The following is a 255,706-nucleotide window of genomic DNA, read 5'->3' as shown; positions in this document are numbered from 1 at the left end:
CTTGGCCAGCAAAAAATATTCCTTAAAACTATCCTTTGCTCTGATCTCATGTTCATCAAGTTCTTCTTCTTCTCAGTATTCATGAAACACAAGCATATTAGTTTCTTTTTTAAAAGGCTTTATTGAGATACAATTTATATACGATAAAAATACCCATGCATGTTGCTTTCTTGAAGTAAATATTATTCAACTTTAGTTCTGTGTGAGTTTAGGTAGAGGGGTGAACATTGTTGAGTTTGATTAATTCGGAATTACTAGTATGGCTGAAGATCTTGCACAGTGATAAATTCATTTAGGTGGCATTCATAAAGTGTGCTCTTCAGATCCTGAGCTCCTCAGATTTTTAATAGGTGTTATACCACCAAAGGATTCATAGTCAAAGGAGTTTGGGAAACATTATTTGAAACAAAGGTAAATTGTTTTCTTTCTTCTTGACTGCTCAGAACCCTTAATGTGCTAATGTGCAATAAGTTCAAGAAGAGTATATACTACTAATATTAGGGTCTTTTTTTCTGAGTAGTGGGATTGTGGATCTTTTAATCTTCGTTGGACTTTCTGATATGTTCTCAAAATTATCTGTGATGTACATATAATACTTAGACATGCAATAAAAATTCAAATAAAGTCATATATACAGTTAGTACTTTAACTTGTAGAAAGGACATATGATAGTTAAGACAACTCTGTAGTCATTGAACTAGAACGGAACCAGTCTTTACCCAGAAAGGAAGTAGGAGGAAAATTGCCTATTCGTTAAATATATGCATTTGCATTGTAACAATGTGAAGTTCGGCAGAAAAAAAATCTGAAAATTTCTTGAAAAAAGCAAGGTTCTCAACTTCCATTCTAAATTACTCATATATGATATTTGGGGAACATAATTGAGCAGGATTTCTTTAAACTAAAACGTGTTATCTGAGGGAAATTCTTGACTAATGTCTCTTCCTTCCTCTCAGAGCTTTTCAACAAATCGGACAAGAATATTCTCTCTGCTAGGATAGACCTGGAGGCTACTATCTGCATGAACCGGCTCTTCCTCAGTCAGTCACATTGCTCAGTGAGTTTCATTCCTGTTAAAATAACACCTTGTAAGTCATGTGGAAAGAAGCTGCAGACTGAACAAACATGCTGAATAGTCTTACTAATGAACATCAACATGGGAAAGTTAGCAAGTCTTTGTTTTTCCCATCCTTATCTTTATCAGTAAATAAACATGAGTTCTTTGTACTCTTTTTCACTAATGGGAGTCCCTGATTTGGACCATATTCTTGGTTTGTGTTAATGTGTAGAATTCAGGCAGGGTGAGAGGATTAGAGCGTGGAGTAATGCTGTTCACACTAGAGATGAAAGAAGATAGAAGATAATAGAAGCTCCAGGGGTTCTTGCTGTCCCCAAGCCCAATTTCTCTGTTGTTCTTTCCTTTAGCTATATGATTCCAGCATAAACAACCTTAATAAATTAGAATGTTTAGGCTTGAAGTAAGAAGAAATCAAGATGGACTACGAGAGAGTACCTTTTTATTTTTTTTTTATTTTATTTATTTATTTTTGCAGTACGCGGGCCTCTCACTGCTGTGGCCTCTCCCTTTGTGGAGCACAGGCTTCGGACGCACAGGCTCAGCGGCCATGGCTCACGGGCCCAGCCGCTCCACGGCATGTGGGATCTTCCTGGACCGGGACACGAACCCATGTCCCCTGCATCGGCAGGTGGACTCTCAACCACTGCGCCACCAGGGAAGCCCGAGAGTACCTTTTTAAATAAAAGCAGGTTGTGTCTTTAAATTGCAGATTCATAGTTTGAGAACTGAGATTAAACATCTTTAAAAAGACCAGTTTTAATACAAAGGTAGAAAAGTTAGGAAAGACAGATAAACAAAATGAAGAAAATAAATTACTTCTGATCACACTAGTCTCTAGATGTGCATCTATATGTCTTGTCACACATATCTATTTTTCATTATATACTTATGTATTTTTAATAAAATTAATATACTGTTCTTAAACTTACTTTTGCTATTTATAGTTTTGCAAACATTTGTTCGTGTCATTATATATTCATGTACAACAACATGTTAAATTGCTGCATATTATTTTATTATAGGAATACTTTCTGAATACAAATGCCATGTTATTGAATGAAGTTTAAGGGGTGGGTTTAAGTGTAAGCTTTGACTAAGGTAACTGAGTTTGAATCACAGCTCCACTACTAACTTGTCATATGACCTTGGGAACTTACTTAGTCTCTGAATTTCAGTTTCATCTATAAAATGAAGTAGTAGTGCTTAACTCATAGGATTGAGTCAAAGAGTATGCAGGGTCCAAGGCTTTTGACACAAAAGGCTCTCAGAAAGGTGGCGTGCTTAGCAGTGTGCAAGAGTGCTTGTTTTCCTGCACTCTCACCACCACCTGCATTTTCCAGGTTGACATTGCACTACCTCGTTTTAGTTTGTTTAAGTAAACCAAACTGCCTCCATTACTACAACTAGAAACCTTGTGTTTTAATCAAGAAAGCACAATGCAGAATATGTTTTCATACTAAAAAAAGAAAACAAAATATGATTTAAAAAACTATTAAAAATATTCATTATAACTTTGTAATAACAAAAGCTTAATGCTTACTGCTTATATTTAGAAGATAATAGATTATACTTTGCTGCCTCAATATCTTCTCTCATAACATATTGTAATGAATTGCTGCTCTGAAACCTGACTGTATAACCTTAAGGGGCATAGGAATAACCTGTGTATGAGTAACCTAGTCAGTAAACAAGGCTGTTCTGCCTGGTCACTTTATCCTCCTCGAGGTCAGAATGATTACACATAAGGAGAAGCTGTGTCATGGGAGGGAAAATAACACCCATTGGAGAGTCTAATATAGAAGAGAGTTTGGAAGAAGCATGAGTCAGAAGGATTTGAGTGGTCTCCTACCTAAAAGAGGCTTAGACACACTAGATGAACATTTCACAAGAAAAATATAAAAACTAAAATGAGATTTTCAAAATTAACTTGTTTTATTTCAAAATCTTTTTGTAAAATGGTATTCTTACCATGATAACAACATAGTAATACCATGGAAGAAAGCAAACTTAATTGATTAGAATTGTATTTGGCATAGGGTCAAGAAAGAACTGCTACTAGCCAAACTGAAATATTTCTGTGTTGTCACTTTCAACAGATAAACTCACCCTATTAGAGGAAGTCTCGACTGACATGACAGTGAAAATATTTGGAAGGCAGCTATGCTCATCACTATACCACCAACGCTGAAGGTGAAAATATTTGATACAGTCCATAAGCTCAACCTGAATTTTTTTTTTTATCAAAGGAAACCATAGTTCATTTTTAAAAGCCTCTCTCAATCTTTAAACAGCTTCTTGTTAAAATGAACTTTCCCTCTGTTTACTGGAGTGAGGGAGGGCTACCTTAGAGGCCAACCATTACCACTCCATCCCCGCCCCAGCCAAGGACAAAGCAGGGACCTTGTGTCTCAGGATTAGGGGAAATGGTTAAGAAGGAGAGGAAGAGAAAATTGCTTTTCCAGCCTCTCTAACTTCCCATGTAGCCTACAGAGAAAAGCAAGCATCCCTTGGGAGGAAATAACAAAAGTGCCAAACAGTAGATGGATGGATGAAGCCTAAATCCCTGCAGAGTACCAGAGCTCTTGCCTTTATAAGCCACATAAGCTCTGTCCCTTGCTCATGGTGGTTATCAGAAAGCCAAATGGACATTTACTACCAATTGGCCCTACCTCCCTGGTGGCCTCTAGCCTTGAAGATGTTCCTTGGCTCAGTTCCTTTTTCTGCCAGAAATATCAAAGTCAAAGAAGGGGGTCTGGTGAAGCTGTAAAAGTCCAGTTGCCTTGTTTCCTTTTTCTGTGGCACACTTGAGGTAGCCAGTTAGACCATAAGAGGTATCCATAAGAGACCCTAAGAAACAGCTAATTGAAAGAAGTGTCAGGTAATAGATAAGCAAGCTTCTTACAAAACCACTCACCACTGTATTATCTCTAAGGTGCCCCCACGTCAGCCCAAAAAAATGATAAAAGGCCTCCATAAAATAAACATTCAAAGTTTCTGTGATCCAGTGTCTTTTTATTGAGCACAGATTAGATTTCCAGGACAGGTTTTCCTTATCACATACTCTGATTTGTCAGACTTTTGATTCCTAAGAAATTTCATGACCTCACTGTGCACTGCCATCCCCCTCCCTAAACAATAACCTCAACAAGCCATATCTCTTAATTATCTTCTCAGTAAGTATTAAGGTATGACCTGATGAAAAGAATTTTTTGAAGAGTATATTGGATTGATTGTCTGAAATTCCATACCAAGCCAATGTTTTGACATTATGTGGTCACAGCCTCAGAAATGTAAACAGGACATTTCCAAATAAAGACTGGAGAGGAGATTTAGCACTAACACATGGCACCTCAGTGACGCTGGGATTTTTTTTTTTTTTTTTTTTTTTTTTTGCGATACGTGGGCCTCTCACTGTTGTGGCCTCTCCCGTTGCGGAGCATAGGCTCCGGACGCGCAGGCTCAGCGGCCATGGCTCAGGGGCTCAGCCGCTCCGCGGCATGTGGGATCTTCCCGGACCGGGGCACGAACCCACGTCCCCTGCTTTGGCAGGCAGACTCTCAACCAATGTGCCACCAGGGAAGCCCAATCGCTGGAATTTTGACTGCCACACGGGTCAGACCCTTTGTCCTGTCATCTGACATTGTCCCTGTTTCATCCATGGTGCTAAAAGCATCCACCATATAAGTATAATTAGTCATTTCTTTAACTTTCCTCATTGAACCAGCTGTCTGCAAAGATTTTCCTCACTAGAAGAAATAATCCCCCTTCATATAACCCAAGCTAGTCATACACTTCCTGTGGATCTTTCCTTCACCACCTTTCTCTTCTGCTTGTACATAATGATTGAGGAATACAGCATAATGGGAAAGGCATGGGACTTTGAGTTTGAAGAAGCACCCATGCAGCTCACTAGCTGAAGGACTTTGGGCAACTCATTCAGTCTCCCTGAGCCTATTTCCAGGGTATTATGAGACTCTCATCTAATATGTGTGAAATTACGTTAGTGTATAAAATACTATATAAATAAAGTAGTAGTTACTATATTCCTTTCACTTGTACCACTACCTGCATGCAGACATCTGCATCAGTACCCATTCTTCCCTCTCAGAAGCATAATTGTCCCTTCTCAGAAGCATGTCTTAGAAGCATAGTTTCTAAGTCTTTCTAGAAGTCCCCTCTCTATTCAAGACTAGTTCCTACACTGGTGCTCATCATATCCAGTCCAGATTCCTTATGAATCTTCCTTTATTTTCTGTCTTTCATCCCCTTCCTCCTATGGCTTTAGCCTGTCCTCCATTGATTTCATCCTCTCAATGCAGAAACACATTCATCTTCCCCCCATTATTTTCTCATTTGAAGTTCTTAAAAGACTAGTTTACTTCATACCCCAAGCTTTTTTCCAAACACTACTCCCTCTACTCCACTGAAATTGCTTTTGTTAACGTAACCAATGCTATCTCTTTTTTTAAACATCTTTATTGGAGTATAATTGCTTTACAATGTTGTGTTAGTTTTTGCTGTATAACAAAATGAATCAGCTATATGTATACATACATCCCCGTATCTCTTCCCTCTTGTGTCTCCCTCCCACCCTCCCTATCCCACCCCTCTAGGTGGACACAAAGCACCGAGCTGATCTCCCTGTGCTATGCAGCTGCTTCCCACTAGCTATCTATTTTACATTTGGTAGTGTATGTATGTCCGTGCCACTCTCTCACTTTGTCCCAGCTTACCCTTCCCCCTCCCTGTGTCCTCAAGTCCATTCTCTACATCTGCGTATTTATTCCTATCCTGCCCCTAGGTTCTTCAGAACCTTTTTTTTTTTTTTTTTTAGATTCCATATATATGTGTTAGTATACGGTATTTGTTTTTCTCTTTCTGACTTACTTCACTCCGTATGACAGACTCTGGGAACATCCACCTCACTACAAATAACTCAATTTCGTTTGTCTTTATGGCTGAGTAATATTCCATTGTATATATGTGCCACATCTTCTTTATACATTCGTCTGTCGATGGACACTTAGGTTGCTTCCATGTCCTGGCTATTGTAAGTAGTGCTGCAATGAACACTGTGGTACATGACTTTTTGAATTATGGTTTTCTCAGGTTATATGCCCAGTAGTGGGATTGCTATCTTAATTACTAAAGTTAGTGGACTCTTAGGTTTTATTCCAGTAAAACTTCTGTGTAGGGTTTAAAATTAGTAACCACTACCTTCTTGAAACTTTGTCTTCCTTTGCATTTTGTGACATCATTTTCGCTTAATTCTTCTACCTTTTTGTCTACTCTTCATTCTTTTCCCCAGGCATCTCTTCTGCTTCTACAAGAGGCTTAGAGAATTTTAGCTTGCCAAATTGAATTCTTTCTTCTTGGCTATTGGAATTATCTCAAAGAGTCCTATGTGTCAGGCTGATTTCATACTTTGATAATGATTTTGTGATTACGATAACTATATAATGAAAATTGGATCATGACTACTTATTTCCCATAGACTTCTAAAGTGTCACTAGATGTAGATAAATTTTAGTACAACTAATGAGTTCAGTTGTGACCTCATCTGAAGGTAAAAAAAAGCCACAGTAGCAGCAATGAAAACAACAGAAACCCCATTATTAAACATTCCCTGAATGCTATTGTTATTGTAAAGTATTGCAGTCATTTGAGCATCTTGTCCTCATCTGGTACTATTGGGCCACAAGTATTTTCTTCTCTCTTTAAGGTAGGCTCCAGGTGGTAGGAAGAACTTCTCACTCATTTCTACTAAACTATGAGGTCTTTCACCAGGCTGTAAGCTCCCTGCAGACAGGGATTATGTCTTAGTCATCTGCATCCTCTCTGCCAAGTGGACCACTTGACACATAAGCTCACAGTGAATGCTTATTGAATTGAATTAGTTTGGGTGGGTTACACTAAGCCAAATTGAGAAGGCATGAGAGTCGCTTTGGAAAGCAGTTTGAAAGTGTCTTAAAATGCTAAACATAAGAGTTACCATGTGACCAAACAGTTCCACTCCTAGGTATATGTACCCGGGAGAGTTGAAAACATACATTCACACAAAAACTTGTATACAAATGTTCTTAGCAGCATTATTCATAATAGTCTAAAAGTGGATACAACCCAAATATCCATCAACTGATGAATGGATAAATAAAATGTGGTGTATAAATATACACAATGGAACACTATTCAGCCATAAAAAGAAGTGTAGGGGCTTCCCTGGTGGCGCGGTGGTTAAGAATCTGCCTGCCAATGCAGGGGACACGGGTTCGATCACTGGTCCAGGAAGATCCCACGTGCCACGGAGCAACTAAGCCTGTGCGCCACAACTACTGAGCCTGAGCTCTGGAGCCCCTGAGCCACAACTACTAAGCCCGTGCGCCACAACTACTGAGCCTGAGCTCTGGAGCCCCTGAACCACAACTACTGAGCCCACGTGCCACAACTACTGAAGCCCATGCACCTAGAGCCCGTGCTCCGCAACAAGAGAAGCCACCACAATGAGAAGCCCGCACACTGCAACGAAGAGTGGCTACTCACTGCAACTAGAGAAAGCCCACACACAGCAATGAAGACCCAATGCAGCCATAAATAAAATAAATTAAAATAAATAAACAAATAAAATGGCCAGGCACTTAGTAAGCTTTAAAAAAAAAAAGTGTAGTACTTATATATGCAACAATATGGATAAACCTTGAAAACATGCTGAGTGAAAGAAACCATTCAAAAAGGCTACATATTTTATGATTCTATTTATGTGAAATATTCAGAATAGCCAAATCCATAGAGACAGAAAGTAGATTATTGGTTGCCTATGGATGGGATAGGAGAGAGTTGAGGGGGTGATAACTAAAGGTACAGTGTTTATTTGCGGCTGATGAAAATGTTGTAAAATTGAAGGGATGTTTGCACAACTCTGAATATTTTTTAGAATCATATAATTGTACACTTTAAATGAATTTTATGATATGTTAATTATATCTCACTTTAAAAAAAAGAACACTAATAAAAGGGAACCATATATAAATCTACACTAGAAGTCTTTGGTTAATGTGGAAGTGATTCAATAAAATTACTCATTATTATTTTGTTTTAAATGAGGAGGCATAGTAGTTGTGGGACAACTCTTGTTGCTCAAGAGCCCTTTGAACATTCTCTAGGATTTCTGTTGAGAAGCAGAAATGTCAAAAATTATGTTCTTCCTCCCTAGCACCACTATTGTAATCCAAGTTCAGCTTTTTGAAGCTTATTCAAAGACAGGCCAGGTTTCTGTTCCTCTTGGGATATTTTGATGATGGATGGATGGATGGATAGATAGATAGATAGATAGATAGATAGATAGATAGATGGTTACACCACTTGGAAAAAACAAACAAGTACAAAACTTGCCCTTCTGTAAATGTAATTCAAAAAGAGTTCTTTTTTGTGGATCTTTGGAATTCGTAAGAATTTTGATAGCTTTTCTGTTATACTTTTGACATCTCAGCAATTGATTCTGTCTTCTCTTTTACTGTGGTTGAGGGAACATCTGTTGAGACTCATCATTTAGGTTCCCATTTGCTAGACTTTTTTCTAGGTTCAATGATTTATTTATTTCTAGGCAGAATTTTTTTAAATAAAATGACCATTGCTTCTCTAAGAATGTATACTAAAAAAAAGTAAAAGTGAAGGGATAACTGAGTCTGGTACAGACTTAGAGCACCTGTACAGCTGGTACAATTGTCAGTCATTTTAAGCTCTGTGGAGATGCACTTGGAAAATGGGGGACATATCTACCTACTCTTCCAGAGAGAGCTAGTGATTACATAGATAGTGCTTTAAAAATGTTTTGAATTAAAGATATTTTAATGCATAAATATACTGTAACTCATTCAAACATGTCTATTTAGGAATGAAGCTCTTTGATCTTGACCCTGTAAGAGGAAATACTGCCCTGATAATTTAGAACAGTGCTGTCCGATAGAAATATAACATGAGCTACAAATGTGAGCCAAATATGTAAATTTTTAATTTTCTAATACCTACATTAAAAAAGTAAAAAGAAACAGGTGAAATTTGTTTTAATATATTTCATTAACTTAATATATCCAAAATATTATTTCAACATCTAATAAATTTAAAACTATTGAGATACTTTATATATTGTTTTTCATTCTAAGTCTTTAAGATTCAATGTGTATTTTACACTTACAGCCAATCTCAATTCAGACTGGCCACCTTTCAAGTACTCAATAGCAGCATGTGGATAGTGGCTACAAACTGGACAGCATAGATTTAGAATTTAGAACTTTTTATTCTGATTATAGCAAGGGGATGAACCATAGGAGGAAGCCAAATGGCAGTTTTGTTAAATAGAGGAAGACTGTCCCATAAGGAAAAAAAAACTTTCCTATATCAGATTATAATCTAAAGTCGGACTTTTTGCATTTCCTTTGATTACTCTTAAATTACTCTTACAGACATATTTCATTGAAAAGTAACCTTAATTGGTCAAATGAAGAAAAAAATATATGTAGTAGTTAGAAATATTTAATTATTTTCTTCTGAATGGAACCTCTGAAAGAATCTGACAGGCCAGATCTTCTGTAACTTCAGTAATTGAAAAGAGCAGAGGGTTTGTGAACTGTACTTACATTTAATAACGCCAGTATTCAGAAACACTTTGTAACCTATATTCTATGGTATAAATATTTTATATGATGCCAATATCAATAATATTTTCTTCATTTATCCATGTACCTAAATAGTAAACTTTAATTGCCAGAGTTGAAAAGCTTTGAATTACAGAGCTATTCTAAGAAAGCCTCTAAACTGAGACCTTCTTTGGAAAAAAAAAATCAGTACAGGGGAAACTTCTTCTAGTTTCTCCTCCAATGCCCCAACTTCCCCCATCAAAAAATAGTAAATCTAAAAGTCTGTTTGACTAAGTATACCTTTTATTTAAAATAATATTTACATTGGGAACAAAAAGAAAGTTTAGATGAAGTTATAGACAGTTCTCAATAGGGATTTATTTTAACATCATGGTTTTTTGACACTTAGCAAATTATCAAATATTGTTATTTAATAGTGTGTGAAATAGACTGGGTTACACAAAAAAACTTACATTGCAGTCTGCTACCTCTTGAGCTCTGCATGAAGCTCTCCCTGCCCCCTTCCCAGCTACACTCTGGCTCCCCAGGCCTTCCTCTCAACCTCACAGATTTCTGGCACTAGTATCAGCAGAGGAAAGACTGAGGATGAAGGCAAGTGGATTAAAACAATGGGGAAGGGAAGAAGACAGAGTAGGCGAAGTACCTTGTGACCTTAAAATAACGAGCCACATTTTCCTGTGTGTCTGGTGAACTGTCTTTAAAGACAATTCCAAAAAAAAAAAAAAAAGCTATAAAAATGTTTAAAGGCAACATCCTTCAGCTAGGAGCCTGCCCTACCAAGTTGGCTGCTTTGAAGCTCAACACACATCTGAATTTAACTGAAAAGCAGATTTCAGTACGTTTGGAAGGTGAGGAATGGGGGTGGATTAGTCTTACTGTTTGAAAATCATTGTTTATAACTCACTCATATTACAATCTATTGAAATAATTGATAAAAGAAGTAGTGTTCCCCCTGCTCTCATCTATTATAAAAAATAATCAGGTCTTCTTGGTTGAGATGGAAATAAATTTCCAATTTTATTTATTCAGGGTAAAACTCTGCTGTGTGCCTCTAAACTTTTCAAAATATTTCAGTTTTTTACACGGAAGCAACAACATAGTGAATGAGCAAAGAGTGAAAACTTCAATGCAAGTAAGATTTCTAAGTAGCTGTGGTACACAGAATTAAGATTTTGATATCCTAATCCCCAGAACCTGTGAATATGTTACCTTACATGGCAAAAGAGACATTGCAAGTGTGATTAAAGATTGAGATGGGAAGATTATTCTGGATTATCTGGGTGGACCCAGTGAAATCACAAACCTCCCTTTAAAAGGGAGGCAAGAAGGTCAAAGCCAGAGAAATAAAACATGAGGGTTAGAAGCAAATGTTGGAATGATGTACTTTGAAGGTAGAGGAAGGATCTATGAGCCAAGAAATGCAGGCAGCCTCTGGAAGCTGGGAAAAGAAAGGAAACAGAATCTCCCCAGGGCCTCTAGAAGGATTTAAACCTAAGACTTCTGAGACTTCTGACTTCCAGAACTGTAAGATAATAAATTTGTGTTGCTGTAGGCCATTAAGCTTGTGGTAATTCACTACAGCCCAGATTTATACAACATATGCCACAACCCTCTGCAATTACTTTTTCACCAATTATAGTTTCCATCCTCTTACTTATTTGTCATAATTTCATTGCCAATAGCAGGAACTTCTAATGGTGTGAAGTCCATCATATGAGGAAAGCAAAACGTATCTGTATATATATAAAGCCAACCATACCAGCAAAGTAAGGCTGCCTGTTTCCATTTATCAAATTCATTCAACTAATGCTTATTGAATAGAGAATTTCTGCCCAGATGGAACTTACCTCCTAATGGAGGAATAAACAAACAATTCAAGTTCATGTGATGACAACTTTTCCTGGTAAATGTCAATACTGGCTAATACTGGAAAATTAAAGTGTCTCTTTGTAAACCCAACTGCCAAGTTCATGAACCCTTTACTAACATAAAATATGTTTTTCTGGAAGCATTCAAGTAAAACCTCCAGGGGTTCTTCAAGACATCTCATCTATTTCATATCAACTTTCTCAAACTTTATGGGATAATCAATTTCTAAAGTGATTAAAGGCATAAGTGAATATCACAGCTTCTGTCCCTAGGATCCATCTCTAGCCTAAATGTGGTGTTCTGACCAACATCCCAGAATAACCCAGGACTGTTTAGTCTCACATTGGCTCCAGAATGTCTGTATGAGAGGACCTTAAGGATTGTAATTTCATTGAAAGTGTGGCTAGGAGACTTGTCTTAAAGCTGTATTTGACTAGCAAGCACACTGTTTATTTGGGGAATAGTGATATAGATTGGGGGTGGAATTCAAAAGCTACTCTTAAGCTACCCTAAGCTACTCTTTGGTACTGCCACTACAACACAGGTAACTAGAGAGCTGAAGAAGATCTAGTTACTGCCATGGGCAACTGGGAGAAGTTCTGGTCCAAATGAAGGGAAGGTTGAGCTCAAGGGAATCAAAAAGCACAGTTAGCTAGACATATGGCACGTACCAACCAAGTTCTGTTAATGTGCTGCCTTTGCATTACTTGGGAGTAGAGCACCTCCCAACAAAATGTGGAAGTAAACTTTTCTTACCTTTATGCCTGAAATAATTAACCAGTACCTATCTCAAGTGACTATAAGTGATATTTAATGGAACTGCACAGGTAGTTTCATACTATCTATGTTTTTGCCCAACAAAATTAAACTCCAAGTAGGAAGTAAGTCTACATGCAAAAACAGATTTAAAATTAAGAGACATCCTTCAGGGACTTCCATGGTGGTCCAGTGGTTAAGACTCCTCGCTCCCAATGCAGGGGGCCCGGGTTCGAGCCCTGGTCAGGAAACTAGATCCCACATGCCGCACCTAAGGCCCAGCGCAGCCAAATAAATAATTTTTTTTTTTAAAGAGACAGCCTTCATTCCTTTCTTTCCCTTAACCTTTATATTCAATTTAACAGCAGCTTCTAAAACTTTATCTCCAAAATATCACCTGTTTAGTCTATTTATTTTCATTTCTTTTATTATAATCCCAGTTCAAGCCACCATCATGTTTTAGTTAGACCTTAACTTTGTTCAGTTAAGGTCTAAGCAAAAGTTAAGGTCCCTTGCCTCTCTACAATCCATTCTTTAAGAGCAGCCATGATAATACTTTTGATTTTATTGAAAAAAATTTAAAACTCAGTAAATACAAAGAATTTTACAACAAATGCTAGTGTACTCACCACATGGAATTAGTAAGTTATTAATATTTTGTCTTTACATATGAATGACATTACACATATGATAAAAATAGGTATTACGGGCCTCCCTGGTGGCGCAAGTGGTTGAGAGTCCGCCTGCCGATGCAGGGGATACGGGTTCGTGCCCCGGTCTGGGAGGATCCCATATGCCGCGGAGCGGCTGGGCCCGTGAGCCATGGCCGCTGAGCCTGCGCGTCCGGAGCCTGCGCGTCCGGAGCCTGTGCTCCGCAACGGGGGAGGCCACAACAGTGAGAGGCCCGCATACCGCAAAAAAAAAAAAAAAAAAAAAAAAAAAATAGGTATTACATGTATGGTGATGTCATCTTTGTTTCTTTCTTCAGCCCCATAGCCCAGAACTAATCACCACCTTAAATTTGGTGTTTATCCCTCAAGGCTGTTTTTATACCTTTACTCGATATATGTGTTTATAAACAAAATATAGAATTGTTTTGTATGCTTAAAACATCTATATAAAAGCTATCATTCTGCACCTTTTTTTCGACTGAACATTACTTTGTTGAAAGCTATCCATGTTTATTCTTACAAATCTTGTTTATTCATTTTAATTGCTGTGTATTGTATTCCACTGTATGAATAAAATACAACCTACTCTTCGGTTTTGCTACTGATGGATGTTTAGGTTGCTTTATATTTTTCTCTATTACAGTGCTCCAGTGAACATCCTGGTATGTGACTTTTTGTGCTCATGCATACAACTTTCATTACTTGGGTGTAGAATTGCTAGATCATAGGGTATGCATGCACATTTTCAGTTAGCTCTTTCCAAAGTAGTTGTGCTGATTTACAGTCCCACCAATCAACTCCTGAACTTGGTATTTTCAAACTTTAAATTTTTTCAAATTGTTGTTTTAATGAGATTTCCATGATGACTAGTGAGGTGAAGTATCTTTTCATGTGACTCTTGGACATTAATTTTTCTTCTTCTGTGAATTATCTGTTCATATCTATTGCTTATTACTGTTTTGGATCCTAATTATTTACACCATATATAGTTTAGTTATATCTATATCTATATATTGATATATATCTCCCAAATATCTTCTCTCAGTCTATGCCTTATCTTTTCACTTTATATAAGATGTTATTTGTATTTCAAAATTTTTAATTAAAGTAATTTTTAAAAATTATTTCATTTATTTTTTATTTTTGGCCGTGTTGGGTCTTCATTGCTGCACGTGGGCTTTCTCTAGTTGTGGCCAGCGGGGGCTCCTCTTCTTTATGGTGTGCAGGCTTCTCACTGCAGTGGCTTCTCTTGTTGCGGAGCACAGGCTCTAGGCGCATGGGCTTCAGTAGTTGTGGCACACAGGCTCAGTAGTTGTGGCTTGCAGGCTCAGTAGTTGTGGTGCACGGACTCAGTAGTTGTGGCGCACGGGCTTAGTTGCTCCATGGCATGGGGGATCTTCCCAGACCAGGGCTCGAACCTGTGTCCCCTGCATTGGCAGGCAGACTCTTAACCACTGCGCCACCAGGGAAGCCCCTAAAGTAATATATTTAAAACACAAATTAGTTCACAGTCTTCCCCTGCTTAAAACCTCCAGTGACCTCCCACTGCTAAACATTTTGCCTTGATCCACAAATCTGTTCTTCATGATCTTGGGGAAGCCTTTTCTGATCACCCAGTTGAACACAGCCCCCCTCCTCCCACCCAGCAACACTCTATTTACATCATCCTGTTTAATTCTCTTCCCGGCACGTATGTTTTTATCTCTTCATGGTATGTTCTTCAGTGTTTGATTAATTCCGCCCACGTCCCACTACCCTACTCCAACCCAACTAGAATTTGAGCTTCATAACAGACAGGACTTTGTCTTTTTTACTGTGGTACCCACCAGTGCCTTGAACAATGCTAGTGCACACTTAGGTTTTTATTAACAAAATGAAACAATGACCTTACCATAATTCTGTACAGTTTGTAGTATATATGGGTATATAATAGAATGTGGACCCATTCTCAATAATGCTTAGAATAATGCTTTTATATGGTAGGTTCTCAACAGATATTTTTTGATAAATGGATGATTGTTTTTGTCATTATCATAAAATTCTGAATTAAGAAACTTATGCTCAGTGTTACATAGTAAAAAAAAAAAAAGTGTTGCATAGTGAACAAAACTAGATAAGCAGCATTCATCATAGCATTTTTCTTGATGGGGTTTCCTTCTTTCCAGATATTACTGCATATCATAGAAACCCTACAACCAGACTTACATCAGCTAAGAAGTTTGGGATATCACTACAGCACCCTTTCCAGGAGAAGAAAGGGTTACAATACAGAGGAAATCTGGTTCAGAACAATGGGGAACACATATAGAATAGTGGTTAAGAGCATGGGTTCTGGAGGTAGTCAAATTCGGGTTTTAATCCTGGGTCTGCCACTTGTTAGGGTAACCCAGGGCCACCTTCCTTCTCTAATTCTCAGTTTTAGCAACTGCAAAATAAGGAAAACAATGTCTTCTTTATAGCATATAGATGAAATGAACTGATACAGTAAAGCATCTGCACAGTGCTCAATAAATAGTAACAGTTAATATTATTAAATGGAAGTTATTATATATTCCCAGATGTTATATAATGGAAATACAGAGATTTTAACTTTTAATGGCATTTTAAGACTACAGTCTAGTTATAATGTACTAAGGAATACTTTTTCACTGTAAGAACAAATTGCCTTAGATGATTTACTTCCTGTTTTCTAGTTTTCATTGATGAATTATTATAGATTTGTGCAAATTTCAAGCAATATTGACTAAGCTTTTTATTTTTAAAAGTCCATTACTTTACGGATACATTTATATAACTATACATAACATTTTAGATAATGCATAAATGTGATCATATACATGTTTTCATAATGAAGTTTTTAAAAAAATCTCTCTCCCCCCTCTTGAGCCTCTTTACACCCCATTCCCGTAGTAGCCCGTGTTAATAGCCTAATATGTATCCATCCATTTTTTTCTCTTGATTTATACAATTCTGTGCAAACCTATTCATTAATATACTTATATACCTATGCAAATACAGGGTTTTTTGATTATTAATTTAAAAAATGAGACCATATTCTGAAGCATGTTGCTTTTCTCACCCAGCAATGCCCAGAAGAACAATTCACTTGGGTATAATGTGAATTCATATTTTAATGACAACACAATATTCTATGATTTAGATATAACGTTATGTATTCAGCAATCCCCCAACTGCTGAGCATTCATTTTCTTTCCATTTCTGGCACTACAAATTATGCTACAATAAACATATTTATACGTCTTTATCTACTGATATGTTTATTTCTTTGGGACAGATTCCCAGGAGAAGGATTGCTAGGTTGGAGGACATGCTTATTTTTAATTTTAATAGATATTGACAAATCTTTTCTACCAACAGTAAGAAATGTAAAAACATTTTGTGTCATTTTTACAGAAAATGGCACTTGTACATAGTAGTGTTGTAGCAATAAATGTGACATCTTTTTTTAAAAAAAGAACAATAAACTTCTGGTAAGGAAGTTTCAAACAAAAGAAGCATTCCATTGGGCTATGTCCTCCTTTTTTAATTACTGTAATTGGGAAGTCGAGTTGGGTAGGGGATGGGGGCAGGGAGCAGGAGACTTGAAGAAGAAAGGGTGCTGAAATAGAAATCCTTCCAAGTTTACTTTCATCAATAGGTGACTTTCCCCTCCATAAGTGTGCTGTCCTAAAACAGGATGTCTGAGCATCCTGGTAATACAGGGTCGTATGGCTGTTACACACTTTTTCTTGCAGGTTCAGTGGCTTTGTATTCATTTGGCTAAATGTTTCGTGGTGTACAGAATGCTGAAATATAACACTTAAACATTTTTCACTAATTTCCTCTGGTAAGAAGATAGTCTACCATGTGAAAGTTTAGATGATGCTATCAAGTCCTTCAGGAAGTTCAAAGTTAATTACTCAGTTCACTAAATTTATAGTGCATCTTTGTAGGGAGTAGAATAAAGTACCATCATTTACTTATTGGAACGAAAAACATCTTGATAAATTTATCAAACTGTTCCTGTTAATGGGAAGAACACTAATAGACGCTAGTTAGCATTTTGAAAATTTCTCCTTTAGTAATTTCCATGAGGAAATGTGAGTTCTGTGCATAGTAAATATATAATAAATAAGAAATATTTATATACTTAATTTGCACATTTACTTTAAAAATATGATAGAAAGATGAAAATTGGCTAAAAAGGAAACTGGTCAAAATGGTAAAAACTTAAAACTGTAAAACCTCTTTCCTACATATCAGCAGGAAAAGAGCCTGATTAATCATGGTCAAGTGAGCTAATGACAAAAGATAGCATGAAGATGAAATTTGAAACAAAGTAGATATAAAATTTAAATTATTTCAAGAATACATCAAACACTCCTACAAATATGTTTCATTAAACATGAAAATATAGTTTTCAACATAATTTTGTCGAAGTATTCTTAGCTTGCTTTCTCAACACATTGAGACACTTAGGTAATGAGAATACTACCTTAATTTCTTATCACTTTCGTTTTCTTGCTTCTTGCATTATTGTTGTACTTAAGATGAGAGCATTCTGGAAAATATATATATTTTACTGAGAAATTTGTCAACTTTTAAAAGGACTAAACAGAGTCGATTTTACAGTTTTTAAAAAATATAACATTAACTCATATTAAGTGGGTGATATGTTCATGAAAAAGGTGAGAGATTCTTACTCTGTTCCTGCAAAAAGGGGCAGGATATATAATATTCTTTTGCAGTACTGTTGGGATTGTCTTTCTTCGTCAGCTCTAGGTTTGGATAAGCTCTAGGCCTGGTCTTCATCAGGTTTCCACTGAACTGAAGAGAAAGGAGTGAAGGTACAACCAGGCATATCTCACAGAGTGGGAGTGGCTAAGAAGTAACATATCTCTTCTTTTAAGTCTAAATCTTCAAAGAGGATAATGATTAGAGGGTAGTTTAAACTATCAAGCCAAGGAAATGCACACACCTAATACCTAACTGTCAAAGGGACGATTCACAACTTGGTTGCATAACTGGAGGAGAAAAAGAATATTTGGGATTAGAATAAACAAACATATGTACAAACAGTTGTACAAGATCTGACAAAACTCCAAGTGGTTCTTCCCATAATTTGGAGGATTTTTTAAGAAGGGTGCCTAGACATCCAAAGCTTATCTAATAACAATTCAAATTCATCACAAATCGAGCAAATTATCTTCCTAACCTGCTCCTCTGCTTTTGACGCCTTTTCTGTATGACAGAGCCTATTAACTGTGTTCTATTTATAGTTTGTATTCTGTTATTCTATCTGTATTTTTAGAGAAATCAGAACAGGAAAACCTCACTGAATTAACTCTAATAAATTTTATGTAATATAACCTCTCCAGACTTCAGTTCCTCATTTGTAAATGAGGAATCAAGCCATGTAGGTCAAAAGAATATAGAACTCAGAAACCAGAAACGTCTGTTCATACCCCAACTCTGCCACTTACCATGTGTGTTGTCTTGGAAAATTTTAGCAACTTATCTGCATCAGTCTCCTTGTTTTTACATTTTTTGACTTAATGATTTATCTGATAATGTTTCCACGTTTGCTGACATATTGAAGAAAGTTAAATATTAGCTTTAAGAAAGCCATAAAATTAGTAGACATAGATTGCATAGCTTGTATGTATTGTAGTTTTTTTAAAAAAAATTAGAGTTGAAAGGCTCCTAGGAAAGTGCTTCAATCCACTTAACTCTCTCCACAACCATGTTCCTGACTTCCTCTATCTGCCTCCACCTGAAATGTCCTCCTCCCCATGTCTGTTATCTATTTTCTAGCCACACTTCAAAGCCCAACTCAAGTCTCATCTTCTCACTGAAACCATATCTGAATATTTCAGTGAAAATTAAACAATAATTGAAATTTCTGTAATAACAATACTTAAATTCATTATGTATTTCCACCCTTAGCAAGGTATAATAAACTATTTGTTTTCCATGCGTGACTTGTGCTTAAATTATTCATTCTCTTATTTACTTCCTGTAAACTCATTGAAAGTCTACTACATACTCTGAGATCTAGGACTTTATGTAATGTTTCTTTGTAAAATGGGAATGGAAATTCCTATTTCTTAAGGTTGTGGAAAATTGAATAAGATAACATATATGTAAGTGCCTGGCCTGTGTTATGGTTTAAATGTCTTTTTTCTTTCTTTTTTGTCAACAGCTATTTTCTGAAAAAAATTTTTAAATGGACTTCTTAACTTGTTCTCAAAAATTAAGGATACCCTATGAAGAAAGCAGGTTTCTTTCTTTGTCAGAGGAAACATATTGTAACTACCCTGTCATTTTTATTAGAGTATTTCGGTATCTACTTGGAGATGTCCCTTGAAAAAGTGTTCTAACTTTATACATTAATAGAATTCCATGATCAGATGTCTGGAATACTGGGACAAAAATAGTAAGGAGACTCCTTTTTCCCCACTTCCTTATGTGAAGTTGTTTCATACAATTGTAATAAAGTTCGATTCTTTTGTTACATTCTGTATACATTCTGAGATCCCCTGTCCTAAACAATTTTTTAAAATTTGCATGCAGTAAGGTTCACCCTTGGTTCAGTAAAGTTCTATGGGTTTGACAAATGCACAGTGTCATATATCTGCCATTACTATATCATATGGAATAGATTCACTGCCCTAAAAATCCCCTGTGCTACACATATTCATCACTCTCTCCAAACCCCTGGAAACCACTGATCTTTTAACTATCTCTATAGTTTTGCCCTTTCCAGAATGTGATATGATTGGAATCATATAGTATATAGCCTTCTAAGACTGGCTTTTTTAATTTAGTAATTATGCATTTAAGATTCATCCATATCTTTATGTGGCTTGAGAGCTCCTCCTTTTTATCACTTAATAGTATTCCACTGTATGGATGTATTTGAATGTTTAAAAAATAGCATCCTTCTCTTGCTTCATGCATGCAGTATCTTTTCATATATTTCTTTTTTATTGAAATATAGTTGATGTACAATATAATATTACAGGTGTACAATATAGTGATTCACAATTTTTAAAGGTTATACTCCATTTATAGTTATTATAAAATATTGGTTATATTCTCCATACTGTACAATATATCCATATACCTTATTTTATACATAGTAGTTTGTATCTCTTAATGCCCTACTCCTATATTGCCCCCCTGCCCCTCCTCCCCACTGGTAACCACTAGTTTGTTCTATATATCTGTGAATCTGCTTCTTTTTTGTTATATTCACTAGTTTGTTATATTTTTTAGATTCTACATATAAGTGATATTGTACAGTATTTGCCTTTGTCTGCCTGACTTATTTCACTTAGCATAATACGTGCCAAGTCCACCCATGTTGTTGCAAGTGGCAAAATTTCTCTCTTTTTTATGGCTGAGTAGTATTCATATATATATATATATATATATATATATATATATATATAAAACACATCTTTATCCATATATATTTCTGATATTCATATAATCCTTTAAAAATTTTTGCCATTTCCTTCTTCCTTAGTAGTCTCTGTTCCTGCCAAGATGCTTTTTTTCTGGCCTTTCTGTAGGCCTGTACTTTTACATTAAGGGCTTTCTGCAAATATCTGTTTGTCCTGGCTGGCTGTTTAAGAGTGGAACATCAAAAAACTGACTGGAAGCTCTGAGCATGAGTTCAGTGTGTTGCACCTCTCTGCAGCAAAACTAGCGGAATGGTTTTGTTGGAGGTGCCCTACTGATATATCCGTTGGAGAAATATCAACATCTTCAGACTTATTCACTAGGGTTGGTCAGATTTCTCAGAGATCTGCTGAACTCCTGTGTGGAGAATAAACTTTTGCCAGCCTTCTGTGAGACAATGGGTGAAGAAAGCCCAAGGTCTAAATTCAGTTCAAACTTTAGCTTAATCCTACCTTCTGTCTACAACTGTATGGTCCAGAGAACCTCTCTTTTATACCTCCTCCAGAGAAAAAGACCTCTTTGACACCCCTGCCTCAGTCTTCTATGTGGTGGAAAAGGTATGTTTACTCCACTGTGTGGAGAGCGAGAAGAAATGCATCAAGGATCTAACTGTTGTGTGGGTTTTTGGGGGGTTTTTTGGAACAGCTTTATTGAGATATCTATGTACTGTACAATTCACATATTTAAAGTGTATGATTCAATGGTCTTTATTATATTTGCAGAGTTGTGCAACCATTACCACATCAATTTCATTTCATTTATTTATTTGAAGTATAGTGATTTACAGTGTTGTGTTAGTTTCTGGTATACAGCAAAGTGATTGAGTTACATATATATTTTTTTTCATATTCTTTTCCATTCTGGTTTACTACAGGACGTTGAATATAGTTCCCTATACTATACAGTAGGAGCTTGTTGTTTATCTATTTTATATATAATAGTTTTTATCTGCTAATTCCAAACTCCTACTTTATCCCTCCCCCACCCCCTTTTCCCTTTGGTAACCATAAGTTTGTTTTCTATGTCTGTGAGTCTTTCATAAATAAATTTATTTGTGTCATATTTTAGATTCCACATATAAGTGATATCATATGGTATTCGTCTTTATCTTTCTGACTTACTTCACTTAGTATGATAATCTCTAGGTTCATCCATGTTGCTGCAAATGGCATTATTTCATTTTCATGGCTGAGTAATATTCCATTGCACCACATCAATTTTAGAATGTTTTCATCACCACATAAACAAGCCTGAGTCCTTAGCAGTTACCCGCCCCACCATTCCTCTCATCCTCCACTGCCCCCACTACCCCAGACCTAGACAACCACTAATCTACTTTATTTTTCTATGTATCTGCCTAGTCTGGACATTTCATATAAAAGGATTTATACAATATGTGGTATTTTGTGACTCAATGCTTTTATTCAGCATAATGTTTTCAAGGTCTATGCATGTTGTAGCATGTATCAGTACTTCATTTTTTTGGCCAAAAAATTCCATTGTATGGATATATCATATTTTATTCATTTTGTCAGTTCATGGTTTGGGGTTGTTTCTACTTTTTGGCTATTATAGATAATGCTGCTATGAATAATCATGTACAGGTTTTTATATGGACATGTTTTTATTTCTCTTGGGTATATACTTAGGAGTAGAATTGCTGGGTCACATGGTAACTCTGTAGTTAACCCTTTAAAGAACTGTCTGCCTGTTTTCCAAAGTGGCTGCACCATTTACATAATCACCAGCAATGTACAAGTGTTCCAATTCTCCACATCCTAGACAATACTTGTTATTATCTGACTTTTCCATTATAGCCACTCTAGTGTGTGTGAAGTGGGATCTCATTTTGTCTAACGGGCTTTTAAATATACATTCAACTAGTCCTTAATTCCACCTTATCCCCACTTCCAGAGGTATAGGTAGTCACTAACTTACCATCTTTTAGACGTTCTGCAGTGTATATTACTTTCCCCTCCACCAATCGCTAAGCAGTAGCATTTCTGTGCTTGTTATATCAGGTACTCTGGCTCAACAGTTTTCCAGCTTCTGAAATTTTGTGGTTTCTGCCTTCTCTCCCATTTTCTTTGGCTGGTTGGCTTTATATCCTTGAAGAATTCATTTACTCTATTTTAATGATTTTGAGAGGGAGGAGTAGTTCTGCATATGATTAGTTCACCATCTCTAAACTGGAAATTCATTTTCAATTCTATTTGCCTATTGAAGTTTTCTGTTTGATGTTTTGAGGAGAAGGAGGTTTAACAAACATTTCTTGTTTCTAAAATAGGCAATCAAGGCATAAGCCACACTTGAGTAAGACATTACGTTTGGGAATAATGAAAATAGAAGTATACTTGAATTATTTATGATGGTTCTTTTCTCTTATGATCATTTAAAAATTATATGCACAATTACTTATATTAATTGTTTCATCTTTTAAATCAATCACTGAGATACATTATTTCAAGCTTCATATAAATGATGGCTATTAACTTCCTTCTTAAAGCTTTAAGAATATTAATAGTAATATTTATTTTGTACATACTCTATCCCAGGCACTGTGCTAAGCATTGTATATATATTATCTCATACAGTCTTTATAACAACCTCATAAGGGGAGTACTTTCAAACTGCTGTTACAGATAAGGAAGCAGAGGCTTAAATATCTAGTGTAACATACTAGGAAATGGTGGGCTTAGTCCTTTATGCTTGTTTTTCTGATCTTGAGCCTTGTCCTCAACAATATGCTGTGCTGTACTGGGGAGAACCTTGCGTATTCAACTTATAGACAGTTTAGGTTGGTTAAATCTACCATAGCATGGATTGTGCATGGGTCTGTAGGTATTATTAATATGTATCTACATTTTAAATTAAACATATATACATGATTAAATAAGTTTTTGGTTAAACAGGATTTTTTCCTGCTTTGGATTTTCTGTCCTTTAAGCCAGGTTAAAGTATAGACAATTATCATCAATTAATATTATTAACTTAATGTGATGCTGGAATGCCAGTTTCAGAAGTCATTTCAAATATGGGCTTTCCGGTGTCAAGAAATTTATAGCACAGACAGACTCTTACGTCCCTGACTTAAAGCGTATTTTGCCAAATGCAGGGAAAAAAGACCCCCTTACTTAAAAAAAAAATTAGTTTCTATTTTGAGTTGTTTTGTTAAATTCCTCATTACAATTTTTGTTTGTTTGTTTCTGTATCTGACAAGAAGGACTATGATTGCTATCTCAGTGGGTGGGTGGACTGAAGAGATGATACACAATCTAAGGTTAATTTTGTTCTCTTTCTCCATTTCTTTCCCATTTCACTGAAGTGATTAAGAGAAAGAGCTTTCAAGACAAAGGGAAAACTTATTATAAAGGCCCCAAGGGGGGAATGGCTTATGGGGCTATGAGTTTAGAATGTTCCAGGAACAGTGAGGAGGCCATTGTACCCAAGTGCAGAGGGCAAGGGGAGGGCGGCTCCTATAAAACTGGAGAGGTTGGCAGGATGGCTCCTGCAGGGTATGGCAGGCCACGCCAAGAGTCCACAATACAGAGCCGATGAGTAGTCATGAGTCACAAAGGGCAGGGGCCTTCCATGGGGCAATGCCAGGCATAAGAGAGTGCCTCATGACCCCACTACTTCATCCCCAAGGAAGCAAAGGGAGAGATTTGGGCCTGAGTTTCTAGCAGTTTTGCAGGCAGTTGTAGAAGTCAAAGAATTACCATTTAGTTATTTTACAGTGAGATGCCTGTATTCCTGACTGGCCTGGTGTGGGTAACTTCAGTTTCAACTGTGGACACATATATGTGGACATTATAAATCTTATATGCAAAAAACAGACTTTTCAGAGACCTTTTCCTGGACATTTAACCCATCAGTGCTAATGGCACTGAATTGAACAAACTTCTGCTTATGTAGGAACTAGTTAAACTACCTTTATTTGGTTTTCAAATAATGGTATCAAAATAAATTTCTCCAAACTGGAATGTCTCCTAAATAGAGTTTAAAGGCTCTGTATTTCAACTCTATAAACCTTTGTAAAAATAGCTGCTGGAGATACATAAGACATGATTCCTGTTCTCAGGGAGCCCAAAGTCTAGTATAAGAGAAAGATGGGCAGACAGTTTTCTACAATGAAGCATGGTAGATTTATTTCCCAGTAGAGGCCAGTTCAGCTTTTTCTACAGTTGTCACATGTGGTTGTTGATGTTTTTAAACCTGTAAAATGTTTGGGTTATATCTGATGAAGATGATGATACCTATCATCATTTTCAGGCATTATGCTAGATGCTTTACACAAACTAAATGTTATTTCCAAAGAGAGCCCCCTCCCCTACCTTCCCCCATTTAGAAGATGAGGAAACTAAACTTCAGAGACCTGAGTTACCCAAGGTGAAACAGCTAGTGTGTGGGGTCTGTGTTGAGTCCTAGGTTGGCGATTCTAAAGCCCCATACTTCCCGCTTTTCTACCAACTCCTTAAAAATTGGTTTCAATTATGTGTATCTGGATTGAGTCAGAGACAATTTGGTAACTACTTTACCACCAACCCTCTAAGGACATTTGCACTGGTTTTGTTTTGAATGGTCAAACTGTTCTCTGAAACATGGGCCCTTCTGTATTCATTTACCAAAACTTCATTAAGTATCTGTGAGTGAAGCACTGTGCTAAATACTGGAGATACAAAGATGACTACGACATGGTCCTTGCCTCTGAAGAACTCTTAGCCTAGAAGGGAAACAAGGAATTGTAAGGCAGATGGACAATACTTTGCTACAGTCATTGCAAAACCTCTCTTCCTGCCTCTCAGAGCCCTGCCTTTCACACTCCTCTACTCATCTCCTTTCTGCATCTACTCCTTATGGTCCAGGCTGCTCTGCATGCCATCTGGGTGAGCTCATTAATCCCCATGGCAATGCTCAGATTTCTCTCATGAGTTTCATACCAAAGTATCCACTGCAAACTAAGCATCTGTCTGGACTTGGCTATCCCATACCCAATCCAAGCCCATGTATCTATAATAGAATTCTATATTGAACTTTTTGTCCAAGCCCATGTATCTATAATAGAGTTCTATATTGAATTTCCCCACAAAAGAGCTTCATGTCCCATGGCCCTTTCACAGTGAGTACTACCAGGTTCATATTGTCATACAAAACAGCAACCTTGGACTTACCCTAGTCTCCTCCCTCTCAGTCAACCCCAAACAGTCATTAAAATTAATATTTCTATCACTTTAACACTTGTCATTCTTTCTACTTCTGATGCAATTATAGCCTTAATTCAGACTTATGATCTTTAAATACCACACTGCAATAGTCATCTATCATGAGTTTTCCTGGCTTTAATCTCTGCAAATGTAACATGTCTATTGCTCTCAGAGTGACCATCCTAAAATGAAAATTTAGTCATAGCACTCCTTGATTTAAAACCTTCTATTTCCCTTTGTTATAGACCTTAGTAGGGTATATCAAACCTGGACCCAGTTTGTTTAATGCACCTTTTCTCAGGCTAAGCCCTTTCTCAGCCCTATTTCAGCCTTGCTCAACATTACATTTCCCCTAACATGGTATAGTATTTTATACATTCATGTTTTGGCTCAGACTACTGGTCCATTTGTCAGAAATGCCTGTCGTGCCCTCCTCCATGCCATTGTCATGGTTCACCTAGTAAACACCTTAGCTTTCAGTACCTAGCTCAAGATTTCCTTCTTCTGTATGGCCCTTTAGGGCAGAGCTATGAATGATTAAGTAACTGTGAAGAACAGAGAATAAGTCTACTGTGATAAATTTCAAAAATTACCACAGTATCAAAGTAGACTTCAGAACAATATTATCAGAGATAGAGATAGATATTAAATAAAGATAAGTGAGTCAATTTACAAAGACACATACAATCCTAAATATGAATGAACCTAACAACCTTTAAAATACGTGAAGAAAAATTGATGGAATTTAAAGCATAAGTACAAATCCATAATTATAGTTGGAACCTTTAACATTCTGCTTTCAGAAACTGACATAACAGGTAGAAAAGAAATCAGTAGGGATATAGAGGACCTAAACAACTCTATGAACCAACTGGACCTAACTGTAATTTTTGGAATAATCCAACCACCAAGAGTAGAATACATATTCTTTTCAAGTGCACATGGAACACTCACCAAATACACCATATTCTGGGCCATAAAACAAACCTAAACAAATTTAAAAGATGTGAGCCCCTGCCTAAGGGGCTTATAGTCTATCTGGAAAGATGCCATATGTGCCAAGGAAATATCAGGAGAAGAAAAAAAAAGAAAAAAAAAGCCATGAGAATTGGCGCCTCATGGCCTAAAGGATCCCAAAGCAAAGACTACTACAACTTTTACTGCCAGTACCACCCTTTGGTATTTAACCACACAGTGATTTTGTTATTTAACTTTTCCTGTTTTGATGCATTGTCACTATGGCTGGGATTGTATAATTGTGAGCTTCAACAGCAGAGACCACATCTTCTCTATGTGTCTCTTCCTACAACAATTAGTACAGTGCTTGCCACTTTGATGCTGAAAAAAAAAAAGGTTTAGAGTAAATGGGGTTCAGAGAGGGTCAGGTATTTTCCATGGCCATCAACTCCGCTCCAGACCAGAGTGGGTGTTGCCACTTTAACTGTGGTGTTCTGGCTGAAGACCAGGACTTAATTGTTGATGACCCTTCCTTTTCTTCTAGTCACTGTTAGGTGCAGTAGTTTCATGAAAAAAGTTCACGAAAGTCCTTAAGAAGACAGATGTGATGACTCTGGAGCTTCAGTGCCCACAGCCCTGCAAAAGGCAGAACGCCAGTGCTGCACTGCCAGAAGTCAACACCCCACCCTGTTTGCTCACCTCCTGGAGGCTGTGGTTCACCTGCATTCTGTTTCATATTTGCCAATGAGTGTTTTAAGGTACATCCTACTTCCCTGGGTCCACTGTCTCAAGGATTTCCCCCTAATCATCTTCATTTGTGCATATATATTCATTTTCTATAATGTTGAAATTATAGAAATTATAAAGAAAATAAAAATCAGTTTTTCAATAACCCAGAAATAGTAACTTTTAACATTTTGTTGTATATTTTATACATATATAAGTATATTATATATATATATATATATATATATATAGAGAGAGAGAGAGAGAGAGAGAGAGAGAGAATGTATGCATGTGTATAAATTTCATGCTGTCCAAACTGTTGTTTTTCCCAATCAGTAATACAGCATAAACATCCTTACATCTTTCCATGTCAGTATGCTTCCATCACAACATTTTGACATTTGTATGGGATTTTACTGTGTACCAAGATTTATATTAATAACCCATTTTTGTTGGCTATTTAGATTGTTTCCAGGTTTTGATTATTATCAACAATACTTCTGTAATGCCCTCATACATAAATGTTGGGCACATCTTTTATTTGGGCTTGGGTTATATCATAAAAGTGGATTTTCTGGGCCAAAGGATATGCATCTAAGACTTGCTACATATTTGTGATAGTGACCTCTAGACATGTGATACCAGCTTATAGGAACATTGTATAAGTTATTTTCCACACCTCTTCACATTTTTAATTTATCCATTGCTATTTTGATTAATTCATCTCAAAGACTTTCAATGTTTTCTGTAGATTTTTTTTTCACATATTAAGTACAAAAGGCAGAGACTAGAAAATGAAATATCAGCCAAGTGCCCTGTTTCTTTGCATATTTTGTTTGCTTGTGTATTGGTTTGTTTTTCTTTTTTGTGCTGCTATAAGTGTGTCTGGAAAAATCAAATTAAAGTAAGCTGAGTAAGCTTGACTAACAAGGAAACCCCTTTCACTTCCCTGGAGCTTGACAGTGGGGTGCCCACAGATCCTGATATTATTACCACTATTTCGGAAGCACAATGATAAATGTCTGCATTTATCAGTGTCATCACACTTTTCCATTATCTGTCAAAGTTTCATTGCAAATACTTTTCTAAGGTCTGGGCATACCCTGTTGGTGTTTGTGATGTTTGCTACATTTCTCTTTATCTACTTTTTTGCACATTGTGGTCTAAAGATGAACTATGAAAAAAATAGCCAACTTTGCAAAAATTGGAGGCCAAGAGACCAGGATTCTGATACTCCCTCTACTACCCACAGCTGAGCAAGTTACTTAGCCTGTGTGGGACCTTGTTTCCTCATTGTAAATAGCTCTATATAAAAATCCAGGGGTAGTGTGGTGGTTGTAGATGGGGAAGAAACCCATAGAAAGCCTTTATTCAATATGTACTTGTGCCAGATACTATGTATATATTATCTCATGAATTAGGCATTATTGTCTTCCATTTTAAAGATGGGGAATCTGAGGTTCAGAGATGTGAATTAAATTGCCCCGGACATACAGAGAGTAAATTACAGCTATAACATGTAATCTAGGTTTGCCTGACTCCAAAGCCTTCTCAAGGTATGAGTATATAAGTAACGATGGGAGTCTGTTCATTCATTTCTTAATTCATTAAGTATCTATTCAAGACATACTATGACTTTCCAGGCACTGTGGTCAGATCTGGGAATTCAGTGGTGAATAAATTAGATATGTTTCCTGCCTCATGAAGATATCAGTCAGCTGGGGGAAAAGAGACATTAAAAAGATGAAGACACAAATATATGATTACCAATTGTGATTAGTACTGTGAAAAAAAAGTACAGGGTGTTGGGATGAAATAACAAGGAAGACCTGATTTGGATTGAATAGGTCAGGGAAGACCTTTCTGAAACTGAGACCCAGAAGATAACTAGGTGTTAATCAGGCAAGAATGGGAAGAGCCTTTCAATATCTCTGGGTGGATGGAGCTGCTGAAGATAGAGAGCTGATCCAGCTGGTCCCCAACAAGGCTCTTCAGGGGATGAAGATGCCCTGATGATGGCCACAGCCAGCTTTGTAGAGAAGGGTTGTGGCCATGTCCAAGTGTGTGGTATTTCCTTAATACATTATGTATTGGGGAAAGTCCTGTCCAGACATGGAAATGGCCTCTCCCTTCCCTTGGAAATCCTGGCATACCATCCAGTTGTGCAACTTCCCAACCTGTTGCCAATCAGCTCTGCTGACCTATTGGCCTTGCACTTGGTAGTGAAGCTCATATTGTTGTTCCTCAATAGGTTCTCCATGTTCTAAGATCCATAGGGCAGAAAGCTGGAGAAGAGCATGTCTGGACACTTTTGTCCACAAGTTTTCTTCACTTTACACCTGGAATTTACATGCCAAAGATTCAGACCTCCCACATGAAAGTTGCTTAGCCTTTTGACTAGCTGTATAATCATAGGCTCAGGAAATCCAGCAGTACTTATTATATGGTGTCAATATTCTGGGTAACAGTGAAAAGGATTACATGGAATAATATTTCTGGATCCTGGAAGATGAAGTTAAGCTACGTAGATCTTTGGGATAGTAAAGAAATAAATTAAACTGAGCAATATTTCTGGATTACAGAGAGAAGAGTGAAATTGAGTCAATCAACCTGGATAATGGAGGGAGGAAGAACCTGACTCACAGTTCTGGGTAGGAGGAGATCATTCTGGATGATGCGGAAGGATGAAGCTGGACTGCTTTTGTGGATAACGGAGGCAGGCAGCGCAGGAAAGGACTCAAGGTAGCAACACATTCAGCCCACAAGAACCAGGAGGCAGCGAGAGCAATGATGGCTTCCTTGTTTGCCCATCAAGCACAAACAGGGGAAGCTGTGCCTGGGAAGGCAGGTGCCCTGGGGTTGGTTTGTTTCCAAGGTCTTCCTTCCACTGCTGCCCCACATACCCTGGGGCCGGTGGACCTCACAAAGTCCCAGATACAATGTGCTTAAGTAGAGCACTTTGGTGACCCCCTCAGGCTTTCACAGTGACGGAAATACAAAGCTAGCGTCTTCTTTGAACTGCCCAGACGAAAGGTCCTAGGAATCAACCTGGAGATGCTGAGAGTCGGACAGTTTAGTCCTTTAGGCTATGAGGTGTTACTATCAGAAGGGAAATTAGTCATATCCAGTCTAAATCCTTCACTTTGCAGTTGAGGAAACCATGGCCTAGAGATGGGAAGTGAATGGTCCAAAGCCTTACAGGCAGATCATGGCAGAACTAAAACTAGAACCCAGAATCCCTGACTCCTAGTCTGGTTCTTTACGATGCCAAACTTGAAGCCATCTCATAGGAATAGAGAATGACATTCTGGAGGAAGCTTTTAGGACTGAAATCAGAGACAGAATGGAAAGACGAAAGGAAGTGAATATGTTAACACAATTAATGAAAGCCTCCTATGAATTAGACACAGTGCCAGGTGTTTTTACGGATTTTTAAACCTCATTTAATCCTCTCAAAAATCCCCTTGATGGAGAGATTATTGTCATTTTATAGCTGTTGAAACTGAGACTCACAGTTTCAGTAACTTGTCTCAGACCACACATGGCTGAGCCAGTATTTGAACCCAGGTCTGCATGAAAACACAGCCTGAGCTTTTCTACCTCAGTTGCCTGGAAACATCAATTGGTTCTTGAGATCATCACTGATTGATAAAACCTGGGACAGAAATCAGGCAACACTAGCAGCATCTGCCTTTTCCTGTGGTGAGTAGGAAAAAGGATCACACAACTCTTTCCTCCGGCATGAAGGTGAGGTGATGACTGAGGTATCGGCTCTCTATGCTAAGGTCAGAATTCGTATTTTGGTGAAATTGTCATCTGGATAAATTTAGGGTCTCTGATCTCATTGTAGGTATGGTTACCCCAGTGGTTATTTTCCTTTCGGCCTGTGTACTCTCTCTGCTCTTATGAATAATATTTTTATCCCAATCTAATCACTTATAGTATTTGGTTTTTACACAGGTTATTATTTTTTTAATTTTGGATACAATTTTCTTCTGAAAGTAAGTTGGCCAGTAACCACGAAATCCCTCTTAGTATTACTAAAACCCTTCTCTGCCAATTCTTTAAGAAATTAGATCATCTTCAGATGAATTGTTAATAAAAAATTAACGCGATGGCCAGTAGCATGGATATCTTTGGGCTCTTGGCCAAAAGATAAGCCATCTGTGTGTAAGAAAACAGGCTAACAATTTTGGACTCTGGTCTCTGTGGCCACTGTGAGCATTGACCTCACTGTTAATTACCCAAATTAATTGTTTTTAGGGGTTGTGTTCTCTCATCACGAAAACTTCTCTTCCCAATTCAAACCATGTGGGTTAAAACAAGAAAACAAAAGCCAAAACTGCTCCCCACACCCAAAAGCCCCTTCTGTCAGGGCTCCCAAGTAGACCCGGGAGAGCTGTTAGAGGGCTGAGAAGGGCCAGTCATCAGCGCATACCATACATAGGTGGAGGGCTTGTTATTCTCAGTTTCCCGCCTAGGAGAGGATACCCCTATTGTTTCTGAAAGTGCTGACCAGGACCCACACTTCCAACTAAAATTCCTCTATCCCTCCAACAGCAGCAAAAGCAGCAGCAGAAGCAACTGCAATAGATAAGTGTTTTGATGAATTGCAAGATGGATAGGGCTTACAGTGCCCCCAGCCTTGCTGATACCAAATGCCTTTAAGATACAGCTTTTCCCATCCTAATCTACAAAGGAAACAGGAAAAAGGAACTTAAAACTCCCTGTGCTCAGACAGAAATGAGACTGTTACAGCCCGCTTCTGTGCGGTTCCTTCTTGCCTCTGACTTGTAAACAAGACCTAGTAGGACATGCGAATGGAAAGTCACAAACCTCAGGGTGTTTGAAAGGATCCTTGGGACCTCATGCACATCTGTGGAAACTGGATGGAGAGATTTGGGGAAGCATGGATTCTTTAGCCGGCTTAGTTCTCTATGGAGTCAGCTTGCTCCTTTCTGGTAAGGTTTGGCTTTATTATCTTTAAAAAAATATTTTTAACAGAGTTAATGATTCTGGGCTCTCTCACCAATGCTTAGTGCTGGTTAACAAGGGGCAGCTGAGGCACAGGGACTGTTTCTCCATGAGTCTCCATTTAATATATGTAAGGATTGACATGGAAAGTCCTTGTGGTATGAACTGATTTTTCTAGAGTTTCTCTTCTGGATTATTGCCCGCTGTGTTAGCATAGACTCTGTGAGGACTGATTAGGTCACTTTATTTGAAGAGACACGCTTACCATAGTGCATTATTTTACTGTTCCTCATTCTAGATTGTTTCCTTACTCTATAGAAAAAGAAGAAACCTGGCTTTACCTGCTTCAAAGAAAATCTTCAGTCATTAAAAAAAAAATCAAATTCATGCTGAGAATGATTCAGACCCACTTAAGGCATTGTACAGATTGTCATTTTTAAATGAGAACAAAAATGCTTTTCTATAAAGATTTCATATTTGTATCCTATTTTAATCAAAGCAGTCAAACGCTAGGCTTTTTGGTTTTTATCTTATAGTTGGGGTCAGGGAGATTAAGGCTATATAATTTTTGTTTTATTTAAAAAATATTTGGCACATAGTAATTTGTAAAGTCTTTATTGGCCCAATGAAATGAAAGTTTAGGCAGTTTCCCAGATCACTGGGCACAGGAGAGTAAGAAAACCTATTGTGGGTTTAAGGAATGGTTGGCTTGAATGTTTTTAGATTTAGGTCGTCTGTTGTTCAGACTCTCTAGATGGCGGCATGGCTTATAGTTCACTCACCCTATGGGATACCTATGAAAGTGGTATCAAATCACGAAATACAAATAACAACTATAATGGCCATCAATCTCTTCCCTTCAGTTTGAAAACATTTGAATTATTGTAATGAAAATAGAATCGATATAGGAAATGAATTTGGGAAAATTTACTGAACTTAATGGTGTGGGCTATATTATATTAGTAGAATTTGATCCAAGTATACATAAGTATCTGCTAATTATTTTATATTTTTCATATGTTTGCAATATTATATTATTAAATAGTCAAAAAATTAATCCAATAAGATAACAGAATTCCATGTTTGTTTATAGCTCTTCAGTTTGTTTTCAGTGATCAATTGAAGATTTAATAATATTTTAAGACTAAGAATGTGTAAACTGCTGAAAATGAAAGATTATCTGAGATAGTTTCAATATTTATGTAGAAATGTTTTATATTCATGTAGAAATAATGTTGATTTCTCCAACAATATGCATCTTTAAGCCAAATAGTTATCATAATTCCATTTCGGTTTGCTTTTTTTCTGTGTGACATTTATCAGTAACATGAAATCTGGAACTGCTTCTACGTCAGGGATTATAGTCATGCAAAGCCCAGGGGTCCACAGCTGCTCTGAGATACTTTTTAGGTTAAATAATATACACACACAGAGACACGCACACTCTGTTCTAATTCATCTTTTTTCCCCATAGTGACCATGTTATGGCACTTTGCAATATAGGCTTAGAAAAGATGTCATAAAATCAAACAAAAAAGTTATGTGGCAAAATAGTTACTCTGTGTATAAACCAAAAGCACAGCACTAACTTAAGCAGGGTGAAGCCCTAAGAGAGGGGTTTCGTGCTCTTGTTGAAAGGAAGGGTAACACTGGCAAGGTTGGTTTCTGGATTAGGTCTGTTGTGCTAAATCCTAACTTAGATTTTCCATCTAAGCCTCCGTGAATATGAATACTGAAGGCCTGATAATTGCAACAACAAGAATCCGGCATGATTATGTCTACAGGCATAGGATCCCATTCTTCAAACCAAACTCCACTGGTAGACTACAGTAATGGAGCAAGGGGCTCATGACTTATGGATTTCTCTCTCTAGTCTAGTGGGTTGTTCGTCATTCCTTTTTTCTGAACAAATAGAACTGAAAAAAATATCACATTTGCCTCAGTGAAGGTGACTCTGGGTGGTAGATGCTAACCCATAAAAGGGTTGGAGGAGGTATGTAGTTTTTAGAAGGCTTCCCTCAAATCCACCTAGATTCTGGTAGATTCCCCTCCCAATAGCAGATCATGGCCAATACCAGCTAAGAAACAAGTTCTAAGAAACATACTAGATTTTCCCTACTCTCCCATTCTCACCAAACCAGGTTGCTCTCCCAAAGAGAAAAACAAAATAAAACTAATCACTCTTTCTGCTTTATCATAATATGTCCTTTGTGATCACACACTGATCCAATGGGAAGCATCTCGTAGCATGCCTTCATGCCTCTTTCCTGTCTCATTTGACATTTTAAGTAACAACCTGGGTTCAGAGATAGTGAATATCTTGTCTGGAGTGGCAGAGGAAATTCAGTTATAAGGTCAGGGAAGTGGTCCCAGATGGAACCTCCTGATTAGGGTTGGTCTTAGAAGGCTATTATCAAGTCTGAGTAATCAAGGGTGGAGGCGTAGAAGCTGGGAACAGAGACACACCTGGGAATTATTCTCAGAAGGAGGAGTTTTGCTCTCTTCACAGATGCTCCCTCCTAAACATTGTTTTTGCTGGGAGCTCTCAGCATTTCCCTTTCAGCCTTACCCTGGGAGAGCTTCCTTCAAGAGTCTAGTCCTTCTAAGACATCTCTCCAGGAGGGAAGAACTCTTCTAAGTTCATCTCAGAAGACTACACTATATCCTCTGGGGGATTCAGATGGGTGGGGTCCAGTTTTTTCTGACATTATCAATTCATCTCCTGGAGCTCTATTCCTAAAAAGATATGTGTGTGATTGTGTCACCAGCTTATTCCCTGTAGATGGCTTATTGGTAAGAGCACAGAATCAGGATTCAAATAGATTTGTCTAGGCTGGAAGGGTGAACCAAACCCAAAAGATAAATAGATAAATGTCAAAATAGATAAATGTCAAGTTATGCATTTGGATTCAATAAATAGATGACGTATGTTCAATGTGAGAGAGACCTGGTTTGCTGAGAGTTCTAGTGAATGACATCCAAGTTTTGGTGATACACAAAATTTGATGAATTGCAAGGAGCCAATTTATAGGCGCCAACACGTGCTTTACTTGCTAAAAAGGTAACACATAAGCTGTAACCGTTTGCATAGTAGAAATGTAAGGTCAGAATTAGAGGTGGTAATCACTTCAATCTGCTGCTCAAAGCACATCCATTAAACACTGAAGACACTGAAAAATTTGACAGCAAACATAGTAGGCAAATGGGAAGGTAAGTGCTTTAGAAACTTTGTCATATGGGAACATTTAGTCAGGAGAGAAGAGATGAAGGAGCAGCATTTTCATGGGTTTCCACATAGCAGACACCATAGATTGACACTGTATTTTGTCAGGTCTAGGATCCAGGGGTGGAGGGAGTTGCACAAAAGACAGAGTTTGGCTTTGTTGATGGAAACCTAAAAACTGGATCACTATCCCCCTGGGGAGTGAGTTCCCACACTGGAGAGGGTTCGGGCATGGGTTGGGTGAACGATAGTCTTTAGGAATGTGAAAAGAAAATCCTTTTCATTTCACTACCTGTGGCTCCTCACCGACCACTTAGCAGGTGGATAAAGGTCAGAAGAGCCACCAAGATCTTTGCCCACTGAAATCAAACTGAGTTTGTTTTCTGAATGTGGACCCAGATATGGTCACTTTATGCTGAATTGTAACTCAGTTAACATGCCTTAGGAGAAGAAAAACCACATGCACTTGTGCTATTATGACTCACTTTTGAACACTGCTTTATGAGGCTGAGGTGGATCTCATCAAGAAGGCAGGAGAAGGAATTAAGAGTATGGATTGTGAAGTCACACACCTGGGATTAAGCTCAAATTGGATGACCATGGGCCAGTTATTTGATTGTTCTAAAGCACAGTTTTCTCATCTTTTACATTTGAGAATACTTTTTTCCCAGAGTTGTTATAAGCATCAAGTGTGATAATGCATGTAAAGTACTCAGCCAGTAAGAACTCTCTTAGTAAGTGAAGCTAGTGTAATCAAAAGAGGAGTGTTGCTCTGAGGACCATTGGGCTCATTCAAGACCAGTCTAATCTTTTCCAGGTGTAGGGGAGTCACTTACGACTCATAGAAGCATTCTCCTAAAAGACTTCAGCATAAGCCAGTTTCTCAAATTTTGTGCTGATCTCTCCCCACTTGACAAGCCAGAACACTTGGCCTACTCTCCAGTGCTTTCCCTCCCCTATCCCTGCTCATGGCTCTTCTACTTCAACCAGGCCCATCTCCCCCATCTATGCATACTTTCCCCTTGGCTCTTGTTCATGCTGTTCTATCCATTTGGAAATGACATCCACCATGTTCAGTCTGCAAACAAAATTCAACTTAGTTTGCCTAGGCCAACTCTTCCTCGTGTTCTTCCCCTAATTCTGAGTTCCCTTCCCACACAGGCTGTGCCTTTGAGCTTTAGACACATAGATTTAGCCCAGTTAACCTCTAACATTGTTGACAACAGGTACTATTTACTTCTTATTCTCCGTAGTGCATGGAGTTTAATATGCCATAGTAAGAAACTTTTGGTATACCATGGCAGACCTGAAAAAAAGAGGGAAATTGTTTGTTGTTGTACAAAGGGCTTTTAAACATTGAAAAGATAACAATAATAATCAATTTCATATATATTGCAAGTAGTATTCACTCATATCTTAAAAGGTTGGCTTATGTTAAATATTTGGTGTAAATAAGGTCAAAAGAAAATCCCTTTTTTCCCTTAGGTGTGAAACATAAAAGATATACTCACGAAAGTGGGTTTAACAAGATTTTACATAATATTAGGTATTGTATGATTGTTGAATATTACTTTAAAGATACACATACTTTTATTCAATAGACATTTATTGAGTTATTGCCCACCTTTCATTCATTCATTCACTCACTTAACTATCATTTCAATCAATGAAGACATACTGAGGACTTACTTTGCACCAAGTACTGTACTGGATACTAGGAATGAAAAGAAGGATGAATTATTTTTCCCCTTGCTAAACTCACATCTTAGTAGGAAGGATGACTATAGGCATATAAGTTGTAAGATGCTATGATAAATAATGTAGTAGGGGTATATCAAAATCTAGCTTTTCAAGAGCTATAAAAATGTTTATTGGCTTCAATAATAAAAGCAACTTTAAAATCCAAATTAAACATAAATGGCTAAAAACATATAATGTCAACTTCATTAATTGCTAAATTTAGTATGAATAAAATTTATATTGAAAATAATCTGTAGGATAGATTTTCCTCACTTGCAAGAACTCCTAAATAATAATGAATATTGCCAAAAATTATGGCTAGTGTAGTTATGAGTTACTCGTAGCCAAATGATTTTAAAACTAAGTAGATAAAAAGGAAAAGAGAAGAAAGAACTTCCCATCAGAGGGAACAGGTGGTGTGAAATAGCTGGGCAAGCTCAGGGAAGTTGAGTAAGTCTGGAATGTAGGGAGGAGGTGGTGAATTAAGGTTGGGTTCAGATCAGGAAGGGCCTCATAGGACATTTTAAGTCATTTGTACCTCTTTCTGTACACATGGAAATTTAGTATGGTGTTTGTTCTATCATATCTGATTTATGTCTTGGAAAATTCACTCTGATAATAGTGTGAACTATGTATTGACATAGCAGAGACTTAGGCCTGGACCCATTTGGCTTCCCAACACTCCAGGCAGGGAGGCTTAGATGAAGAAGGTGTTTGAAAGTGTTAGGAGGTGAAACTGTAGGGACTGGTAATTGGTTATATATTGGAGGTTGTGGGAAGTGGGGTGAATAAGCATTGCTCCCAGCTTCTGGTTTGGGTAACGGTGCTGCCATTCTCTGTGTTGGGAAACATGGCAGAAGGAACTGCTTGATGACAGGCTGGCATGAAGCAAATAATTATTTTGTACATGTTGATTTTGAATTTCCATGTTAAAGGTGGATATTTAGCAAAATTTGGCTCTCTGGGTCTGAAGCTCAGAACAAGAGGGTCGGGCAAGGGATTGAAACGTAGAAATCTTTGTTTATGGTAAGCGAAGACATGGGTTATATACCAAGATTTATGTGAAAGGAAGAGAAAGAGCAGATAGCCAAGGGTTCTATGAAGAAGCAGTCAGGGATTGCCAGGGGAGGCAAACCCAATCAGATTCCTTCCCAGAGATTTCAGAGAATTGGTGTTGTGGTAGCTAAGGAAGGAGAAAGTTTAAAGAAGGGGACAGTAAGATGGGGACAGCAGAGTGACAGCCTCTGGGCTTGGCATGGGGGCACCAGACTGCAGGTGGGTTATTTTACAGAGAGCCAGCTGCACTGACAGCATTACCGTGCCAGAGCTGGAAGGATGTCAGAAGATCAGCTAGCATCACTCCCAGCCTTCAAGAAAGGGAATGTCTAAAGTTGCCTCCCTTATTTCTGGAATTTTAAACTGATAACCCAATTCCCACCGGTCTAGCCAGACTATTCCTCAACTCGTATCACACGTGCAGAATGTTTTTTAGATTGAGCCTTGTCTGCTTTCCTCTACATCCTTCCCCCACTGCCTCCTTTTGTCCCTTCGGGACTCTGACCATCCTTCTCCCTGTGTTTCTTCCCGAAGGCTGCAGGGGCAGGTGTGGAGACATGGATCTGCCAGATGGGCAGAGTCCTGACTCTTTTCAACACATCTGTTGATTAGAGGGAGTGCGTTCCCACTGCCTAGTGGTGCCATGTCTAACATGGTACGCACACACGTATGTAACAAAGAGGGAGAAAACCTAAAGATGAGCAAAAGGAGCCCATTAGGCAGCCAGCTGAGGGGCATGCGGGCGGCTGCTGTTTGCTCTGCCTGCCCAGGGCTTGACCAGTGAGGTGTGTGTGGTGGTCACACCCATCTCAGCAGATCTGTCAGCTTTCCCGCTTTTGTTAGAGGGTGATATCATGCTTCCTGGGGGGAGCGCTGGAAGACAATGCTCGGCCACTTTCCTCCAGATACAATAGGCGGAGTCAGGAAGGCAGTATTGACATTGCTGGGGCTGGGAAGGCACTCGCTGCTCCGTGGCCGTCAGATGGTGAACCAACTTAACCTTGGCACACAGGGCCTGGGTTGTGCAAGGCGTCTGGCTCCAGAGCCAAAGGGGACTCCACCCTGGGGACAGGAGTGCTTTAGACATCTGGGAATCTGGGATGGGCTTCGAATTCTGATCCCTGTGTCAAAAACAACCGCAAGACAATAATAGTACCAGGAATAACAAAAATGGCTACCATCTTCTGAATGTCACTATGTGCCAACTGTTTAATATGATTTTTCAAAATTCTTCTTCTTTATTTTATTTTTATTTTTGTTATTATTTTTGGCCACACTGCGCAGCGTGCGGGATCTTAGTTCCCCAACCAGGGATCGAACCTGTGCCCCCTGCAGTGGAAGCATGGAGCCTTGACCACTGGACTGCCAGGGAAGTCCTAATATGATTTTTAATATCTCACAACAATCTCACACAATAGGTATTATTATTTGTTCTGTTTTGTTTTAAAAACAGATGGTGAAACTGAGGCTCACAAAGGTTGTGACTTGACTAAGGTTAAAATGTTGTGGACATTCATTATTTGGGACTGCCTAACATTCCTATTTTTCAAAAGCCACCATGCTTTCCCTCCATTGATGGGACTGCCAATCACTGATCAGAGTGTACTGTCCATCTGAAGAGAGCAGTTGGTTCAGATGGAGGGTGCATGACTCAATAGGGCCACATAGACTCTTCTCTGGGAATTTATGAGCAAGATGCTCTCTTTCTTCAGTGAGGACACTGTTTACCTGGAGCCGCCAGCTTCCCTTGGCACTGGAAGCTAGTCTTTGATAGGAGAGAATGATGACAGAGACAGAGAGAACAGAACCCAGACAGGCACTCTGAAATTATCTGAGCCCTGGATCCAATGTTTTTAGATTGGAGACCCATCCCTGCCCCTTCCAGTTATGGGGGCCAGTTGCCTTTATTTGCTTGTGCTATTTTGAGTTGTTTTCTGTCTCTTGAAAATGAATAGTCCTCAGTGACCACAGGATCTCCGTAGGAATGATGGCGGCAAGAATTAAACTGAGGGCTTCCCTGGTGGCACAGTGGTTAAGAATCCCCCTGCCAATGGAGGAGACACGGGTTCGAGCCCTGGTCTGGGAAGATCCCACATGCTGTGGAGCAACTAAGCCCGTGTAACACAACTACTGAGCCTGCGCTCTAGAGCCTGAAAGCCACAACTACTGAAGCCTGTGCGCCTAGAGCCCATGCTCCACAACAAGAGAAGCCACTGCAATGAGAAGGCTGTGCACCACAACGAAGAGTAGCCCTAGCTCGCTGCAACTAGAGAAAGCCCACGCACAGCAACGAAGACCCAACGCAGCCAAAAAAAAGTTAATTAATTTATTAATTAAAAAAAAAAAAAGAGCTGGGGGCCTCCCTGGTGGCGCAGTGGTTGAGAGTCCGCCTGCCGATGCAGGGGATACGGGTTCGGGCCCCGGTCTGGGAGGATCCCATATGCCGCGGAGCGGCTGGGCCCGTGAGCCATGGCCGCTGGGCCTGCGCATCCGGAGCCTGTGCTCCGCAACGGGAGAGGCCACAACAGTGAGAGGCCCGCATACCGCAAAAAGAAAAAAAAAAAAAAAAAAAAAGAGTTAAACTGAGAATGACCTGAACCCAAATCCTGGGCTCTTTCAAACACTTCACTGTGCTCCAACTAGTGTTTCATGGTCACCTCAGGCTGGTTTCCAGAAAACGAGACTGATAACAATACTTATTTTTGTAGTTTTAGGGGAAGATTTTTTTTTTAAGAAGATGTTGGGGGTAGGAGTTTATTCATTAACTTATTTATTTTTGCTGTGTTGGGTCTTCGTTTCTGTGTGAGGGCTTTCTCTAGTTGTGGCGAGTGGGGTCCACTCTTCATCGCGGTGCATGGGCCTCTCACTATCGTGGCCTCTCTTGTTGCGGAGCACAGGCTCCAGACGCGCAGGCTTAGTAGTTGTGGCTCACGGGCCTAGCTGCTCCACAGTATGTGGGATCCTCCCAGACCAGGGCTCGAACCCGTGTCCCCTGCATTGGCAGGCAGACCCTCAACCACTGTGCCACCAGGGAAGCCCTAGGGGAAGATTTTAAAAGATACTACTTAAAATTACTTAGTATGGTGTGGGTACATGATGAGCACTCAATAAAAATCAGATGTTCTTAAATTGTTTACTTCTAAACAAAGCTGGAGGATCTTATGTCACTTTATGCCAATCTTTTCAAAGCACATCTCCATCCATGAGGGCAGGCAACTTCTATTCTATGCCAGATGGAGCTCCCTGGCTTCCCTTGGGATAACTCAGCATTGGTACCCTAAGCCTGGCTTTGTCTCAGGGACAAAGAGAGAAAAACTTAGAGCTGTGCGTTCTTGGGTTTATGCTAAAAATCTGGAGTGCAGGTGAGGGAATTCCTTCCCATGGCCCTACCAGCTGGCAGGATGGTGCTCCCGACTTTTCTCCTGCCAGCCCCCAATTTCCTGTTTTCTCAGGTCTTGACTAAACAGAGGCTCTAGGATGCTTTGCCCTAGATTGTTCCCACCTCATTTATTCCAAACCTATTAACTCCTAGTCCTTGAAAATTTTCTGTGGCATTGTCAATTCCCAGTGCAGTGTGGTTCACTTCAGACCAAGCCCATTATTGAATTTTTGGACCCATCCTGGAGTGCATGTGTGTATGTGCATGTGTGCGTGATCATAGCTCTGCCCCTATTTCACCACCAGCTTGCCTTTAATTCTTTCTCCTCTTAGTCTCAATTCCTCTTTGTGTCCAGCACCTCTTGAATCTGGAAAGCACTTTCTAATCTACCAGAGTTGATTTAAATACCCACCTATTTTGCTATTCATTGCTACCACTCCAGAAGCAAAGAGCAGGGTGGCAGTGGTAGTTGGTTGTGGTCAGCAACTTTTCAGGAGCCAGTCTTGCCTACCTCACCAGGCTCTTGTGATTCTTAGTCCCTCAGGCTACACTGGAGGTGTGTTCCAGTCATTCCAGGATCTTTTCAGTTTCTAAAACTACACCGTCAAGCATCCAGGCCTTTGTGTACCCTGTCCCTCTGTCCAGAATATCCTCTTCACTTTCTTTTCTTCACCTGACTTATTCATGCTTTGAGATTTATATCAAGCGTCATTTCTTCTAAGAAGTCTTCCCTAACCTTCTTGCATGGATTAGGTCCCTGCCTTAGCCTGAATTCCACCAAAACAAACAAACAAAAAACCCATGGTCTGAGGCAAAGGCATATGTGCAGGTAGATTATTGGGAGGTGATCCCAGGGAGCAAGAGTAAGGGACTAGTGGAATGGAAGTGAACAAGCATGTGTAATCACGTTGGCCACTGCCTCAAATGCCTGGTGCTCCAGACCTTTTGAGGAGCCTTATGAAATGAGACTCAAGGACATTCATCCATTGCTCTCCTCCCCTTTATTCAAGGGTCATATAGATGCAAGAAGCTGATAAGCTACTGCTGGGGTCCTATGCTGTTGTGCCAGAGAAAGTCCCAAGGGAGGAAGTGAGATATCCTCCCATGGGTTCTGTGTGAGCTACTTTGATATTACACCTGCTCAAAGCTTGTGGAGGTCTGCTCAGCTGTGGCTGCAGAAGTAGCTGAAGCAAGACCTGGAATGGGGAAGATTTGCATCGGTGCCCAAGAGGTATTGGATACAGGCACCCTTGTGCTTGTCTCTGCCATAGTACTTAGAATATTAAATTACAATTTACAGTTTACTTGATGGTTTGCCCACTAAGCTATGGTCTGTGTTTTACATATCAGTAAGAGAAATGCTTTAATAAATAGTTTTGCATTGGATTAAATGTTTTGACCTAGTGCTTTCCTAAGTGTGCTACATATACTATTGCTGGCCTGAAAGATGATTTAATGTGGTGCTTGGAAGAACATTTTTAATTATAAAAATTATTTGTATATATAGATGTATGTGTGTAGGTATTATATCAATCATGTAATTTAATGAGTATTTTGGCATTATTTGAGGCTAAGGAAAAAAATAGATGAGTTAATTTAAAGAGAATGGTTAATAGAATAATTGTACAAGTCTCCTGTAGACTCAGCAAGAATCATGAAAATGATGTATTCATCAGTGCAGTTTAAGGGACACCGCTCTAACTGAATGAGAGAGCCAATTCTTTTTAGAACTCTGTTTTGTGTGTGTGTGTTCAAATAAAAAATAGAAAAGTAACTTGGGCACATAATTAATACTATTCTAGTGACATGAACTAAGTGGAAGAGAGTCTCTTGGTGATCAACCTGTCTCAAAAGACTGTCTTGGACTCTAGTATTGCTCCTCTCAGGAAACCTGGAAAGTGGACATTTATTAATAAATTACAGACAAGACCTAGTTTACATGTTGGGCATACTGAGTGTTCCTCAAAAAAGGCCCAGTAGTCAGCCAGCAAAATAGTAGGCAATGCCCAAAGTAGAGGAATGGATAGGTCAGTTATATGCATTCATTCAAGCTAACATTTACTGAGCTCTTTCTGTGTTCTGGGAATCTGCTGGGCATTAGAGTTACAAGCATGGTTAAGAGAGGGCTCTGACTTCAGGTGGCTTTTAGTCTGGTGGGTGAGAAGCTCTGCTCTGTTAGAGGCAGAGAGTGCATGTTGGAAGCATCGAGGCTGGAGGGAGTCATTCTGGAAGAGAACAGGGGTCTCACTAAGAGGGTGACATTTGAGAAGGATGAGCAGAATTACACTTTGTGGAAAAGCAGGAGTGGAAGTGAGGAGGAAAGTTATTCTGGGCAGAGGAAAAAGCATGGAAAATGAGGGAAAAAAAGTTTAAGAAATGTTTGTGCAGTGGTTCTATGTGGCTACCCTCTAGGGTACAGGGAAAAAAGCTAGGGAGGTGGGCTGGGAAGAAGGTAACTTGGTTTGAGGTTGGCTGAGTGGGCAGGGCCAGAGTCAGTTATGGGAGTTGTCAGGATATAGGATGAAGCTGTGTGAGGGAATGGCATTGCCTAAGAAGAGGAGAGAGGGTGGTTCTGGGAACACCTCTGTCAAGGGGTGATGAGGGTGGAGGAAGAGGAAACTGAAGGCATTCAAAGAGATAAGCCAAAGGAGGAGGGAGTTTCAACTACGTAAAAATTTACAGAGGCAGGAGCCAGCGTAAGGAGAGAGACTAGAGAATTTGGCAATTATTGTTGCAAGGCATTTTCAGTGGGTGGCAGGGCTTGGGTTGAAGAGTAAGGACGAGGTGAGGAAGTGGAGTAAGTAAGCATAGATTCCTTTCTGAGAGATGTCCCATGTCACGGCAGCTTCCTGTTTCCATGTGCTTTTCTGTAAGCCTGATTCTAGGGTGATTTGGTAGGAGAAGGGGTGAGGTCTTCTCTGCCATTGTTGGTTCAAGGTGCTAGGAAAATATGCTGAGGTTTGAGGGAAGTAGAGAAAAACCTCTTCCATCACCGACATTCTCTCCTTCCCATGGATGTTGTCCCCAAGTTGCCTGAATTAGATAATTATTTTAATTTCACAAATACATGGCAATGGAGGTACATGGAGGTGCCACACACTGTTACCTGGAATGAGGTATATTAGAATGGTCAAAGACTCAAAAGATGATCTAGTCCAGTGTTACTGAATTGTCTTCGCATAATACTAATTCCAGGAGAATCACTGAATCCCCCCCCTTTTTTTGAGTATCATGTGGAGCTAATGTTTGATACCTTAAGAAATGCTGGTTTGATTCAACCTGCTCATTTTATAGATGCCGACACTGAGGCCCAGGGAGTTCAGCACTTTGCTCAAGCTCACTCAGCTCATTAGAGGCTGTCTCTTCACTTTAACAGAGAGTGTGGAAGGCAATATAAATTAGAGCTTAATGCATGTACTGTCTGGTCAGACTGCCTGGGCTTGCATTCCAGTTTTATCATTGAATTGGTTAGCTATTGCTGTGTAACAAACTACTCCCAGAACCCAGTGGCTCAACCAGCATTTATTATCCCTCATAAGTCTTTGTGTGATTCACGGCTCGCCTCATCTGTGTTGAGTACAGCTCTGAGGTTCTGCTTCAGATTGCAGCAGCTGGTGCAGCTCTGCTTCTTGCTGCACGTGTGTGGGTTGTCTGGGTGACTCTGCTCACATATATCTCATCCTTCTAGGATCAGCCCAGGGGATGTTGTTCTAATGGTGATGTTAGAAACACATCACCATTAGAAACAAAACAGCAAGTGAGTCTTCTTAAGGCCTAGGCTGTGAACCAACACACTGTCATTCCCAAAGTCAAGGTTCGGGAACTACACTCTGCCCATGATGAGGCCAAAACAAGGGTTCGATACAAGGAGGGCTGAAGAGTTGGGGCCAACAATTCGATCTACTATAGACGCTACTAGCTTTGTGTTGTGGTGCAAGTTACTTGACTTAACCTGTAAAATAAGCATCATAATAGCACTTACCTCTTGGGATTTTTTCGGCGGGGGTGGGGTGGTGGTGGGGATTAAATGAATTAGTTCATGTAAACCATTTAGAACAATACTTAAACTTAAACATTAGGTAAATATTAAGATTGTTACTAATTTTATCCATCCACCCATCACCATCCATGGGTGATGGAGGATATTTGGGGTGTTTGCCACTGGAGCAGCTATGGAAGGGTTAGGGTTGACTTGATAAACTGGCTCAGCATCAGCCATTCTCCACTAGCAGAAGGGCTCAAAGGAGTGACCTTCTGAAGGTCCTCCAAATCACTCATCTCTAAATTCCTTTCTTTTGCTTACAAGTGCTTAAACGGCAGCATGGGCTGGTTTTGTGCTGCTTGGTTCTCCCAACCCCCTTCACCCTGTGTATCTCACACCCAGAGTCAGCAGACCTTTTCACACAGACCATCTGCCAAGAGGTGTGGAACTGGAGCCAGAAACACACAACAGCTGCAGAAGCTCAGCCATATTCAGAGGCCTGTAGTAATCTCAACAGTCCTAGACACAGCCCTGACCACTGCCTGACTCTAGAGTACATAAACCATCAGCAGAGTGTAATTCCATTGTGAGTAATACATGAATTCTGCCAGCTGCTTCTGGAATCAAACAAAAAACAGTGTTTTTGCCAGCTGGAGGAAAAAAATCACCGTTAATTGCATCACTGTCTTCTCAGGAAGGCTGGGAGAGCCAGTGACTCAGGCTAACTTCTGCTAGAGGCCCTCTTCCTCTCCTAGAGGTCACTATCTGATGGAACTCATGGTTTACAACCCTCACCAAGCCCCTCTTTCATCTTGACCAGGTGGTGTTATGAGCACCGACTCTGGGGGCAGATGAATCTGGGCTGGAGCCCCATTCAACAATGTGATAGCTATGTGACCTCAGGCAAGTCATTTTCACCTTCCTGTGGAAGGGGGATAATAATGTTACCGCACTAAAAAGTTGTGAAGATTACATAATACATGTAGGTCAAATGCTTAGCCAAGTGCAGGTTCATAAAAAACACTCAATGAATATTAGCTATCGTTATTTCTTCTGTATCCCTATGCCACTAGCTATTGCTCCTAGGAGCATCCTGTCTCCAAGATGCTGTATAAACGTTACTATGTTCCATTCCATCCCATTTCAACCTATCTCATTTCTTCCTAACCCATTCTAGTCTTTAATATTTTTTGAGCTCCTACTCTTTGCCCAGCCCTAGGTCAGCAAATATAAAGTCCGTGCTGCTACGGAGGTTCCTGTTGGGATGTGAGTTGCAGATAGACATATAGTAGATTCTTGTTATTCGTAGTAGTTGTATTCTGTAAACCACCCAAACTGGGTTAGATTTCTACTAGTTGCAACATTTTTGTCACCTGATCAATACATAACCCAGTTTTGTGTTTGTTTCTTTTGCCAAAAAAAGCATAAAAATGTGAAAAAGTGGCACCAAATATACCATCCAAAGGACACTGGTTTACAGTATGAGAGCCCAGTAGAGCGATGCGTTGTTTCACCTCAGTCTGGAACAGATGCATCTGAGGACTCAAGGTTTTCCCTGCTCTGCACATGTGTTCAAGTGACTGGGAAGGCACCGAGAGTATGGATTTTGAGGTTGTAAATAAATTATAGGCAAATTCACAGTATGGAATCAACAAATGATGAGGATCCACGGTTGATACAAATGCCTAAACGGCTCAAACTGCAATAACATTTCCATGGAAGTACAGGGGAAGCACAGGAGAGAAAGCAAGCACAGATTCAGTCTGGGGCAATCAGGGTCCTCTGACTGGAATCAGACTTTCAAATGCAGGAGGGCGATTCTGACAGCAGGCAGTAGAGGTGGAGGCGTGATGGGATGGAACCATGTGGCTGGGTGCAGCCAGCTCAGCCAGACGGGCTCATGGGTGCAGGATTTCTGCCCCTCCAGCACTGTACTGTGTAGCCCAGATTTGACTGGATGGCCTCAAGCCTTTTCTCACCCACATCCTTTTAGAAGCAAGACTCAGTACTCTGAGACACCAAACAAGGTCCTGAAACGATCCAACTTTGTCGATCAGCAAGTAACAAAGAGCTTTTGGTGGGTCAAAGAAGATGATTTGTGTTGTCTAGTGTGCAGAATAATAAATTCACGAGTAGATGACTCTGGTCCTCCAGCTAAATTCCCCTCCAGCTCCCAGCCTCCTTGTTTCTCTTCCCTGCCTTCCTCTGCCTCTACTCTTCCAGGCAATTCCACTTTCACTGCCATTTGCATACACCACTGCAAAACAACAGCCAGCTAGCCAACCGGACCCTTCTCCTCTGGAATTTTAGCAGAGGCCCTGTATTGTTACTCAAGCCTGGCTTTTGGGAGTTTTTACTACCCTCCATTCCCTACTCCAAGGGGATTATCCAAGTATTCATCCAGTAAAGTATTTCCTCCATATTTTGGCACAAGCAATAAAGAAGTACGAGGTCCCAGATGAGTTACCACTCCCTAACACTGCCTCTGCCAGTCATTCCTGACAGAATAAGGATTTTCTTGTTGTGGACGTATGATTCATGGTTTCTGCAGTTTTTAAAGAGCCTAGTCCAGGTTGTAGCCACAGTAGATATTCAATAAATTAATAGATTTCTGCTAATCTGATGCTTTGGGGGAAAAGATACATTTTTGTCATGTTTTCTTCCACAAAACTGATATGTAATGTTAATTACTGTAGTTTTCTTATATATTTCACAGCAAGGTTTTGTAGTGTTCATCACATTAAGTTCTAAACATTTCTTCCTAATAATTCTCATCAAAAGATATTGTTTTCTAGAACCTACAAAAGAGTGGATATATGTATATGTATAACTGATTCACTTTGCTGTACAGCAGAAACTAACACAACATTTAAAATCAACTATACTCCAATAAATTTTTTTTAAAAAAATGGAATTAGCATATACTGGTCTACCCTGAGTTTGAGGGCCAAATGGAACTATTTGTGAAGATGCCTGTAAATGATACATACAATAAATATAAGATAACATTTTAAAAAAAAGATTGTTTTCAAAACTTAACAAAATAATTATGAATTTTATCATGAAGAATGAACAGGAGGAATAGTTGAGAAAGTTCTGGGGAAAAAAAGAGAATAATGTCTTGGGAATAGCTCCACTAGATCTTAAGGCAGAGTATAATAGTGTAATAACAGTGGGGTACAGTCCAAGGGTATAAGCACACACATCAACAGACTGGATAGGCCAGAACCAAATCTGAGTTTATATAAATTTTTAAAAATAAATTTATTTATTTTTATTTGTTTATTTTTGGCTGCGTTGGGTCTTCGTTGCTGCACGCAGGCTTTCTCTAGTTGCGGTGAGCAGGGGCTACTTTTGGTTTTGGTGCCCAGGCTTCTCACTGTGGTGACTTCTCTTGTTGTGGAGCACGGGCTCTAGGCACGCGGGCTTCAGTAGTTGTGGCTCTCAGGCGCTAGAGCACAGGCTCAGTAGTTGTGGCTCGCGGGCTTAGTTGCTCTGCGGCATGTGGGATCTTCCTGGACCAGGGCTCGAACCCGTATCCCCTGCATTGGCAGGTGGATTCTTAACCACTGCGCCACCAGGGAAGCCTATATAAAATTTTAATATCCTATAAAGGACACAAATCAGTGGGGAAAGGAATAATAGCTCTCGGAAAATTAGTTTTCTGTTTGGAAAAAAAGAATTGTTTAAAAAAACCATCTGTTACCATATACCAAATTCCAAATGGATTAAAGAGTAAATGTAAAAAAAATCAAGCGGGCTTCCCTGGTGGCGCAGTGGTTGAGAGTCCGCCTGCCGATGCAGGGGACACGGGTTCGTGCCCCGATCCCGGAAGATCCCACATGCCGCGGAGTGGCTGGGCCCGCGAGCCATGGCCGCGGAGCCTGTGTGTCCGGAGCCTGTGCTCCGCAACGGGAGAGGCCACAGCAGTGAGAGGCCCGCGTACAGCAAAAAAAAAAAAAAAAAAAAAAAAAAAAATCAAGCCATCAAAAGAAGATGGAAGTGAATATTTATTGACTTTTCATATGGGAAAGGCCTTTTTAAGTTTAAAAACAATGGAAGAAACCACAAAAATAGAAATCAATACATATAGCTTCATAAATATGTAAACTGTTAATCCAACAATAAGCAAATTAAAAGGCAAAGAACAAAAGAAAAATACTTGCAACAAATATGGTATATAAGAGATTAAAATATTTCCAAAAAAGAAGCTTATTGGAATTGATAGAAAAATATCAAAACATCAATAGAATAAAAAGAGGAACAAATAATTCACAAAAGGAGGAAATGCAAATGGCTAATAAGCATGTGAAAAAGTTCACCCTGTAAATTAAAATAAAATCAAAGTAAGATACTATTTGTGTATATCAACTTAGCAAAGTTTAAAAAACAAAAGAGAATACTTAATAATGCATGGCTGGGGTTAGTTAAATGTTCACTCTCATACACTGTAGCTTTTTAGATAGAAATGTGGCACTGTAAAGCAAAATGTTGTAATAAGATCTAAAATATTATCATAGGATTAAGTAAAAATTCAAGATAAGAAATTGTATTTGGTTTTTACCATACAAAAAAATTATATATGTTGGTTTCTGCAATTTCTCTTTATATATGTTCTGGGAAAAAAAGAAAGGATATATATCAAAATGTTAACAAGAGTAACAATGTTCCTTTCTAACCATTTCTCCTTTCTCACTATGTTTAGATAGGCCTGATCTGGTGTTTTAAGAAGGATTTCATAATAAGGAGATATATTTTAAAGTAATTTATATTCTGAATGGTCTAAAGGACCATTAAATATATTATTTTTGTGGTTTTAGAGATATTCTGTTGATTTTTATTATTAAGTTGTTATCACCTAACAGGATAAAAATAAATATTAAAGGACCCATATTTATCAGGACTGCAATCTATTTTGAGTCATAAAATGTTTATGACTGTAAAGATGTTAATTAATGCTGAGTTATTACAGAAAAGTGATTCCAGAAACAATCTCTTCCTTGGACATTTTTATTGGGACATGTAGATGGCTTATTGAAATAAGGCCAGGAAAGACAATGAGAAATGTTTCTTTCACAGTATTCAGTTGATTTTTAAAGTTTGGGAATAAAAACTACTATACAGATTAAAACTCTGGGTAGTTATTCCAAATTATGACACTTGCTTTAGCTTCCTTAAAGATGCATATTTTTCTGATCACAAAAATAATTCATGTTCATGTAGAAAAATTTGGGTACACAGAAAAACATTTAAAAAATACAGCCACTATAGTTAACTCGACACACTTCTTAATGATATATATATCATATCTCTCTCTCTCTCTGTATATATATATGTATGTATGTATGTGTGTTTGTATATATACACAGAGAGAGACAGGGAGACAGATTTGATTGTTTGGTTTAACATCTGTTAATTATCGTCTTTAAACATAAATCCAGTTGTGCAAGGTCCCTTTGTCATGGGAAGTGAAAGAAAAATAAAGGTCTCAACCATGGGATCATTGACCATAAGCCAGAAGGGACCCCATGGAAAGTGAAGTCACAGAGCTAATCCAAGTCTTCTGATGCTGCCACATTACAATCAAGTAATGTCTGAAACAAATACTTTCCTCTTATCCCTGGACCTCTTCTCATTACTTGACTTAACCCTGAGAGATGGAGTGAGGATTCAGGGAAGTGTGAGGGATGAGGGTTTAAGTATCAGAAATGGGATTTGAGTGTCATACACACACTCTTTGTTAGTAAAGAAAAGCTATTATTTGTTAATAGAGAAAAGAGTCATGGCTTGTTTTTAGGGTCATGAAATAGTTGGGAATGTCCAAGAATGCCTGGTATCAAAGGGCATCTTTCAACGTAGTGTGACTTCTGGCTCTGTCTTTAGCTCTCCCGTCACCATCTTCCTTATCAACCTTGGGAGCCACAGTCAACTGAGATTGAGTAAGCTGACGGATGCAGCCCACCACTGCTCTCCACAATCTTCCACCATGGCTTCCTTTGTAATTTTAGTGGCCATGTGACATGTCCAAACCCGAGAGCCAGTGTTCTCAGCTTATTGCTGCTCTTTGGTATTTATATCAAAACTAATTACCTGAGTATGTCTGATTTTCTACAAATCTCCCACTAGACTGTAGGCCAGTGGCTTTCACACTTGTATTATAGAGCTCTGGGTGTTCCAAGGAGGTGCCATGAGGCTGCCATAGCTGGTGAGGGCACAGACTATGCCTGTCCGTCTCTGGGTCCTATGCCTTTACTTTGCCCCAACTTCACCCAGAGTAACTCTACTCTATTTAGTTCACATATTATCTTCTCTATGATGTGACATTCATTAAAAGTATGTCTTTGCTTAAACAAAAGCACTTTAGGGAACTGCTGGCATAAGTTGTAGGATTTGCTCTGGCAAAACAGCCCAGAGCTGGGAGTGATAGACCGGTATCCTGTATGAGGAATTATTGGCTAAATCAGTAGTGGCTCAAAGTACAGTTTTTGAAACTGAAGTATGAGCTGTGGCAAGCTAGTTTGTTTCTTCTATTTGTTGTAGACTGGAAACAGGATAATCATGCCTGTGTAAAGGCTGGTAAGGTGTTGACTGGAGGTTTGAGACTCTTCTAGGAGTGAAAGGGATGCATCTTAAGTCATGAACTTTATAACATTGATTTTTTGTCAGTGTTATGTTGAAGTTTGTTTGCTAGAGAGCAGAGTTTTGGGTGGATGAACTGTTATTGCATGGATATTAATATTATGTATACTTGAATTAGAGAGTTAGCATCGTCTCATTTACTCTGTGAGATTTACTGCCTATAAACCTGAAGTTTGGGAATTCCTTGGAGGTCCAGTGGTTAGGGCGCTTCCACTGCAGAGGGTCCGGGTTCAATCTCTGGTCAGAGTACTAAGATCCCGCAAGCCTTGTGGCAGGGCCAAAAGAAAAGAAAAGAAAAACCTGAAGACGCTTGGGGGAGACTATTGAATGTGTGGTTGTTTCTTTTTAAGTTGACCATTGGAGTGTTCCTCCCTTTCAAATGATAAAATTTTGAAATTAGCCACACTAGCCTCAGCAATCAGGTTTTAATTTCAAGTACACACAATAGAGCAAACATTCTGGCTTCCTTTGAATACATTGTACATTCTACCGTCTAATAACTAAAGTCAGTTTAATCCAATTTTTGACTCCTCTAGGAGCCAAAATTAGGAGAATCAAAAATTCTATTTGAAACCTAGGACTTTAGCAGATTAGTCACATTTTAAAATTCTGAATCCAGGGATTTGGGACTTCAGTTTGTAGAACACATGGTAAATCTTGTTTCCCACTGATGACTTTAGACTATAAATGTGTGTCGTTTTTAGATGGAGTCAGATTTCATCATTAAAAAAAAACACAGATTAAAATTTTATGGCCTCTACTAGAAGTCAAGTCCATTTGAAGAGCTAACAAGTTAAGAGGATGGAAGCTTTAGCAGTGCAGCCCAGAATGCCAGGACTTGGATGGAATGTAGTTCCCAGCGTCCAGAGACCAATCAGGCTAACTGAGCTCATTTCTTGCCCATGTTTGTGTTGCTTCTCTGGTGTGTTACTACATGGAAAAAAGGATGTGAAATAAATTTTAAAAAGAATCCTTGTCCTACTCCACCATTATTGTGCTGGGTAGTATTCATTAGCTCACTCTTGGGACCTCATTTCCTTTGGATATAAGATGAAAATAATACCCAAAATGTTAGCTTTTCCCTGTGATTAGCTCTGCAGGCAGGATCACATCTCAGGAGGATACAGTTGTGACTACTTTGCAGAGGAGCAAACCCCATTTTCTCTTCATTAGTCCCACAACTTTAGAGAATCATAAATCATCATCATTATCATCACTGTTTATTGACTATTCCACTATTTGCCACACACATCATTCATAAAATTTAGAAAAGATTTTTTCATAGTGTGTAGAGCTATACATTTATTAATCCTCAGTGAAGTGCTTAGAGGTAAGTATCATCACCTCCATTTTACAGATGACCAACCTGAGGCACAGAAGGCTACGGAATTTGTATATGGTCCTGTATTATACAAGTAATATGTGGCAGATCTGGGGTTCACACCCAAGGTGATTGATTCTCTAGCCTCTGACCACATGCTGCATCTCTCTGCTGCTCAGCCATGCTAAGCTTCCCGGCACTCCAGGACTGCAATGTGATCTGTTCTGAGATAAATATAACCCTGTGCAGGGCACATGGACACACAGAAGGCAGTTTTAACACCCCAGTATGATGAAAGACACTACTGTAAATCCAAGACTTAGTGTGTAGAGCACAAGTCACTTGCTTTCCTTTCAAAGAATTCAATTTTTTAAATGTTTATCTTTTAACTTCGTGTATACAATATACCACCATCCAGAGATAGCCACCCTTAACATTTTCTAGATAAGATTGAATTTTATATCTCTCCCTGGGGAATTCAAATGCCCTCCTCCAGGTTTCCCCTGGAATTCCCAGTGCACTTACATTCCCATGGTTACCTCCTACACTGAGCTCTGGCTTCAGTTTTGATTTAAGTAAACGCATGCACTCCCTTGCTCACTTCTACACGTGTGGTCTCTGTTGAACTTGGTATCAGCCTCGACATGTAGCTCAGCCTTTTACTTCAATTAAAAATAAAAATGGCAACAATTTTTTCTGCATGCAGACACACAGGTGCAGACAGACACAATCACAAACACAGAGACATGCAGACAGATAAGGTGTTGTGAGTATAACGCACTTAACTCCTGAGTTGAGAAAAAGATGAGGTTTGCACTGTGGCAATCCAAACAACTCCACCACGAATATCACACTAGCCTATTTATTAAAGTCCTTCAGCTGCCCATCATACTGCTTGGCCTTTATCTTTTCTGCTTCTCTTTCCCTTTGTGTCACTCATTGGGTTTATGTTAAATTTGTAAATTAATTTAGGAAGAATTATCAACTTTCCAAGATTGTGCTTTTCCACTGAAGGATACAGAACATCTCTCCATGTCTTTAAATCTTTTTTGTCCTTGGTAAAATTTCATAGATATTTTCATATAAGTCCTATACATTTCACGTTGGGCTGTTAAGTAATAAGTGATATCCTAAGGCAATTGTGATACACTAAACCATTCTTGCCTTCTGAGGATAAACCCATAGTATCTATAGAAGATTCATTTAATAAACTGCTGAACTGATCTGCTAATATTTTATTTGGGATTTTTTGCCTTTTCACAAGTGAGATAAGGAGTAGTTTTCTTTTCTCAGCTATTTATTTTATGTTAGGTAATAGGATTTTACTAGCTTAAAAGAATTGGTAGCTTTCTATTAAAAAATTTTTTTTGTATTACATAAACTCATCAGCAAAACCAGCTGGCCCTGTGAATTTTTGATGAGATAATTCAGGCTTCATAATTTTGGGTTTAAGGATTTATATTTCCTAATCATTATATATATATTTTTTCAAATTTATTAGCTGAGAATTATACATGAGATTTTCTTATGATTTAAAGCATCTTTTCCACAGAGCTATTTTACTTCTTGTTTTACTCTCAGTTTTAGTTTCTAAATAGATTTTAGAGGCTTGCTGTTGTAGATTTTACCCACACCAAGGACCAGCTCTCAGAATTCTCATTTTTCTATTTTTAAGTTTATTAATATTCTTATTTAGCTCTATTTTTTCTTTCTCCCTGACTTTCTTAAGTCTTGTTAGTTCTTTCACAAACGTTTCCTGAGTACATTTCTTGGTTTTTTAAATACTCATTAACAAGAAAAGTATTTAAAGCTATAAATTTGTCTCCAAAAGTAGTTTTGGACTCATTGTAGCAGTTTTGAAAGTAGGGTTCTTAACAAATCATGTGCTTTTTAGTTATTTTTTTTTTGAGAATTGATGATTATTTAGAATACTGCTTTATGATTTTTAGTGGGTTGATTTTCTTTTTTGTTGTTGTTCAATGATATGTTGTTAAACTTGATTTATTGTGTGTGGTGTGGGATTGTTTTGTTGTGATTTGGGATTATTGCAAAGACAGTTTCCCTTTGTTGGACTTCACTGAGGGGTGTGTGTGTATGTGTGTGTGTGTGTGTGTGTGTGTGTGTGTGTGTGTGTGTCTAGGATAGCATGAGTTACAGCAGGGCTGATATTCCACTGTGTTGTACTGGTTCATCTGTACCAGCTGTTAGAAGAGTGAAGTAATTCTGTGCCATCTGGTAAATAACTGCTGCTTGGGTCTCCTAAGTTCCCCTTGACCTGCTACTTTGGCCGCCTAGGTCACTCCCTCAGGACCTCTGGACCGCTTCACAATTCAGCAACTAAAGTGTTAATATCTGGCCCATCAGGGTCTTTCAGAACCTTTTCCACTACCCAGATCAGTGTTCATGGGCCCAGGTTGCTAAATATTTTGAATATCACCTCTGAGCCATGCCAAGCTTAAGTTAAGCAGGTTCGACTATACCTGTTTGATCTAAAAGATCTACAAATATAAAATAGTGCATGTGATTTCAGTTGCCCTTTCACTTCATAGACAGCTTGGGCCCTGTTCTGTGGCTTCTCATGCTCCAGTTGTGACCCCGTGTTTGGAGGTAAATACTTTTTGTGCTGCCTGGTTCCTGAATACCAGCCAGCTGCTTTATCTGGTTCTTATCCAAAGCAACAGTGATCTGTCCCAGTGCTGGAGGAAAACCTAGCTGTTATATTTGTGCATAGAAGATATACTTCCACATTATCCTTCATGACCGATTTAAAGGATTGTCAAGAGTAGTGTCATGTATACACAATTTTTACCTTTGCCACTGATCTTTAGAACTCTCACTCCTATTAAATGTGTTGCTCCATTGGATATACTCAATTTTGATAAGTACTGCAGGAGTGATTGGGGAAAAAAAAGACGAATTCCGTATTTTAATGTATAGAGTTATATATATCTGAAAGATAAATATATAACTACACATATGTCTAATTATTACTAAATTGTAGTTTGATTTTTAGTCAACTTCATTAGTCAAAACAATTTTTTAAATTAGTTAATTTATTTATTTTTGGCTGCGTTGGGTCTTCGTTTCTGTGTGAGGGCTTTCTCTAGTTGTGGCAAGTGGGGGCCACTCCTCATCGCGGCATGCAGGCCTCTCACTATCGCAGCCTCTCTTGTTGCGGAGCACAGGCTCCAGACGTGCAGGCTCAGTAGTTGCGGCTCACAGGCCTAGTTGCTCCATGACATGTGGGATCTTCCCAGACCAGGGCTCGAACCCGTGTCCCCTGAATTAGCAGGCAGATTCTCAACCACTGCACCACCAGGGAAGCCCCATTAGTCAAAATTTGAGAGAGGTATAAAGCACAGAACTATTGTGCTTTCCTCACATTCTTTTTGCTTTTACCAGTTTTTTTCTGTATTTGATTCTATATGATTTATAGCACAGTGGTGCATAACCACTATGCTTTCATTATGGACTTTACTTTTTATCAGTGTAGGTAATAGGTTTTATCCCATTCCATGCCTTCTATCCACTTGGCTGAAACTAATACTGTTACCTTTGTTTTCTTCTCTTTCATCATTTTTTTCTTTTCATTTCTTGATAAGTTCTTTGTCCATATCTTTGTTTTCAAGGTTTTGTTTTAAGCATCATCTTGGAAGGTTTCATTTTTTCTGAGAGTATTTGTCATTCTATAGGTGATTTTAAATATCTTTAAATCACAGATAATATGTTTAATCTTAACATCTGACATTTGGTTTTGTACTTTGATTTTTTTTATACTTTCCTGCTGTTTCCTTTTAGTCTTTTATTTTTTCCTGTCATTTGCTTACTTGGTCTACATTTTGTTTACATTTATCTTCTCTAGTCATTTTTGACGTATGCATCCTGTTTTTTATTTTATTAGTGGTTTACCCTTATGTTTTTAAAAACACTCTTTAACCTATACTTCTCTGTTTATAACAGTAAATAGTGAAACCATACTTTGAACATCAGTGTATCAGTGAGGAACTCAGCACATGTTAACTTTCTCTCCTCCTTCCTTTTCCCTTCAAATTCTTTGCCACCTTAATCTTGAATTTAAGATTCAAGTTACTTTTTACAGCATATATTTTTGATTTTAAGAGGAATTTCTGACATTAAAAATATTTTAACAATGAAAATTCATTTTCTCTATCTAATCCTATTGGTCTTTGTGGTTACTAGGTGCTGACAATAGGTAGATTGACAATCTTGGTTAGCACTGTAGGTATTTGCAATTCTCTCTCTCTTTTTTTTCCCCCCATGTCTTCAGGGGAAAGTTGAGAAAGGCTACATCAAAGGTGCTAGTCAGATGTCATTTTAAAGCTGAGATCCAGACTTCATTATTAAGATATACATTTCCATTTCATGATGTAGTTAATTAAATATCACCTCACATTTGGTGTATCTTAAATTCCTTCGTTTTCTTTCATTTTGTTCACTACAAAAAACAGGTGTAGTGGGTTTGAATTTTCAGTTACAACAGTCTGCCAATTTGAACTTCATTTTTTGAACTGTGCAAAATAATAGAACATAAATTCCTATTACCATTGAGATTTGAATTGAATCTTGGAAGAGATTAGAATTGAACCTTGGAAGAGATTAGAATTGAACAGATAAATATATGTAGGGAAGGTCATCCTCGGCAGAAGGAACAATGTCATCAATGGCTAGGAAAGGAAAGCCTGTAGAGCGTTTGGGGCTAAAGAGACAATGGCACCAAAATTTTGCAGGAGTTCAAGTGAGAGAGAATGAGGGCGTGAAAAGGAGTTGAATGTGAGAGATAGTACTGAGCTAGAATGGGCAGAATATGGTGATTATCCAACCACTGTAAACAGTGAGGGAGAGAGAGTTGTTGACAATAACTCAGAGTTTTCAAGCATCTGTGGTTAGAAAGATGGAGACGTCAGAGATCAGGAGAGAGAGAAGGTGAAGAGAGGGGAAGATGCCGAGTTCATTCTAGACATATCGCAGTTGAGACGCCTACCTAGGTGAGCAGGAGGCCTGTTTATAACCTGTTTTATAGCTGGGAAGAGGTTGGAACTAGAGACCGAGACTTGGAACAGGTGATAACTGAAGTCTTGGGAGTTGGTGAGATCATTGTGAAAACGGAAATGGAGTCTTCCATAGTGCTGGTCAAGCTATAATCTCTGGGCTAAGGCCATGGCCACTTGCTGAGTCTTGGCAAGGAAGATGAATGGGAAATTAGATCCAAAGGAAAACTTCTATTTGAGATTCATAGGCTTACACTTTTCTACTGGGATGATCAAGGTACTAAGGCAAATGTATACCCAGTCAAACAGTACATACATATGAAGAACCTACTGTGTCAGGCTCTCTATCAAGGAAAAGGAAGACATGAGTTCTAACACTGTTCCGGATGTTTTACATTTAAGATCTCATTTAGTCATCACTGTTGCTTATTTTGTCTAAGTCGGTTTCCTCATCTGTGATATGAGATATAAATGAATAATTCATATGGTCATTGTGAAAATGAGGTACAACAATGTATTTAAAGTATCCACAAGGTGGTAGGTCCTTAATAATTTATTGCTCTTATATTATGACTAATAATTTTAGGAATTATTTATGTGTAACTGACACACTGCTGTTGAAAAGCAGAACTAGCAAATACTTAATAGCAGTGATTTGCGAACTGTGCTTCTTAAAGAAATAGCCTGTCTAGGGAGGTGCCTGAGGAGCTGTGTCAAGGGTCGGGGGAGCAGGTACCAAGCTGGACTCCTGTCTCCCTGCCGAGACACAGGAAGCATGGTTTTATCTGGTTAATTCTCAGACCTCAACACAAAATTTCATTTACATAAAGGGAACGACTGAAACATGAACGATTCTTGAAACGCGTATAGACCTGAAGGTACAAGGGGAAGGAGTGGTTCTCAAACCCTGATAGAGCAGTAGCATGAGAAGACTCCCCACCAAGTTGTGGCTTCTGTAGATGGCTCAGTGGGGTGGTGGAGACCTGGGAGAATAAACACCCTGATCACACTCACCTACCACCCTCCTGTCTCCATCTGGATCCCCCTTGTAGCCGAACCCAGCGGGTCACAGGTAACCTCCCTGGCCCCAGAGCTGGGTGGAGGAGGTTGGAGAGCAGCTGGCAAAGGGCACTCCTTGTCAAAATGAAGAGAAGAAATGGAGCATGTCTTGGGCTTAGAAAGCGAGACTCTTACCCGAGGACATTTACATTTTATACTAACTTTGACTTGAAAATGGACCCAGCCTATGCCAAGAGTATCTGACACAAACATGTAATGAAATTCCCTCTTGGCTTTCATGTTTTTGGACTGTTTTCCCTCAAGTGACTGCACAGACAGGCTCTGTCTCCTTGCTGCCAGACAAGTCTCAGTGGATCTTAGATTGTCTACTTGGGAAGATAAAGGAGGAGCTGTTTTCCTAAGCCATTAGTGATAAACTCCCAGGCAGCTGCTGTATGTAGGATCGTGGCCTGTCACACTGCCATGCCTACTAGATATCTGTGCAGTCTGTAAGACAACAGCCTCTGCCCTGTGGCATCTGGGAGGCTCCCCAGGGTGTGTGAGAGCATGAACCAAGCCTTGGAGGCTAAGCAAGTGTTCGCCAGTTGACGGGGAAATAAAAGAAGCATTGGAGGAGGGCTCATGCAATGCAGATAAGGAGTATGGCTTGTTCAGATTCCAAGGACGATTCCTTGAGAAGAGCTCCCAACATGTTTGGAATGATGTCATTGCCACTACGGCCCAAAGAGATGACACTAACTATGATACTCAGGGTTTCTCAAGAAGCCTCTCTTAACAAAGACACATAGATTAGCACCTCTTGAGACATTCAGGCCTGCAGTTCGATAGGGGAAAAACTGACATAAATTTTATAGTTGGAATTCTACCTGGCAAATGCATCTGTAGTTTGGAAGTATGCAAGATTTTTTTTTTTTTGATGGAGGGGAGGGAATATGGTTTCACAAGCTGCTTCCCAAGTAGAAGACTTCCAATCACAGAAATAATTCAGGTAATGCCCAGAGGACAATAGATTCCAGAATTGTAATAAAGGAATTCCTAAACTAAATGAAATGAGACTAGAGGGTCCCTGAGCCCTCTTTCACTACTGAGTTAAGATCATGACCCCATTGGTTAGTCAGTGGTGGGGGTGATGCTTCAGAATGCAGAGCTACTGTCCTGCTCTAAGAGTAAAGTGAAGCAAAGTATAAGAACTATAGACTGTGCAGAGGGTCACTTTTAAAAAAAATTTTTATTGGAGTATAGTTCTCACTCTTATTTAGTTTTTTAATCAATGTATTTATTTATTTATTTAATTTATTTTTGGCTGCATCGGGTCTTTGTTGCTGTGCGTGGTCTTTTCCCTAGTTGCGGCAAGCAGGGGCTACTCTTTGTTGTGGTGCACGGGCTTCTCATTGCGGTGGCTTCTCTTGTTGCGGAGCACAGGCTCTAGGCACACGGGCTTCAGTAGTTGTGGCTCATGGGCTCTAGAGCGCAGGCTCAGTAGTTGTGGTGCACGGGCTTAGTTGCTCCGCGGCATCTTTCCGGACCAGGGCTCAGACCCATGTCCCCTGCATTGGCAGGTGGGTTCTTAACCACTGTGCCACCAGGGAAGTCCCTAGTTCTCACTTTGAAAGACGAGGAAGAAAATGTAAGGAAGGTTCTCTTGTCCAGGGACACAGTGGGAGGCCTTTGGGCTATGTCAGTGGTCTTCCCGAGGGTTAGCTGGCAGAGGCCCATGGAGTGATGGCTTGTGTCCATCTCTGAGTAGCCCCCTCATCTCTCTCTCCAAGGCTCCCTCCACACCACCAAGCTGGTTGTGAAACTGCTTTTCCAGAATCACTTGCATGTGCAGAGATTTGGTTTCCTGTTAAGGTCAGTCCTGTAAGAAAGGGGGCAGCAATCAAAGGATTTTAGAAGGAAACACAGGGAATCTTCCTTAGCTCATGATCAGCCTGTTTCCTGCTCATGTGGGTTTGAAGTGTGTGGGAGGGTGGTCACACAGCAGGACACAAAGCCATTAGAAGTTCTTCCTTCTTTGGGTGCCTTAGCTCCAAGATGACTTAAAAATTAAAAAATTAAAACCCTTCCTCTGGGGCTGACACAGACCATCTTTTCATACAGATTCACTTGATCAAACTGGCTTCATGTCATGCTAATACAAATAGCCCTTTACACAAATGTCAGTGATTTAGGGCTTCCCTGGTAGTGCAGTGGTTAAGAATCCGCCTGCCAATGCAGAGGACATGAGTTTGATCCCTGGCCCGGGAAGATCCCACATGCCATGGAGCAACTAAGCCCGTGTGCCATAACTAACGAGCCTGTGCTCTAGAGCCTGCGAGACACAACTACTGAACCCACGTGCCACAACTACTGAAGCTCACATATCTAGAGCCCGTGCTCTGCAACAAGAGAAGCCACCACAGTGAGAAGCCTGCGCACCGCAACAAAGAGTAGCCCCCACTCGCCACAACTAGAGAAAGCCTGCGTGCAGCAATGAAGACCCAACACAGTTAAAAATAAATAAATAAAATAAATAAATTTTTTTAAAAATCAATGATTTAGAGGTTATTTTCCCATTTTACAGATGAGGAAAATGAGACAGAACATCAAGACCGAAGCTCTTAACTACTCCACTATCCTGTTGATGGTGCCAGGCTAATAACAATTGACAGAATTGTCACTTGGGTTTAAGATGTACTACTTTAACTATATATAAAATAGATAATTAATAAGAACCTACTGTATAGCCAGGAACTCTACTCAATACTCTGTAATGACCATATGGGAAAAGAATCCAAAAAAGAGTGGATATATGTATATGTATAACTGATTCACTTTGCTGTACACCTGAAACTAACACCAGATTGTAAATCAACTATACTCTAATAAAAATTAATTTAAAAAAAGAGCCAGTAAACAAAGATCTTTTCAAGAAAATTTATATCAAAATTTAGTCAAAGGGGGCTTCCCTGGTGGCGCAGCGGTTGAGAGTCCACCTGCCGATGCAGGGGACGCGGGTTCATGCCCCGTGTCCGGGAGGATCCCACATGCCACGGAGTGGCTGGGCCCGTGAGCCATTGCCTCTGGGCCTGTGCATCCGGAGCCTGTGCTCCACAACGGGAGAGGCCACAGCGGTGAGAGGCCCGCGTACCGCAAAAAAAAAAAAAAAAAAAAAAAAAAAAAAAAAAAATTTAGTCAGAGGAGCATTCTTGGACTTATAATTAAAATTCCAAAAAGAAAAAAAAAAGATGCTCTACTTTCAATTACTGTTGAATTCTTCAAATTCAACTTAAATATATTAAAAATATGCACAGTCTGTCAAACACAGTTCTTTGTGCTAGGAGCTAGAGATGAACAAAATAGAGGTCTTTTCTTCAGGGAGCTCACTGTCTAAGGAAGGAGACAGATGTGTAAATAATTAAGCAAAAAACTGCCATTAGATTGATTAGTTGCATGTGTTTTTATAATAAATAAAAGTCTTCATTTTAATATTACAAAAGATAGACAATACTAAATATGTAAAACAATAAGTGAACATCTGCCTTCCTCCTCACCCCACCCCTGATCCCTAAGCCTGGCAATTTCATTAGCCAGAAGTACCACTACTGGTGTGTGACTTCTAGGCTTTTCTCAATATTTTGACAAAAATGAGATCAAACATACTGTTCTGCATCTTTTCTTCACTTAATATATCAAAGGTATAATTCCATGAAACATAATATTCAATTAAATGTATGAACCATCATTTATTTAGCCGTGCTCCCATTCATGAACTTTGTGTTGTTTCCAGTTGAGGCTGTAGGCTGCAGTGAATATTCTTGCCATATCTTTGCATATTTTTTTAAAATGCTTGGCTATTTATGTATGTATGTATGTATGTATTTATTTATGGCTGTGTTGGGTCTTCGTTTCTGTGCGAGGGCTTTCTCTAGTTGTGGCAAGCAGGGGCCACTCTTCATCGCGGTGCGCGGGCCTCTCACTATCGCGGCCTCTCGTTGCGGAGCACAGGCTCCAGACGCGCAGGCTCAGTAGTTGTGGCTCACGGGCCTAGTTGCTCCACGGCATGTGGGATCTTCCCAGACCAGGGCTTGAACCCATGTCCCCTGCATTAGCAGGCAGATTCTCAACCACTGCACCACCAGGGAAGCCCCTCTTTGCATATTTTTATTGGTAATTATGGAGGATACCTTTTTACTATAATTTTAAAAATTAATATACAGTTAAGTTATGTTGTGTGTACAGCTTTATGAGTTTTTTTTTTTTTTTTTTTTTGCGGTATGCGGGCCTCTCACTGTTGTGGCCTCCCCCGTTGCGGAGCACAGGCTCCGGACGCGCAGGCTCCGGACGCGCAGGCTCAGCGGCCATGGCTCACGGGCCCAGCCGCTCCGCGGCATATGGGATCCTCCCAGACCGGGGCACGAACCCGTATCCCCTGCATCGGCAGGCGGACTCTCAACCACTTGCGCCACCAGGGAGGCCCTAGCTTTATGAGTTTTAATGCAACTGCCACCACATTAGAATAGAGAACAATTCCATCACCCCCTAAAATCTTTTTTGTGCTGCCCTTTTTAGTCACATCTCTCCTACTCCTAATCCCTGGCAACCACTCATCTGCTCTTCATCCTTATAGGCTTACCTTTTCCAGAATGTTATATAAAGGCATTCATACAGTATGTAGCTTTTTTATATTGGTTCTTTTACTCAGCATAATGCCATATTGTTGCAAGTATTAATAGTCTACCCCTTTTTATTTCTGAGTAGTATTCCATTGTCTGGATGTACAACGGCTCTTTATGCATTTATCTGTTGAAGAACATTTGGGTTTCTCCAGTTAGGGGTGATTATGAATAAATGGAGCTGCTATAAGCATTCACTGTATGAACATAAAGTTTCATTTCTGTAGGGTAAATACATAGAAGTGGGATTGCCGGGTGATGTGATAAATGTATATTTAACTTTATAAAAAAAGATTAAACCATTTTCCACAGTGACTGGACCATCCATTTTACATACCACCAGCAGTGATTGAGTTACAGTTGCTACACATTCTAGCTAGCACTTGGTGTTGTCAGGGTTTTTCTGAGCCTTTCTAATAGGTGTGCAGTGGTGTCTCACGTGGTTTTAATTAGCATTTTCCTAGTGGATAATGATACTGACCATCTTTCTGTGTACTTATTTGCCATCCACATATCTTCTTTGGTAAAGTGTCTCTAATCTTTTGCCCATTAAAAAAATTAAATTGTTTGTTTTCTTACTGTTAAGTTTTGAGAGTTTTAAGATATATTCTGGATGTAAGTTGTTTGTCAGCTATGTTTTCTCCCAGTCTGTAGTTTGTATTTTGATTTTAACAGTGCCTTTCATAGATCAAAGTTTGAAATTTTGATAAAATCCAATTTATCAATGTTTTTCTTTACAGATCACAGTTCTGGTGTCATAGCTAACAACTGCCTAACTCCAACATCATGAAGATTTTTCTCCCATATCCCAAAAGTTTTGTATTTTTACATTTTACATTTTACATGATCCATTTTCATTTAATTTTTGTACAAGGTGGGAGGTTTTAGTTCAGGGCTCTATTTTTTTTTTTTTTGGCATATGGATGTCCAGTTGTTCTGACACTATTGTTGAAGAGACTAATCTTTCTTCACTGAATTGTTAGAAGATACATTTTTGATATGAACCAGTGTAATATGTGTATAGTTTAATCATTAAAAGAGTGGGTTTTAAAATCAGTTTGCCTAAATTTGAATCTCAGTTCTACCACTAATTACTTGTATGACAATGACCAAGTATTTAACCTCTTTTTGTCTTAGTCTCCTTTTCTGTAAAATGAAGATAATCATAGTGCCTATTCCATAAGGTTCCACGAGGATTAAGTTATTACATGTTACACACATGGAAAAGTGCCTGACATATAATAAATGCTGAAATAGGGTTAGATTTTATGTAACTTTACAACTGTAGATTTGCAAGCATGTCCCAGAAATGCATTTCCAAGGAATATTGGAAATATTGTGATCATTTTTTCCAATTTATTACAGTTGCCTATTTGTTTATCTTCCTCTGTGAATTACTACTGATTTATTAATTTATAGAATTTACTTATGTATTATACATATTAACTCTTTAAGTTTTATCTATAACAATATTTTTCCCATTTGGCCTTTTTATCAATTACACCAATGGTGTAGACCTTCCTGTTTATCTGCTAGCACTAGATATTATGACCCTCTCTATCATTAGTTAATTTGATAGACAAATAATGAGATGTCCTTTTAGTTTGTGTTTCGAGATTTGTAGTCAAGTTAATTATCATTTCATATGGTAATTATTGTATCAGTTAATTTTTGTTGAGTAACAAGTCATCTGAAAGCGTAATGGTGAAACAGCAAACATTTATTATATCTTAGATTCTGTGGGTCAGCTGGAAAGTTCTTTGATCTAGGGTGGATTGGCCAATCTCTGTAGTCAGCTGATGGCTTGGCTGGGGCTGGATGGTCTAGGATTGTTAATGCACATATCTGGCAGTTGGTCTATTGGGCCTCAGCTGGAATGGCTCATGTCTGTATCATGTGGTCTCTCATCCTCCAGTAGATTAGTCTGGGCTTTTCCTCATGGTGGTCTCAGGGTCCTATAGAGCAGTAGGAGGGGCAGGCCCAGGGGAAAAGCACTTTTAAAGCTTCTGTTTTTGTCACATTTGCTAATGTTTCATTGATCAAGGATAGTCTCATGGCCAAGCCTAGATTCAAGGGGTAAAGAAGTAGATTTCACTTCTCAATGGAAAGAAATGCAAATTATTGTGACCATTATATTTCAATCTACTGCAGTTGGCTGTTTATTTTATAAAAGATTTTGGAATTTTCTATAGTGCAATCTGTCAGTGTTTTCCTTTATGGATTTGTGTATATTCATGCCTTTGGATGACCAGACTGTAAGCTTCTTGAAGGCAGAAACCATATTTTATTCTTTTCTTCATCCACGGAAGGCAGCATAGGGCCCAGCTCATAGTACTTATTAAGTAAGTGCTTATTGAATAAATTCACTCATCGAAGACCAGGCTTGCTTGCTTGCTTATTTATTTATTTATTCCTTCATCAGCGATTATTGAATAGCTGTTATATGCCAGGCACTGTGCTAATTGTTAGAGATACAATAGTGGACAAAGGGCAAAATAGAATTCTCTTGTGGTGTTTAGAGTGAAACATTGTGACTGGTAATGGAACTTAGTGAGACATGGGTTCAAATTCTATTTGTCTGTTGCTGGACATATTACAGAATATCTGTGAGTTTCTTTTTTTAACCTATAGAATGGAATATAAATCCCTTCCTTCAAGTGCACAAAGAATTCAAGCACACAAAGTTTGTAAAACACCTTGCATAGTACCTGTTACGTAGTCTATAATAAACAATGTTGTCTTTCTTCCCGACACGGTATAATCTGAAGCCTGCTGAGAACACTAGCCCTCTTTCTTTGTCAGTCTCTTAGAAATGATCATAGTCCTGAACTTCTCCCATTACAGACTCACTTCTTTGGTTTGCTCTTCTGATAGTTCTCAGAGTTGTCACTTTAAGCTATTCTTAAATTCTTATTCTTATTCTCTTTTTTGTGCAAGCAAATCAACCCAAATTGCCTTCCTTATTGGGATCTGGAGAACAGGGAACTTAGGAGTTAAAGAGCTTGTTGAATTCTGTCTTGGACGATAGAGATATTTGGTTGTGGGAGTGAGTATGTACGTCTGTGCACATCTTTTGGCAGCAGAAGGGAGAAGGGAACTTGGCAGGTGATTGAAGCAGAAGAACCCAGAAAGAGAAGGTGGCCTGGCTCCAAAGATGGATTCCTCTCACACCAGATAAATTTGCTGGCAGTGGACAAATACGATTCAATTAGAGAGCATCCCTCTCTCGGGGCAAAATGATAGGAAAGATTATAAGGCAACATTGTAAGGCTTGCGGGGATTTATGAGGTGGGCAAACCTCATTTCTGGGAATTCCCACTCTCTCTGTCCTGTACCCTTCCCAGCTTTTTGGCTGCCTCTCCTCAATGTCTTTTCTCTCTTGGCCCAGTTTCTGCCAAGCTCCAGGATTCTTCAGGTACCATCCTGTCAAAATGATGAACATTCCAAATTCCCTCACATTAAAGGTTTGTCCATTTACCCTGCTACCCTGGGGTGACAGAAAAGGCCCTGGGGAGAAATTCACACTTGAGGGCTGGCTTTGCCATTAGCCTTTGTGTGACCCGTGGCCAGTCTCTTTTCCATGGGCCTCAGTTTGCCCTTTATAAAGTGTGAGGCTTGCACCAGGCAATCTCTGAAGTCTTTTCCAGTTTAAACAATCCTTGATTTGATGGTGCCATGCCTCCTCCAGCCCCACCTTACAGAAATGGAGTTTTGCATGTAAGTGTGCATATGTGCTGGGCATTTAGTGAAGTCTCACTCTGTGGATGTTGGGTCTACTCCTGTGTAACATAAAAACTTGCTTGCTAACTGACTGGTGGCCATTCTGATGTTCTAACTAGAACGTGCGGCATTTATCCTGGATGGAAACTTTCTGGCGTTCACGGAGTGGGGGGGTGGGATGCTGTCTCCTCCAGCAGTTGGACGAGGGTCCTGTTTGTCAGGGGGGCGGGGATGGGAAATGGGCATGCCCTTGGGGCGAACAGGCTTGGCGCAACTCCTGAGTGAGAGCAGTTTGTTGTGAGAGAGACCCAGCCTAGTCATATCAAGGGTGTCCTTGTCTAACTCCCAACTGTGCATGTAAAAAGTTAGAAACTTCCTTTGGTTATTTCCAGGCTTGTGCATGTTGGTATCTTTTCGTTAATTGCCCACTATCTTCTCGGAAGGAAATTTGAGGATGAAGTTATTGCTCAGAGACTTATTACATACATAAAAGTATCCTAGAAACAAACAAACAAACAAACAAAAGATTAAAATATTGGAAACATGCCTGGGAACGGGATTTCTTCTGGGAACACAAGAAGGGAGAGGAGACGTGAAAAATACTTTAACATAGAGTTGACACATAGAAATGGTGCCAGTAGTTCTTAGAATCCAATAAAAAGAAATTAGTGTCAACTTTAGGATGTTGACATTAACCAAGAGAGGACATTCTAGTGGTGAGTCCTATTAAACACTTACTCATTCTTCAAAATCCTGCTCAGTAGTTACCCTTTGGGGGAAAACTTTCCTGACTCTCTTCTCATATCCCTTTCGCTTTGTCCTGGTAATTCCAACTCTCCTCCAGGCCAAATGTCGCTTCCTCAGGGAGCCTTACCTGATTCATAAACCATTTCTCCTCTCCAGCCAAGTTTGATTAAGTTCACTGTTATGCTATCCCATAGCACCTTATAATTCTCTCTCATGGTACCTATCATGGTTCCAGTGTTATATTTATTTATGTGATTGGTTTGCCATATCTGTCTTCTACATTTGCCTGTAAATTACGTACGGGTTGAGATCAGATCTGTTTTATTCATTGTTGTGTCTCCAGGGTCAAATATAGTACCTTAGCACATGGGAGGTGCTCAGTAAATTTGTTAACGGATGAGTAGACATATAAATAATTTAATGAGTTGTTTTTTTTTAACTGAAGAGAATTCTCCTTTTCTGGACACCATAAAAAATAACTAAACGAAAATCCAAACAGTTCCACCAAATAATCTTGGATAGTTTTGGGGATGTCTTTGCTTCTTTGCTCATTGTCAGGGCCTTGATTTCAGAAATGCTTTTGGCCAAGACCTTATCAGTTCATTGCCAATCCCCTGATTTCAAAAATACTTTTGGCCAAGTTAGTGCTCATTGCCATTTTACATATTTAGACTCTAAGATATCTGCTGCTGTTGGGAAGGCGAGACAACCAAGGACACCTTGGAAAAATTTGAAACATAGTCAGTACTAAACTTCCAAGAAATCATACAGACAGTCGTTCCGAAGATGTGATGCCTTATTCCAAACACATATTAGTGAAACTCCACCCAACACCACAATTCTGCGGTAATAAGAAGCACAAGGGAATAGCCACACTCTGCAGTAATTTAACCTGCTTTTTCCGCTTAGCTGGCAAGTGCTTCAAAGGTTGGGGAGCTGTGTTAATCAGAACTTGCCTCTGCAGCTGTGCTGAACTTGAATGTGGATGGAGGGGCACAGCAGGCTAATTGGAGTCAGCACCTTGTGAGGCAGGGACATGTATTTTCATTGATACTTATTCATTTAACCTTTCATTTTCTTCATCTGTAAAAGTAAAATTGTTAAAAGTGATGACCTTTGAGGTTTTATATGTTTTATTTAAGCAAATTCCTTTCTCCCAAATGAAAATTTATGTGGAGCCAAAATATAAAACAAACAGATGAAAGTTGAGCTGCTCAGTGAGAGTGTGTGTGATTGGCTGTCATCCAAGCTTCTCATTAGGGGCTTTTCCAGGTAGGACCTTAGCAGAATCAGAAGTCCTTATAGGGTTTTTTGTGTGTGTTTTTTCTAAGAAGGGGTTACGTGACTCAGTCCCAGGTCTGTCGTGACTGCCTGGCTCCGTTTTATTTTTGGTCCCTGTCAGCCACACCTGGTCCATTTTCTATATTCTTTCTTAGGGGATTTCTCTTATTTTTACGTTTCCTCAGGGGGTGTTATTTTAGTTTTACAGAAGCAATACTGAGTATAAGAAAATCTATATGCAGGGACTTCCCTGATGCTCCAGTGGTAAAGAATTCACCTTCCAGTGCAGGGGACGTGGGTTCGATCCCTGGTTAGGGAACTAAGATCCCACATGCTGCGGGGCAACTAAGTCCACACACCACAACTACTGAGCTGGCGTGCCTCAATGAGAGAGAGAAAACCCACACACCACAACTAAAGAGAAGCCTGCGCGCCACAACTAGAGAGGAGCCTGTGCGCCTCAATGAAGATCCTGCGTGCCGCAACTAGGACCCAATGAAGCCAAAAAAAAAAAAAAAAAAGCTACTAAAGTTAAAAAAGAAAGAAAATCTATACTCAAAAAGAAGATTTAAGCAGCATTTTGTGTTCACCACAATGAGATTTAGTGAGAAAATGTTAATGCAAAATGTTAGATGCTGTTCAGTACAGCACACAGAAAACATAATGAGCAGAACAATGTTGTAGGATATTGTTATGCTTCAACTGTGATGAACAGTCATTTGTTAACCCAATGGATGCTGTGCTACATTGGCCAGTATCTCCTTACAAACAAGAGACACTTTTATGCAAATATTGAAAAGTGTTTGTGAGATCTTTGCTGAGGAAAAATAATATCAATCCCCAAAGCACGTTAAGATGTATGAAATTCCATATGCGTCTTACTTACAGCAGACTCTTAGTCTTGATGTTAGAAGTGTGAATTGAACTAATTAATGAATTTGATTCAAGCTCTTCAGGCTGTGGTTGTGGTGAAACAACTCAAAACTGGTCTGCAGTAGGACTTGGAGAGGATAGTTTTGTAGTGGAAGAAAAGGTGTTGGTTTGGGGACGGATAGCTGTGCAAGCCCAGGTGGGCTCTGTCTCTTGGCATTTATTCTCAGGAAAATGTCCCCAATAGCAGATTCCTGGGTAGCATCAGTCACGCAGTAGCAGTTACACCTTTCACTGTGCCAGTAGCAGAACCCTTTTGAGAAGCCACAGGCTAAAATTGTACCTGTGGCAGGAGGGCCTCTGCTTCTTTCTTCTTTTTGAAAGGTGAAGTTTGGCCACTCTCCTCCTCCCTTTTCTTATATTTTATTTTAACCAATTTTTTTTTCAGCATTGTGGAGTGATGTCACATTTTCTATTACTAGTCCAAAGTTGAGAGAAAAAGAAAATGCGTTATATGGATGTGATCCAAAAAGATTTGGAGTGAGTGTAGGGATAAATGATGAGAGACATATATATTTCTCTGGTTCTAGATTCCCTTACAAATGCACCTTTTTAAGGGAAGAGCAGTTAACATTTACTTTTTTACATTTAATTTTTATGTGTAGATAATATTCCAATGGTTCAAAAGCATTGTATACATTACGTATACAGTGAAAAGTGTTCCTCCCATCATTGTCCTCCCAATGACCTCATTCTCCCCTAATGGGTCACCCTTGTTCTTAGCTTCCTGTATCACCTTCTAGAAATTCCCTGGAGCATATGCAAACAAGAACAAATACTGATTCTTGTTTTAGGAAAGCTAAACAGATGATTTTTAAAATTCATTCCAGGAACGTGGTAAGTATTTCTTCCTGTATCTAAAACTCATGTACAAAATTCTTCTGATATTTTATTGTAAGTGGCAGTACAAAGGTCAGAGAACTCATGGGTGGAAGAGTGCTTCCTGAAACTGACATGCTGAATAAGGGTAGCAAAGTGTAGTCAGATCCAGACTCTCAGAGTATACAGTTTCCCTTTCTATCCCTGAAAGTAAAGGGAGAGAGCTGGGAGGAACAAAAGGAAAAAGAAACGAGACCCATACCTAGAAATAATTTACAGATGCAGTGTGGTTGTCTTTTCAAATCAACTGCTTTTTCTATTATTTCCTAAAGTCATGAAATAAACCACAGCCAGTGCTAATGCAGTTTGGTGAGTTCAGAGCAGAGCCCTTGGTTTTGGCAAATCACTCAGCTGGCCCTAGAAATGGGGGTGGATCCCACCGGAGCTGAAAGAATTACAGTGTTTCCTTCCTCTTGATGACTCTCTCTGGGAACATGCCTGGAAGGAGTGAGTGTGGGAGATGAGGTGGTGCTTACTCAGAGGCAGGGCTGGATGTGTGTGTGTGTGTGTGTGTGTGTGTGTGTGTATGGGTAACTGTGCTGTGGTGTTATTTTTGGAGGCTGTAATTCCACAGCTAGGTTTCCTAGCTCATTCTCTCTTGTGATGCTTTTCTTATCCTAACCTCTGTTCCCTCTCTTGAAATCCTAAAGTTAAACCAATGAGGCTAGAAGCAAGATAGATGCTTGAGGGTCAGGCTTGGGAACCCATTCTACTCAAGATTTCTTCCCTCAGCATACTGAGTTAATATTACAAGAAAAATATTGCAACACCAACTCCTACTTACATTAAGACTTGACTTTGAAATTCTTCCTAGTGAATCAGATAAAAATGTAGCTCCTAATAGGATCATCCTCAAAACATCACTGTATACATCAAACATTGGCAAATGCTATCAAAAAAAAAATTGTATGAGGACTTCATGGCAGGCACAGTGCTTGGCATAAGTAGGTCTGGTAAATGAATACCAGTCAGCTCCAAATCCTCAGCAACCACTGATCACCTTTCTATAGCATTTTGTAAAAGTGTAACATTTGCTTTCCCCCCTCATGAACTCAGTAATTATCAAAACAGTCTTTTAAATATGGGCAAAGGGGTCAGTTTAGACTCAGAAGAGCACTTTCATTTTTTTAAAAAAAAATTATTGAAGTATAGTTGATTTACAATGTTGTGTTAATTTCTGCTGTACAGCGAAGTGATTCGGTTATACATATGTATATTCTTTTTCATATTCTTTTCCATTATGGTTTATCACAGGATATTGAATATAGTTCCCTGTGCTATACAGTAGGACCTTGTTGTTTATCCATCCTGTATATAGTAGTTTGCATCTGCTAACCTCAAACTCCCAATCCTTCCCTTTCCCACCGCCCCTCCCCCTTGGCAACCACAAGTCTGTTTCTGTTTCATAGACTGGTTCATTTGGGTCATATTTCAGATTCCACATATAAGTGATATCATATGGTATTTGTCTCTTTCTCAGTTACTTCACTTAATATGATAATCTCTAGGTCTATCCATGTTGCTGCAAATGGCATGATTTCATTTTTTATGGCTGAGCAATATTCCATGGGGTGTGTGTATGTATATATATATCACATCTTCTTTATCCATTCATCTGTCAGTGGACATTTAGGTTGTTTCCATGTCTTGGCTATTGTAAATAGGAGAGAACTTTCATTTTTAACCTCATTTTTCAACAAGTGGGAACCAAGTGAATTGGTGAAATTGAATTAGATCTGGTATAAAATGTGTCCATCTGTCCGTCCACCCATCCATCTAGCCAACAAATATTTATTAAGTCCTCTATATGCTGAGAATAGGTAGAATATTCATATGTAAATCATTGCAAATAAAACAGCTTCAATTCTCATCCTAATGGAATGTATCATCTAGGAGGAGAGAGATCAAATAAAATAATCACAGATTGTGGTAATCTTTATGAAGGAAACAAATAGGAGGCTGAATTGAGGGTGGTGGGATGAGAGTGTGTAGATATTGTAGATAAGACAGGTAAAGAAGATCTCCACAAGATAGGCATTTAAGCTAAGACTCCAAAGGATGAGAGAAATTAGCCATGAAAAGTATGGAAAAGAGCAGAAAAGAGCATTCCAGGCACAGGGATCAACATGTCCAAAGGTTTTGAGGTAGGAAAGGGCATGGTATAGCTAAGGAACTGAAAGACCAGTGAGAATTTGAATTCCAGCTCTGACTTCAATAGCTGTGGAAGATAGAATAAGCCACTCAATCTTTTGAGCCCTAATTTCTTTCTATTTAAAAATGAGATAATGGTGCATACTCCCAGGAGAGAATTTGATGAATATTAAATGAGATAACATGGAACCTACTTGAATCACTTTACCTCTACATAAAGGTCCCTGAGACTCCAGTAGCCCTCATCACCCGCTGTGCTTGACATTTCTAGTCTCCTGATCATTTTACGTAGACTTGAGAATCAACCATCACTGGAGCCAGAAAACAACCTACATCCCTGGTATTTCCACATTCACCAAGAGGAGAGAATAGCCACAGATTCCATTTGCTTATCTTTGAAACTTTGGAAATGAGAAGAGAAGGGGAAAGAGGGAGAGGGAGAGAGAGAGAGAGAAAGTGAAATGAGAGGGTTTTCTTTTTGTAAATGTGCTTTATCACTTAGGAAATAAATCTTAAAAGTCAGGTAGCATTTTCTTTTTACATTTGGGAAGATTTGAGGTTTGGGGCTAGGTGTTCAGAAAACAGAATAAAGAGAAATGAAATAACGGTCATTGAGTACCCTGTATATTGCAGACACAGTGCTTGGCAGGTTATGTAGTTTACCTCATTTAATCTTTACAAGAATTCTGCAAGACAGGTCTTATTAGGCTCATTTCAAAGATGAGGGTCAGAGGGAAATGTAGACTTCACTCAGTCCCTCTCTTACCTTGTGGAATTTAATATGGAATCAGGCAATACTTTGATAATGATGAGAGTCTATAAAGTTAGCATATGGTGTATGTCATTGACATATTTATTTAGAATAGTTTATTATTGGGATAGAACCACATTATCATTAATTGATCAATAATTAATGATAAATAATGATAATTATTTATTCAGTTCATGATAATGATAATAATGCCATTATCATGAATTTGTCTCAATTCAGCAAACACTGAATACTTAACTATGTCTCAGGCACTGTAGTGTGTAAAGACAGCTAGTGCACATCTTGTTTTGGGAATGGAGAATAACTGATAGTCCATTACAGCTAAGGTGTGCAATGGGGCAGGAGTGGTTAGCAGGGTCTAGGTGATGCAGAGTCTTGATGCCATGCTAAAGAGTTTTGGATTTTGTCCAATGAGAGATAGGCACATGATCAGAGTAGCATTTTAGAAAGACTGCTCACACAGTTATTTTTAGACAAGGTTTTGTAAACACCAGCTTATCCTGTGGGGCCATGTTAATAACCTTCCTCATACATTATGTTCCCTCTTTTCCTTTTAGCAACAGTGGACGGTGCCATGGACCTGATCTTGATCAATTCCCTACCTCTTGTGTCTGACGCTGAGACATCCCTCACCTGCATCGCCTCTGGATGGCACCCCCATGAGCCCATCATCATAGGAAGGGACTTTGAAGCCTTAATGAACCAGCACCAGGATCCACTGGAAGTTACTCAAGATGCAACCAGAGAATGGGCTAAAAAAGTTGTTTGGAAGAGAGAAAAGGCCAGTAAAATCAATGGTGCTTATTTCTGTGAAGGGCGAGTCCGAGGAGAGGCAATAAGGATACGGACCATGAAGATGCGCCAACAAGGTAACATGCCCTTTGGTTGTGGGCAGGTGAGGTCCACTGAGCCGCAGACACCCGCCCCTTGTCTTGGCAGCTGCTCACTCAGGCTGGGTATGAGCTGCCTGAGAGCATTAGAGATAAGAGATCATCTAGTCCAACTCCCTCACATACAATCCGTTCACTAGACCTTGTGCCTAGTTCATGAGATGAAATGAAATATATCACATGTTCTACTAAGGGCTCCATGGTCCTGATGGAGATATGAACATGTTACGTGTGTATAATATGATTCACAGCAATGAAGACAAGTGTCCACCACCAAACTATGGGCTATTTGGAGTTTTCCCATTGATTTTTCATTTGATTCCTTGTTTGTTTTCTTGGCCTCTGAGTATTCTTAACGGAAGTTAATGTTTTCAGAGGAAAAATAAGGTAGAAATAAAAAATTAAGGGAAACATCTCTCAATTTAATTAGTTACTTGGTATAGTGGTTATCTATTGACATAGTAATGCTGTGTAACACACAACCAAAACCACGGTGATAAGATGTACACGGTGATATACAGTGATAAGCCTTCATAGCTTGTGAGCCTAAGTCAGCTGGGTTGATAGGTGGCTGATCTTGACTGGGCAGCTTTCTCATGTGTATGGATATTGGCTTATTAGCTTGGCCTTGGTTGGGCTACCTTGGCTCTGTTCCACGTGACTGTTATCTGTTAGCAGGCTAATGTAGATATGTTCTCATGGAGACAGCAGGGGTGCAAGAGAACAAGCAGAAACACACGCGGCTTCTTGAAACCTAGCCTTAGTACTGTATACTCTCACTTCTGCCTCACTTTTATCGCCCAAAGCAAGTTGAACAGCTGAGCCTAAAGTCAGAATGGGAGGGTATTACACAATTACATGGCCAAGAGTATGGATACAGGGAGGGATGAAGAATTGGGGCCCTTTTTTTCAGGCTACATGATTTAATTTTAGAAGTTGAGTACCCAGGCCCAGCTCACAGAACACCAGAACTTTTGAAGGAGGACCTTGAGAGCCTTCTGTAAAGGAAGAGTATTACTCCTTTCTATGCCTCACAAAGCAGTGATGTGATGGAACCTTTCTCCCAAAATAGAAGTGGGTCCTAAGCTGTATCTTTAGGCCAGTCCACCAAACTCATGGCAGTTGGAGGAAATGTCATTGTAAACATTATTTAATGACTCTGTTCTGCCTTAAGGCTCCCAAGCGTGGACAGGCAGGTAGACTTCTGGTGCTCTTGATGCTGTCTACTGGGAAGAAGGTACAGATTCCAGCAGAAATGACCTCTCCTTGTTCTGATGGAAATGATCTGGCCCCTCACCCTCAGTCCCTTTCTCTGGGTTGGTTATAACTAAAATGAAGGGGTCATCACCAAATTAACATCATCATAACCACACGAGACTGTGGCCTGAGGATGTGTCATTTCATGAGACAATGACATTGTGAGCTCTTTAGGATTTGATTTTTAATTGTAAAACTGATCCAGATAAATAATGCACCTCTGCACATTTCTGATTGTCAGCTTTTTTTTTATTAGTCTCTGCTTTACAACAAAGTGAATCAGTCATACATATACATCTGTTCCCACATCCCCTCCCTCCTGCGTCTCCCTCCCTCCCACCCTCCCCATCCAACCCCTCCAGGCGGCCACAAAGCACCGAGCCAATCCCCCCGCACCATGCGGCCACCCCCCACCATCCATCCACCCCACGCCCGGCAGTGTATACACATCCATGCCTCTTCCCCGCCCCGTCACAGCCCACCCCCCCATACCCCCAAGCCCACCCGCAGTAGGTCTGTGTCTCTATTCCTGTTTTACCCCTAAGTTCTTCATGACATTTTTTTTCTTAAATTCCATATATACGTGTTAGCATACGGTATTTGTCTTTCTCTTTCTGACTTACTTCACTCTGTATGACAGATTCTAGGTCTATCCACCTCATTACAAATAACTCAGTTTCGTTTCTTTTTATGGCTGAGTAATATTCCATTGTATATATGTGCCACATCTTCTTTATCCATTCATCCGATGATGGACACTTAGGTTGTTTCCATCTCCGGGCTATTGTGAATAGAGCTGCAATGAACATTTTGGTACATGTCTCTTTTTGAATTATGGTGTTCTCAGGGTATATGCCTAGTAGTGGGATTGCTGGGTCATATGGTAGTTCTATTTTTAGTTTTTTAAGGAACCTCCATACTGTCCTCCATAGCGGATGTACCAATCCACATTCCCACCAGCAGTGCAAGAGTGTTCCCTTTTCTCCACACCCTCTTCAGCATTTATTGTTTCTAGATTTCTTGATGATGGCCATTCTGACTGGTGTGAGATGATATCTCATTGTAGTTTTGATTTGCATTTCTCTAATGATTAATGATGTTGAGCATTCTTTCATGTGTTTGTTGTCAGTCTGTATATCTTCTATGGAGAAATGCCTATTTAAGTCTTCTGCCCATTTTTGGATTGGGTTGTTTGTTTTTTTACTATTGAGCTGCATGGGCTGTTTATAAATTTTGGAGATTAATCCTTTGTCCGTTGCTTCATTTGCAAATATTTTCTCCCATTCTGAGGGTTGTCTTTTGGTCTTGTTTATGATTTCCTTTGCTGTGCAAAAGCTTTGAAGTTTCATTAGGTCCCATTTGTTTATCTTTGTTTTTATTTCCATTTCTCTAGGAGGTGGGTCCAAAAGGATCTTGCTGTGATTTATGTCATAGAGTGTTCTGCCTATGTTTTCCTCTAAGAGTTTGATAGTTTCTGGCCTTACGTTTAGGTCTTTAATCCATTTTGAGCTTATTTTTGTGTATGGTGTTAGGGAATGATCTAATCTCATACTTTTACATGTCCCTGTTCAGTTTTCCCAGCACCACTTATTGAAGAGGCTGTCTTTTCTCCACTGTATATTCCTGCCTCCTTTATCAAAGATAAGTTGACCATATGTGCGTGGGTTTATCTCTGGGCTTTCTATCCTGTTCCATTGATCTATCTTTCTGTTTTTGTGCCAGTACCACACTGTCTTGATTACTGTAGCTTTGTAGTATAGTCTGAAGTCAGGGAGCCTGATTCCTCCAGCTCCGTTTTTCGTTCTCAAGATTGCTTTAGCTATTCGGGGTCTTTTGTTTTTCCAAACAAATTTTGAATTTTTTTGTTCTAGTTCTGTGAAAAATGCCAGTGGTAGTTTGATAGGGGTTGCATTGAATCTGTAGATTGCTTTGGGTAGTAGAGTCATTTTCACAATATTGATTCTTCTGATCCAGGAGCATGGTATATCTCTCCATCTATTTGTATCATCTTTAATTTCTTTCATCAGTGTCTTATAATTTTTTGCATACAGGTCTTTTGTCTCCTTAGGTAGGTTTATTCCTAGATATTTTATTCTTTTTGTTGCAATGGTAAATGGGAGTGTTTTCTTGATTTCAGTTTCAGATTTTTCATCATTAGCGTACAGAAATGCCAGAGATTTCTGTTCATTAATTTTGTAACCTGCTACTTTACCAAATTCATTGATTAGCTCTAGTAGTTTTCTGGTAGCATCTTTAGGATTCTCTATGTATAGTATCATGTCATCTGCAAACAGTGACAGCTTTCCTTCTTCTTTTCCAATTTGGATTCCTTTTATTTCCTTTTCTTCTCTGATTGCTGTGGCTAAAACTTCCAAAACTAAATTGAATAAGAGTGGTGAGAGTGGGCAGCCTTGTCTTGTTCCTGATCTTAGTGGAAATGGTTTCAGTTTTTCACCATTGAGGACGATGTTGGCTGTGGGTTTGTCATATATGGCCTTTATTATGTTGAGGAAAGTTCCCTCTATGCCTACTTTCTGCAGGGTTTTTATCATAAATCGGTGTTGAATTTTGTCGAAAGATTTCTCTGCATCTATTGAGATGATCATATGGTTTTTCTTCTTCAGTTTGTTAATATGGTGTATCACATTGATTGATTTGCATATATTGAAGAATCCTTGCATTCCTGGAATAAACCCCACTTGATCATGGTGTATGATCCTTTTAATGTGCTGTTGGATTCTGTTTGCTAGTATTTTGTTGAGGATTTTTGCATCTATGTTCATCAGTGATATTGGCCTGTAGTTTTCTTTCTTTGTGACATCCTTGCCTGGTTTTGGTATCAAGGTGATGGTGGCCTCGTAGAATGAGTTTGGGAGTGTTCCTCCCTCTGCTATATCTTGGAAGAGTTTGAGAGGGATAGGTGTTAGCTCTTCTCTAAATGTTTGATAGAATTCGCCTGTGAAGCCATCTGGTCCTGGGCTTTTGTTTGTTGGAAGATTTTTAATCACAGTTTCAATTTCAGTGCTTGTGATTGGTCTGTTCATATTTTCTATTTCTTCCTGATTCAGTCTTGGCAGGTTGTGCATTTCTAAGAATTTGTCCATTTCTTCCAGGTTGTCCATTTTATTGGCATAGAGTTGCTTGTAGTAATCTCTCATCTTTTGTATTTCTGCAATGTCAGTTGTTACTTCTCCTTTTACATTTCTAATTCTATTGATTTGAGTCTTTTCCCTTTTTTTCTTGATGAGTCTGGCTAATGGTTTATCAATTTTGTTTATCTTCTCAAAGAACCAGCTTTTAGTTTTATTGATCTTTGCTATCGTTTCCTTCATTTCTTTTTCATTTATTTCTGATCTGATCTTTATGATTTCTTTCCTTCTGCTAACTTTGGGGTTTTTTTGTTCTTCTTTCTCTAATTGCTTTAGGTGCAGGGTCAGGTTGTTTACTCGAGATGTTTCCTGTTTCTTAAGGTGGGATTGTATTGCTATAAACTTCCCCCTTAGAACTGCTTTTGCTGCGTCCCATAGGTTTTGGGTCGTCGTGTCTCCATTGTCATTTGTTTCTAGGTATTTTTTAATTTCCTCTTTGATTTCTTCAATGATCACTTCGTTATTGAGTTGTATATTGTTTAGCCTCCATGTGTTTGTATTTTTTACAGATCTTTTCCTGTAATTGATGTCTAGTCTCATAGCATTGTAGTTGGAAAAGATATTTGATACAATTTCAATTTTCTTAAATTTACCAAGGCTTGATTTGTGACCCAAGATATGATCTATCCTGGAGAATGTTCCATGAGCACTTGAGAAAAATGTGTATTCTGTTGTTTTTGGATGGAATGTCCTATAAATATCAATTAAGTCCATCTTGTTTAATGTATCATTTAAAGCTTGTGTTTCCTTATTTATTTTCATTTTGGATGATCTGTCCATTGGTGAAAGTGGGGTGTTAAAGTCCCCTACTATGAGTGTGTTACTGTCGATTTCCCCTTTTATGGCTGTTAGTATTTGCCTTATGTATTGAGGTGCTCCTATGTTGGGTGCATAAATATTTACAATTGTTATATCTTCTTCTTGGATCGATCCCTTGATCATTATGTAGTGTCCTTCTTTGTCTCTTCTAATAGTCTTTATTTTAAAGTCTATTTTGTCTGATATAAGAATTGCTACTCCAGCTTTCTTTTGATTTCCATTTGCATGGAATATCTTTTTCCATCCCCTTACTTTCAATCTGTATGTGTCTCTAGGTCTGAAGTGGGTCTCTTGTAGACAGCATATATATGGGTCTTATTTTTGTATCTATTCAGCCAATCTGTGTCTTTTGGTGGGAGCATTTAGTCCATTTACATTTAAGGTAATTATTGATATGTATGTTCCTATTCCCATTTCCTTAATTGTTTTGGGTTCATTATTGTAGGTATTTTCCTTCTGTTGTGTTTCTTGCCTAGAGGAGTTCCTTTAGCATTTGTTGTAAAGCTGGTTTGGTGGTGCTGAACTCTCTCAGCTTTTGCTTGTCTGTAAACGTTTTAATTTCTCCATCAAATCTGAATGAGATCCTTGCTGGGTAGAGTAGTCTTGGTTGCAGGTTTTTCTCCTTCATCACTTTAATTATGTCCTGCCACTCCCTTCTGGCTTGTAGAGTTTCTGCTGAGAGATCAGCTGTTAACCTGATGGGGATTCCCTTGTGTGTTTTTTGTTGTTTTTCCCTTGCTGCTTTTAATATGATTTCTTTGTGTTTAATTTTTGACAGTTTGATTAATATGTGTCTTGGCCTATTTGTCCTTGGATTTATTCTGTATGGGACCCTCTGTGCCTCCTGGACTTGATTAACTATTTCCTTTCCCATATTAGGGAAGTTTTCAACTATAATCTCTTCAAATATTTTCTCAGTCCCTTTCTTTTTCTCTTCTTCTTCTGGAACCCCTATAATTCGAGTGTTGGTGCGTTTAATGTTGTCCCAGAGGTCTCTGAGACTGTCCTCTGTTCTTTTCATTCTTTTTTCTTTATTTTGCTCTGCATCAGTTATTTCCACTATTTTATCTTCCACCTCACTTATCCATTCTTCTGCCTCAGTTATTCTGCTATTGATCCCATCTAGAGTATTTTTCATTTCATTTATTGTGTTTTTAATCAATGCTTGATTCATCTTTAGTTCTTCTAGGTCCTTGTTAACTGTTTCTTGCATTTTGTCTATTCTATTTCCAAGATTTTGGATCATGGAAATAGAATCTTGGATCATCTTTACTATCATTATTCTGAATTCTTTTTCAGGTAGACTGCCTATTACCTCTTCATTTGTTAGGTCTGGTAGGTTTTTATCTTGCTCCTTCACCTGCTGTGTGTTTTTCTGTCTTCTCATTTTGCTTATGTTACTGTGTTTGGGGTCTCCTTTTTGCAGGCTGCAGATTTGTAGTTCCCGTTGTTTTTGGTGTCTGTCCCCAGTGGCTAAGGTTGTTTCAGTAGGTTGTGTAGGCTTCCTGGTGGGGAGGGCCTAGTGCCTGTGTTCTGGTGGTTGAGGCTCGATCTTGTCTTTCTGGTGGACAGGTCCACGTCTGGTGGTGTGTTTTGGGGTGCCTGTGGCCTTATTATGTTTTTAGGCAGCCTCTCTGCTAATGGGTGGGGTTGTGTTCCTGTCTTGCTAGTTGCTTGGCATAGGGTGACCAGCACTGTAGCTTGCTGGTCGTTGACTGAAGCTGGGTGCTGGTGTTGAGATGGAGATCTCTGGGGGATTTTCCCGCTTGATATTATGTGGAGCTGGGAGGTCTCTTGTGGACCCGTGTCCTGAAGTTGGCTCTCCCACTTCAGAGGCACAGCACTGACTCCTGGCTGCAGCACCAAGAGCCTTTCATCTACCCAGCTCAGAATAAAAGGGAGAAAAAGTAGAAAGAAAGAATTAGTAGAAGAAAGAGAGAGAGAGAGAAAGGAAAGAAAGGAAGGAAGGAAGAAAGAAAGAAAGGAGGGAGGGAGGAAGGATGGAAAGAAAGAAAGAAAGGAGGGAGGGAGGGAGGAAGGAAAGAAAAAGAAAGAGTGAAAGGAAGAAAGAAGGGAGGGAGGGAGGGAGGAAAGAAAGGAAGAAAGAAGGAAAGAAAGAAAGGGTCAGAGGGAGGGAGGAAGGGAAGGTAGGAGAAAAGAAAGAAGATAAAGTGAAATAGAATAAAGTATAAAATATAGTAGCGTTATTAAAAATAAAAAAAGTAATTATTGAAAAAAAAACGGACGATAGAACCCTGGGACCTATGGTGGAAGCAAAGCTATACAGAGAAAATCTCACACAGAAGCATACACATACACATTCACAAAAAGAGAACAGGGGGAAAGAAATCGAAAATCTTGCTCTCAAATCCACCTCCTCAATTTGGGATAATTCGTTGTAAAAAGAGGAAAAGGGGAAAAAGTCTGAAATCTTGCTCTCAAAGTCCACCTCCTCAATTTGGGATAATTCGTTGTAAAAAGAGGAAAAGGGGAAAAAGTCTGAAATCTTGCTCTCAAAGTCCACCTCCTTAATTTGGTATAATTCGTTGTAAAAAAAAAAAGGAAAAGTGGAAAAAATCTTAAATGTTGTCCTCAAAGTCCACCTCCTCAATTTGGGATGATTCGCTGTCCATTCATGCACTCCACAGACGCAGGGCACATCAAGCGGACCGTGGAGCTTTAATCCGCTGCCTCCGAGGCTGTACAGAGAGATTTCCCTGTCTCTTCTCTGCTCTCACAGCTCCCGGGTCTCAGCCTTGAACCTGGCCCCGGCTCTGCGCGTAGGTCGCCGGAGGGCGTCCGCTCTTCGCTCAGACAGGACGGGTTTAAAGGAGCCGCTGATTCGGGGGCTCTGGCTCACTCAGGCCGAGGGGAGGGAGGGGCGCGCAGTGTGGGGCGGGCCTGCGGCGGCAGAGGCCGGCGTGACGTTGCACCAGCCCGAGGAGCTCCGTGCGCTTTCCCCGGGAAACCGTCCCTGCGTCCCGGGACCCCGGCAGTGGCGGGCTGCACAGGCTCCCTTTTGGGGGGTCTGAGGTCTTCTGTCAGCGTTCAGTAGGTGTTCTGTAGGAGTTGCTCCACGTGTAGATGAATTTCTGATGTATCTGTGGGGAGGAAGGTGATCTCCGCGTCTTACGCTTCCGCCATCTTCCTCCGGATCCTGATTGTCAGCTTTTTATATAGGAATCTGTAGGTTTTTTAGATTACTGGTTCTCAAGGTTAAAAATGCTTATAAAATCACCCTAAGGGTCTTGTTAAAATGTAGACTCTGAGTCAATAGATCCTTGGGGAGAGTCCTGAGATTCTGCATTTCTAACAAGGTTCCAGGGGATAAGATGTTGCTGGGCTGAGGACCACACTTTGAGTAGCAAGGGGTTAGAGTCAGCCCCTAGCTGGGGTCTACCTGAAAATATTTCTTTGAATTTGCTAATGGTGTAATTTAGAAATTTGAAGGCAGCAAGCTCGTTTTAAGATCAAAGTGATAAAATCATTATTCCTCACAAATGAGGGAAAAGGCCCTCTTAGCAAAACTATAACATTCACCTTTAAATGGCATCAGGCGAGTGGGAAAAGTGCACAACAGAAATTCCCAGGAATGCAGCTCTCTGAGGAGGGAAGAGAGGTTGAACAAAGGGATGTGAGGTGTGCCAAAGCTATCGTGGCTGAAAAGTCGGCTCTGTTATTTTTCACATGTGTCATTTGGGATCTGACTTGTGTAAAGAGTTATGTCCTTCTGCTGATATGCCCACATTCTGAATGAAGATGATCTGAGATTTGTGCCCCAATGGTCCCACAGGATTGACATGAGAAGTGTCCTTTCTGGGCTGTCCTGAAAATGTATAAATAAGAATCCGTAGAGCAAATTAAAACAGAATATTGGGAGTCAAAAACCAACCGTAATGATCCCTCCAAAGTGAGAGCCCAGGTCAGCACAGGTAAAGCATAGTTTAAGTTCAGTTAAATGAGGCTAAGGCAGGCATGGATAGTGAGGAACAGTGAAGAGAAGATGGCTTTTAGACTCAACTTCACCTGAGTTTAATTCTTACTCTACCACTTAGCAGCTGTATGGCCTTCAGCAAGTTATTCAATTTCTTTTGGTCTCCTTTTTCATCATCTGTGAAATGGGTATAATAATATCTTCAAAAGCATCCTAGGTTTTAAATAAGAGTAAGATGGTATATACAAGAAGCCAGCTCCCATGAGTGTAAGATTTGATTTACACAGTAGATATGTTCCTGAAAGCTCACTGTAAAGTGAGGCATTGCAGAACAATTTACATAATAATAACAATAGCAGTTTGTAAATAGTGGGAATAGGATTTAATGCCAAGTGGTCTGGCTTCAGAGTCTGTATTTATTGCACTACCCTCTCTATACCCTCTCATTTACTTTAACCACCCACCCCAATTCTGAGCACTTGTTTTATAAAGTACAACAACTCTAGTTGAAGCCCCGCAAAGCAACCTAGAGCACAGAGATATGGCAGTGGAGGTTAGTCAGACATGGGTTTGAGCCTAGCTCTGCAACCGCTGGTATAACCCAGCGCAAGTTACTTACCTGAAATCATAGTTTGCTCATTTGCAAAAATAAATGGGGATAGAGATTTTACCATGTACATTTGAGAATCAAATGAAATCACCAACATTATCTGGCTCACAGTGAATGTTCAGTAACTGTCATTATTTAGTGCCTTGGAATGAGCAGTAATTTAGCGGGACTATTAATTTTGCTACTCAACTGTGGAAAATGTTAATATCATCTTTTAACATAATTATGGAGGTTTAGACAAAATAGAAAAATAGGAAGTACCTTCTCTCCTGTACTTGAATAACAGCATCATCTCAAGCTGTTGAACTGATTTTCTTTTGTTGACCATCCAATGGCTGAAATATGGTGTAAGGAAAGTGATATTCTTTATGGTGAGTCAAGAAAACCTCCAACACTGTGTCTTCATGACGCTCTTAATTCCCTGGTAAAACATCACGGGAACTCAGGAGTGCCTGCCTAGGGACACAGCAGGATAGGATAAACATCACTATATCCCTGCTTGCTGCTGACTCGTGCATCTGGGGAGGAAGTGGAAAATCCATTTGAGATGTGCCAAAACACAGCTTAAATTGGCTCACATACTCCAAATGGCCAAAGGGATTTTTATCAATGGCATCATCCAAAAAAGTCAGAAGCAGTTTTTTCAAACCTCCCTGCACATTGCATTTGGGGGTAGGGAGGTATAAATGAAGTTTGGAACGTTTTCACATCCAAAGATCTATTACAGAGTGTTCCATCAGAAGAAACCTAGGTTATTTTTCTTCCTCTTTTTGTTTGAGAAATGACTTTGCTTTAAGAACATCCAATTTCCCAAACATGATTTGTGAAGTTGACTGAGAGGAGCCATTTGTATCTAAATAACTCAAATGAGCATGTTAAATGTATGAAGAAAATAGGAAAATTTGAAATCAGATTCATTCATCTATTCTTTCATTCCACAAGTATTCTTAAACCTCTATTTGTGCCACACATGGGCAACACAATGAAGTTAACATTTCCTGGATACTTATTATGTGCCTGACATCTCCCTAAGCAATTTTCTATACCTTGCTATGTAATTTAATCATTACCAAATGCATATCTGATGAGGACTATTATGATTTCATATTAATAGGTAAGTCTTATAACTATTGTAACTTAGAAGCATTCATATACCTGGTTTCCCGTGTTGGACCTGGGAAGGTAAACTTGGGTCTGATCCCTGTGCTGCCTTTCAAAACCGCCATGAGCCTACCCTCGTGGAATGCTCAGCCTAGTATGAGTGGGGCTGTAATGGGGAAGGGCAGGGTATATGTAGGGCAGTATGACAGCACTTAACCTGGACTCCAGGATTGTGTAAGGCCCCTGGAGAAAGTGACATCTAAGTGGAGACCAGTGAATGAGCAGGACTTGGTGAGACACAGGGGAAAGGAAGGAGCAGAAGAGAAGGGAGAAAGTTCATGACTTGGACATGAGTGATCACGTGATCTGTTCGAGGGACTGAGTACAGTTCAGAATGGCTGGAAGTGAGAGGTAAGAATGCCGGGCCCAGAGTAGGATGGGTCTGGATGGCCGATGTCTGGAACAAGTGTGGAGCTCTTGAGTTTGTGTCTCAACTTTCACACTTACTATTAGGAGGCACTGGGAAGGGACTTGGTCACCCTTAACTCCATCTCCACACTGACAGACTGTGGATATCTGGTCTTCACAGGGCTGTTATGAAATTATACAAAATAACAATGGACATAAAATGACATTATTACTCTCAGTTTTTATTTATCATTAAATTAAAGGAGATAACTGAAATTTAGCTCAATTATTTTTCATCCATGAGAAGTGTCTTTGTTTATAACTTTTACTACCTTCTAGTTTCTTCTCCACCATTTAAGGAATAAGTGAATTGTGTTCATAGTTAAGGTCTGTGAGTTAATTAATCAATCCAAATGATCTCAAGCAAGTCATCTTCTAACCTAGGCCTCAGCTATCTCATTTATAAAAGAAGGTGTTATATCACCTATGAAAGGCCTCTGGAGCTGACCTACCTGCTTCAAATCCTGGCTCTCCTGTGAACTTGCTGTGTAATCTTGAACAGGTTACTTGACCTCTCTGGACCTTGATTTCCTCATTTGTAAAAGTAGGATAATTGTAGTGCCTATCTCCTAGAGATATTATGAAAATTAAATATGTGTGAAGTGCTTAGAACAATGCCTGGTCAATAGGGGCTTATTGTTTTCATGATCCAGTTGAGTCACATGACTATCAGTCTATGCGTACTGTGTACAAGTCAGACTCGTGTGTCATCAGGAAGCCCAAGGTGCAAGGCTGGCTTGTGGATGCGCTTTGTTAGTCCTCAGCAGAGAACGATACACCTAGAGTCATGAATGTGGGAGGTGGCCAGCTGGGCGGCAGGGGAACTCTGGTGTGACCCTGTTCCGACACCCAAAACAGGGAGCTTAAGAGGCGCAAAGTCTGAAATAATAAAAAACCACAGAATGGGGAAAAAGTAAAGCCACACTGGAGTTGAGCCGAGTGGAGAATCTCAGTTCCTTTTCAGAATACAATGCTGAGCGAGAAGTCCCACGGTCAGCTAAACAATCTTCACACAAAGGAGCAGAAAATATAAACAAACCACAGAGAAAGGAACAACAGCCTGAAATGGTCAGATAGTTCTCACAGGAGCCTAAGGGCATGTCGCAGAGAGCAAGAGCTGTTCGGTTAGATTGCTAAATGAAGCGCCTCCTCAGGTGAGAGGGAGCCCCGGAAAGTGGCCCCTGAGGTCCCCTGCCTGCCTTCCCTGCCACTCATGGCCACACTGCACGTGTCACCACAGCGGCGTGGCCTTTGTTTATATTTGGGAAGGATCCTAACCTCTTCTAAGCACCCAGGGGTTTGGCATACATGATTTACTATTCCTAACAACCGTTTAAGGTAAATACTTTTACTCCTAAATTACAGATGAGGAAGCTGAGGTGTTCAGAGGTGAAATAACTGGGTCAAAAATGTTCGGTAGGGCTTCCCTGGTGGCGCAGTGGTTAAGAGTCCGCCTGCCGATGCAAGGGACAGGGGTTCGTGCCCCGGTCCGGGAAGATCACACGTGCCGCGGAGCGGCTGGGCCCGTGAGCCATGGCTGCTGAGCCTGCGCGTCCAGAGCCCGTGCTCCGCAACAGGAGAGGCCACAAGAGTGAGAGGCCCGCGTACCGCCAAAAAAAAAAAAAAAAAAAAAAAAAAAGGTTCAGTAAGTGGCAGAGGGTGGCCTTAAGCCCAGGACTGTCTAATTCCAGGGCTCACGGTGCTCTTTGATCTCCACCACTCTCCTGGGTCCGCCCCATGTCACTATCTGCACCACGGTATCTGTGTGGGAGTCTTCCAGGGCACTGTGCCCAGGTCAGCAGGCGCTGAGGAAAACAAGCAGATGTACCTAAAGCTCAGGTCCTTCCGAGCATGGTTCAGAGGCATCTTCTGCCTTCACAGGGTAGCTCTCTAAGCTCTCATGAAAACCAGCTGACTCTTGCCAAGTAATAGGCCTCATCTTCTGATTCAAGGTTCATTTGTTCCTGGAAAAGATATATAACCTCATTTTCTCATTTGTTTTTTCTCTCTCTTTTAAAAGCTTCCTTCCTACCAGCTACTTTAACTATGACTGTGGACAGAGGAGATAATGTGAACATATCTTTCAAAAAGGTATTGATTAAAGAAGAAGATGCAGTGATTTACAAAAACGGTGAGTATGTGTTTTGTGTCATTCCAACACTGTTGTATGAGACATCAGATAGCATAAAACATACTGGGTCATTATCTTATTGCAGTCTTGGGGGCAGATATTTGAAGTAAAGCTACTATGATGCAAGCTAATCAGATTCTATGATAGAAGCTGTCTTAGGTAACGTGTTTGGTTACTTAAGTAAATTAAAGTGGAGATTTTTATACATATATGAATGCACCTACCTACATTGTACATTTACAAATACACAATATGAACTATGAACGTACAAGAAAATCCCATCATGATGTAATACGTGGGGTCTCAAATTCTGCCATGTAAAATGGGATGCTGTTTGATTGCAAGGCTAAGGAAATGACCAGAGTGAGCCTGGAAAGCCAATTGGCAGTGGTTCTGGGGGTCCAAGTGCACAACCCAAATCTGTCTGGGTCTGACTACGGTTTGGCACCACCTGGTGGCTGTTGCCTGATGCCGCTGAAATATTGATGGAGACTCTTCTGAGTTCTGTGGATGAATGACTTACAGGTTGGAGTAGTGATTCTAGTTATCTCTTAATTGATTAGTTGGCAAGTTTACCTGACATTTTCCCCAGTTTTGTCGGTTTGCCTTTGCCTGCAGAAGATGAAAATTTAGGCTACCCTCACCTTCATCTGTTTGGTGGTAGATCCTATAGACTAACCTATCTGCTCCAACACCATACTTTTCTCAACTTTTGGGAGCGCATTCGATAGTTCAGCCTTTTCAATCTTCTCCCCCCATCTAATATGCTAGAGCACATTTTCTGTATCAGGCCAGGGAAAGCTGATCAAGTGGAGGGGGCAGACAAGGAAACAGCAGTGTTTGAGTGTGACCCATTGTTCTGCACTTTTCTCCCTTACAGGTTCCTTCATCCATTCAGTGCCCCGGCATGAAGTACCTGATATTTTAGAAGTGCATCTGCCTCATGCTCAGCCCCAGGATGCTGGAGTGTACTCGGCCAGGTACATAGGAGGAAACCTCTTCACCTCGGCCTTCACCAGGCTAATAGTCCGGAGTAAGTGATGGTGTGGTTGTTAGGATTTTTAGTTGGAAGTAGCAGAGACTGACTCTGGCTACTTAAGCAAAAACCAGGGATTAGTTGAAAGTATACTGAAGACTTTAAAAAATTGATGGAAAAGCTGATAAGCAAATTCCAGAAAAGATCTTCCAGGGAAGATCTAGGGCTCAGCACCGGGGAGGGAGGGTGGACTTTAGGATGCTACCATGACCCTAACTTAGCTTCAGTGATGTTTCTTTTACTTCTAAATGCTGAACTCTCAGGATGAACAATCAGATTGGCCAGACACGTGTCAGGTATCTACTCGCCTAGACCAGTGAGCTATAGACAAGGGTGGAGCCACATACTACATACAGAATGGTAATCACTGTGAGCTGGACAGTCTCCCCTAAAGGTGTCTGCTACAGGGAGATGAGTTGGGCCTTCTGGGTTGGCCTAATATCTAGTTAAACATTAAGTCTCCTGTAAATCCCAACTTTCCAGTTCATTTAACTCTCATATGTGATTTCTGTTTTCAGGTTTGAAAAATGCAAGAGTTAGAACTGGTGTAAACTTCTCCCCCATTATAACTATCAAAGTGGGTAGTAACTGTCACCAGTGGTTTTTACAAAAAATTGATCTATAGAAAACAAAAAATTTGCCCTGAATTTTCTCCGATTATGTTAGGTATTCATGATATTAAATGTTCAGGCCTTCAGGTCTAAGTACTAGGGATGCCCTGTCATTCCTCTAATGATTAGCATCGCTAACTTGTGAAGAGTACTTATTTTGCTTTGCATTATATTTATGCATTCATTCATGCATGCAACAAATCCGTGTTGATTATAAATCTCTGCCAGGCATTGTGTTGGTGTTGAGAATACAAGGATAATAAGATGAATCACTGTCCCTTGGGTAATTCCCAAGCAGAGCAGGTACATACATAAATAGATAAACAGAAACTGCGATATGACAATAGACATATGAAAAGTGTGGTTCATCTAGTTTGGGCAGGTGAAATCCCCTTTCATTCCTCTCTACTCTCAGACTGGCAAGGACACAATTTGCATTCATTTCATTAAGATGGTCTCTCCAGTGTGATATAGCGCCATGTACCAGGGGCACTCAGAGTCTGGGCTAACTTGGCAGATTTTCCAACAATATCAAAAACATCAAATGTCGATATATGGTAAAAGGTTTAAAGCTTTTTTTTTAAATGACAAAACAAACATGACTTATCATAGATTAGAATTTTAAATTTCCCTGAAGTTTTAAGATAAAGCAAAAGACTTCAAACACATTTTGATCTCCAAGTTGTCTCCTTTTCAGATGGCCAGAAGCACATTTATTCTCTTTGGCTCTTATTTGAATAAAACTGTTTGAGAAGCACTGCTAATATCTAAAATCATTCTAAGAAAGTTTGAGTTGGGCCACAACCATCCTATTTAAAAGTACTTCCTTCCATTTGACCTCTGATGTTTACTAAAAAATGAGGTACAGTTGAAGGCATTTGTCCATTTCTCATAACTGTAAGGTATCTCTCCAGGTACATTTGAACCCTAGGAATAGTCAGTGCTTAAAGATGTGTATTAAAAATCATACTGGTTATATGTGTAGGATTTCTTTTCGGCGTAAATTCTCTCCATGGCAAAAGATTTCTCAAAAACATTAAGTTTATAAGATTTCTCTCTGTATGCCACGGATCTATGGTTTCCTAAAATACAAAACCACGAGGCTTTTGAAGAAAATAACAGAAGCCTAACTGCATACTTGTTGCTTATCAAGGAACTCTTTTCCTGCCTTCTACATCCCTAAGAGATCACCTTAAGTATTTCCTTGAGCTTAATCCCTTCCTCTTTCCCAGGATTAGGAGTGAAGCTGGGACAGGTCTTCAGATCGGTGCAGGGTTAGAGACATACTTTAATGTAACAGGAGAACCCCTTTCATCTCCAGTGTCTGCTATCATTAGTTTTCATCATGTGAAGATAATCTGTGGCCTGGTCTCAAGAAATCACTAATTGTGCAGAAGTATTTTTCCCTTTATATATTAAGGCATGTAAATATTAGCTTTGAGACATTTTGTAGCTTTATCAATTAAGTGGTTGCCTGTAAGCCTGGGTCTGTGTTGACAGTCTTCCTGATTATTTTAGAGAAAATACTGATAACTAGGAGTTCTTGCCAAAAATATTATAAGCTGTAGGCACAGGTCCAAGTTTACCACCGTGAGACTAATATTCAGGGACAAAGACATTAGTACCTTTCAGAAGAAAAATTAAACTAAATTCCTGACCACAAAGGGTCACCCTACCCCGATCCTCCTGGGCTTTCCTTATCAGAAGGTATCCTAAATAACAATCTGAAATCACCAAGTGCTGGAGAGAAAGAGCCAGGAAATATGAATCTAGAAGCATTTTGCCATTCTTGTACTTTCAATTTTGTATCTTGCTTCATTTCTTATATGTTTTCTACCTGAAAAATATTTGGGGGCTACTAGCTCCTGCTTCCCCTTTTAGCTGTCTTCTGTCTCCACATTCTTTATTTTTTTAATCTTTATTTTATATTGAACTATTTACAATTTTGTGTTAGTTTCAGGTGTACAGCAAAGTGATTCCGTTACATATATACATGGATCTATTCTTTTTCAAATTCTTTTCCCATTTGGGTTATTCTCCACATTGTTTACACTGGAGATTCCCAAACTCTGGCATGCCTCAGAATTATCTGAAACACTTGTGAAGCATAGGTTGCTAGGCTACCTCCAGAGTTTCTCATATAGTAGGTCATTGATGGGAGTCTGGGATTTGCATTTCTAACAGATTCCCAGGTAATAGTGATGCTACTTGTCAGGGGTCACACTTTGAAAACCACTGCTCTTGTCTCTAACATAACTGCAGCTCTCCAAACATGCCGTGTTTTCCTCCCGACCTAGCCTTTGCCCAGAACACGCTCTCCAACCTTATCTTCTTTGTCACTTAGTGGGTCCTGCAGATTCAACACACATACCACCTCCTCTGAGAAGCCCTCATTTATGCCCTATTCCAACCCTAAGGCAGAATTAGGTACTTCTGTCTTTGTCGCTATCATTATTTTCTATCACATGTCTGTCTCCCACATTGGACTCTTAGCTTTTAGAGAGCAGAGATTGTGTTTTATTTATCTTCGTTCACCAGTGCCCACTCACATGACTAACATGTATCAGGTGCTCAATAAAGCTTTGGGGAATGAAGTTGCTCCACTCACCATAGTCTTGTTTTCCTTAAAAAAAAGGATGTGAAGCTCAGAAGTGGGGACGTGAATGTAACCGTGTCTGCACTGCTTGTATGAACAATGGGATCTGCCACGAAGATACTGGAGAATGCATTTGCCCTCCTGGGTTCATGGGGAGAACATGTGAGAAGGGTAAGTCAAAAGTGCTTGATGAGGGGCTTCCCTGGTGGCACAGTGGTTGAGAGTCCGCCTGCTGATGCAGGGGACACGGGTTCATGCCCTGGTCCGGGAAGATCCCACATGCTGCGGAGCGGCTGGGCCCGTGAGCCATGGCCGCTGAGCCTGCGCGTCCGGAGCCTGTGATCTGCAACGGGAGAGGCCACGACAGTGAGAGGCCCCCGTACCACACACACACAAATGCTTGATGAGTAACCTGTGGATTTAAAAAGCCATTGTTGCTGGACCTAGAATTTTTAGATCTGGACGCATTTGAGAATGGAAGCTAAATGGCCTCTGTGAGCCCATATGGTACCTTTGAGTAAATTCCAAAAAGGTGCCCTTTCTTAAAGGCTCTTTATTGTCAACCACTGAAAAGTTGTAATAAGTGTACAAATCTACGACATCTATGATGTGAACGCCACTCCCCAGGTTTGTGCAGTACGCAAACTGCACTACTGGGGGTTGTGCCTGCAGTGTCCTCTCTGTGAGGCAGTTTCATTATCTATAAAATGGGCCATAAGGGTGTGTTTACACTGACAATTCCACAGCTTACATTGGATTATTTTCCATGTTCACTGGTCTAGGAGAGACCCTTAAAAAGAAGAATCCTGCATTTCAAAGGGCTGCCTATTTGCCTCTGAATCATCTTTTTCTCACCCACAGCTTGTGAACTGCACACGTTTGGCAGAACTTGTAAAGAAAGGTGTAGTGGACCAGAGGGATGCAAGTCCTATGTGTTCTGTCTCCCAGACCCCTATGGGTGTTCCTGTGCCACAGGCTGGAAGGGTCTGCAGTGCAATGAAGGTAGGCACCAGTCACACCCCTAAAGAGAAAAGGTTCTAGCAGGTATATCAAGGAGATCCAGCTTGCTGGAAATCATTGTTTAGGACATACCTGGACTGCTCACTCAATTGTCTATTGCTGAATTACAAGGTTTTGAATCAAAGATATCTTCATCCAAAGTTAATTATGCTTTCATGTTAAGACTCTGGACCTCATAGAAAGTGCTCCTTATATACATCACCTGGGGATCTTATTAAAACAGATTCTGATTTCATAGGTCTGGACTGGGGCATGAGGGTCTGCATTTCTAACAAGCTCCGAGGTGATGCTCTTGGTTTTCAGACCACACTTTGAGTTGGAAACCCATAGAAGATTTGTTATCTTCAGTGCATCATAAATATCATTGCTTTTAGGTCAGATCCAGGTAGGATTTGGGATTTGAAAATCGAGGAAGTTAAGGTCTTATCTTCCGTGGACCTTACACAAGCAATACTAACTTCACCTACTCGAAGATTCCTTCTACCCTTTTTAATATATATTTTCCCATTTGGTGAAGCTCAGAGGTATGTGTTTCCCATCTACTTTCCAATAAGCTTTTCACATCAACTATCACACAGTAACTTAACATGAACCTGTGGCCAAATATGCTAGACCTTCCCTAATGAATGCTAATCTGGTGAATTAGGCAGAGCTCAATGGTGTTTCAGTATTTGCCTCACAAAATCAGCTTTTTCCACATCTGGCATTCTTGGGAGCCGTGATGGGGTCTCCAGCCGCTTGATAACAGTGCACTAGGACAGAGCAGTTCAGTAGAAATATAAACAAACCACGTATGTAATTTAAATTATTCTAGTATCCACATTAAAAAAGTAAGAGAAACAGGTGAAATAATTGTAATATTTCAGTTGAAATAATTGTACTATTTCAGTTAACCCAATATATCAAAAATATTACCATAGCAACATGTAATCAATAGAAAAAATATTAATGAGATGTTTTACATTCCTCTTTTCATACTGAGTCTTTGAAATCTCAATTTGGATTAGCCATATTTTAAGAGCTCAATAGCCATCCATGGCTAGCAGCTACCATACTGGACAGCATAGCTCTAGGGGCTTAGAGTAAGAGGACAAAGAGGAGAGTTACACAAAAGTAAGCTTCAACTACCTGCAAAACCTCACTCAGTTCCTTCTAAATGCTGTATCTGCCCCCTGTGGAACACTGAGGGAGCCTTAGCTGTAGAGGAATCCCACATGGTCTCAGAAATGTACACCTTAAAGTAAAAGGTGCCTCCGAGTAGGGGTAGATCCAGTTCCTCCTTAAAGACTATTAAAAAATCATACACAAATTTTTAAAAACATGTGCATATATGAAAACTTTGCTAGGCCCCAGAAGGCATACATGCATGTGAGGAGTCTAGAACATAAGTTTCATTAACTTCATGGTGAATATGTCTCTAGACCCAGATTTATAGGAGTACCTTTATTAACATCCCAGCCCACATCTGGCTCAAGAAATCACTAAGATTTTATGAATTGAGATATTTTAGTGTTCTCCCAGACTCCTTCTTTGGACCTACAATTACATGTATGTTAGACCTTTTGATATTGTCCCTTAGGTCCCTGAGGTTCCAATCATTTTTTTCTTTTTCCCTATCTGTATTCTTCAGACTGAATACCTATTGATCTAGCTTTAAGTTCATTGACTCTTCTGTCATCTCCATTCTGTTGCTACATCCATACAGTGAAATCTTTATTTCAAATATTATGTTTTTCAATTCTAGAATGCCTTTTTGGTTATGTTTTATAGTTTATATTTCTCTGCTGAAATTTCTAATTGTTTCATTTGTTGTGAGCATATTTTCCTTTACTTCACTGAGCATAGTTATTGTAGTTGCTATTTCCAACATCTGGTTCATCCAGGTTGGTCTCTGTTGATTTTCTTTTCCCTTGGGAATGGGTCAGAATTTTCCATTTCTTCTTATGTTGATTGTATTTTGGGCATTGTGAATATTACATTGAGGAGACTTGGAATATGATATATTTCTCTGAAGAATGTTGATTTTGTTTCATTATGTCCTATCAGGCAATCAGCTTGGCATGACTCAAACTGCAAACTCTGACTCTCAGGCATCAACTCAAACCCAGTTCATTCCTTTTAGCCTTAGCTGGGTTGCTTCAAGTCTGCACTTAACATGTGTGGTTCTGGGGTCAGCCAAAGATTTGGGACTTCCTCCCTCTGGCTCTTCCTTTCTAGATTTTCCCTCTCACTTTCCAGAGGCTGTAGTTGCTTTGACTCTGTCCTCTAAGATTCTTCTGTCTGTAAGACTACAGGTTTTCTTTGGGGTCCTAGCTTCCCCACATAATGTCAACTGTACCAACCATTAGACTAAAAGCTGAAAAATGGGGAGCACACCATTCCCATCTTCCAAATTTCAGTTCCCCTCAGAACCTGCATGGTCCCCTCTGTCCCTCCTCCCATCACTCTTCAGTGCTTTCAGGTAGTTGTTTTTAAAATAGAGTTGTTATTTTTGAGAAGGGTGACCTGATAGGAGCTTATTCAACTGTCCTGGAAGCAGAATTCCTCAACCCTTTAACTTCTTGGTAATTCAGATAAATAATACTACTTGGTAGCTTGGAGAAAAGAAGTAAAACTAGCCACCTATACCCTGAGTTTTCCTCCTTCCCTATCTTAACGCTGGTTTTTGATGTCTTTGTTTACAGCATGCCAGCCTGGTTATTATGGACCAGACTGTAAGCTTAGGTGCAGTTGCACCAATGGGGAGATGTGTGATCGGTTCCAAGGATGCCTCTGCTCTCCAGGACACCAAGGGCTCCAGTGTGAGAAAGAAGGTAAAGCAAGGTAACACTGTAGTCAGGGCCAGGTTCAGCATGTCTGAACCAAGCTTTTCTGGCATAATTCTTGCCCCACTAGCCCAAGATTCTTAAACTCCTTCTGTTTCCATCCTGAAGTAGGGAAGAATATATACCATGTTCTAAAGGACAGCTTTCTGAATCTTTTCTATGGACTCTCACACTGGCCTTTCCACTAAGGAATAAACCATATGTTCTTTGTAGCACATTAAGTGATAACTGGCCAGCTGAGAACTCTGCCTTTTGCTTTTGCTCTCTTCTCTAGGACCAGCCTTTTCTCTGGATATCCACAACAGTGGAAGAATTATGTGGAAGGGATTTGGATAAAAGATATTTTTAAAAAGAAAGATATAATGAAAGGAAAAAAATGAAAAATATTATCCTCAAAATGAAGTTTTAAATAATTCTAGTTCAGAATTACCGTAGAGCAGAAGTCAGCAAACACTGACCCACAGACAAAATCTGGTGTACTATTTTTTTTAATAAATTTATTTTATCTATTTATTTATTTTTGGCTGTGCTGGGTCTTTGTTGCTGTGCATGTGAGGCAAGCGGGGGCTACTCTTTGTTGCGGTGCGTGGGCTTCTCATTGCAGTGGCTTCTCTGGTTGCAGAGCATGGGCTCTAGGCATGTGGGCTTCAGTAGTTGTGGCTCCTGGCTCTAGAGCTCAGGTTAAGTAGTTGTGGCGCATGTGCTTAGTTGCTCTGCAGCACGTGGGATCTTCCCGGACCAGGGCTCGAACCGATGTCCCCTGAATTGGTAGGCGGATTCTTAACCACTGTGCCACCAGGGAAGTCCCTTGTGTACTTTTTTTTTAAACAGTTTTATTGAGGTATAATTTTTATACCATGAAGTGTTCATCCCTTTAAAACGTAAAATTGAATGCTTTTACAGAGTTGTGCAACCAACACCATAATCTAGAATGTTTTCATTTTACCAAAAGAAAGTGTGTACCTATTAGCAGTAACTCCCATTCTTTCCTCCTCCCAGCACCTGGCAGCCATTAAGTTACTCTCTGCCTGTACAGATTTACTTATTCTTGATATTCCCTATTCTATAAATAGCATCACACAATACATAGTCTTTTGTGGCTGGCTTTTCTCACTTACCATACTTTTTTTGAGGTTTATCTGTATTGTAGCACATGTCAGTATGTATCTCATTCCTTTTTATTGCCCAACCATCTATCTGTTCTCATAAAAAAAAATTATTGGAATACAGCCATGCCCATTTGTTTACAATATATCGTGTAAGGTTGCTCTTACACAACAGGGTTGAGGAGTTACCACGGAGAACATATGGCTTGCAAAGCTGAAAATATTTATTATCTTGTCCTTTCAAGAAAGTTTGCTAATGCTTACCCTAGAATATACTTTTTAAAATCTGAAGAAGCATACTTCCAAAATTTAAAAATAATAAACATATATTACTTTTTCAGTCAAATATAAATAACATATGTCCAGTGAAATCTACACTCAGAGTAATAAGACATTTATGGTCTTCTGCCTGTGAGTTTTAAAAATCAGAACAAATATGTGGGGAAATACCAACTGTTTTCTCAAAGGATTTAGCTTGTCAGCTTTATACTTTCTCCTCTTCCCCAGCGTTTGGACTTTGTTACAGGGCGGGAATCTGGGAGGGTCTAGGAAGGGAAGGAAAGGCTATGGGCCAGAACATGGATTGAAAGTGGGCAATAAACAAGCTTAATGATTTGGATTTTCTGCACCACTTCCTCCTTTCTGTTCCAAGGCTGATGTTACAAAAAGTGTGAGAATCTCAAACTTAGAACCAGGTTCCGGGCTTCTGAGGAGCAGCTCCTTTTCCCTCACACCCTTTTCCACCCTCTAGCTGTTCCTCCACCCCCATCCAGCTGCAGAAACTGCAAGGGGACAATGAAGGAAAGATATGGTGTGAAAATGTCAAAGCACGTTGAAGAATTCCGATGGCAATAATTATGTAGGCTGAACAGTCTGGCAAATTTTCTAATCACAATCTCTCCAAGTCTGCAGATACATCAAGGAATTATCTTTGTGGCTATTAGATCTTTTTCCCTCCTGTTCCATACACTTCACCTGTTTCATTCGAGGCCTGAGAAATAGGATATCAATATAAAATATCAATATTGATGTGTTTACCTTGACCCACCGCTGATATGGAACAGCATGTAGATGACTGCTGTTCTTTTTTGCTGGAAAGGACTAAGCCACTTTTCCAATGTTTCCCTTATTTGCTTTAAGTGCATCTCTGTCTCCTACATTCTTTACTAAGTGTTGGACTGTTTTCAGTCACGTCTTACATTTAGTTACACATGTTCCAAAATTCTCTAAGACCTTACAGTTCAGAATAAAATTGTTATATTTCAGGATTATTCATTCTCTACTCTGCAGATAATAAGCAAGGGCTCCTGATACCTTTGTTGATACCAGAGACATTTTTTCCTTTCCATATTGGCAGCAGTATTTTTTATTTGGCTATTGATGGGAAATTGATTTGGGGGAGTTTTATTCCACTTTACTTCTTCAATGTAAATGTGAATATAATTAATCATCGGCCACTTGCAGACTTCCCAATTAATGAGACATCTCTCAGATATCAAAACTTGACATATTGTTGATCGGCAGTATTGGGGGCTTGCAGAGTGAAAGAAGAACTAGTTTTTGTTTTTGTAAAAAAAATTCCCTTAAAAAGCAAGAGGGGGAGTGGACAGTAAGATCTGCAGAGATGTGGTGCTGATGATTTTTTCAGTATTGAGACTGTATCTCCTAGGTCCACTGAGAAAGTACATCATTATGGCCAAAGAGTGTGAATTCTGGAGTCATAAAGATCTGAGCTTGAACCTGAACTCAGAGCCTCAGTCTCCTCATCTTTAAAATGGGAATAGCACCCACCCCACAAGTTTATCATGTGATGATAAAACAATATAATATTTGCCAAGTTCTTGCCCAGTGCATGACTTACTAAACGGTAGCTACTTTTATTATTTCTATTTCTGCTGTGTTAAAGATTAGATTTCACAGTGCTCTTTCCTTCATTCAGGCATGCCAAGGATGACCCCAAAGATAGAGGATTTGCCAGATCACATAGAAGTAAACAGTGGTAAATTTAACCCCATCTGCAAAGCATCTGGCTGGCCGCTACCTGCTAATGAAGAAATGACCCTGGTGAAGCCAGATGGGACAGTGCTCCATGTAAGAGTTATTCTTTTTCTTTTCTTCTGTAGAACAAATTATAGCCTTTTTATAAATTGAAGTATAGTTGATTTACAATGTTGTGTTAGTTTCAGGTGTACAGCAAAGTAATTCAGTTATACATATATATTTCTTTCAGATTCTTTTCCATTATAAGTTATTACAAGATATTGAATGTAGTTCCCTGTTATACAGTAAATCCTTGTTGTTTATCTATTTTATATATAGTAGTTTGTATCTGCTAGTCCCAAGCTCCTTATTTATCCCTCCCCTTCCCCCTTTTCCCTTTGGTAACCATAAGTTTGTTTTCTAAACCATAAGTTTGTTTTCTATGTCTATGAGTCTGTTTCTGCTTCATACATAAGTTCATTTGTGTCATGTTTTAGATTCCACATATAAGGGATATCATATGATATTTGTATTTCTCTGTCTGATTTACTTCACTTAGTATGATAATCTCTAGGTCCATCCATGTTTCTGTGAATGGCATTATTTCATTTTTTATGGCTGAGTAATATTCCATTGTATAAATATACCACATCTTCTTTATCCATTCATCTGTCAGTGGACATTTAGGTTGCTTCCATGTCTTGGCTACTGAAAATAGTGCTGCAATGAACATTGGGGTGCATGTATCTTTTCGAATTGTAGTTTTCTCCAGATATATGCCCAGGAGTAAGATTGCAGGATCATACAGGAGCTCTATTTTTGGTTTTCTAAGGAACCTCCATACTGTTCTACATAGTGGCTGTATTCTTAATCTGACCTCCTTATACTACTAGATATTTTCAGTGTAGCACTCACCCTGCTAAAGGCTGGATTCCATTCATGGCTTGCATCCTCCTAAGCTAGGGTGTTGTTAGCTTTGACAAAAAGCAGAGGAGAGTTCAGCATAATCCATTTGACGCTAGATAGACCTGATCCCACACCTCCAATCCAGAAACTATGATCCACAGAATCCCTTAGGTCTGAATACATACCTTGGGTCTCTGCCTCTGCACTTTGTCCTCACTGTTGGTGTCCACCACTGGTTAGGGTGCTATCACAGCATTCTTCTTTGCTGGAAAGGAATAAGCTACTTTTCCGATATGTTTCCCTTCCCTGTCCCAACAATCCCAAATGCAGCAGAGACAGGAACTACCTCAAATTTCTCTGTGTCACAAGTGATCTTCAGGAAATTGATGTATTTTCTTATCTAAGATTTTGAAATAGTTATCTTATTTTTCTCTCAAAGCTGACTGAAAATCAACTTGACCAGAAGGCAGATCCAAATGACCTCTTGAGGGCAGGATATGTAGAATGTTCACACATCAGATGTCCCTGATTCCACTCAAATAATCCATTAGGTAGTAGAAGCCAACTGACAGCTTCCAAAATCTTGTTGGCGTATCCATGAGTCAGTGGAAGTCACAGCTACCATCTAGTGAGGGCTGACCATACTATACACATCTTACTTTACATTACCTGTCCTCTTTTTGCAGAAGTGGAAACTGGCTGCGTGAAGTTAAGTAACTAAGGAATTGGTCAGAAGTGGCAGAGCTGGGATGTGAACTCAGGTCTATGTGTCTGCTGAGCCCTGACTTTTTCCACAATACCATACTCGGCAGCCCCTCAAACACTTTAAGAAGCCATTTTGTCTTCTCACCCAACCATCTCTGTATTGGACCAGAAAGGAACAAATGTTACCAGAAGCAGTTTAGAAGGACTTAGACTCTTTGCTTGGAAGTGTTTGCCCCACACTCCCAAACACACAAATACAACAGCAGGATCTGCGAGGGCATCAATCCAACGTAAACTTTCAGGGCTACTACAATAGCTTTGGAAATAAGCCAATGCTTATACAAGCATTGCAATGATCTTCTTAATCTCCCCTAGAAAACTCCTTATTTAACAATGCGATGGGGTCAGTGTTAAGAACCTTTGTGTTTATACATATCTAGAAGCTTTTTTTTTTTTGACCTTTCCAGCCGAAAGACTTTAACCACACGGGTCATCTCTCAGTGGCCACCTTCACGATCCACCGGATCCTGCCCCCTGACTCAGGAGTCTGGGTTTGCAGTGTGAACACGGTGGCTGGGATGGTGGAAAAGCCTTTCAACCTTTCTGTTAAAGGTAAGGTCCATTTTCCAGGGAAAGAGGTTGTAAACTTGATGGTGCTGTGTTTATGTATCACTGGGTGCTGCTTCTAAACAGAAATGCTCTCTGACCACTAAAATGCCTTTTGGATGTTCTCCAGGATACTAAGCCTTAAAAAAAAATTATGTGCATTAAAATGGAAAGGAGGGATTAAGTTTATGACCTTTGGAGTTACATAGACCTGGGTTTGATTTTCATTGCTAACAGCTAGTAAACTTGGGTGTGGCCCTGAGCAAATGAACTTGACCTCTCTGAGCCTTTCTTTATTTGTAAACACAGCTTAGTTTATCTACCACTCAGGGTTATTGAGAAGATTTGTTAAATAGTGGAATTGTGTCTGGCATAAAGTGTCTGGTAGTGATTTTATTTTGTAAAAAGTTTAACCTTATCATTGTCGTGACTTCCTATTCACTGTAGAGAATAATTTGGAGAATCTTCATTTTGAGGACTACTCACTTAATATGAAGCCCAGGCTATGCTATACAATTAACATGAATGATTTTCTCCCATATTCAGAGTTCTGAATATTCTTCCTACTATGAATTAGTATTTCAAAATTCAGAGTTATTCTAAGTGGATGCGTGTACCTTTGAGGCTTGCAGGGAAGAAATAAAGTGGAAGTAAATCCAAGTTAGCTTGGTTGGTGTACAAAGATACAACAAAGAATTTTAAATTTGGAAGTTACTTTTTAATCCATTTAGACAAAAACAGCTAACAACTCTGTGGTATATACTCTAGAAAGGCACTGAGCTAAGTGCTTATTCATCTTATTTAAATTTTATGAGTACAATGTACAGTAGTATTGTTATCCCCACTTTATCTTTCAATAAACAGGTTCAGAAGGTTTAGGTGACTTGTCTAAGGTAACACATCTGGCAAACAGCCAATCTTAGTTTTGAACCTGGTCTTGACTCTAAACCCTGCATCATCTTTTGTAGATCATTTTGCTTTCTGAGACTCTTGTGTTACAGATAAGGAAGCAAGATAACAGAAGCTGATTAGTATGTAAACTATTTCACTACCTGATTAGGAATCTTTGGGTGATCCCAGAGGTAATTTCTGTAAATGAACTGAATGTAATCACCCAGAGCATAATTTTTTTAAAAAAAGGTCAAGAATAGTAGGAGCATAAATACAGCCTCATAGAGTTGGATTCTCTGCCCTGAGAACCCATATAAAACACCTCAGAATCTTTAATATTTTTTTGGATTACTGGAAAATCCCAGATCTATTTTATTCAGTAGAACATTAACACGATCAAAATAATTTCTTACATCATACATGTTCTTGGAAGAAAGGAAATGATATACAGACAAGACAAATTATGTTATTTTTAAGCTTCTTGAAATGTTTGCTGCCCATAGAAAGTAAATAATAATAAGTAAAAAACCATGGTGCTAAGATTCAGAAGAGTTACTGATTCTAATTTTATTTATTTATTTATTCTTTATTTATTTATTTATTTTGCCGTACGCGGGCCTGTCACTGTTGTGGCCTCTCCCGTTGCGGAGCACAGGCTCCGGATGCACAGGCTTAGCGGCCATGGCTCACGTGCCCAGCCACTCTGCGGCATGTGGGATCCTCCCGGACCGGGGCACGAACCTGTGTCCCCTGCATCAGCAGGTGGACTCTCAACCACTGCGCCACCAGGGAAGCCCCTAATTTTTATTTTTTAAATAAAAGACACAGCACACAACATCAGTGCACAGAAACCTCTCTAGTTCTAAGTCACTGATGCCTCTTCACTGTCATATTGACAGATATAAAATGGAAATAGCCATTAGGTAAATTAAGCAGTGTCTTTAATCATAGTATTTAAAAAAAAAATAGATACAGAGATACAGTTGCCCTTCAGTATCTGTAGGGGATTGGTTCTAGGACCTCCCTGTATACCAAACTCCATTGATGCTCAAGTCCCTTATATAAAATGGCATAGTATTTGCGTTCAACCTACGCACATCCTCCTATATATGTTGAATCATCTCTAGATTACTTAAACAATAGTCCCCCCTTATCTGTGGTTTCACTTTCCACGATTTAAGTTACCCACGGTCAACTGCAGCCCAAAAAATTAAATGGAAAATTCCAGAAATAAACAATTCATAAGTTTTAAATTGTGTACTGTTCTGAGCAGCATAATGAAATCTCACACTGTTCCACTCCATCCTGCCAGGGATGTGAATCCTCCCTTTGTCTCGTGCATGCCACCCATTAGTCACTTAGAAGATGTCTAAGTTACCATATCATCTGTCATGGTATCACAGTGCTTACGTTCAAGTAACCTTTATTTAACCTAATGTGATGCTGGCAATTTGAATATTCCCTTACTGTGCCTAATTTATAAGTTAAATTTTACCATATGTATGTATGTATAGGAAAAAGCATAGTGTATATAGGGTTTGGTACTGTCTGCAGTTTCAGGCATCCACTGGGGTCTTTGAATATATCAACTGAAGATAAGGGGGACTATTGTAACACCTAATACAATGTAAATACTATGTAAATAGTAACTATAATGTAAATACTTTGTAAATAGTTGCTGGCACATGGCAAATTTCAAGTTTTGCTTTTTAGAACTTTCTGGAGTTTTTTTAAATTTTCCCCCTGAATGTTGATCTGCTCTTGGTTGAATCTGCAGATGCAGAACCTGAATACAGAAGGCTGACTGTACTAGACTTTACTACCAGAGTACATACTGGAGCAACCACTTTGGAAAACTGGCAATATATATTAAAGCTAAGCATACACCTACACTGTGACCTGATAATTCTACACCTAGGTTTATGCTCAAAAGAAATGAGTGCATATGTTAAAAGCAAATAATCTTCAGTAATGTTCTGAGGAGTTTTATTCCTAATAGCCCAAATATCCATCAACGTTAGAAAGGATAAGTAAATTGTGTTATATTCATAGGTAATAGTTTGCTAGGGCTGCTGTAGCAAAGTACCCTAGACTGAGTGGCTCAAACAACAGAAATTAGGGGCTTCCCTGGTGGCGCAGTGGTTGAGAGTCCGCCTGCCGATGCAGGGGACGCGGGTTCGTGCCCCGGTCCGGGAAGATCCCACATGCCGCGGAGCGGCTGGGCCTGTGAGCCATGGCCGCTGAGCCTGCGCGTCTGGAGCCTGTGCTCCACAACGGGAGAGGCCACAACAGTGAGAGGCCCGCATACCGCAAAAAAACAAAAAAACAGAAATTAATTTTCTCGATGTTCTGGAGGCTAGATGATCAAAGTAATCTGACCTTGATCTGAGATCAAGGTGTTGGCAGAGTGAGTTTCTTCTGAGGCCTTGCTCCTTGGCTTGTAGACAGCTGTCTTCTCCCTGTATCTTCTCATGGTCTTCCTTCTGTGTGTGTGTCCTAATTTAATCTTCTTATAAGGACAACAGTCATATTGGATTAGGAATGACTGTAGACCTCATTGTAACTTAATTTCTTCTTTAAAGACCCTATCTCCAAATATAGGTACTGTTTATAGAGTGCAAGGGAGAAAGGAACAAGTCAAAAGAGAAAAATGATATTGGATGAGGTAGGAAGTATCTAACGTGTCCCTTAATGACCCCTGCCTTGTGGAATTCATGACCTTGTGTAATCGCTTCCCCTTGCATGTGAGCTGGACCCAGCAACCCTCCTCTCATACAGGAAGAGTGATGTGCAGGGCTGGCTTCATGGGATTATGACCTGTCCACACAGGGCCCTGCACTTGGTTTAATGTTCTATTGTCTTCAACTTGAAATTTTATCTTTGACTTTCGTAAGTGAAGTCCAGTGACACAATGGAGTGTGCGCATGAGCAGAAGAGATAGAATCACTATCTGTCTTCTTTCTTGGCCACCCCATTCCCATAAGTGTTCTTGATGACCCAGGGCACAGGATTCTGGTGGACCTCTGATTCATGGGAGCTCAGTTAAGACTCAAAGCAAGTACAAAGTTAGTTGGGCTACTTCTACAATTGAATAAATGGGGGTACTGACAGCCTGACAAGATGTCCTTTCCTTTCAAACCAGAACTTGCTTAATATTGTGGACATACTATAAATCTGTTTATATACTGTGGCCCTTAGGAAGGCCACAAACCACTGTAATATCCAAGAATTTTTCTTTCCCCAAGAACCAATTTTCACCTTGTTGGGAGTGCTTTTTCAGTCCCATTGGGAATACATGGTCTTTGAGATGGGGAGATTATTCTGGATTATCTGGGTGAACCCACTCTAATCACAGGAGTCTTTAAAGACTGTCAGAAAGAGATCTCACAATGGAAGAAGGGTCAGAGACACATGACTTTGTTGTCTTTGAAGATGGAGGAAGGGACCATGAGTCAAGGAATACAGATGTTTTTTAGAAGCTGAAAAGAAGGAAACAAATTCTCCCTTAGAACCTCCAGAAAGGAACACAGCCCTTGTTAACACCTTAATCTTAGCCCGGTGAGACCCATGTCTGACTTCTGACCTCCGGAGCTGTAAGAGAATAAATTGATGTTGTTCTAAGCAGAGAGAGACAGACAGACAGAAAGACAGGCTTAGTCTGGTGGTCTAGTAGGAAGACTGGTATTCAATAATCACACCAAATCACTAAGAATAATAAATTCTGAAAATTGCAGTGAAGGAAAAGGTTCTGTGGAAGGGTATGACACGTGAGCCTAACCAAGGTTCTGGGATAGCCCCTGTGAGGAAGTCACATGAGAGCTGAGAGATGAATGATGAGTAAGAGTTAACTGCAGAATCATGGGAAGTGTATACCATTCCTTGCAGGAGAACAGCCTCAACAAAGAACCGGAGACAGAAAGGAGCCTGGTGCATTGTTAGTTGAATGAACTGAAAGGTCACTGGGACTGGAGGGTATTAGGTGAGGGAACGAGGAAGCTGAAGAAGAGGCAGGGGCTCTATCGTCCCTGGCAGGTCTTGGTATGAATTTTAGATTTTATTTGAAACATAGTGGAAACCCATTGAAAGGTCTTGAGCAGAGGGGTGCTCGTATTTTAAGAAAGCACTTTGTGGATAGTGAGTTGGAGGGGCAAGAGCAAACCAGGAGATCACAGAGACGGCAACTACATGGAACCTGAGCAGAGAACGCTAAGAGGGCTTTGTTGGGAGTGTAAAGGTACTCATCCTCTACCCCCATCTCAGAACAGCAGTAAAACCCCAAAGTGTAAGGACTGATCTGATTCTTGACACTTTATTTAGTTCTTCCAAAGCCCTTGAATGCCCCAAACGTGATTGACACCGGACATAACTTTGCTGTCATCAACATCAGCTCTGAGCCTTACTTTGGGGATGGACCAATCAAATCCAAGAAGCTTCTCTACAAACCTGTTAATCATTATGAGGCTTGGCGGCATATTCAAGGTAAGGTTTGGAAAGGAAAGGCTCCAGCTGGAGATGGGGCACCACGAAAAAATAATTTTTCCCCAAATATAGAAATCCTCTCTCCCAGTCTCAACCCTCTACCCCAAGGTAGGGGCTGTAGCAGTGGATTCCATTTCAGAGTATTCAAGAAGGAGTTGGGGGTCAGGAGGTGGTCCTCTGAGTTCTGGGGCTATCTTTTCGGAAGTCATGATGTAAAATGGGACACAGAACACGCCTGTGTCAGGAGTTACTATCTGCATCAATATTTTCTATCCAGGCTTCTCTGGATCTCTAATCCCTTTTTGACTCTATCTTGCTTGGTCATGGTGAAAGATACAAGTTTATGTCATGAATATGGTAAGAGGAAAATCCAGGGCCTGCTGGAAAGGCAGAGACTTAATTTGCTTACATCTGAAGGGTGATTGTTCCTGCTGTATCAAGTTTATTGTTTTTAGTATTTGAGTCTTGCCCTGCCTGCAGGCTCCTAACTCACAGAGGTTTTGAGAGGACTTTGGACCAGAGTGTTTGGGCTGTGGCAGGAAGAGGAGAGGATGTGGGCAAAGAGAGGTACATGCCCCTCCCCCAACTTTTGGGAAAAACACCCCAAAATGTAATAAAATGTCAAAAGTTCATGCAGTTAAATTTATTTATTTGTAAATTAAATTTATTTTGAAACACAAATGACAGTTCTGTTTGTTGCATGATGATGTAAAAATCACATTTTTTTAAAAAAGAAAGCTGAGCATCATCTATTGAGCCAGCTGCTTTAATTGCACCATCTTATAGCGAGACCTGCCACTGTCATGCTTGTAGGGAATGTGCAGCCCTCCACCAGTACTTTAGTCTCACTATGCCTGTGACTTCCTAAAAAGCGCCCTCTACCCATGAGATGTCGATAATCAAAGTTACAAAAAAGGAGAAGAAAAAGAGGGTTTTTGGCTTAATAATACTAGCTGATTTGGGTATATTGAATAATGTCTTGGTATCATTACTGAGCTCTTAACATTCTTTTAAAGATTCAGCCAAAATTCAGAATCCCAGCAACATAAGGCTGATTTAATGGATTGCTGTTTCTGTTGTGGATGGCTAGGTCTTTTTAAAAAGCAGCTTTTAAAAAAAACATGGTGTTAATAATCCATCATCTCTTTGTGGACATCTATGAAGTGGTCTTCTAAAAAACCTTAAACACAGTCCAATACGTTTTCTTACCGACTAGGAATTTATCATATGGTAAGGCAAAAATCTACCTTTGCAATATCCACAGAGAAACAGGGTGGCAAAATAGAATAGCTAAGGAGAAAAGGAGCATATGTCATTTGCTTATGGGATCTATTTTCAAGTACTTCAGAACGCTTCATTTGTTATGACATGAATGTCACAAGTTCACTGTCTAGTCATTGTAAGCATACCGTCAAGGGTCTCTTCTCTTGATAGCTTGATTGCCATCACTGTAAGTACTTGAAAACAGAAGTTATTTAATATTATTCTAATTGAGTTTTTCCCCTAAATCTGATTGGTATTCCATATGGTTGAAGATTTGCGTGGTTTTACTCTACAAATGAAAAGACAAACACACTAGAGCAGAAATGTGTAAGTGGCACAGAGATACTTACATGAAAAAGCCTTATTTTCCTTATATTAGGGACACTGAGGCCCTGAAGATGGGATTGCCTCTCTGTTCTACTCAGACATTGTATTTTTAAAAACCAAACATTAGTTCACCTCACAATAACAACATTCCAGTTTAAAGAATGTAAAAGATTGCCAACTGAAGTTTCCTGAACTTTCCCTCTTCTCAGTGACAAATGAGATTGTTACCCTCAACTATTTGGAACCTCGGACAGAATACGAGCTCTGCGTGCAGCTGGTCCGGCGTGGAGAGGGCGGGGAAGGGCATCCTGGACCCGTGAGGCGGTTCACAACAGCTTCCATCGGTCAGTTGAAGCAAACAGGCATTTATTCAGGAGCTGGGTGGGTGTGGGAGGAAGGGGAAAGAGGAAGGAAGACCAGGAAGGGTGGTGGTGGGTGAGTGGGATGGTGGTGGAAAGGGGTTTGCTTTTGAATGGGTGGGAAAGTGACAGGAAGGCTAGCAACTTGGAGCCAAACCGGTCCTTTATTTGGGCTGCACTCCTGGTCTGTCTCCCTGGGGGAGGGGGTCTGCAGCAATCCACCGGGACAGAGAAGGAAGCAGATGACCCTTCAGGAAGGCAGGGACATCCCTTAGGAGTTGGGATTTACTTAGCAGCAACTGTGCTCCGTCTTGGCTCCCGAGTTTTACCACCAGCTTCCTGTTTCCATCTTAAGGGCCCAAGACAGGCTCTTGCCGCATACGTACTCCAGAAATCCCAGTTTATTTACTTTAAAAAGTAATTTCTAGTTTTTCAAAGTCATTCACGCACATAGTGAAAACATCAAATAGAATGAAAGGCTTTTACCTGTAGAACAGCAGTTCTGGGCTTCCCTGATGGCACAGTGGTTAAGAATCCACCTGCCAATGCAGGGGACACAGCTTTGAGTCCTGGCTCTGGAAGATCCCACATGCTGCGGAGCAGCTAAGCCCGTGTGCCACAACTACTGAGCCTGCACTCTAGAGCCTGCAAGCCACAACTACTGAAGCCTGAGTGCCACAACTCCTGAGCCCACGTGCCACAACTACTGAAGCCCATGAGCCTAGAGCCCGCATTCCACAACAAGAGAAGCCACTGCAATGAGCAGCCCACGCACCGCAATGAAGAGCGGCCCCCCCTCGCCGCAACTGGAGAAAGTAGAGTCCCAGAGTGGTTAATAACTTGCCCATGGTAATGCATTGGGTACATTGCCATACTAGATCTTCAGACTTGATATCTTTTTGTTTCTCCTGGGAGAAACAAAATATCCAGGTATTTTTTACCTGGGAGTCCAAAGGCACGATGTCCTTATCCCAGTTGATGAGTTTTCCTAGTTTTAGTCCATTTACTAAAAGCAGAAGGATATGGAATGATTTACTGAGAAGCTAGGAAGAGCATCAGGCTCTTCTGCAGGGGTTGTGCATCCCTAACAGAGACTCTCCCCTCCACACTCCCCACCTAGGGTGCATCTGACCAGCAGCATCCTTAAAGAACCAAATGAAACTCAGTAGCTACTCTGATGCTTGTAGAAGCATTGCACAAGTAAGGAATGGCTTCCTGGGAACCCACCAGGTAGTAAATACCAAAAATAACACTGGAGACTACGTATGACTTAGAGGATAAAGGAATCTCCATGACTATGATCCAAGGGGCCCCTAATATGTCATCAGGTTGCTGCTAAAAGGCAAATAGTAGTTAATTCTCTCTTAGAGCAGTGCTGATGAATCAAAAGGAGAAGGCCATAATCTGACTCAGATGGAAAGTATTTATGGAACAGAACATAAAACACTTCACAGACCCGTCCTGTGCTGTCTTCAGCTCTCAGAATATGTTCCAGCCAGGATGTATTTAGAGATGTCTTGGAATATATTTCAAAGTAGTTCTCAGGGGTGGGCGGGAAGGGAATTCTTGAAGGTTCATCTTTTCCCAGCATTTGAATTTTGCTGATGTTTGTTTTTAAATTCATTTGGCAGCTGCACTATTTATAAATGTGTTGGTTGAGTGATAAAGGCTGGGAAGGCCAGGAGGGGAGGGGAGAGAAGATACTCTGAACACACGGCAGAGAGAGGGCAGGTTGGGAGGGGTGAAGGGTAAGTCATGCTCCCAAAGGGAAGGAAATGACTATTTATGGGGTTGCTTCTCTGTACCAGGCACAGGCTTAGAAGGTTTACATGTTTGCTGCACACCATCAGTCCTCCCTCTGTCTGCTGTAAGCCTATCTACCCACTCCAGGTGGCTTATTTTGGAACTTCAACTTTAGAGAAGAGCAAAAGGAGGTGACATCACCTCTCTCAATTTGCAAAGGTTATGGAGAAAAGACCAATAAGACCTGTAGCATAATGCCCAGCAGGTGGCAGGACCTGATTGCTGGTTCTCCCTCATCTAAGGGTGGTCAGAACTGGCCAGTGAGAGTCCCTCTCCCATTGGGTGGAAACAGACCCTTCCTCTCACCTCTAACCAAGTTTCTCAACCTTTTTATTTTTAATTTATTTTTAACTTTTTTTTCATTTTATTGGAATATAGTTGATATACAATGTTGTGTTAGTTTCAGGTGTACAGGAAAGTGATTGTTATACGTATATTCATTCTTTTTCAGATTCTTTACCTTATTGTAATTTTTTAAATTATCACCCTCTAAAGAGCTTCTTAGATAGTTTTGTCCTTAAGACAAAATCTCTGTTTTGTCTTAATGTCTCTTCTGCCATGAATTGTAATACCACAGATCTGTTTATATATTGTGGCCCTTCATAAACAATTGTCATTATCTAAAATTTTCTCATACCCCAAGAACCAATTTTTGCTCCCTTAGGGGCAATAATGTCCCCACCAAGAATGCATGAGTAGAGGATCCCTATTCTATGTTTTGAATATACTTTATATCTGAAGTTTAAAATATCAATATACTATTATTAGCTGAAAATTTACAGATTCCTCCACTGTCCATTGGCCCAATATATTTTATGAAGGAAGGAAGGAAGAGAGAGAGAAAATGTTGACAGAGCCCCTAACACCTTCCAAGCATTTTCACCTTCACTATCTCATTTCTCTTCCTGAGTCTGGAAGATGAGTATTTTCATTTCATGCTACATGTGAACTCGGAGAGGTTATGAATTTCCCCAAGGTCACAAAAGTAAAGGGGCATGATCCTGCCTCCTTGATTTCAAAACCCATATTGTTTCCATTCAGTTACCTCTCTGGTAGCCCAGGTTCTTGGGGGTGATTATGGCCACACGGCGTGTGGTCAGAGCCAAACCTTGATGTGATCAGAGCAGTGTGAAGCCTGGCCCAGCCATCACAGTGCTGTCATGTCTGAAACTGTCCTTGCTAAGGGGAAGTAACTGTGAAATTGCTTTACAATATATTACTCAAAATGGGAACAGAAACACTGAACCTACAACCCCAGAACCTTGGCAAATCCAGTGTTTCCATTTTTATCAGTTTCCTTCCTTTTTCACCAATTGTAGACATGGCTTTTACCAAGTGGTAAGCAGAGTTTTTTCTCGTGTGTTATAAGTTTTGGAGAGGCTTTTGTACTTTTTCCAATAAACTTTTTTTTTTTTTTTTTTTTTTTTTTTTTTTTGCGGTATGCGGGCCTCTCACTGTTGTGGCCTCTCCCGTTGCGGAGCACAGGCTCCGGATGCGCAGGCCCAGCGGCCATGGCTCACGGGCCCAGCCGCTCCGCGGCATATGGGATCCTCCCAGACCGGGGCCCGAACCCGTATCCCCTGCATCGGCAGGCGGACTCTCAACCACTGCGCCACCAGGGAGGCCCCCAATAAACTTTTAATCCCTTGGATGGCTATATCATAATTTATTAAAGCATTTTCCTATTTTGAGCATTTTGGTTTCTTATGATTGTTTGTTATTATAAACAATGTTGTAATGGACATCTTCATGCACCTAGCTTTTCGCTTCCTTTGAGTTGTTTCTTCAGGATAAATCCTTGGTAGTCAGACTCTTCTCCCAAAGTATATGATCATTTCTAGAGTTCTTGAAAAATATTCCCAAGTTGTCCTTCAAAGGGGTTGTATTCCTGTCTTACAATTACTCAAGCTACATCCTAGAATATTTTAAAGCTTTGCTATTCTGGTAGGAAAAAGAAAAAGTATTACCTGGCTGGTAGCGTGTGTTTCTTTGATAGCTTGTGAAAGTCTATATTATTCTAGGAGCCAAGGTTATCCTATAAAGCTGTCCTTCGGGGCTGTTGTTACCTTCACCCTATATAAAAACAATGATTATTCTGGTTTCTCCTAGGTCTTCCTCCTCCAAGAGGTCTCAGTCTCCTGCCAAAAAGTCAGACCACTCTAAATTTGACCTGGCAACCCATATTTCCAAGCTCAGAAGATGACTTTTATGTTGAAGTTGAGAGGAGGTCTGTGCTAATGAATAGTGATCAGCAGAATATTAAAGTGCCAGGCAACTTGACTTCAGTGCTCCTTAACAATTTACAGCCCAGGGAGCAGTACATAGTCCGAGCCAGAGTCAACACCAAGGCCCAGGGGGAATGGAGCGAAGATCTCATCGCTTGGACCCTTAGCGACAGTAAGTACCTCATGATGCCCCAGCCTTGCCTGAATGACACTTGGCTGCTGCTGTTTAGACTTAGCTCCCGTCACTTCAAGTCTGCTTCTTAGAAACCATAAAAGGTAGTTAGTTGTGAATGGAGGCTCATTAGTGCCCCCCACCAACACATCAAATCATTTTAGCAACCTGCAATATATACCAACTCTTCATGTGTTTGGATTTGTGATAATTCAGGCAGGACTGTGCTAAAATTTACCTTTCCTTTCTATAGAGTTACTTATTAAGTAAATTAATAACATGAATAAGGTTTTCTAGGGCTTGTTGAATCTGTTATATGACAGTTTTTAGGATTGTTGCACATAGATGATGATTCATCTAATTCATCTAATCTTAAAAGCCAAAGAACTCTGCTTGAAAAATCTTCAAAACAGACAATTCTTGGCATTACAGTCTATATTTGAGAGTAATAAAACAACTTTTCTTTCAAAATATTCTTCAGTTCAGGCTTCTCTCAATCTCATATTGGTCATTAAAAATTAGTTGGAACTTCTAGGGTTTCTTTGTAGAATTGAAAGCTTTTTCATCATGAACCAGAGAGTTCTATTTTGATTCATTGCATTAGAACTGTCTGTGCATTTTGGAGTCCTTGGAAAGATTAGGTGTTTCTGGGTCACACCAACCGTCACTTATGCTAGCATCCTGTGGTCTCTTGTCAACTCCCAAAGTCTGAGGTTCTTTTCTGCAGCTGAGTTGCCACCTCGCCAGTAACAGGTGTGTAAACTGGCTCTTGTTTTTCCAGGCACTCTCTTGTATCAATAACATGTGGAAGTCTCAACGGTTTTGTCTGTGTTTAGGGATGTCTTCTTCATCTTTAAAAAATTCTGACATTTAGAAGTTATAGGACAATGCAGAGAATAATACAACAAAAACCTACATTTCTACCACACAGAATTAACAACTCAACATTTTGTCATATTTGCTTTCAGCCTTTTTGTGGAAGTAATTCCACAATACAGATATATCAAAATCCTCTTTGACCATCATCCCCAATCTAATTCTCTCCCCTCTCCCCAGAGACAACCAAAATTATGAGTTTATTATGTATCTTTCCATTCAATGTTGTATAATTTTAATACATTAAGTACATCCATAAGTGTGCATATGCATATATAGTCTCCATCTTGCTTTTTGAATATGTCTGCTAAGTGCCTAACATATTTTCTAACAAGTGCTTAATACGGATAGGCCCTATGGACCAGTGGCTAACTGCAGACTAACAGGAATCTTATTTCTTCTACTTGAATCTATTTCTTAAAAGCTGTGTGACCTCAGCCAAGTCACTTAATCTCTCTGAGCCTCAATACTTACAGTAAGATTGTTATGAGGAGTCAATGAGTTACTATATGGAAGGGCCTCTCTAAATGTCAGCTCTCAACATTTTTCTGTTTTCCTTAGTATCAAAAACAGTGTAATAGCAGTTTGTGGAGTAATAGAATTTCCGAGGTCTTAATTTAGTTTAAGGATGGCAAATATGTGATGTGTGTGTGTTGCCATTTTCCTGTCTGCAGCCACTTGTCAAGTCTGCGTCGAGTCCACTACCAACTGATTGGAGTTACCCTCTGAGATAACACTTACTAGCCATTCATGGTTTATGAGCTGATATTAACTCTCTCTCAAAAGCATAATAATCATAGAGATGGTAATATATCTTAAGTAAAATATTGTTTGTTTGTTTTATATTTCTAGTTCTCCCTCCTCAACCAGAAAACATCAAGATTTCCAACATCACAGACTCCTCAGCTGTGATCTCTTGGACAATCCTGGATGGCTATTCTATTTCTTCTATTATCATCCGTTACAAGGTTCAGGGCAAGAATGAAGACCAGCACATTGATGTGAAGATCAAGAATGCCACCATCACCCAGTATCAGCTCAAGGGCCTAGAGCCCCAAACAACTTACCAGGTGGACATCTTTGCAGAGAACAACATAGGGTCAAGCAATCCAACCTTTTCTCATGAACTGATGACTCTTTCTGAATCTCAAGGTTGGTAGAGTGGACAGGTATTTACATAGAATTATTTCTGGAGAGTATCAGAAAAGCCCCACTGTCTTACGATATTTACCCCATATTCGCATCATGTGACATAATGGGCTGGTAGGCGTCACCATCTCTAAAGAGGTCCTTGGAATGAAAATGCCCCTTGGAAGGATAGCCCGTTGATCTGTTATCTATCATGAAAACTTAGGTGAACTTAGCCCATCAGCACTCCCCACCCAGCAATTGAAACTCTGAGGGATATGAATGTGATTCCATGCAGAAGGAAGACAGAGGACCCAGCTTAGTGGAGACAGCCCTGCGTGGTGCTTCAGTGGGCACTCCAGGAACCACACTCCACTCTTTCTCAGAACGAACCCTCTTTTAGCTTGGATGACACTATGCTAGTCCGAGTTTTCTTTTACTTTTCAGATCCAGGTTATGATGTCTCCACGTCCACCGCTAACCCCCACTCCAGAGAGAATAAGCCCTTTGAGATAGAGATCGCTCAGAGTGCCAAGCACACGAGGCGCAGTGTTTGAGATTTTTTGAAATTGAAATATAGTTGATGTAATGTACCATATTATGTTAGTTTCAAGAGCACTACATAGTGATTTGACATTTGCAAATATTATGAAATGATCACCACAATAAGGCTAGTAATCATTTGTCTCCATACAAAGTGATTACAATATTATTGACTACATTCCATATGCTGTATATTACATCCCCGTGGCTTATTTATTTCATAACTGGAGGGTTGTACCTCTTAATCCTCTCCAGTGTTTGTGATTGGTAAAACCTGTTGAATGTAATTAGTGAACAAGGACCCCGGGGGGTGGGAAGAACTGCAGCTCCTGGAGAGCCTTCCCTCTGAGTTCTGTCTGAAATTGCACTTCCTCGCGCTCTGCACTATACAGCTTGTGCAAGGCAATGTACCTAGAGGGACATTAGAAGGAAATGGTGATTTCTGCTAATTTATAATTCAGACCAGAGTATTTTTACAGAAAATGTTACAGCACTAAAAACTTCTTGGTTCTCTTGAGGCCTCCCTAGGGCTTAAGAAATAAAATCAAGCAAGCCCTGTTCTCAGTGATGATTCTTTGGAACATGTTTGAAATATGCAAGGAATGATGGGTCTGCCAATTATAGAGAATTGTATGCAGTAGTTTTCACATGACACTCTTAATAAATGCATAATTTCTATAGTTACTTGTGTTTTGGTAAAACATGTACAGGCCCTAAATCCAAGTTATAAATAAAACACAAAGAGAAAAATTTAAAGACAAGATGTAACAAAACTAAAAAGCCCTTATCATCCCATTTCAGACATCTCTTTATGCACATATAAAATGGAGATAGAAGGAAAGGTAGCTAATCACAAAAGAATAATTGTTAAAAGATAGGATCATGCTCTACATGCTATTTCTCATAAAAATACATTGAATTTATCTTTATTTGAATTTAAATAAGGGAAAGAAGTGGAGAAGTTATACCATAGTCTTTAATAGTTTATTTTGACCTGAGCCCAAAACTTAATGGTTTTTCTCTCTCTCTTCTTTCCTTCCTTCTTTCCTTGTCCCATTGGTATCCTCAGGTTTTCTCCATCAGCTCTTTTTTTTAACATGTTTATTGTAGTATAATTGCTTTACAATGTTGTGTTAGTTTCTGCTGTATAACAAAGTGAATCAGCTATATGTATATATGTATCCCCATATCTCCTCCCTCTGCGTCTCCCTCCCACCCTCTCTATCCCACCCCTCTAGGTGGTCACAAAGCACCAAGCTGATCTCCCTGTGCTATGCAGTTGCTTCCCACTAGCTATCTATTTGGTAGTGTATATATGTCAAGGCTACTCTCTCACTTTGCCCCAGCTTACCCTTCCCCCTCCCCATGTCCTCAAGTCCATTCTCTACGTCTACGTCTTTATTCCTGTCCTGCTCCTAGGTTCATCAAAACGATTTTTTTTAGATTCCATATATATGTGTTAGCATATGGTATTTGTTTTTCTCTTTCTGACTTACTTCACTCTGTATGACAGACTGTAGTTTGTTTTTATGGCTGAGTAATATTCCATTGTACGTATGTGCCACATCTTCTTTATCCACTCATCTGTTGATGGACACTTAGGTTGCTTCCATGTCCTGGCTATTGTAAATAGTGCTTCAGTGAACATTGTGGTACATGTCTCATTTTGAATTATGGTTTTCTCAGGGTATATGCCCAGTAGTGGTATTGCCGGGTCATATGGTAGTTCTATTTTTCGTTTTTAAGGAACCTCCATACTGTTCTCCAGGAGGGTTCCCTTTCCTCCACACCCTCTCCAGCATTTATTGTTTCTAGATTTTTTGATGATGGCTGTTCTGATCAGTGTGAGGTGATACCTCATTGCAGTTTTGATTTGCATTTCTCTAATTATTAGTGATGTTGAGCATCCTTTCATGTGTTTATTGGCAATCTGTACATCTTCTTTGAAGAAATGTCTACTTAGGTCTTCTGCCCATTTTTGGACTGCGTTGTTTGTTTTTTTGATATTGAGCTACATGAGCTGCTTCTATATTTTGGAGATGAAACCTTTGTTAGTTGCTTCATCTGCAAATATTTTCTTCCATTCTGAGGGTTGTCTTTTCATCTTGTTTATGGTTTCCTTTGCTGTACAAAAGCTTTGAAGTTTCATTAGGTCCCATTTGTTTATTTTTGTTTTTATTTCCATTTCTCTAGGAGGTGGGTCAAAAAGGATCTTGCTATGATTTATGTCATAGAGTGTTCTGCCTATGTTTTCCTCTAAGAGTTTTATAGTGTCTGGCCTTACATTTAGGACTTTAATCCATTTTGAGTTTATTTTTGTATATGGTGTTAGGAAGTGTTCTAATTTCATTCTTTTACATGTACCTGTCCAGTTTTCCCAGTGCCACTTATTGAAGAGGGTATCTTTTCTCCATTTTATACTCTTGCTCCCTTTATTAAAGATAAGGTGACCATATGTGTGTGGGTTTATCTCTGGGCTTTCTATCCTGTTCTATTGATCTATATTTCTGTTTTTGTGCCAGTACCATACTGTCTTGATTACTGTAGCTTTTACCTGTACTGAAGTCAGGGAGCCTGATTGCTCCAGCTCCTTTTTTCCTTTCTCAGGATGGCTTTGGCTATTCAGGATCTTTTGTGTTTACATACAAATTGTGAAATTTTTTGTTCTAGTTCGGTGAAAAATGCCATTGGTAGTTTGATAGGGATTGCACTGAATTTGTAGGTTGCTTTGGGTAGTATAGTCATTTTCACAATGTTGATTCTTCCAATGAAAGAACATCATATATCTCTCCATCTGTTTGTATCATCTTTAATTTCTTTCATCAGTGTCTTATTGTTTTCTGCATACAGGTCTTTTGTCTTCTTAGGTAGGTTTATTCCTAGTTATTTTATTCTTTTTGTTGCAATGGTAAATGGAAGTGCTTCCTTAATTTCCCTTTCAGATTTTTCATCATTAGTGTATAGGAATGCAAGAGATTTCTGTGCATTAATTTTGTATCCTGCAACTTTACCAGATTCATTGATTAGCTCTAGTAGTTTTCTGGGAGCATCTTTAGGATTCTCTATGTATAATATCATGTCATCTGCAAACAGTGACAGCTTTACTTCTTTTCTGATTTGGATTCCTTTTATTTCTTTTTCTTATCTGATTGCTGTGGCTAAAAGTTCCAAAACAATGTTGAATAATAGTGGTGAGAGTGGGCAACCTTGTCTTTTTCCTGATCTTAGTGGAAATGGTTTCAATTTTCCACCATTAAGGACGGTATTGGCTGTGGGTTTTTCATATATGGCCTTTATTATGTTGAGGTAGGTTCCCTCTATGCCTCTTTATGGAGAGTTTTTATCATAAATAGGTGTTGAATTTTGTCAAAAGATTTTTCTGCATCTATTGAGATGATCATATGGTTTTTCTCCTTCAGTTTGTTAATATGGTGTATCACATTGATTGATTTGCATATATTGAAGAATCCTTGCATTCCTGGGATAAACCCCACTTGATCATGGTGTATGATCCTTTTAATGTGCTGTTGGATTCTGTTTGCTAGTATTTTGTTGAAGAGATTTGCATCTATGTTCATCAGTGATATTGGCTTGTAGTTTTCTTTTTTTGTGACATCCTTGCCTGGTTTTGGTATCAAGGTGATGGTGGCCTCATAGAATGAGTTTCAGAGTGCTCCTCCCTCTGCTATATTTTGGAAGAGTTTGAGAAGGATAGGTGTTAGCTCTTCTCTAAATGTTTGATAGAATTCTCCTGTGAAGCCATCTGGTCCTGGGCGTTTGTTTGTTGGAAGATCTTTAATCACAGTTTCAATTTCAGTGCTTGTGATTTGTCTGTTTATACTTTCCTTTTCTTCCTGGTTCAGGCTCAGAAGATTGTGCTATTCTAAGAATTTGTCCATTTCTTCCAGGTTGTCCATTTTATTCACATAGTTGCTTGTAGTAATCTCTCATGATCCTTTGTATTTCTGCAGTGTCAGTTGTTACCTCTTTTTCATTTCTAATTCTATTGATTTGAGTCTTCTCCCTTTCTTCTTGATGAGTCTGGCTAATGGTTTATTAATTTTGTTTATCTTCTCAAAGAACCAGCTTTTAGTTTTATTGATCTTTGCTATCATTTCCTTCATTTCTTTTTCATTTATTTCTGATCTGATCTTTATGATTTCTTTTCCTCTGCTAATTTTGAGGGGTTTTTTTTTGTTCTTCTTTCTCTCATTGCTTTAGTTGTAAGATTAGGTTGTTTATTTGAGATTTTTTTAGTTTCTTCAGGTAGTATTGTATTGCTGTGAACTTCCCTCTTAGAACTGCTTTTGCTGCATCCCATAGGTTTTGGGTCATTGTGTTTTCATTGTCATTTGTTTCTAGGTATTTTTTGATTTCCTCTTTGATTTCTTCAATGATGTCTTGGTTATTTAGTAGTGTATTGTTTAGCCTCCATATGTTTGTATTTCTTACAGTTTTTTCCCTGTAATTGATATCTAGTCTCATAGTGTTGTGTTCAGAAAAGATACTTGATATGATTTCAGTTTTCTTAAATTTACCAAGGCTCAATTTGTGACCCAAGATATGATCTATCCTGGAGAATGTTCCATGAGCCCTTGAAAAGAAAGTGTATTCTGTTTTTATTTGATGGAATCTCTTATAAATATCAATTAAGTCCATCTTGTCTAATGTGTCATTTAAAGCTTGTGTTTCCTTATTTATTTTCATTCTGGATGACCTGTCCATTGGTGAAAGTGGGGTGTTAAAGTCCCCTACTATTAAATTGTGACTGTCCATTTCCCCTTTTATGGCTGTTAGCATTTGCCTTGTGTATTGAGGTGCTCCTATGTTGGATGCATAAATATTTACAATTGTTATATCTTCGTCTTGGATTGATCCCTTGATCATTATGTAGTGTCCTTCGTTGTCTCTTGGAATAGTCTTTATTTTAAAGTCTATTTTGTCTGATATGAGAATTGCTACTCCAGGTTTCTTTTGATTTCCATTTGCATGGACTATCTTTTTCCATCCCCTCACTTTCAGTCTGTATGTGTCCCTAGGTCTGAAGTGGGTCTCTTGTAGACAGCATACATACAGGTCTTGTTTTTGTATCCATTCAGCCAGTCTGTGTCTTTTGGTTGGAGCATTTAATCCATTTACTTTTAAGGAAATTATCAGTATGTATGTTCCTATTACCATTTTCTTAGTTGTTTTGAGTTTGTTTTCGTAGGTCTTTCCTTCTCTTGTATTTCCTGCCTAGAGAAGTTCCTTTAGCATTTGTTGTAGAGCTGGTTTGGTGGTGCTGAATTCTCTTAGCTTTTGCTTGTCTGTAAAGGTTTTAATTTCTCCGTTGAATCTGAATGAGATCATTGCTAGGTAGAGTAATCTTGGTTGTAGGTTTTTCACTTTCATCACTTAAATATGTCTTGCCACTCCCTGCTGGCCTGCAGAGTTTCTGCTGAAAGATCAGCTGTTAACTTTATGGGGATTCCCTCGTATGTTATTTGTTGCTTTTCCCTTGCTGCTTTTCATAATTTTTCTTTGTATTTAATTTTTGATAGTTTGATTAATATGTGTCTTGGCATGTTTCTCCTTGGCTTTATCCTGTATGGGACTCTCTGCACTTCCTGGACTTATTTCCTTTCCCATGTTAGGGAAGTTTTCAACTGTAATCTTTTCAAATATTTTCTCAGACCCTTTCTTTTTCTCTTCTTCTTCTGGGACCCATATATTTCAAATGTTGGTGCATTTAATGTTGTCCCAGAGGTCTCTGAGACTGTCCTCAATTCTTTTCATTCTTTTTTCTTTATTCTGCTCTGTGGTAGTTATTTCCACTATTTTATCTTCCAGGACACTTACCCATTCTTCTGCCTCAGTTATTCTGCTATTGATTCCTTCTAGAGTATTTTTAATTTCATTTATTGCATTGTTCAGCATTGTTTGTTTGCCCTTTAGTTCTTCTAGGTCCTGGTTAAACGTTTCTTGTATTTTCTCCATTCTATTTCCAAGATTTTGGATCATCTTTACTGTTATTCCTCTGACTTCTTTTTCAGGTAGACTGCCTATTTCCTCTTCATTTGTTTGGTATGGTGGGTTTTTACCTTGTTCCTACATCTGCTGCATATTTCTCTGTCTTCTCATTTTGCTTAACTTACTGTTTTTGGGGTCTCCTTTTCACAGGCTGCACATTCGTAGTTCCTGGTTTTTTTTGGTGTCTGCCCACAGTGGGTGAGGTTGGGTCAGTGGCTTGTGTAGGTTTCCTGGTGTAGGGGACTGGTGCCTGTGTTCTGGTGGATGAGGCTGGATCTTGTCTTTCTGTTGGGCAGGGCCATGTTCAGTGGTGTGTTTTCTGGTGTCTGTGAACTTAGTATGATTTTAGGCAGCCTCTTTCCTAATGGGTTGTGTTGTGTTCCTGTCTTGCTAGTTGTTTGGCATGGGGCGTCAAGCACTGGAGCTTGTTGGCTGTTGGGTGGAGCTGGGTCTTAGCATTGAGATGGAGATCTCTGGGAGAGCTCTTGCCAATTGATATTACATGGGGCCAGGCAGTCTCTGGTGGTCCAATATCCTGAACTCGGCTCTCCCACCTCAGAGGCTTAGGCCTCACACCAGGCCAGAGCACCAAGACCCTGTCAGCCACGTGGTCAGGTATGGGGGGGATTTTCTTGCCTTTTGGGAAGTGTGAGGTCTTCTGCCAGCGTTCAGTAGGTGTTCTGTAGGAGTTGTTCCACATGTAGATGTATTTTTGATGTATTTGTGGGGAGGAAGGTGATCTCTATATCTTACTCCTCCACCATCTTGAAGGTCCCCCTGCAATAGGAGCCTCCACTGAAGATGCCAACCTCCACAAGAGCTAGAGGTGCAGAGGCTTTTTTTTTCAGAGGTTTTGCAGATTGTTTTTTTGTTTTGTTTTGTTTTGTTTTCCTTTGTGCTTCGTCTAGTTTCAGTTGTTCACAGGGTGCTTCATGCAGAGGCCTTGCATCTGGCACTTCAGATCAGAGTGCGTAGTAAGAAAATCTCCATTAGCTCTTTAAAACAAGAAAAAAGCCAAAGCCAAATATCTTACAGACGCTATGCTCTTTAGAGTTGCAGAGCTTTAAAGCTTTTCTAGGTGGTTAAATTGTGCAGGGAGGTTTAGTCACTTACCCAAAGTCATAGATCTAGTTAGTCATTCTCACTATTACTCGATAATATTCGTCTGCTTGGGCCTGTACTTGGAAGTGAAAGTTGAACAAAGGACAACAATTAGTGATTAGCATGTTGCCATTTAAAAAGGTCTTTTGCACATTTCTTTGAACTTATAACAGCCCTGTGAGTCAGACTCATCTCCACTGAGTTCCAGAAAATAAATGAGTAGCCCAAGGTCACCTAGCAGGGCTCAGGCTGGGCTCAGGCTGCCATTACTTTCCCATTACACTGTGACTTCTCCTGCAGATGGTCTTGGCCTCTCTCTCTACCTAGACTAACCTGCTCCTTCTCCTGTGTTCTCCGGCACAGCCCCAGCAGACCTCGGAAGCGGGAAGATGCTGCTGATTGCCATCCTTGGTTCAGCGGGAATGACCTGCCTGACGGTGCTGTTGGCCTTTCTGATCATGTTGCAGTTGAAGAGGGCAAACGTCCAAAGAAGAATGGCCCAAGCCTTCCAAAACGTGGTATGTCTCATCTTCCTAATAGTAATAAGTGCAATTCCACATATATGCAGAACCTTCATTTTAAAGATGTGGGTCAAAAATTTTACCTGTAAAGCAAATATTTCCCTTAGGCAAGTTTCATCTTTTCTTTGTCTTCCATTATGAAATGGGAGATAAATAGCATGACTATATAATTTCTTGTCCAAATCAGAACAATTCTAAGAGTGAAAAGGCTGCTCTTAATAAGTATGCAGGAAACCAAGCCTAAAGCAGGACTACTGCCCCATCAGAAAGAGAATACAGTCATACTAGTAATAAGTCACCAGCAAGGGTAATCTTGTAATATAAAGAACTGAACATTTTTGGTAATGAATGGCATAAGAGTAACCAGACCTCAGAGTGATAGGTAATGAAGATTTGCACTAGACCAGTTTTCCCCACGTTTCCCTGTTTCCAGTTTCCATTTTGTACTTCTAATATCTCTTTCAATTCTATTATTCCTCCTATATGTATGGATTACCTATACGTGTGTATCTCCATTCCTGTGCACCCTTCGGTCTGCAGCCATAGTTCATGGTGCTTGGCACGGCCTCTTTCTTTCATCTAGGAATTTTGACCAGTAAAAAGTTTAGAAAATCATACTTTACCTATAGGCACCCCATTTGAGTCCTTTGCTATACTACAGCCTGAACATTTCTCTAGTTTGTGGTTTCAAGCTCTGTAAAATTAATCTGTACCCAACTTTATTGATTCTGTATATGAAACATTGAGTACAATTACATATTCCAAATGAAGTATACCTTCCTGTACATGAGTCCCTGAGATTCCCTCCAGTACAGAACAAGGGAAGCTCTGTAATCCGACTCCTTGCCAGAGCTGGCTCAACTCAGGCTGTCCCTGTAGAGGAAGGACCAACAAGGTGGTAGAGAGTGCTAGAGCGCATCATGGTACTACTGATGCTTTGTTCTGATACCATCAGCAGCCACTGAAACTCAGGAGAAAAGGAGACACCCTGTTGGGTTTTACTCTAAGCATCAGTCATCTTGGGGCCAGTGTCTGCGCCAGAGTGGGCTTGAGAGATTCTGAGCTTTAGGACAAGTTGAGTAAGAGCCAAGAATAGACCAAGATGACGCTAGGAAACAAAGCTCTCACAGAGGTGTGTCCTGTGACTGACTCAGATCGATCTCTGAGTTCTTCTCCAGATCAGAACTCAACACCTGCTCATTCCACAGCAGAGTAGAAACTCAAGTGTGACTAACTCAGGGATATGCTATTTCGTGGCATACATGCTGTTATCCTCCCCTCCCTCACCTCTGCAGACATAACTAATTGATTGTGGCGTGCTTTGCCACTGAGGCCTGTGATCATGCCCATGCAGCTCTATAGGCAGCCACCTCATCTGAGTGGGCCTGTTCAATGAACCCTATTTCCGTTTTCATTCTAGAATTGGATACAGTATTTCTTTTTTCACCCAGTGTGGGTACAAATCAGGAGGTATTATATACCTTAAAATTATGAAAAATCCTGACACAAAACCATTATTTTTCTAGCGGGAAGAACCAGCTGTGCAGTTCAACTCAGGAACTCTGGCCCTGAACAGGAAGGCCAAAAACAACCCAGATCCTACAATTTATCCAGTGCTTGACTGGAATGACATCAAATTTCAAGATGTGATTGGGGAGGGTAATTTTGGCCAGGTTCTGAAAGCTCGCATCAAGAAGGATGGGTTACGGATGGACGCTGCCATCAAGAGAATGAAAGGTCAGTGCTTGGACTGCTCGAGTCAGCATTTTATTAGGGTGGGGGGACAGCTTGACTTCCTGTTGAATCTTTCCTCTAAGGTCTTACGCTCTTTAAACAAAAAATTGGCGTGGTGTCAGATAGAGCTGTTATGTGCAACTGAAGGTGATGTTTCCTTTGAGGGTCAGGATGTAAACATGAAGGCATAAGCTATTTAGATACCACTGTCTTGATTCCTTGGGATGTGAGAATACAGATTCTCTGTCATACCCTGCTGACTTTGGGGGAGCATTATTTTTCTTAATCCAGTGGTCCTCAAAATTGAGCATGCATCCGAATCACCTGGAAGGCTTGTTAAAAAACCAGATTCTTCAGCTCCACCCCACAGTTTCTGATACAGTAAGTCTGGCGCAGGGCCAGAGAACTTGGATTTCTAATTAGTTCCCATGTGGTACTGATTCTGAGGCTTGGGAGACCACACTTGGCAAACCACTATCTTCATGGATTATCTGCATCAACATTCCTAGAAATATTGTTAGAAATGCATCTACTTGGGTTTCTCCTTCTCATGGTTCTACTGTATTCTAATTTCTGGGATGGTGCATGAAAAATCTGTTTTTAAGCTTGCTCAGTGGCTCTTCTGTACACTCAAGTTTGAAAACCCTTGATGTATGGTCACAGGAACTAGATCTTTTCCAGTTGTGTTCAAGACTGCTTGGGGGAAGAAAAAAAAAAAAAGACTGCTTGGGGCCTATCCATTTAATCAGATCTTCTGAGAAAGCAGAATGACTTGTTCCCTGGCAATACTAGCTGTCTTCTCTTCCGGGTGAAATGGCAGTTTAGAAATGACTTGATTGCGAAGCTGCACTGTTGCTTTTACAGCACATAGGCTTGAAAAGTGACGTATTAGAGCCAGCAATGTAATTACTAGTTGCATTGGGCAGCTCCATTGTAAGGACTCTCTGAGGTTGCTGATGGGTTTTCCTTCTTTTTGACTGCAATATTAAGCCTAAGATGACAATTAACCCTAAATCTTTTTAAATCATCGCTGTTTTCCACATTGCTAGAAAACACTATGTCAGAAAATGAACAAAACAAAATAAACACAGTACTATTTATGCTTAGAGACAGTAATGTTTCAAACCACACACACACACACACACACACACACACACACACACACACACACACACACACACACACACACACACACACACACACCTTGCGTAGCATCCAGAAATCCCTTTTTCATTTTGCTACTTTAGTTACAGGGAGCTTTAGGAAGCAGTAAAAATAGTGAGAGGAGAGAGGGTGTAGAACTTTGTAGCATCAGTTTTTATTGGCATCTGACCTGAGCTGATTGTCTATCTCATGCCCATGTGAAGAGGTAGAATAGCTTAACAGGGCACCAGGGCAGACAATTTTTGCAGGAAAAATCATGCATGCAAAGAGGGCAGCTACTGACAACCTTATTATAAAGAGCTTTGCTTTTTAAATGCTTCCAAGGTATTGACCCTCAGGTCCCTGTGGTATAAACAGGGTCCGCGACTTGGAATTGCCTACTTATCAGCCTTATGGGTACCCTTAGCCCATATGAAACATTCCCATAATTTCCAAGCATGTTCAGGCATTCACATGGCTACCAGCTCCCTTCTCACCCTTTCCCCCAATGTTATTTCTTCAAAAAGCCATAATAGCATACTGTCACTGACTCAAGGCTGATCAGCCAGTTGTGCATCAGCCAAAGAGCTTTCTCTTCAGCCTGACTGGTGGTTCTCCCTCTGATCAAAGTGCTAGCGGACAGATGGAATGAAAGGAACAGAAATAAATGCAACTGTTTCCTGACTACCAAGCAACTTCTATGAAAATGACATTGAGATTTGAATTTTTTCAGTAGGACTGGTTTATGAAAAAAGTAAAGTTATTATAATAAAGCAAGGTGTGTACACTACTGGTGATGTTTCACTACAACTTTGTTTTTATCCCTGAGCATATTTGTCTCTGGACGGTAGAGTTAGCTGGGAGAGCCAGAGTCTAAGAATGGATGCAGCTCCATCTCGACCAAATCATTTCCCTGGATATTTGAGAGCTTCAACAGGAAAACTTCAGAGCAGTGGTTCTCAAGCAGGGGTGATTTTTCCCCCAGGGGGGACATTTGGTGATTTCTGGATACATTTTCAGTTGGGCTACTGGTATCTAGTGGGTCAGGTCAGAGGTGCAGCCAAACATCCTACTTTGTACAGGACAGCCCCCAACAATAAAGAAGCATCTGCATTATAGTCATCTCTGATTTCTATACAGTTTTCCAGACCTAATGGTGGCTGAGTGTACCTGAAGGTTCTGGGAAGCAGAGGGGGGACAGTTGTTTCTGAAGAGGTGTAACAGAAAGGGATCACTACTCTTTACTTTCTTCCCAGAATATGCTTCCAAAGATGACCACAGGGACTTCGCTGGGGAACTGGAGGTGCTTTGTAAACTTGGACACCACCCAAACATCATCAATCTCTTGGGAGCGTGTGAACATCGTGGTAAGATGTTCTTTTCCTGTCTTTCCTGCCAGATTTTTTTTTAAAAAAAACAGGCACATTCCATATTGAAATTAGGAAAGAAAGTCATCTAAGATTGTTATCTATTTTTTTTTAAGTTGCAGTTTCAGTCTGAATGTCTGGTCCCATTAATAGATCATGCTGAGATTTAGTACCTTTTTGAAGGTAGATCCCAAGGCTGAATCTTTTGGCCTCTGATGTGGTTCAGCTAGTACTGCCCCAAAATATCCATGGCTCCTACATGCCTCCACCTTTGCTAATCCAGAGGTTTTCTCAGCTACTACTAAGTGGATTGAGGCAGCCCTCAGCACCAGGAAGAGTGAAGTAGATTGGTTCTTGTTAGTTGCCTACCTTTTCATTTTCCCTCCAAACCCAAGGAACTGATATTCTGAATGTTAAATCTGTGAATGCTATTAATCTACTGTCATGTGAAAGCACTGGTGATGCTTAGGTTAAAATAATAATAATCAGCTTATATCTAATAGTATCAATACTTTGTTTTTATCCAAAACAATGTCCTGTACAATAACACTGAAGTTTTACAACTATCCTATGTCACACATACTCTTAAGTCCAACTTACATTATTAATTCAAGTATTTATTGAGTATTTCCTATTGTAATGCATGTAATTAGCTGTGAATGAGTAGGTAACAAGAAATCTTTCATGGCTTTACCTCTGCTTGCTACCTGGGTTTGTAGGTCTAAATCTATGCTTAATCTTAATTTCTCGTGGAAAAATTTGCTCCAACAAAAAAGCTCCACACAGTAATTATTTACAGACTTGACAACCTCTCGTTGACTTTGCAGCACAAATACCAACAATGGAAAAGAGACTACTTCCTTTTCCTCAATTTATTAAACTAAAAATACTGGTACTTCAAACAATGTATCATTCTGTGATCCAATAAGGGTGTAATTCTGAAAGCCAGATCATGTCTCTTAGGTTAGATAATGAAATAATGACATTTATTTTTGAGCTGTTTCCTGAGAACAGTAATCAGCATGGGACAGCAGTAAATGAAAGTTAAAACAAAAAAAAAGAAAGAAACCGACAACAACAGAAGAACGTATATCTTTTAATATTTTGCTCTATCGTCACGTTATTGGTTGGCTCTTAAAATTTATAATTCAGTAAAGAAGTGAGAAAGCACATTCATACCAGAATTGAAGTATATCTTTCCTTATAGTACAACAGGATTCAGTGCTAGATTTTTTTAATTTTTGAGAATTTCACTTCCTTAGAATATCTTTGAAGTTTAAATTCCTTCAACATTAAAAAAAGACCAAATAATTCACCTTTAAAAGACAGTAAAACCACTTTACTTTTCATTGGCTCCAAAGATCAATGTTTTTATCAAAGCAGCTTACATTTTATTAAAAAGGGAAAAGGAGAAAGCAATTTGGAATAAAAATAAGACACTGAACCATAGTTTCCTCTAGGAACTATTTTGTTTTATTTTTTTCCTAAAAGGTTGAGTTTTCTGGTTTCTGTAAGCAAAAATGCAATCCCTGACACTAGGCTCTGCTGACTAGTGACCTACTCAGCAATATAGTGACTTATTCCAGATTTTAGGGAGGAGCAGAAGGCAGGAGAGAGAGAAAGTTACCTGGTGTGGGTCCTCTTCTGCCATGGATATTTTATCATTGTTTTTTGATTAAAAAAATATAACCTCGGGCTTCCCTGGTGGCGCAGTGGTTGGGAGTCCGTCTGCCGATGCAGGGGACACGGGTTCGTGCCCCGGTCTGGGAAGATCCCACATGCCGCGGAGCGGCTGGGCCCGTGAGCCATGGCCGCTGAGCCTGCGCGTCCGGAGCCTGTGCTCCACAGCGGGAGGGGCCGCAACAGTGAGAAGCCCGCGTACCACAAAAAAAAAAAAAAAAAAAGCTAGATTCATACTGGAATAACATGCCTGGCTCATATTAGGTTCTTGATCTTCAATATTGATTGAATAAAAAAATGACAGGTGATGTGGACTAGCTGTCTTAGATCGTCTGGAAGCAAATGCTTTGATTTCATTCTACTAGTGTCACCGAGTAGGTGACAGGAAGCCCTCTATGTTTGGTAGAGGTGGGGAGGGGAACCCTGAGAGCAAGCACTTTAAGTATTGCAGGAATGATGTCACTTGTCTTCCTCCTGGCCCCAGCATTACCGAGGTCGGTACCACTAGATGTGTAACTTTACGATAAAACAGAGGTGTATGAGCGGTTCCTGAGAATCATAGCACATCTCAGAAATATCACGGCAGCTTAGGGTTACCGATAAAGTGGTGCTGTCTCCCTTCCTGCACAGGCTACCTGTACCTGGCCATCGAGTATGCCCCCCACGGCAACCTCCTTGACTTCCTGCGCAAGAGCCGCGTGCTGGAGACGGACCCTGCGTTCGCCATCGCTAACAGCACCGCCTCCACGCTGTCCTCCCAGCAGCTCCTCCACTTTGCAGCAGATGTGGCCCGGGGAATGGACTACTTGAGCCAAAAACAGGTTCGTCCTGAGGATCTTGCTTTGGACATCTTTCCTCTGAAATTCTCTCTGGAATCAGAGTTTAGATAAGTTTGTACATTTGTTTTTGGTCACTGTCTCTTCCTTAATTCCTTCTTACAATCTTCTAACTTTCATATCTTTGCTAATATGTCATCTCTTTATATAGAAGTTAATGCCCAACACTGACGGTATGTTTATCTAGTGACTCTTATCATGTATATTTGGTGAGGTGCCTTCACCGATCTAAGCTTGGTGTGGCTCTAAATAATGCATAGTAGCAGAGGCCATTCACGGCAACTGGAAGATTTCATGACCTGGTTTTTCTTCCAGGTTGCTCCTCCAGAGACATGTGGGTCATTTGGCAGAATCCACTCACAGAGCATTTAGGAGAGGAACTTTAAGGGAACTGGATTCTGGTGACTTTTGAAAACCCCTTTTCACACTGACCTCTCTGTTTCCCAAAGCTCTTGCCCCTACGCAAGAAACAAAATGGAGTGAAAAAGCAAATGCGATGCTGAAAATACATGATGTTTTTTTAATTTCAGTTTATTCACAGGGACCTGGCTGCCAGGAACATTTTAGTTGGTGAAAACTATGTAGCCAAAATAGCCGATTTTGGATTGTCCCGAGGTCAAGAAGTGTATGTGAAAAAGACGATGGTAAGTTCAGAACAGACACTGATGAGATCCTTTCCGGGGCACCCCTCCCTCTCCTGATGTTGTTTCTCTTAGAATACCATCTTTCTGTGATGACTGAGGCCTCTGACCATTTTCCCCATTGGATAATGCCCTGACCCAGCAAACATCCTTTCTCATTTTTGATTCCTAAAATGACTGGAGGGTCGACATTTACCAATGAAGAAGGCCCTGTCACATGTGGCCAAGTAATTGAACGTGCAAGCCTAGTGCTGCAGGGACTCAGGTCTACATCCAGCCCAGACCCTGAGGTCTGGTCTCACTCAGAAACCTCTGGAGAGCTCCCACAGTCCCCTTTTGCACAGCAAACTTAGGAGGGGGAAAAAGACACTTAATATACCTTCTAAAACATCAAGGAAATCAATTAATGAGGTTCCTAAATCACACGGATGCTCTAGAGAGAAACTCATAACTTCTAAATGCTCATACAAGATTTCCCTCTTTGCCAAAAGTTCTCTGCTCACTCTTCAAGCCCCAATCAAATCCACTTTCACCTAATGATACCTAGTCTCCTAAACATTCATATTTTATCTTCAAATACAAGCTCCTGGGAGAACCTCACCACAGTGTTAGAAGAGGGAAGCTGGACTCATTCTGCTACTTTTGTCCACCCTAGAATCATAAAGCCCTGGACATGCCACATTCCTGGACATTAGTGCTGTGCCGACAACATGCCACCACCCTCTGCTTTCCCTGAGCGGGTGAGCAATGTAGGGCGTTGGGGGTGACACACCCTGTAGTCTTTGCACGTGTTGGGTAGGTCCACTCCACTGGCCTGGCTCTCCCAGCATTACCTGGGCTCAGCTTTCTTGGGATGACTCCAGTTCTTATAACATATAGAGGGTCCTTTTACTTTTGTGGGTACCAAATTGCCTCCTAGCAAGGCTCAGGCTTCTGTGTTTATCCTCAAGCTCAGGTTTCCTTTCTCTTCAATATACTTATTTTAGTTACTGACAAGATAACACAGAAATAATACTCAAGAATGTTTTCAAGAGGAAATGGTCCACAGTTCACAACCTGGACACGATTAATTTATTTTATTCTTTACTTATGGCCTTCCACAGGCATACACTCTTTTCCATAGTTACAATCACAGTGAACCTAACCACTTTGGAACTTCCCACTCTCTTTGTGGATGAGGTTTTGAAGTTAGTCTCCTTTGGTTCTTAGAGACCAGCATGCCCCTGGTCCTGTATACTTATTAACATCAGCACTTTTTGGAAGCCAGAGATGCCTCCCTGAGGGCTGGTTTCCAGGCAATATTTTTTTTTCCCCTAAACTCTTCAGATTTGCCCCACTCAAAGCAGACTTTTCTCTGGGAAGGAGCTGGGATGGTCTTAAAGAAGCAGGACCTACCACCACTCACCCATCTACTCTGGCTCTCCCCACTCCTCCTGGGAGCATCCTCCTTAGAATCCTCTTATCTCCATCACAGAATCCCTCTCCTTCCTTCACTCTGGCGTGGGCGGGGCGGGGGTTTGCCCCAGATGAGGGGCAAGAGAGGTTAACACAGGTTAGCCCCATAATCCACGCATTTTATTTGGTTGCTTTCCTTAGGCCCCCAAAGCTAAGGTTGGTTTGCTCGACATTTCATCAAGGGTAGGGATTTCTGTATCTTGGGGAGCTTAGGAGGAGTGCTTAGAGGGGCGGAGCACAGGTAGGGCTCAAGTCTATCTCCCAGTGGAAGGGCAAAGTGTGCAGTGGCAGCATGGAGTCTGGGGAGGAAAAGGACAGGGTGAGGGTAGGGGAAGAAAAGAGAAGGGACTGGAGAGGAGCAAGCTCCCGTCAAGAAGGGTGCAGTATAGCAAGACACCACCAGAGGGCAGAGGAGCCACTTTCTCTGGCCTATTATTTAAGTCAGAGATATTCAATTCCTATTGTACCTAGAGTCGTCCGGGGAAATTAAAAAAAATACAGATGCTGAGGGCCTTCCTGGTGGCGCAAGTGGTTGAGAGTCCGCCTGCCGATGCAGGGGATACGGGTTCGTGCCCCGGTCTGGGAGGATCCCATATGCCGCGGAGCGGCTGGGCCCGTGAGCCATGGCCGCTGAGCCTGCGCGTCCGGAGCCTGCGCGTCCGGAGCCTGTGCTCCGCAACGGGGGAGGCCACAACAGTGAGAGGCCCGCGTCCGGAGCCTGTGCTCCGCAACGGGGGAGGCCACAACAGTGAGAGGCCCGCATACCGCAAAAAAAAAAAAAAAAAAAAAACAGATGCTGAGTCCTATGGCTTAGATATTCTGATTCAGTTATTCTGGGGAGGGCATCCTGCATCAGTTTTTTTTTTTTTTAAATTCCCCCAGGCGATGCTAATACTGGAAGTGTAGCAAACTAACGTACTTAAGTGATTTGGGGTTTTACTATCATTGATTAATATATCGATCCCGTCAGCATGGATTTATTTATTACTATAATGTTTCATGCTTGTGCTAGGTTTGGGGATAATATAATTCAGACACAGTGTTCTCCTTCAAAGAGCTCAGAGACCCATAATGAACAATCGTCACAGTGGATGAGGCTGAGGATGAGGAAAGTGCCAGTGCCATGGGAACTCAGAGGAAGCACACTGAAGCTTTACAGTAAATGTCAAATAGATATTGGAGATGTCAGAATGAAGTGGATGACCTGGAGGATGTGGTATATATAAAAATCGAGAGGCAAAGGAAAGCATGGAACCTTTGGCCATTAAGTAATTCAGTATGGCTGGAGTGTGATGCAGAAAAAAGGGAGAGTTAAAATGCAAGGCTGGGACTTTCCAAGGGAGTGTGGAAAGTTCCAGAATGGTTAGGTTCACTGTGATTGTAACTATGGAAAAGAGTGTATGCTTGTGGAAGGCCATAAGTAAAAAATAAAATGCAAGGTTGGAGTTAAAACGCAAGTGGGGATAAGGTCCTGAAGAGCTTTGGATGCCAGCTAAGGATTTGGGGACTCATCTAAGCATTGGGGATCTTGGGACATTAAAGAACTTTAAGGAAAGGAACCACATGGTTGTACTTGCCATTTAGAGTGATTGTGGTGTGGAGAACAGGTCATCAGGGTGAAACTAGAGGCTGGGAGATCCGTGGAGAGGTGGTGGTTTCATCAGGCAGGAGATGATGGTGGCCTGCACCAAGGTGATAGCAGTAGGGACAGACACATGTGGGCAGATCCAAAAGCAGTCAAATAAAACAGAAAGGATGAAGTGTGCATGGAAATCAGTCATTAGGAGGTACGAGGTCAGAGGTCAGCTGGTTGGGAGTAAATGAGAGCAAAGACCCAACAGGAAATGGAGACAACTCTTTCCGTTCCATAGCTGTGAAGGGGAAGAGAGAAAAACAGGTGACAGATGGGGTGGGGTGGACATAGAGAGAAGGGAGGCATGGATGTTGAGGAGAACACTGAAGATGTAGATGTGAGAAAGGATCCTTTTTTAAAAGAAGACTATTTTTTTTTTTAGAGCAGTTTTAGGTTCACAACAAAATGGAGAGGAAGACACAGCGATTTACCATATACTCCCTACCCCACACATGCATACCCTCCCCCATCATCAACATCCTCTGTCACAGAGGTACCTTTGTTACAGCCAATGGACCTGCATTGACATGCCATAATCACCCAAAGTTTATAGTTTACATCAAAGCTCACTCCCGGTGTTGTACATTCTATGGGTTTGGAGAAATTTATATGACCTATGTCCTTCATTATGGTATCTTACACATTTTCACCGCCCTAAAAATCCTGTTTTCTGCCTATTCAGACCCTAAGCCCGACCCCACCCCTAGCAACCATGGATCTTTTTTGAGAAAGGATACTTTTATATTTAAACCTTAAAGTACAGGACAACCATTTGGGATTTATGGTCAGAAAGAGCTTCAAAATAGTGCCAGTAAATACAGAACTGGGAGAGAATTTCACATTCAGGAATAATCCTTGGGATCCAGGTCAGGGCTGGTCTCATGGAAGGGGAGTCTGGGAGAATGCCTGCTCTGGTTTTGAGGGGGGCTGAGAAAGATCCCCTAAATACTCCTGATTTTGCCCCACCCACTGGCTAATGTAAGCTGAAATGCCACTGTTAGAGCTTGGACAGATCTCTGGGAGGGAGGGATCCATCTCTCAGTAGGGTTCATGTATTCCTGGGGTGGGTCGAGAGGAAAGGAACCCAAATTCATAGCAAATTTGAGGAAACTAGGAATAAAACTCAGAAGTCAAACTTCACATTTTCCAGTCCACATCTCATTTTCCCCAGCCTGGACTCAATAAGCCAAGAAATGGGGCAAACCTGGAGGGAGTCGGAGCCAGGCACCCAAAGGGTGGGCAAGTGTCTCTCATCCTATCTCCAAACCCAATGCACGTGGCACTGGCTGGAAGTCATCACCTCCTCTGTGAATCACAGGCATACTCTTCCCTTTGGCCTGAAATGCTCTTTCCTCCCCCATACACCTGATGGTGCCTACACATCTTACAGAACCGAACTCATGTGTCCCCTCCTCTGGAAACTCCTGCACAATCCCCTCCAGGCACACGCGGTCTCCTCCCATCACTTTAGCCTTTCCTGCATTACAGCTTACTTCCTAGGCCTGTCTCTCCTTTCACACCTCTGAGTGCCTCTGACAGCCACAAAGGGAATAACTGAGTGACTAGCGAAAGGACACACACATCCACACACACACGTCTGCACACATCGTTATTTTTCTTTATGTGAAACTGTGGTAGGGGCCCCTTGAGGTAAGTGGGACTCACACAATTTGCAAGTCTTTGAATTTAAAAGCACACTTGTGGGTGGGACATGTGCAAAACAGTTCCTGAGTCTGCCACGCCTTCTGTCTGGGGACCTCCCCGTGGACTTGGGTGAGTCCCAGCTTCAGGCCAGCGGCAAGCCTTGGGAAGGGGCCCTGTCCAGCCTAAGCGGCATCTCACCTCGTTCTCTCCAGGGACGGCTCCCCGTGCGCTGGATGGCGATCGAGTCACTAAATTACAGCGTGTATACAACCAACAGTGACGTGTAAGTAAAGCCTCTCACTGCTGAGGGATTTTTTTTTTTTTTTTTGGTCCCAGAAAAATATCCATTTGACAGAGGTTTTAAAGAGAAGCAGAAATATTGTATCCGTCTGGGGAATAAAGCTAGTCACTAATCCCAGGAAATCAGACTAAATGAAGCCACAGAGGGGACAGTTTTCCCTGGTGGCAGGCTTTGGGTTTCTTTCTGCATGTCGAGGAGTGACCTCAAGTGGTGAATTCCTCATCTCCAGAGGAGCAAGGGGCATCCCAGCCTTCCCATGGCTCCACTCCCCAGACTGACCTCAGCACGAGGACCTAGATCAGAGGAGGTGGCCCACAGTAGTTGCTGGGGATCAGAGGTGGCAGGGATGGAAAGCAGACAGACACAGTGGGAACCATCTCTGCTTGCAGCCTGCATGACAAGTCTCAGGCTGGCGGGGGAAGGAAGGGTTGGGATTGAGGCCTGAGCCCTCTTGCTCAGGTTCCCTCTTTTCAGGAGGAAGAACTGAGGCCCCGAGTGTTCCTGTGTCTTCAATGTGTGCCTTTATATGTTATCTCACATCATCTCTGCATAACTTTAAGAAATTGGTGTCCTCACTTTTGGAAGAATACACTAAGAGGCCTCAGGAGTTCTAGTCACTTGTCTCAGGTCACACAAGTATCAGGTTGCAGAGATGGGATCTGACACAGGTCTGTCTGGCTTAGAATCTCCTGCTTTCCAGCTTTCCACCTTGCATTCGCTACCTAAAGCGAGTGGGAGCTCTGGCAGAGCTAACACTCTTTCCCTGTTATAATCCTTCCATTGGCCGAAGAGGAGATAAACGCATGCTGTGTGCAAGGCCCTAGCCTAGGAAACAGACATGTAACTTTTCCTTTTCTGACCTAGGCTTAGTCGCCCTGGCTTTCTGGGCAGAAAGTTGACTGGGCAACATGCGTGCTTATTGGTTTCTCTTTTGTTCCTCTGCAGATGGTCCTATGGCGTGTTACTATGGGAGATTGTTAGCTTAGGTGAGTATCCATGTCTACCTACCAGGTGAGGCTCTAGGCAAAGCGAGTGGGCCCCTCCCGGACTCCTTTACTGTATAATCTCATGGGTAACGTGTACTCAGTGCCAACAGACACCACTTGGGAAAAGAACCTTACGGGTTTCCATGTTTGAGTGTGTTTATTCCCATAGTTCTCTTTATGAAAGCCCTGTGTTTAATGTCATACTTAATACTAATAACCTGGTGGTCAAGAACTTCATTCTGAGTTGTCTCTGCTTGTGCACAGATGCCACAGAGCTGTCATAAGTTTACTTCTACAACTTGAAGACAGTATATTATGAAAAGTCACATTTTCTAAGGCCATTTAATACCACGTGAAAATGTGCATGCCAAAAACCAGAAAAAATTCCCATAATCCAGGTTTTATAAATATTACACATGAAAAAAACTGGGAGGACCACACAGAAGGATTTTTTTAAATGTAGTTTTTTTCTGCATTATTTTTTGTATTTTCCACAGTAAACATGTATTGCTTTTCTAATTAACATTGATAGATAAAATAGGAATTGCATAACATAAATACAGACTTCCAATTAGGAAAAAGATCCATGTTATTGGTACAATAGACGTGCTGTGTGTAGACAGACTTGGGGAAGAGGAATAGCACCAGAAGGAAGGAGACTGTGGTGGATCTCTGCACTAAGGAGTGGCCACATGGAAGCACGGTCTGTAGCCGAAGTCCAGCTGTGATGTGCGGTAGGCTTGCTCCGGAGGAAGATCACCATGGGTGCTCAGCATCGCTTGACACACCCCATCTTTCTCCCAGCCCCTTGGCTGTATAGCCTCAGGGCAGGAGATGCTGACTTCTGCATCCGAGGGGGCTTAGGGTGCACCGTTTCCTGTCTTCCAGGTGGCACCCCTTACTGTGGGATGACGTGTGCAGAACTCTACGAGAAGCTGCCCCAGGGCTACAGATTGGAGAAGCCGCTAAACTGTGATGATGAGGTGTAAGTCAGGCCTCACCCGGGGCCATTTTATCCTGACTTTCTCCCTGTACCTTTCTTGGACTGACTCTAGTGAAGGAGCTATCTGATACATACACGTATGTTTACCTATATGTGCACACACGCACGCACACATGCACACCCCATATAGTCAGAAACAAGGGGGTTCTTGAAACTAAGACTGTGATGCAATGGGCAGGGAATAACAGCTTTCTAGGCATAGAAATCCAGGAGGAATTTAAGGTGATGATTCTTGGTTGAATCTTAAGGTTGAAAGGAGAAAGGGCAACAAAGGCAGAAAAGATCTGAAATAAATTCATGAAATTATCCATGAATAAATGTATGAAACCTTGAGACTAACTTTGGGGACAGAGATTTCAGAGCTGTTATATTAAGAAAGACAGATTTTTCTTCATAAAATCTTACTTCTATGAGGATTATTTTCCAGGAATAAGTATTCTTCTCAGGGGAATAATGATTATCTTTAGTGATGTTGCCATTCCCAGAACTAACCAATGTAGTTGCTGCCTAACTGGCATGATTTGAAGAGTGCAAGGCTCTAGGCTGAGCAAGTAATTTATCATCCAAACCAAGCCACTTCTAAGAGTGAAATAGGGTGCTGTTATTGTTATGGTACAAGAGATATAAAACTAGACCATCCTGGGAAAACCTGGATGTACCTGAACCATCATTGGACAAAGTCCCTAAAATTTCATCTTTTGAGATTCATTCCATAAGGAGTGATATTTTCAGCCCTTATGAAACTTCTGTTAAAGTACAAACTGTTCTATTGATAGAATCTCTAACACCCCAGGCTGATGGTTGAGAGCCCTCTGTGCACTACAGTTCCCCTGAGTCACCTGGTCAGCATGTGAAATCTTGAGCCCCATTCCCAGACATGATTCTGTACATCTAGGGTGCGTCCCAGGAATCTGCATTTTAACAAGTAGTTCTGGCCACATTTGAGAAAGTACTGACTTAGACCAGCACTTCCTAAACTATGTGGAAAGTGTGAGACGTAAATAAATGACACAGAGTTCTGTGATCAGTTATGTCTGGGAAGCTTCTAGGTTAAACCTGGTTAAAAAGGTAGCTTGTTTTTAATGGAATGACTTCTCAAGATTTTCCTGGGTCGATCCCTAAGAGGAAGATGCGATGGGTGGCATTTTGCAAATTTATTTGAGCATGGGGCCATTTAAAAAAAATAAAACCCTGACATTTTGAGAGGTGTGGTATTCCAAGGGACATGCTGCCCTAGACATGTAACTCAGTTCTTTCCAGATAATCAGAATAGCTGAGACCAAGATCCCATGGGAATGGTACCTAAAGCAGGCACTAGATCTACTGGGAGAAGAAAGGGGACTTGGATGGGGAGATGGGAGGCCTAACAGAATCTTCCTAGGTGCCGTACTTTTGTCTTTTGCTGGCTAAGCATGATGACCATGCATTGGGTGGCTACATTCTCTTTTTTGCCATACCCTACACCTGGCTGTGTGCAGGCCTGAAGCACAGTTGTAGACTTAACCCTTTCACTGTTTTCAAAAGGTATGATCTCATGAGACAATGCTGGCGGGAGAAGCCTTATGAAAGGCCCTCATTTGCCCAGATCCTGGTGTCCTTAAACAGGATGTTAGAAGAACGAAAGGTGAGTATGGAGATCAAAGCAGGGGTTCTTTAAGTGGAATTCCTCATGTGTCTATTGTGGTTAATAAAAAGTTGATACAAGTCAACAGGTTCTCCTGAGCATGACCCTAGGTGCTAGAGGGACATAAGGATGTGGACCCAACTTTGAGGAAGTTACAATTTTGGAGGACATAAGATTCCTATATAAGATACAGTCACACACAGTAGCACAACATATACAACTGGCTTATTCGAGCTAGAAGCAATCTTAAATCTCATCAGTCATACAGCCTGACCCTTTAATTTTATAGAGGAAGAAACAGACTTAGAAGGGTGAAAAGTGACTTGCCCAAGGACAAACAGCAGGTAGACAACATAGCGTGGTCTACAGGTTACTATGGGGAGGGTCAGGAATTCTATCAAAATTTCTAGAAAGTAGTTGACTATACAGATCTGAGGTTCGAAAGACAAATCTAGGTTAGGGAAGTAGATGTTGAACGTCATCAAAACCCAGTTGGTAATTAAACCAAAGATGTGGGTGAGGTCACACAGCAGGAGGTGAGAAGCAGACAGAGGAAGGGGCCTTAGAGGATGTGGGGCGTGTCAGGAGGGACCAGTGAGAGACCATGAGAAAGAGAAGCCGGAGACTGAAACAGGTGAGAGGAAGCAATCCTACTTGCAGAAGTCAAGGGATGCTTTTCAGGAAGAAAGTTGTTAAACACAACAGAGGGAATAAGGATAGAAAACTACCCCCCAAGTATCCGCATCTGAGTTGAAACAAGCTAAGGAAACTGGGGTATTACTGTAACTGCCCCTGGCAGAGGCAGGACTGAGCCAGTTTGTGTCTCTGAACCACTCTTGTTCTTCTAGACCTACGTGAATACCACGCTTTATGAGAAGTTTACCTACGCAGGAATCGACTGTTCTGCTGAAGAAGCAGCCTAGGACAGACCATCTTCAGCTGTATATTCTGTTTCTGCTTCACCGGCATGAGAGACCCTTGAGAACTTGATGCCAAGCAAGCAAGTCTCTGTCAAGAGAGGTGACATAGAATATGGACGTGTATATAGATTGCTGTCTGTCTGGGACATTCACCGTAAGACCCCTGTGTGTGAATCTATAGTACCCTCTATTAGGACTGTATATACTGTTTTGAGTAAGAATGTGCTGGAATCAGAATGCCTGTGGTTTCATATGCAATAATATATTTTTCTAAAAACATGGACTTTACAGGAAGGTGTGAGAGTACAATTACTGTAGTGCATAACTCATTATTGTCCCAGATATTTTTGATATTTACCTATATATTGGATGTTATGTCTTGCTGTGTAGAAGAAAATATTGTAAACCTGACCCTGATAGCACAGGTGAGAAAAGTAGGGGAAATGTATGAATTCTTACAGGACATGGATTTAAGTCTGTACCTAAGCAATATAAAAGAGCTTCTTCTATCTCTAAAATTTCCCCCTCACCTGTGGAAGCCACCCCAATTTCATTTCATAATTTGACAACTTTGGCAGGTGTTTCCAGAGCCCACAAGTCAGTCCAGAATGCTAACAAACACTGAAAAACAGATTTAAATCTCGCTCCTTAGAAGCCTAAGAACTTTGAGAGAAGTATAAGTTTGATCAATTAATAGGATTTAGTTTTAGTTTCTTTGATAACATTGATGTGTTTATTAAGAAATTAAAATAGTAAGCTTGGAGTTAGTTATATTTGGGAGACATGTGACATCATATCAGATTAACATCCCTACCTGTATTACACATTGTAAAAAGTTTTAGTTTTGATCATTTGTGAGTTTACCGTTTATACTGTAGGCACATGCTACACTGAGATCATACAGTAAGTGAATAAATGTCTTGCCTACCCACATTTTGTCCAGGAATGTGTCTCATAGGTATTGCCAAATGTCTGTATTATACTTTTGAGAAAAACACCTTAAATTATCATCCTCTACCTTGTTGGTAATATGCAGAGAGCAGTTGGTGGGTATATGCCACCAGACGTATCTCAAGCTCACAAGATTAGAAATGTCTTCCAGAAGTATCCTACTGTCTAATCTGTTTTCTTGCACCTCTGGTAGTATTCCAATGTGAACTGAGGGCTTAGAACTAGAATCCCTTTTAATTGTGCTGCAATGTTAACAGTTCGGCATACCACATAATGTTCCATATTCCTGCCATCTGCTCAACTTTATGCATCAGAAACAATGACCAGGAAATTGTATTTGTCCCAAACGCTCTTCATCCACAACAGCATATGCAGTGGAGACAAAAGCAAGACTGCTGTCGCAGCATTTATTTCATCAACTAAGTAGGGGCTCAAATGAAGAGCCATTGAAAGTAGGTCCAAATATATATATATATATATATATATATATATATATATATACACACACACACACACACATATATATATACACATATATATATACACATATATATACACACACATATATATAAACTATATATATATACACTATTTATATATACATATATATGTATAGATATATGTGTATATATGTATATATATGTGAATAGTTCCATTTTGCTTTTTACCCAAATGTTGTGGAGATACTCCTGACAGCTCTTGGTTTGCATGTACATGGAACTGAACAAGAACAAGGATGATCTGAAAAATGTAGATAATGTCTTCAAATTTTGCATGTGGCTTTGGAATACATAATAACAGCTGCTTTTTCTATAGCAGCCTGACCTTCTTGATTACATATATTTAAAATACTTTAAATTTACATCATTACAAATTTACTTCATGTCAAGTATAAGAGATGACTAAGGAAGTACTTATGGTATCAAGAAAAAGGAACTGGACTTCCCTGGTGGCACAGTGGATAAGAACCCGCCTGCCAATGCAGGGGACACGGGTTCGAGCCCTGGTCTGGGAAGATCCCACATGCTGTGGAGCAACTAAGCCTGTGCGTGACAACTACTGGAGCCTGCGCGCCTAGAGCCCGTGCTCTGCAGCAAGAGAAGCCACCGCAATGAGAAGCCCGCACACCGCAAACAACGAAGAGTAGCCCCCGCCTGCTGCAACTAAAGAAAACCCGCGCACAGCAACAAAGACCCAATGCAGCCAAAAATAAATAATTAAAAAGAAAAAAGAAAAACGAATTCAGTGATACTTAAGATTTACTTGTAAATTCAAAGTACCAAAGCAGCAAACCTGAGGTGTTCTTACTGAGGGTACATCATCACCATCAACTTGAATTTACTCCTGGCACAAAGACCATACGATTGACAGCTCTGGGTCTCATCCCTACCACTGGCAGAGAAACCTTTGTAGTTTTGTAGCATGTTAACAGCATTAATATTAAAGATTCATACTTACTCAAAGGTCGATAGTCAAATTGAATAAAGTCATGTCATTTCCATGGGCCAGTTTCCACATTATCAAAAAGCAATTAAGAAGGAAAGAACCAACGCCTTAAAGGAATTAGACAATTCCAGTACTGGGTATATAGATTAGATTTCAGTGTGTTTAGAAGAGCCATAGGACACTGCCTTAAAAAAAAAATCAGTGAGTTGTTGATATCAAGTAAGAATACACCAGTTAGATTAATAACACATTACACAATAGCCAAATGACCAGAACTTTTACGTTAATAGTACACTGAAAAGTTTACATTTACTTCCATATAGTTTGTGAGGAAAATCTCCACTTCTATTTCTATATAGATGATCTAAAGAAAACTTACAATTTTGTTAGGTAAAGATGTTTCTATCTCCAAGCAGTATAATGGTTCTAAGTATTTAGAGAGAAAAGGGAATTTAAGTAACCTGAGAAACGACCTTTGTGAAAGTCCTGGACCCATTACTTCAACTTCAAACCATCTTCCACTGTTATTTGTACACTGCCTACAAAGATGAGTCAAATTCCAGAAAACCTAATTCCTTCCCCCCCTCGTCCCCAGTCACAACTTTAGAAATCACTGTGGAAATTTAACCTTTAAAATGTAATAAATAGACCTCAACAGTGCTTGTCCTTCTCCTCTTCTCTTTGAAAGCATGGAGAAACCTCATGTTATTATAGACCAAACTCTACTGCCAGCAGTGGAGGCCAAGTAGTCACGGAAGCAATGCAGAGGTTTAAGATATTCTTGGGCAAAGTGGTTACTTCTTTCCTTTCAGGTCGTCTTTTACCTTCCAGAGTACCAGTTCCATGCAGGTGGTTGCATTTTCACTTGAATTGTGACCTTCAAATAGTATAGAATATAAAATAGCACATTAGACATAGACAACTCTGTGATGTTACCCACGGATGGTCTCAAAACGAAGTCTTGAGTTTGAAACAAAATTACCACTGGCCACTTATCAATATTTCATTATTTCATACCTAGGACAACCCCTACTGGTTGCTTTAGAAATGTTTTACATAAATCCAGATGAACAAGCATCTCCCTTTCTCTATGTAACCTGTCCTCAGTCATGTGGTCACTACATTGCTATGACTGGATAGCACATCAGTACCTTCTCCATGAACCTCGTTTCCAGGGAGATACAACAACAAAGTGACAGGTACCACTGAACGACAGAGATCTGACAAGAAGCCAGAAATGGGCTTCCCTGGTGGCGCAGTGGTTGAGAATCCGCCTGCCGATGCAGGGGACACGGGTTCGTGCCCCGGTCCGGGAGGATCCGACATGCCGCGGAGCGGCTGGGCCTGTGAGCCATGGCCGCTGAGCCTGCACGTCCGGAGCCTGTGCTCCGCAACGGGAGAAGTCACAGCAGTGAGAGGCCCGTGTACTGCAAAAAAAAAAAAATAATAATAATAATAAAAAAATTAAAAAATTAAAAAAAAAAGAAGCCAGAAATAAGGGACGCTAGAAAAAGTACACCTCTCCAGACAAAGAGTGACCTTAGATACAAAATGACATGGTTTTAAAAAGTAGATGAAATCTACCCAAAATATCAAGCCTACAGTTCTGGTGAAAATAATAAATGACATCCGAGATTAAATGAGAAAAATCATATGGACCACAATTCTAAAATGGTATATTATTGTTTATTTGTATTATTCTGAGAGAACTGTGGTATTATATAACTTTTCAAAGATTTTGTTTTACATAGGGTATTTTTTGTTAGGTGAACTATTTTTGTGTCCATGGTTCCAGATTGTTTTCAGTAGAACACATTACAAATTTGATAAGAGCATTTTCTGGGAATTTGAGATATGAATATTTTTAACAAAGCAGATAATGTAAATTAAAGATTTTCTGCAAGATGGTATTGGGTAGTGTCTAATAAACAGAATGAAAGAGTAAAGACCATAAAGTAAAATCTGTATTTTGTACAATAAATGGCATGATCAGCGGAGCATCTGTAGAAACATACAGCATTATAACATAATTTTAACATACTCAAAATTAACTTTCTTCTCCCTCTTGTGCAAAAGTGGGGCCTATATGGGTATACATGAAATGTACAGAGTAACTAACCTCCATTCCAAGCCAGACACATATCTCATGCATATCACAATGCCACTAACAGGATAGTTGGTGGCTGTACTTGTTGTATTAGATTAACTTGTTTAATGTTGGGTATTTTTCATCAGAAAAACCAAAAAGAAAAAAAGTTCTGAGAGCAAAACCTCCGTACCAATCCACTACAGAGCAAGTGCACGCATGAATGTATTGAATTTGATCTATACTTCTTCTTACGCAACGCACACTATTTGCCCTGGATGAGAGAACTTGGACCCAATCAATTTTAGAATCTCTTTAGGCTTAACGAAAATCACATATGAAAGGAGGTACACAGCAAAATTTAGAATGGAATTAGATCTCTACACCAACAAAAGTGTTTTTTTTTTTTTGAGATACGCAGGCCTCTCACAGTTGTGGCCTCTCCCATTGCGGAGCACAGGCTCCGGACGCGCAGGCTCAGCGGCCATGGCTCACGGGCCCAGCCGCTCCGCGGCACGTGGGATCCTCCCGGACCGGGGCACGAACCCGTGTCCCCTGCATCGGCAGGCGGACTCTCAACCACTGCGCCACCAGGGAAGCCCCAACAAAAGTTTTATGCATGCTGGGCCTCCCTGGTGGCGCGGGTGGTTGGGAGTCCGCCTGCCGATGCAGGGGACACGGGTTCGTGCCCCGGTCCGGGAGGGTCCCACGTGCCGCGGAGCGGCTGGGCCCGTGAGCCATGGCCGCTGAGCCTGCGCGTCCGGAGCCTGCGCGTCCGGAGCCTGTGCTCCGCGACGGGGGAGGCCACAGCAGTGAGAGGCCCGCATACCGCAAAAAAAAAAAAAAAAAAAAAAAGTTTTATGCATGAATTCCAAGGTCAGGCAACTTGCTGAACCATGATGTGGTCACCAGTCTCAGTTTAATTGCTATTTTGATGCCTGTGGAACATCTAGGACTATACCAGGCAGTGAGCATGGAACACTTTTTACTTAAGCAGAAGCTTTAGGATTCTCTACCCAAGAAGAGAACCCACAGGGCAGCATTTCAAACAGTAGACCTTTACCATGAACCTCATGATTTACTCAAGTCAGACTTAGGATCCTGATATCTATCATGAACAAGCAGGCTCTTACCATCATCCTGAATGATTCTCCGCAGGTAGTCGGCCACTAGACTTTTAAGGGATCTTTTGTGAGGCAAGCCTAGCCGATGAGGAAACATAACTGTCGTGTCCACAACTGAAGTATGAATTAACTGTCAAAGGAAAGAGGAAAACTCTTTAGACGTTCTTCCCAAAGAATAAGGAAACTGATGGCAGCAACAGTAACTGTAGCAGCAGTAACTAGGCTACAAAAGCAAGTGACATGAGCAGTTACAACAGGCCAGTCACTAGGCACTTTACTTGGATTATTTCACTACAACCTGCAGAGTAACCTAGCAAGGTAGGTATTTTATTGTCCCTTTTTACAGCCAAGGAAACTGAGGCTTCGAGAGGTTAAGGAAGTTGCCTAAGCTGAGTCAGCAGGGTAGAAGGAAATCCAATCTCAGCAGCCTGACTTCCAAGTCCATTTTCCTACCAAGGGAGCACCACCAGGGGGCAGCATGAGCTCAGAGCGGTTCCAATAATTACTGGCGGGGTGAGGGGTGGTAAAGGGTGAGCCAGGCTCCTCCCACCTTGTGACTCAGCGGAGGTGCAGGCACACCTCACTCTAGTACAAGGCCCATTTCAGTGGTTTGTCTGTCCCTGGGGAGGGGGCATGGACAAGGATTAGTCCCATCTAGGTCCAAATCCCCTCTGCTTACACATGGAAGAAGGTGAATAAATTTTTCCTGAGATTTAATAAAGTAGGAAATAGTGATACAATAAGAGAGGGGTCAGATAACTGAGAGCCTGGACTGTCAGCTACCAGTTTGGATTTCTCGTTAGAAGAGCTGTACTTTGAAAAAGCGTTGAAGAAGATTAGCCTCAGGACAAGAGTAATTTAAAGACTGATCAAGAAGAGAGGGGGTTGGGGCTTCCCTGGTGGTGCACTGGTTGGGAGTCTGCCTGCCAATGCAGGGGACACGGGTTCGAGCCCTGGTCCGGGAAGATCCCACATGCCGCTGAGCAACTGGGCCTGTGTGCCACAACTACTGAGCCTGCGCTCTGGAGCCCGCAAGCCACAACTACTGAGCCCACATGCCACAACTACTGAAGCTCGCGCACCTAGAGCCAGTGCTCCGCAACAAGAGAAGCCACCGCAATGAGAAGCCCACGCACCGCAATGAAGAGTAGACCCCGCTCTCAGCAACTAGAGAAAGCCCGTGCGCAGCAACAAAGACCCAATGCAGCCAAAAATTAATGAATAAAAAAGAAGAAGAAAGGGGTTGGAAGTTTAATGTTTAGCACCTACTACACCCCATCCATAAATGCTTTAAATTCTCACTTTTAATGTGTCAGCCACCTCCTAGACACTGGTTCCTGGCTGCAGAATACTGAGCACATAAAAGAAGGTGGTGGGGGAAATAGAGAAATCTACGAGTAATCTGGGTGAAAGAAACAGACTGATTACAAGGAATAAAAAAACACAGTGGTTTCAAATTTTCTGGTCTGGGAGACAAGTGAAACAGAACGGTTCCTGGAAAATGAGAGACAGGAAAGTCATGGTGAGAAACCGAGTCTGAGACAAGCTGTCGCTGAGGTGTCAGAAGGACACCCCTGTGAAGAGCTTTCTTACAGAAAGCTTACGTCCCCAGCTCTCTTTGCTCACACTTGGGTGGGGTCTGGTGGAAGCACATTCCAGTCTCATCTGTCACATGCAGAGACAACAGTGCTGTGTGAAACAACTATCTATACTATGGTACCAGCTTTGCAGGGAAAGAGGTGGATACTCAGGAAAATTAAATGGCCTTACTTAACATTCTTACGCTAAAGAAGAACTAGCCCTTCTCAGCATGAAGGTAAGTCCTAGGGGTGGCTGAAACAAACAGTCAAGGTCCCCAAAGTTCTAGAGTTGCGCTGTGCAATGTGGTAGCCACCAGCCACATGTAACTATTGAAATTAAGTAAGCAAAATGAAAAAATCGTTTTCTCGGTCACATTAGACACATTTTAAGTGCTCACTAGCCACATGTGGCTAGTGTCTACCATATTGGATAGTGAATATGTAGAACGGAGAGTTCTGTTGCAGAGCACTGTTCTAGATCGGGGGTGGCCACCAAACTCTCTTCCGAGTTTTAAATAGTTTAGGCTTGCAGGCCATACCACTTCTTTTATAACTACTCAACAATGCCACTGTAGTATGAAAGCAGCAATAGAAAATACATCAGTGAGTGGGTGTGGTGGCTCTGTTCCAATAAAAATAGTTGCAAAAACAGGTGGCTAATGTGGACCATAGTGTGCTGACACCTGTTCTAGAACATGGAGCAAAGAACAGACCATTTTAACCTGGAGTATTAAGGGGGAGATTTTCAAGTCTATCATGCCAAGAAAAATGAACATGCCATTTGATTTTGAGCCTACCTTATAGGTAGGCTTTATAAGTCTACCTGACTTAATATGAAAAAGTTATCTTCCAGGACGTGACTATAATAACCTATTAGATAAATGTAGTTTTACCCACTTGAATATTAAAGACAATGATCTAAGACCATGTCAAAACAACGATTTTGGTTTCATCACAATTGATAATGGACTTTCTTTCTGACCTGTTTAGCCAAATGACTTGGGCATCTTATACTGCTTCTGGTTTACAAGAGTTGGACAAAGTCATCAGCACAGTGATTCTTATCTTGTTTTGTCTAAAAGGGCAAATCAAGCAACAGTGATAACACAATGATAATGACTACCACATTAGCACATAGAGTTTTTTTTTTTTTTTTTTTTTTTTTTTGCGGTACGCGGGCCTCCCCCGTCTCGGAGCACAGGCTCCACACGCGCAGGCTCAGCGGCCATGGCTCACGGGCCCAGCCGCTCCGCAGCATGTGGGATCTTCCCAGACTGGGGCACGAACCCGTGTCCCCTGCATCGGCAGGCGGACTCTCAACCACTGCGCCACCAGGGAAGCCTCCTTTTGACTTATTCTTTAAAGATTCAAGTTTTTATTTTTAAAGCAAGACCTTCAGTTCTCATTTTGCTGCTATGAGTATCAGTAATTAGCAAAGCATTTCCTGACTTGTTCCAAAAAGGAGTTAGAAGATTCCGCTAAACCCATGGAAGAACAAGAACCAATAAGAGTACAGTAACTTTAAATATAGTACAATTTTGTCAGTTATAGCTCAATAAAGTATAAAAAAAAAGAGTAAAATATAAAATAGCTGGGGCTATTAGGATATGGCCAAAATGAGTAGGAAAAAAAATCAAATGAGGTCAGGAGAGAGATTAGTAACAAAATGCATTTTCTGATAACAGCAACTTTTACTGAGTTTTTATGTATTCAACCATTTTTATGAACCATGAGGAAATTCAGGTTAAAAAATTCTTGTTAGCAGAATTCTTTATAATTATTCTCAAAATTTATCACAACAACTTTTAATTCACTTGACCACCTTGCCTTACTGTGCTCCAAAATTATGGACGTACACATATATAATATATATTATGTATACTATATATACTATAATACTATAAACTATGTACTGTAGTATATAATGCATATAATATACACGTGTATATGTGTATCAAGTCATATTTGTTCATATATACATATACAAATGTATGTATATATGTGTGCATGTATACACACACACACGTCATATTAAGTACCATTGGAGAATTTATTTAAAGAAGATTGAATAAATACGGTCACACCAGTAATTAACACTTCTAAATTTTCATTGTAGACTAAGATCAATGTCTTCTATTTTATATTTAAATAGATATATTTAAATAAATATATAAATATGTCATGTCATATGGCTTATATACCTTTAGGAAATCCAATTCAATTAATCAATGATATTATCGGGTGTTTTATATGAGCTTTTTAAAAATTAAAGGCACATCTATATCACACTATCTCAAGTTAGCATTGAATTTGGATCAGAAACATGTCCTACTTTAATAATAGTAAAATAGAATTTGCACTGAACCAGTGTTCTGTATGCTATATCAAAGCTATGTATACTCAGCGACATGTCTACAGGATTATAGAAATTTTCATCCAATGGGAATAGTATGGTATTTTCAGAAGAAACTGATTAATGATTGAATGAATAAATGAATGAATAAATAACGTGTTCAATATTTTTGTCTGTCTCTCTAGCCTCCTACCTACCATTCCAACATGTAAACAACATGAGTGCTGAGGCCGTATCTCTAATTTAGGGTTGTTACCCAGGGCCTAATACAGTGTCTACGTAATTTTAGCAAGGTACTCAACAGAACATGAATAGTTTTGAATAAACAAATTAATTAAAAGAAAACAGTGTTAACTCATGTGCTAAAGTTGAATCAAATAAAAGTACCTAGGCTAAAACTCAAAGTACATGTTCAATGTTCTATAATTTCAAAAACAAACCCCTGTGTATAATGCATACCTACTGTTACAGTCAATGACTTCATCTGGTTTCACAAATGTATCATAGTCCACCTGGAGGCTGGGATCAACCACTGTCACTTGAGTAAGTTCCAAACCTTTGGCTGTATAGCACTATAAAGATGGAACTATTAAATTTAAACATCATATTGGGCAAACATATTTTAACATCTTAGATATCTTAAAGGAATATTTCTAACTGGAATATACAATCTAACCCTATCATTCAGTTTTGCTAACAAAAGCCAGTGTGTGGATCTGATGGTCATATAAAAGATGATCCAAGCTTTAATTTTTTCCTTAATGTTGGTAATATTTCTGCTAATAAAAATAATTTCATTTTCTTGGCTTAGGCTTTACAATTATTTTCATTAGAGGTCAGTGCTATCCAAAAGAACCTTCTGTGAAGATGAAATGTTCTATTTCTGTCCTGTCCAATATGGTAGCCACCAGCCACAAGTGGGGATTGAGTATGTGAAATATGGCTAGTATGACTGAGGAACTAAATTTTTAATTTTTTTTTTTTTTCCTTTTTGCGGTACGCGGGCTTCTCATTGTTGTGGCCTCTCCCGTTGCGGAGCACAGGCTCTGGACGCGCAGGCTCAGCGGCCATGGCTCACGGGCCTAGCTGCTCCGCGGCATGTGGGATCTTCCCGGTCCAGGGCACGAACCCATGTGCCCTGCATCAGCAGGCGGACTCTCAACCACTGCGCCACCAGGGAAGCCCTAAATTTTTAATTTAATTTAATTTTTTATTGAGGTAACATTGTTTTATAACATTATATAAGTTTCATGTGTACAACATTATATTTTGACTTCTATAAACACTACAGCATGCTGCACCACCAAAAATTTTGTTTTCATTCATCACCATACATTTGACTCCCTTTACCCATTTTGCCCTCCTCCGCTTCCCCTCTGGTAACTGCTACTCTGTTCTCTATACCGACATGTTTGTTTGCTAGTGGATACCATAGTGGACAATGCAGTTATAAACCTTGTTGAATGAAAAAAAAAATCATTTGATTTCTAAGCCAGAAGCAGCTTTCATTGTCTGCAATTAAAAATCTAAGCTTAAAAACTCCACAAATCTGCTTTCCAAATATGCCACAGGGAACAAAAATTTAATTTTATGTTTTGTTAAAGATGACTGTTCACATAATGTTCGACATATACAAAGCACTTTGCCATATATTAGTGTATCTGATTCTCACCATCACTGTCGGATTGTTATTAACCTCATAATTTACAGATTGGAGCATCCGGGAGACTTGCCTGATAAGCAGTGGAGCTTCCGAGGTCTCATGATTCCAAGTTCTGTTTTTTCCCCTACTGTTTAGTATTGATTCTCATATGAAAGAAGATAACTCCCTATAAATATTTTACTGTCTCTATAGAAACAATAGTTTTTTAAAAATTAAAGCTTTTATGCTGATTTGGGGGATAACAGTAGTACTCATAACATTTTCCACCCGTGTAATTTCAGCAATGTAATGAGTAGGACAAGCAGTGATTATATATAAAGAAAAATTAATAAGTAAAAGAAAGAGGATCATGGGCCAACTCCTGGCTCCATCACCAAGTGTAGGTATCCCACCAAGTCACTTAACTCTTTTCAGCTTCAGTTGCTTCATCTGAAAATGTGTGAACAACATCACAGCGCTGTGTGGGACTGAGAGAGCGAGCCTGGGAACGTTCCTTACACATGCATAAATAAGGCAAGACATACCACCAACGTACCACCTCACAATTCACGGCAAATACACCGTGATTCCCGCTGCAGGGTGGGAACTTGACAAAAGTCTTCACAAAGCCTTCTAGGTTTTCTTTTTTGGTCATGAACGTGAAGCTGAAACAAACACTGCCAAATAAGTTACTGTACGTTTTGGCAAGAGCAACTAAGCTCATAAAAATCTCATCAACTGAAAATTAGTGGATTATACCAAATGCTTATGGATCCCCAAGGTCTGCGCAGGAGGCAGCAACTCTGGTTCTGAAACAAGCAGCATTCTGGGGAACAAGCCCTACCTTGGCAACCTGACACCCGGGGGATCCAAGGATACCTTCACAACAGCTGTGCCGCCTTTCTGAGCCACCAAGAACTGCAAACCACACGAAAAGTAAAAATCAAAACAGGCAAGCTTGACAAGGCGGAGTGGCTAACTCCCAGAGCATCTCACCCACAAGCATCTTTAAGACTGCACCATGCAAGCAATCTGATGTAAAGTCTAAAACTCTGCATGGTTGCTTTTCTAGCTATTATGTAACAAACAGGAAACACTGACTCCTAGAAGCCGAGTTCTCAGAGGCTGCACTTTGAAGGTGAATTATAATTACCAGTGTCTTGAATGCCTTTCTCCCCTTCCTCCCTTTGCTTCCCCATAACGTGGCCGGGCCCCTCAGCTCCTCTCCTGATGTCACTTCTTTATTCTGCTTTAACTCTACGTCAACCATCCTTTCAAAATATTCTCCTCCCTGACCTTCCCTCTTTGCTGAAGCCCCTGGATGATGGGCTCCAGCTACCACCCTCTCCCTTCCTGCATGTGACCCGAGCAACGTCACCCAGTTACGTAGACTGAGACCGTAATAAAGATGTTGTCTCAATCAAGTCCAGGAGGCACAGAGAGTTCCATAAAGAATAAATCCAAGGAGAAATACACCAAGACACATATTAATCAAACTGTCAAAAATTAAACACAAAGAAATCATATTAAAAGCAGCAAGGCAAAAACAACAAATAACACACAAGGGAATCCCCATCAGGATAACAGCTGATCTCTCAGCAGAAACTCTACAAGCCAGAAGGGAGTGGCAGGACATAATTAAAGTGATGAAGGAGAAAAACCTGCAACCAAGATTACTCTACCCAGCAAGGATCTCATTCAGATTTGATGGAGAAATTAAAACGTTTACAGACAAGCAAAAGCTGAGAGAGTTCAGCACCACCAAACCAGCTTTACAACAAATGCTAAAGGAACTTCTCTAGGCAAGAAACACAACAGAAGGAAAAGAACTACAATAACGAACCCAAAACAATTAAGAAAATGGGAATAGGAACATACATATCAATAATTACCTTAAATGTAAATGGACTAAATGCTCCCACCAAAAGACACAGACTGGCTGAATGGATACAAAAACAAGACCCATATATATGCTGTCTACAAGAGACCCACTTCAGACCTAGAGACACATACAGACTGAAAGTAAGGGGATGGAAAAAGATATTCCATGCAAATGGAAACCAAAAGAAAGCTGGAGTAGCAATTCTCATATCAGACAAAATAGACTTTAAAATAAAGACTACTAGAAGAGACAAAGAAGGACACTACATAATGATCAAGGGATCAATCCAAGAAGAAGATATAACAATTGTAAATATTTATGCACCAAACATAGGAGCACCTCAATACATAAGGGAAATATTAACAGCCATAAAAGGAGAAATCGACAGTAACACAATCATAGTAGGGGACTTTAACACCCCACTTTCACCAATGGACAGGTCATCCAAAATGAAAATAAATAAGGAAACACAAGCTTTAAATGATACATTAAACAAGATGGACTTAATTGATATTTATAGGACATTCCATCCAAAAACAACAGAATACACATTTTTCTCAAGTGCTCATGGAACATTCTCCAGGATAGATCATATCTTGGATCACAAATCAAGCCTTGGTAAATTTAAGAAAATTGAAATTGTATCAAGTATCTTTTCCGACCACAATGCTATGAGACTAGATATCAATTACAGGAAAAGAGCTGTAAAACATACAAACACATGGAGGCTAAACAATACACTACTTAATAACGAAGTGATCACTGAAGAAATCAAAGAGGAAATTAAAAAATACCTAGAAACAAATGACAATGGAGACACGACGACCCAAAACCTATGGGATGCAGCAAAAGCAGTTCTAAGAGGGAAGTTTATGGCAATACAATCCCACCTTAAGAAACAGGAAATATCTCGAATAAACAACCTAACCTTGCACCTAAAGCAATTAGAGAAAGAAGAACAAAAACATCCCAAAGTTAGCAGAAGGAAAGAAATCATAAAAATCAGATCAGAAATAAATGAAAAAGAAATGAAGGAAACGATAGCAAAGATCAATAAAACTAAAAGCTGGTTCTTTGAGAAGATAAACAAAATTGATAAACCATTAGCCAGACTCATCAAGAAAAAAAGGGAGAAGACTCAAATCAATAGAATTAGAAATGAAAAAGGAGAAGTAACAACTGACACTGCAGAAATACAAAAGATCATGAGAGATTACTATAAGCAACTCTATGCCAATAAAATGGACAACCTGGAAGAAATGGACAAATTCTTAGAAATGCACAACCTGCCAAGACTGAATCAGGAAGAAATAGAAAATATGAACAGACCAATCACAAGCACTGAAATTGAAACTGTGATAAAAAATCTTCCAACAAAAGCCCAGGACCAGATGGCTTCACAGGCGAATTCTATCAAGCATTTAGAGAAGAGCTAACACCTATCCTTCTCAAACTCTTCCAAGATATAGCAGAGGGAGGAACACTCCCAAACTCATTCTACGAGGCCACCATCACCTTGATACCAAAACCAGACAAGGATGTCACAAAGAAAGAAAACTACAGGCCAATATCACTGATGAACATAGATGCAAAAATCCTCAACAAAATACTAGCAAACAGAATCCAACAGCCCATTAAAAGGATCATACACCATGATCAAGTGGGGTTTATTCCAGGAATGCAAGGATTCTTCAATATACGCAAATCAATCAATGTGATACACCATATTAACAAACTGAAGGAGAAAAACCATATGATCATCTCAATAGATGCAGAGAAAGCTTTTGACAAAATTCAACACCCATTTATGATAAAAACCCTGCAGAAAGTAGGCATAGAGGGAACTTTCCTCAACATAATAAAGGCCATATATGACAAACCCACAGCCAGCATCGTCCTCAATGGTGAAAAACTGAAACCATTTCCACTAAGATCAGGAACAAGACAAGGTTGCCCACTCTCACCACTCTTATTCAACATAGTTTTGGAAGTTTTAGCCACAGCAATCAGAGAAGAAAAGGAAATAAAAGGAATCCAAATGGGAAAAGAAGAAGTAAAGCTGTCACTGTTTGCAGATGACATGATACTATACATAGAGAATCCTAAAGATGCTACCAGAAAACTACTAGAGCTAATCAATGAATTTGGTAAAGTTGCAGGATACAAAATTAATGCACAGAAATCTCTGGCATTCCTATATACTAATGATGAAAAATCTGAAAGTGAAATCAAGGAAACACTCCCATTTACCATTGCAACAAAAAGAATAAAATATCTAGGAATAAACCTACCTAAGGAGACAAAAGACCTGTATGCAGAAAATTACAAGACACTGATGAAAGAAATTAAAGATGATACAAATAGATGGAGAGATGTACCATGTTCTTGGATTGGAAGAATCAACATTGTGAAAATGACTCTACTACCCAAAGCAATCTACAGATTCAATGCAATCCCTATCAAACTACCAATGGCATTTTTCACAGAACTAGAGCAAAAAATTTCACAATTTGTATGGAAACACAAAAGACCCCGAATAGCCAAAGCAATCTTGAGAACGAAAAATGGAGCTGGAGGAATCAGGCTCCCTGACTTCAGACTATACTACAAAGCTACAGTAATCAAGACAGTATGGTACTGGCACAAAAACAGAAAGATAGATCAATGGAACAGGATAGAAAGCCCAGAGATAAACCCACGGACATATGGTCACCTTATCTTTGATAAAGGAGGCAGGAATGTACAGTGGAGAAAGGACAGTCTCTTCAATAAGTGGTGCTGGGAAAACTGGACAGGGACATGTAAAAGTATGAGATTAGATCACTCCCTAACACCATACACAAAAATAAGCTCAAAATGGATTAAAGACCTAAATGTAAGGCCAGACACTATCAAACTCCTAGAGGAAAACATAGGCAGAACACTCTATGACATAAATCACAGCAAGATCCTTTTTGACCCACCTCCTAGAGAAATGGAAATAAAGACAAAAATAAACACATGGGACCTAATGAAACTTCAAAGCTTTTGCACAGCAAAGGAAACCATAAACAAGACCAAAAGACAACCCTCAGAATGGGAGAAAATATTTGCAAATGAAGCAACTGACAAAGGATTAATCTCCAAAATTTATAAGCAGCTCATGCAGCTCAATAGCAAAAAAACAAACAACCCAATCCAAAAATGGGCAGAAGACCTAAATAGACATTTCTCCACAGAAGATATACAGACTGCCAACAAACACATGAAAGGATGCTCAACATCTTTACTCATTAGAGAAATGCACATCAAAACTACAATGAGATACCATCTCACACCAGTCAGAATGGCCATCATCAAAAAATCTAGAAAAAATAAATGCTGGAGAGGGTGTGGAAAAAAGGGAACACTCTTGCACTGCTGGTGGGAATGTGAATTGGTACAGCCACTATGGAGAACGGTATGGAGGTTCCTTAAAAAACTACAAATAGAACTACCATATGACCCAGCAATCCCACTACTGGGCATATACCCTGAGAAAACCATAATTCAAAAAGAGACATGTACCAAAATGTTCATTGCAGCCCTATTTACAATAGCCCGGAGATGGAAACAACCTAAGTGTCCATCATCGGATGAATGGGTAAAGAAGATGTGGCACATATATACAATGGAATATTACTCAGCCATAAAAAGAAATGAAATTGAGCTATTTGTAATGAGGTGGATGGACCTAGAGTCTGTCATACAGAGTGAAGTAAGTCAGAAAGAGAAAGACAAATACTGTATGCTGACACATATATATGGAATTTAAGAAAAAAAATGTCATCAAGAACATAGGGGTAAGACAGGAATAAAGACACAGACCTACTAGAGCATGGACTTGAGGATATGGGGAGGGGGAAGGGTAAGCTGTGACAAAGTGAAAGAGCGGCATGGACATATATACACTACCAAACGTAAGGTAGATAGCTAGTGGGAAGCAGCCGCATAGCACAGGGAGATCAGCTCGGTTCTTTGTGACCGCCTGGAGGGGTGGGATAGGGAGGGTGGGAGGGAGACGCAAAAGGGAGGGGATATGGGAACATATGTATATGTATAACTGATTAAATTTGTAAAATTAAAAAAAAATAAATTAAAAAAAAAAAAAAAAAAAAGATGTTGTCTCCAACCCTGGCTGGACCTCTGAAATCCCGACACCCTCTTCTTCCATTTTCCTTGGCCAGACACTTTGCACATTTTCACAGCAACAAGCCTAAGCCTTCTTCTCTCTTTTATCTCTCTCACACCTTCCATCTCACCTGTACCCTTACCTACCCCAAGCCCTTCTTCCCTCTGGCCTAAGGTAATGTTCTCCCAACTGCTCCCTAAAAACCCCTCTGCCTGCTGTAGGTTTTGCACCAGTCTTCCTATAAAATGTGGTTAGATCAATCTTCCTCAAGCACATTTTTCATTACAGCACTTTCCTCAAATGCTTCACTTGTACATTGCTGATCAAATGCCGATTTCTCAGGCTGGCACTGAAGACTCTTGCTTAACCAACCTTCTATTACTCATCCAATCCTGACATCTCACGGCTTTATCTTACCTTCTCCTGTGATGAGAAAGGGAGGCTGAGAACCAGTATTAACAGAGCATCTGTTATAAGCCAGGAATTGGACACGTCAGCTCACTAAACTGCCACACAAAGCTCATTCTATGAATATGGAAACAAAAGCTCAGAGAGCTTCAGAAACCTGCTCAAGGTCTCAGAGAAAGTAAGTGGTGAAACAGCCCAAAATCTCAGGTCCGCCAGCTCCAAAGTCCCATTCTGTTCATTACACTGTGTCGTCTAGTTATTCCACACAGTAGTTAATGTGCTACTTTTATTCTCCTTCAGTGTCTTCCTATTTTTCTTCCCTTTTGGAATTTATAGTCTCCCCACCCACTAAAACTAAGCCCTAAACACTTAAGTCAAACTTGTCTGATTTACTTTACTATTGATCCATTATTCTTATATTTATTCTATAATTCAATCACATCCACTGTTCCTCTCTACTTCCTCTGCCCTGCTTTATTTTCTTCATAGCATTTATTATAATAGCTTTCATATTCATTTCCATATCTGCATAAATAATTCATCTGTTCACCCATCTATCCACGCAGATATTGACAGCCTGTATGCATTAGGTACCATGCTAAGTGCCGGGGAGACATTCGGTCCCTCCGAGAGCTTGCAGTCTTTTGAAGATGGCGGATAAATCGCTAAATCATTACAAAATGCAGTTGGGTGCTGTCAAAGGCACTGACAGTCAAAGGCCCTCAAAGGTTGTGACAGAAGAGGGAGGACCTATTTTAGATCACGGGGTCGCGAAAGAACCTTGAGTAGGTCACATTTAAGGAGAGACCTAAAGGAGGAGAAAGAACCAGCCGTGTGAAAAGGAGAGGAGACAGCAGGTTAGAAGGTTCCAGAAAGTTGGCCAGTGTGATAGGAAGGAAACTGTGGAAAGGGTACAGGATAGGGGGAAGAGGCCAAATTCGGCAGGGTTGACAAAGTTATTGAAGAGTTTTCATTAAAGCAAGGGAGTGATGTAAACAGAACTGTGATTTAAAAATTATTCTGGGGGTTGTTGGCTGAGAAGTAGCTTGGGGCAGGGGAGTGTAAGACTGGGAGGATGCTGCAGTAGCTTGGGAAGGAGATGAGGGTCTTGTGGCCCGGGTGGGGGGCAGCAGAGGTGGAGAAGAGACACTTTGGAGGTAACAGAACAAATGGGACGTGGACACCGCTGAGATGAAAGGGCGCACCAGGGAGTTCCCTGGCGGTCCAGTGGTTAGGACTCGGTGCCCTCAGTGCTGTGGCCTGGATTCAATCCTTGGTGGGGGAACTAAGGGCGCTGGCATAGGCAGAAAAAAAGAAAACAGGGAAAAACAAAACAAAGGCCTTGAATGGGGGTGGGGGAGGGTGCACCGAGGGGAGACAGTGATGGCTGCACCCAGGTTTTTTTGGTCTGAGTAGGAAAAACCCATCTGAGTGGACTGTAGGGAATTTACTGTGCTGGAGAAGAAATGGGGGCTGGGTTGGGGGTGAGGAAGCAGGTATTCATCCTCACTCAGTGCAGGGCAGGGGCCAAGGAACTGAAGCCGTAAGCAATTATTCTAATGCTGGCCTGTGAAAAGCAGGTGAAGTCAGGAGGCAGCTGATTGACCTGAGGTCTTAAAAAGGCGGAAGAGTCATCACAGCCATACTTCTTGAGCCAGCGAGCTCCAAAGTTAAGAAGTGATGGTTGGGAGTGTTTGTAATGGAAACTTTTGAATCAATACAGTTTCTCTTTACTGGGCTGTATTTAACAAATACACACTGAACTGAATACTTTATTCCACTTTTCTCCCCAGCGCTTTGGCACCACCTCGTCAAGTAAATGAAATGGAATGACCAGATACTTGCCTTTATGACTCACCAGTCGGCCAAGGTGGTAGTGACATTCCTCTCTGCTGCTGTGTTTGCCTGCAGGAGTCACGCCACAGATCTTCCCACATCGACAGCACATCTTCCTAGAAGCTGAAACAGAACACTAAGTAGAGTTATTCATGAATAGATGCAGAGGGGGGGAATGAGGCCCTGAATGCAGAGACTTGCCTTTGCATTCCTGATCCTGTCGTGAGCCCAGACTCAGTGTGATCTCGAAGTAACAGGAAAAGGAACAGAATTATGCAAAGGAGTGTGTGCAGGTGAACTGCTTCCTTCATCAGGGCTGCCACTGCTCAAACAGGCATTCTCCCACCTGCTTCCAGAGTCAGCCCAACGCCAGGTAATTGTGGTTTTAGCACCACAAGTTGACTGTCACCAACTTGATCTGTCATCTACTCTAGTACATAGTAACTCCTGAATTAGGACCCATGTCTTCCTTTTAGACACATAGTGATCTGTTTGTTTATTGTCACTGAGAGTGTATCTGGGCTTTTCGCTAGACCCATTTATGAATACTTATTTTTATTAATGACCCTCAAACTGGCTCTGAGGACGATGATGACAGCAACTCTTTTATTTGGGTGTCTGTTATGCGATGATGAAGCAGGCACTGCACCAAGCACTTCAGATGCACTATTTTAACAGATTCTCATAGCTACTGATGGGGCAGCTACCATCATCTCATTATTCAGAGTGGGGAAGCCGACACTGGGAGAGTGACTCATGACTTACCCAGCACCCTGACCCAGATTTGCCTTTCTCCTTCAGAGCCCCGGTTCTTAACTGTTAAGTGTACTGCCTTCCAATGAGAGGATTTAAAGAAAGGTAAAGCAAATGGCGAAAATAATCCCAAGAGAGAAGTTCTAAAGATGCAAGAGATGAAGCTAAATATCTTCTAGCCAATGAAAAATACTTCTATAACTGCATTTCAAACTCTGATGGACCTAACATTTGACAGTTGTGTTAATGTTAAATATTCTCTTGTTATCTCTTTTCTCGGGGGAGAGGGAGTGGGATAAATATATTAACTAACTATGCCCAGTATTTGGAGAAAAGGCAAAATAATAAGACTAACTGTAAGTCTTTTTCTAAGAATTCCTAGTGAAAGGGTATGAAGTATACAGAACACAGCACTGCCTACATATGTCTAGGGATAAAAGCAGAAGCTCCAGAGTCAGACTCCTTGGGTTCAAATCCTGGCTCTACCACTTATTTTCTGAGTGACCTTTGATAAATTATTTGACCTCTCCGAACCTTAGTTTCTTCATTTGTATAAATGGAGGTGGTAACAGTACTTACCTGAAATGGCTGCTAAGATTTAATAAAACTGATTACATAAATAAAGCACTTAGATACTGGGAATAAAATGAAATGGAAAGGGAAAGAAAATGAAATGCAACAATGCTTTTACCTGTAGCCTAATGATGCTGGCCATCATTTGTGGCCATGGCTGGCCACAAATCTTCTTTCCATTAGAAAATGTCAGAACACTGGGACTTTTATTTTTATTTATTTTTCATATTTATTTATTTGGCTGCACTGGGTCTTAGTTGTGGCACGTGGGATCTTCATTGTCGCATGCAGGATCTTCAGTTAGAGCATGGGACTTAGTTGTGGCACATGGGCTCTAGTTCCCTGACCAGGGATCAAACCTGGGCCCCCTGCATTGGGAGCGCGGAGTCTTAGCCACTGGACCACCAGGGAAGTCCCAGAACACTGGGACTTTTAGGGCTCCTGTCTTAGCGTGTAGAAAGGATAATTGTTGGACCCATATACGTATGATCATTTATAAGAGTTTTTGTCATGCCTGGGTTTAAAAGAATATTTCCTGGTTTGTCAGGGTTGGGTTGGGGGTAGTTATTTTCATGGAACTGTTCTTCAGTTAGAAGGTAGTCTTTAAGATGTCTGTAGAGAATAATTCCTATGAGCACTAAGAGAAAAAGAAAAGCTGTTCAATAAAATTTAAATTGCTTTTTTTTTCCTTTTTAAGTAGTGGTAAGGTTAGAATCTACTAACCCTTTTAGATATGAAATGCTAGGATTCTGCTTAACATTAAGTATGACAGTAGTCTAAAAGAATCCAAGTCTTCGTGTCCTTCAATAAGAGCCACAACAAATCAATATTGTTTCCTGGATCATGTGATGTCCTAAGCTTTGGGTGAGAGATGGGAAAGTTAAAATTATATCAGTAATAGCTGGTGCATATTAAGCAGGCCAAAACCTGTTCTAAGCATGTTGATTTAAACTTTACATTAAGCCAGAATGGCAAGTGAACTGACTTCACTTTTACAGATGAATTAGATGGGGCTCAGAAAAGTAAGGACATATGAACAAAGTCACACAGCACAGTTGATACACAAACCCAGGCCTTCTGGTTCGAAATCTTGCGTAACAGTTCTTAATACTCACTCAGATAAGCAAAGTACAAAATCTTACAAGCAGGAGGCAATGGGAACCCTGATGACTCTCACAAAGGCAAAATAGCTCAAGGATCTCTTCCCAACACCAGTAACCCAGTCCCAGATCCCCTCACTCTAATGAGCTCTGGAGAAAGTTTCTCTAATTTATTATTAAAAACTTTAGCAGAATTTACTAGACATGCTTTAGCAAACTCTTTTGTAAAACGAAAAACTTTGTTACGAGAAGTATTAAGAGATTCTAAAAGCATGTATGTTGTTTCAATTCTTACATGAGGCTTTTTTTTTTTTTTTAAAGAGAAGCACAACCATCTGGTTTTATTCAAAATACAACCAAATTGTTTTCTCTACCTTCTTTCTTGTTATAAATTCAGACTTTGAGGCTGTACCCAGACCCACTGAATCAGAATCTGCATTTTTAACAAGATTTCCAGGTAATTCCAATGCAGGTAGAGTTTGAAAATTTGAGCAGCACTACTCTTGCTGACTAGACACACGTTAACTACCAAAAGAAAAAACAAAGTTGAGAAGTCTATCCAAATATTACTTAAATCAAAGTCCATTTTTTCATCTCCAATTTATACAAGTTTTTAAAAAGGATAGCATATGTACAAAGTATGCAGCTGATCCTTCACAAACACAACAGTTTAATAGCTGCAGTCTACCAAATTTACTTCCCCTTTAAGGTCACAACTGCAAGGGCCTATTGTTATCACAGTAAGCTTACCGTTTTTCTTTTCCTTCTTTTTCAATCCAGTTGCCTTATTGTTGTTACTGCTTCCAGACACATCTAAAACATATAAGAACTTTTCTCCTGAGATGATTTTTTTTTTTTTTTTTTTTTTTTTTTGCGGTATGCGGGCCTCTCACTGTTGTGGCCTCCCCCGTTGCGGAGCACAGGCTCCGGACGCGCAGGCTCCGGACGCGCAGGCTCAGCGGCCATGGCTCACGGGCCCAGCCGCTCCGCGGCATATGGGATCCTCCCAGACCGGGGCACGAACCCGTATCCCCTGCATCGGCAGGCGGACTCCCAACCACTTGCGCCACCAGGGAGGCCCGAGATGAACTATTTTTATCTACTTCATAAAAGCATACAGAACCTAAAAAGGTCTACAGTATAATAAAATATTTCTTTTTCTTTTAAAACATCCATGTGAGGGCAAACATCTTCATAACCAATTCCAAACTGGGAAAAAGTCATATCTACTCAACTACTAAAAAGATCAGGATTTCACATTTGCTAAAACTAATACATTTTGACTACTGGATAGAGTGTGTCTAAATTTGAGTCACTGAGTTTTATACCATCATTTACCACAACTGTAACAGCTTGCAAACCATTTCTATTTTCATTGGGAATATTTAAAATATGTACTTAGACCTGCATGTTCTATTTCCATGGGCTATATTTAGTATGAGAAAAGGGGGGGGGGAAGCTAGAATGCCATGAAAATACTAATCTAAGAGATCTCGTATATTTTAATACATGTATTTAAGTCTACTTAAAGTGCTGTACATTAAAAAAAATGCCATAAAGGAATCACAGATGAACACTTTTTATATTCTTGAGAATGGAAAAGACTTTCAAAGCATGACACAAAACCCAGAAACCAATAAAAAAGAGATTGATTACACTTTGAAAATAACCTCTATGTTATAAAAAAAAGTATAAACAAGGCTGATGCGCAAGTGACAAACTGAAGAAAATATCTGCAGTATGTTAAAAGAGAATATGTAAAAGGCTGTCCCAAATGAATAGGACAAGTTATAAAGGGGGGGCAGAAGGATACAACGAACACATTTAAAAAGAGAGAGAAATAAACATCTTCAACTTCGTAGGAATAAAGGATATTAAAATAACTTTTTTTAAAAAATATACCTTCATACTCTGAAATAGGATAAATAAGAAAGTTTGGCAGGGTATGAAGAAAACCACATACTCCACCATTAGTGGGCGATGTAAATGGACAAACTCTTTCTGGGGTAGTTAACAATATTTACCAGGGCTTCCCTGGTGGCACAGTGGTTAAGAATCTGCCTGCCAATGCAGGGGACAAGGGTTCGAGCCCTGGTCCGGGAAGATCCCACATGCTGCGGAGCAACTAAGCCTGTGTGCCACAATTACTGAGCCTGTGCTCTAGAGCCCGTGAGCCACAACTACTGAGCCCGCATGCCACAACTACTGAAGCCCATGAGCCTAGGGCCTGTGCTCTGCAACAAGAGAAGCCACCGCGATAAGGAGCCCATGCACTGCAATGAAGAGTAGCCCCCACTTGCCGCAACTAGAGAAAAGCCCTCGCGCAGCAATGAAGACCCAACGCAGCCAAAAATTAAAACAAAAACAAAAAAACCCAATATTTACCAATTTTAAACATGCAGACCCTTTCTGCTAGTTTCTCTGTGTATAGGAATTTATGCTAAAGATACATATGCTCGGATTTAAGTAAATGTTAATGTGTTAACATGCCCACACATATTTATCACAGAATTTAGACTCAAAAAAAATGTAAGCAATCTAAATACCCAAAGCCGTTTAGTTCATCTATATTATAGATTCCATATATTGGAATATTTATAGTATAGGTTCTATACAATAGAGTTTCATGCAGTCTTTAAAAAATATGATACAGATCTAGATATGAACGTGGACTCCAGGTTAACTGACAAAAGACTTCTATGATACCTTACTGAGTAAAAAAAGTTAGACACACTGTATATAAAATGATTGTATTCATGAATATTATATATATCTCTGTAGTCATGTAAAGGAGGGTCTATATAAGAGATGTGGAAGACAGTTGTCTTTGACTGTTTTTTTAAAAGATGTTTTTCTGTATTATTTGAACTCATGCCACATATTCTCAACTGGGGTTGTACTGCCCCCAGAGGAGTAAAATTGGCTCTTGAGGAATGAAAAAAATCTTAGCTATTACAATAGTATGTGGCTCCAGAAAACCCAATTTAACTGATAAAATATTATCCCTCAGTACTTCATTTTACTGGGGTGAAGGAGGTAGAAAAAATAGGTTTATTAGGGGGAAAATATTGATTTTTAAAAAGTTGAGAAGTACTGATACTATTCCACATAGAGGTGAATTACTTTTATAACCAGAAATCAAATTTAAATATATCAGTGATAACCTCTTTCAGTGAGGTTATATTGACATCTAAGTTCAAAGTTAACTTGTTACTTTCAACAAAAAAATGCCACCTGCATGTTTGACTCAACAGAATATTTAAAACATACATTTCATTGAATATCTAAAAACAACCCTGCTAATGAAGAAAACACATTCAGTGTCAGGTGTTAATCACAACTTTTTATCTTATCACTTAATTGAAAAGACATTACCTTGGTCTCTCAGCTTCTTCAGAGTATTTCTTGCTATGTTCACATACATATTTCGACTGCTACAGCACTCATAAATGGCCTTTTCTTCTATTTTAGCCTAAATCACAAAGTGAATAATTAAATGAAAATATTAAATCCAAAGTCTATGAACAATAAATGTCATTTGCTACATAATGGATAAATATGGCAAAATACTTATCTAACTCAAAAGATGGGGGAAATGGTGCCACAAATAATAAGCAACTTATTTTACATTCTATGTGTATGTTTTTTGAGAAGAAAAAAAAAGCAAACTTAATCCCATGAATTTAATCCAAGAACCAGCCACTTATCTTCACAAACTAGAGACCACTGTATGTTTGCAGACAGTGCATGGTGCAAAGCCTCCACAAGCCTACAGTGTCATGAACTCATGTGAGTCTCAAAGCAAGGCCCTGACATATCAGAGGCACATACTAGTATTCTCATTTAAAAGGTGAGGACACTGGGCTTCCTTGGTGGCGCAGTGATTGAGAGTCCGCCTGCCGATGCAGGGGACCCGGGTTCGTGCCCCGGTCCGGGAAGATCCCACATGCCACGGAGCGGCTGGGCCCGTGAGCCATGGCTGCTGAGCCTGCGCATCCGGAGCCTGTGCTCCGCAATGGCAAAGGCCACAGCAGTGAGAGGCCCGCGTACCGTAAAAAAAAAAAAAAAAAAAAAAAGGGTGAGGACACTAAGGCTCAAAGTGGCTAAATAATTTTCTTAAGATCACACAGCAAAGAAAAGACATGATTCTCTTTTCATTATCTTTCTTCTATAAGTTACTTTCTTAAAACCATTAATTACTATTTTTACACCAAAACTCATTAAGATAGGTCAGTAAAAAGGGATGAAACAAGAGAACCAAATGAATAATAAATTGTATATTATATTAATAATTTATTGTGCACCTAGTATGCACAGGTCTGGAATAAGCTCGTTAAAAGTTTTCTCATTTAATCTTTATTGTGATTCTATGAGGAGCGACAATTTATATGAGGAAACTGAGACCAAAGGAGTCAGTATCTTGCTTACTGTTGCAGAGCTAGAAATGGAATCCAGGTGTGCCCAAGTTCCGAAGCCAAGACTCTCCTCACTACACTAAACCATCCCAGAGTGAATGCCATAGGGAGGTTGGAAGACAGTACAGAAGACAAGACAGGGATACAGAAAAAGACAAAGCTGGAAGAAAAAGGGTAACATTTCTCTTTAAGAGGCTCCTTTTTTGTTTCTTTGCTTTGTCATTATTCTTTAACTTATACAGAATCCTAGAGGAGACAGACTTCTGGAATGGTAGGACAAGAACCTTCACAAACTGTCCCACAAAAACAATACAAATACTGGCAAAACAACTAAAACCAACCATTTCAAAACTCGGAAAATTAACCAAAGCCACAGAAGAAAACTGACAATTGTCTAAGAGAAACTACTGAACCTTGGTAAGACAGTGGTGTCTCTAACATTTTAGCTTGAGGCTATTCCCACCCGCCTTTCTCCCCAGCTTAGTGGCACCATAGCTGCAAAAAATTGGCAACCTGATAGCCAACATAAAGGACATAACTCTTTTAGAGCTACATTAAAGGCATCATCCCCAGAGCACAGTCAGTATTTTGTCCGAACAAGCAGCTTCCTGGAAAAATCTCTATTCCCAGAGTGCCAGGGGTATTTGATTGGACTCAGAGTTCAGATCATGGGAGGAAAAAAAAAAAAAAACCTATCCCCAGAGTACTATCAAAACAATAGTAGGGCCTCCCTGGTGGCGCAGTGGTTGAGAGTCTGCCTGCCGATGCAGGGGATACGGGTTCGTGCCCCGGTCTGGGAGGATCCCATATGCCGCGGAGCGGCTGGGCCCGTGAGCCATGGCCGCTGGGCCTGCGCATCCGGAGCCTGTGCTCCGCAACAGGAGAGGCCACAACAGTGAGAGGCCCGCATACCGCAAAAAAAAGAAAAAAAAAAAAAAAAAAAACAATAGTAAATGGGTGGCAATATGGCAGCTACCTAAGGCTATGATTTCAGGCGGGTAAACAAGAACCTGACTAGGAATTTAGAAGGAAATCTTGGAGAACTAGATTTTGAAACTTTGAAAAGCTCTGACATATTCTTAGGGTGTAAAAGGTGACCCAAGGGGGCTTCCCTGGTGGCGCAGTGGTTGAGAGTCTGCCTGCTAATGCAGGGGACATGGATTCGAGCCCTGGTCTGGGAAGATCCAACATGCCGTGGAGCAACTAGGCCCGTGAGCCACAACTACTGAGCCTGTGCGTCTGGAGCCTGTGCTCTGCAACAAGAGAGGCCGCGATAGTGAGAGGTCCGCACACCGTGATGAAGAGTGTCCCTCGCTTGCCACAACTAGAGAAAGCCCTCTCACAGGAATGAAGACCCAACACAGCAAAAATAAATTAATAAATTAATAAACTCCTACCCCCAGCACCTTCTTTAAAAAAAAAAAAAAAGGTGACCCAAGAAAGACCTGGGAAAAGAGAAGCTCCCAATAACTCACTAGTGGCTGACCTTGAAACCCTGCACAAACAGGAAGTAAAAGCTAAGGCTGTCTTATAAACTGCAACAAGTTCGAAGGCTCGCCTTCTCACATAGATCCTCTTGTGGGAAGGGATAAAAAGGGTGGAAGACATACAGACAAGGCATTTAAGAAACTTTTCTAACAAGTCATTGGCTGATCACTAAATTGTACTGACACAGGATGACTCCTAAAATAAATAATAAAAGAACTTAAAAAAAAATGCCACCAGAGGACTTAAGTGTCCATACACTGGAAGCAATACAGAATCTACAGAATTAGTTCAGAAAAGTCAGTAAGGAAGTAAGTAGCAACAAGAAAAACAATTACAAGAACCTAGCAACAAAATAAATACCTATCTGACCCGACCCTAGAGTTATTATGATACATTATTTAACTGTATAGTTTTCTACAAAAAATCATGAGACATGTAAAGAAACAGGAAAATATACCACTAACAGGAAGAAAAAAAGCAGCCAAGAGAAAATGCTCCTGAGAAAGTCCAGATTTGGGACTTAGTAGACACAGACTTTAAATCAGCTATTGTAAATATGTTTTAAAAATTAATGGAATGATGTCTAGAGGATTAAAGGAAAGTGTGAAAATGATATTTCATCAAATACATAGTACCAATAAAGAGAAATAAAAATAGAAAAAAAAATTGAAGCTCTGGAGTTAAAAAGTACAAAAATTACATGAACAATTCACCATAGGGGCTCAACCACAGATATGAGCTAGCAGAAGAAATAATCAGTGAACCTAAAGATGGATCAATAGAGATGATTCAGCTTCAGGAGAAGAAAAAAGAACAAGATAAAATGAACAAAGCCTCAGACGCCTGTGGGACACCATCAAACATACCTACATTCACATAATGTGAGTTCCACAGGAAAAGGAGAAAGAAAGGAGCAGAAAAAATATTGAAGAAATAATTGCCCAAAACTTCCCAAATATTACGTAAAATATTAACCCATACATCCACGAAGCTCAACAAACTCCAAGTAGAATTTATTCACAGAGAGCCACACTTAGACATGTCACAGTCAAACTGATGAAAGTCAAAGACAAAAAGAAAATCTTGAAAATATCAATAGTAAGAGAAAAATGACATTACGCACAAAGGATCTTTAATAAGATTAAAAGCTGATTTCTCATCAGAAACCATGGAAACAGTGGAATGACATCTCAAAGTGTTGAAAGAAAAAGACTGTTAACCAAGAATTCTATACTCAACTAAATTTTTCCTTACAATGGAGGAGAAATGAAGACATTCCCAGATAAACTCTGAGGGAATTTGTCATTAGCAGATCTATCCTCCAAGAATTGCTAAAGGGATTCCTTAAGTCTGAGAAGGACACTAGATGGTAATTTGAATCCACATGAAGAAATAAAGAATACTGGTAAATGTAACTTCACAGGAAAATATATAAGAGAATAAATATGTATTTGTTTGTAATCTATTTCTTTTTCATCTATTTTAAGATAATAACATAAAGGAAGAATTATAAAATTGAATTACAGGTTTTATAATATATAATGATGTAATTTATATGACAGTAATGGTATAAAGGAGGGGTAGAAAGAAATATACTGGTGTAAATTTTTGAATACTATTGAAATTAAGTTAGTTTTAGTTTGAACCAGATTGTCACAAATTAAGATGGTAATTGTAATCCTTACTATAAACATTAAGAAAATAATTCAAAAGATATAGTCAAAGAAATGACATGGGCATTTAAATGGTATACTAGAAAATATTTAACCCAAAACAAAGCAATACTTGTAGAGGAAATAAAAAGACACAAGACATAAAAATCACATTGCAAAATGGATGATGTATAAATAAATCCTACTTTATTAGTTATGAGTCACTGCATTAAATGTAAATGGATTAAACACTCCATTTACATTTGGAAGAATGGGGAAAAATATGGGTCAACTGTATGCCGTCTACAAGACACACACTAAATTCAAAGACCAAATAGGTTGAAAGCAAAAGGAAGAAAAGAGAGATACTTTGTAAGCACTAATTAAAGATAGTTGGAGTGGTTGCACTAATGTCAGACAGTATAATCTTTAAAACAGAAGTTGTCACTAGAGACAAAGACATTTTATAATGATAAGAGTGTTAATCTATCAGAAAGACATAATGACTATAAACAAATATGCATCTTATACCAGAGCACCAAAATACACAGTGCAAAAATGGATAGAATAGGAGAAACAACAATTCAACAATCAGAAACTTCAATGCCACACTTTCAATAATGGATACAAGTCAGAATATCAAGAAAAAAATGGAACACTTCAACAAAACTATGAAGCGATTGTACCTAATAGACACCTATTGAATACACCACACAACAAGAACAGAATACATATACTTTTCAAGTACACATGGAACATTTTCTAGGGCAGATCCCATGTTAGGTCATAAAACAATCCTCAATAAATTTAAAAGGACTGGAGTCATACAAAGTATGTTCTCTGACCACAAAGGTACTATATTATACATCAACGGCAGGATATTTTGGAAATTCATTAATATGTGAAAATTGAATTACACATTCCTAAATAATGAACAGGTCAAAGAAGGAATAAAAGGGAAACTTAGGGGAGAGAACTGCAAGACGGTGGAGGAGTAAGACGTGGAGATCACCTTCCTCCCCACAAATACATCAAAAATACATCTACATGTGGAAGAACGCCTACAGAACAACTACTGAATCCTCATAGGGGACATTAGACTTCCAAAAAGGTGAGAAAATCCCCATGTAACTGGGTAGGGCAAAAGAAAAAAGAAAAAAAGAGACAATGAAATTGGGACAGGACCTGTCCCTCTGGAAGGGAGCTGTGAAGGATGAAAAGTTTCCACACACTAGGAAGCCCCCTCACTGGTGGAGACGGGACGGGGGAGCGTCAGAGCCTCAGAGGAGAGGGCAGCAACAGAGGTGTGGAGTGCCGAGCAGACAGATTACCACATGGAGGATCAGTGCTGACCAGCACTCACCAGCCTGAGACACTTGTCAGCTCACTTGCTGGGGAAGGTGGGAGCTGGGTGCTGAGGCTTGGGCTTCGGAGGTCAGACCCCTGGGAGGACTGGGGTTGGCTGCGTGAGGACAGCCTTGGGGGGCTAGTGCGCCACAGCTAGCTGGGAGGGAGTCTGGGAAAAAACCTAGGCCTGCCAGAGAGGCAGGATACCTTTGTTGTGTGCATGAGGAGAGGGGCAGCCCTGCCAGAAAAGCTTCTCTCTCTGTGTGCTCACAGATGGTAGGGCAATGCCTGCATGGGCGCGAGTGTGACCTGTGGCTGTTATCTCGGACGCCAGAGGCTGCTGCCACTGCCACCAAGGGTCCTGTGTGCAAGGCAGGTACCTGCCCACAACTTCCTAGCAGCCTGTGCAGCCTGCCACTGCTGAGGGTCCTGCGAACCAGGACCAACTTCCCCGGGAGAAAGCATGGCGCGCCTCCTTAGGCTCTTGCAACTTCACAACGCCCTCTGCCACTGCAGGCCCTCCCCGCACATTCCAATTATGACTGCTATATCCCTCTCCCCCCAGCCTGAGCAAGCAAGTGAGACCTAATCTATAGCTGCTGCTTTGCCCCCTCTTGCCTGGGCAGGCAACAGACGCCTGAGGGCAGCTACATGCAGAGGCGGGGCCAAAACCAAAGCTGAACCCCAGGGGCAGTGTGACCAAAAAAGAGAAAAGGAAGTATCCCCATGCAGCTCAGGAGCAGTGATCAAATCCCCGCAATCGGCTGGGTAAACCCTGCATCTGTAGAATACCTGAATAGACAATGAGTGTTCCCACAACTGAGGCTGTGGAATTTGGGGGCAACTGTGGACTTTGGGGGCAAGTACACGCAGGACTAAGGCCAGGTCAGAGTCTGAGCTGGCCCCACAGTACCCACAGCAGGTCCAGAGACCCACCTAGAGGTACCCGAGGGCTTCCTGGGGAAGCAGGAATTGGCTGTGGCTCACTGTGCGGCCAAGGACACTGACAATGAAGGCTACAGGAAAATATCACTACTTTTTTTTTCTTTTTTGGTTCTGTTGTTCTTTTTTTATTATTATCATTTTTAAAATTTTACTTTTAAATTTACTTTTCTTTTTATGCTTTTATTTTTAAAATATATTTTACTTAATTGTTTTTACCTAATTCTACTGTACTTTTATATTGTGCTTTTTCCTTGTGTTTGTTTTTTCCTTTCTTTTGCTTTGTTTTTTTTAACTGTATTTTATATTTTTCTATTTTTACTTTACCTCTCTGTCATTTTGTATTTTTTCCTTTTGTTTTCATCTTTCGTCTTTACATTTTGCTTTATCGTTTTTGTATTTCTTTTAGGCTTTCAGTGTCTTTTTTCAGTTTGCATTCTGCACTTGATTTGTTTCTGCTTTTATGTTTTTGTTAGTTTTTAGTGTTTGTTTTGGTTTTGGATTTGTTTATTGGTTTGGTTCCTCTCTTCTTTCTCTTTTTCTTCTTTTGTTTTTTTGTGAGTGCCTGTGTGTATGTTTCTTCGTGTGATTTTGTCTGTTTAGCTTTGCTTTTACCATTTGTCTTGGGGATTTGTCCGTTTGTTTGTTTGGGTTCTTTTCTGTTTTTTCTTTATGATTTTGTTTTTCTTCTTCCTATTCTTCCACACTGTGTGGCTTGCAGGGTCTTGGTGGTCCGGCAGGGAATCAGGCCAGAGCCTTGGGGGTGGGAGAGCCGAGTCCAGGATGTCAGACCACCAGAGAACTCCCAGCCCCTTGGAATATTAATCAGTGAGTGCTCTGCCAGAGGTCTCTGTCTCAACACAAAGACCCAGCTCCACCCAACGGCCAGCAAGCTCCAGTGCTGGATGCCTCACAGCAAACAACTAGCAAAACAGGAACACAACCCCACCCACTAGCAGACAGGCTAGGCTACCTAAAGTCATACTAAGCTCAAAGACACTGCAAAACACACCACCAGATGTGGCCCTGCCCATCAGAGGGACAAGATCCAGCTTCACCCACCAGAACATAGGCTCCAGTCCCCCCCACAAGCCACTGAACCAAACTCACCCACTAGGCACAGACAACAGAAGTAAGAGGAATTACGACCCCACAGCCTGCAGAAAGGAGACCCCAAACACAGTAAGTTAAACAAAATGAGAAGACACAGAAATATGCAGCAGATGAAGGAGCAAGGTAAAAACCCACAAGACCAAACAAATGAAGAGGAGATAGGCAGTCTACCAGAAAAAGAATTCAGAGTGAGGATAGTAAAGATGATCCAAAATATCGGAAATAGACTGGAGAAAATACAAGATATATTTAACAAGGACCTAGAAAAACTAAAGAACAAACAAGCAGTGATGAACAACACAATAACTGAAATTTAAAATACTCTAGAAGGAATCAATAGCAGAATAACTGAGGCAGAAGAACAGGTAAGTGACCTGGAAGACAGAATGGTGGAAATAACTGCTGCAGAGCAGAATAAAGAAAAAAGAATGAAAAGAATTCAGTAAAGTCTCAGAGACCTCTGGGACAACAGTGAATGCACCAACATTACAATTGTAGAGGTCCCAGAAGAAGAAGAGAAAAAGAAGGGGTCTGAGAAAATATTTGAAGAGATTAGAGTTGAAAACATCCCTAACGTGGGAAAGGAAATAGTCAATCAAGTCCAGGAAGTGCAGAGAGTTCCATACAGGATAAACCCAAGGAGAGACATACTGAGACACATATTAATCAAACTATCAAAAATTAAATACAAAGAAAAAATATTAAAAGCAGCAAGGGAAAAGCAACATATAACATACAAGGGAATCCCCATAAGGTTAACAGCTGATTTTTCAGCAGAAACTCTGCAAGTAAGAGGGGAGTGGCATGATATACTTAAAGTGATGAAAGGGAAGAACCTACAACCAAGATTACTCTACTCAGCAAGGATCTCATTCAGATTTGAAGGAGAAATCAAAAGCTTTACAGACAAGCAAAAGCTAAGAGAATTCAGCACCACCAAACCAGCTCTACAACAAATGCTAAAGGAACTTCTCTAAGTGGGAAACACAAGAGAAGCAAAGGGCCTGCAAAAACAAACCCAAAACAATTAAGAAAATGGTAATAGGGACATACATATCAATAAATTACCTTAAATGTGAATGGATTAAATGCTCCAACCAAAAGACACAGGCTTGCTAAATGGATACAAAAACAAGACCCATATATATGCTGTCTACAAGAGACCCACTTCAGACCTAGGGACACATACAGACTGAAAGTGAGGGGATGGAAAAAGATATTCCATTCAAATGGAAATCAAACGAAAGCTGGAGGAGCAATACTCATATCAGATAAAATAGACTTTAAAATAAAGAATGCTACTAGAGAAAAGTAAGGACACTACATAATGATCAAGGAATCAATCCAAGAAGAAGATATAACAATTATAAATATATATGCACCCAACATAGGAGCACCTCAATACATAAGGCAACTGTTAACAGCTATAAAAGAGGAAATCAACAGTAACATAATAATAGTGGGGGATTTTAACACCTCACTTACACCAATGGACAGATCGAAACAGAAAATTAATAAGGAAACACAAGGTTTAAATGACACAAGAGATCAGATAGATTTAATTGATATTTATAGGACATTCCATCTGAAAACAGAAGATTACACTTCCTTCTCAAGTGTGCATGGAACATTCTCCAGGATAGTTCACATCTTGGGTCACATATCAAGCCTCAGTAAATTTAAGAAAACTGAAATCATATCAAGCATCTTTTCTGACCACAATGCTATGAGATTAGAAATTAATTACAGGGAAAAAACTGTAAAAAACACAAACACATGGAGGCTAAACAATACGTTACTAAATAACCAAGAGATCACTGACGACATCAAAGAGGAAATCAAAAAATACCTAGAAACAAATGACAATGAAAACATGATGACCCAAAACCTATGGGATGGAGCAAAAGCAGTTCTAAGAGGGAAATGTATAGCAATACAATCTTACCTCAAGAAACAAGAAAAATCTCAAGTAAACAACCTAACCTTAAACCTAAAGCAATTAAAGAACCAAAAAAACCCCCAAAGTTAGCAGAAGGAAAGAAATCATAAAGATTGGATCAGAAATAAATGAAAAAGAAATGAAGGAAAGAACAGCAAAGATCAAGACAACTACAAGCTGGCTGGTTCTTTGAGAACATAAACAAAATTGATAAACCATTAGCCAGACTCATCAGGAAAAAAAGGGAGAAGACTCAAATCAACAGAATTAGAAACGAAAAAGAAGAAGTAACAACTGACACTGCAGAAATACAAAGGATCATGAGAGAGACTACTACAAGCAACTCTATGCCAATAAAATGGACAAACTGGAAGAAATGGACAAATTCTTAGAAAAGTACAACCTTCTGAGACTAAACCCGGAAGAAATAGAAAATATGAACAGACTGATCACAAGCACTGAAATTGAAGCTGTGATTAAAAATCTTCCAACAAACAAGCTCAGGGCCAGATGATTTCACAGGTGAATTCCATCAAACATTTAAAGAGCTAACACCTATCCTTCTCAAACTCTTCCAAAATACAGCAGAGGGAGGAACGCTCCCAAACTCATTCTATGAGGCCACCATCGCCCTGATACCAAAACCAGACAATGATGTGACAAAAAAAGAAAATTACAGGGGCTTCCCTGGTGGTGCAGTGGTTGAGAGTCCGCCTGCAGGGGATGTGGGTTCGTGCCCCGGTCCGGGAGGATCCCACATGCCATGGAGCGGCTGGGCCCGTGAGCCATGGCCGCTGAGCCTGCACATATGGAGCCTGTGCTCCGCAACGAGATAGGCCACAACATTGAGACGCCTGCGTACCGCAAAAAAAAAAAAATAAAGAAAAAAATAAAGAAAAGAAAATTACAGGCCAATATCACTGGTGAATATGGATGCAAAAATCCTCAACAAAATACCCGCAAACAGAATCCACAGCACATTAAAAGGATCATGCACCATGATCAAGTGGGGTTTATCCCAGGAATGCAAGGATTCTTCAATATATGCAAATCAATCAATGTGATACACCATATTAACAAACTGAAGAATAAAATCCATACGATCATCTCAATAGATGCAGAGAAAGCTTCTGACAAAATTCAACACCCATTTATGATAAAAACTCTCCAGAAAGTGTGCACAGAGGGAACCTACCTCAACATACTAAAGGCCATATATGACAAACCCACAGCCAACATCATTCTCAATGGTGGAAAACTGAAACCATTTTCTCTAAGATCAGGAAGAAGACAAGGATTTCCACTCTTACCATTATTCAACATAGTTTTGGAAGTTTTAGCCATGACCATCAAAGAAAAAGAAATAAAAGGAATCCAAACTGGAAAAGAAGTAAAGCTGTTACTGTTTGCAGATTACGTGATACTATACATAGAAAATCCTAAAGGTGCCAGCAGAAAACTACTAGAGCTAATTGATGAATTGGTAAAGTAGCAGGATACAAAATTAATGCACAGAAATCTCTTGCATTCCTATACACTAACAATGGAAAATGAGAAAGAGAAATTAAGGAAACACTCCCAATTACCACTGCAACAAAAAGAATAAAATGCCTAGGAATAAACCTACCTAAGGTGCAAAAAACCTTTACTCAGAAAACTACAAGACAGTGATGAAAGAAATCAAAGACGATACAAACAGATGGAGATATATACCATGTTCTTGGATTAGAAGACTCCACATTGTGAAAATTACTATACTACCCAAAGCAATCTACAGATTCAATGCAATTCCTATCAAACCACAAATGGCATTTTTCACAGAACTAGAACAAAAAATTTTACAACTTGTATGGAAACACAAAAGACCCCAAATAGCCAAAGCAATCTTGAGGGAAAAAAACGGAGCTGGAGGAATCAGGCTCCCTGACTTCAGGCTATACTACAAAGCTATAGTAGTCAAGACAATATGGTACTGGCACAAAAACAGAAATATAGATCAATGGAACAGGATAGAAAGCCCAGATATAAACCCACGCACATATGGTCACCTTATATTTGATAAAGGAGGCAAGACTATACAATGGAGAAAAGACAGTCTCTTCAATAAGTGGTGCTGAGAAAACTGGAGAGCTACATGTAAAAGAATGAAATTAGAACACTCCCTAACACCATACACAAAAATAAACTCAAAATGGATTAAAGACTTAAATGTAAGGCCAGACACTATAAAACTCTTAGAGGAAAACACAGGCAGAACACTCTATGACATAAATCACAGCAAGATCCTTTTTGACCCACCTCCTAGAGAAATGGAAATAAAAACAAAAATAAACAAATGGGATCTAATGAAACTTAAACGCTTTTGCACAGCAAAGGAAACCACAAACAAGAGAAAAGACAACCCTCAGAATGGGAGAAAATATTTGCAAATAAAGCAATGGACAAAGGATTAATCTCCAAAATATGCAAGCAGCTCATGCAGCTCAATATCAGAAAAAAAAAACAACCCAATCCAAAAATGGGCAGAAGACCTAAATAGACATTTCTCCAAAGAAGACATACAGATGGCCAAAGAACACATGAAAAGATGCTCAACATCACTAATCATTAGAGAAATGCAAATCAAAACTGCAATGAGGTATCACCTCACACCGGTCAGAATAGCCATCATCAAAAAATCTAGAAACAATAAATGCTGGAGAGGGTGTGGAGGAAAGGGAAACCTCCTGCACTGTTGGTGGGAATATAAATTGATACTGCCACTATGGAGATCAGTATGGTGATTCCTTAAAAAATTAAAAATAGAAGTACCATATGACCCAGCAATCCTATTACTGGGCATATACCCTGAGAAAACCATAATTCCAGAAGAGACATGTACCACAACGTTCACTGCAGCACTATTTACAATAGCCAGGACATGGAAACAACCTAAATGTCCATCAACAGACAAATGGATAAAGAAGATATGGCACATATATACAATGGGATATCACTCTGCCATATAAAGGAATGAAACTGAATTATTTGTAGTGAGGTGGATGGACCTAGACTCTGTCATACAGAGTGAAGTAAGTCAGAAAGAGAAAAACAAATACCATATGCTAACGCATATATATGGAATCTAGAAAAATGGTACTGATGAACCTAGTGGTAGGTTCTGAGAACAGACTTGAGGACACGGGGGTTATGGGAGGCTGGGATGTAGTGAGAGAGTATCACTGACATATATACACTACCAAATGTAAAACGGATGGCTGGTGGGAAGCTGCTGCATAGCACAGGGAGATCAGCTCGGTGCTTTGTCACCACCTAGCGGGGTTGGGTAGGGAAGGTGGGAGGGAGGCTCAAGAGGGAGGGGATATGGGGATATGTGTGTGCATATAGCTGATTCAATTTGTTGTACAGCAGAAACTAACACAACATTGTGAAGCAATTATACTCCAATAAAGATGTATAAAAAATAAAAGGGAAACTTAAAAGTTCTTTGAGATGAATGAAAATGGAAACACAACATAATGAAACATATAGGATGCACCTAAAGTAGTGCTTAGAGTAAAATTAATATTGTAAATGGCTATATTAAAAAGATCTCAAATCAGTAAATTTGCCTTCCACCTTAAGCAACTAGAATTTTAATGGAAACTAAACCCAAAGAATGCAAAAGGAATCAAATAATAAAGAGTAGAGTGGAAATAAGTAAAATAAACAATTAAAAATGAGATAATCATAAAAACTAAAAGTTCATTCTTTGAAAAAGATCAACCAAATAGATAAAACTTTAGCTAGACTGACCAAGAAAAAAGAGAGAACGCTCGAATTATTAAAATAAATGAGGGCTTTCCTGGTGGCGCAGTGGTTAAGAATCCACCTGACAATGCAGGAGACATGGGTTCAAGCCCTGCTCTGGGAAGATCACAATACCGCAGAGCAACTAAGCCCATGTGCCACAACTACTGAAGCCCGCATGCCCTAGAGCCTGTGCTCTGCAACAAGAGATGCCACCACAATGAGAAGCCTGTGCTCCACAATGAAGAGTAGCCCCTGCTCACTGCAACTAGAGAAAGCCCACACACAGCAATGACGACCCAATGCAGCCATAAATCAATCAATCAATCAATCAATCAATCAATCAAGATTGAAAGAAGACATCATTATAGAACTTGCAGAAATAAAAAGAATTATAAAGGAATACTATGAACAACTATATGCCAATAAATTAGAACATTTAGATGAGACAGAAGGGACACGTGCAAAAAACCCACAGTTACTATTGTACTTAATGAAGAAAGACTGTAAGTTTTTCTCCTAGGATGAGGAAAGAGATAAGCATGGCCCCTCTTATCACTTGTATTCAATATCATACTGGAGTTTATGCCTAGAGAAATTAGGCAAGAAAATGAAATAAAAGTACCCACATTGGAAAGGAAAAAATAAAACTCTATTTATAGAAGATATAATCTTTTATAAAGAAACTTCCAAGGAGCTCGATAAAAATGATTAGAACTAATAAACAAATACAGCAAAGTTGCAAGATACAAGATCAGAAATCAATTGTATTTTTACACACTTGTAATGAATAATTTGAAAATAAAATTACAAAAACAATTCCATTTACAATAGCATTAAAAAGATTAAAATACCTAGGAATAAGTTTAACAAAAGCAGTTCAAGACTTGTCCTCTGAAAAACTACAAAAACTGTTGAAAGGATTTAAAGATCTAAATAAATGTAAAGACATCCCATGTTCATGGCTCACAAGACTTAATATTGTTAAATGGTAATATTCCACAAATTGATCTACTGATTCAGAACAATCTCTACCAAAATCCTAACTCGATATTTTTGCAGAAAATACAAGCTGATCCTAAAAGTTATATGGATATGCCAGGGACCAAAACGTTCTTGAAAAAGAACAACAAATTTTAAGAACTCACACTTCTAATTTCAATACTTACTACAAAGCTACAGTAATTCAGACTGTGTAGTACTGGCATGAGGGCAGAAATAGAAATCAAAGCAAGAGAACCAGAGCTCAGAATTTATGGTCAGTTACTCTTATATTTACAACTGATTTCTGACAAAAGTGACACAAAAATTAAATAAGGAAAAATAGTCTTTTCAACAAATGGTGGTATAACTGGTTTATCCACATTCAAAAGAATGAAGTTGGACCCCCCACCTCAAACATTATGCAAAACTAAACTCAAAACAGATCATACACCTAAGTGTAAAAACTAAAACTTTCAATCTCTTAGGAAAAGAAAAAAAGAAATAACTTTGTGACCTAGTTTTCTTATTACATATGATACCAAAAGCACAAGGAACAGAAGAAAAATAAATTGGAATACATCACGGTGAAAAACTTTGTGCTGCAACTGATACCATCAAGAAAGTGAGAAGACAACCCACAGAAAAGAAAAAATATTTGACAATGTTTTATCTAAGAGACTTGTATCCAGAATACATAAACAACTCTTATAACTCAACAGTAAGAAAACAAATAACCCAAAATATGGGCAAAGGATTTGAATAGACATTTCTTCAAGAAGATATACAAATGGCCAACAGGTACATGAAAGTATGTTTAACATCATTATTTGGTAGGGAAATGCAAATCAAAACTACAAATGAGCTACCACTTCATACCCACTAGGATGGCTAGAAAGAAGACAGACAATAACAAGTGTCGGCAAGGATGTGGAGAAACCAGAACCCCTGTATGTTGTTGGTGGGAATGTAGTGGTATAGTCACTTTGGAAAACAGTTTGTTAGTTCCACAAAAAGCTAAATGTAGAACTAGCATATAACCCAGTAATTTTACTCCTAGAAATATGCTTAAGGGTAATGTAACTATTTGTCCACACAAAAACTTGTACACAAATACAAATAAACATTCTGTACAAATGTTTGTTATTCATAATAGCCCCAAATGGAAATAATCCAAATGTCCATCAACTAATGAATGGAGAAATAAAATGTGTATATCCATAAAACAGAATATTACTCAGCAATGACACATGCTATAACGTGGATGACCCTTGACAACATTATGCTAAGGGAAAACATTACGTCAGTCACAAAAGAACCACATATTATACGATTCCATTTTCATGAAATGTCTAGAATAGGCAAATCAATAGAAATAGAGAGTAAATTAGTAGTTTCCTAGGGCTGGGAGATATGGAGGAGTGGGGGAATGGCAGATGAAGGGTAAAGGGTGTCTTTTGGGGGCGATGGAAATGTAGTTAAATTAATTGTGGCAGTGATCGCACAACCCTGCGGATATACTCAAGTTACTGAACTATATATGTTAAATGGATGAATTGTAGGGTATGTGAATCATATCTCAACAAAGCTGTTAATAAAAAGAATTCTTAAATTGATCTTTCCTCACTCCTAATGCATGAATCTCCTGTTGTGATGACAATTTAGCTTCTATCCCAAACACTTTTAGCAACGGGCAGCTCACTGTTTTGTGAATCTGTTTTATGGACAGCATATCAGTTACAAAGGTCTTTTTCATGTTGATCTGAAATGTGCCTCTTGTTTCATCCAGCCATAGTCTTTTAAAATAACCTCCAGAGCCATCTGAATTCACCTCAATCAGAGGAGGGGCAGCACAAAGCCCAAATCGAGTGCTCAGACATGTGTTTGTCTGACAGTGTGTTAAGTAGAGATTTTAAGATAAAAATTATTCGAAGATTAGAAATTTGTACATTTTGAACTTGAATTTCCAAACTGCAATAATCAGATGGAGCCGAGAGGTATCTGCCCACCTTTAGATGGGACTTATTCTACCTAGTAAGTCACCATCCTCACCACTCCACATTGGATTTTGAAAATATGCATGGGGTGAGAGCTACAGCTATTGCCACTGATTTGAAAGCTTTCAATTTGGGAAAAAGGTTTTGAGTAGGAACTGCAAATACAGGTGCTGCCAAGAAACCAGGCATGGCTTAGAAATGAGTGTAGCAGGTGTGCCTAATAGGGAGTGGTGGGGACTGTGACTCACTAGACAGTACATAAAGGGGGAGACACAACTCAGATTAATAAACTACTTGCTTTGATATGAAATCGCAGGACTGACTAAGACAGTTTTACCACTAAAAGTAACCAGGGGCTTCCCTGGTGGCACAGTGGTTAAGAATCCGCTTGCCAATGCAGGGGACATGGGTTCGATTCCTGGGCTGGGAAGATCCCACATGTTGCAGAGCAACTAAGCCTGTGCGCCACAACTATGGAGCCTGTGCTCTAGAGTCCATGAGCCACAACTACTGAGCCCACGTGCCACAACTACTGAAGCCTGTGCACCTAGAGCCCGTGCTCCACAACAAGAGAAGCCACCACAATGAGAAGCCCGCGTACCACAATGAAGAGTAGCCCCCACTCGCTGCAACTAGAGAAAGCCCGCGCATAGCAACAAAGCCCCAATGCAACCAAAAATAAATAATAAATTAATTTTTTTTAAAACCTGATGAATCTCCAACATAAAGAGTTTAATTATTTTTTTAAAAAAAGAAAAGTAACCAGAGTACTTTTTACAAATTATCAAGACCAGAAAAGTCATTCAAGAGGGAGGAAAAATCTAGGTCTACAGCCTGGCTTCAAAAAAGTACTGGAGAGAAACTGAATAAAGTTGTTTGCTAGTTGTGCCTCATGAGTTCTTTAGTCAAAGTAATAGTTACTGAGTGTGTGTGTGTGTGTGTGTTTTCAGATAAATTACATTATTTAGTACTGACCTTGTTAAAAGCCTCATCCTCTGTTTTATAAACTCTCAAATACTTCTCAAAAAAGAGGTTGACATAGCGTTGTCTTACTTCGTCAGGTACTTTGGACGAGGATTCTGATGCTCCTACAGCCCTCTTCTGATGAGCCACTTTATGTTTCAACATCTTGTTAAATACAAAATTGATTAGAGAAAAGAAGAATACATGTGTGTTCTGTTTAACATTCCTACTATGTGTATGAAAGTATAACTATCTTAGGTAAGTTTTATATCCAAAATTAAATTTAAAAATAATTTCATTTTAAATTCATCAGAAGTAGAATAAATGCAAGGCATAAATTATCTACACTCACAAAAGGGAGAAGTGGGACAGCTGCCTGTATGTCCACCATTATTAAGGCTGATCTGATTACGCATCTAATCCCTTTGCTGTTTCCACATCCAGATTCTTAGAACCATGGTTTGGTCCTCTGATCAGCGTACAGGAAGGTGTGAAGTTTACTATTCTTTTTTTAAAAATAAATTTATTTATTTATTTATTTTTGGCTGCATTGGGTCTTCGTTGCTGCACGAGGGCTTTCTCTAGTTGCGGCAAGCGGGGGCTACTCTTTGTTGTGGTGCGCAGGCTTCTGACTGCTGTGGCTTCTCTTGTTGTGGAACACGGGCTCTAGGCACGCGGGCTCAGTAGTTGTGGCGCACAGACCTAGTTGCTCCACAGCATGTGGGATCTTCCCGGACTAGGGCTCGAACCCGTGTCCCCTGCATTGGCAGGCGGATTCTTAACCACTGCACCACCAGGGAAGTCCCAGCTTACTATTCTTAAAACAAATATATGTCCCAATGCTTTTCAGTTACCTTTTCATTGAGAAAAATGTTTGGACTTAAATTTATGACAATCTTTGCATATTCAATATTAAAACGATCCCAGCTAGAAACAAGGTGAGCATTCCTTTCGACGGACTTAAACAGACTAAGAATTCTAGGATGAGTTAATCTACCTCACTTTTAGGAGGGACAAAGCCTTAAAACTGACCGGTAGTTTTCTGCTAAAGAATATTTGGTAAAAAGAAAAAAAAAAAACCACATCATTGCCACAAGTAGGGGAAAATTGACTAAAGAGGAAAGGTTGTACTATCATATTACTAGTGGGCATTATTTTCTAAAGGTCTGTCTCTCTGTCTCCCTGTCTCTCTCACATATGTACACATATACACCCCTCACTGGATGTGGCCTGAAAGGCATATTCCAAAGTAAAACTTTTCTCTGAAAAACTCTGAGGCAGCTTAAATTAATCATAGCTACAGATATTTTAGGTCTGAAAAAATGCCTAATGTTTCCAAGGATAGGAAAACCAAATTAACCAAAAGTGACACACAGGCACACATCCCATGAAAATATGAAAATAACTATATCTAAGGGTAACCAAAAAAGGTTGAAATTTCTCTTCAATAGGTTTGGCATTTATCTGAATTAGGGGTCTTCAGAGAGAAGAATATACCCACTCTCCAAGGGGCTCTATATATGGGTAGGATATGATGGTAATTAGAAATAAAATTATTATCTTCAGACTTAGTTTATAGTACCTTTACAGGAAAAGAAGCAATACTTTTCACAGGAATGTGTGATCTGTTTGGCTTTGCAGTTGGATTTTCCTTTGAAAGAACTACATCCACATGAAGGCTGTCTGATGTACATGAATTTGCTAAGAAGTTTAAAATGAACGAGAGAAAAAGGAAAAGGTAAATTTTAATGTCATTGGTCTCAGAAGATGAGTTTATTTCAATCATCAACTCAAAATTTCACAATGCTTCATTTATAGGCTTGATCTATATATATACATATATTTTTTTTCTTGAAGAAAACAAAATGCTAACACAAAAGGGTCCCAATAACCAACTCCAGTATAACCTAGAACAAATTTAAATAATTTATAAAGCAACTTGCTCCATGTAAGAATGCATGCAAAATACTACCATTTATTGCCTAGCATATAGAGATAAACAATATAAATGATTTAGCTATCATGCTAATTGTATTATTTCATGTAAAGCTCTAGGTGATTGACTTAACTATAATTGGGAATATATGGACTTCATAAGAAACATTTTTAAAATAAGGTAAAACCACATTTATTAAATAAGTGACTTAAAAAAGAGATTTTCTCATACCTCCTGAGGCTTTCCTTTGGGTCTGAGAGGCTGGACATGCAAATGTTTTTTTTTTTTTCTGTTCTGAAGTGGCAGCAACAAAAGCCTGACCACCCTTAATGGCAGCCATTATCTGCACTGCCTGTTGCTGGGCCTGAAGGATTCCAGTGTGACTAATTAATGGTGGAACTGGTCCCCTGGATGGGCTAGTGATCTCTTTACTGGTTGGAACCTATAGAGCATCAACATAAAACAAAAAAATCCTGATTTTAAAAATGGATAAGATGGATAATTTCACTTTCCTTTTGCACAAAAGCTCTTTGGAATTGACTCCATTCACAATACTACATGTAGTCCGATACACACATAATTGGAATATTCCCAGAAATAAACTGAAATAATAAAACTGAACAACAATTTAAGCATACGATTTGAGACATTTTTTCTTGAAATAAGAGAGAAAATTAAATCTTATAAGATAATGACACTTTGTATGCAGGTAGAAGTGGTAAAAAGACATATCCTACTGAAGTTATTGAAATTCAAAGTTAAGAAAAGAATCCATTAGGTAACCTGGCAGACGTATCAGGTGACCCATACAGGGAGAAATAGCAGGCTAGCATCAGACTTCTCCACAGCAACATTCATTATGAGAAAAGAAGGGAACATATGAAAAAATGTTCAGCTTCACTAGTAACCAAAGAAATGTAATATAAACTAAGGAAATAAAATTTCACTCTGATTTACAGGTTTAAAAAATGATAATACCCATTTTTTGTAAGGTTTGTGGGAAGGGAACCCTGGAACACTGTGCAGGACTGTAAATTGTCACAATCCTTCTAGAAGGCAATATGGTAACATATATATATATATATTTTGCTGTACGTGGGCCTCTCACTGTTGTGGCCTCTCCCGTTGTGGAGCACAGGCTCCAGATGCGCAGGCTCAGCGGCCATGGCTCACGGGCCCAGCCGCTCCGCGACATGTGGGATCTTCCCCGACCGGGGCACGAACCCGTGTCCCCTGCATCGGCAGGCGGACTGTCAACCACTGCACCACCAGGGAAGCCCGGTAACATATTTTTAAAATCATAAAAATGTTTATCTTCTTTTGCCCAGTTACTTCTATTTGTGAGAATGTATTCTTAAAAAATTGCTGATGAAACCGACAATCATTTAAATATAAGAATTTGGGGGGAAGTTATATAGCACAGTAATGTGAAAACTAACCACCACATCACTTGCAATTAAAGAGAAACAAGGTTAGCCTCCTAAAAACTTTTTTCATAAGAGAGAAGGGGAGAGAAACTAGTTTAGTAAATATCTATAATATCTGACCCCGGGATGTGCAGGTATTCACTATCTCCATTTCACGGATATGGAAAATGAAACAGAGAAATTAAGTAATTTGCTCAAGGACGTTCAACTATTCTGTTAAGAACTGGAATTCAGGGTCTTAATTGCGACTTGGAAGCATAAAGTCTTTTTATGCCATGCAGAAGATTCTGCTGTCAGTATGTACCAAGTAAAAATAATACAGAGACTAGAGCAGAGAAATAAAGTTTGTGTTAAATAGCACTTTTTAACACAAAAGTGTTAAAGGAATAATACTTGCTGCAGTGTTTGTACAGTTTCTTTACATGTCATAAAAGAACTTCAGCATTTATAATATAAATTTACAAGAGGTTCAAATTGCTTTGCAAAACTACAGTCAATTCCCCTTACTTATGCTAGTTAAGTTCTATAGAGTCCCGCAAACAATGAATTAGCAAATACTGAACCATTACTCCTAGGTGCAGGTGAGTATCTGGTCACAGCAGTTTCATCAACCAATGAATACATAACCTTATTATATGCGTGTTTCTGTTTAAAGATACTTCATTTAGTATAATAATGCTGATTCATCAATGCTGAATTTGTGGTCAACAGCACTAATAACTCGTGCCTGAACAAAGTTGTTTAACACACATTTTCTCTGTAAGGCACAGCACAGCCTTCTTGCGCCAAGGAACACTAGACAGCACTATACTTGGGGACCATTTTAAATAACAAAATCACCAACAAAACACACAAAAATGCAGAAAACATGGCACCAGACTCAGGTAAGGACCTTGGTTAACAGTATGACAGCTGAACAAGAAGTCAGTGTTGCCTTGTTCAACCTTAGTTGGGAACGTGCATGTCAGGCGATTCAATTCGATTTTTTTGGCCACTGCGCCTGTGTACAGAGGACCACAGAAGCATGAGTCTTGATTTTAAAGTTACAAATTAATTTTACTGAAGAGGCAAATTTGCAAATACAGAATCTGAAAATAATAAGGATTGACCATTTTAATTTATAGTTAAAAGGTTATACAAAAACAACATACCTTCGTTTAATGAAAACATTAGATAATGGGGGAGAAAAATGAAGGTTTCAGAAAATGCTTACAAGTAGGCAATAAATTTATTGACTGCCCACTTGTGCCCCCTAGTGGATAATAGGATAACAAGTACTGGAATCTACTTAAAGCTTGAAATGACAAGGTAGGTACTTCATAAACTGCTGAGAGAGACAGGGAGGGTGGGAAGTGGGAGAGAAAGAGAAACAAAATGACTCACATCAAACTTGGCAGGGTGCGCAATTCTCCTTTTTGGTTCAGAAACGTTTTGGTAATACTGCATATCTAATTCCATTTGCTTTCCTGAAGGCTAATGGGAAAAAGATAAGACATCCAATTTCAGTGTAGTAAAAGCAAAGTTATGTTTCCCGAAGAGCCACAGGAATCCAAGCTACAAAATACTAGGCAAATTATTAAAAAATAATTCAGAAAAGGTAATTTAATTTGGATAATCTGACATGCATAGATTCCTATAAAAGATACCTCTAATTTGGGAAATCAACTATAAGTTACTGTACATAATACCAGGGTCTCTGGAAAATGTCAAGTCTGCAAGACATGATGGCTGGCCAATTACCAAGGTTTTGCCTTATTTTAATACATTATTAATCATAAGTATTAGAAATATATATAATAGATGTTATATATATTCTATAGGGTTTAGAATATAGAGAATATATATTTAAGGGAAACTCCTTTAGATTTAGGAAAAGGATTTTTAAAAAAGTGACCAACCTGCTTAGCAGTCTCTCCCTTATGAGCTTTGCTTCGTGTGAACTTATTGAAAATTTGAAGACATTCCTTCACAGTGTCATCAGAATCAGAAGGAGTGTCATCTTCAGTACATTCCTTATCAAAATCAAATTCAACTAATCTGTTGTCTTCAAAAGTAGTGAAGTCTTGACTGTCGTCTTGTACTCTCAGAACTTTGTCTTTCACATGATCGTCTGAATAACAGAACTGGAGTTGGCTTGGTGAATATTGCCATTCAGTTTCTTCTTTTTGAGTATCATCAATTGTTTTTACACGTCTTCTGCTCTTTGGGTAACTTTCATTATGACTTTCCTTCTGTATTTCTTTGTCACTGAGAGGTGCACAAGTTATACTTTCTCCTGAAATACAGACATGCTTTTCCTCACCATCGAAGCTTTCCATCTTAGAAATGTGGTTTTTAACACCACATAAGTTTATGTTAGTTTTAGTATCTAGTGAGGTTTTCATGTGTGATTTTGGTGGTTCTAACTTGTTACTGTCATCATCTGTTTGTGTGGTTAGTTGCGTTTCATCTATCCTCTCCTCTTCCATACCACTGATCTGAAGATTTCTCTCCTCCGGGGGCAATACTTGTATCTTTTCATCCATATTCTGATACTTAAGGCTTCTAAATGGCTTAGATTTCTTAGAAGTAGGAATGATTGGAGGTACATCCATTACAAGGTCATCTTCATCAGAATCTTGAAGATTTATTTTTATTCGTATTGGTGAAACATAAGGTCTTTGGCTCTCCAGGGACTTGTGGCAATTTCCACCCACAGATTTCTTCCAGAAGTGCTGCCTGTCAGTCTCACCCTGCTTTGCTTTAGATGCCCCAAGCAGCCCTGCAGAATAATTGAGCAAGGGATCATATTCAAGGTCAGTTGCTGGACATCTGTGGTCTATCACATACTTTCTAGGCTGACTCTCTTTGCTCTTTGACGGTTCATTCCACTGTTCTTTGGGGAGCAGACTAGTTTCAGGAGAACCTTGTCTCACTTTTGTGTCACTCAAGGAGGCCGCGGGGCTTTGTGATAGCTCTTCAAGTGCTAAAGTAAACCTGGAGAGCCTCCTCCCCTTTTCTGCAACCTCAGCCTTGACTGACTCGATTTCTTTGTTCATTCTTTCCAATTCTTCCATAGTGGTGCCTAGTGTTGTTAATGGAAGATGGGTTTATCTTTAAACATCACTTAAGATGAAATGTGGACTCCAGAATATCCTGGACAATGAGTTTCCTATCACAAGGACATTAACTTTTCCAAACCCAGCCTTAAATGCAGGGAATTGTTGACTAACAGGTCAGTTCCTGGAATGAGAATGTCAACGGCTATCACTGATTAAGTCTTTCAAATGTCTAGCTCATTCCCATGACTGATTAAAGTACATTCGTGTCTTATTACTAGAGTAACTATACATCTGTGGGATAGGCCACGTGTATACATATTGAACTGTGTCAAACATGACATGGTTTGGATATACACTATTCACCTTATTATTTACCAAGCAGTGACAATTTGGTAATAGTTCAAATAGTCGAATGCCTCTTACACAGAACTGTACATAGACTCACACACCAATATATCTCCTCTGTCACAAGAAAGTTTTTTTAAAACATTAGTCTTTTCTTAATTTAGTGGTTCTTAACATTCTCACTAAGGTCCCTGATATTCTACAGAATGCCTCAAACACCAAGTTAAGCAAAACACACCCTTCCACAACCAACCATTAAAAAAACCTTAAAAAAAATCAAAAAAATAAAACTCCAGACCAGTTGGATCCACACTCCTGAGGAAACCCAGGACAGCGACAAGAGATCAGGCTGCTTAGTCATGGCTCTTCACAATACCTGGCAGCTCCTTCCTGACTTTTTACTAAGGAAATCTCCACCTCTTCCCTCTTTCCAAGATATACTTTCCTATGGCAATGATGGGATAATTTACATACTTCTCTCTTCTCCCCAACAAGAAATTTCAGATATGAGATGTCGTCCAAATTATACTCGTTAAAACTCTGAACTTATTGTAGATAACCTACGCGTTTTGATAACACACGTGCTTCCTCTTTACACAATGAGCTTTCTCCTGGCTCACTCGCTTTTCAATTTATCATTTGTTTTCTATTAAGAAATCAACTCTATTGAAATCCAAAACAACGTGTGTAACAAAGGTGTAGGACAGTTTGATGGAGAAGGGAAAAGGTGAAGAGCAGGCACAAGAATGAGAACTATCCTATGTTCCAAACATAAACAAATGGATCTAATTTCTTTTTAAATAAACTTGGAAAGGGGAGTAAACTCTGGGTAACCAGCTAGAACTGCATTTTGGCATAAGCTGGGTTTTATCTGGTTGCCATGATTCAGGAAAGGCTATTTAAGCAGTGCGTTGGGGTGCTATTGAAAAAACAAAACAAACAAACAAAAAACTGTACTTTACCTCCATGTCCGAAGTTTAAAATTTTTTTGCTGCATCAGAAGCTGGATTTGGAGGGCAAATTTTGAAGTCTGAGGCACACTTATAACCTTCGCTCACGCTACAGGTGATTGGAAACAGCTCCTCCTGACTTGTAAATCCTCTTCGCCACAACCGGGGTCCCACCCCACCCATCACCTTTCCCCAGAGCACAGGAAGCTCCTTAGAGTAATACCATACTGGGGATGGGTGACAGGAAGCGATGATAAAACCACACAAGACCACGCACGTGCATCTTACTGTGCATGCCTTTCTAGGATCCCGCGTTCCCAAGAGCTGGCATCACCCGTCCGCACACGCCAGTCCACAGCACGCTCCTCGCCCTGCCTCCCTGGCCACGTGACTTTGGCCCCGCCCCACTCTCCCCCTCCGGAGCCTTGGGGGCGGGGTGGCCACCCACGTAGAGCCAGCCTGGAAGCTGAGCTCTCTCAGCTCTCTCAGCTTCTCAGTGCTGGGGCGGAGATTCTCTGCGGATGACCAGCCTAAGCCAACCATCTTCCCGAATGTCTCTTGGACGCCCTCGCTCCACGGTTTCAGAAACTGTGTGACCACCCAAAAGGCTCTCGAAGAACGTCCTCAAACAGGATCTTGCATAGCACCCTCACTGCTCAGTATATGTCGAACACACTTGACGTGGGAGGGGTGAAGTAAGAGGGAGTAAGGACTAGCCCTTAAGGCTCCTGAACCTGGCTGTGCGATGCTGGGAAGATTTACTCTTGCAAACTCTTAACAACTTGGTTCCTCGTTCGAAGGCAAGTGCTTGTTTTCCTCTTGCCCATAATAGCCACTCTATAGGAATTGCCCTTAAGTAGGTAGGTGGGAGTAAACAGCCCTTTTTGAGGGCTGGGGAAGAGACAGATTATGGGCATCAGAGAAAGGAAATGCAAGGGTGTTTCGGAATGGGGGGAAACAAGTTAAAAAGGAACTGGGTTTATTTTGTCCTTTAAGAGGAAACAAACACATCAGAGGTCCAGACAACCTGTTTAGGAAATCCAGGTTTAGTCATGGCATGGAGGGTCAGCAGGGGACAAATGAAAAGACACTCCCCCTCCCAATACACATACACACCAGCCTGGGATGTAGGACCCTCTCCTCACTTCTAGACTACCTGACATTCTTCATGCCCCGCCCCCAATACCATGACTGCACTTTACAATGTTACCTACAATGGTATCTGCAAGTTATGCTGAGGATGAGAAACCAATTAAAAAAAAAAATATATATATATATAGTTAACATCTCTTTTGGCCCTTTTAGGCATAGTAAAGCCATATTGAGTAACTTTCTCAAGGTACAGTACATTAGTCCTGGAGACAAAAGCAACCCTTACACCTCTTTCCAATCAAGAAAATTCGTGGTCCCTTCCAAGGGTGGGTGGAGTAAAAAGGTGGGAACGGTTGGTAGCCAACCCCTCCCCAAGCCCACCTGACATTCTTCCCACAAGCCTTTTCTCACCCATGGATTCAACATGGCTCCGCTGCACTCCAAGCACCTCCAAGCTGCTGCAACGAGCTGCCTAACTCAGTTCCCACCGCATTTCCCGGTGCCTGAACTGGCAGCACAAATGCTGGCACCGACCCCGGGGGCTGTCAAAAGGGCATGGAAAATGGCAAAAGTAACCCACGGAGGGCAGCATGGGCTACTGCTCAAGGCCACCTCCTCTGGCTTCGAAAATTGTGTGCACTGATGGCAAAAGCAGGCAGAGCTTAACACACACCCTGCTACCTCTTCTCTAGCCAGGGTACCGCCTTATATAGGCCGTTGCTACTCGAAGGCGGAGCTTTGTAGCTTTCCCAGCCAATGGAGAGCTTGGGGCTGGCGTCAGGGGAGAAAATAACGAGGGAGGGAATGACCCAGAGAATGCATGGTAGGGCTGTGTCAGGTGAGTGTAGTGTGTGCCTGTCCTCCATGGGGAACAAGGTTCATAAAGACCTAACCTACAGGTAAGGAAAACAATTTCCCAAGAGATGAAAGGACCCTTGGATTAAGGAATCTCCTGCCTTGTGGATGCCTACCTTGCTCCTAAACAACATCCTTTGACTTATAATAAGTTTGGCTATTAACCTTCATGGATCATGGAGAGAACCTCAGCTGTGAAGCACATCTAAACTTTGCTTCTCTCTAGCAGGTGATCTTAGGCAAGGTATCTGACTTACCCGAGTTCTCCTTTCTTGATCTGTAAAATAAACTTGCCTTTCATAGGGTAGTAGAATTCAGTGTGCTGTAATGTACCAAAGTGCCTAGCATAAAGTAGGTGAGAATTGAGGAGGACAAGTTCTTCCCCTTCCCATCATCAACACATATCCACAAAGGACCTGGTACATGTCCCTAAAATCCTTCCAGTTGAAACTGATTCCTAAAAGGGAAACAGTTCCCTATTCCATTGTTCTTCTTTGTAAACTGAAATACTCCTAGGATAGATAGGTTCATAAGTCACTGATAACTTCAATTAGTCTTTGAGATGTTTGCTTTTCTTCCAGTAGCACATACTGAGCCTGGGTGCTGGGGGGAAGAGAGAAGGAAGGGTCCTCCAGCTCTGAAAGATTCAGGGTCCATGGATCCCCCTCTAGGAAATTACATGCTGGGATCCCTCCTTCCTTTCTTTTCTTCTGAAAAACAATGTTATCTCAAATGGTTAGGGATACTTTAGAAGGTCCTAAATCTTACTGTCCTATGAGAGGACCCTGATGACTTGGAAACAATTGAAGAATGCTAAGAGTCTCTAGTGCTAGTTTTGCCTCTTGATACGGCACACCTGTTTTGCCAGTAAAACATGAACAGGTGTGTTTTTTTTGCTTTGGTGTTGGGGAGGGGCGTAGTTAGTAGTGATGACCCTGAAAGTCCTCAAAATGCCCCCAAGTAAGGTAAAAAACTAAATGTTCTCATTTTAAAAAGAACCAGCCTAGAATGAATACTTTCCTTAAGTCACTTTCCAGGATCATTTTTACTTGATGAAGTTTTCCACACCTTAAGTTATTTCCTTCTATTTTTTTCCATTGAATGGTTTTTATAGCTGAGAGATTTTTTAATTGAATATGCCCTCCCTTTTTTTTTTTTTTTTTTTTTTGCGTTACGCGGGCCTCACTTTTGTGGCCTCTCCCGTTGCGGAGCTCCGGAAGCGCAGGCTCAGCGGCCATGGCTCACGGGCCCAGCCGCTCCGCGGCATGTGGGATCTTCCCGGACCGGGGCACGAACCCGTGTCCCCTGCATCGGCAGGCAGACTCTCAACCACTGCGCCACCAGGGAAGCCCTGCCCTCCTTTTAAAACACCAGAAAATTTAAAGGTCTCAACAGAGTTTCCAAATCATAACATGAGTGGCACCAACATATTTTTTATGACAAAAAAAATTAAAGTTGTCTATTCATCAGTGGGTTTGTCTTTGTTCCTCACTCTGAATTAAGTCTGACTCATCATTCATGCCTGTCTCATCTGAGCCTGTGGAAACCACGTCCGTTGTCCTAGATTTTGACCTTGTGTCTGATTTCCTTAATTCTGAAGAAGTGGTGCCCCAAAATGTGCTGCTGTCAGTACTCTTAGAAAAAGATGTGTTGATATGCCTTCTCATGGATCAGTTATAAAGAGGTTCCTGCTCTGGGTCGACAGAGTCTTCACCAGACTGAAGAGCTTTTTTACATCTGAAAAAAAAAATACATCAAAAATTGTTTTTAATTGTGTACGTTTGCAGCTTGGCTTAGAAAAGCATCTTAAAGTGATATATGAATTCTGTCCAATATATTAGCTATTTATTATAACACTATATAAAAATGAATGAAAAATGTTAGACCCTACACAGATGTGCTGTTTAGAACAGAGGTCATAGCCCTTTTGTTTCAAGGCTATTAAAAAAGAATGCATTTCTAGATTCTCTATACCCTTTCCAATTGACTAGGGTTGTTACTATCTCTAGATGACTATTTAAAATATTGGGAAAAAGTCCAAGTGGGATATTCCCTGAGAGACAGCCCCATGCTCCTTTCCAAATAGGGGAAATGGAGCCAAAATGAATACCTTATAAACTTGGGAGTCACGTTTGCCTAGCATCTACTAAAGAGAGCAGAGTGGGTGTTTCCTCTCACGTGTTTTAAAGACTCCAGAGGTCTGTAGACTTACTTCTTTATCTTCACTTTGTACAGCACGGTACAACTGACTGCCAAGAGGATGGCAAAAAGGAAGAGGCTCGTCAACGAGATGCCCAGAATTAACCTTAATTTGGCTTTCTTAACTTCTGCCAGGTTGTCTTTATCTGTAGCATTCACATCAGAGTCTGAGAGAAAAGAAAGAAAATGCAATGGGAAAGAGTGACTCTGCTCAGCATGTTTTCCTGGAGGAATAAGGATCGCAAAGCAACTGAAGAGAAGTCTTCACCACCCGGAGTCTTCACTGAGTTCTCCCCACTACCCTCATGCAATGCAAAGGAGAAGGCTATAGGCCACTCCCTACAGCCAAGTACTCTTAACTTTTTTACCTTTCCCCTTCACAGCAATCATGGGGGAGCTGTCCTTTGCTCCATTTTCCAGGATCACAGAAGTTTATGGATTTGCCCTTGGTACATAGCTAATAAGTGGCAAAATTTGGTATCAAACCCAGGTTACCAGATGTTAAAATATGTATCAGACTTCCTCCCTGAATAATAATAATAATAATAATAACAATTCAAGACTGAAGAGATTACTATTAAAAATGTGATGGGGCCTCCCTGGTGGCGCAGTGGTTGAGAGTCCACCTGCCGATGCAGGGTATACGGGTTCGTGCCCCGGTCCGGGAGGATCCCATATGCCGCGGAGCGGCTGGGCCCGTGAGCCATGGCCGCTGAGCCTGCGCATCCGGAGCCTGTGCTCCGCAACGGGAGAGGACACAACAGTGAGAGGCCTGCGTACCGCAAAAAAAAAAAAAAAAATGTGATGAAATTACACACAAGGGATTAGTCCTTCAAGAGAGAAAGATGCAATTCTACTGTTGGGAATGCATTGACTTTCTTTTAAGCTAAAAGGATGATGTATTACAATGCTTTCTCCACAAGGCTTAAGAACTGAATTTGCGGGCTTCCCTGGTGGTGTAGTGGTTAAGAATCTGCTTGCCAATGCAAGGGACATGGGTTCAAGCCCTGGTCCTGGAAGATCCCACATGTCATGGAGCAACTAAGCCCATGCACCACAACTACTGAGCCTGAGCTCTGGAGTCCGCAAGCCACAACTACTGAGCCTGCATGCCACAGCTACTGAAGCCCACGCGCCTAGAGCCTGTGCTCCACAACAGAAGCCACTGCAATGAGAAGCCCGTGCACCACAATGAAGAGCAACCCCCACTCACCGCAACTAGAGAAAACCCACATGCAGTAACGAAGACCCAACACAGCCAAAAATAAATAAAATAAATAAATTTATTTTTAAAAAAAGAACTGAATTTGCCATTTTATTACTGTGATCAAATCCAGTGTACTTGATGTTAAAGAAATGGAAATTTAGTTATCTTTCTAAAATACATTATATAATAAAAATCACGTCTGGATCCAGAAACGTCAAAAGTCTTTTTCCTAAAGTAATGAAAATATATCTTTACTGCCAAATTTTATATCTTCCTGAATATATGTCTGACTTAATAGGCATTTAATGGTGACTTTAAATAACCATGTTGCTATTTCTCCCCTTTCCCCCAACCTCCTCCCACCTAAAAGTTCCAAGGGTTTTCATGATTTTCTAGGTAATGATATTTTGGTAATAAGCAATGACAAGCTCCCATATCTAACTCTCTGATATTTAAAAAACTTGGAATTGTCAAAGTGCAATCCTAGGCCAAGGGGAGCGAAATGTGCACAGTTGTCAATGACTGATATCTTGACTTTGAGGGAGATTATTTGGGGAATAAACAAATTATGTTAAAATGGACTGTGCTCCTGAATTGCTTTGCTACTCCTTAAAAGGGTGTTTGTAAATAGGTGTGCTTATAGTACATTTTGTTTATCAAGGTGGTGGTCAAAACTAGAGAAGGGTTTGAAATTCCTAACCACTGGAAATTATAGAAAAGCTAATTACAAGTTTGGACAGCTTTTTTTTTCTCTAAGCCTCAGTGTCCTCATCTGTAAAATGGAGATAATACCAACTTTTATGGAGTTGCTGTGAGGGCTGACATAATAATGTATGTATAGTGTAGTATGTGCTCAATATGTAATAGAAAATCAGTGATGCTCATTTTAATTACTTGAAAACACAAAATATTTCTAAAGTATTTGTCATTACTGTATATCACTTTTCTAAACAAAGAAGATTGACTCTGTTTTCTTGATGCACTGAAAGGCAAGTGGCTGTACTGGTCAAATAATCCAGTACAGAATTGAGGTGACAGGACTTAGATGTATTATCAGATGTTATTTCTTTTTCAATGTCTTCTTGAAGGACAGAGGATTGGGGAAAATTAATATATTGCCTCGTTATGAAATTTTCCATCAAGTCAGGAGTTCTTTCACTCATATAAATAAAATTAATCCATGAATGAAAACTACATTCAGTAGCAGGAATTCTTTCATTCCTTGCTGGTGGGAATACAAAATGGTACAGCCACTTTGGAAGACAGTTTGGTAGTTTCTTACAAATCTAAACATAGTCTTACCACATGATTCAGCAATCACGATCCTTGGTATTTACCCGAATGAGTTGAAAACCCATGACTACACAAAAACCTACACGTGCATGTCTCTAGCAGCTTTATTCATTATTGCCAAAATTTGGAAACAGTCAAGACGTCCTTCAATAGGTGAATGGATAAACAAACTGGTACATCCATACAATGGAATATTATTCCGTGATGAACAGAAGTGAACCATCAAGGCACAAAAAGACATGGAGGAATCTTAAATGCATATTACTAAGCAAAAGAAGCCAATCTGAAAAGTATACATACTGTATGTTTCCAATGATTTGACCTTCTGGAAAAGGCAAAACTATAGAGACAGTGAAAAGATCAGTAGTTGCCAAGGGTTGGGGAAGGGAGGGATGGCTAAGTAGATCGTAGGGGATTTTTAGGTCAATGAAGCTACTCGGTATGATTGTAATGGTGGACACAAGGCATTATGCATTTGTCAAAATCCCGTAGAGTTGTACAACACAAAGGGTGGACCCTAATGTAAACTATGAAGTTTAGTTAATAGCAATGTATCAATATTGGCTCATAAATTGTTAAAAAAATGCACCACACGAATGGAAGATATTAATAACAGGGGAAACTGAGCAGGGGGAATATATGAGAACTGTGTACTTTCTACTCAATTTTTCTATAAGCTTAAAACCGCTCTAAAAATGTCTGTCAATTTAAGACAACTGCATCCTAAATATTGTTCACTTGCCTACTCCTTCATTTGGTTTACTGTTTCAGGAATATAAGTTACAAAACAGGGAGATGGAAATGGTCATCTGTAATGTGGTCACTGAAGAACACTGTTTAGGAAACATAACTTTCCTACAACTGTAAATGTCCTCTCTGGTATGATGTCAGCCACCATGCTACCTTCTTACATATTCTATACCTTACTGAGGAAAACAGTATCACCATGTAGACACTACAATGTGTGAAAGTATTTATGTATCCCTTTAATTGAAGTATTTTGTTCTTACTTGGAATTGGCTGAAAAGCTTGATCTCGTTGGTTGTCCTCATTGGTGTCTGCATTTATAGCTGTTTAAACAATAAATTGGTGTTATGGTAAACAAAATTCACTTACTTTTGTGTGTGTATACAGCTTATTCTCATTGTTCATGGTAGTCATGGTAGTTAAGCTATGTGAGCACTGAATCAATGAATACTGAACCATCATTGTTCCTAAGGGAAATACAGGCTTAGGTTCCTATGAGCCTCTGGTCACTACATTTTCATCAACCAATGAATATCTAACCTTGTTTTATGTGTGTGTTTCTGTTTAGAGACACTTTATTTAGTATATACTGCTGATTCATCAACACTGAGCTCACAATCAACAGCATTATAACTCACACCTACATGAAGCTTATATAATACACACATTTTTCTCCTGAGGTACACCACAGCCTTCTTGTGTTTAGGAACATTAAACAGCATTGTACTACTATACTTGGGGGGCATTTAAAATAGCAAAATCGCCAACAGAAATTGCTACTCTGTGTGTGTCTACAAATGACTGTGAAAGTTCTGCAAGTGGAGGGTTCCAGATAAATTTTAGATACAGGTAAATTCAAAAATACAGAATCTGCAAGTTAGGATCCATTGAATATGGTATGTATTTCACATTTATAACACATGCTTGTATGTGTGTGATACATGAATTATATTTATACATGTATGCATACATAGATGATATGCATGTTACATTTATACATGCATACATACAAATGCTATGCATGTTACATTTATACATGCATGATTGTACATTTATGATTAGATATTACTTTTATGCATGCATATATTTTGATATATAATTTGCATTCATTCATGCCTCTCCATGTGCATACTGCTCCAAATACAAAGAGGGATTATATTGAGCAAGAGCCTTATTTAACATTTTTAATCATAAATTAAATGACTAGATTGCAACACTTGTAGGAAAATAAGAGTTTTGGGGAGAGAATCAGAAAATGTGTGACACTGATCAGCTTTCTGGGTTTGTTTTGCATTTGCTATTACATGTGATGATGGCAGCAAAATGTTGACTTATTAATTCTCAGTATTAGAACAATTTACACTGATCTTGGCTTTCCTACAGAAGACTTTAGAAAACCAAAACATTTTCCCAGCAACCCAACTACTATGAGCGTACCTTTAGCTAACATTTTCCAAAATGCAGTCTCATGTGGACTCTGGATTGGATCTGTTTAAAAAACAAAATAGAACATGATAACAAAATAAGGTAATTAGGCTTCAGTAAATTTTTTTTTTTTTTTTGTGCAGTATGCGGGCCTCTCACTGTTATGGCCTCTCCCGTTGCAGAGCACAGGCTCTGGATGCGCAGGCTCAGCGGCCATGGCTCACGGGCCCAGGCGCTCCGTGGCATGTGAGATCCTCCCGGACTGGGGCACGAACCCGTGTCGCCTGCATTGGCAGGCGGACTCTCAACCACTGCGCCACCAGGGAAGCCCCGGCTTCAGGAAATTTTTGATAGAACATTCATTCATTTGTTACTTTAGTCATCTAAAAGTTATACCTTGAGTTCCTATCATGTGCCAGACCCTGTGGTTGGCATTAAAGTTACAGAAATGAACAAGGTCTTATGCTCAAGGAACACGCTCTCAATTTGGGAGACAGACAAGAATCACTGTTAAATATGTTGCAGGGTAATGAGGGCTTTCATAGCGATGCACAGGTGGTATGCACAGAGGGATCTAATTCAACTTCCAAAGGCCAGAAACACTTTGAGAGGGAGCTGATGCTCCCATATAGGCTCAGAGGACTAGAAATTGTTTGCCAGACAAACTATGTAAGAGAGAGGTCATTCCACGGTGAGCAAACTCAGGTGTCATAAGCAGGTTCGGTACGTTCTGAGAGCTTCAGGTAGTCTGGAGTGGAGAATGTGGGTGAGGAATGTGACCAGAGATGAGACTGGCAAGTTCTTCAATGGTCAGATCATTTCAGACTTGAATGCCTGGTTAAGAACTTAGACTATGACCCCAAACCTAGCAGAAAATTACTGAAGGTATTTAAGAAGGGGCCAACCAGGATGATCAGATTTCTATATTTAAATATATCAAGAAAGTGAATAATATTAGAGTAATCATATGAGAAACATACTTGGATTGCATGAACTGGAGAACATAGGGTTTCATGTAATGACAGTCCACTGTCTTCAATTAGACCACTCCTCTTTCAAGACCTTAGAGGAGAGCCATCCTGGGTTGTTATGTTTTCACAAGTATTTTATAAGGAACAATACTCTTGTCAGAAAAAGTAAAATGACAATTTTGATTTTGTAAACTCTCACTCTGAACTTTCCCCCACTGATAATCTTAGGAAACACCAACAATTGACTCTAAGCAGAGGCAAGTTTATTTCTCAAGCATGTGATTGTTATATCATTATTTTAAAACTATATTAAAATGTATTAAATATATTTATATAAATATACATTTACACACACATGATATTTTAGATAAATATATACTTAATATAAATATAAATGTAATACATTTTACTAAAATAAAGTTGTATTTTAAAAAGAGCTCACTTCCTATCACTTGTCAAGTAAATCTGAAAATTGAGTCTTAGATTTTTTTTTACCATTTAAAAGATTTTAGAGTGGCTTTAAATTGTAGTAGTACAAATTCTTTAAGCACGTTATTACTTTACGAAATACCCAGATAAATGAAATTAAAATTTTTAAGTCATATAATGATATGCTCCAGGTCTGACTACAGTGTTGTAACTTTAATACTGTGAATAGTTTTTTCAATAGGTTCTTTACCTTCTTCTTCATTGCTGACTGTTTCAGGAGGTGGTAATGTCGTGTTTTCATTGATGAGTTTATCTACAAAAAGGCATAATGGATTATCAGCATATAAATATATTGACTCAACATTTGTGATTAAGCATTTTTTAAGCTAAAAAAATAGAAGAAAAGGAGACAAAAATATCAAAACAAACAAACAAAAAAAAACAAAGAGAAAGATGTTGACATTTTCCTGAGATACCCTAAAGGAGGGGAAAGAAGAAGGCTTTGAAGAATGATGTTTGTGTGATAATGGGTTGCCTGGGGTGGGATTAATATGCCTATAATTTGCAAGAGTGAGGAAAAACTGGGAGCGTGGGGCCACAGGCTTCCTTTGACAGTACGGAACATCTATTGAATGAGAGGCATTGGCTTCACATGGCTCCCTGAACAGGCCTTGAAGTGATACTGTCACTTCAGGACAAGTTGGTTGCTGGTCAGGGTGGTGACGTGAAAGAGTTGTAACATCAATGTCCTTGCAAACTGGAAACACGTGCATGTTAACTACTCAAAACAGAGTTTTGGCCCTAAAGATTTGGGGCTACAAATCAAGGATTTTCAGGCCTGATTTAGTATATATCTCAGTCTACAATGTGTCCATCTGGAGGTATGTCAGCAAGAGTGTATTTGGGAACAATTGTGACTGAAGGACCATTGTTCTCCCCACGAAGTTGGCAATTTCAGTTAAATTGCTTCATACAGGAGTCAATAAAGTTCCGTATGAAGTACAGGCAACCCCACTTCTAGGAAGATTTCTACTGAGCCTACAAACAGAATAGGTATCTTGCAGGCAAGGAAGGATGGAAAAACGAACCCGTTACCAGAGTGGTAATCTGTATTCAGGCAGGGCTGGAACAATTGGTAAGTAATCCTTTAACTCTGCTATGCAACCCTCAGACTTGATTTTGGAGAAAAATGTCTGGATTGTCTCACTACTGCCTTGCTCTCATCGTTTTAGGGACTCAAAGAATTGTTAGTCAAAATTTTTCTGGAGATTTCCATCTCCTTGGGGAGCTTGCTCCTCCAGAATGTCCCCGCCATGTCAACATGTCTCCCTCTGTTAGGGCCCCTTTGAAAATGGCAAAAATGTCTTATCCCAATACAACTTTGACAATCCTTTGGGGACCTGAATTGTAGGAAGAGAAGTTAGGGTTTTGGAATCTCTTCCATGGGTACTGTGGTCTTCAATAATCCATTTCCTAAGGGAATTTGAGGTACCTGGCTCTGTGTGTCTTATCCCAAATAGCTCAAGATGTTGTCTGCTGTGTGCAAGCAAAATTCCCATGAGAGGTTTGTCTAATTAATGTATGCCCTTGAAATGTCCCTATCCATTTATGCCCCAAATTTTGGAATTGCTCAAAATATTTCGTTATTGTCAAGTAGCTTTATTAATAGTTAGGCATTGCTGAGTCTGGCTTTTCCCAATATTGAATATTGTCATAGTCAGAAATATGCTGTCTTGCCTTATTTATTTTCATCCCCTTTTCCTTGTCTTCTTGTCTTTCATAGACATGAGCTATTGACACTTCAAGGTGAAAGACGTGGTATATGTACTTTAGAGACTTTTAATGGCCTCCAGAGTCACATGCTGGCAACAGTTTTATCTATCAATAGTTACACTTGGTGGAAAGATGCAAAAAAGAAATAATATTTGAAGCTGAAAGTGCAAAGCAGAAAGAAGTAAAAATGTGGGTTTAAGAAAAAACAATTTTCTAGAGTCCTAAATTTAGTTATTTCATTTTCCTTTCCACACAAACCAAAAATATGAGGCTAAGAAACATAAGAACGTCCTTGCCTTCTGAATTTATCAGTGCAATGGCTATGGTGGAGTCTCCCTATTTTAGGAACTAAGACTCCCTGATGACATTAGCTCCACTATGACCTTTTTCCTACCCAATACTCTGTAGTGCTATTTTGGAATCTTGCTTTAAGGGTTCTTCATATTTGCAATGGTGCCTTTCAGTACTTAGAGTTTCTTAGAGAAAAATTCAGGTCAGTTGTTGTTCTCACAGGTATTTCAGACTGTGTGCCATTTGGATTTTGTGATGTAAACACATCTAAAAAGATCTAAATAATCTCTAATCTCTAATAAGATCAAAATTTTTCAGCAGCTTGCTAAGTCCCTTCTTGTTCCTTTTACATTTTTCCTCACCAGGTTTTTTTTTTCTTAAAACATATGCACTAACTAATTCCAAGAAAAGAATAATAAAGTATTTGAGACATTCTTCAGCTACAAAATAACAAGTGGGGCAAGGGTCAAAAATAAAATTCATGGGGAAAAAAGCCAAACTAGTATCCTTATACTAACTGATTATTTCTGAAAAGAAATTATTAAGGAAATTGCAAAAAAACATATATAGGTGCATAATAGGTGCCCAAAGGATTTGTAGATGTGTAATATTATCACTGTTTGTATTAACATTGTCAAATTTTAGCCAAGAAGCATTCACTTGCCCTTGAACCTTCTGTTAGACTGTAATAGTTCAGCTTAAAAAGCACATACTTCAGTAACAACCAAGATCTCCCCAATAGATTCACATTTACACATGCACATAAAGAAGCCTGCTATTAAGAGTTGTCAGTGAGGCTGGTTGTAATTCAAAACTAATGGACATGCCCACCCAACCAGAGTCAAAGTAAATTGGATCAAGATGCCAGACTGAACATTCATATGCATGTCTCCACTTTCCAAAATCTCATGAAATGACAGAAAATTTTACACACATGAATGTATATGTGTGTTTAGTATATAAATATATATATTCACTTCCCCAACACACACACACACACACACACACACACAGACACAGACACACACACTGCCATTAATTTTGAAGAATTTCTGGACTAGATCTATGGAGAAATAAAAGGAAATCACAGCTCAATATTCATGTTATGAGTTATGAAAGTATAAAAATTAAAACACTGTGGTACTTTTGTAGGGAAAGACAGATAAAAGAAACAATAAAAAGGTAGCAACTGAACAATTTCAAATGGAATTTAGATTATATTAAATGTGAGTGTCATATCAGTAGGGAACTAGTGTTAGACAACCGGCAATCCTCCTGGAAAAATGTAAAGTTTTATGCATATTTTATGCCATATACAAAGATAATTGGATTTAAGACCTAAGAGTTTAAACAAAAATAAAAAATTATCCAAAAATTGAAAAATAATTTAATATCTTGGATTGGATAAGGCCTACCTAAATAAGATACAAAATAAAGAAGAAATTAATCAAGAATTGATCTCATAAAATTTAAAATTTTCTCTGTGATTAAGATACCTAAATAAGTTTAAAGATAAGCAACAGCTTGGGAGAAAATACTTGTTACTTTTATCATAGAGAAAAAATTAATATACAAAACATAAAAAGAGCCCCTACAAACAAATAAAATACAACCTAATAGAAAAATGGGCCAAGGATATGAACAGGTAAATCATAGAAGTAGAAATAAAAATGCCCAGTAAATACAGAGAAAAATTCTCAGTTTCAAAAGTAATCAGAGTGCAAATTACAACAGTAATGAAAAATTCTCACTTACTCACAGAATATGATTAACAATATTCATTGTATGTGATGTGATATTGTGGTGCATTCTTGGGGGATGTAAATTGGCAGATAAGATTTGGAGTACAATTTGTGGTATCTATCAATATTTTAAAAGATTAATCCTTGATTCAAAAATTCCAGTATTAGGTATCTACCCAAAGAGAGATACACCCAAGTGTACATGAGAAGAATGTACAGGGAAAAACCTGCACATAATCTAATTCTTTAATGAGATAGTGGATAAATTATGGAACATAGCATTTTATGGAACAGTATATATCCATTAAAAATAAGGAGGTAGATGTGAAAAGAGCTCTGGAGTTGTTAAATAAAAAAGCAAGTCATAATACAATCCTTTAGTATAATCCCATTTATATTTTATATATATATGTGTGTGTGTAAGAAAGATATTTTTCCTCAATCTAAGTAAATATCAGGCTCTTAATTTATTTACCCTCTGGAAATTCAAAATAGAGGTACATCCTGAAAAGGAAATAACTGCATGATTTTGCATACAGTAGAGGCAGCCTGTGGTGAACAGACTGGACACCACTAGTGACTCTGCTTCTTCGTAGCTATGAAACCAGGCAATTGACCTCTGTGAAGCATCAGTGATTTTTTTAACTTACAAAAGAGGACAGTGATTCACCAAAGAACATACAGAAATACAACTTATGTATTATAGTTTTCAAAGTACTTGAGTGAATGTACATGTGTATATCTCAATTCTATTTCTATTTTATCTGCGATTAATATTATTAAAGATTGCAGGATAATCAGATTTAATCTCAATAATATTTAATTTTTGTTAGTTTGTTTTTTTTTCTTTGGTTTTTTTTTTTTTGTGGTACGCAGGCCTCTCACTTCTGTGGCCTCTCCCGATGCAGAACACAGGCTCCGGATCCGCAGGCTCAGCGGCCATGGCTCACGGGCCCAGCTGCTCCGCGGCACGAGTGATCTTCCCGGACCGGGACACGAAACCGCGTCCACTGCATTGGAGGGCGGACTCTCAACCACTGCGCCACAAGGGAAACCCTATATTTAATTTTTAACAAGAGTTTCTTATGAATTTTTCACATTGTAGAATGGTGGACCTTGTAAGCACATGGAAAGAAAGCCCATATGATGAATGGTGAATAAATTGAAGTTCAGTGGACCTTCCAAACATCTCAAAGTCATCTTGTTATGGGTTGAATTTGGTATGCCACAAAAAGCTATGTAGACGTCTTAACCTTCAGTACCTCAGAATGTGACCTAATTTGGAAGTTAAGTCATTGAACATTTAATTAGTTAAGACAAAGTCACATGCGAGTAGGTGGGCTCCTAATCCAAAACGGTGTCCTTATTGAGATGAGGGAAATTTGTATATGGAAACACAGAAAGAACGTGTGAAGACAGATGCAGCAATTGGAGTTCTGCTGCTATAAGCCAAGGACCTCCTGGGGCTACCAGAAGCTGGAAGATGCAAGGGAAGATAGTCTCCTAGAGGCTTTGCAGAGAGGCTGGCATGGCCAAAACTTTGATTTTGCATTTCTGGCTTCCGTGAGAAGTGAGAGAATAAATTTCTTTTGCTTTGAGTGCCAGTTTGTGGTACTTTGTTTCAAGAAGCCCTAGAAAGCTGACACAAACCTCCAATTAAAGTCTGGATAACTCACCATAAAATTAGGTCAATTGTTACTAATGTGAATGAATAACCATACCACTAATGATAAACCCTATGTTAATTATAGACAATTACCAAGAGAATCTTATTCAACTTCATAACACCTCATGGAAAGAGCTGTAGGAAACAAGGATTTCATCTCATACGCTGAAACGTCTACAAGGTAAGTTAAAATTTAAATAGGAAATAAAATGATAATAGGAGTTTTAGAGTTAAAACAAGTCAAACCAGTCTAATCAAAACTAAATCAAACCCATCTAATCAGCTTTTGTATATGTATTGCTATTAACGTGAAAAGCTTACATTGTTTTCTATGTTTATAATAATTGCCAATTTTCGGATTAGCAGGAGTATACTCCATATTTTCTTCTTCCACTTTATGTGGTTGTTCAGCCACAGGCTGCCGAGGTAAGGGCGTCCTCTCGGGCCCTGAAAAAAAGTATGAACAGAGATCAGAAATATGTTGATTTCTCTGACTATTTTCTTTCGCTAACTGCATTTTTTTCACAAGGATTTGAGGCAGAGATTTAAAATCTAAGTTATACCATATTTCCAACAATAAACTTTATATCATCCTATAGGAAATTGCCACGGATTGTTGGAGAGGGTGTGGAGAAAAGGGAACCCTCCTACACTGTTGGTGAGAATGTAAAATTGGTGAAACTGCTATGGAGAACAGTATGGAGGTTCCTGTAAAAACTAAAAATAGACTTGCCATATGATCCAGCAATCCCACGAGTGGGCATAAACCAAGACAAAACTATAATTCAAAAAATGAATGCATCCCTATGTTCACAGCACCACTATTTACAACAGCCAAGACATGGAAACATCCGAAATGTCCACTGACATATGAATGGATAAAGAAGACGTGGTCTATATATACAATAGAATATTACTCAGCCATAAAAAAGCATGAAATAATGTCATTTGCAGCAACATGGATGGACCTAGAGATTATCATACTAAGTGAAGTAAGTCAGACAGAGAAAGACAAGTACCAGATGATATTACTTACATGTGGAATCTAAAATACGCCACAAATGAACCTATCTACGAAACAGAAACAGACTCACAGACATAGAGAACACACTGTGGTTGCCAAGGGAGTGGAGAGGGAAGGATTGGGAGTTTGGGATTAGCAGATGCAAACTAGTGTACATAGGATGGATAAACAACAAGGTCCTACTGTATAGCACAGGGAACTATATTTAAGATCCTATGATAAACCATAATGGAAAAGAATTTTAATGGAAAAGAATTTTCCATTCTTTCCAAAAAGAGTATATATGTGTACAACTGAGTCACTTTGCTGTACAGCAGAAATTAACACCGCATTGTAAATCAACTATACTTCAATAAAACGTTTTAAAAAATTACTACGGGCCAATTTTCTAGGATAATGGATCATGTTTCTTATCTGCTATTGGGATGAAAGTTTTAAATGCTCACCTTCATCGGTGGGATCCGTACCACTAATGTCTGGGTGAAAAACCCCCCATAAAAAAGTAAACAATATAAAAATCATTGCAAAAATGACATGATTTACCCAGTGATCTACTGTGTCTCAGAGTTTCCTTTCTTTGCCCAGCAGGTCCTGTAAGTAGCAGGGACATTAGGATGTCACTGCCCAATGGAGATCACAATGCTGGGGATGAATTTCCCAAAGCTTTGTGACTCAGTCTGATTGTCTTTATGTTTGGTGCTACAATCGTTTTTAAGTGTTCTTTCTTTTTTTAATAAACCACTATCAGATTTTCTTTGAAAATTAAGAGTTATGTTTTCATGAGGTAATGTAAATTTTTGGTTCCTGGATTTTAAAAAACAATTAATATTTCTGATAGAAACATGAGAACAGACCTTTTTGGTTTTCAAAGCATTTACAATACCGTATGTTCTTTTGGATGAGCACAAGGTATCTCCTAAAAAACTAATCAGACACCAAAATTCAATCGAAATGCCCTGCAAATTCTGGTTCATGGGCTATCTTATCTGTAATTCTTTTTTCTGTTTGGTGGTACGCGGGCCTGTAACTGCTGTGGCCTCTCCCGTTGCGGAGCACAGGCTCCGGACGCGCAGGCTCAGCGGCCCTTGCTCACGGGCCCAGCCGCTTCGCGCACATGTGATCTTCCCATACCGGGGCATAAACACCCGTCCCCTGCATCGGCAGGTGGACTCGCAACCACTGCGTCACCAGGGAAACCCTATATTTAATATTTAACACGAGTTTCTTGTGGATTTTTCACATTTTAGAATGGTGGACCTTGTAAGGACATGGAAAGAACACCCATACGATGAATGGTGAATAAATTGAAGATAAGTGGACCTTCCAAACATCTCAAAGTCATCTTGTTATGGGTTGAATTTTGTTTGCCCCAAAAAGCTATGTGGAAGTCTTAAACTTCAGTACCTCAGAATGTGACCTAATTTGGAAGTTAAGTCATTGGACATTTAATTAGTTAAGACAAAGTCACATGCGAGTAGGTGGGCTCCTCATCCAAAACGGTATCCTTATTGAGAAGAGGGAAATTTGGACATGAAAACACAGAAAGAACGTGTGAACACAGATGCAGCGATTGGAGTTCTGCTGCTATAAGCCAAGGACCTCCTGGGGGTACCAGAAGCTGGAAGATGCAAGGGAAGATAGTCTCCTAGAGGCTTTGCAGAGAGGCTGGCATGGCCAAAACTTTGATTTTGCATTTCTGGTTTCTGTGAGAACTGAGAGAATAAATTTCTTTTGCTTAGAGCCCCGGTTTGTGGTACTTTGTTTTAAGAAGCCCTACAACGCTGACACACACCTCCAAATAAAATCTGGTTAACTCACCATAAATTAGGTCAATTGTTACTAATGTGAATAAATAACCATGCTACTAATGATAAACCCTATGTTAATTACAGACAATTACCAAGAGAATCTTATTAAACTTCATAACACCTCATGGAAAGAGTTGTAGGAAACAAGGATTTCATCTCATACGCTGAAACGTCTACAAAGTAAGTTAAAATTTAAATAGGAAATAAAATGATAATAGGAATTTTAGAGTTAAAACAAGTCAAACCAGTCTAATCAAAACTAAATCAAACCCGTCTAATCAGCTTTTGTATATGTATTGCTATTAACGTGAAAAGCTTACATTGTTTTCTATGTTTATAATAATTGCCAATTTTCGGATTAGCAGGAGTATACTCCTTATTTTCTTCTTCCACTTTATGTGGTTGTTCAGCCACAGGCTGCCGAGGTAAGGGCGTCCTCTCGGGCCCTGAAAAAAAGTATGAACAGAGATCAGAAATATGTTGATTTCTCTGACTATTTTCTTTCTCTAACTGCATTTTTTTCACAAGGATTTGAGGCAGAGATTTAAAATCTAAGTTATACCATATTTCCAACAATAAACTTTATATCATCCTATAGGAAATTGCCACGGATTGTTGGAGAGGGTGTGGAGAAAAGGGAACCCTCCTACACTGTTGGTGAGAATGTAAAATTGGTGAAACTGCTGTGGAGAACAGTATGGAGGTTCCTGTAAAAACTAAAAATAGACTTGCCATATGATCCAGCAATCCCACGCCTGGGCATAAACCAAGACAAAACTATAATTCAAAAACTGAATGCATCCCTATGTTCACAGCACCACTATTTACAACAGCCAAGACATGGAAACAACCGAAATGTCCACTGACATATGAATGGATAAAGAAGACGTGGTCTATATATACAATAGAATATTACTCAGCCATAAAAAAGCATGAAATAATGTCATTTGCAGCAACATGGATGGACCTAGAGATTATCATACTAAGTGAAGTAAGTCAGACAGAGAAAGACAAGTACCAGATGATATTACTTACATGTGGAATCTAAAATACGCCACAAATGAACCTATCTACGAAACAGAAACAGACTCACAGACATAGAGAACACACTGTGGTTGCCAAGGGAGTGGAGAGGGAAGGATTGGGAGTTTGGGATTAGCAGATGCAAACTAGTGTACATAGGATGGATAAACAACAAGGTCCTACTGTATAGCACAGGGAACTATATTTAAGATCCTATGATAAACCATAATGGAAAAGAATTTTCCATTCTTTCCAAAAAGAATATATATGTGTACAACTGAGTCACTTTGCTGTACAGCAGAAATTAACACCGCATTGTAAACCAACTATACTTCAATAAAATGTTTTAAAAAATTGCTACGGGCCAATTTTCTAGGATAATGGATCATGTCACTTATCTGCTATTGGGATGAAAGTTTTAAATGCTCACCTTCATCGGTGGGATCCGTACCACTAATGTCTGGGTGAAAAACCCCCCATAAAAAAGTAAACAATATAAAAATCATTGCAAAAATGACATGATTTACCCAGTGATCTACTGTGTCTCAGAGTTTCCTTTCTTTGCCCAGCAGGTCCTGTAAGTAGCAGGGACATTAGGATGTCACTGCCCAATGGAGATCACAATGCTGGGGATGAATTTCCCAAAGCTTTGTGACTCAGTCTGATTGTCTTTATGTTTGGTGCTACAATCGTTTTTAAGTGTTCTTTCTTTTTTTTAATAAACCACTATCAGATTTTCTTTGAAAATTAAGAGTTATGTTTTCATGAGGTAATGTAAATTTTTGGTTCCTGGATTTTAAAAAACAATTAATATTTCTGATAGAAACATGAGAACAGACCTTTTTGGTTTTCAAAGCATTTACAATACCGTATGTTCTTTTGGATGAGCACAAGGTATCTCCTAAAAAACTAATCAGACACCAAAATTCAATCGAAATGCCCTGCAAATTCTGGTTCATGGGCTATCTTATCTGTAATTCTTTTTTCTGTTTGGTGGTACGCGGGCCTGTAACTGCTGTGGCCTCTCCCGTTGCGGAGCACAGGCTCCGGACGCGCAGGCTCAGCGGCCCTTGCTCACGGGCCCAGCCGCTTCGCGCACATGTGATCTTCCCATACCGGGGCATAAACACCCGTCCCCTGCATCGGCAGGTGGACTCGCAACCACTGCGTCACCAGGGAAACCCTATATTTAATATTTAACACGAGTTTCTTGTGGATTTTTCACATTTTAGAATGGTGGACCTTGTAAGGACATGGAAAGAACACCCATACGATGAATGGTGAATAAATTGAAGATAAGTGGACCTTCCAAACATCTCAAAGTCATCTTGTTATGGGTTGAATTTTGTTTGCCCCAAAAAGCTATGTGGAAGTCTTAAACTTCAGTACCTCAGAATGTGACCTAATTTGGAAGTTAAGTCATTGGACATTTAATTAGTTAAGACAAAGTCACATGCGAGTAGGTGGGCTCCTCATCCAAAACGGTATCCTTATTGAGAAGAGGGAAATTTGGACATGAAAACACAGAAAGAACGTGTGAACACAGATGCAGCGATTGGAGTTCTGCTGCTATAAGCCAAGGACCTCCTGGGGGTACCAGAAGCTGGAAGATGCAAGGGAAGATAGTCTCCTAGAGGCTTTGCAGAGAGGCTGGCATGGCCAAAACTTTGATTTTGCATTTCTGGTTTCTGTGAGAACTGAGAGAATAAATTTCTTTTGCTTAGAGCCCCGGTTTGTGGTACTTTGTTTTAAGAAGCCCTACAACGCTGACACACACCTCCAAATAAAATCTGGTTAACTCACCATAAATTAGGTCAATTGTTACTAATGTGAATAAATAACCATGCTACTAATGATAAACCCTATGTTAATTACAGACAATTACCAAGAGAATCTTATTAAACTTCATAACACCTCATGGAAAGAGTTGTAGGAAACAAGGATTTCATCTCATACGCTGAAACGTCTACAAAGTAAGTTAAAATTTAAATAGGAAATAAAATGATAATAGGAATTTTAGAGTTAAAACAAGTCAAACCAGTCTAATCAAAACTAAATCAAACCCGTCTAATCAGCTTTTGTATATGTATTGCTATTAACGTGAAAAGCTTACATTGTTTTCTATGTTTATAATAATTGCCAATTTTCGGATTAGCAGGAGTATACTCCTTATTTTCTTCTTCCACTTTATGTGGTTGTTCAGCCACAGGCTGCCGAGGTAAGGGCGTCCTCTCGGGCCCTGAAAAAAAGTATGAACAGAGATCAGAAATATGTTGATTTCTCTGACTATTTTCTTTCTCTAACTGCATTTTTTTCACAAGGATTTGAGGCAGAGATTTAAAATCTAAGTTATACCATATTTCCAACAATAAACTTTATATCATCCTATAGGAAATTGCCACGGATTGTTGGAGAGGGTGTGGAGAAAAGGGAACCCTCCTACACTGTTGGTGAGAATGTAAAATTGGTGAAACTGCTGTGGAGAACAGTATGGAGGTTCCTGTAAAAACTAAAAATAGACTTGCCATATGATCCAGCAATCCCACGCCTGGGCATAAACCAAGACAAAACTATAATTCAAAAACTGAATGCATCCCTATGTTCACAGCACCACTATTTACAACAGCCAAGACATGGAAACAACCGAAATGTCCACTGACATATGAATGGATAAAGAAGACGTGGTCTATATATACAATAGAATATTACTCAGCCATAAAAAAGCATGAAATAATGTCATTTGCAGCAACATGGATGGACCTAGAGATTATCATACTAAGTGAAGTAAGTCAGACAGAGAAAGACAAGTACCAGATGATATTACTTACATGTGGAATCTAAAATACGCCACAAATGAACCTATCTACGAAACAGAAACAGACTCACAGACATAGAGAACACACTGTGGTTGCCAAGGGAGTGGAGAGGGAAGGATTGGGAGTTTGGGATTAGCAGATGCAAACTAGTGTACATAGGATGGATAAACAACAAGGTCCTACTGTATAGCACAGGGAACTATATTTAAGATCCTATGATAAACCATAATGGAAAAGAATTTTCCATTCTTTCCAAAAAGAATATATATGTGTACAACTGAGTCACTTTGCTGTACAGCAGAAATTAACACCGCATTGTAAACCAACTATACTTCAATAAAATGTTTTAAAAAATTGCTACGGGCCAATTTTCTAGGATAATGGATCATGTCACTTATCTGCTATTGGGATGAAAGTTTTAAATGCTCACCTTCATCGGTGGGATCCGTACCACTAATGTCTGGGTGAAAAACCCCCCATAAAAAAGTAAACAATATAAAAATCATTGCAAAAATGACATGATTTACCCAGTGATCTACTGTGTCTCAGAGTTTCCTTTCTTTGCCCAGCAGGTCCTGTAAGTAGCAGGGACATTAGGATGTCACTGCCCAATGGAGATCACAATGCTGGGGATGAATTTCCCAAAGCTTTGTGACTCAGTCTGATTGTCTTTATGTTTGGTGCTACAATCGTTTTTAAGTGTTCTTTCTTTTTTTTAATAAACCACTATCAGATTTTCTTTGAAAATTAAGAGTTATGTTTTCATGAGGTAATGTAAATTTTTGGTTCCTGGATTTTAAAAAACAATTAATATTTCTGATAGAAACATGAGAACAGACCTTTTTGGTTTTCAAAGCATTTACAATACCGTATGTTCTTTTGGATGAGCACAAGGTATCTCCTAAAAAACTAATCAGACACCAAAATTCAATCGAAATGCCCTGCAAATTCTGGTTCATGGGCTATCTTATCTGTAATTCTTTTTTCTGTTTGGTGGTACGCGGGCCTGTAACTGCTGTGGCCTCTCCCGTTGCGGAGCACAGGCTCCGGACGCGCAGGCTCAGCGGCCCTTGCTCACGGGCCCAGCCGCTTCGCGCACATGTGATCTTCCCATACCGGGGCATAAACACCCGTCCCCTGCATCGGCAGGTGGACTCGCAACCACTGCGTCACCAGGGAAACCCTATATTTAATATTTAACACGAGTTTCTTGTGGATTTTTCACATTTTAGAATGGTGGACCTTGTAAGGACATGGAAAGAACACCCATACGATGAATGGTGAATAAATTGAAGATAAGTGGACCTTCCAAACATCTCAAAGTCATCTTGTTATGGGTTGAATTTTGTTTGCCCCAAAAAGCTATGTGGAAGTCTTAAACTTCAGTACCTCAGAATGTGACCTAATTTGGAAGTTAAGTCATTGGACATTTAATTAGTTAAGACAAAGTCACATGCGAGTAGGTGGGCTCCTCATCCAAAACGGTATCCTTATTGAGAAGAGGGAAATTTGGACATGAAAACACAGAAAGAACGTGTGAACACAGATGCAGCGATTGGAGTTCTGCTGCTATAAGCCAAGGACCTCCTGGGGGTACCAGAAGCTGGAAGATGCAAGGGAAGATAGTCTCCTAGAGGCTTTGCAGAGAGGCTGGCATGGCCAAAACTTTGATTTTGCATTTCTGGTTTCTGTGAGAACTGAGAGAATAAATTTCTTTTGCTTAGAGCCCCGGTTTGTGGTACTTTGTTTTAAGAAGCCCTACAACGCTGACACACACCTCCAAATAAAATCTGGTTAACTCACCATAAATTAGGTCAATTGTTACTAATGTGAATAAATAACCATGCTACTAATGATAAACCCTATGTTAATTACAGACAATTACCAAGAGAATCTTATTAAACTTCATAACACCTCATGGAAAGAGTTGTAGGAAACAAGGATTTCATCTCATACGCTGAAACGTCTACAAAGTAAGTTAAAATTTAAATAGGAAATAAAATGATAATAGGAATTTTAGAGTTAAAACAAGTCAAACCAGTCTAATCAAAACTAAATCAAACCCGTCTAATCAGCTTTTGTATATGTATTGCTATTAACGTGAAAAGCTTACATTGTTTTCTATGTTTATAATAATTGCCAATTTTCGGATTAGCAGGAGTATACTCCTTATTTTCTTCTTCCACTTTATGTGGTTGTTCAGCCACAGGCTGCCGAGGTAAGGGCGTCCTCTCGGGCCCTGAAAAAAAGTATGAACAGAGATCAGAAATATGTTGATTTCTCTGACTATTTTCTTTCTCTAACTGCATTTTTTTCACAAGGATTTGAGGCAGAGATTTAAAATCTAAGTTATACCATATTTCCAACAATAAACTTTATATCATCCTATAGGAAATTGCCACGGATTGTTGGAGAGGGTGTGGAGAAAAGGGAACCCTCCTACACTGTTGGTGAGAATGTAAAATTGGTGAAACTGCTGTGGAGAACAGTATGGAGGTTCCTGTAAAAACTAAAAATAGACTTGCCATATGATCCAGCAATCCCACGCCTGGGCATAAACCAAGACAAAACTATAATTCAAAAACTGAATGCATCCCTATGTTCACAGCACCACTATTTACAACAGCCAAGACATGGAAACAACCGAAATGTCCACTGACATATGAATGGATAAAGAAGACGTGGTCTATATATACAATAGAATATTACTCAGCCATAAAAAAGCATGAAATAATGTCATTTGCAGCAACATGGATGGACCTAGAGATTATCATACTAAGTGAAGTAAGTCAGACAGAGAAAGACAAGTACCAGATGATATTACTTACATGTGGAATCTAAAATACGCCACAAATGAACCTATCTACGAAACAGAAACAGACTCACAGACATAGAGAACACACTGTGGTTGCCAAGGGAGTGGAGAGGGAAGGATTGGGAGTTTGGGATTAGCAGATGCAAACTAGTGTACATAGGATGGATAAACAACAAGGTCCTACTGTATAGCACAGGGAACTATATTTAAGATCCTATGATAAACCATAATGGAAAAGAATTTTCCATTCTTTCCAAAAAGAATATATATGTGTACAACTGAGTCACTTTGCTGTACAGCAGAAATTAACACCGCATTGTAAACCAACTATACTTCAATAAAATGTTTTAAAAAATTGCTACGGGCCAATTTTCTAGGATAATGGATCATGTCACTTATCTGCTATTGGGATGAAAGTTTTAAATGCTCACCTTCATCGGTGGGATCCGTACCACTAATGTCTGGGTGAAAAACCCCCCATAAAAAAGTAAACAATATAAAAATCATTGCAAAAATGACATGATTTACCCAGTGATCTACTGTGTCTCAGAGTTTCCTTTCTTTGCCCAGCAGGTCCTGTAAGTAGCAGGGACATTAGGATGTCACTGCCCAATGGAGATCACAATGCTGGGGATGAATTTCCCAAAGCTTTGTGACTCAGTCTGATTGTCTTTATGTTTGGTGCTACAATCGTTTTTAAGTGTTCTTTCTTTTTTTTAATAAACCACTATCAGATTTTCTTTGAAAATTAAGAGTTATGTTTTCATGAGGTAATGTAAATTTTTGGTTCCTGGATTTTAAAAAACAATTAATATTTCTGATAGAAACATGAGAACAGACCTTTTTGGTTTTCAAAGCATTTACAATACCGTATGTTCTTTTGGATGAGCACAAGGTATCTCCTAAAAAACTAATCAGACACCAAAATTCAATCGAAATGCCCTGCAAATTCTGGTTCATGGGCTATCTTATCTGTAATTCTTTTTTCTGTTTGGTGGTACGCGGGCCTGTAACTGCTGTGGCCTCTCCCGTTGCGGAGCACAGGCTCCGGACGCGCAGGCTCAGCGGCCCTTGCTCACGGGCCCAGCCGCTTCGCGCACATGTGATCTTCCCATACCGGGGCATAAACACCCGTCCCCTGCATCGGCAGGTGGACTCGCAACCACTGCGTCACCAGGGAAACCCTATATTTAATATTTAACACGAGTTTCTTGTGGATTTTTCACATTTTAGAATGGTGGACCTTGTAAGGACATGGAAAGAACACCCATACGATGAATGGTGAATAAATTGAAGATAAGTGGACCTTCCAAACATCTCAAAGTCATCTTGTTATGGGTTGAATTTTGTTTGCCCCAAAAAGCTATGTGGAAGTCTTAAACTTCAGTACCTCAGAATGTGACCTAATTTGGAAGTTAAGTCATTGGACATTTAATTAGTTAAGACAAAGTCACATGCGAGTAGGTGGGCTCCTCATCCAAAACGGTATCCTTATTGAGAAGAGGGAAATTTGGACATGAAAACACAGAAAGAACGTGTGAACACAGATGCAGCGATTGGAGTTCTGCTGCTATAAGCCAAGGACCTCCTGGGGGTACCAGAAGCTGGAAGATGCAAGGGAAGATAGTCTCCTAGAGGCTTTGCAGAGAGGCTGGCATGGCCAAAACTTTGATTTTGCATTTCTGGTTTCTGTGAGAACTGAGAGAATAAATTTCTTTTGCTTAGAGCCCCGGTTTGTGGTACTTTGTTTTAAGAAGCCCTACAACGCTGACACACACCTCCAAATAAAATCTGGTTAACTCACCATAAATTAGGTCAATTGTTACTAATGTGAATAAATAACCATGCTACTAATGATAAACCCTATGTTAATTACAGACAATTACCAAGAGAATCTTATTAAACTTCATAACACCTCATGGAAAGAGTTGTAGGAAACAAGGATTTCATCTCATACGCTGAAACGTCTACAAAGTAAGTTAAAATTTAAATAGGAAATAAAATGATAATAGGAATTTTAGAGTTAAAACAAGTCAAACCAGTCTAATCAAAACTAAATCAAACCCGTCTAATCAGCTTTTGTATATGTATTGCTATTAACGTGAAAAGCTTACATTGTTTTCTATGTTTATAATAATTGCCAATTTTCGGATTAGCAGGAGTATACTCCTTATTTTCTTCTTCCACTTTATGTGGTTGTTCAGCCACAGGCTGCCGAGGTAAGGGCGTCCTCTCGGGCCCTGAAAAAAAGTATGAACAGAGATCAGAAATATGTTGATTTCTCTGACTATTTTCTTTCTCTAACTGCATTTTTTTCACAAGGATTTGAGGCAGAGATTTAAAATCTAAGTTATACCATATTTCCAACAATAAACTTTATATCATCCTATAGGAAATTGCCACGGATTGTTGGAGAGGGTGTGGAGAAAAGGGAACCCTCCTACACTGTTGGTGAGAATGTAAAATTGGTGAAACTGCTGTGGAGAACAGTATGGAGGTTCCTGTAAAAACTAAAAATAGACTTGCCATATGATCCAGCAATCCCACGCCTGGGCATAAACCAAGACAAAACTATAATTCAAAAACTGAATGCATCCCTATGTTCACAGCACCACTATTTACAACAGCCAAGACATGGAAACAACCGAAATGTCCACTGACATATGAATGGATAAAGAAGACGTGGTCTATATATACAATAGAATATTACTCAGCCATAAAAAAGCATGAAATAATGTCATTTGCAGCAACATGGATGGACCTAGAGATTATCATACTAAGTGAAGTAAGTCAGACAGAGAAAGACAAGTACCAGATGATATTACTTACATGTGGAATCTAAAATACGCCACAAATGAACCTATCTACGAAACAGAAACAGACTCACAGACATAGAGAACACACTGTGGTTGCCAAGGGAGTGGAGAGGGAAGGATTGGGAGTTTGGGATTAGCAGATGCAAACTAGTGTACATAGGATGGATAAACAACAAGGTCCTACTGTATAGCACAGGGAACTATATTTAAGATCCTATGATAAACCATAATGGAAAAGAATTTTCCATTCTTTCCAAAAAGAATATATATGTGTACAACTGAGTCACTTTGCTGTACAGCAGAAATTAACACCGCATTGTAAACCAACTATACTTCAATAAAATGTTTTAAAAAATTGCTACGGGCCAATTTTCTAGGATAATGGATCATGTCACTTATCTGCTATTGGGATGAAAGTTTTAAATGCTCACCTTCATCGGTGGGATCCGTACCACTAATGTCTGGGTGAAAAACCCCCCATAAAAAAGTAAACAATATAAAAATCATTGCAAAAATGACATGATTTACCCAGTGATCTACTGTGTCTCAGAGTTTCCTTTCTTTGCCCAGCAGGTCCTGTAAGTAGCAGGGACATTAGGATGTCACTGCCCAATGGAGATCACAATGCTGGGGATGAATTTCCCAAAGCTTTGTGACTCAGTCTGATTGTCTTTATGTTTGGTGCTACAATCGTTTTTAAGTGTTCTTTCTTTTTTTTAATAAACCACTATCAGATTTTCTTTGAAAATTAAGAGTTATGTTTTCATGAGGTAATGTAAATTTTTGGTTCCTGGATTTTAAAAAACAATTAATATTTCTGATAGAAACATGAGAACAGACCTTTTTGGTTTTCAAAGCATTTACAATACCGTATGTTCTTTTGGATGAGCACAAGGTATCTCCTAAAAAACTAATCAGACACCAAAATTCAATCGAAATGCCCTGCAAATTCTGGTTCATGGGCTATCTTATCTGTAATTCTTTTTTCTGTTTGGTGGTACGCGGGCCTGTAACTGCTGTGGCCTCTCCCGTTGCGGAGCACAGGCTCCGGACGCGCAGGCTCAGCGGCCCTTGCTCACGGGCCCAGCCGCTTCGCGCACATGTGATCTTCCCATACCGGGGCATAAACACCCGTCCCCTGCATCGGCAGGTGGACTCGCAACCACTGCGTCACCAGGGAAACCCTATATTTAATATTTAACACGAGTTTCTTGTGGATTTTTCACATTTTAGAATGGTGGACCTTGTAAGGACATGGAAAGAACACCCATACGATGAATGGTGAATAAATTGAAGATAAGTGGACCTTCCAAACATCTCAAAGTCATCTTGTTATGGGTTGAATTTTGTTTGCCCCAAAAAGCTATGTGGAAGTCTTAAACTTCAGTACCTCAGAATGTGACCTAATTTGGAAGTTAAGTCATTGGACATTTAATTAGTTAAGACAAAGTCACATGCGAGTAGGTGGGCTCCTCATCCAAAACGGTATCCTTATTGAGAAGAGGGAAATTTGGACATGAAAACACAGAAAGAACGTGTGAACACAGATGCAGCGATTGGAGTTCTGCTGCTATAAGCCAAGGACCTCCTGGGGGTACCAGAAGCTGGAAGATGCAAGGGAAGATAGTCTCCTAGAGGCTTTGCAGAGAGGCTGGCATGGCCAAAACTTTGATTTTGCATTTCTGGTTTCTGTGAGAACTGAGAGAATAAATTTCTTTTGCTTAGAGCCCCGGTTTGTGGTACTTTGTTTTAAGAAGCCCTACAACGCTGACACACACCTCCAAATAAAATCTGGTTAACTCACCATAAATTAGGTCAATTGTTACTAATGTGAATAAATAACCATGCTACTAATGATAAACCCTATGTTAATTACAGACAATTACCAAGAGAATCTTATTAAACTTCATAACACCTCATGGAAAGAGTTGTAGGAAACAAGGATTTCATCTCATACGCTGAAACGTCTACAAAGTAAGTTAAAATTTAAATAGGAAATAAAATGATAATAGGAATTTTAGAGTTAAAACAAGTCAAACCAGTCTAATCAAAACTAAATCAAACCCGTCTAATCAGCTTTTGTATATGTATTGCTATTAACGTGAAAAGCTTACATTGTTTTCTATGTTTATAATAATTGCCAATTTTCGGATTAGCAGGAGTATACTCCTTATTTTCTTCTTCCACTTTATGTGGTTGTTCAGCCACAGGCTGCCGAGGTAAGGGCGTCCTCTCGGGCCCTGAAAAAAAGTATGAACAGAGATCAGAAATATGTTGATTTCTCTGACTATTTTCTTTCTCTAACTGCATTTTTTTCACAAGGATTTGAGGCAGAGATTTAAAATCTAAGTTATACCATATTTCCAACAATAAACTTTATATCATCCTATAGGAAATTGCCACGGATTGTTGGAGAGGGTGTGGAGAAAAGGGAACCCTCCTACACTGTTGGTGAGAATGTAAAATTGGTGAAACTGCTGTGGAGAACAGTATGGAGGTTCCTGTAAAAACTAAAAATAGACTTGCCATATGATCCAGCAATCCCACGCCTGGGCATAAACCAAGACAAAACTATAATTCAAAAACTGAATGCATCCCTATGTTCACAGCACCACTATTTACAACAGCCAAGACATGGAAACAACCGAAATGTCCACTGACATATGAATGGATAAAGAAGACGTGGTCTATATATACAATAGAATATTACTCAGCCATAAAAAAGCATGAAATAATGTCATTTGCAGCAACATGGATGGACCTAGAGATTATCATACTAAGTGAAGTAAGTCAGACAGAGAAAGACAAGTACCAGATGATATTACTTACATGTGGAATCTAAAATACGCCACAAATGAACCTATCTACGAAACAGAAACAGACTCACAGACATAGAGAACACACTGTGGTTGCCAAGGGAGTGGAGAGGGAAGGATTGGGAGTTTGGGATTAGCAGATGCAAACTAGTGTACATAGGATGGATAAACAACAAGGTCCTACTGTATAGCACAGGGAACTATATTTAAGATCCTATGATAAACCATAATGGAAAAGAATTTTCCATTCTTTCCAAAAAGAATATATATGTGTACAACTGAGTCACTTTGCTGTACAGCAGAAATTAACACCGCATTGTAAACCAACTATACTTCAATAAAATGTTTTAAAAAATTGCTACGGGCCAATTTTCTAGGATAATGGATCATGTCACTTATCTGCTATTGGGATGAAAGTTTTAAATGCTCACCTTCATCGGTGGGATCCGTACCACTAATGTCTGGGTGAAAAACCCCCCATAAAAAAGTAAACAATATAAAAATCATTGCAAAAATGACATGATTTACCCAGTGATCTACTGTGTCTCAGAGTTTCCTTTCTTTGCCCAGCAGGTCCTGTAAGTAGCAGGGACATTAGGATGTCACTGCCCAATGGAGATCAGAATGCTGGGGATGAATTTCCCAAAGCTTTGTGACTCAGTCTGATTGTCTTTATGTTTGGTGCTACAATCGTTTTTAAGTGTTCTTTCTTTTTTTAATAAACCACTATCAGATTTTCTTTGAAAATTAAGAGTTATGTTTTCATGAGGTAATGTAAATTTTTGGTTCCTGGATTTTAAAAAACAATTAATATTTCTGATAGAAACATGAGAACAGACCTTTTTGGTTTTCAAAGCATTTACAATACCGTATGTTCTTTTGGATGAGCACAAGGTATCTCCTAAAAAACTGATCAGACACCAAAATTCAATCGAAATGCCCTGCAAATTCTGGTTCATGGGCTATCTTATCTGTAATTCTTTTTTCTGTTTGGTGGTACGCGGGCCTGTAACTGCTGTGGCCTCTCCCGTTGCGGAGCACAGGCTCCGGACGCGCAGGCTCAGCGGCCCTTGCTCACGGGCCCAGCCGCTTCGCGCACATGTGATCTTCCCATACCGGGGCATAAACACCCGTCCCCTGCATCGGCAGGTGGACTCGCAACCACTGCGTCACCAGGGAAACCCTATATTTAATATTTAACACGAGTTTCTTGTGGATTTTTCACATTTTAGAATGGTGGACCTTGTAAGGACATGGAAAGAACACCCATACGATGAATGGTGAATAAATTGAAGATAAGTGGACCTTCCAAACATCTCAAAGTCATCTTGTTATGGGTTGAATTTTGTTTGCCCCAAAAAGCTATGTGGAAGTCTTAAACTTCAGTACCTCAGAATGTGACCTAATTTGGAAGTTAAGTCATTGAACATTTAATTAGTTAAGACAAAGTCACATGCGAGTAGGTGGGCTCCTCATCCAAAACGGTATCCTTATTGAGAAGAGGGAAATTTGGACATGAAAACACAGAAAGAACGTGTGAACACAGATGCAGCGATTGGAGTTCTGCTGCTATAAGCCAAGGACCTCCTGGGGGTACCAGAAGCTGGAAGATGCAAGGGAAGATAGTCTCCTAGAGGCTTTGCAGAGAGGCTGGCATGGCCAAAACTTTGATTTTGCATTTCTGGTTTCTGTGAGAACTGAGAGAATAAATTTCTTTTGCTTAGAGCCCCGGTTTGTGGTACTTTGTTTTAAGAAGCCCTACAAAGCTGACACACACCTCCAAATAAAATCTGGTTAACTCACCATAAATTAGGTCAATTGTTACTAATGTGAATAAATAACCATGCTACTAATGAAAAACCCTATGTTAATTACAGACAATTACCAAGAGAATCTTATTAAACTTCATAACACCTCATGGAAAGAGTTGTAGGAAACAAGGATTTCATCTCATACGCTGAAACGTCTACAAAGTAAGTTAAAATTTAAATAGGAAATAAAATGATAATAGGAATTTTAGAGTTAAAACAAGTCAAACCAGTCTAATCAAAACTAAATCAAACCCGTCTAATCAGCTTTTGTATATGTATTGCTATTAACGTGAAAAGCTTACATTGTTTTCTATGTTTATAATAATTGCCAATTTTCGGATTAGCAGGAGTATACTCCTTATTTTCTTCTTCCACTTTATGTGGTTGTTCAGCCACAGGCTGCCGAGGTAAGGGCGTCCTCTCGGGCCCTGAAAAAAAGTATGAACAGAGATCAGAAATATGTTGATTTCTCTGACTATTTTCTTTCTCTAACTGCATTTTTTTCACAAGGATTTGAGGCAGAGATTTAAAATCTAAGTTATACCATATTTCCAACAATAAACTTTATATCATCCTATAGGAAATTGCCACGGATTGTTGGAGAGGGTGTGGAGAAAAGGGAACCCTCCTACACTGTTGGTGAGAATGTAAAATTGGTGAAACTGCTGTGGAGAACAGTATGGAGGTTCCTGTAAAAACTAAAAATAGACTTGCCATATGATCCAGCAATCCCATGCCTGGGCATAAACCAAGACAAAACTATAATTCAAAAACTGAATGCATCCCTATGTTCACAGCACCACTATTTACAACAGCCAAGACATGGAAACAACCGAAATGTCCACTGACATATGAATGGATAAAGAAGACGTGGTCTATATATACAATAGAATATTACTCAGCCATAAAAAAGCATGAAATAATGTCATTTGCAGCAACATGGATGGACCTAGAGATTATCATACTAAGTGAAGTAAGTCAGACAGAGAAAGACAAGTACCAGATGATATTACTTACATGTGGAATCTAAAATACGCCACAAATGAACCTATCTACGAAACAGAAACAGACTCACAGACATAGAGAACACACTGTGGTTGCCAAGGGAGTGGAGAGGGAAGGATTGGGAGTTTGGGATTAGCAGATGCAAACTAGTGTACATAGGATGGATAAACAACAAGGTCCTACTGTATAGCACAGGGAACTATATTTAAGATCCTATGATAAACCATAATGGAAAAGAATTTTCCATTCTTTCCAAAAAGAATATATATGTGTACAACTGAGTCACTTTGCTGTACAGCAGAAATTAACACCGCATTGTAAACCAACTATACTTCAATAAAATGTTTTAAAAAATTGCTACGGGCCAATTTTCTAGGATAATGGATCATGTCACTTATCTGCTATTGGGATGAAAGTTTTAAATGCTCACCTTCATCGGTGGGATCCGTACCACTAATGTCTGGGTGAAAAACCCCCCATAAAAAAGTAAACAATATAAAAATCATTGCAAAAATGACATGATTTACCCAGTGATCTACTGTGTCTCAGAGTTTCCTTTCTTTGCCCAGCAGGTCCTGTAAGTAGCAGGGACATTAGGATGTCACTGCCCAATGGAGATCAGAATGCTGGGGATGAATTTCCCAAAGCTTTGTGACTCAGTCTGATTGTCTTTATGTTTGGTGCTACAATCGTTTTTAAGTGTTCTTTCTTTTTTTAATAAACCACTATCAGATTTTCTTTGAAAATTAAGAGTTATGTTTTCATGAGGTAATGTAAATTTTTGGTTCCTGGATTTTAAAAAACAATTAATATTTCTGATAGAAACATGAGAACAGACCTTTTTGGTTTTCAAAGCATTTACAATACCGTATGTTCTTTTGGATGAGCACAAGGTATCTCCTAAAAAACTGATCAGACACCAAAATTCAATCGAAATGCCCTGCAAATTCTGGTTCATGGGCTATCTTATCTGTAATTCTTTTTTCTGTTTGGTGGTACGCGGGCCTGTAACTGCTGTGGCCTCTCCCGTTGCGGAGCACAGGCTCCGGACGCGCAGGCTCAGCGGCCCTTGCTCACGGGCCCAGCCGCTTCGCGCACATGTGATCTTCCCATACCGGGGCATAAACACCCGTCCCCTGCATCGGCAGGTGGACTCGCAACCACTGCGTCACCAGGGAAACCCTATATTTAATATTTAACACGAGTTTCTTGTGGATTTTTCACATTTTAGAATGGTGGACCTTGTAAGGACATGGAAAGAACACCCATACGATGAATGGTGAATAAATTGAAGATAAGTGGACCTTCCAAACATCTCAAAGTCATCTTGTTATGGGTTGAATTTTGTTTGCCCCAAAAAGCTATGTGGAAGTCTTAAACTTCAGTACCTCAGAATGTGACCTAATTTGGAAGTTAAGTCATTGAACATTTAATTAGTTAAGACAAAGTCACATGCGAGTAGGTGGGCTCCTCATCCAAAACGGTATCCTTATTGAGAAGAGGGAAATTTGGACATGAAAACACAGAAAGAACGTGTGAACACAGATGCAGCGATTGGAGTTCTGCTGCTATAAGCCAAGGACCTCCTGGGGGTACCAGAAGCTGGAAGATGCAAGGGAAGATAGTCTCCTAGAGGCTTTGCAGAGAGGCTGGCATGGCCAAAACTTTGATTTTGCATTTCTGGTTTCTGTGAGAACTGAGAGAATAAATTTCTTTTGCTTAGAGCCCCGGTTTGTGGTACTTTGTTTTAAGAAGCCCTACAAAGCTGACACACACCTCCAAATAAAATCTGGTTAACTCACCATAAATTAGGTCAATTGTTACTAATGTGAATAAATAACCATGCTACTAATGATAAACCCTATGTTAATTACAGACAATTACCAAGAGAATCTTATTAAACTTCATAACACCTCATGGAAAGAGTTGTAGGAAACAAGGATTTCATCTCATACGCTGAAACGTCTACAAAGTAAGTTAAAATTTAAATAGGAAATAAAATGATAATAGGAATTTTAGAGTTAAAACAAGTCAAACCAGTCTAATCAAAACTAAATCAAACCCGTCCAATCAGCTTTTGTATATGTATTGATATTAACGTGAAAAGCTTACATTGTTTTCTATGTTTATAATAATTGCCAATTTTCGGATTAGCAGGAGTATACTCCTTATTTTCTTCTTCCACTTTATGTGGTTGTTCAGCCACAGGCTGCCGAGGTAAGGGCGTCCTCTCGGGCCCTGAAAAAAAGTATGAACAGAGATCAGAAATATGTTGATTTCTCTGACTATTTTCTTTCTCTAACTGCATTTTTTTCACAAGGATTTGAGGCAGAGATTTAAAATCTAAGTTATACCATATTTCCAACAATAAACTTTATATCATCCTATAGGAAATTGCCACGGATTGTTGGAGAGGGTGTGGAGAAAAGGGAACCCTCCTACACTGTTGGTGAGAATGTAAAATTGGTGAAACTGCTGTGGAGAACAGTATGGAGGTTCCTGTAAAAACTAAAAATAGACTTGCCATATGATCCAGCAATCCCACGCCTGGGCATAAACCAAGACAAAACTATAATTCAAAAACTGAATGCATCCCTATGTTCACAGCACCACTATTTACAACAGCCAAGACATGGAAACAACCGAAATGTCCACTGACATATGAATGGATAAAGAAGACGTGGTCTATATATACAATAGAATATTACTCAGCCATAAAAAAGCATGAAATAATGTCATTTGCAGCAACATGGATGGACCTAGAGATTATCATACTAAGTGAAGTAAGTCAGACAGAGAAAGACAAGTACCAGATGATATTACTTACATGTGGAATCTAAAATACGCCACAAATGAACCTATCTACGAAACAGAAACAGACTCACAGACATAGAGAACACACTGTGGTTGCCAAGGGAGTGGAGAGGGAAGGATTGGGAGTTTGGGATTAGCAGATGCAAACTAGTGTACATAGGATGGATAAACAACAAGGTCCTACTGTATAGCACAGGGAACTATATTTAAGATCCTATGATAAACCATAATGGAAAAGAATTTTCCATTCTTTCCAAAAAGAATATATATGTGTACAACTGAGTCACTTTGCTGTACAGCAGAAATTAACACCGCATTGTAAACCAACTATACTTCAATAAAATGTTTTAAAAAATTGCTACGGGCCAATTTTCTAGGATAATGGATCATGTCACTTATCTGCTATTGGGATGAAAGTTTTAAATGCTCACCTTCATCGGTGGGATCCGTACCACTAATGTCTGGGTGAAAAACCCCCCATAAAAAAGTAAACAATATAAAAATCATTGCAAAAATGACATGATTTACCCAGTGATCTACTGTGTCTCAGAGTTTCCTTTCTTTGCCCAGCAGGTCCTGTAAGTAGCAGGGACATTAGGATGTCACTGCCCAATGGAGATCACAATGCTGGGGATGAATTTCCCAAAGCTTTGTGACTCAGTCTGATTGTCTTTATGTTTGGTGCTACAATCGTTTTTAAGTGTTCTTTCTTTTTTTTAATAAACCACTATCAGATTTTCTTTGAAAATTAAGAGTTATGTTTTCATGAGGTAATGTAAATTTTTGGTTCCTGGATTTTAAAAAACAATTAATATTTCTGATAGAAACATGAGAACAGACCTTTTTGGTTTTCAAAGCATTTACAATACCGTATGTTCTTTTGGATGAGCACAAGGTATCTCCTAAAAAACTAATCAGACACCAAAATTCAATCGAAATGCCCTGCAAATTCTGGTTCAGGGCTATCTTATCTGTAATTCTTTTTTCTGTTTGGTGGTACGCGGGCCTGTAACTGCTGTGGCCTCTCCCGTTGCGGAGCACAGGCTCCGGACGCGCAGGCTCAGCGGCCCTTGCTCACGGGCCCAGCCGCTTCGCGCACATGTGATCTTCCCATACCGGGGCATAAACACCCGTCCCCTGCATCGGCAGGTGGACTCGCAACCACTGCGTCACCAGGGAAACCCTATATTTAATATTTAACACGAGTTTCTTGTGGATTTTTCACATTTTAGAATGGTGGACCTTGTAAGGACATGGAAAGAACACCCATACGATGAATGGTGAATAAATTGAAGATAAGTGGACCTTCCAAACATCTCAAAGTCATCTTGTTATGGGTTGAATTTTGTTTGCCCCAAAAAGCTATGTGGAAGTCTTAAACTTCAGTACCTCAGAATGTGACCTAATTTGGAAGTTAAGTCATTGGACATTTAATTAGTTAAGACAAAGTCACATGCGAGTAGGTGGGCTCCTCATCCAAAACGGTATCCTTATTGAGAAGAGGGAAATTTGGACATGAAAACACAGAAAGAACGTGTGAACACAGATGCAGCGATTGGAGTTCTGCTGCTATAAGCCAAGGACCTCCTGGGGGTACCAGAAGCTGGAAGATGCAAGGGAAGATAGTCTCCTAGAGGCTTTGCAGAGAGGCTGGCATGGCCAAAACTTTGATTTTGCATTTCTGGTTTCTGTGAGAACTGAGAGAATAAATTTCTTTTGCTTAGAGCCCCGGTTTGTGGTACTTTGTTTTAAGAAGCCCTACAACGCTGACACACACCTCCAAATAAAATCTGGTTAACTCACCATAAATTAGGTCAATTGTTACTAATGTGAATAAATAACCATGCTACTAATGATAAACCCTATGTTAATTACAGACAATTACCAAGAGAATCTTATTAAACTTCATAACACCTCATGGAAAGAGTTGTAGGAAACAAGGATTTCATCTCATACGCTGAAACGTCTACAAAGTAAGTTAAAATTTAAATAGGAAATAAAATGATAATAGGAATTTTAGAGTTAAAACAAGTCAAACCAGTCTAATCAAAACTAAATCAAACCCGTCTAATCAGCTTTTGTATATGTATTGCTATTAACGTGAAAAGCTTACATTGTTTTCTATGTTTATAATAATTGCCAATTTTCGGATTAGCAGGAGTATACTCCTTATTTTCTTCTTCCACTTTATGTGGTTGTTCAGCCACAGGCTGCCGAGGTAAGGGCGTCCTCTCGGGCCCTGAAAAAAAGTATGAACAGAGATCAGAAATATGTTGATTTCTCTGACTATTTTCTTTCTCTAACTGCATTTTTTTCACAAGGATTTGAGGCAGAGATTTAAAATCTAAGTTATACCATATTTCCAACAATAAACTTTATATCATCCTATAGGAAATTGCCACGGATTGTTGGAGAGGGTGTGGAGAAAAGGGAACCCTCCTACACTGTTGGTGAGAATGTAAAATTGGTGAAACTGCTGTGGAGAACAGTATGGAGGTTCCTGTAAAAACTAAAAATAGACTTGCCATATGATCCAGCAATCCCACGCCTGGGCATAAACCAAGACAAAACTATAATTCAAAAACTGAATGCATCCCTATGTTCACAGCACCACTATTTACAACAGCCAAGACATGGAAACAACCGAAATGTCCACTGACATATGAATGGATAAAGAAGACGTGGTCTATATATACAATAGAATATTACTCAGCCATAAAAAAGCATGAAATAATGTCATTTGCAGCAACATGGATGGACCTAGAGATTATCATACTAAGTGAAGTAAGTCAGACAGAGAAAGACAAGTACCAGATGATATTACTTACATGTGGAATCTAAAATACGCCACAAATGAACCTATCTACGAAACAGAAACAGACTCACAGACATAGAGAACACACTGTGGTTGCCAAGGGAGTGGAGAGGGAAGGATTGGGAGTTTGGGATTAGCAGATGCAAACTAGTGTACATAGGATGGATAAACAACAAGGTCCTACTGTATAGCACAGGGAACTATATTTAAGATCCTATGATAAACCATAATGGAAAAGAATTTTAATGGAAAAGAATTTTCCATTCTTTCCAAAAAGAATATATATGTGTACAACTGAGTCACTTTGCTGTACAGCAGAAATTAACACCGCATTGTAAACCAACTATACTTCAATAAAATGTTTTAAAAAATTGCTACGGGCCAATTTTCTAGGATAATGGATCATGTCACTTATCTGCTATTGGGATGAAAGTTTTAAATGCTCACCTTCATCGGTGGGATCCGTACCACTAATGTCTGGGTGAAAAACCCCCCATAAAAAAGTAAACAATATAAAAATCATTGCAAAAATGACATGATTTACCCAGTGATCTACTGTGTCTCAGAGTTTCCTTTCTTTGCCCAGCAGGTCCTGTAAGTAGCAGGGACATTAGGATGTCACTGCCCAATGGAGATCAGAATGCTGGGGATGAATTTCCCAAAGCTTTGTGACTCAGTCTGATTGTCTTTATGTTTGGTGCTACAATCGTTTTTAAGTGTTCTTTCTTTTTTTAATAAACCACTATCAGATTTTCTTTGAAAATTAAGAGTTATGTTTTCATGAGGTAATGTAAATTTTTGGTTCCTGGATTTTAAAAAACAATTAATATTTCTGATAGAAACATGAGAACAGACCTTTTTGGTTTTCAAAGCATTTACAATACCGTATGTTCTTTTGGATGAGCACAAGGTATCTCCTAAAAAACTGATCAGACACCAAAATTCAATCGAAATGCCCTGCAAATTCTGGTTCATGGGCTATCTTATCTGTAATTCTTTTTTCTGTTTGGTGGTACGCGGGTCTGTAACTGCTGTGGCCTCTCCCGTTGCGGAGCACAGGCTCCGGACGCGCAGGCTCAGCGGCCCTTGCTCACGGGCCCAGCCGCTTCGCGCACATGTGATCTTCCCATACCGGGGCATAAACACCCGTCCCCTGCATCGGCAGGTGGACTCGCAACCACTGCGTCACCAGGGAAACCCTATATTTAATATTTAACACGAGTTTCTTGTGGATTTTTCACATTTTAGAATGGTGGACCTTGTAAGGACATGGAAAGAACACCCATACGATGAATGGTGAATAAATTGAAGATAAGTGGACCTTCCAAACATCTCAAAGTCATCTTGTTATGGGTTGAATTTTGTTTGCCCCAAAAAGCTATGTGGAAGTCTTAAACTTCAGTACCTCAGAATGTGACCTAATTTGGAAGTTAAGTCATTGAACATTTAATTAGTTAAGACAAAGTCACATGCGAGTAGGTGGGCTCCTCATCCAAAACGGTATCCTTATTGAGAAGAGGGAAATTTGGACATGAAAACACAGAAAGAACGTGTGAACACAGATGCAGCGATTGGAGTTCTGCTGCTATAAGCCAAGGACCTCCTGGGGGTACCAGAAGCTGGAAGATGCAAGGGAAGATAGTCTCCTAGAGGCTTTGCAGAGAGGCTGGCATGGCCAAAACTTTGATTTTGCATTTCTGGTTTCTGTGAGAACTGAGAGAATAAATTTCTTTTGCTTAGAGCCCCGGTTTGTGGTACTTTGTTTTAAGAAGCCCTACAAAGCTGACACACACCTCCAAATAAAATCTGGTTAACTCACCATAAATTAGGTCAATTGTTACTAATGTGAATAAATAACCATGCTACTAATGATAAACCCTATGTTAATTACAGACAATTACCAAGAGAATCTTATTAAACTTCATAACACCTCATGGAAAGAGTTGTAGGAAACAAGGATTTCATCTCATACGCTGAAACGTCTACAAAGTAAGTTAAAATTTAAATAGGAAATAAAATGATAATAGGAATTTTAGAGTTAAAACAAGTCAAACCAGTCTAATCAAAACTAAATCAAACCCGTCCAATCAGCTTTTGTATATGTATTGATATTAACGTGAAAAGCTTACATTGTTTTCTATGTTTATAATAATTGCCAATTTTCGGATTAGCAGGAGTATACTCCTTATTTTCTTCTTCCACGTTATGTGGTTGTTCAGCCACAGGCTGCCGAGGTAAGGGCGTCCTCTCGGGCCCTGAAAAAAAGTATGAACAGAGATCAGAAATATGTTGATTTCTCTGACTATTTTCTTTCTCTAACTGCATTTTTTTCACAAGGATTTGAGGCAGAGATTTAAAATCTAAGTTATACCATATTTCCAACAATAAACTTTATATCATCCTATAGGAAATTGCCACGGATTGTTGGAGAGGGTGTGGAGAAAAGGGAACCCTCCTACACTGTTGGTGAGAATGTAAAATTGGTGAAACTGCTGTGGAGAACAGTATGGAGGTTCCTGTAAAAACTAAAAATAGACTTGCCATATGATCCAGCAATCCCACGCCTGGGCATAAACCAAGACAAAACTATAATTCAAAAACTGAATGCATCCCTATGTTCACAGCACCACTATTTACAACAGCCAAGACATGGAAACAACCTAAATGTCCACTGACATATGAATGGATAAAGAAGATGTGGTATATATATACAATACAATATTACTCAGCCATAAAAAAGCATGAAATAATGTCATTTGCAGCAACATGGATGGACCTAGAGATTATCATACTAAGTGAAGTAAGTCAGACACAGAATGACAAGTACCAGATGATATCACTTACATGTGCAGTCTAAAATATGCCACAAATGAACATATCTACGAAACAGAAACAGACTCCCAGACATAGAGACCAGACTGTGGTTGCCAAGGGGGTGGAGAGGGAAGGATTGGGAGTTTGGGATTAGCAGATGCAAACTAGTTTATAGAGGATGGATAAACAACAAGGTCCTACTGTATAGCACAGGGAACTATATTTAATATCCTATGAAAAACCATAATGGAAAAGAATATCACAAAGTATATATATATGTACAACTGAGTCACTTTGCTGTACAGCAGAAATTACCACCGCAGTGTAAATCAACTATACCTTAATAAAATGTTTCAAAAAATTGCTACGGACCAATTTTCTACGATAATGGATCATGTTTCTTGTCTGCTATTTTGATGAAAGTTTTAAATGCTCACCTTCATCGGTAGGATCCGTACCACTAATCTCTGGGTGAAAAACCCCACATAAAAAAATAAACAATATAAAAATCATTGGAAAAATGACATGATTTATACCCAGTGATCTACTGTGTCTCAGAGTTTCCTTTCTTGGCCCAGCAGGTCCTGTGAGTAGCAGTGACATTGGGATGTCACTGCCCAATAGAGACCAGAATGCTGGGGATGAATTTCCAAAAGCTTTGTGACTCAGACTGATGTCTTTATCTTTGGTCCTACAATAGTTTTTAGGGGTATTTTTTTCTAAATAAACCACTATCAGATATTCTTTGAAAAGTAAGAGTTATGTTCTCATGAGGTAATGTAAATTTTTGATTCCTCGATTTTAAAGAACAGTTAATATTGCTGATAGAAAGATGAAAACAGACCTTTTTGATTCTCAAAGCATTTACAATACCGTATGCTCTTTTGGACAACCACAAAGTATCTCCTAAAAAACTAATCAGACACCAAAATTCAATGCAAATGCCCTGAAAATTCAGCTTCATGGGATGTCTTAACTGTAATACATTTATATATATATATATATATATATATTTTTTTTTTTTTTTTCTTTTCATGCGGTACGTGGGCCTCTCACTGCTGTGGCCTCTCACATTGCGAAGCACAGGCTCCGAACGCGCAGGCTCAGCGGCCATGGCTCACGGGCCCAGCAGCTCCACAGCACGTGTGATCTTCCCGGACCGGGGCACGGACCAGCGTCCCCTGCATCGGCAGGCGGACTCTCACCCACTGCGCCACAAGGGAAACCACATATTTAAGTTTTTTTTTTTTTTTTTTTTTTTTTTTTTTGCGGTATGCGGGCCTCTCACTGTTGTGGCCTCCCCCGTTGCGGAGCACAGGCTCCGGACGCGCAGGCTCAGCGGCCATGGCTCACGGGCCCAGCCGCTCCGCGGCATATGGGATCCTCCCAGACCGGGGCACGAACCCGTATCCCCTGCATCGGCAGGTGGACTCTCAACCACTTGCGCCACCAGGGAGGCCCCACATATTTAAGTTTTAACAAGAGATTCTTATGAATTTTTCACATTTTAGAATGGTGGACCTTGTAAGGACATGGAAAGAAAGCCCATATGATGAATGGTGAATAAATTGAAGCTCAGTGGACCTTTCAAACATCTCAAAGTCATCTTGTTATGGGTTGAATTTTGTTTGCCCCAAAAAGCTATGTTGAACTCTTAACCTTTACTACCTCAGAAGTGAACTAACTTGGAAGTTAAGTCATAGAACATTTAATTAGTTAAGACAAAGTCACATGCGAGTAGGTGGGCTCCTCATCCACAATGGTGTCCTTATTGAAAAGAGGGAAATTTGGACATGGAAACACAGAAAGAACTTGTGAAGACAGATGCAGCGATTGAAGTTCTGCTGCTATAAGCCAAGGAACTCCTGGGGCTACCAGAAGCTGGAAGATGCAAGGGAAGATAGTCTCCTAGAGGCTTTGCAGAGAGGCTGGCATGGCCAAAACTTTGATTTTGCATTTCTGGTTTCTGTGACAACTGAGAGAATAAATTTCTTTCGCTTTGAGCCCCAGTTTGTGGTACTTTGTTTCAAGAAGCGCTAGAAAGCGGACACACACCTCCAATTACATTTTGGTTAACTCACCAGAAGATTAGGTCAATTGTTACTAATGTGAATAAATAACCATACTACTAATGACAAACCCTATGTTAATTATAGACAATTACCAAGAAACTCTTATTAAACTTCATAACACCTCATGGAAAAAGTTGTAGGAAATAAGGATTTCTTCTCACACGGCGAAACCTCTACAAGGTAAGTTAAAATTTAAGTAGCAAATACAATGATAATAGGAGTTTTAGAGTTAAAATAAATCAAACAAGTCTAATCAAAACTAAATCAAACCAGTGTAATCAGCTCTTGTATACGTGTTGGTATTAACTTGAAAAGCTTACATTGTTCCATATCTTTAGAATAATTGCCAGTTTCCTCATTAGCAGGAGTATACTCCTTATTTTCTTCTTCCACTTTATGTGGTTGTTCAGCCATAGGCTGCTCAGGGAAGGGCGTCATCTCAGGCCCTGAAAAAAAGTATGACCAGAGATCAGAAATATGTTGATTTCTTTGATTATTTTCTTTTACTAAGTCCATTTTTTCACAAAGGATTTCAGTCAGAGATTGAAAATCTAAGTTATACCATATTTCCAGCAATAAACTTTATATCAGCCTATAGAAAATTGCCACAGATTGTTGGAGAGGGTGTGGAGAAAAGGGAACACTCCTACACTCTTGGTGGGATGTAAAATTGGTGAACCTGCTATGGAGAACAGTATGGAGGTTGCTCTAAAAACTAAAAATAGAGTTGCCATATGATCCAGCAACCCACTCCTGGGCATATACCCAGACAAAACAATAATTCAAAAAGATGAATGCACCCCTATGTTCACAGTAGCACTATTTACAAAAGCCAAGACATGGAAACAACCTAAATGTCCACTGACATATGAATGGATGAAGAAGATGTGGTATAGATATATACAATAGAATATTACTCAGCCATAAAAAAGCATGAAATAATGTCATTTGCAGCAACATGGATGTACCTAGAGATTATCATACTAAGTGAAGTAAGTCAGACACAGAATGACAAGTACCAGATGATATCACTTACATGTGCAGCCTAAAATATGAAACAAATGAACATATCTATGAAACAGAAACAGACTCACAGACATAGAGACCAGACTGTGGTTGCCAAGGGGGTGGAGAGGGAAGGATTGGGAGTTTGGGATTAGCAGATGCAAACTAGTTTATAGAGGATGGCTAAACAACAAGGTCCTACTGTATAGCACAGGGAACTATATTTAATATCCTATGAAAAACCATAATGGAAAAGAATATCAGAAAGTATATATATATATGTACAACTGAGTCACTTTGCTGTACAGCAGAAATTACCACCGCAGTGTAAATCAACTATACCTTAATAAAATGTTTCAAAAAATTGCTACGGACCAATTTTCTACGATAATGGATCATGTTTCTTGTCTGCTATTTTGATGAAAGTTTTAAATGCTCACCTTCATCGGTAGGATCCGTACCACTAATCTCTGGGTGAAAAACCCCACATAAAAAAATAAACAATATAAAAATCATTGGAAAAATGACATGATTTATACCCAGTGATCTACTGTGTCTCAGAGTTTCCTTTCTTGGCCCAGCAGGTCCTGTGAGTAGCAGTGACATTGGGATGTCACTGCCCAATAGAGACCAGAATGCTGGGGATGAATTTCCAAAAGCTTTGTGACTCAGACTGATGTCTTTATCTTTGGTCCTACAATAGTTTTTAGGGGTATTTTTTTCTAAATAAACCACTATCAGATATTCTTTGAAAATTAAGAGTTATGTTCTCATGAGGTAATGTAAATTTTTGATTCCTCGATTTTAAAGAACAGTTAATATTGCTGATAGAAAGATGAAAACAGACCTTTTTGATTCTCAAAGCATTTACAATACCGTATGCTCTTTTGGACAACCACAAAGTATCTCCTAAAAAACTAATCAGACACCAAAATTCAATGCAAATGCCCTGAAAATTCAGCTTCATGGGATGTCTTAACTGTAATACATTTATATATATATATATATATTTTTTTTTTTTTTCTTTTCATGCGGTACGTGGGCCTCTCACTGCTGTGGCCTCTCACATTGCGAAGCACAGGCTCCGAACGCGCAGGCTCAGCGGCCATGGCTCACGGGCCCAGCAGCTCCACAGCACGTGTGATCTTCCCGGACCGGGGCACGGACCAGCGTCCCCTGCATCGGCAGGCGGACTCTCACCCACTGCGCCACAAGGGAAACCACATATTTAAGTTTTAACAAGAGATTCTTATGAATTTTTCACATTTTAGAATGGTGGACCTTGTAAGGACATGGAAAGAAAGCCCATATGATGAATGGTGAATAAATTGAAGCTCAGTGGACCTTTCAAACATCTCAAAGTCATCTTGTTATGGGTTGAATTTTGTTTGCCCCAAAAAGCTATGTTGAACTCTTAACCTTTACTACCTCAGAAGTGAACTAACTTGGAAGTTAAGTCATAGAACATTTAATTAGTTAAGACAAAGTCACATGCGAGTAGGTGGGCTCCTCATCCACAATGGTGTCCTTATTGAAAAGAGGGAAATTTGGACATGGAAACACAGAAAGAACTTGTGAAGATAGATGCAGCGATTGGAGTTCTGCTGCTATAAGCCAAGGAACTCCTGGGGCTACCAGAAGCTGGAAGATGCAAGGGAAGATAGTCTCCTAGAGGCTTTGCAGAGAGGCTGGCATGGCCAAAACTTTGATTTTGCATTTCTGGTTTCTGTGACAACTGAGAGAATAAATTTCTTTCGCTTTGAGCCCCAGTTTGTGGTACTTTGTTTCAAGAAGCGCTAGAAAGCGGACACACACCTCCAATTACATTTTGGTTAACTCACCAGAAGATTAGGTCAATTGTTACTAATGTGAATAAATAACCATACTACTAATGACAAACCCTATGTTAATTATAGACAATTACCAAGAAACTCTTATTAAACTTCATAACACCTCATGGAAAAAGTTGTAGGAAATAAGGATTTCTTCTCACACGGCGAAACCTCTACAAGGTAAGTTAAAATTTAAGTAGCAAATACAATGATAATAGGAGTTTTAGAGTTAAAATAAATCAAACAAGTCTAATCAAAACTAAATCAAACCAGTGTAATCAGCTCTTGTATACGTGTTGGTATTAACTTGAAAAGCTTACATTGTTCCATATCTTTAGAATAATTGCCAGTTTCCTCATTAGCAGGAGTATACTCCTTATTTTCTTCTTCCACTTTATGTGGTTGTTCAGCCATAGGCTGCTCAGGGAAGGGCGTCATCTCAGGCCCTGAAAAAAAGTATGACCAGAGATCAGAAATATGTTGATTTCTTTGATTATTTTCTTTTACTAAGTCCATTTTTTCACAAAGGATTTCAGTCAGAGATTGAAAATCTAAGTTATACCATATTTCCAGCAATAAACTTTATATCAGCCTATAGAAAATTGCCACAGATTGTTGGAGAGGGTGTGGAGAAAAGGGAACACTCCTACACTCTTGGTGGGATGTAAAATTGGTGAACCTGCTATGGAGAACAGTATGGAGGTTGCTCTAAAAACTAAAAATAGAGTTGCCATATGATCCAGCAACCCACTCCTGGGCATATACCCAGACAAAACAATAATTCAAAAAGATGAATGCACCCCTATGTTCACAGTAGCACTATTTACAAAAGCCAAGACATGGAAACAACCTAAATGTCCACTGACATATGAATGGATGAAGAAGATGTGGTATAGATATATACAATAGAATATTACTCAGCCATAAAAAAGCATGAAATAATGTCATTTGCAGCAACATGGATGTACCTAGAGATTATCATACTAAGTGAAGTAAGTCAGACACAGAATGACAAGTACCAGATGATATCACTTACATGTGCAGCCTAAAATATGAAACAAATGAACATATCTATGAAACAGAAACAGACTCACAGACATAGAGACCAGACTGTGGTTGCCAAGGGGGTGGAGAGGGAAGGATTGGGAGTTTGGGATTAGCAGATGCAAACTAGTTTATAGAGGATGGCTAAACAACAAGGTCCTACTGTATAGCACAGGGAACTATATTTAATATCCTATGAAAAACCATAATGGAAAAGAATATCAGAAAGTATATATATATATGTACAACTGAGTCACTTTGCTGTACAGCAGAAATTACCACCGCAGTGTAAATCAACTATACCTTAATAAAATGTTTCAAAAAATTGCTACGGACCAATTTTCTACGATAATGGATCATGTTTCTTGTCTGCTATTTTGATGAAAGTTTTAAATGCTCACCTTCATCGGTAGGATCCGTACCACTAATCTCTGGGTGAAAAACCCCACATAAAAAAATAAACAATATAAAAATCATTGGAAAAATGACATGATTTATACCCAGTGATCTACTGTGTCTCAGAGTTTCCTTTCTTGGCCCAGCAGGTCCTGTGAGTAGCAGTGACATTGGGATGTCACTGCCCAGTAGAGACCAGAATGCTGGGGATGAATTTCCAAAAGCTTTGTGACTCAGACTGATGTCTTTATCTTTGGTCCTACAATAGTTTTTAGGGGTATTTTTTTCTAAATAAACCACTATCAGATATTCTTTGAAAATTAAGAGTTATGTTCTCATGAGGTAATGTAAATTTTTGATTCCTCGATTTTAAAGAACAGTTAATATTGCTGATAGAAAGATGAAAACAGACCTTTTTGATTCTCAAAGCATTTACAATACCGTATGCTCTTTTGGACAACCACAAAGTATCTCCTAAAAAACTAATCAGACACCAAAATTCAATGCAAATGCCCTGAAAATTCAGCTTCATGGGATGTCTTAACTGTAATACATTTATATATATATATATATATATTTTTTTTTTTTTTTCTTTTCATGCGGTACGTGGGCCTCTCACTGCTGTGGCCTCTCACATTGCGAAGCACAGGCTCCGAACGCGCAGGCTCAGCGGCCATGGCTCACGGGCCCAGCAGCTCCACAGCACGTGTGATCTTCCCGGACCGGGGCACGGACCAGCGTCCCCTGCATCGGCAGGCGGACTCTCACCCACTGCGCCACAAGGGAAACCACATATTTAAGTTTTAACAAGAGATTCTTATGAATTTTTCACATTTTAGAATGGTGGACCTTGTAAGGACATGGAAAGAAAGCCCATATGATGAATGGTGAATAAATTGAAGCTCAGTGGACCTTTCAAACATCTCAAAGTCATCTTGTTATGGGTTGAATTTTGTTTGCCCCAAAAAGCTATGTTGAACTCTTAACCTTTACTACCTCAGAAGTGAACTAACTTGGAAGTTAAGTCATAGAACATTTAATTAGTTAAGACAAAGTCACATGCGAGTAGGTGGGCTCCTCATCCACAATGGTGTCCTTATTGAAAAGAGGGAAATTTGGACATGGAAACACAGAAAGAACTTGTGAAGACAGATGCAGCGATTGAAGTTCTGCTGCTATAAGCCAAGGAACTCCTGGGGCTACCAGAAGCTGGAAGATGCAAGGGAAGATAGTCTCCTAGAGGCTTTGCAGAGAGGCTGGCATGGCCAAAACTTTGATTTTGCATTTCTGGTTTCTGTGACAACTGAGAGAATAAATTTCTTTCGCTTTGAGCCCCAGTTTGTGGTACTTTGTTTCAAGAAGCGCTAGAAAGCGGACACACACCTCCAATTACATTTTGGTTAACTCACCAGAAGATTAGGTCAATTGTTACTAATGTGAATAAATAACCATACTACTAATGACAAACCCTATGTTAATTATAGACAATTACCAAGAAACTCTTATTAAACTTCATAACACCTCATGGAAAAAGTTGTAGGAAATAAGGATTTCTTCTCACACGGCGAAACCTCTACAAGGTAAGTTAAAATTTAAGTAGCAAATACAATGATAATAGGAGTTTTAGAGTTAAAATAAATCAAACAAGTCTAATCAAAACTAAATCAAACCAGTGTAATCAGCTCTTGTATACGTGTTGGTATTAACTTGAAAAGCTTACATTGTTCCATATCTTTAGAATAATTGCCAGTTTCCTCATTAGCAGGAGTATACTCCTTATTTTCTTCTTCCACTTTATGTGGTTGTTCAGCCATAGGCTGCTCAGGGAAGGGCGTCATCTCAGGCCCTGAAAAAAAGTATGACCAGAGATCAGAAATATGTTGATTTCTTTGATTATTTTCTTTTACTAAGTCCATTTTTTCACAAAGGATTTCAGTCAGAGATTGAAAATCTAAGTTATACCATATTTCCAGCAATAAACTTTATATCAGCCTATAGAAAATTGCCACAGATTGTTGGAGAGGGTGTGGAGAAAAGGGAACACTCCTACACTCTTGGTGGGATGTAAAATTGGTGAACCTGCTATGGAGAACAGTATGGAGGTTGCTCTAAAAACTAAAAATAGAGTTGCCATATGATCCAGCAACCCACTCCTGGGCATATACCCAGACAAAACAATAATTCAAAAAGATGAATGCACCCCTATGTTCACAGTAGCACTATTTACAAAAGCCAAGACATGGAAACAACCTAAATGTCCACTGACATATGAATGGATGAAGAAGATGTGGTATAGATATATACAATAGAATATTACTCAGCCATAAAAAAGCATGAAATAATGTCATTTGCAGCAACATGGATGTACCTAGAGATTATCATACTAAGTGAAGTAAGTCAGACACAGAATGACAAGTACCAGATGATATCACTTACATGTGCAGCCTAAAATATGAAACAAATGAACATATCTATGAAACAGAAACAGACTCACAGACATAGAGACCAGACTGTGGTTGCCAAGGGGGTGGAGAGGGAAGGATTGGGAGTTTGGGATTAGCAGATGCAAACTAGTTTATAGAGGATGGCTAAACAACAAGGTCCTACTGTATAGCACAGGGAACTATATTTAAAATCCTATGAAAAACCATAATGGAAAAGAATATCAGAAAGTATATATATATATGTACAACTGAGTCACTTTGCTGTACAGCAGAAATTACCACCGCAGTGTAAATCAACTATACCTTAATAAAATGTTTCAAAAAATTGCTACGGACCAATTTTCTACGATAATGGATCATGTTTCTTGTCTGCTATTTTGATGAAAGTTTTAAATGCTCACCTTCATCGGTAGGATCCGTACCACTAATCTCTGGGTGAAAAACCCCACATAAAAAAATAAACAATATAAAAATCATTGGAAAAATGACATGATTTATACCCAGTGATCTACTGTGTCTCAGAGTTTCCTTTCTTGGCCCAGCAGGTCCTGTGAGTAGCAGTGACATTGGGATGTCACTGCCCAATAGAGACCAGAATGCTGGGGATGAATTTCCAAAAGCTTTGTGACTCAGACTGATGTCTTTATCTTTGGTCCTACAATAGTTTTTAGGGGTATTTTTTTCTAAATAAACCACTATCAGATATTCTTTGAAAATTAAGAGTTATGTTCTCATGAGGTAATGTAAATTTTTGATTCCTCGATTTTAAAGAACAGTTAATATTGCTGATAGAAAGATGAAAACAGACCTTTTTGATTCTCAAAGCATTTACAATACCGTATGCTCTTTTGGACAACCACAAAGTATCTCCTAAAAAACTAATCAGACACCAAAATTCAATGCAAATGCCCTGAAAATTCAGCTTCATGGGATGTCTTAACTGTAATACATTTATATATATATATATATATATATTTTTTTTTTTTCTTTTCATGCGGTACGTGGGCCTCTCACTGCTGTGGCCTCTCACATTGCGAAGCACAGGCTCCGAACGCGCAGGCTCAGCGGCCATGGCTCACGGGCCCAGCAGCTCCACAGCACGTGTGATCTTCCCGGACCGGGGCACGGACCAGCGTCCCCTGCATCGGCAGGCGGACTCTCACCCACTGCGCCACAAGGGAAACCACATATTTAAGTTTTAACAAGAGATTCTTATGAATTTTTCACATTTTAGAATGGTGGACCTTGTAAGGACATGGAAAGAAAGCCCATATGATGAATGGTGAATAAATTGAAGCTCAGTGGACCTTTCAAACATCTCAAAGTCATCTTGTTATGGGTTGAATTTTGTTTGCCCCAAAAAGCTATGTTGAACTCTTAACCTTTACTACCTCAGAAGTGAACTAACTTGGAAGTTAAGTCATAGAACATTTAATTAGTTAAGACAAAGTCACATGCGAGTAGGTGGGCTCCTCATCCACAATGGTGTCCTTATTGAAAAGAGGGAAATTTGGACATGGAAACACAGAAAGAACTTGTGAAGACAGATGCAGCGATTGAAGTTCTGCTGCTATAAGCCAAGGAACTCCTGGGGCTACCAGAAGCTGGAAGATGCAAGGGAAGATAGTCTCCTAGAGGCTTTGCAGAGAGGCTGGCATGGCCAAAACTTTGATTTTGCATTTCTGGTTTCTGTGACAACTGAGAGAATAAATTTCTTTCGCTTTGAGCCCCAGTTTGTGGTACTTTGTTTCAAGAAGCGCTAGAAAGCGGACACACACCTCCAATTACATTTTGGTTAACTCACCAGAAGATTAGGTCAATTGTTACTAATGTGAATAAATAACCATACTACTAATGACAAACCCTATGTTAATTATAGACAATTACCAAGAAACTCTTATTAAACTTCATAACACCTCATGGAAAAAGTTGTAGGAAATAAGGATTTCTTCTCACACGGCGAAACCTCTACAAGGTAAGTTAAAATTTAAGTAGCAAATACAATGATAATAGGAGTTTTAGAGTTAAAATAAATCAAACAAGTCTAATCAAAACTAAATCAAACCAGTGTAATCAGCTCTTGTATACGTGTTGGTATTAACTTGAAAAGCTTACATTGTTCCATATCTTTAGAATAATTGCCAGTTTCCTCATTAGCAGGAGTATACTCCTTATTTTCTTCTTCCACTTTATGTGGTTGTTCAGCCATAGGCTGCTCAGGGAAGGGCGTCATCTCAGGCCCTGAAAAAAAGTATGACCAGAGATCAGAAATATGTTGATTTCTTTGATTATTTTCTTTTACTAAGTCCATTTTTTCACAAAGGATTTCAGTCAGAGATTGAAAATCTAAGTTATACCATATTTCCAGCAATAAACTTTATATCAGCCTATAGAAAATTGCCACAGATTGTTGGAGAGGGTGTGGAGAAAAGGGAACACTCCTACACTCTTGGTGGGATGTAAAATTGGTGAACCTGCTATGGAGAACAGTATGGAGGTTGCTCTAAAAACTAAAAATAGAGTTGCCATATGATCCAGCAACCCACTCCTGGGCATATACCCAGACAAAACAATAATTCAAAAAGATGAATGCACCCCTATGTTCACAGTAGCACTATTTACAAAAGCCAAGACATGGAAACAACCTAAATGTCCACTGACATATGAATGGATGAAGAAGATGTGGTATAGATATATACAATAGAATATTACTCAGCCATAAAAAAGCATGAAATAATGTCATTTGCAGCAACATGGATGTACCTAGAGATTATCATACTAAGTGAAGTAAGTCAGACACAGAATGACAAGTACCAGATGATATCACTTACATGTGCAGCCTAAAATATGAAACAAATGAACATATCTATGAAACAGAAACAGACTCACAGACATAGAGACCAGACTGTGGTTGCCAAGGGGGTGGAGAGGGAAGGATTGGGAGTTTGGGATTAGCAGATGCAAACTAGTTTATAGAGGATGGCTAAACAACAAGGTCCTACTGTATAGCACAGGGAACTATATTTAATATCCTATGAAAAACCATAATGGAAAAGAATATCAGAAAGTATATATATATATGTACAACTGAGTCACTTTGCTGTACAGCAGAAATTACCACCGCAGTGTAAATCAACTATACCTTAATAAAATGTTTCAAAAAATTGCTACGGACCAATTTTCTACGATAATGGATCATGTTTCTTGTCTGCTATTTTGATGAAAGTTTTAAATGCTCACCTTCATCGGTAGGATCCGTACCACTAATCTCTGGGTGAAAAACCCCACATAAAAAAATAAACAATATAAAAATCATTGGAAAAATGACATGATTTATACCCAGTGATCTACTGTGTCTCAGAGTTTCCTTTCTTGGCCCAGCAGGTCCTGTGAGTAGCAGTGACATTGGGATGTCACTGCCCAATAGAGACCAGAATGCTGGGGATGAATTTCCAAAAGCTTTGTGACTCAGACTGATGTCTTTATCTTTGATCCTACAATAGTTTTTAGGGGTATTTTTTTCTAAATAAACCACTATCAGATATTCTTTGAAAATTAAGAGTTATGTTCTCATGAGGTAATGTAAATTTTTGATTCCTCGATTTTAAAGAACAGTTAATATTGCTGATAGAAAGATGAAAACAGACCTTTTTGATTCTCAAAGCATTTACAATACCGTATGCTCTTTTGGACAACCACAAAGTATCTCCTAAAAAACTAATCAGACACCAAAATTCAATGCAAATGCCCTGAAAATTCAGCTTCATGGGATGTCTTAACTGTAATACATTTATATATATATATATATATTTTTTTTTTTTCTTTTCATGCGGTACGTGGGCCTCTCACTGCTGTGGCCTCTCACATTGCGAAGCACAGGCTCCGAACGCGCAGGCTCAGCGGCCATGGCTCACGGGCCCAGCAGCTCCACAGCACGTGTGATCTTCCCGGACCGGGGCACGGACCAGCGTCCCCTGCATCGGCAGGCGGACTCTCACCCACTGCGCCACAAGGGAAACCACATATTTAAGTTTTAACAAGAGATTCTTATGAATTTTTCACATTTTAGAATGGTGGACCTTGTAAGGACATGGAAAGAAAGCCCATATGATGAATGGTGAATAAATTGAAGCTCAGTGGACCTTTCAAACATCTCAAAGTCATCTTGTTATGCGTTGAATTTTGTTTGCCCCAAAAAGCTATGTTGAACTCTTAACCTTTAGTACCTCAGAATGTGAACTAACTTGGAAGTTAAGTCATTGAACATTTAATTAGTTAAGACAAAGTCACATGCGAGTAGGTGGGCTCCTCATCCACAATGGTGTCCTTATTGAAAAGAGGGAAATTTGGACATGGAAACACAGAAAGAACTTGTGAAGATAGATGCAGCGATTGGAGTTCTGCTGCTATAAGCCAAGGAACTCCTGGGGCTACCAGAAGCTGGAAGATGCTAGGGAAGATAGTCTCCTAGAGGCTTTGCAGAGAGGCTGGCATGGCCAAAACTTTGATTTTGCATTTCTGGTTTCTGTGTCAACTGAGAGAATAAATTTCTTTCGCTTTGAGCCCCAGTTTGTGGTACTTTGTTTCAAGAAGCACTAGAAAGCGGACACACACTTCCAATTACATTTTGGTTAACTCACCAGAAGATTAGGTCAATTGTTACTAATGTGAATAAATAACCATACTACTAATGACAAACCCTATGTTAATTATAGACAATTACCAAGAAACTCTTATTAAACTTCATAACACCTCATGGAAAAAGTTGCAGGAAATAAGGATTTCTTCTCACACGGCGAAACCTCTACAAGGTAAGTTAAAATTTAAGTAGCAAATACAATGATAATAGGAGTTTTAGAGTTAAAATAAATCAAACAAGTCTAATCAAAACTAAATCAAACCAGTGTAATCAGCTCTTGTATACGTGTTGGTATTAACTTGAAAAGCTTACATTGTTCCATATCTTTAGAATAATTGCCAGTTTCCTCATTAGCAGGAGTATACTCCTTATTTTCTTCTTCCACATTATGTGGCTGTTCAGCCATAGGCTGCTCAGGGAAGGGCGTCATCTCAGGCCCTGAAAAAAAGTATGACCAGAGATCAGAAATATGTTGATTTCTTTGATTATTTTCTTTTACTAAGTCCATTTTTTCACAAAGGATTTCAGTCAGAGATTGAAAATCTAACTTATACCATATTTCCAACTATAAACTTTATGTCAGGCTATAGGAAATTGCAACGGATTGTTGGAGAGGGTGTGGAGAAAAGAGAACCCTCCTACACTCTTGGTGGGATGTAAAATTGGTGAACCTGCTGTGGAGAACAGTATGGAGGTTGCTCTAAAAACTAAAAATAGACTTGCCATATGATCCAGCAATCCACTCATGGGCATATACCCAGACAAAACAATAATGCAAAAAGATGAATGCACCCCTATGTTCACAGCACCACTATTTACAAAAGCCAAGACATGGAAACAACCTAAATGTCCACTGACATATGAATGGATAAAGAAGATGTGGTATATATATACAATACAATATTACTCAGCCATAAAAAAGCATGAAATAATGTCATTTGCAGCAACATGGATGGACCTAGAGATTATCATACTAAGTGAAGTAAGTCAGACACAGAATGACAAGTACCAGATGATATCACTTACATGTGCAGTCTAAAATATGCCACAAATGAACATATCTACGAAACAGAAACAGACTCCCAGACATAGAGACCAGACTGTGGTTGCCAAGGGGGTGGAGAGGGAAGGATTGGGAGTTTGGGATTAGCAGATGCAAACTAGTTTATAGAGGATGGCTAAACAACAAGGTCCTACTGTATAGCACAGGGAACTATATTTAATATCCTATGAAAAACCATAATGGAAAAGAATATCACAAAGTATATATATATGTACAACTGAGTCACTTTGCTGTACAGCAGAAATTACCAGCGCAGTGTAAATCAACTATACTTTAATAAAATGTTTCAAAAAATTGCTACGGACCAATTTTCTACGATAATGGATCATGTTTCTTGTCTGCTATTTTGATGAAAGTTTTAAATGCTCACCTTCATCGGTAGGATCCGTACCACTAATCTCTGGGTGAAAAACCCCACATAAAAAAATAAACAATATAAAAATCATTGGAAAAATGACATGATTTATACCCAGTGATCTACTGTGTCTCAGAGTTTCCTTTCTTGGCCCAGCAGGTCCTGTGAGTAGCAGTGACATTGGGATGTCACTGCCCAATAGAGACCAGAATGCTGGGGATGAATTTCCAAAAGCTTTGTGACTCACACTGATGTCTTTATCTTTGGTCCTACAATAGTTTTTAGGGGTATTTTTTTCTAAATAAACCACTATCAGATATTCTTTGAAAATTAAGAGTTATGTTCTCATGAGGTAATGTAAATTTTTGATTCCTCGATTTTAAAGAACAGTTAATATTGCTGATAGAAAGATGAAAACAGACCTTTTTGATTCTCAAAGCATTTACAATACCGTATGCTCTTTTGGACAACCACAAAGTATCTCCTAAAAAACTAATCAGACACCAAAATTCAATGCAAATGCCCTGAAAATTCAGCTTCATGGGATGTCTTAACTGTAATACATTTATATATATATATATATATATATATATTTTTTTTTTTCTTTTCATGCGGTACGTGGGCCTCTCACTGCTGTGGCCTCTCACATTGCGAAGCACAGGCTCCGAACGCGCAGGCTCAGCGGCCATGGCTCACGGGCCCAGCAGCTCCACAGCACGTGTGATCTTCCCGGACCGGGGCACGGACCAGCGTCCCCTGCATCGGCAGGCGGACTCTCACCCACTGCGCCACAAGGGAAACCACATATTTAAGTTTTAACAAGAGATTCTTATGAATTTTTCACATTTTAGAATGGTGGACCTTGTAAGGACATGGAAAGAAAGCCCATATGATGAATGGTGAATAAATTGAAGCTCAGTGGACCTTTCAAACATCTCAAAGTCATCTTGTTATGGGTTGAATTTTGTTTGCCCCAAAAAGCTATGTTGAACTCTTAACCTTTACTACCTCAGAAGTGAACTAACTTGGAAGTTAAGTCATAGAACATTTAATTAGTTAAGACAAAGTCACATGCGAGTAGGTGGGCTCCTCATCCACAATGGTGTCCTTATTGAAAAGAGGGAAATTTGGACATGGAAACACAGAAAGAACTTGTGAAGACAGATGCAGCGATTGAAGTTCTGCTGCTATAAGCCAAGGAACTCCTGGGGCTACCAGAAGCTGGAAGATGCAAGGGAAGATAGTCTCCTAGAGGCTTTGCAGAGAGGCTGGCATGGCCAAAACTTTGATTTTGCATTTCTGGTTTCTGTGACAACTGAGAGAATAAATTTCTTTCGCTTTGAGCCCCAGTTTGTGGTACTTTGTTTCAAGAAGCGCTAGAAAGCGGACACACACCTCCAATTACATTTTGGTTAACTCACCAGAAGATTAGGTCAATTGTTACTAATGTGAATAAATAACCATACTACTAATGACAAACCCTATGTTAATTATAGACAATTACCAAGAAACTCTTATTAAACTTCATAACACCTCATGGAAAAAGTTGTAGGAAATAAGGATTTCTTCTCACACGGCGAAACCTCTACAAGGTAAGTTAAAATTTAAGTAGCAAATACAATGATAATAGGAGTTTTAGAGTTAAAATAAATCAAACAAGTCTAATCAAAACTAAATCAAACCAGTGTAATCAGCTCTTGTATACGTGTTGGTATTAACTTGAAAAGCTTACATTGTTCCATATCTTTAGAATAATTGCCAGTTTCCTCATTAGCAGGAGTATACTCCTTATTTTCTTCTTCCACTTTATGTGGTTGTTCAGCCATAGGCTGCTCAGGGAAGGGCGTCATCTCAGGCCCTGAAAAAAAGTATGACCAGAGATCAGAAATATGTTGATTTCTTTGATTATTTTCTTTTACTAAGTCCATTTTTTCACAAAGGATTTCAGTCAGAGATTGAAAATCTAAGTTATACCATATTTCCAGCAATAAACTTTATATCAGCCTATAGAAAATTGCCACAGATTGTTGGAGAGGGTGTGGAGAAAAGGGAACACTCCTACACTCTTGGTGGGATGTAAAATTGGTGAACCTGCTATGGAGAACAGTATGGAGGTTGCTCTAAAAACTAAAAATAGAGTTGCCATATGATCCAGCAACCCACTCCTGGGCATATACCCAGACAAAACAATAATTCAAAAAGATGAATGCACCCCTATGTTCACAGTAGCACTATTTACAAAAGCCAAGACATGGAAACAACCTAAATGTCCACTGACATATGAATGGATGAAGAAGATGTGGTATAGATATATACAATAGAATATTACTCAGCCATAAAAAAGCATGAAATAATGTCATTTGCAGCAACATGGATGTACCTAGAGATTATCATACTAAGTGAAGTAAGTCAGACACAGAATGACAAGTACCAGATGATATCACTTACATGTGCAGCCTAAAATATGAAACAAATGAACATATCTATGAAACAGAAACAGACTCACAGACATAGAGACCAGACTGTGGTTGCCAAGGGGGTGGAGAGGGAAGGATTGGGAGTTTGGGATTAGCAGATGCAAACTAGTTTATAGAGGATGGCTAAACAACAAGGTCCTACTGTATAGCACAGGGAACTATATTTAATATCCTATGAAAAACCATAATGGAAAAGAATATCAGAAAGTATATATATATATGTACAACTGAGTCACTTTGCTGTATAGCAGAAATTACCACCGCAGTGTAAATCAACTATACCTTAATAAAATGTTTCAAAAAATTGCTACGGACCAATTTTCTACGATAATGGATCATGTTTCTTGTCTGCTATTTTGATGAAAGTTTTAAATGCTCACCTTCATCGGTAGGATCCGTACCACTAATCTCTGGGTGAAAAACCCCACATAAAAAAATAAACAATATAAAAATCATTGGAAAAATGACATGATTTATACCCAGTGATCTACTGTGTCTCAGAGTTTCCTTTCTTGGCCCAGCAGGTCCTGTGAGTAGCAGTGACATTGGGATGTCACTGCCCAATAGAGACCAGAATGCTGGGGATGAATTTCCAAAAGCTTTGTGACTCAGACTGATGTCTTTATCTTTGGTCCTACAATAGTTTTTAGGGGTATTTTTTTCTAAATAAACCACTATCAGATATTCTTTGAAAAGTAAGAGTTATGTTCTCATGAGGTAATGTAAATTTTTGATTCCTCGATTTTAAAGAACAGTTAATATTGCTGATAGAAAGATGAAAACAGACCTTTTTGATTCTCAAAGCATTTACAATACCGTATGCTCTTTTGGACAACCACAAAGTATCTCCTAAAAAACTAATCAGACACCAAAATTCAATGCAAATGCCCTGAAAATTCAGCTTCATGGGATGTCTTAACTGTAATACATTTATATATATATATATATATTTTTTTTTTTTTTCTTTTCATGCGGTACGTGGGCCTCTCACTGCTGTGGCCTCTCACATTGCGAAGCACAGGCTCCGAACGCGCAGGCTCAGCGGCCATGGCTCACGGGCCCAGCAGCTCCACAGCACGTGTGATCTTCCCGGACCGGGGCACGGACCAGCGTCCCCTGCATCGGCAGGCGGACTCTCAACCACTGCGCCACAAGGGAAACCGCATATTTAAGTTTTAACAAGAGATTCTTATGAATTTTTCACATTTTAGAATGGTGGACCTTGTAAGGACATGGAAAGAAAGCCCATATGATGAATGGTGAATAAATTGAAGCTCAGTGGACCTTTCAAACATCTCAAAGTCATCTTGTTATGGGTTGAATTTTGTTTGCCCCAAAAAGCTATGTTGAACTCTTAACCTTTACTACCTCAGAAGTGAACTAACTTGGAAGTTAAGTCATAGAACATTTAATTAGTTAAGACAAAGTCACATGCGAGTAGGTGGACTCCTCATCCACAATGGTGTCCTTATTGAAAAGAGGGAAATTTGGACATGGAAACACAGAAAGAACTTGTGAAGACAGATGCAGCGATTGGAGTTCTGCTGCTATAAGCCAAGGAACTCCTGGGGCTACCAGAAGCTGGAAGATGCAAGGGAAGATAGTCTCCTAGAGGCTTTGCAGAGAGGCTGGCATGGCCAAAACTTTGATTTTGCATTTCTGGTTTCTGTGACAACTGAGAGAATAAATTTCTTTCGCTTTGAGCCCCAGTTTGTGGTACTTTGTTTCAAGAAGCGCTAGAAAGCGGACACACACCTCCAATTACATTTTGGTTAACTCACCAGAAGATTAGGTCAATTGTTACTAATGTGAATAAATAACCATACTACTAATGACAAACCCTATGTTAATTATAGACAATTACCAAGAAACTCTTATTAAACTTCATAACACCTCATGGAAAAAGTTGTAGGAAATAAGGATTTCTTCTCACACGGCGAAACCTCTACAAGGTAAGTTAAAATTTAAGTAGCAAATACAATGATAATAGGAGTTTTAGAGTTAAAATAAATCAAACAAGTCTAATCAAAACTAAATCAAACCAGTCTAATCAGCTCTTGTATACGTGTTGGTATTAACTTGAAAAGCTTACATTGTTCCATATCTTTAGAATAATTGCCAGTTTCCTCATTAGCAGGAGTATACTCCTTATTTTCTTCTTCCACTTTATGTGGTTGTTCAGCCATAGGCTGCTCAGGGAAGGGCGTCATCTCAGGCCCTGAAAAAAAGTATGACCAGAGATCAGAAATATGTTGATTTCTTTGATTATTTTCTTTTACTAAGTCCATTTTTTCACAAAGGATTTCAGTCAGAGATTGAAAATCTAAGTTATACCATATTTCCAGCAATAAACTTTATATCAGCCTATAGAAAATTGCCACAGATTGTTGGAGAGGGTGTGGAGAAAAGGGAACACTCCTACACTCTTGGTGGGATGTAAAATTGGTGAACCTGCTATGGAGAACAGTATGGAGGTTGCTCTAAAAACTAAAAATAGAGTTGCCATATGATCCAGCAACCCACTCCTGGGCATATACCCAGACAAAACAATAATTCAAAAAGATGAATGCACCCCTATGTTCACAGTAGCACTATTTACAAAAGCCAAGACATGGAAACAACCTAAATGTCCACTGACATATGAATGGATGAAGAAGATGTGGTATAGATATATACAATAGAATATTACTCAGCCATAAAAAAGCATGAAATAATGTCATTTGCAGCAACATGGATGTACCTAGAGATTATCATACTAAGTGAAGTAAGTCAGACACAGAATGACAAGTACCAGATGATATCACTTACATGTGCAGCCTAAAATATGAAACAAATGAACATATCTATGAAACAGAAACAGACTCACAGACATAGAGACCAGACTGTGGTTGCCAAGGGGGTGGAGAGGGAAGGATTGGGAGTTTGGGATTAGCAGATGCAAACTAGTTTATAGAGGATGGCTAAACAACAAGGTCCTACTGTATAGCACAGGGAACTATATTTAATATCCTATGAAAAACCATAATGGAAAAGAATATCAGAAAGTATATATATATGTACAACTGAGTCACTTTGCTGTACAGCAGAAATTACCACCGCAGTGTAAATCAACTATACCTTAATAAAATGTTTCAAAAAATTGCTACGGACCAATTTTCTACGATAATGGATCATGTTTCTTGTCTGCTATTTTGATGAAAGTTTTAAATGCTCACCTTCATCGGTAGGATCCGTACCACTAATCTCTGGGTGAAAAACCCCACATAAAAAAATAAACAATATAAAAATCATTGGAAAAATGACATGATTTATACCCAGTGATCTACTGTGTCTCAGAGTTTCCTTTCTTGGCCCAGCAGGTCCTGTGAGTAGCAGTGACATTGGGATGTCACTGCCCAATAGAGACCAGAATGCTGGGGATGAATTTCCAAAAGCTTTGTGACTCAGACTGATGTCTTTATCTTTGATCCTACAATAGTTTTTAGGGGTATTTTTTTCTAAATAAACCACTATCAGATATTCTTTGAAAATTAAGAGTTATGTTCTCATGAGGTAATGTAAATTTTTGATTCCTCGATTTTAAAGAACAGTTAATATTGCTGATAGAAAGATGAAAACAGACCTTTTTGATTCTCAAAGCATTTACAATACCGTATGCTCTTTTGGACAACCACAAAGTATGTCCTGAAAAACTAATCAGACACCAAAATTCAATCCAAATGCCCTGAAAATTCGGCTTCATGGGATGTCTTAACTATAATACATTTATATATACATATATATATATTTTTTTATTTTTTTATTTTTTTGCGGTACGTGGGCCTCTCACTGCTGTGGCCTTTCACATTGCGAAGCACAGGCTCCGAACGCGCAGGCTCAGCGGCCATGGCTCACGGGCCCAGCAGCTCCACAGCACGTGTGATCTTCCCGGACCGGGGCACGAACCAGTGTCCCCTGCATCGGCAGGCGGACTCTCAACCACTGCGCCACAAGGGAAACCGCATATTTAAGTTTTAACAAGAGAGTCTTATGAATTTTTCACATTTTAGAATGGTGGACCTTGTAAGGACATGGAAAGAAAGCCCATATGATGAATGGTGAATAAATTGAAGCTCAGTGGACCTTTCAAACATCTCAAAGTCATCTTGTTATGCGTTGAATTTTGTTTGCCCCAAAAAGCTATGTTGAACTCTTAACCTTTAGTACCTCAGAATGTGAACTAACTTGGAAGTTAAGTCATTGAACATTTAATTAGTTAAGACAAAGTCACATGCGAGTAGGTGGGCTCCTCATCCACAATGGTGTCCTTATTGAAAAGAGGGAAATTTGGACATGGAAACACAGAAAGAACTTGTGAAGACAGATGCAGCGATTGGAGTTCTGCTGCTATAAGCCAAGGAACTCCTGGGGCTACCAGAAGCTGGAAGATGCAAGGGAAGATAGTCTCCTAGAGGCTGGCATGGCCAAAACTTTGATTTTGCATTTCTGGTTTCTGTGACAACTGAGAGAATAAATTTCTTTCGCTTTGAGCCCCAGTTTGTGGTACTTTGTTTCAAGAAGCACTAGAAAGCGGACACACACCTCCAATTACATTTTGGTTAACTCACCAGAAAATTAGGTCAATTGTTACTAATGTGAATAAATAACCATACTACTAATGACAAACCCTATGTTAATTATAGACAATTACCAAGAAACTCTTATTAAACTTCATAACACCTCATGGAAAAAGTTGTAGGAAATAAGGATTTCTTCTCACACGGTGAAACCTCTACAAGGTAAGTTAAAATTTAAGTAGCAAATACAATGATAATAGGAGTTTTAGAGTT

The 255,706-nt window shown here is 39.6% G+C and overlaps 1 protein-coding gene across 1 annotated transcript; it reads left to right on the top strand.

Moving 5' to 3' along the window:
• Positions 1 to 31,496: 31,496 nt before the first annotated feature.
• On the top strand, positions 31,497 to 141,277 carry TEK (TEK receptor tyrosine kinase). The gene is made up of 24 exons (XM_060100483.1): positions 31,497 to 31,503; positions 32,185 to 32,343; positions 75,418 to 75,729; positions 89,109 to 89,219; positions 90,100 to 90,252; positions 93,502 to 93,633; positions 94,324 to 94,464; positions 97,167 to 97,295; positions 100,353 to 100,504; positions 102,472 to 102,616; positions 107,819 to 107,980; positions 109,780 to 109,914; positions 113,842 to 114,129; positions 115,858 to 116,157; positions 124,150 to 124,304; positions 125,834 to 126,044; positions 128,441 to 128,551; positions 130,862 to 131,052; positions 131,598 to 131,711; positions 136,653 to 136,723; positions 137,687 to 137,727; positions 138,616 to 138,712; positions 140,255 to 140,354; positions 141,203 to 141,277. Exons 1-24 carry the CDS (start codon positions 31,497 to 31,499, stop codon positions 141,275 to 141,277), a joined length of 3,492 nt encoding a protein of 1,163 aa, XP_059956466.1.
• Positions 141,278 to 255,706: the final 114,429 nt, after the last annotated feature.

This window comes from Mesoplodon densirostris, chromosome 6, assembly GCF_025265405.1.
Source record: "Mesoplodon densirostris isolate mMesDen1 chromosome 6, mMesDen1 primary haplotype, whole genome shotgun sequence".
NCBI classification, from domain to species: domain Eukaryota; kingdom Metazoa; phylum Chordata; class Mammalia; order Artiodactyla; family Ziphiidae; genus Mesoplodon; species Mesoplodon densirostris.
Note: the sequence above shows the minus strand (reverse complement) of the source record. Positions and strands in the feature narration are given on the sequence as shown.

What these genes read in the sequence shown, in the direction of transcription:
- TEK (XM_060100483.1), top strand. An exon ending in GACTCTTTCTGAATCTCAAG is followed by an intron (nt 116,158 to 124,149) that starts GTTGGTAGAGTG and finishes TCTCCGGCACAG; the next exon opens with CCCCAGCAGACCTCGGAAGC. An exon ending in CCCAAGCCTTCCAAAACGTG is followed by an intron (nt 124,305 to 125,833) that starts GTATGTCTCATC and finishes TTATTTTTCTAG; the next exon opens with CGGGAAGAACCAGCTGTGCA.